This window comes from Anopheles marshallii, chromosome 2, assembly GCF_943734725.1.
Source record: "Anopheles marshallii chromosome 2, idAnoMarsDA_429_01, whole genome shotgun sequence".
Taxonomy (NCBI): domain Eukaryota; kingdom Metazoa; phylum Arthropoda; class Insecta; order Diptera; family Culicidae; genus Anopheles; species Anopheles marshallii.
The window spans coordinates 91,296,238-91,572,654 of NC_071326.1; the positions used below are offsets into that span (position 1 = coordinate 91,296,238).

The 276,417-nt window shown below is 42.0% G+C and overlaps 16 protein-coding genes across 16 annotated transcripts; 8 read left to right on the plus strand and 8 right to left on the minus strand.

Annotated features, from left to right (window-relative positions):
* Positions 1-27,924: 27,924 nt before the first annotated feature.
* LOC128718833 (probable phospholipid-transporting ATPase IA) lies at positions 27,925-63,802 on the plus strand. Its single transcript, XM_053812449.1, has 17 exons — positions 27,925-28,669; positions 48,523-48,643; positions 48,932-49,474; positions 49,625-49,760; positions 49,860-50,001; positions 50,264-50,373; positions 50,509-50,730; positions 52,222-52,992; positions 53,064-53,420; positions 53,502-53,638; positions 53,712-53,831; positions 53,910-54,102; positions 54,166-54,284; positions 54,381-54,515; positions 54,653-54,712; positions 61,666-61,757; positions 63,667-63,802. The coding sequence occupies exons 1-17, from the start codon at positions 27,925-27,927 to the stop codon at positions 63,762-63,764; spliced, it is 4,101 nt and encodes a 1,366-aa protein (XP_053668424.1). The 3' UTR covers positions 63,765-63,802.
* Positions 63,803-66,678: 2,876 nt separating this feature from the next.
* LOC128707717 (uncharacterized) lies at positions 66,679-67,008 on the plus strand. Its single transcript, XM_053802676.1, has 2 exons — positions 66,679-66,725; positions 66,888-67,008. The coding sequence occupies exons 1-2, from the start codon at positions 66,679-66,681 to the stop codon at positions 67,006-67,008; spliced, it is 168 nt and encodes a 55-aa protein (XP_053658651.1).
* Positions 67,009-67,272: 264 nt separating this feature from the next.
* LOC128718834 (zinc finger protein 12-like) lies at positions 67,273-69,154 on the minus strand. The gene is made up of 4 exons (XM_053812450.1): positions 68,999-69,154; positions 68,187-68,929; positions 67,370-68,110; positions 67,273-67,306 (listed from the first exon to the last, which is right to left on the minus strand). Exons 1-4 carry the CDS (start codon positions 69,152-69,154, stop codon positions 67,273-67,275), a joined length of 1,674 nt encoding a protein of 557 aa, XP_053668425.1.
* Positions 69,155-70,681: 1,527 nt separating this feature from the next.
* On the plus strand, positions 70,682-80,867 carry LOC128707197 (E3 ubiquitin-protein ligase SH3RF3). Its single transcript, XM_053802147.1, has 10 exons — positions 70,682-70,795; positions 77,489-77,597; positions 77,668-78,052; positions 78,158-78,505; positions 78,584-79,137; positions 79,222-79,343; positions 79,411-80,009; positions 80,077-80,292; positions 80,352-80,633; positions 80,696-80,867. Exons 1-10 carry the CDS (start codon positions 70,682-70,684, stop codon positions 80,865-80,867), a joined length of 2,901 nt encoding a protein of 966 aa, XP_053658122.1.
* A 2,960-nt stretch (positions 80,868-83,827) lies between these two features.
* Positions 83,828-85,734, plus strand: LOC128718835 (conserved oligomeric Golgi complex subunit 8). The gene is made up of 3 exons (XM_053812451.1): positions 83,828-83,882; positions 83,966-84,441; positions 84,523-85,734. Exons 1-3 carry the CDS (start codon positions 83,828-83,830, stop codon positions 85,732-85,734), a joined length of 1,743 nt encoding a protein of 580 aa, XP_053668426.1.
* A 2,958-nt stretch (positions 85,735-88,692) lies between these two features.
* Positions 88,693-133,394, minus strand: LOC128718974 (tyrosine-protein kinase-like otk). The gene is made up of 12 exons (XM_053812592.1): positions 133,307-133,394; positions 129,349-129,477; positions 129,060-129,245; positions 93,969-94,116; positions 92,073-92,269; positions 91,539-91,976; positions 91,231-91,374; positions 90,467-91,042; positions 89,510-90,372; positions 89,264-89,442; positions 88,867-89,203; positions 88,693-88,800 (listed from the first exon to the last, which is right to left on the minus strand). Exons 1-12 carry the CDS (start codon positions 133,392-133,394, stop codon positions 88,693-88,695), a joined length of 3,393 nt encoding a protein of 1,130 aa, XP_053668567.1.
* Positions 133,395-136,357: 2,963 nt separating this feature from the next.
* Positions 136,358-140,715, minus strand: LOC128707931 (sorting nexin-17). Its single transcript, XM_053802888.1, has 6 exons — positions 140,653-140,715; positions 137,892-138,084; positions 137,097-137,815; positions 136,799-137,032; positions 136,616-136,723; positions 136,358-136,540 (listed from the first exon to the last, which is right to left on the minus strand). The coding sequence occupies exons 1-6, from the start codon at positions 140,713-140,715 to the stop codon at positions 136,358-136,360; spliced, it is 1,500 nt and encodes a 499-aa protein (XP_053658863.1).
* A 1,150-nt stretch (positions 140,716-141,865) lies between these two features.
* On the minus strand, positions 141,866-143,862 carry LOC128718838 (major facilitator superfamily domain-containing protein 12-like). Its single transcript, XM_053812453.1, has 5 exons — positions 143,436-143,862; positions 143,037-143,359; positions 142,642-142,931; positions 142,105-142,575; positions 141,866-142,025 (listed from the first exon to the last, which is right to left on the minus strand). Exons 1-5 carry the CDS (start codon positions 143,860-143,862, stop codon positions 141,866-141,868), a joined length of 1,671 nt encoding a protein of 556 aa, XP_053668428.1.
* A 1,402-nt stretch (positions 143,863-145,264) lies between these two features.
* On the minus strand, positions 145,265-147,243 carry LOC128709145 (major facilitator superfamily domain-containing protein 12-like). The gene is made up of 5 exons (XM_053804131.1): positions 146,817-147,243; positions 146,418-146,740; positions 146,023-146,312; positions 145,486-145,956; positions 145,265-145,406 (listed from the first exon to the last, which is right to left on the minus strand). Exons 1-5 carry the CDS (start codon positions 147,241-147,243, stop codon positions 145,265-145,267), a joined length of 1,653 nt encoding a protein of 550 aa, XP_053660106.1.
* Positions 147,244-148,645: 1,402 nt separating this feature from the next.
* On the minus strand, positions 148,646-150,633 carry LOC128707936 (major facilitator superfamily domain-containing protein 12-like). The gene is made up of 5 exons (XM_053802894.1): positions 150,207-150,633; positions 149,808-150,130; positions 149,404-149,702; positions 148,867-149,337; positions 148,646-148,787 (listed from the first exon to the last, which is right to left on the minus strand). Exons 1-5 carry the CDS (start codon positions 150,631-150,633, stop codon positions 148,646-148,648), a joined length of 1,662 nt encoding a protein of 553 aa, XP_053658869.1.
* Positions 150,634-156,331: 5,698 nt separating this feature from the next.
* On the plus strand, positions 156,332-159,128 carry LOC128719903 (UDP-xylose and UDP-N-acetylglucosamine transporter). Its single transcript, XM_053813543.1, has 2 exons — positions 156,332-156,417; positions 158,198-159,128. The coding sequence occupies exons 1-2, from the start codon at positions 156,332-156,334 to the stop codon at positions 159,126-159,128; spliced, it is 1,017 nt and encodes a 338-aa protein (XP_053669518.1).
* A 900-nt stretch (positions 159,129-160,028) lies between these two features.
* Positions 160,029-161,202, plus strand: LOC128708032 (CD2 antigen cytoplasmic tail-binding protein 2 homolog). Its single transcript, XM_053802989.1, has 2 exons — positions 160,029-160,177; positions 160,245-161,202. Exons 1-2 carry the CDS (start codon positions 160,029-160,031, stop codon positions 161,200-161,202), a joined length of 1,107 nt encoding a protein of 368 aa, XP_053658964.1.
* A 635-nt stretch (positions 161,203-161,837) lies between these two features.
* LOC128707341 (ankyrin repeat and LEM domain-containing protein 1) lies at positions 161,838-164,270 on the plus strand. Its single transcript, XM_053802293.1, has 2 exons — positions 161,838-163,398; positions 163,477-164,270. Exons 1-2 carry the CDS (start codon positions 161,838-161,840, stop codon positions 164,268-164,270), a joined length of 2,355 nt encoding a protein of 784 aa, XP_053658268.1.
* A 1,798-nt stretch (positions 164,271-166,068) lies between these two features.
* On the minus strand, positions 166,069-169,924 carry LOC128708823 (uncharacterized). Its single transcript, XM_053803804.1, has 2 exons — positions 167,915-169,924; positions 166,069-166,674 (listed from the first exon to the last, which is right to left on the minus strand). The coding sequence occupies exons 1-2, from the start codon at positions 169,922-169,924 to the stop codon at positions 166,069-166,071; spliced, it is 2,616 nt and encodes an 871-aa protein (XP_053659779.1).
* Positions 169,925-171,037: 1,113 nt separating this feature from the next.
* LOC128708112 (vacuolar protein-sorting-associated protein 25) lies at positions 171,038-171,623 on the plus strand. The gene is made up of 2 exons (XM_053803071.1): positions 171,038-171,087; positions 171,152-171,623. Exons 1-2 carry the CDS (start codon positions 171,038-171,040, stop codon positions 171,621-171,623), a joined length of 522 nt encoding a protein of 173 aa, XP_053659046.1.
* An 8,370-nt stretch (positions 171,624-179,993) lies between these two features.
* On the minus strand, positions 179,994-230,938 carry LOC128706912 (solute carrier family 12 member 4). The gene is made up of 23 exons (XM_053801854.1): positions 230,803-230,938; positions 208,359-208,429; positions 207,375-207,495; positions 206,638-206,771; positions 202,689-202,771; positions 201,309-201,411; positions 192,072-192,177; positions 191,261-191,390; positions 190,894-191,015; positions 190,732-190,814; positions 190,423-190,558; positions 188,744-188,900; positions 188,268-188,660; positions 188,073-188,192; positions 187,651-188,013; positions 186,321-186,510; positions 186,031-186,246; positions 183,467-183,574; positions 182,546-182,605; positions 180,848-180,979; positions 180,609-180,775; positions 180,399-180,538; positions 179,994-180,085 (listed from the first exon to the last, which is right to left on the minus strand). Exons 1-23 carry the CDS (start codon positions 230,936-230,938, stop codon positions 179,994-179,996), a joined length of 3,363 nt encoding a protein of 1,120 aa, XP_053657829.1.
* Between the last annotated feature and the right edge of the window lie 45,479 nt (positions 230,939-276,417).

Consider the following 276,417-nt stretch of genomic DNA (forward strand, 5'->3'; position numbering starts at 1 on the left):
GAAACTGTAAACAAATACATGTGAGTAAAGCACACACACACATAGAACTATACAAACAAATACAAATACATGAAACCCCCCCCCCTCCCCTCTTCCCTCCCAACACACTCACACTCATGACTAACTTGACATTAATCTGTTGGCTTGATGGAGAACGGTAGGAACTTACGACCAAATCGGATCTTCAATTACGCACGTCCTTGATTAATTGACGGTAGACGACTATTGCCTTCGCACCATTTTGCATGCCAGTCTCTTCAAAATAGTGACTGCGTGCATGCGTCCTAGTTGTGTATTAGCCACATGGTAACACCTTCCACCATGGACGTGTTTAGGGAAATTATTCAAATTTTAGCACACAGCTATTTGAAAATCTCTTCCAGCCTGTGAAAGCACACGTGCTCTGCATAACATTCAAATTCCACACCAATAACTATAATGGTAGTACGATGTACCTTAAAGCCACATTCCTTTGTCGTTTCGTCATCGTACTCAGCGGATTCTTCCGGATTCTGCTGCTAAGAAGACGAATGTTGGGTAAATAATCACAAAGTGGTTAAACGGTTTGTTTTTATAAATAAAAGTAGTAGACAAATATTTTGCCCAAAAGGCATGAAATATTTGCTCGAAATATTCAGTTCTTTTCGTGTTCCTTCCAAATTACAAGAATACCAAACATTAGTACAATAGCGAGAAATTGGTTTTCTTGGTTCTAGTACCATCGTCTGGTTACGGAATTCTTTTTTTTCGGTTTTTGCTCAGCACACCTCCAGTCTTTCAATGTTCCTTTAACCAACAAACAACTCCACACATACGAAAGAGCAACTTTTACTTCATTAGCACCGGAAAGATCGTACAAAGCACACTTGCAAGGCGCACGAATTGTTTTGCACCATCGATGATTTCATCCGATCCGTGTTAATTTGCTACCCAACCCCCTAATCCCGTGACTCATTTGAGAAGGCGCCGACCGAAAGCCGGCTGTCGTGACGCGCCGCCGAACCCATATCGATGGCGGCCCTAGAAGTGTTCGCACGTGCACCCACCAAACTTTCTCCAAATCAATATCCTTCTCGCCCGGATGTTTCTTCCGTTGCTTTCCACTCCAGAATGTAAGGGATTTTGGAAAATATGTCTCATGCTCCTTTATCAATTCTTGGAGCATACCATAAGCAAGAGGTATCGCTTCGATAAATTTACACTTCATTTCCTTTGCTAAAAGATTCACTCACCGCGGGACCACTGCTTTGCCATTCCTGTGTTCTTCCTGCGCTGATGATGAGCTTCAAGCCATTCTTATTGTGATTGCTTCCAATGCGAGCAGGCTTTTCTCAGAAGAAAAAGAATACATGCCCCTTGGAAACATAATACGTCTGGCAGACTGGTGGCGGTTGAGGATGGAAGGCGAAGTGGGGAGGGGAAGTGCTAAAAACAAACACACCGCAGACATAATCCTTCGGAACGGTTCAAGTTCGGCAACATAATTTGTCATATCACAAATCATCGTTGCCCCTGGCCCATTTGTCATCCCCTTGTGTCCTCATCGCCCGAGGACACATGCTTCATAAACAAGCTTTCGATCCGCCATACAGACGCACACGCTTGGCTCCAGGAAACACTCAACACGGCTGCTGATGGCATCCAATTTCATAGAGGAAACCGAAAGCCACATAAAAAAGCGCGGCAAAAGAAGTGAAAATAATCTTAAATTAATGAGAATCTGAAGCCTTCCCAAGAGGGGAAAAAATCCTCGGTGCCGTCGTACCGCATTCGGGTTCGATCTGTTAATCTTCGAGGCACAGGATTGTGACGCACCGGAACCGGAAACGCTCGGAGGGTTTGATGTTTTTACATTCTTCGTAGCCAGCAGAAGGCAATAAAGTACCAGTCAATATCATACGAAACGTTTCCACTTGTATGCGAACAGCACCAGAATTGTGCGCAACGGAAAAACAAAAAAGAGGAGACGCAGAAGGAAAAGAACATTGAAAATACGGATTGCTTTCATTTCTTTTCGCATATCGCCACAGCCTGACGCTGCTGACGGGTCGCTCACGATCTGCTGCAGGATAACCTTCCTTCTCGGCACGGAGTGGTTTTCCATCGTACGCCCGAAAAGGTGGAAAAAGACAAGCATTCTCTTATAGGTTTTGATTCATCAAAAGAACCATCGCTGAGCGGGATAATTCTTTCGTTACAACAGTTATACCGGTGCAGGAAAGAGCACGCAAAAAAGGATATTAACCTTCGTTCGATTAGAGCACGGGAGATCAAAGTAACCGCAGCCGCCAAACGCTGGGTTCGGTTCGCTTTATACTTTGACATTTGAGTGACTTTGCCACAAATCAATTGTGGCGTAGATGCTGTGGAAAGCGGAGGAAAAGAGGGGAACAAAACGTTACAACACAATTTTTGCAGGAAATCAGTCCCGGTGAAGAAGTTTATTTTCGTATTTCAAGTTTAAATTACATCAACCCTGTATCTGTACTAGTCTTAAGTGCAACGCTCCGATGAACTGTGTAATGAGTACGCGCTCCTAGAAGTATGCAATTTATGTTTCAAACAGCAGTTAAACGTAACGCTTTGGCGAATTGCGTAATAAGAATGAGCGCCTGTAGCTGGATAGTCAGTCCTGCGTACGGGGTATTGCTCCGATGGGATTTTGGTTCGGTCCGTTCGTGTGCAGACCGGCGCCGCTACCATCATGCCACCAGGACCTGAACAATATTATAATATTCTACATAGTAAAAATAAGTCAAAAAAATTATAAAGTCAATCCTTTCATCGCGCTTTAACAAAGGCAAACGAATTTAATTACGTCCAGTGAAGTAATATTCATAAGGAAATTTAATTACAAATCCTCTTTAAAAAATCTCTTTCAACACCACACGTTTCACCCAGTTTCCTCCTATTAGTGCACCTGTACGGGAATGTCTCTTTCACATTCCACTCCACGGTCCCTTTTGCCACCTGAACCCCTCAGCGCTACACTTTTCAATCAGCTCGAGCATTTTTGCATTAAATTCATCAAAACATTACAACATTCCTGTACGCATGTATTTCGGTCCCTGGGGGTTTTTATGAGGCATCGTCTTACCTCACATTCTCCTGTCTCAGCTGCCACGTACATAATTTCTGGCAAAAAAATACATAAAAAAAATCGTCCAACGAGAAATAACTTCGACCACAATGTGTGTTTGCGTGTGTTTTTGTATGTGTGGCAGTGCGTCTCGTTTGGTGAAATGAAAAGATATTTGAAAGTCTTCCAGCTCGGTACCGCGAAAGAAGATTCCGCTTTGTTGCTCCATTTTTACTGTACGTGGTGAAATATTTGTACCCGACTCATGTCTCCCCGCGTGAAGACACGAACGTTTCATGCCGTCGATGCTTTGTTGCTGTCGAAAGTACAGCTTTTCATAACCTTTCGCGTGTACATGAAACGTTGTTTGAAAGCAAAAATTGAACAAAAAATATCCTGACAAGATAAACACCGCGAGCCTCCGTACATGAATATTGTTCGATGTGTAATACTGAAGTCATGAATTATAAGAGAAAAGAATTTCGGATTCATTATTAAAATTGAATCATTCGCTAACCCCCGAGGAAGGTTGTCATCTTTCAACGTGCTTAACGTTCTTAAGGCGCATGTAGGAAAAGCTTCGTTAATCGAGTTTTTTTGATGCGCAGAAAGACATTCTGGTCCAGGAAGAACGGAAGAAAGCTACAATTTCTTGCATATCATTACAAAAACATCCCAGTTTTTCAACGAAGGCGCCAAATTCTCTAAATACAACATTTTGACGGCTTACCAGCCTTGATCCCGTTTGATGCGGACCTGTTGTTTGGTGGACCTTTTACCCCACAAGATTTCCCCCATTGGTAAAAATTGAATCACATCATCCCGTATTCCACAGCAAGGAACCTGACGATGAGATTGTGAAAAGGTACGCCATATATTCAATTTAACGCATGAGTTACCGAGCCGGCATATCGATGTTGAAAACAGTAATGGTGAGAGGATTTATGGCAGGGAGTTAATTTAAATTTGCTTTCTTACGTTCGCGTCTCTTCGTTCCACCGCACAGCCGACAGGGAAAATGCCCAAAACAAGAAGCTCTAGCAAGTGGTTAGTTATGGAAATGTTTGCATCCTTTGCCGATGTCCTTTAACGCCACATATGCGCATTCTCACATCATTAAACTTTGCTCGCCTACTTAACCTTGTTAGAAGCGTTTGATTAGTTTGAAAACTCACCGAACAAAAAGCACGAAAAGTGCCCTCATCTAGTGCTTTTTCAAACTTATCCCACGTGCTCACACACGTGCACACGTGTGCGACGACAAAGTTCGCTTAGCTGGTTGGGTTTCATTTAATTAAAGATGCAATATTAAAAGCTCTTCTTCTCACCACTCCTACACTGGCAGTGCAGAATCATACGTTTTACATTTTTCTGACTGTGAACTGTCGAAAATTTGTCGAAGTTAGCGATCTACCGATAATAATTGAAGAATAAATCAAAATAAAAGAAAAGCAAATCAGACTCCTCATACCACTCAAAACACTTTTATTTATTTATCTTCGGTGTGGCTTTTGCACGAGCCATGGCCACGGTTGGTTTGTGCCGGTTTAGAAAGCTTTCAGCCAGCAAACAGTCCCAGTAGAGACTTTTGGGAGATACGACACAAATTGCTCCACTGGGGAAAGAGCTAATCCCTTGTTCTCCTCCTCTGCCCAAACTTTCCAGATCAAAGAACGGTTTACTGGCTACCGTTTGGGCACGTGGTTGCAATTTCGTTCGCCATATCTCACCACAATGCTTCAAAGGGGGAATGTACTGCGCTATGAAGCGAAGTGCCGTTCATTTTTACAGTGGAGTCTATTTTCAGCCCACCCTGCCGAATTCGAAGAATTGAAAAAGTCTCATCGAAGCTTTGGAAACTTTTCTTCTGTGCCGAGTAACATACGGATCCGACCATTGTTTGGTCGGAAGTTCGCTTCTAATCTCATTTGCTTTCCACGAGGCATCACAGACGGAAACTTTAATTATAGCAAAAGAAGCACTCTAAAGATGATCATAAACAAGCAGTTCTGATTTTATTGCTTGACAAAGCATTCATTACTGGCAAAATGTCTAAGCATATCCTCTTTCCTGAACATCGGATTATGACAGCAATTTGGAAAGCAATTAATCTTTCGTTAAATGGCTTCACAAATTCACGAATCAAACACTTAATCGGATATTATTTACTCCGCTTTCTGCGAGGATGTTATAGGAATTTTTATCAAATTTAAATCCTTTTCAAGGTATAACGTATTTTTGTTGAAGACATGACACCCCTTTGCTTGTCTTAATTTCACCTAATCTATGTACAATCTTCTTCGTTTAGTGGGTTTTCTCTTGAATCTTGAGGTTGAATCAATCTAAAACAATCCAATTGCCTAACAAAAGAATCGTGAAAAACTGCCAACAATCACCGCAAGCAGTCATCTCAGCTTGAGGAATAATTTGTAATGCTTTGATGTTGTTTAATATTAATTTGATTAATTCGCTGCCCGACTGGCGCATTCAAACAATCGAATTCAAAATCATTTACACAAGCATACGCCAAATTGCAGCAAATGGAATTGGGCGGAGTGGCGCTTTTTGTTGAAATTGCAAAACCGGCACCAGTCGGCTGTCGCTGTCGGTTGTTCGTCTAATTTATCATACCAAATGTTTGTTTGTTCGTTAAGGCTGTCAGTAGACGGAAACCGAACAAAACGTTCCGGTCCTTCCATTCAAACCGCATAAGCTCACAAACTGGAGTGAGTTTCAAACGGTCAAAATTATGTTTGCTTACCTTTTTTTGCGATCCCACTGGTCGACCCTCGGAAAAATTGATACCGTAGTGAAATGCTTACCCACCGTAAGTTACGATGTCTAGAAGACAAGAGCAACACGAAACACAAATTTTGACTAAGAAAACCAAAATGGCAAAAAGCTCACCTAGGACGGTCGGAATCTCACCAACACGTGCTCGAGATTTATTGTTGATTTCGCGTTGAACCATCCAACATCAATGTACAGGGCACATTTCGCAACGCTGGCAATCTTTTCCATCAAATCAAATTTCGTTCCACCACGCCGCCGTTGGTTGGCCATTTAGGGAGTGGGCAAGAATATGCAAAATAAATCCCAGCTTTTGCGGCGTGGAATGAGTAACAATCAATCAATATACCTGCACATGAAGCTCGTTTTTCAGTTGAAATTGCGATCCACACCGTGACCAATTACGGCCTTAAATAAACTAAATTGAATTATACAAAGCATGGTTAGTATGCGTTTGGACGGGACGGGAAATTTTGGTTCGAAAGCAAGTTCGCCGCCTTCAGGAAAACAAATACATGCGAATTTTCTTGCGCAGCATTCTGTTTAGCTCATAAATCAGCGTCCCGTTTCTTCACGATCGTCATACTGCTCCCATTGCATTGCGTTGCACTTGAAGGCATTTCACTTAACAGCAAATGGTGGCTCTATGTCGAACGTCCGTCAAACGGCACCTTGCATCGACAACTGTCAATCGAAGCGAGGAAGAAAAATGGTTGCCGCAAATGTCAGTCCTGTGCAATGCTGTTCTTTTCATGTAATCTAACAAAATAGGCAGCTGATGCATCTGGTGCAGTTTTGTTTTACACTTTTTCTACGCCAATGCGTGATTTTGTTCCAGTAGTTCGATAGTCCTAGTTCTGTTCTAGCCATGCTTCAAAGTTGTCTGAAAGCATACCATTTGATAAATTGTTATTAATCGAACAACATACTCAATATGCAATATGTGAGTGCAAAAGAAAAGTGATTTCATATTCAGTTTATCGAATATCTAGCTCCTTGCCTCACACACACATAAACACACTTACAAGAATTAGAAAAAAACAGTTCCAGTGAAAGAGCTTCTATCGTTACCAGCTTCTATCTTGTAGTCAAAAAAAACCGAAATGATATCTAAACCCCGTTACTCTAACGTGCCTTTTGTTTTGCTCTTTCAAGATGCGACAGCATAGCAGAAAAAAACATTGCTTCTTTTGCCATAAATCACGTCACCCAAACCACCAACGAAAAAAAAATAGAGAGTTTAATTGAATGAAAAAAAACGAAACTGTGCTTTATTTCGGTACTTTCATTTACCAAACCCTGTTTGCCTTATGACAAAAGATTAATTTATAACTGACACACGTGCTCTAACACAAAACACACACTCTTATGGGTGGTTGAATCTTAAGCGTATAAAAAAAAAAACCTATTAAACAATTGTTGCAAGCATGAAAACCAACAAATACACACGGTACGCTCCATCGGTGTTAGCAATTTTGATCGAAATCGTAGAGAACTAGGTTATAGTTCCTTCCCTTAGTCCAAACAATGTGTGTCAAACACACCGTTACTACCATGCACGAAAAACGCGAGACAATCTGCCAACCAAAACATGTAATAAGTCACCTAAAATTCTCTTGCAAGTGTTTGCTGAAGAGTGAAATAGTAAAATCAGCAACACCTAAATTGCGTAGTGCACAATATAGAACAAGAGCAAAACAAAAAACAAACACAATAACAAACACGTTGAAGCATAAATCATAAACAGTTGTTATGTCTCCTGGTGGACTGAAAATCCACAATTCCAACACAACTCCTAGTGTATAAATTGGTTGTTAAAAAGGAAGTGTTACTAATGTAAGCAATTGAAACACAAAAACCAAACGCAAGCTGTAGTGAATATACATAAATCAAAAAATTCTCCACCCCGACACCAAGCTGTTGCGAAAACGAAAGTCTACGCAATCTTCACTGCATCATGCTGGCTAGTCGACCCATCCAACAACAAACCGTAAAACCACAAGTAAAAAAAAAGTCATGAACTGTATAAAAAGAAACCCAAGCAACATGTATAGCAAACATTCTGTATGCAGCAATGTTATGAAGTATCTTTGCAAAACAAAGCAAAAGAAGAAAAATAAAACAAATAAGCGGGTATTTGTAAAGTAACGTAATACGAAAACTAAAAATGCAACAGAAAACACGCTGCAACAAAGAAAAATCTCCTAATGAGTGAACCACATCCCGAAATCATCAAAACAAATACCAACAGCAAACAAAAAAAAACAGCAGCACTAACTAAATGGCACATCCTCTCTGGCTAGTGAACGAAAGAGAAGTTCAACCCAATAAAAAATGGTCAGAAAAAAATGTAAAGATAACGCAAGTCAATCAAATGATACCGTTGCTAAACGGGAATTGGATAACAGTAAGTGAAGAGCAAGTAAGAACAACAAAAAAAAACTCACAAGCAAATAAGATAGAAGTATGAGAAGCAAAATGTTGGGTTGAGGCAAAGGGACTGAGAGAATTGAGATGCACGTTTTGTTGGGAATAAAGCGTACAGAGGAATGAGAATGTTTTTATGAAAAAATGCCGATATTTCTTGTTGTTTCTTCGATTATCGTAAATTGTGAAAGAAATACAGAAAACAGCGTCTTAAGGATTGATTACATTACATAAGGAATTAAGTAAAGGTAAGTGTACGTTTAACATCTCATAATCTCGTCGCTCGTTTCCCTATAGGCACTATACGGAAAAAAATATGTTGTGAACTTTCCGTCGTATTCCAATAATCATTCAATCACAAGCTATCACAATGATCTGAACCATGTTCCGTTCTGTGTACATTTTAAATCGTCGTTATATCGATCTAGAACTTAGCTAGCTTTGGCTGATAAGTTTTTCCTTAGTGAAAACATTTACTTAACGGCTTATATGTATGACATGTATGTATGAATGTATTAGAGCGCGTTTGATGTTTGCATTTCGTCTCCTAGTGCACGCACACGAAGCTCCCGTTCCAAATCAGTCATTTAACATACACATCCGCATTAGACCTAATAATGAAGCTGATCCTATGAAACCGTGGGATGCAGTTGAGTACAAATTTGCAACGATTTAATGGTCGTCCCTCACACGGAACGATATTAAATCCGCTACATTAAGTTCAACGTTCACGGATACAACGAACGGTGTTACGGCTTAGCACGGAAACACATTAGCGATCATTATGCTGTCTGTCATCCTTCTGGCAGGTATGCCTGCAATTCTAGTAGAATTTGAACCAGACATTTTTAGCAAATATAATACAACCAAGGTGTTTGCTGTTGATTTGCAATTTTTATTCAATAAATAACGGTGAACCATAATAAAATGTACTGATTTTTCTAGCCAATTAAAAGCGAATCGCATCAGAAACAGAACATTGTTGAGTGACCCAAAATTTAATTAAGCGTCCAATTTTCCGGCAATGTTGCACATGGTAAAATACTATTTATTCTTATTGCACCAAACAACTACTCGCCCAGGACGGATGAAAAGTTTTTGCAGAGTGCATTTTCGTTAATCATATTACAACAGGTTCGAGGAAAGTTTACCGCCAATCAATGTCTTTTGCATATCGCTTTCAGGCTTCCAAAAGGTCACTCAAAATCCGTGCGAACAGAGTTTATTATAATTTAATTCAAGTTACTTCAATTAATCTCTACGCGAACAAAAACTCTGTGCGTAGTATTGCGTTCAAGCCTTATTTTTATATTGAATTGTGAAGCTAATAAGGTAACATTGAAACAAAATTATAACAAGCAATTGGCTCCGGAACCTTTCTACACCTAGCATAACTACAAATTATTATGTATGCATCAGGTAAATAACAATTTATTGCTTTATTTTTATTTATTGTGTACCTGTGTATTGTAAAAAGGTTGTGGTGGTGATAATTATCCCGGAACCCGAATAAACTTTTCATACGCACGTCCTGTGTACACTAATTGTGATACGCGCAACATAAGCAGAGAAAACAACACTCAAACAAACACAAACATTAACTAATGAGGTATGATGATGTGTCAAAAAACAAAAGTGCCTACCCATAAAGGGGGTGCGCCATTTTCCTGCCACCGGGCACTCGCTGGATAACAAATCGCACACCTAATTGATGTTAATTAATGTCACTCAGGATGTGTGCCAATGGTGCTCCAGTAACCCTGGCTATGTCTTTAGGCATACATTTTTTTTTATTGATTCGTGATCGTATGCTTCGGATCGGTTTTGTGTGTACGATTACCGGAAATTATCTCACCACTTCCAAAGGGGGAAAAAAACAATACAGTACTTTCCAATGGACAGCCGTCATGACCGTAGGGAAAATCGATGCCCTTCATTGGTCTCTGCATCGGCTACGCGCGAGCTATCGATTTCATGCGAAGCAGCATGACATGAGTAAACTTCCGTCAACAGCGGCATATCAAACTGTCAACGGAGCTTGCTCACCATCGTATACACACACACACACACACCTCCACTACGTTAAATGGAGTAAGCGCGCGCATTTGCCGGCTGACACCAAATCACATGGCAGCTGCAATTATGTCACAAAAGGTCACCCGCTTCGTGCTTTCTCGCCGGTCAAATACATGCGAAGGAAAGGTGCAAAACGACCATTTGCCAAATGGTGGAAAACGTGTGTATCAGCTTGTCTCAATCTATCAAAACGCCGGTATTTATCAATTCAATCAATCATTTCGCTTCCCTAGTATCATACGCGTACACACTGGCTTGTGTTGCTGCGGAAATTAACGAGGAGAAGGATTGGCGAGAGGTTTGCCCAGAAATTCCGTTATCATGTACGTATGGGGGATGTTGTGTATTGATAAGTCTCAAGAGCTTAGTAGTAAAAGTTTTCTGTCGCGATAAAACACTGCTGGGAATATTTTTTATAAAAAAAGATAAACCGACATTAGAAATGTTCTATCTTATTTCCTTTTTTTAATTCTTGTACAATTAACCCCTGTTTGGTGCTGATCGAAGTCCAAATGGTAATAAAAAACAATATTTCTTAATGTTACGTTCTTTCATGTGATTATAATACTTCTAGACACTTTTGTTAATGTTGCCCTACGATGTGTATTTATTTCTTTACCTCAAACATTAACTTCAAGTTTACAACCTTTCACTATGCCTCCTTGACCGCGACTGGCTTCCCTCACTCTCGCTGTCACTGACAGTGCTGCCAAAAATTCAGAATTTTAAATTCTTGAAACAAATTCAAAATGACCGTTTAAATATCTCTTCGTTTGTATCATTTAATTCCCACAAACTTATCATTCCTTTTTTAGGTATCTCTATCAAGAATTATACCAATTAGACGAACATCCGCGAATCCACATCGTGTAGTTTTGCTACTTTCGAGTAGAGAAAGTTTTCGTGGTAGCATTTGTTCATTACCACTTCCAACCTACCCACAGCCACGTCACGGCGAAATGCATCCAAAAATCGTTCAATCAAACATTCGCTGCTAGTTTTCGACGAAAACAAAAAACAACCCAAAAACATCGATCTTCTCTGTGATAACTTGGAAGCTGTACGATAAGCGTGGCGAATGTTCAACGAAGCCATTCGGATTCGGATGAAATTAATTACTCTCGTATTAGGAGAGCGAGCGAGTGGCCCGTGGGAGAGAGAAATCTCGAGAAACTTCCACTTCCGGAAGGCAATCGACCACATTGACGTAACTTTGTAGGATGTTTAGTAGGGTATGGTTATTTAGCTGCGCTGTTGAAAGTTTTGTGGGCAATGTTTCGGATTCGGATTGATGGATGGATTCGGTTTGATACTTCGGAATATTTCGCTCTATTTCAGTACGATCAGTTTCGAGTTCAGTGGTGGTTAAGCGGGATGTCTTTAGACGAATGAAAGTACGAGCCCGATCGCTAGTAGCCCACCACATTACAGCAAATCCCGTAGTACGCACATAGACTGGCCATTTGCCATGCAAATACTGGACATAACTCGTTTTGTAAAATATTAGTAGCCAAACAAGGACGAAAGAAAGTTTTTATAAACGGTTACCACAGTCACAATAAGCCACGCATAGCGCCCGGCATTTTCTCGCAGAAATGTTTGATATCCACGTTCCGAGTTAATCAGGATAAGTTCATCGTGTCGATCTGAAAATGTATAATCGAAATCACAGAAGCTTCAGCATCCTGGTAACTACTGAAAGTATTCTTCTCTGCACAAATACTAAGGTCCGACAATAGCATTAGAACGTTTCCCACCTTTCCAAGTGACGTAGTATTCCATTGGCTCAGTGATTGGACTTTTCTTTTTGCAGAATTCTAGCAGCTCCCAATAACTATCAATCATTGATCGGTCATCCACTTTCAACGTGAATTGCTTTTCCCTACTGGTAACGTATATCGTTAAAGATTTTACACCGAATCTATTTCTTTTAAACATTACACCACCAATAGAATAACCAGTATCACAATGTTATACAGCGAAGCTTTACAACGTTCGTCTAGCAGCAAACAACAATTAATGTGATGTAAAACGAGGGGTGAACGTTAATAACACTACAAAGCAGGGATCGGCAAAGTGCGGCCCGCTGGTTGATTTTATTCGGTTCCAAAAATATCTGTTTGCTTCCGCGTATCAGAAACTACAATTATTTAACCGAAAGTGGAACGAGCATAAACCTTTCCGAAACGCACTGCTCGAAAGGAACCAATGACACTTTAAATGATTTGTAATTTTGTTTATACCATGATATCGTACAATTTTATTAATGTGGCTAAGCATTCGTTTGGCATATAGGGCCACCGATTTTAAGATTATTTCCTCGTTCGGCTTCGTGAAAAGTGTGGCGACCCCTGCACCATAAAACATAAAAAAAGATAACCATTTTATCAGGTGAGCTGGGTGTTGAGCTGATTATTAGTTATCTTCATGTTTTTGGGCAATGGATTTGGATTACCAGTTATACGATTGGTTTGATTTAGTATTTGTATTATTTTTCATTCTTCTTTAGAATCACAACAACCCCAAGTGCTTCAGGCATGCCATTTCGGGCTTTGTTTCCCCGTAACTAGATAGCCAGTCCTGCGTACGGAAGATTGGTTCGGAGGAGATTTCGCAACGATTGGGTCGTGTGAAACCGTCGTTACGCTGTACACAACTGGGCCACTACAGTATTAGTATGCATATCGCCCGATATTTTAACGCCAATTAGTAGAGGTATTGCATAGGTATTGCCACGAAGCGTCCCAAAAATTCAGAAACCTCCCGCATTGCAGAAACTTAATGGATAAATATATTAAATAATATGGAATTAAAACCATTCTATAAGTGTTTTATATTTTACCTTTACTGATGAAGTTATAAGAACAATATATCGTCTCGTTTTGCAAAACATTCACGCTGAACGGTAAATGTACACGAACAGCTCGTTGTGTGATTTAGCATTTCGTGTGAACATTAAACGCTGCAAAGTGGGTTCCCATTTATACATTCATTAACATTCTCCCAATTGCAGTGTGTATTGTGTGCAATTCGAAGCCCTGCCAACCGTGCAGGAATCTCCACAACGCTTTGATGCAGGAGTATCGCAGCTTATCCGCTGTGCTGCACATTGCATACCTTTACGCACTTAACACGATCCGCTCGTCGGCGGTCGATAAGCATACGGGACTGCTTCATAATGGAATAACATTTGTTTCAATCAATACGTAATTTACCATGATCGGTTATTCCCTCCGGCCTTCGGGCTTCGAGTCCTCCACCCCCGGCTACGTGTGGTGCGGAATTTCCACACTCGCTTTCCAGCTCCAACACTATGGGGAATCGACTTCCATTTCTTTATTCGACTGTACTCTCCCACTGCAACCACCATTCGATATGAAAGACCGTTTCAATGGGTAATTAGATTTTAATTGAAATTATTCGCAACAGTGTGTTGCTCCAACCGGCACAACGCTGTCACCGGAAACTGATCCCTTCCGAGGTACTCAGGCGTGATCGTTTGGGGCTGCGCGTGATAGGAAATGACGTCAACCTGTATCCATAGCTAATTTTCATCGCTTCCTGCATCGTTGTGTGTTTGTTCCAATCACAGCAAGTGGTGGAAGCTTATGATTAGCTATTAAAAAGCGTACTCTTGCAAAGGCACGTTGCACATGATACGATCTCGGGCAAAGTTCATTTCCAGGTAGATTGGTTTTAGAAGCATTTCCAGGTTGCATCCTTTACAGGGATGGAATAAGGATAAACAAAAGCGTGTGTTTGATAAATTATATTTATATTGTTTAGAACTTCTTACATTATCATTAGGACAACCAATCTCCTTATCGAAGGTAAATCTACAAAGAGCTCCAGAGCTCCTGTACTTGGGTCAATTCTTAGCTTCGTAACCTGAACAGTGGAACCAAAATTTGTTAACCAATTTCCGTAAGTTCAACCATAAGTGAAGCTATTACTGCTGGAACAATCACTTTGCTTTGTCTTCGTAGTATGAGGAGAACATTTTTTTATCCCATTGTCATTTTATTCAACTCCGAAAGTCTTCGCACCTCGCAAACTGAATTGTGGTCCTTATATTTCTTACTCTAAAGAACACCGCATAATAATCATTAAATGAAAAGCAAAATACCAACGAGTTCACACTTTCTGCGTAGTGTTTAACTAGCATAAAACTTTTCGATGCATTTTACCATTAACTTTCCCCTTTCCTCAGCAGAAGTATCCCCAAGCAAAGATCTCTAATTTCCAATAACTGTCATCAATGAAAGTTTTGCCAACATAACTTCAGAAGCTGCAGCGGTTCATGCTGCCGAACGGTGTGAATGAATAGAGGGAAAAAATGTCTTTCATTGTCGTCTGCTTCATACCAAAACTGTGCTTCTAAAGAAAAAAAATTCTGCCTTGCTACCTCTTCTTAACATCATTCGCCTTTGAACGTTAGAAAAATCTGTTTGGCAGTCTGCCAATTTCCGACAGTTAAATGTTTGGCAAAGACTTGAATGGTAAATGTTGGAATGATTGTTGTAATCGTTAGGTCGGGATTCGGTTTGGAGGTTTTAGGCTTGTTCCGCTTTGTGGTGAAAAGAAAATCGATTAGCAAGGATTTTTTCTTTGAAAATTCTTACTTTTAGAAGGGATTTTCTTAACGCATAATGATTTATATCTTGAAGTATGAGCATGAGTATGAATTTTAAATAAATAAATATAACGGATTACATCAGACTTTAGCTCGTTTTTTAACTTTCTTCTCGAATTTTCTTGATTGATTTTCACATTTTTCTTATACTAAAATACAATTTTTGATATCCATATTGTTCCATATGATACCACCATAAAGTTCGTATTGCAACTGTATTTCAAGTAATAACACAAACGATTTTTAAATTGTATTGTTGTTTTCAACAAATGTCGGTTGTGCTGAAACATTTCATAGCGCCTGTGGCTATGCAATGTGTTTTTTCATATTTATTTCACCGTGTACATTGTAATGTTCACACTCTGTCGCATAGGTGGCGCTGTGATCGCAAAGAGGAACAAAGGAAAGGAATGCACAAACGAATCGCCGATGTAAAAATTTAACTTTTATTCATTTTTATTTCGGTTCGGTGCAAATTTGAATGTTATATCAAAACTACATTTTTTCCATTAAACTTTGTAAAACCAATCTGTTGTATACTCTAGCCACACTCGTTGTCTACCAAATTATTAAATTAAAAATAGGACAACAATTTCTCCCTTAGTAAAGCGCGCAACCTACTGTGAAATGCAACACACAGACTACTACCGAACTGCATCATTAATAGCAAGGCGCTGGAGCGTTTCATTAAATTACTACTCTACTTTCGTCTCATTCACAGCGCGTGTTCATTTCAGCCCAGCCGCGTTAACCCAGGAACAATTTGGTAGTGGTTATAATTTCTTATCTCGAGGGTTTGAATACAGTCCAAGTTTTACTTTTTTTCGTTTCGTTGCAGCCGTCCAAGCTAAAGTTCGTTTCAGTTGATAAGTAGAAAGCATCAGAAAGCACGTATTGGCGGAGATTCAGTTGGATTCCCATCGCCGGCACGCCTGAATGCATCCGATAGCCTACGAAGAAGTCGGCCAGTGATTTTGTTTCGCCATTCGGTTCAAATTGCATCCGAAGCATGTGTGTTGTGTGCCGTCGGATGTGTATCTGCCCCAAAGAATAGCAAATTAAATTACCGCAAACCCCGCGAGTAGCAACGTTTGGGTGTTGGTGTCATCCGTGTGTTTTCAGACCGATCCCACGCCAACTTGCTAGGAAGGAACTGAAAAACGACCATACAAAAATATTATAAGTGGTGTTAAGTGTCTCTCTACACATGCTTACATACCCCACGACCAGCGCACAGTGCTCATTGTGACATTTTACAACAAGTGGATCTCGCATTGTTTGGTTTTAGTAATGAACACGGTTGCTAAACTATCACAGTGCATTGATACAGTGAAGGCACTCTTTACGAGAGTGCTTGAGGATATCCAAGAGCGGTTAAATCGTCGTAATTATCTGCAACTTTCGCCGCTGGACGATGACAACATATGGCGTAAGTACCAACAGAGTTTAAATAGCTAGCGACGAAATTTACATCATTGCAACCCTTTAGCTACGAATTATTCACTTGTGTGTAGTAGCCATACGTACATCGGCAGTGATCAAGTGATAGTGTGTACCGCTATTTTTATTTTAATCTAAAAAAACGGCGAGCGATAACGTCAGAAGAGAGCGAAAGAGCGAGAGTGAGAGCATGGAAAAGCGCAAGCGCTGCATTTTATGCTGTGGAGAGCTGCGAGAAACAAAACAAAATCAGCTGTTCACTGGTAGTGATGGGAAAAAGGGATCCAGCACTGAAGCACTTCAACTCACTGCTCCAACTCAATGCTCCGAACACGGCTGATAACCGAGGAGGTGTTCGGTTTGAGACTTAGCTTGAAGGGGAGTGGGCTCAAAATGTTTGGCGGTTGCTTACCGTGGCAGCGTTTGATCCATGGCGGATTGAGAACTGTGGGTTCGGAGACGTTGCTTTGGAACCGGTTCCGAGCTGAAGTCAGAGCCGGCCACTGGCGGTGCGTTTCGAAGCGCTCATGTATCAAAGCATGATCAAACCGCAACCTATTAGTATGCCAAAATCACACAAATTATTCCCACATTATCGTTTATCACTGTTTTCGAGTCTTTGAAGTTTATGTTGGTGTAAGTTGATTTTTGACTGTGAAAAAATTTATTCATATTCACCTGCAAAACTTAATAATAATAGAAGACTTATTACGAAGAATAATAGAAGAGACTAAACGTTCTAAAGTGACATGAATAAAAACTAAAACTCAACAAAGGTATTATTTTGCCATATCAGCTGTAAATATACTCGTAACCCTTTAGCTAGAAATCCGCGAGACTCACGACTATTTTATGCAAACACTCTTAATTCTTCTATGTAAAATATTTGTATTCAAAAACATAACTTCTTTTGATGCAAAAGAATGTCACAGGAAATGAACGTCGAATAAACGTCGCCATAACAACCGAGGTGAACTTTGGCGGGAAACTTCTCCTTCTGTTTTAGGAACGCAATGTGAGCTGAATAAAAAAGCCATAAAAAAGCCAAAAGCCAAACTTTCCCTACATAAAAATATGCATATTCAACAACAAAGTTTAACTATTTACTCAATAAGTCAGTGTATGGTCTAGCCTGAGTATAATCTTAAGAGCTAACGCTTGCGCAAAGGACCGCAAATCTGTCAAAATATTGCTAGTTGGTTACTACAAATTCAGAACACTACTAAAAGATACTAAATATTGCTATGCGTCTCCGTAAGCGAGTTGACTGTTACTAATCGTTCGTTCAGGAGAATTATATGTTGCTAATAGATCTGGGGCGTCAATTTCTCAATAAAAGCTATCTTACGATAACGCTACATTATGTCAATGGTCCAGAGATTGCAAACCTCACAGCAGATAACGTGTACGATAGTAAGGAAGTAGAGCAGCAGGTGGGGCACGTCACTCAAACTGGCTTTCCTCAACATTTCTCCAATTGTCAATAACATTATTCAAAGAAACCCTTCAATCATTGCATCAATGCCAACGTTACCGGCCCATCAATTGCAGTTATAATTCTCGATGCTTTTATATGTATAAATGCTCCGTCTTAATGAAAATATCTATAATTCACATCCAAAACGCAACCAAACCAACGATATCTCCTGCGCTTACCTTCCGATGTGGCGTGACGTTCCGAACCCGAGTTTCGTTTTGGTACGACGTCCTTGAATTCCGCCCCCAAACCGTTTAGACACAAAATCAATTCTCACTCAGCCGCAGCCAATCGTAAATAGTTCATACATTTCGTGAGTCAAACTACGTGAGAATAATAAACGTTCGGTAAGGAAAACTTCCTACTACCTGTCAGTCAACGTTTATGCGGAAGTGCAGGGATCAGTTGTGGAGCACGCCGGAAAAAAAAGGTTTCCAAAATACCATTTATATCATTTCGATAAATAGCTCCACACTGAGAAGTTTTGAACTATTTCAAGGGAGGAATAACTAACTATGGAAGTGCGTGCGGGCAGAAGCAATTGTAAATTTATGTAGCTTCCGTTACAACCATCGTATATTGGTAAATTATAGCTTCTGAAAACATATCATTAAATTCACATTTGACCAAGCAGTACAACAATCTACAAGCTACACCCCGTTAGCTTATCTTACCTCATGCATTTACATTAAACAGACAGCAGGCAAACAATCGTCATACAATGTTAATACCGCACCGGTCGCTTTGCTTCGGGATAAACACAATATAGCTGGTGGGCCATAAAAATATCGCACCCAAACATGCTGCTCTTTGCATAAAAGTGCTACATAGTAAACGGATCCTAGCACTGCCACAATGTGTTCCGTTCTTGGCAATGAACCAACCCGCTCAACATAATGACCTACCGCACACTAGCCTCAGTGAGTCACCTACAGTCGGGGTGTCACTCAGGTGGTGCAGGTTGCGTGTAGCATGCATTATGACTTACCCGATCATAAAACTAAAGCGACAATGACACACTCTCGTGCTGTAGTGTTGCCGAAGGGTGTCATGATGTGCAAAATTCCAGAAAGAAAAAAAAACAAATCGCATCTTTCTCACCGCGTTCATCAGTCTGCTGGAGTTGGCAGAATTGACTAAATAGCCTGCCACCAGTACGAAGGCAGTGACAGCTTCGGGAAACAGATCCATTAGTGGTTGTCTGAATTCTAAAGACAAAAAACATGTAACTCCTATTCCTTCTTCCCTGCTAACTTTTTATTAACCTTGCACTAACCAGATAGGGACACCAAGGTGTGTCATGTTTTACTAGAATTTTCCTTAGCCAAGCCTAGCCGGAACATTTGCTAACCAACAGAGAGAAAAAAAAAACAGAAAGGAAAAGGTGTGCCATTATCAAAAGACCATCCTCGACGGCCATTAACTCGCGACCATTAAACCGGTTGATGGGTGCATTTCACCTGTGTGGAACCTCGGAGAAAAAAAATAGGAACCCTCCTCCACCTTCAATCTGACCACGAAAGCCCCCACGGACAGACCTGTCATCTCGACTGACAGCTTTGATCCTGTGGGAAATCGGCCCTGTATCCTAGGCGCGCTGAATACATTGGTGCGGACAACGATATCGATTACCTCCAACATTGTGTGTTTGATAATTTCTTCTCGGTTTTTCCGTGATTTGATTACACCTTGGTGTCGTGCGTGCGTGACACAACGCGATGATGAAGCTTACCCCGGACCATCGCCGTTGGACAAAACCACTGCGTTATCACCAACAGTGCTACACACTGCTGTCGGTGTGGTGAAATTGGGCGCAATCTCATCCGATTAAAGTGTCACCGGCGTCGTGTTACTGTTTGCATGCACGACTGACGAGAAAAATCATCCAATCATGAGTGTTTCCCTTTGAGCGAAAGTGATTTTTACTATAATTTTAATGTTTTAGAGCTCAAGCCTATGGATTGGATAGGAGTTCCAGTCTCATCGGAAGACCTACCATCTTCAAATTAACATCCAACATCTTCAAATTAATACAAAACCACTATAGCCGTTCAATGTTGGATCGAACTACAGACGAACAAATTCAATTGAAGCAGGCTGGTATTTCAGTTTGTTTCAGTATAAAATCTCTCGTAGGAGGATTGAGAAACAACACTCTCATCGAAGAATTCAACCCCAACTTTTGGCACTCAATCGCCAAATATTTGGTGTCGTAAATCCGGTCGCTAATCGCGATCATTCTAAACGCACCCTCAAATACCGGAATTAAACAATCTCGTGGCCAACTCCTCGTGCGCCACCATTCCGTAGCTAAAACAATCCGGCACAAAGACGCACGACAAATGCTTTCCAACTCTCTCGCCCGATCATTATCGCGTTAACATATTGCGCTTTTTATGACCTAGAATTCCAAGCACCCAACAAAACCTCCGAGGGGTTTGTTTGATCCCGCCCGTACCCTTCGCAGCGCGCTTGATAATGGTCCCGTTGATGTGAAAGCTTTCATTTCGCTAATCGATTCCGCTAACCGGCAGCGCTAAAGTGACACTCTCCGTTGAAATGATTTTTCCCACACTTTCCGCTCCTTCATTTATTTTCATTTCGTAGGGGCCTTTTGGGAAGGATCCAGGAAACATTAAGAAAAATGATCACCAAAAAATAAATACTCCCTCCTGAATGTGTTCATCTAAACAAGTTGCCTCTAGGGGATGAAAGAGCTATCATTTAATTGCCCGCTTCGAAACAAACTTTTCTACAAACAGTCCGGAGGTTTTTTGCATGGCCACGTCACGCCACGTGACAGTTTAAGCTGCATCCGTGAGCAAAATGCAATTTATATTATCCCGCTTTATGGGTGCATTTGTTTTAAGGGGTGATTTGTTTTTGTTTTTCGTTTCACCATCACCACCACTGGATTGTACTGGCTGGCAGAGCAGACACCCCGAAAGTTTAGTCATTTGTCGTGACCTTATCTCGCTGCAGGAGTGCATTAAACAGCCTTCGAAAAATGGTGAGCACGTCGGGGCGAGCACTAGCTCAGCACATAAAAGCTCACCAGTGTGTGTTGACCCGCACCAAAAAGGGCAAGGATCAACTTAGTCTCTCGCCCGATTCGCATCGCCCTGCTCTCCTTAAAGCGGGTTTAAAGTGAATCTAACATTCAACGGATAAGGGAGATAGAATAAACATATCGAATCAGCATTTTAAGCATATATTTTCTGCTGACAATCGTGTACATAAATAATTTATAGTTGGATGAATGTTCTCCAAATGTGGGGTTGCGGAATGATATCGAAAACCGAAACGAAAAGGAGCTTTAAATCCTAGACCCAAAGCGCCACCAGCTGTCTCGACGATGCTGTGCGATGGTTGAATGTTTATTGAGACCGTTTTAGGGGTGAACATTCTTTCAACGGGATGTTTCTCTTTAATCCCCCCAACCGTTTACACAAGATTTATCTAACATCATTTGGTTTGTATTATCTTTATGGACATGCTGTATGCAAAGCAAACATTACCATTTCTTATAAAATTGTAAAATATATTAAAATAATAATGAGACATTATAACCAATCTGGCTATGCTTGCCCCATCCCGGAAATGGTTTTCCCATTTCCAAAACGCCCCATTTACACTTGTACTGCGGGTCGTTTTTTAATTAATTTTCTATTTCAACTTTCATCACCACCTAATGGTATAAATATTTACTCATCAAATCATCCTCAGCCTTCGATGGAGGCGCATGGTGCGCGTCGACCAGCTAGAACTGTGGGAGGTACAAAGCATATACGCCCATCGTGCCATTCTGCTCCATTTCGCCGTACGAGCTACGAGGCAAAATAAAATTGTCTATTATTCATCATTTCCGGCAATGATCTGGTGTGGCTGAGCATGTGCTACGCCGTGATAGAATCGCAAGATGCGGCCGGGTAAAGTGCAATCGCCGGCAGTCGTAAAGGCTGGCGTCATAAAATGCTTTCGTCCTCGTGGCGTCGTTGGTTGGATCGTCGGTGGACCCACCTCGGAGCAAGCAGAAGTACAGTCTGTCCACTCAGGCGTAGGCCGGCGGGTGTATATGTTTTGTGCGTTTCGTTGCTCTTCTCCCTGGCAACTCCACGCGCTGCTGACATTAAAGAAAACTTTCAAAATCGGACTTTTACTGGCCACAAGGGCTTTTTTTCTGGGACGAAGTACACGAAGAGAGAAACGGAGAAATGCCTCAAGGTAGAGGCATCTAATAACAGCTGAATGGCTTCAAACACCATCCAGCTCCAAGGGGTAAATATACCCACCAATCCACAAACAATTCCTCACACACAGACACAATTTTGCTCGAAGGGAGTTCAAGGAACGTTCCCAATTATCGTACAGCTCCACTTACACGGTGGCCCCTTCGAGAAGGCACCACCACGTAACGACGTTATGATAATCAACTTCATTCAAGTTAAAGCTGCTCAATGAAGGCACCCGATAGTCTTGACTCGAGAACACGCTACCAGTTTTTGTTTTTGTTTGCCGTTCCCAAAATTGGATGTGTACCCAATGAGTGCCATTTTGTGGCTAACAGAGCCTGTGCCGATGTCCATGTGGTGTTCCCCATCACCAAATGGGTACACCGCACTAGTAAAAAGTGGTGCTCAAACGATGTCAACGAAGAATGACTTTAATTTATATAAGTTCTGACGTTTGTTTATGTTTTTCTTACTTCCAATAAATCTCTATGCCTATTGGCTACGCATTTTCCATCAATCAAAGTGTTACATTTTCTTTTACTCTATTTAAATTAAATCCATTGAAATCTTTAACTAAAGTACATTTCTCATTAGGTTGGAGCCTTCCCTCCTCCGAACGGTTAAAGTTAAATTCATTTGAAATAAAAATAATACAATGCCCATTATCCATGCTCTTCGGGACTCGACAATTGCCGGATAATCGGAAACCACAGATAATATGGAGATCTTCATTTTGTGATTAATAGTAGCGTATAACGTTTTATGAGTAGGGCTTAGTGGTTTTATGAAGTACATAATTCAATTTTACTTTATGGTTTACTGTTAAAAAAAACTGTTGATTTTATTAGAATTAGAACATATTGTATGCTATTGAACATTTTGTTCCTTTACTGTCATTTCTGAGTAGCACGGATAATCGGACACTCGATAAAATGGCTCCCGGATAATCGACGCTCCACTGTTTTACACTTTAAGTAACTACAACCGAAAGAAACTTCGTGCAAACTTAACATTTGTTTCAACCCTACAACATAATTACACTCCAATGTTTCTCTCTCGAGTTCTACTGTTGGATACACTGTTTTCCTTAATTTGTTTTTAGTTTACATCCCATATCTCTCCGCCACAAAAATGTAAAGCAAACAGTATAAACTTTCAACTGTTTTCCTTTTTCGGGTGAGCATGTTTGGTGCGAAAAGCTCGTTGAAAAAGTGAACAAATGGGCCAATGCTCACAGCTACATCCTATGCCAAAAGCGAATGAAATTCACGGTTTGAGGCAGCTTTAAAAAATTTAACCACGGAAAGCGGACCGGAGCCCGCAACGTGGAAAATGCTTTCCCGCAACGACGATATAAACAAAAATAAGTCCTTCCCAACCACACGCACACTCACAGCCCCTTCCACTGGTTTACGGCGTCCCAGAAAGGTTTACGGCGTCCTTCGACAGGGCCCCGATTTCAACCAAACCACGTGGACCAGCTTATGTGACCGGGACGGGTTTGGTCTTTTATTTTATTTCCCTTCGCTCGTATGCGAATGGAATAAAACGAGCGCAAAACAGTGCAGTGACATGATGCCGAAGCAACCGAGAGGCACCGAGCAGCGTCCGACGTTTTCCCGGCGACTTTTCTGTGTCAAATTGAGGGCGGTTAGTCCCGCTGCTTGCAAGATCGAAACCAGCCACACCGCAGCAACGCAAGGACGAACAGGACGAAAGCCGTCCAACGCCAAACGGTGCCGTGTGGAGGTCGATTCGCCGGATAGCGGTTCGGATACCGAGTGCAAACAAACTCGAACGAACGGGCGCACACTCGCACACATACCTGGCGGGAGTTCGGTTTTCGGCATCGCTTTTACAAATGCAGGGACGGAACCGCAAGATCAGTTGCCGCAGGAAGCTCGGCCCGTGACAATCGAACAATCGCGCTCTCTCCGAATAGCGCCTCGCAAAAATAAGAGGCACCCGGGAAAACCGGGAAATTCATAACGTCATAATTCTAAGAACCCAAGCAAAAATTGAGTGACAAACTTCAATCTTCATCGAACCCTGTGTGTGTGTTGTGGTTTTGTGGTGAATAAAAGGCACGCAAATAAATGCAACAAGATGTGAGAAGAGGTTTCCTTTCCTGTAAAGCTGACGCGGAGTAAACAAAACAAACCACCAAACAAACCGAATAATACGCCACCAAAAGTGCCCACCCGTGCAAAGGAAAACGCCACTGATCAGTTAACAGCATTAACACTCCCCAGGAATGGAAGGATATTGAGAGCCATTTATAAACACCTCGTGGCCTCTCTTCGGCCGCCCAGTCGTAATGGGTGTTCCGTAGGGTGAGGCTTATTGGATGCGAATGAAAAATAATGTCCATGCGTGCGGCCACGTGTGTTACGATCTGTGTTTCTATGGTTATGCTGAAATGTTTTTACGTGCTGTGAAGTGGTTAAAGGTGTGTAACGTGATTAGAAATATAAGAGAACATGTTGATAGCTTTAAGATGTTCCCCACTACTCCGATGTCTTAAAGTCGTCCACTTTCTTTGTTTCATATTACTGAAGCATAATTTAATATCGAATCTTTAAGAGCATTCCCTTTTACTTTCATTGCTAATGTTATCCTTATTTTATTTAGGTTATTTGCTTAATGTTAAAGGTTTTAGTTTCTAGAGTATCTTTGAACTTCATCTGTAACACGAATAAACGTTTTGGGGAACAAGGGCCGAAATCGCTTTAAATCGTTTCATTTCACACGTTTTCAATGCAAAAACTGATACATTCATTGCATCAGAGCTACCCACGGATCTCCGTTGCGGTCAAAGGGTATAAACAAGGCCCTGCTCTACCGTCATTTTTCTTTGGTTTGCACACGTTTTATGCACCTTCTGAACCTGTGCATCGTGCATGCCCGTCCATAAGGATCGGGTGAAGCTATTTTCGTATTGTCCTCCTTCACACGCCTATCAAACCGTACCACCGTAACACACCCACTTTCATCGACGGATCCGAGTCGGCGGAATTCATATTGAACCGTTACTATGCCGATCGTTTCGCTTATTCCAACCGGGCAGCATCAGCATCACCACCATCATCATCATCAGGTTACTTTTCTTTTGGCGCGCTAAAAGCAAAACACCCTACCGTGGGGTGGTCGGAAATATTTTTACGGTGAATTGTAAACCATTTGGCACGTGCTGGCAGCGCAATAGTAAATACGCCAACATTCCATCGTAAAATTTCCACAAGCATGACCGTGAACGGGCGATGGGTGTTTGAGAGTGCAGCTAGAGATGAATCTGTTGACTTGCAACCGGTCGCTATGCCGGCCCGCAACTGCAGCTCGTGAAGTGTGTCAATGTTCGGAATGATTGACGGCGAACCGAACGAACCATTGGCTGTTAAATGAGGTCAAAAAAACACACATTTTTTCTCTAGTGCATACAGGTGGGGCAGAAGATGTTGAGTGTTTTCCCAGCGAAAAGAAAAATTCTTCCAATTTTTAAAAGCAATCAAACGGTGTGCAATGTCTCCTTCGATCGATTGATAAGTTTAAACGTCGATTGTCAGCTTCATCAAACATCGGGGTCGATTTTACTGCCTTCATTTGTGGTTGTGCGTGTACATAAATTGTTTCAAACCAACGGTGTATATAATACAGGCCAGTTTATTATCCACTGCCACTGGCATGTTACATTGCACGTTTACCCCATCGCAAACCCATCCCATCCTACCGATATTGATCGTAAGCTAAGAATTTTCGTTTCTTCAGCTGTGTCTCCGGTGTACTTTTAAAGGAAAAAAAGGTAAAGAAAATGAACGTTCACACAAACACCAAACAATGATTTTGGTCTTCGACGTTATTTATTTAGCATAAACATAACCCATCCCGGAAACATAATCCAACCGCCGAAGGGAGTAAATAAGTTTATAATGAACTGGGCTCCCCGCGGTTAGCACGGGGTTAGCTAGGTTTACTTTTATACTAAACCAGATCTTCAGGACGGTTTAGGAAAAAAAGAGAAAAAATGTCTTTTATGTAAACTTTACTCTTTATTGAATATTTAATGCCAATTGAACCATGTTCCAAGTTGTAAGTATTTAAGTTCATGCATTAAAAGTGCGTAATAGCCTCTCGTTTCTCGCAGTTTTTCGACTGTGCTATCCAGAAATGTCGTACCACAGAGTGTCGTACCAACCGGGGCACTTTCAAGAGGATGATAAGTGCCACCTCGTACCCCAAAATGCCCAGTCAGGGTTCTTTGCATCAGAACGGTAGATCCTAATGGATCTGCATCTGTGACATATTACCTTGTTTGTACAGATGGCAACAATTGGACTAATTCATAGAAGAAATGTATAGATGTCTAGCGCTTTGGAAAAGCATGTCCTTCTCTAGTGTCAGGATTACAGTGCAATGTTACAAAAATTTACTGGGAATCTGATATTTGGTTCGAATGAGAAACCTAATCACCTTTTTCGTGAACATTAAAGCTCATTTGCGTTTTGCCATACTATTAATTTGTATTTTTCATGCTGCTGCTTTCTCCAAAAATATGTTCGCTTTCCATTATGCACGGTAAAAACGCACAACCACAACACATTCAAACATCACTTCACCGCCATGGGTAAATGGTCCACACGGTGTCGCGTTAATGTGTGCGGATGGTGGAAAATTTAACGATTCTTAGTCACACTTCGTTATTACTGCTTTTTTTTTATTTGTCTCAAAAGTTTCACGCATTTCATCCAGTTTTGTTACCCTTTTTTTGGCTTTTGGTTTGCGTTTCTGTAGCAAATCACTTGGCCGTGTACACAAAGAACACACGCCGTACAACGGACTACTTCTGTTTTGCTTTAACTCACCATAAAATACCCCGACCGGTGAGCTTTTGGCTTCCGGCCGAGCGAAGTGTTACGCGATTTTATTGCTTTTTATTTTTGACCAACGCCTGTGCCAGATCCGGTAGAATGGTGGGAAAAGGAGCAGTGACCAGGCAGGAGATATTTATTGGTGCGATTGGTTGTGTTTTCCTTGTTTTGGGGTTTTCTTGACTGTGTGAGTGTGTACAGGAAATTATTAGGCCTGTTAATACCTCCGCAGCAGGACATAAATTCGATCTAATTATCGATGACCTGTCAAGTGTGTTGTGTTTTACTTGTTATACTTCCAGCACAACTTGTACATTGATTTCATAGTTATGTGGAGTTTTAAATACCAAGAAACATAGCACATTGAAGTGTTTGACACATCATTAATTTTATGATTTTGCACAAATGACTTTTCTCCTTGTTTGAAGGCTTCCGCAGTAAATCGAGGAACTAGTAAAGTTAAAAACAACACATACAAATAGTGAGAATTCTGCAAATATTTCAGATTAACGACAAAGAAAACAATAAAACTACAAATGAATGAGTGACCAAACTGTCAAAGTGCATTTCAAACCAGTATCAACTCCACTGCCCTTAGGATACCAACTAACATACATGGAAACCGTGTTCAACAAACTTTCCCCAAGTGATCCAACAGAATGTGTCGCCTCTCAAGCGCTTCCCCAAACCGAATCCGCCTATGCGAACGCGACCCATACCGACCAGGTAGCTTCCGGGTGCGTGCTGGCCTGCGTTACGGCTCACAATCTCTTAGCGCAGTCGAATTAACCCACTGAACAATCACCGGGCCGGATGTGGAATCGGTACGGGTTGCAGCAAATACGTCAGCAAACGGAAGCGGAAGAACGACGAACAGTGGTATGCAAAAGTGTGCAGTGTAAAAGATGCGAAAAAGCCCGAACAGCCTGTCGCCGATTGCGATCCTACCGAACACACCGCCACCGGCGCGCATCTTCGCGCAACCGGAAACTCCAACCACCCCCCTGACGGATGGCACCCTGTCGCCCGCCACCGACCCATCGTGTGGGGCACCGGTGGTGGTGGAACTGCCGGCACCGCTCGCCCGACCGTCCTCGATACGGAGCGCTTCCGGTTCCGGGCCACAGTTGCGCTTCAGTAGCCTGCTGGATCCGGGTGACATAACGCCCATCACCTCCCCGCTGCCAAGCGTCACGTCCGGCCAGGCGGATGGATCGATCTACACGATCTTTGGTGCGGAAAGCGCAACCGCACCGTCCGGCAACCGGCGACGCAGCTCGCTGTTCCTGTCCAACAGTGCCAGTAACGGTAGTGCCACCAGTGCCACCCCAGCATCGGGGGGTGGCTTACTGCCAGCGGCCACGAACGGGTCGGCTGTAAACTGTAGCAGTATTAGCACGAGCCTCAGTCAGCCCCCGGTGGCTACCAGTGTCAGTGCCTCCCATGCCAACAGTGCCAGCGCGAAATCGCGCTCCCGTCGTTCATCGGAGCTGTCGCAACAGAACTCGATGAAGTCGCATGCGTCCGTCAGCAGCAGCTCGCGCAAACGTAGCTCCCAGGCTCACATCGAACTGAATGGACCACCAGTGCGGGATCGGCCCCGATGTCTCAAATCCTCGTTTCTGCGCCGCAAATGCAAAGAGTATGCAGGTAAGTGTAGTATGTGGGAGGATATTAAGCATTCGCTAACGCAAGTATGATGTAGATGGTGATGTGAAATTGTATTTACTAGAACATTCATATTATTATGACTTCCCAATTAAAACAGCAGAAATAATAAATTTTCAATTCTACCGAATGGAATGAGTTATGCAATGTATAATTTGGGGTGGTGATTGCATACTTTTAGGCTTTTCTTTGCACATGTTCTGTTGTACAATGGGCAATTAATGATTTAACTAATTTAATTATTAAATCATGTTTTACAAAGAAAATCAATGTATGATTCTACTAATTCTAAACTTCTATGACACTTTTATGATAATTTAGTTATTCAACCAAGCGTTATTTAAATTAGATATTGCACTGAAGCCAACTTAAAGCTATTTGGCCGAAGCCAGAGTACGATTGGTTTGTTAAAGGTCAGAACTTTTCTAATAAATCAAAATTTGTGTACTTATTGTGTAAATATGTTCAGAAAGAATATATTATTAAAGTAACGTATATTACATTATTTAACTTAACTTCCTAAAGCTATCTTCCTAAATGCCTTTTCACACGTGAAAAAACACTCATTCTTTACGAAGAAAAATAAATTTCTAGTGCATAGTGATGCCCAATCTCAAGCGAAATGAACTTCTTAACCAATCGCACACAACCCTATCAGTGTGACACACTTGTTCGCCCCGTTTTGCCGCATTAATGAACTCGTGTGTGCCAGAACGACAAATGCCGCTGTATGGACGGTGGGTGTAACCCTTTTGCCATATATGTAAACCCCCGTTCGCCGTTATTCCCAGTTAAAGTCGACGGTCTCTGGACTATCTTTGGTCTGTTGCGTCTGATAAGAAATTGCCTGTTGGCGAGAAGAACCTTGCAATAAGAGTGCAAAAACAGCAGCAAAGAATAGTAAGAACTCGAATAGAAGTACTATGAAGTGCCTGCTATCCCTCATCATGGTCGGTTAAGGATCTTGTTTGTGTGCCCTATCCTCTCCATGGTGGAAGATTATTTTTCACACTTTCAGCTTTATTAATCATTGTTTTCAGTAGCTCGCTCGGTGTGTCAGTTGCAGCTGTAAGCAGTCATGACATTTGATACCCTGTGCTGACCTGTTTATTTGTTGAACTTTACAATAATTTCTACCTCAGACAATAAAACCTTTCGTAATTGAGTTTTTCATTAGCTTTTCCTGAGACGATAACGAAAGAATTTGTAGTGCTATGGTATTTACACCCGATTTGCACTGAGCGAGTGCATGCGGACAACATTAGCAAATAGCTCCCACAAACAATAACACAGAACTGCAGGATAGACTAGATGCACCAGATTATCGTTGAGTACACATTTCATGATGAAATGCATGAACAAAAGAACAAAAAAACATAACGAAACGCGGAACGAACACATACCCATGGAAAAAAGTGCAAATGCCAACATAGTTCCTGTACGTTGGGAAATGTTTTACGAAGCACTTTATCCGAAAAAAAGGAAAACATAGACAAACCTCCACGGGAAACTCTTCCAGTGGTGGTACAAAAGTATGCACTAGAAAACCCCAATACTTTTACGGCCTACAGCAACCCGTTTTTCACGCCAGGCCACGGGCCCGCCCTCACATTAGATCCCAGAAAACACGTCCAACATGTTTCCACTGCAACTGGGTGCTCTAGTACTGGGTTGTGCTTCAGTTTTTTGGTGTGCGAGAGCAATGCAGCAAATCTCGACATTGAGTAGACATCGGGCGCTCAGTGTCGGGGTGTGATCGATATTTATTAAATTCCGTTCCGTTCTGCGCTTCTGCTAAATATCACCAGGGGCCAAAGGTTTTGCAAGTGCAGCGAGCGCGAGTAACGGGGCTGCATGGCAGCTTCATTGCGGAAACTGAACGATAATATTTAAAGGCCGTTAGTGTTGGCGTTTGGAATTCAGTTCATTGCATTTATTTGCAAGAAAGCGTTTTAATAGATATGATGAAATAACATTCCTCTCGCTAAGTGGCGGCCGGAACTGATTTTTATCATCCTAATAATAGCTACTCCATCATTAAATCAACAGTGCTTCTGAAAACACACTGAATTCTCTTCGTATTCTGCGTAACATTTCGTATTCAAATATAAAATTATGGTTTTCTAGTTTCATTAACTCTATGATACCGATAAACATGTCTTGCAGGTCGCATGTCCTCTTTTTCGCCGTGGATAATTAACTTTCATTTTCGATAGATTATCAAAAACAACAGTAATTTTTAGCTGTCTTCGAGATATTTAATCTTCTTCCCTCATTACTCCAATTTACAGCGTCATCATTTTACTTTAAGTTGGTTCGTAGTTTCACACCGCACGTTACACTCACATTCTAGTGCAAAAATTAATCAAGACAAATCCCTTTACCCCGACTGATTTTTTGCCGTCCTAGTGCGAGGCATGACACGCTAACGGAAGTAAGAAAAATATTTAATTTATGCTCAAATGTCATGCCATGGAACATCGCACAGCAGGTGTGATAACGTTTGCTTCCAACAGCAGCTCCTTTTTCGCCCAAGCATTGCAGCGCACCTCAGCGGAACAGCTCAAATGCTCTCTGACAGGACAACTTTCCACACGTTTGTCGTGCGAAAGGTGAACCAAAAACGGGGAAAACCAAACAGGACCCTTTTTGTGACATTTCAACCATCGAAACCATCCCTCTAGAAGCACACCACCGTTGCAGGAAAACATGACACGTGGGAAAATGGCAAATTATGACATTTCACACTAAATCATCGTTCACCTGTTCGTTGGACGCTCAGTGACTTCAGTGGGGGCAGAAGAACGATTGTCCAACGACACCGCACCGGTACGGTACAAAACTAACTCTCAAAGTCCCGTGCTACGAATGGACATACCTGGTTCCAATTTCCGGAACAAAGCGCACTCGATCATGTTCATCCTGTCTGCGGTTGATGAAGTGTTCGCCCTTGCTGCCATATGTCTCCTGGGAGCAGTGATAGCGGTGGTAATGAGGGGTAAAAATTTCACCAAATAGCAGGAAATTGATGCCCCATCATGTACCCCATCCGGGACAGTCTGCGGAAAAGCGAGTCTGGTTTGTGTACGCTGGTCGAAACGGGAAAATGGAGACATACACCCGATGGATCAATTTATTACGCTACACAAAACCGTTGTCGATGCTCGGCAACAAGGAACATAAACAAACGTGTGATTTGCTTGCGTGTGCTATTTGAATTATATTGCCAGATCGTTTTTCATTTATTGCCTCTACGGCCAGAATACTGCGAGTCTTACTACGCTTTCGGAATTGATCCCCTTTCTATTATAGTATGATATATGCATCGTTCCACGTAATAATGTCTTCTGAAAACCGTTTAATATAATAAATATATTCCCTGGGATACCAATCCGTTCATTTTGGGAGTTATTTTGAGCGCCTAAACGGAAGGATACAAATTGATTAGCGTTAGATTTGAACTCTGAAAGGACACATTGTTAACTCATCGAAGACCAAGCCATTTTTTTCTTGGAGGACACCTAAGTTACTACCAGTAAGGACACTCGAACGACTACGAAAAAGGAGGAATAACTTAAAATGTCATTCCATGAGTAGTCCATCAACAGCTTGTAACACCTATTGCCAACATTTAGGCGAACTGCAAAGTTCTTGCTGTAATACAACTTGTATGACAGAATGAACTTGAGGCTATCATGTTTAACACCGTAATCTATACTGTGTGACGGTGTTGTCAACACCCAGCATAGAACGAATTTATAAGATGTGAGAAGAAAAATGTCTCCCATCGTTTTAGCCATAAGTTTAGTACGGTGAGAATTATACAAGGTCCTGTATATGAACTGTTTGTGATATAGTGGTGAATGATGGTATATTTAAAGCCGAACGCAGACTAACCACACTTTCCGCGAACATCATCGCCATAATAAAACTGCAAACTCTATAAAAGTTCATCCTAAAGATCTGCCATGACGTGGTTTATGAGGGCTGATTGGTGGCTATGGCGGAAATGCAATAAACGATTCAGCAAACAGGCAGTCATTTTGTCAGGCGAACTGCAAGTGTTGTTAGCATTAAATAAATAAATCTCTCTCTCTCTCTCTCTCTCTCTCTCTCTAAAGCAGACAATCTGCATGATGAAGAGTTTGTGGTTCTAATGGGTGATAAACACATGTTATCATGACGCAATTCTCCAAACAAAAAAAAAAACAAAGAAAAAACACTCACAAGTACCACAAACCAGGAAGTAGATTGCTATAAGAATCCTTGGATTTCCACTGAACTTTCTCACTGTTTGCGAAATAGGTCAAATACATCCATCTTTTCGTATCTAACATAAATATCCCACCTTTGTTTCCCCCATAGGACTCCAGCCTATGGGTTGGAAAGTGGAATATTTTGATGATGTACTGTAATTTATAGCTCCCCACTGTATGGTGTTTCGGGGCAATAGCTAATGAATTCTTATGAAGAAATTTGACGTAAGTTATGCACGCTCTCCCTGCTTCAACACTTTGTGATAGTGATCGTACCGAGGGAAAATTCTATATTCAATGGGAACATATTGAATACATGCACAAGCCTATTTTTCCCATGTTTGTTCAGCTGTAGATTGCTTCTTTCGATACGATACACAGCTCAATCAAGACAATCATTTTAAGGTAGCTTACACTTGTTGCTGGATCTCTTTATTCTTTGCCTTGGATTGAAAGATACTCAAGTGACGATGGCATTACAACACCTTATAAATACACTGTTGGCAAAATTTTCGCAAGTAGCGGTTCGCTTCCACCATCTACAAGGAACGATAAGGCATTATTTGCTTTCCTCCACCTGATCCTGCTGCTTGCATTGTCCGTCACGCAAAAACTTCAGATCAATCTTCCGGCCATACGGTGAGTCAATGCGACAGTCCAGCACACACTGGCTCGCGTAAGTCTTGAGATCAGTTCCGCACACGGGTCGATATATCCTGGGGCATCTACACGGTGGTTCTGCATTTACACTCAACACCAGTGCCAACACAAACAGACTTAAACAAGCCAGGAAACGCATCTTCACTCAACGAATGATGTGACAGAGAGTTACTATTTCTGCACTCAGGTACACCCTCTAATAGGAGATCTTGCTCGATACTGTGGCAGGTTGCCGATTTTGGGCGCAATTTTATTCGGCTTGTCGATCGACGAACGTCATGCTTCACAGTATTTTTGTTTGTTTTTTTCCTTTTGCAAGATGTGCGTGAGTTTACCGACAATAATGTGATGGAAGGAAAAGGAAAACACATTTGAGGTAGGTGTACATATTTTCTTGGGGAATTTTTGAGCAACTTTCAGACATTCGCACACCGGATCGGTTGTTGTTTGTTCGTCTAACCGACATGTTTATATTTCTCTACCAACATCAAGTAGAATGAGGGTCTGTTATTTTAGCACGGTTCTAACTTAGCATAATTAGTCATCATTCACATGAGGGGATTTACAGACCGGAACTATATTTGACTAGTGATAAAACGCCCTGTGAAATATGTGTTCTATGTTTACACTTTCAAGCGACAACAAAATGGTTTTGTATCGCATGACGCCTTCGAGGAAAATAAACTTCATTAATTCATTACTGTTTGATTATGTTAATTGCGGCTCAAACCTTGTTATACAGAGAATTTATTTTCTTCTGTAAAAACGCTTCGATAAGGTACTGTACCTCAAGAAAAATACATCAGACATGTGTTTGTATAACTCTTATAACAGTAAAGGCTTTGTATTGAACTGCATAAAGTTCTTTCTTGCTAGTTTAGAGGACAACCAGACACAAAACGAAACCTTTACGATGGTTTTCATAAGTTTCTGAATATTCTAAAAGCAATGATGTGGAAGCATTTCTGCATTTAGTATAAAACATTAATACGATAAGTTATACCGTTCGTAATAAGTCCCGCACTATCGTTAAATACCACCAGTAAAGTTATGCTTTGTGCTATGTGCAACATGAAATGCATTTCCCAGATTCCTGCAAACTCATCACAAATGACGTTGCGATGACGTCATTTGTGGTCTATCGATGACTCACGTATCGTTTTCCATTTCCGATTATTGTGGCATAATAAAAAGCGTCATCGTCGCATTGTGAAACATCTTTCCCGAAGCCACTTTGCAGCGCAATAGCTACCTCTGGAGTTAATTGAATATCTGACCATATTAAATGACAAATTGATTAAGGGAGTTTGGGTAGTAGTTACACTTTATACATCGAAATGTAATATACGGTTAGTATTGTGATGCACAAAAGCTTAGGTCAAATTCTGTTACATTTTACATTTTCAATGCTTAAGCTCTGATTTGTGTTGTAAAGCAGCTTTTCAACAATTTAGAACCGTTCATGCACATTTAAGGTTTGAAGAGACTTTAAATTCTACGCCAGAACAACATGAAGTCAGTGAAGTTAAACACAATCATTGTTAACAACTTGATATACGAGAGAAGTAAAATGCTACAATATTGTACTTTGCATATTTTATCCAACCCAGTTAACAAAGGTAAGCAACCTGAATTAGATTGAGAGACGTGAGAGCGACAAATGAAAGATCAAATAATTGATAAACATTAACCACACCAAGCATTACTTTTATCCACACGGAAAAGCAACAACATCAGTACGAAAGTGCATTAAGCTTCGCATATTGAAATGCTCCAGATCTAAATAAAACATCACACCAGACCTCCGGCACTGCTATCATCGTACTCGTGCGCGACGATGCATATGCAAATCATGACAAAATTGAGTTAAGCTCACCAGTTCAGTTGGGAAGCTTCCCACATAAATCTACGTCAAACGGCGGTTGCAAAACGATGTTGCCTGTTCTCTGGCTCGTTGGTTACGCGTCCGTACAATGCAAGGATACCGTTTAACTTGCAATACCGCGGATCTCCGGGGTTATATACACAGCCGGAGCGATGAAGATAGTTCATGTTGACGTGAAGGTTTTTTGAGTTAGAGCTTAGTCAACGTTCAAACTCAACTTGAAACTCTTTGGGAAGAAGTGATTTTCAGTGTAACTATAGGAAATTGTTTGACAATGCATTGAAAAAAATAACATAAATCACTACAGTTATAAGGTTGATTATGTCATAATTACAGAAAAGTATCTGATATATCTCAAAATGATTTATGCAAAAAAAACCCCAAAAAAAATTTAATTTAAACCCAATAATAACGTAAATTTCTTCGTAAGAATAATGACAACAAACAACAAACCAAATAAGAACGACGTGATATTTTCTCATTTGGTGCGAACAAAAAACAATAGTTTTTTAGTACTAAGGACCGTACTTAACATTACACTGATAATCCCATTTATCACAAATACCAACCATTTTTCACAAGCATCAACAAATACAAATTCCATTGAGGTGATAACGATGCGTGCGGCGATGCGGTAAAATTAAACTTTTTAATATTGCTGCACAGCAAAATCAGAGCTGTTGTTATAAACGTCAAATTTCATTAAAAAGCTGCAGGGTGCGATTCTGCCCTCCTGTACCCTGCACAACGGGAAGCGCACTTAAAAACAACATCATACAAGTGATATTTCTTTATTCACTGTAGAACACACAAGTTTATTCCCTTACGTTGAGATTATTATCAAATTATTTTTTATTCTTTTTTTTTAAAAAGGTAAAGAAAATGTAAAAAAAAAGTAGGCGAATGTAGATTTTCTTACCACTCTCATTTGCCCACTGTTCGGCGACATGCGTCGGCAGCACCGATCAGCGGCATGCGTGCGTGTACGTTCAGAAGCGACTTTGGTTCTGATGGCGGAAGACGGCGTGCGTCGCGGTCGCGAGTCGGGCGTAAAAAAATCAATCCTACCGGTTGTGTACGATCGTTCACTGTGTTGTCGTGTTGTACGTTCTGTGCGTGTGTTGTTTCAGTGCGATCAACCAAAATAATACACACAAAAATACCGCGTTTGTTGCGAGTCGATCGCTTCTCACGATCCAACTAAAGCCCCGATTCAGCAACGCTGATGATTGCAGGCGTTAAACAAGGCAGGGGTTTTAGCACTGTTTTCCTCGATCGTTCAATTCCTCGTCTTTCAAAGTCTTCCAACTTCGTCTTACCCGGTGGTTTACATTCATTGAACATTGAGCAAAAGCTGTCTAAGTACGGAGAGTGTTTGTTTATGGAACACATTTAACATACGATTTGACCGTTCTTGCTCAATGTTCAATGACTGTAGACCGCCAGGTTAGTTTGGTGCATACCACAAGGGATTTACGACATTCACATAACTTGGGTCTTGACGTTAAATTTGTTTTAAGGTATAGACTGAACATGGTGAAAAATAAAAACAAAATGCAAGTGGATCAATTATAAATGCAATTGTTTGCCATTGTAAACCAAAAGGAGACCAAACCAAACCAAAGAATCGGTCAAAATACTGCACATAGCTGAACCATTATTTTGACGCGATATTTATGTTACATGCTCAGAGGTGTTTGCATTAATGCGTTTTTTGAAAAGCCCTGTACGTTCGATGGTGTTGGTATCATCAATTCAGTATCTGCATGGTTAGGTGTTGGTGATGTTTGAAAAAGACGCCGTATAAAGGCAAAGAGCTTAACCTCGAATCGCTTGACTAAGCAAGAAAAATATCCACATTCTCGATGCCAGCTTGGAACTACTCGAACGTACCGTTGGGTGTCTAATCTTCACCCACAACTAAGCACGATGTGTATTCTCATACGCTAGGGAACATGGACTGTTTTGCAAAGCACACTCCACAACCGGGTGGATGCACCTTTGCATCTGCATAGTTCACACCGTATTGTTACAACTTGTGGTGCATCCGGGCATTCCAGGGGCCGAACAGTTCGTTTACACCTTCCTGTAAATTTTTCAATAGTTATCGATATCGATCGAGATTGATTGTCTCGATTGGTGGGTTACGTAAAAAAACACGGCGCCGGTCAATTCATTATACACTGGGCCAATATAAGCAGGGTGCGGAAGTAAGGAGGTCACCTGATCGTTGGAATATGGTGGTTTGTTTGATATGCTATCGTGTAAAAGTATTGTCCGTTTCGTTGATAGGTAAAACATAATGTGCGATTGTTATTTCAGCTCAACGCAGCCGTATATGGAAATTTATAGTTGTTTAAAATTTGCCACTCAATAACATATGAGCAATGTTGTCAACCGTATTGTCAACAGCCAATTGTAGTGTGGAAATGGGTCCCCTTTATGTAGGCAAACGTGTAATTAGTATGTTATCAAGTAACTACTACACAGAAAGAGTCAATTTAATTTCCTATCATTATCGATGGAGTAAGAACCATACACTACAGAACATTATCTTCATCGATCCGTTACGATGGCACAAGCTCCAATTATTTTGTAATCATTATTGACGTCGTCTAGAAATTCTGCAAACTATTACAGCTAGGGTTATCCTCGACCAACTAAATGCTTATAAAAATGAAGAAATATGCGGACAAAACATCCCTCAGCATGGTATTTAATGATTCCGAATATTTTTTACAAGTAGTGATAGAAACAACGAGTAACACTACCCAAACTGTATCAAAATAGAATTTACCATGTGTATTCCGACAAGCGAAAAAATCCTTGACATGTGGCTTATACCCCTGTCTATTCTCGAGATATTTTTTATGCTTTTTCAACAAATGGTGAACACGTTTTGCTCCAACCAAAACATCTGTACCACACTGCATCATCACCTTCTATTACTGGTCAACCTTGAACCCAGTTCGTTCAAGGTTTAAATTGTCTAATATTTAGAGTTATATTGGACTGTTAATAATTTTCCTCATACACAAGAGGTGAAATATTTTAATCTGGTTCAGGATATGGATTGTTCGTTCAGAACTTCAAATAAATCTTCACACTTAATCCACACCTACACCCACTAGAAAAGTAGAAACGTTGCTACACAGTGCACGCTCTGGGTGAAAATTTCTTACTTACTTGTGTAGGTTTTAGTGTGTTAAAGTTATCGTTTCTTAATTTAGACCTTTCACGACCACGATGTGTTTTTCTTAGATCTACGTCAATGTCTAGATATGCGGGGCACAACGTGCTCCGTGCATTTGAAATGGAGAAACAAGTTGCAAGCTGTTTCAATACAAAGTGTCTAATCGAATTCGGAACGGTGTATGGTACTAAAAAATCACAAAAACAAGAATCCATTTCGGTTTGAAGATACAAAGACTTATTAGGAACCAATCATCATGAAGCAACTTCTGTGAAGTGCTTCCAAGTATGGAATTATTCATGGTCGTTACGTGTGGACGCCGAACAATTCAACTGAGCAAAGCTTATTGCTGCTCCCTTCGTGATAGATTGTGACTGTGGACGACACTATGATCGTATAACTACTCTATAGTATAATACCATGAACTTCTAATTACAATATGCATGCAACACAATGTGAGCTTACATCACAACGTTTATTTACTGTGGGCGACAAACAATTCCCGGGTAGTTCGAGGTTATTCATGTGCCAACCGATCATCATGATGACTAACGGATGAGATATTGTTGACTATGACTGTGCAGGCATTTCCTGACTTGACTGACTATTAATGCAGGCATTTCATGAGTTGGAGATAATTTTATGACACAGAAAAAAACATAATTTTAAATAAGTGTAAAGCACATGTTTTTTTTCAACACGTTGCGTAACACAGACGCACGAGCGAATCAAGCTGTAGCCAATGTCAACACCCAGCGAGCAAAATTAATTACGGCGGGATCGTATGACAGATGATATGACGGTCGAATAGCGGTCCAGACAAAGTTAAGATACAAACACCAGATGAATCCGATTCATCAGCTCAATTTCTTACTAAGATTTGCAAAATACCTATTGCGAAATATTATTAGACAAACTAGAATGTCTTCACCATATGCCAGAGGACTTGTCTTCGTAGCATCAGCGAAAATGATGTACTTAAAGCACCTGGTTATCTTATCATAAAACCAACCTGCTGATAGCCAAACCCTTTCTGTGACACTGTTATCACTCAGAGTGCAGTAAGGTGTACATTTCCGTGTATCCATCGTTAGTCCCCTAGAATTTCTGTACTTCTCCGAGGCCTCGAGTTCGCAAGTTTCCCCCTAGGAGTTTCGTTTGTGTTTCCGCTTTCGGTCCACACTAGTGTAGATTCGCTAGTAACTGTGACAAGTGGATGCGTCAATGCGCGATTTCAAACAAACCACCACATATAGCTACGTAGGTTATATGTTTTCACTTTGATTAAATCAACTAGCTTGCGATTACATTGCGTATGAACCAACGGTTAGTTCTGTGAAGAGAAGAGACTCACTGGTTGATAAAAGCAAAGTAACAAACTCCGATCAGTTTGTCGCCAACTGGCAAGGGTGAAACTTCGCATTCGCTAGTGAAGCTTTCACGCTACAAAGTAACTCGAGTTGCTGGAGTCGATATTCCATGGCAATGTGTTAATTGCCTAACGAATTTAAACAAACCATTATTGGAGCTAGAAACGCAAGCAAATGACGCAATGGAAGAGGCGTCTGTTTCTCTAGTGCTTGCACCGAGCCTGTAACCGATTGTATATTGGAGGATATTGGATGTTGACGTGTGTGATATCGGATACGTGTACATGATGGAGCTGCGCTCCAATAGTAGTGCAAAGTTCTGCGTTTCTAATGGCAACGTGTTTTTTCAGAGCAATCTTCTAAAACAGTGATGCCAACAGTTTTCCGTTCCATCCAGTAAACATCTGTTCAAAGATGTAAAATTTATGTGTTACGCTGCCTAAGTTCCACGTAGAGTTCGCTTCCGTAGTAACGGAATCGGACGAAGCACAATTACCGTTGTGTTGTTTCTGAACCGTATGTGAGGAAGATTAGTGTTTCTTTGTTAAAAAAAAACGCACCCGTGCGTGTGTTCGAGCGTATCTGTGTGTCTTATGTTAAAGTGCGCGTGTGCATTTCTGTGTGAGGCTGTAGAAGGAGGCTATCTATCAGCCGGTAGAAAATAAGTGTTTGTGTGGCGTTAGTGTCGTCCAGGGATCGAAGGAAAATAGCAACCTTTCGGCAACCGTTAAACCGCGCGACTCCAATGCATTGTGCACGTATTTTCACCTGTAAACGCAAAGCATTACGCATGATAGACCAATCGACGCTAAACTACCGAAGACCGCTGGAAAGTACACGAACGTTTACCCATCGTTACGCGACCTTGTGCACTATGATGCTGCAAAAGTAGGTAACAGGGTAGGTGCGCCAGCACTGCTCAGCGTTTATCTGCTGCCATACCACGCGACAGATAAGTCCCCCGTCCCGTCTGTTGCAACGTGGCCTTAAACCGCTCAGGAAACTTGGAAGGGCTTTAACCTACCTGCTATCATCCAACATCGTATTCCGTGTGTAAGTGTGTGCCGGGCCGTCAGCTGACGTTACTATGCAACAGGTTGACCGAGTTGGCCGGGTTCGCCAGGTTGTCCATGGCTTCTTCAGACGAATAAGAAACACTAGCGTAACCGCATTTCCCTGCTTTGGAAATTCACCAACAAGAAGTAAGTTTTCGTATTTTTATTCTTTTTTCTCTTCTCCGATTAGTGATGAAGCTTTTTTTTTTTTAAGGAGTAAATCTCGCCGTCTACTTCAACAATCACATTTGTGAACCGTGAACAACGGTGTACAATTTGACTTTCAAAATTTTGCTGTCTTTCTGTCATTACGCTTTCTATTCAAGTTTGGTTTGGTTTGTGGTTAATGACCCCACTTGAAAAAAGAGAGTTGTACAGGTTTAAAGACACCGGTGAAAACCTTTCCATCCATCCAACATTCGTCATTCGATGTAGGTCGATTGTGTACCGAAAAAACGAAGTATTGCGAAACCAGCAAGACTTTCTATTTCTGACTATTATCAAGCGACCAGACAAGCATTGCGGAATGCGTAATCATAGCATAACATCAAACATTTCGTGGTTTTGTAGTTAGCGGTTTGGAATTTGGGATTTTTTTCATTTTTTTATAAATAAAGACAGCTGGGGATCTTGTCTACCAAAATGGTGCTTTTGCGGGGGGTATATACATTCATAAGCTCGGCGTTTAATTCATATACATCGGACTCCAAATCCAGTGTTTTTGTCTTAGTTGTAAAAACTCCTCACATGGGAGGTTCTTTAGAATGAAAATTTATTGAAATGGGAAATAATCCGTACCACATCGAAATTTTGCTCATTCCAAGTACATGTGCTTCGTTTTTCATTTGATCAGATTGTTAAATTTTGGGTATAACCTATCCGAATTTATTACTGATTGTTGTTATTTTCGTGATTATTCAATGGTCAAATGTTTTATATTGACCAAACATTCATGCGTAAATGACTACATAGTCAGGATGATGTTGGCTAAGATACGGGGCAACAACTTCCCATGCCATCAATTCCCCGTGATTGATTAATCTTCAACAATGAGTTCAAAATATTGAGGCTTGCTTCTATGTCCTGCAATTCCACCGACCGTCTTGCTTTTTTTCTTGTCATCAGTAACTCCACAAGTTTTTAGAGATTTCTCTATATGATTCTTTGAAACTTTTCAGCCTGAACTAATGGGTAACGTCACAAGCACACTAACGGTTGGTTCTCTAATGGCATATATCTAAAAAAACTGCTGAACATTCCATATCATGCCAATCCGTAGTATGCGACTTCAGCACCTCAAACTGCGTGAAAAGTTCCACTACTATAAGTCAACGTCAAGCCTATGTTCAAGTTTCATCAATATGCAATAGCTCTTATTATTTCTATTTGCCGTTGTTACTGTATTTATAATTTAAAGTGCAACATTTCGATAACCTGGCAATATTGTATATTAGTCATTCATTGTTTAGTTGGGGCACACTAGAGATTATTTATACTAGAATGTTTATTTATATTTCTGCATTCTCATATACAGTATACAGCCTTCAATTTTCCCACGCGTTCTTGAAACTCGCATCGAAACCATCCGATCGACCGAGACCCCGTGTCATAAGTGAGACAAACATCTTGTTTAGGATCTTCTTTCTTCCTATGTTATGTACTGAATGATCAAAAGTACAACATCAACCGCCTACATTGGGTCATCTCGACCATGGAAATCTTGGACGTTTTCTAACCAGTACACGCATATCGAAGGATGGTCAGGGTTAATTGATTTAATAACTATCGGGCACGGTATCGTACAGTATCCGATCAAGATTCTTGTTCATGGCAAACATTCCTGGGTCGCCTTTATGGTTTAGATAAGACGCATTGGGATAAGATGCTTGGGTGGTAAAATAACGTAAACAAAGTACTACTATCCGCCGAGTGAACGAGTGAAAGTACTGTAGGCATTTTCTCACAAGCTTTCAGATATGCATTAGATTACAAATTTCATCGTCTGCAGTCTAAAGTTTGTTTATTTTAAACGAAGAAACTCAGTTAATGCGTCTGCAGAATGTAATCAAATTTGAGAATGAATGTACTGGATTCTACGTGGTACGATGCGTAGTGAATACGACTCGTGCTCAAAGAAATATTCAGATTTCAGAATCAGAAGATTTCAGAAGCTTCTAAAGAAATTAATTGAAACATCTCATAAAAGCCGTTATTACTTCTGAGATCAAAGAGGGAATGGGTTCTTCGGTATATTAAAATATGTAGTTTAAAGGTACTTATTGTGCATAAAATCCATGTTAAATTTTGTGTTTACAACATTTACTTTGACCACAGCCTCCTCCCGAGGTTTTTACAGATTTTTTCTGCGCATGTGCAGTATTTCCACTAGTCGTCAGCAAGTGGATAGTGGGCGATAAAGCGTTAAAAAAGCCACAGTTAAAATTCCATTTTTTGTTCCAACTTGTGTAGCTATTAGTTGTTAAAAATTTGACCTTTTTCGATTTATGAAACAAATAGATATTTCTAATCAATTTTGAAATTTGTATCCAAAATTATGTTGTTAACTGTCATTTTGAACATCCTGCCAGATTCTGACCTTTGACCTCATAGATCAGCTGTCACATTGTTTGCCCTTTTTTGTTCCAAGAACAACAACGCATGGTGGTATTGATGTTTTGGATCTGGCGTCCTTTGTGTGTGTTTGACGTTTCATTTCCACAGCGAAGTCGAAAGGAGTCTTGTAGGCACTGCTGTTGCGTGTGGTTGGAAAAACAAATTTTTGCATCTGTGATTTTCGGAAAATGCACGCGTATAGCACATAATGTGCTGTTTGGCGTTCACTTGCATTCTTGGTGTTGCAGTGTACGAAAAGAAATCCTTGGGAAAACGTATGGTTCTGCGTGGAAATGAAAGCGTTCTACCATATGTGTGGCTGCAGTGTGACGATTAAGATGTGAACGCCCATCGGAGATAAACTCCTGGTGTGATGAAGTGAATTCCTTTACAAAGTACAATATTATCATCGAGTCTCTTGTGGTGGAAAATCAATCAAGCCAATCGTTGTACGCAATACCTTTGTGCTACGGTGATTATATCGATTCTTATGAATTGAGTTATTGCAACACCACGGTGTTTGTTAGTGTGTGAGTGTGTGTGCGTTTGTACGAGTGTTACCACAGTGGTGTGCATTTAGAATGTCGTCCTTAACCCCCTAGCTCGATGCTTCGCATGAAATTTAATTTCTCATAAACATCGATAACCTGTACAGTTCTGTGTTGCTCTGATCCATGAAATCTTATCCATGAATGGATGAGTACGTAAGGATTTTGACAAAAAACTAACCAACGCTGATGAATGCTGGTTCCGACGAACTCAAACCGATCCAAGTAGCGCTTGCAACGGTGTTGTCATAGAAAGAATCCAGCTATTGAGTTATGGAAACATACCGAGAACATCCTCGACAGGATACCGTCGACGCCCAACCGAGTCGAGATAAGGTTCACATGTGCGTCATCAAGGCGCCTGCTTTTTTCCCAGGACTACTACAGTGGAACCAGAACAATACCAGCTAAAGCAGAACGAAGACTTCGGCGATCGGAAGTCGCGGCAAACGGAAAGCATCTTTCGCTGGTGGATCTCCTCCGGATATGGCATTCAACTCCATGTACCGCGCGTTGAGGCTCCGTTTGGTTAACCGTAAGCTACTGTTTCCTTGTACCATGTAGGAGCTTTTGGTTGTGTTGCTTTGTTTTGTGGTAATCATCATTTTATTATTTACACGAATGACTGGATAACACAAATTTAATCCTTTCTCGAGGTTTGTTGTCGAGTCTTTGGTCATGCAGAAAACTCATTACCGAGCATGACGATATACAGTGGTTTCTTCCATGACTTTCCTTTTGGTTCCGATACGCCGTAAAATCAATATTTCCCGTGCCGTAGGAGCGTCCCCAAGCAGGCATTGGACGAGGAGCTTTATTCGGCGGACGGTACCGGTTGAACATGTGACCCTGATGGAATAAGACCTTCACCTCCTACTGTAGCTACCCTTAAGGCGCAATCGCCTGTAGGGAACGACATTAGTTACGCTTCGTACCGGAACTTGCTATTGTCGGTAGGGCATGGTAACCAGGTATCATGTTCCGGCCGGTACATTTATCGTTTCGATACTCGTACGAAAACACTGAAGGTTCTCCCTCCGGTACATAGTGCGGGAGTGTCCTTTCTGTTTACTTTTCTATCTAGCAGTAGGAATAGTCTCTGTTTAGAAATTCCGGCAAACTTACGATGCCCCTAACGCAGCCCCTTAAGGAGTATGAAAGTGTGTAACTAAACAGCTGCATCACCATTCTGTTGCTATTATGCAAATTTGAACAACAACCAGGAATGAGAAACGAATGCAAGCAACATACGCTCACCTACTTTTTTGCTTCCTTCCGGTGGAGCATAAAGTTCTGTTATGCGGGTATTTGATGCTCCTCCCTTCCTTAGACGTACTTTTGCTATATGCAAACTGCAACACTGGCCATGAAACACAAATCCTCAAGGAGTTCTTTCTACTAAACAGAACCATCTTAGTAAAAGTCATCCAAGTCCTTGTACCCATACCTACAACATGTCTTGGAACATGGGAGCTCAGTGACGTCATTCCACATTCACAAACAGTATTAAATGCGGCAAAAGGTGTTCATTAGTATGATAAGCGTAGAGAAGTTGCTGAGTAAGGCAGCAAACAGTAATTAGTGCGAGGGACTGTAAAGTTAGAAGAATAGGATCCGCACTGCAAGAAAGGCTGTACCACACTAGGGCGATAGTGTAGACCGGCGTTTCGGGATACTTCGGGATACTCGTACGGGAAGATTTATAGCACATAAGTTCGCGTCAGGTTTGTTGGCAGTTCCAACATGAATCGAACAAAACGTTCAACACTTGGAACACTGTTTAACGATCAACAAATGAACCTAATTGCTGTGTTTAAAGAACCGGTACCGGCTATTAGACAGGCTTCGTTTGCTTCAAGGCCAAATAGTGTGAACGCCTCCATCGCTTAAACATGGGAAGATGCTTTTCCATTATTAGTTCAAACTATTTGTACACGTTTGGTGTACTTTTAGTGGTCATAAAAAAACAAATGTTGGTAATATCTGTCACAAAAAGTGTACTTTGCATGGGGAGACCTTGAAATGTTTCACAAATATTTCAAGCCCTGAAAAAGTCGCTTTATTGGAAGTACAGACGTGTACTGATGTGTTTATCGCGCATAGCTCCATGGTTCCACGACGTTCGATGTACATTGAATCATTATTTTCTTACATACATGATATATTTTTTTAACCCAAAAATCTCCCACGATTACTAAACCTTTTGCATAATATGATTTTAATCGCAGATATAATTACTGCTCAAAGCGCCTAAAGTTACTCCGCAAACGGCGGCAATAATCCTCGCCGCATTAACATAGTTAACAATCGAACAATCGAGAAGCATGAGCACCAATCCCCGATGAACAGTGTACCACTTGTGCGCTGCGGTTAATAATTTTGCATTTAATTGTTCTTTATAAACCTGCCCACCGGTTCATTCGATGTCACTACACCGGTAGATTATAAACGTAATTCAGGATGGATTTATCGTTTTATTTCGTTCACCTTCACGGTGAGGATGCTACCGTACAAAACTCGAATCCATTCCACACAATGTTATGAACACATTTGAGAAGTAGCGATTACGAGCGAATAACCTTCGGAAAGATATCGTTTTGGCCCTGGTCCGAAGTTTTTGGCATAGAGTCAGAGATCTAACCAAGCCGATTGTGGGTGCTATGCTTGCAACGAGTAGTTTTTTTTTTTTGGTTTCACCTTTGGCAACATATTGGTCCGAGCAGTGCACTGCCGGCACTATTCCAATCCGGGTCGTTCGGGGCAAGGAAGATAAGATGCAATTGGATATATTCTGCTGAAGCAATCACCGGATCGTTTGCTCCTTATTCGCTTCCCTTTCTGAGCTACTGCTGGGGCGAATTATTTGCGCAGAGTGTGGTCCCAAGCCAAAAGGATTATAGTGTGTCAGGTATGCGCCAGCAATAAGTGGCCATCGTGGCGTCTTGACTCGCCGTCGCCGGTTAGTCGTCCTAGATCGATGCTTTCATAGCTAAAGGAACACCACAGCTGTCCAACCATTCGCTCGGGAATGTGGGAAGAAATGTGCATCTTCGTGTCTCGAGTGGTCCATTTTCTTTCCCTTTCTGCTAGCTTTTTAACACAGTTGCATCGTATAAGAATATGGGCATATCGTTTATCGTTGTGAAAGTCATCTGCTAGTATTGAAAAAAGGTAGCATTTAAGATGTATTCGGTATTTAATTTAATTTGTGACCTTTGCGGAAGATCAATATTCGTATACAATACGAGTCAATATAATTCATCACTACCTTCTATGTCTTTATCGGTTCAACAAAACTTCAAGAGGTCGAGGCTTGTCATTTCTGGCTTTTTGTGACTTAATTTACCCGTAGCTAGAAAGTCAGTCCTGCGTACGGGGGATTGGTCCGGTCCGTTCGTGTGAAGCCCGGCGCCGCTACCATCATGTCATCGGTCCGCCCCAATTCATCACCACCAGTTGATCAAAAATGTGTCAAAAGATGATTCACTCCCTTATTCCTAATCTTGAATGAACAAACCCAAATTGAAATACCAACATGCTTTCTCAATATCTCTAACCAACAATCAAAATCTGCCAAAGCATGGATCCAAGTTTAGGTTGTCCGTGCGAGATATAGGAGAAACGGTCTTTTACATTAGTCATTTGTTGCTGAATCACTCGTTTATTCGAATTCGAAGGTTTATTCGAATAATTATGTCATAGAACTTGGTAGTTTGCTGATTTTTTTAAAAATAGTTATGATGTAATTATCCAGTCAATTACATTATTTATCCAGCTCAACGATCTCAGCATGATGGTAAATCTCTAATGTGGTTTTATTCTGCCACTGAATGCTGTTGTAAAAAGCAATTGTGTTATGTTGACCAATGCAAAAAGAGGTAAACGAGTTCTTTGGTCAATTTTCCAGCACACATCGATCGGTCAATGTGTAGACTTGGCGAGCAATCTCATTCTTAATTCAACAGAAAATGACGATGACTTATGCCTTTGTGCAAACTTTATGGTATTGCCTGGTTTGAAAAATTGTTTACTGGCTCTAGAGCTATTACTTATAAAAATACAACATCCATAACATGTTTGTTAGTTAATTGTTTTCCTATAAACGTGTATCGTGTACATTCATCAGGCTAATTCGTCATTAGTGATACAGATTGATTTATATCATTACTAGATAATGAACGCACTACAGTAATTATGACAATCGTAAACATACACGTTTTTAAGAGCGTCTCTCCTTTCTTTGATTCTCCCACAGATGATGACGATGCCACAACATCAGGCATTACGCTGGATGACTCCGATAAACGCGTGATACGGCTAAATGAACCGCAAGCCCAAAAGTACTGTAACAATCATATCTCAACCGCTAAATATAGGTAAGCCTTTTGTGATATGAACATTCACTGCTAGAGTATTTAATGAAGCAGAACGATCCAATAATAGTTCTACCGTTGCGTCATATGCATATTGCATTATGAGGCCTGTTATCCTTATAGTCTATTTCAGACATCACTGAGTCATATTTTATCGATTAGTAGCTTGTGCTAAACGGAAGGTCCGTTTTTGCTTGCTTTGCATGTTAAGATGTGAAATTGAATTTATTATACAGGTTTTGATTGATGTGAGTAAATCGGCTAATTGGCTTGTTGTTACTTTACTCCCAGTGTTCTTAGTTTTCTACCTTCGTTCCTGTTCGAGCAGTTTCGGCGGTACTCGAACTGCTTTTTTCTGTTAATTGCACTGTTGCAACAGATACCGGACGTGTCACCAACCGGTCGCTATACTACGCTCGTGCCACTTATGTTTATCCTCGCGGTGAGCGCAATCAAGGAAATCGTTGAAGACGTCAAGCGACATCGAGCGGATGATGAAATAAACCACCGCTTGATCGAGGTACTGCTAAATGGCCAGTGGCACACGATCAAGTGGCAGGAGCTGTCGGTCGGCGACATCGTTAAGGTGCTTAACAACACCTTTTTCCCTGCCGACCTGGTGCTGCTGTCCTCCAGCGAACCGCAGGGTATGTCCTTCATCGAGACATCCAACCTAGACGGTGAAACGAACCTGAAGATTCGGCAAGGTGTTCCGGCCACGGTTAAGATACTGGAGACAAAGGACTTCAGCCAGTTTCGCGGCACGCTCGAGAGTGAACCACCGAACCGGCATCTGTACGAGTTCAATGGCGTGCTGAAGGAACACGACAAACAGTAAGTGTGATCCTGCGCGCAAAGTTTCGTTCTAATATCTCACCAATGTTCAAACGAAACAGCACCAGTTGCGCCGCACTATAGAAACCAAAGCTATTTTGGAAGTTTGTTTATTTTCAATGCAATTTTTGTTCTCTTCACTACCCACAGAGCGGTAGCGCTTGGGCCGGACCAGCTGTTACTGCGAGGTGCCATGCTACGTAACACCGCCTGGATATTCGGAATCGTTATCTACACCGGTCACGATACGAAACTTATGCGAAACTCTACCTCTGCGCCATTGAAGGTAAAGCTTGTGAAGGCTCTCATTTAACAATTTTAAATCAAACGCCCGTAGGCCTGTAATCTGACGTTGTCTATTTTGTATGCTCCCTCTCGTCCACAGCGCTCAACCGTTGACAGACTGACAAACACGCAAATTTTAATGTTATTTTTCATTCTGATCATGCTGTGTATCGTGAGTTGCATTTTCAACCAAATTTGGACGAACGAACATTTTAAGAAGGACTGGTACTTAGGCATCGGCAGTGAGTAACATTTATTTATCCTGGTCATTTAAAATAGATTAGCATACAAGGGGTCGCTAGTCATGAGGTCCCGTTGTTGGAGTACAAATGGTTGGCGGCTTGATGACCTAGTAGGTTGTCATAATATCAGTGTGGTTCGAGGCACAGTTATTGATGTGATGCATTAGTTTCAATTTTATTGTACATTCAAAATCACCACATCCCATTTGGTTGGGTTACCTATGTTTTACAATTCTCTATATCTTTCATGGGCTCTTTTCAGATCTTTTGAACAAAAACTTCGCCTACAATCTGCTTACGTTTATTATTCTGTACAACAATTTGATTCCAATATCGCTACAAGTTACGTTAGAACTGGTTCGATTTCTACAGGTAAGCACTCAACGTGTGTAACGTGAGCTGCAAACGTGACGCGATTACTGACCTATCGATAGCCCACCTACAGCCAACTGATTTCTCCAATATTTCCCCTTTCTTCCAAACCCCCAACCTGTACGCGCAATGTAGGCAATCTTCATCAACATGGACATCGATATGTACCACGAAGAGTCGGATACACCGGCTATGGCGCGCACTTCAAACCTTAACGAGGAGCTTGGAATGGTGAAATACGTGTTCTCCGATAAAACCGGCACGCTGACACGGAACGTGATGGAGTTCAAAAAGTGCAGTGTGGCGGGCGCGATTTACTCGGTCGAGGAAACGCCTGCCCAGTCTCGTTTGGTACAGGTAAGGTGTTATACTCATCCAGCCCCTTGTAGTGTTGGATGTTCGTAAATGTATGACGATGGGGAATCGTAATGAATATTTGATGGCCATATTCCACAACTAGCTCTCTCGGTGTCATTCAATTGGGAAATCGGGGTTTTCCAAAGCATTGGTATTTCGAGATCAATTCTCTTGTTTGGGTGAGAGTGGGTTCAGGGACCGGTGGTTTTGGATGAATAAAACTGTAAAAAATGACATAAAAATGTATAAAAATGAAACAACAAGCTTGTCGTAGCGTTTCGTGAGTTCCAGCGACCATGTGCATTGCCATTAATTGTTTAAGCGATCAATGTTTTTTACTTTCCATTTAGTATTTAAACGAAAATAATTTCCCAACAACAGAGTATTGTTTTGAAGCACATCTTCGTAGTATTAGATTGTAGTATTTATGTTTATGATTTTCATAAAAAATCATGCAGCAATGCGAGCTAATTCAAAGAAATAAATGATATAATTCTATGTCCACGTAAGTGAACATGTATTTCAAATCGAAGTAAAATCGATTAGTTTCCATATTGGCGAATAGTACATCCACGTTATAAACTTCCACTTGGCAAAATCGATATTTATTATTGTGATGTTATTTGAATACCATTGCCAACCTAGCTTGTTGAATGATTATGCAGGAGAACCTTTTTTTCTCGATCATCCCTAATGGGCCAATTCCCGGTCATAATGTCCCTGGGGGACAGACCGGAACAACGTCATCACTCTTCCCATGTTTAGCTTAAAAGCAGGTCAATGTTTCATTAGTAATGTGGGTATTGTGCGGAAAGTGTTGTTCGCTTCTCATGTATAGGATCTCGCATGTATTAAACCGTTCGCTGTCAGATATATCCGGTATGTACAGTCAAAGTGCTAACGTGTTTTCTCTGCGCGTCAGGAAGTGATTATAAATTTCAATTCTCGTTACGCGCGGTTTTGACCTGCTTAAAACTGAGCATCACACTCATAAATATAGCATCCATCAGTAGTATAGGTAGCGTGTGTGTACGGTAGCACAATATGCATGCATCGCGTTGTATTACCGATAAATCGATGATAATGGTCTCTCTGGAGAGTGTTATTTTATTTTTATCAATGCTTCGCGCATTTCTTTTTTCTTCGAATCCAACAAACAAAATAAATTAAATTCTGTTCAGAAAAATTCAGGAAAGTAAATTCATATTCAGATGTTGTATAATGTTATTCCTGAAAACATGTTATGTTATGTTTTTATTATTCCTTATAAGGGTCAAAGTGTAAAAGTGTTTCAAATGTGTATAATCAATAATAAATAACATATTTTAATTTCTGTTTGGAGTTATGTACTACGTGTTTTTTTAGCTAATGTTATTTACTTAGGTTAGATTGTGCGATCTCAAGACCAAATAATCATTTCATTTTCTATTATCTTTTTTGATGAGTAAATATTTTCGAAACTGTTAATGTTTTTTATCTCCTCTATTTTAGAACATCCTCAATAATCATCGCACGGCACCTACCTTACGCGAATTCCTAACACTGATGGCAATTTGTCATACAGTGATACCGGAAAAGCAGCCCGGAGACAGTATGAACGATATTCAATATCACGCTGCTAGTCCGGACGAACGAGCCCTAGTTTATGGTGCTAAAAAATTCGGTTACGTGTTTTACACTCGCACACCAACATACGTCGAGATCGAAGCACTGGGCGTGCAGGAACGGTTCGAGATACTTAATGTGCTGGAGTTCACATCCACCCGAAAACGGATGTCGGTAATAGCCCGCAACTCCAAGAGCGAAATCAAGCTGTATTGCAAAGGAGCAGATACTGTTATTTACGAGCGATTAGCACCGGATGGTGTGGCATACCGTGAGTCTACCCTGAGCCACCTGGAGGAGTTCGCCACCGATGGTCTGCGTACGTTGTGCTGCGCAGTATCCGACATTCCGGACGATGTGTACGAAGACTGGAAGCACACCTACCACAAGGCGTCAACATCTCTACAGTATCGTGAGCAGAAAGTAGAAGATGCTGCTAACCTGATTGAAACGAATCTACGACTCCTGGGAGCTACAGCGATCGAGGATAAGCTTCAGGATGGTGTGCCAGAAACGATCGCTTCGTTGCTCGAGGCGAAAATCAATGTGTGGGTGTTAACTGGAGACAAACAAGAAACGGCTATCAACATCGGTTACTCCTGTCAGCTGTTGTCCCATTCAATGGATTTAATTTTGTTGAATCAGGATTGTTTGGATGTACGTATGAACAAATTGTGTACATGTCATTCCTTTCTATGGCTAATTCAAATCTACCTTCTACATAACAGAACACACGCAACTGCATACTTGAGCACACTACCAATGGTCGGTATGATAATATGGGCCGTAAAGATGCCGCATTGATAGTGGACGGAAAAACGCTGAAGTACGCTCTCAGCTGTGATTTGCGACGCGAATTTCTGGAACTTTGCCTCAACTGCAAGGTCGTAATTTGTTGTCGTGTCTCGCCAATTCAGAAAGCTGAGGTGGTGGAACTTGTGACGACAACCACAAAATCGGTAACATTGGCTATCGGTGACGGGGCGAACGATGTGGCGATGATACAGAAAGCAAATGTCGGTGTCGGTATTTCGGGTGTGGAAGGCTTACAAGCGGCTTGTGCGTCCGATTATTCGATTGCTCAGGTAGTTATTATTGTTATTAGTTTAGAACCAAAGCTGGTTAAAGCGACAAATATTAACATAATGTGTTTATGAATGTTTCAGTTCAGCTACCTTCGAAAGTTGCTGTTGGTGCATGGAGCCTGGAACTACAGCCGAATGTGCAAACTAATTCTGTACAGCTTTTATAAAAACATCTGCCTATACGTGATAGAGCTGTGGTTTGCAATGTATTCCGGATGGTAAGCTTATTGTCGCTTTATAGGGCACTGAATTTTAAATAACGACATGTGATTTGTTCTTCTACTGTTGCAGGTCTGGTCAAATATTGTTTGAACGATGGACAATCGGTTTATACAACGTGTTTTTTACTGCGCTACCACCGTTTGCTATGGGGCTGTTCGATAAAGTAACTTCGGCGGAACAGATGTTAAAGTAAGAGGATTGAATTATTCTAAACACAGTTCTCACTAATTAAGTTCTCATTAATTGTTTTTATTGTTTTCTACGCAGAGAACCAAGACTTTATGCACCGTCACAAAATGCCAAACTATTTAATGTAAAAGTGTTCTGGCGCTGTATTGTGAATGCACTATGTCATTCAATGATACTGTTTTGGTTATCGTACAAGATCTACGAGAAGGATGTTATTTGGAAAAACGGCCGAGACGGTGGATATTTAGTGTTAGGCAACATAGTGTACACGGTGAGTGCAAAAGGTTAGTCAAAACAATGATGTTCTGATGTTTATTTTCCTATCCTTTTGCAGTACGTAGTCGTGACGGTGTGTTTGAAGGCCGGTCTGCTTACCAACTCTTGGACCTGGCTGACACATTGTTCCATCTGGGGCTCGATACTGCTGTGGTTTATATTTATTTTCATTTACAGGTAGGATTGAATGTTAGAAACGATGCGTGACGCGATTGTATTTTATTGTACATATTATGCATTTAATTTCTACTCAATTCTACTCCCAAACTTCAGCAACATTTGGCCAGCATTACCAGTAGGCGCGGTGTTCACGGGTATGGATAATATGGTCTTCACTACGCCAGTGTTTTGGGGTGGTCTGTTACTTATTCCAATTTCCGCACTACTGTTTGATATTACCTGGAAAGCGTAAGTTTCTCATTATAGTTGAAATGTTTTAATCTCCTAAAGTTTGAGTGTTATTATTCCAATGGCATTAATGACACGTGCTGGGAAAAATGTTTAAATTTAAAAAGGTTTGCGTGTTTCCTTTTTTGTGTTTACAGGTTTAGAAACTCTCGAAAGGATAACATCTTAACACCACCAATGAAGGAATCGAGATCTTCGTAAGTATACTTACGAACCGTTCCATTCACGATATGAAACAGAACATACCAACATGAAAACCATCCCCTTTTCCTATTGCTGTCGTGTTTCTCTTTCACCACAGTGGCTCTGTTTCCTTCACAATGTCTGTTTGCTTTAACGTAACTTTATTTACCTATTCGATTCATATCGTGCTATCGATAATTAACAAATCAGGTTCCCAAACCCAAACAAATTCCCCCAACAGTTTCGTTTCCTACTTAAACTGGTATGCTGGTATTAAACTGGTAAACTCCTATGTCCTATCACGGGTAGGAAGCTATTGGTTCAAGAACATTTCCGTCTTGTTTTTCATGAACCATACTTGTTCGATACTATGAAAAGTGATTAGTTTGAAATAATTAATTTTGAAAACAGTTAGATAGATATAGAGATTTGTTTGGTTGCTGGTGTTGCAATAATTTATACTTTGTATATTGTTTAGCTTGTTAATCGTAGGTTTTTATTATTTTCTTCAGTTTTGATTATATATGTTTTTTTCATCAGCATATTTGCTTCTTTAACTCTCGTGGTCTGTTTTAGTAATGAAATAGAATGCTATACTTATAAAACAGTAGTTTTCGTTTGCTAATATCAATTAATTAATTATAAAACGCACATTTTGTGTATAAACCGATTAAATCCTCTCCTTTCCATCAACTGCATTTTGTCAATAATATATGTTTTATAGTTGTTTCTGCCTTTTCATTGCGTTTTAACCTGCATTTGTGGCTATAAATATTTTAAATGTTTTTTTTATGTACCCTGCCCATTCCATTGCGAATATTAATACATTACGAAACTGTTGTTGTTATGTTGAATTCAAGTGGACGTGTATATGTGTGCGCTGTGTGAGTGTGCTATTGTATGAAGCATTAGTCATTTTATACCAATTAATTTCTTTAACCTTTCATTTTTTTACAATGGTCCATTATGCTAAAATTATACCTCTTCAGAAACACAAATAATTTAATTCATTCAAAACACTATTAATTTCTTCATGGTAATCATTGCACATGGCTTACACTGTAAGTAAGCATGGGTGCTCTCATTGATTAGGCATAATCATTGGTTAATATCAGATAAAATTGATGGTTTTGCAGGAAGAAAAATGTAGGAACATTTCTTAGAAAATTAATATCTTACCAATCATTTAACATATCAATTGCACTATCATCGCAACACACATTACCTGGCACGCACACATTACAATGTTACACAGTGAACAGGCTCCGGATGATAGTTCAACAAACAAACCATTTCGTAGCACATGGCTGAGGAAAAGTAATGCGTTTGAAATATTTCAAGATCGTTTAGGACATTGGTTGGAAAAGTTGTTTTTTAGCAAACCATGTAGTGAACGATCAATGTGCTGTAATATTAGTTTCAAAAAGATTTAATTCGATATTTACTCATTACTCAATAGAGAGTTACAATGAATATGTTTTCAAGCTTTATTGTTTCGTTAGAGCGGCCAGGCCGTATCGATTTTTTTATCACGTGACCGGATAGCCAGTCATTGTTTATGGTAGTGATAGATCAATTTAGTAATAGTAATGGTTGTAACAGTAACAAAAACTGTTGTGCCTTTTCTAATCAATAAAACGAGGAATATAGATTACGCTTAGAATAATGAAATCATACCGTTTGTTTTTGTAAGGTATATTATGCGACAATTTACTTTCTTACTTACTTTCTGGCCAGATACTGACACTCTTACAGATAATTAATTTTAATTCCATGTTACTGCATCTTACTCTATTACATTCTCCGTACGGTAGAAGTATTAAGTTAACTTAAACGCCTTAAAAAAGCAGCAACCTAAAACACTTTGTTTAACACTTTTTTGTATCCCCTGCGCCACCTTCTCTCTCACACCTACCTACCGCATTTCACCCGTGTAGAAGCTTGTCGAAGATTCTCTCCTGGCGTAGACGTAACTCCGTGGCGCCTCTTGCGGCTTGGCATCAGAACAGTATTAGCATAACCGAGTTGCACATGTAGAAATAATATATCATTTTTTGAATAAGTATGTTATACAACGAATGTATGTAATCGATGTCCCGAGATTACCACAAGTGTTGAATTTGCTGTCATTATTGTATAGCATTGTAGCCCACCCCAAAAAAAAAACAATATTAGAGTTCATGATTAGTAAATACACCATAATACAGTGGCTAGGGTTTCAATATCATAAACCATTAAAAGATTCTGTAAAAAAAAATCAGAAATCAGTTGAAGACTGCAAACACTCTTCGTCGTCCAAAAACAAACCAGTCCAATGTCTATAACGAAGCAGAACTAAGTAGTGTGAAAATCAACTTCATACAACAATAATTGTACCGAAAAACTTGTGAGAAATTTAAGCAATGGGGTGTGTGCGTAAGGTCAGTAAAGCGGAACAAACATTTGTCCGAGATGTTATTTAGTAAGTAACATTAGCCTATAAACAACATGATTTAATTATAAAAATCTATGTATGGATTCAAACCTTGCGTTAATTTTGGGACACTCTTGCTATCGTAGCTAGAGGAAGAGTAGATAGAGGAAGCATAAACATTTGTTGTGATACATGTATATTTTGAAGACGCATAGATAGGCTGTGTAATGCAATAATTCTGTTTTTCCTTGGGGAGTAATAATTTATTTATGCATTAATTAACTAATCTTACCGCGTCGTAGGAAGCGAAGCAATATAGTACATGGTATGCCCGAAATAAAACAAAACACGCACAAAAGTTTCGGAAGCGTTTAGGTAATATTGCACTGCAATCCGTCCGTTGGCAGTAAAACTGCTTCTCTCTATTATTTATTCTCTAGCATAATCTTCCCCTTTAGCTGATGCTATAATATTAGTTTCTTAACATTCCTATCCGTATTTACCTACTATTATCTTTTATTTAATAGTTACTTAACCACTCGATCTCGTGACTCCAATATACTATAGTAAATGGCATTCTCCCTTTTTCTCACAAACGGCGCACGTTTTGAGCGCACCATGTTTTGCTAGAAACAGTGTTTGTTACCTTCTCTAAAAACATTCCTGTTCGCTTTTGTAACGGTAGGCTATATACAAAAGATGAACGAATTAAATATCATGGTAGTAACTAGGAAATGTAGGATACAATAAAAAAAAACTTCAATGTTAAAAGGTCAATAACAAAGTGCAATGATGATAGTTTATAATTATGTACAATGTGTTAAACAACATTTTAAGGTATCATAGTTAGGGACGAATGAAAAACAATGCGAAACAAGCTAAAGTCCATCATAAATGCAATGGATAACTAAAATATTCAAACAAAACAATGCAGTCGGCATCGCTAAAAGCAGCCTTCCAAATGCGCTTTGATTGTATTACCTTTCTGTGTTGTGTATGTGTGTTGTCTAATGGAAATAAGCGGTGGAGCGGCTGCGGTCTGTGCTCATAAATCATATGTATCGTTTTTCCTTTCGGTGTGGCATACCGTCTCCAAAGGCTCTAATATGACTGTAAGGTTTCCTGTCAAATAGCGTCGTGTGTGGCTTATGGTTAATGGCTCTTTATGTTTTATTAGATAAGAAAATAAATGGTTCATTGAACTTATACTATATTGTAGAGCATAACAAATGCCCACAATAAACATCATATGTTACGCCTGTAAATGTATTCTTATGTTACGGGAACGCGCTAATTTTGCTGGTGCTGGTGACATGCACATTCCTTATAAAGATGTTTGTACTTCTCCAATCCACTATGATAAAACGATTAATCGAAATGTGTGTTTACGTTACCATCAATGGCCAGTCAGCTAAATGCTACTTTCATTACACGTTGCGCGGCTTAGCAGCTTCAGCATAATGCAGTGTTGATAACTCTTCGATCAATGTTCTGCTCTCACCTTTATACTGTGTCCTGTCATTCAAAAAATTTGATGGCGCTTATATTCTGCTGCTAAAAATTCAGCCGAATTTGCGCTTCATGTTTTCACGTTTTATCTTTCCCTACATTTACCCACACGAACATGCCCGTATACCATCTACTCGTGTCGCGCAATATTCCTTCCTTCAGTGATACTGAGGCCTACCGTATGGTGTCGACCAGAAGCCGAGGAAACGAACGGTACGAAGAACTGGCATAATAGTGTAAGCTTCCAGATGCGTCGAGAGATCCCCGTGTCTCGGAAAACCTGCGAGTAAGCAGCGTAGTGGGTTTTGTTATTTTTTACAATCCTAACAATACACATGCATAACACAGGCAGGTACGATGAAAAAGCGCATTTCTTGTTAATCAAACACCAAAAGAAGTATCTATTGTAGCTAGAATGAAATTAAAAAGAGGAATATTGGAAACTCAACTGTACTTATTAAGAACATCAACAATAGATTGGTCGAATAATTTGATGTTTCGTAAAACGAGTTTAACGTATATTTATATAATATGTTAGATTTTAGAAAGTGTAAACCATTGTATGAGTGGCTTAATAGATGAGTAGTACGCTTCAAAGCCGGGTTATTTTATTTCAGTTTTTTTTTAATCAGTTCTTTTATAATAAACGATTTGCTTTTTAATGCGTCGAATGTTTCAGCATTAACTTTTCCCACAACAATAAAAGCTGATGCGATGTTTTATAAAATTGTTGTCATGTTTTTGATGAGCAATATGTGTTCATTCATTTGTTATTCAAATCTATGTTTATATACATATAAAAGAAGAAATCAGGAATGGTGATTATTTGCAAACAAAATAGAAACTTAAAAGAACTAAAAGAAAATAAAAATTTAAACAGCATTACGTATGCCGCAGTTAGTGCTAGGTCGCTTTCCACAAATGATAGCGAATTAGTATTAAGGATTTATTTAAGTATAAACGTGTTGGTGCTAGTAAAGAAAAAAATCAAACACATGCACATTTATTGTTTATTGATTGTTTTACATTACACTCACATACTACTCCCTCGTAAACACAAACAAACATACTCACATCTAAAACAAGCCGAAAATTTGAACATGCACCTTGTGTTGTCTTTAGCATTGTAAACGCATGCTGCTAGACTCTCTCCAAATTCCATTCAAATTCCACTATTTCTCCTTTGTTTGCAATGTTACCATGTCCATGTGTACATTAATTGCATCCGAAACGAGCTCACATTACAGTATTGTTCAAATTCGTGTGCGTGTTTTTGGGCCTTTTTGTTCTTTGTTGAATGTTTATTTGCGTGTGTGTGTTTTCCCTTTCATTTGCCGGTAAAGTGTATGATAGATTGTTTTAGATGATGTGGACTAGTTTTTTTCTTATCTTTTGTTCCTTTTATTAAGTTGCACATTGAGTTACTGATCTGTATATTGTACATTTAGTTTGCTCTCATAATTAATCAAATAGATGTTGTAAAAAGTTGTTTTATTCTAAAATATTATTTTTCTATCAATTTCATAATAAACCTTATGCTTACTTAAGCAGAAGGGTACCGTATCCAAGGAACAGTATATTGTTTTACTTAATTTTGCCATACACCAATTACCAGCACAACAAACACTCTAGAACAGAACATTTGGTAAAATCCACTATGCCTCACGGAGACACCTTGCACAACCAGTTCCTTCCATCACAAGTATCCACAATATTTCTACATCACAGCCGCACGGTAGAGTGACCCACCGCCGTGGCCTCTCTAGGAGTATTTAACGTGCACAACTGCCCTTAACAAACCAGTCTTAAATTTATCCAACTTCTTCTTCAGAACTATGCATGCCTTGGGATCGATTATACGGTGTAAGTAGCTCAACAATAGATTTGCAAATGCTGGTTGCATTCCCCACACAGTAACGTTCATTTACGGTGCACCAGCACGAAACAAACGTTACCACCGCTCATGCAATAGACAATTAGAAAAAGCATTTGTAGCATATTTACAATACCTACGCATTGGCACACTAAATCAAAACACTACGTTAAATGTGCAAATCCTTCGCACATCGTATCAGCTCAAAATCAAAGCCATTTGCAACAGCACACCTACAAACGTTCACTGTAAAAATGGTGTACAGATTACTAAAACGAACACCGAGACTTACAGCACTACACTACAGTTTTGCTTTGGCTTGTGCAGTTTATATTTTGTTCTGTTTTATCTAGGTTTTTGTTGTTTACTTCAACGATTTATCTATCGTTTGGTGTAATATTGTGGTGCTTTTGTGTTTTTTTTTTGCGTTGTTTGAAGCACTTATAGTTGTTGTGTGCAACCATTCCACTTTTTGTAGTACTGGTTAGTGAAATATAAATTCCTTGCCAGCCAACACCTTCTATGATAAAAAATTAAACAGTTTTATAAAGTAATATATTTTCCTAATAATACTAAGCACCTCTACTTTAAATAAATTATACTAACGGTTGCGTATGGCTGTCCAAATGTGTTGTTTTACATATTTCCTAAAGTTTTGTGGTTAATTGTAAAGGTGCTTCTGCCCTTAGAATACGTTACGATTTTGTACTATCAATATGTCGTTACCTCTTTACACATCTTGCTTGAGCTTTACTTACGAATACATTAGTTTATTTATAGTCTTTTAATATCTACATTTTTCGCAATAATTTGCATTTTAATTTATAACACACTTTGTTCGTAATAACTTTTATCAATTCACCCCAATATACAATTGCAATGGATTGTTTAGTGATCTTGTTTTAGCTCACTTTTCGTTTCGACAAAATCTGGTTTTCTGAAGATAATCGATAATACTCTGTGCCCCTCCGATGTTTTGATCTACTGTGCCTCCTCCCCCTTCCGATGCTTCCCCCCTTTGTTTCCCTTTTCCAAGTTTCTACCACCTCCCACCTGCGTCTGTCTCGACCTTTCACCCACAACAACCAAAAAAAAACATTCAACACTTTCTCCACTCAAGCTTCTGTGGTGTGTGTGATTTTATTTGCCATCCAAAAACCGAATTATTACAGATTAACCGAAACCGCACGGCTTCTGCGAAACGTACGACGGGTCTTCACCGGAAGATCACACACGACCGAAAATAAAGAACTTGAATTAAAGCGTGAGTATTTCAGCACCAAGCGGAAGAAAGCATAATGCTATTTTCATTCTTTTGAGAACAAAACTGCAAAACGAACAAAAACAGTCCTCCTTCTTCATTTTGGCACCGGGTGTTTGAGCTAAACGAAGCGTATCTAGACTATCGAAACACAAATAACATGTGTATCTCATGTGGTCAAAATTGTGGCAAACGTAGCAAATCGGAAGCTGCAAAGATTGCGTTAACTTTTGCTACCAAATTAAACAATGAAATCTTTCCTGGAGAATACAGTCTCACAGCTTTTGTAGACAGCGTAATAGCTTGCTCTTATTTTCCATGCGTTACTCACTAGCACCGTAATGATATGTTTTTTTTTGTTTTGTTTTAATTGTTGTTACGTTTCATCATAACATCACCTACTACTACTGGAAGGATTCCACACACTCCAGTCCCTTTCAGATGCAATTCTAAAACTCTACACTTACTCCCGTGGCTGAACACCCAAGTGCACTTTCAAATAATGCAAGTCGTTAAATGTTATTACCGAAATGTAGTAATGTTTTGTAAATTAAGGTAACAAGGTTTGAGTGAGAAACAGAAACAGAGTTTGGGGAAAAACACATACTTAAGCTGAATTGTTGATTGTTATTAGTGAACCACCAGGCGACTCCATCGCCGAAGGAGTTCCAGGCGAAGAGAAAATGTTTACTTCAGATCGAATTATTGGCTTAAACTCCGTGTTGCGTTCTAGTCGGCACTTGTTTTTCTACTGGCATATATATCGGCCATCGGCCAACGTTTGCACCAGGAACGCAGTCGGACTTACCTCACACCCTCGTAATCGCCTTGCAATGTGTGATTTATATTCCACTCCACTTTCCATTGGATTCAAATGTCGGAAACCAACAGTGTGTTCTATCCTCACTCGGCCCCTTTTTCTATCACTTTTGTGAATGACCTGAATCGAAAAAAGACGAGAGAAAGAACGTTGGAGCGTAATGCTTAATAATTTAAGGCACGATCAAGGTGGCTAACGGAATCAGTGAACAACAATAAAAAGGGACCTGCCGGTGGTTGAATGGGTGATGGACCTTGGCTTTCCACCCTGCATGTTGACTTGCTCGTGCGTTGTAACTGCCTATTATTATCAACATGTATGCACAAATGTGCCCGTTTCAAACCCGTCCTTTGAACATGGCGTTGAGTTTGTTTTATCTGGTCGGCTTGGTTGGGAAAATCAATGTGTTCGACTGCCCTCGGACAATCGTAAAGTAGCGGTGTACACCACGTGCCATTAATATTGTGGCTAATGTCGCACAGGCGGATCGGGGTCACTCAATTAGTTTTTCCTCACCTTCTCACGTTTCGTTCACATACGAGCTCTCACGCTACCGAACAGGGCAGACAAGCGCACAGCAATATCAATTAATAATTAAAACACTAAATGTCACCTGACGATGGTAAATATTGACTATAGAACCAAAGGGTACTGAAGAATTAGTAGAAAGCATTGGAGCATATTTAACATTTGTTTCGAAAAGATTGTTCACCGAAGGACTTTGCGCAAGCAATGTGTTGTGAAGGTGTGCAATCGCTTTCACCGCTTTATAATCGCTTTTTGAAAATGCTTCCACTGTTTGTGTGCTCATTGCCATTAAAAGTGGTGCTGGGAGTACTTTTGCTTTCTTTGTTTGTGATCTTTTTTTTTATAATTCCAACCGATTTCACATGCTATGCATACACACAAATATGTGCCTGCCCACTTACATGACAAATAGGACAATAATACAAAAACGAAAAAATGCACTATACACTGTCACTGGACGACTACATAATGCTTTTCACAAATATTCGCTTAAACCTCCCGCTTGCATTACACGCGATATTTGTACAATTCGAATCTAACGTGTTTCTTTTCCATACATCCCAGACGGATATGCCTTCTCGCAGGAAGAGGGTGGCTCGGTGACGCAAACGGACGTCATCCGGGCGTACGATACGAATCTGCCAAAGCCGGACGGAAACTGAGTGTGTCCCGGGTGCGCGTACTGCTACGACAGCTACTATACCGTTTACTGAGAAAGCGCTTCTTCCGGTCCCTTCCGCAACCGTACCATCGGTTCCGCTGCCGAAGGCCGGAAAACCGGTCAGTCGCGCCCACGTTCGCTGTGTCTGTGTAACGATGTCCAACAGACGTAATGTTGTATAGTAACCGCACGATGGATGTCGTTTTTTGGCCAAATTAGGATCCCATCACAGTATGAAACGAAACCAAAAATTTACAAACAAACAAAAAATCGAAAAGAAAAACAAAACACTATTTACAAAACACGATGTTAAATTACACACGCACACATCGATTGCATGAAGCCAATACCTGGTGGAAACAGCAAAACATGTTCAATCAAACCTCTATTTTTCCAGCCTTTGGATACAGTATTGGCGAACAATTGGCATTACAGATAAGTTATGTAAAATGTGTGCATGTTGGTGTGTCTGTGTTGATTGAAATGAAATGGCCAGTGTATCTTCTCAAATGGCAGTACTAACAACTAAAGATAACAGCTAAATAACACACAAACGATCCTAATTCGTTAGCTTTAAGCCACAGGGTACATCTAGTATATACATTTAAGTGGATAGATTTTAGAAAGCGATGTTTCGTTTCACAAAATATGACAAACAAACAGATGGCAATGAAGAGACTAAGCTGGTAAGGATTTCAAAAATTATCTTTTCTATTTTACTGAAGTTTTTATTAAAAAAAAAATCTATCTTTTTTGTATGCTTTCTATATTTCCATTGTAAATTTCATTCAGCCCCTTCTTTTCTACATATGCGTTTACGTATTTTTTAGTTTTTGTTTCATTTGCAATAATTTATACTTCTTTTATTTTCGTTTCATCTATTTATTATGCTTTACTTTATTTTTTCCTTTATTATGGTAAACTAACAAACAAGTAAATTGTTTTAAACATAGTCTCTGCCCATAATTGGTATTGTGAAATTAACATTGTAATGCAGATCGATCCTCTTATTCTCTCAACATTTTTTTTTTTTAAGAGACACATAGTTTCTGCGAAAAAGAAAAGTATCACCTTTTCTGCTTTATTCTCAGGCCCACTAGCTACATTATACAATAGTTTTATTACTGACCATTTCAAAGGAAATTGATTCTTAAACCCACCTTCAATGTAATAACATATCAGCTTGCTCCATAATGGTATTAAATATTTCAATGAATGTTTTTATCTTTCAATGTGATACGTTCCTTTTCCTCAATTAATAAATTAACCAGCACGGAATGGTTCAATGTCTAGCTTAAACGAGTTGCTAATTAAATTGTATTGGATTTGAATGGAACTTTAATGAAACTTCAGTGTCCTTTTTTCACGTGTTGTGAACGCTTGTATGCGTAAGCTGCAATACATAATAAAACGATAGTATTACGGCAATTTATGTATGTATCTCTTCAACACAAATTAACGAAAATACAAACCGTACTCGATGTGTCCAAAAGCGGTTACTAAAGAAAAGTATAGTAAGGTGGTAAAAGAAAAGATTAAATGATTCCAACCACTAAATCACAACTCTACCCCGAATTGTCTTTATTCAGCAAGAAAAAGTTAACAAAACGCGTATGAACGTGTTTCAGTTTATATGATACAATATAACCTAGTGCAGTTCTAAGCAGTGATGAAACACGACCTTTAATCAGTAGAAGACAGACATAGTACGCTGTGTTATAAACTTAAGTAGCAAACTCTATCTACAGCAATGGAAAAGCATAAAACTCTCTTTCAATAAGTTTACTACCCAACTAATCCATATAATTGAGCACATTTCCTTTCAACAATAGAACTAAACGAAACGGCAGAACTACAACTACAGAATCGGAAAACTAGCGATTGACCGGTATAATCAGTGCAAGCTTTTAGGAACACAAACCAGGACCCAATAGTGCGCATAAAAATCGTCAGATTATAGGTAAGCTTTCCCTGGAATGATAACGTGGCAAATGAGGACGAGTGTTACATACAAAACTTATCTACCAAAGACCAAAGAAGGTGACCATGTGTTGACTCTGAATAACATACTAAACTGTGAACTTACTCTCTAATCCTTGCCAGTAAAAAGTGTTTGCAGAAATAAAGGAAAACAATCACAAATTATATCTGATGTTTGGTGAACTATTACTGGTGTTTTTTTTTTTAATTTACTCCGAAAAGGTTTCCAGGCGTCCTTTAGTTCCAGTACTTATCTCAATTCAGGTTTCAGATATCATTTTGAAACCTTCTATATCGTAGAAGTTGGCTTAGCCACTAGTGGTTCTTTTGAACAGTGCGTTCCAAAAACTAACGGCAGCGTTCAAAATTGGTTTAATAAAAACAAATGGTCTAAAATTGATCCTATTATTATGTAGTTATACAATCTTCCTAGATTTTGGCTATCGTATGCCTGTTATTACTTATCAATTACCTCTAGCTTTATAAACACAGACCGGTGCATGAGGAAGAACTCGCTCAAACCTAGATTAGAATCCAGACCAGGTATTTTGTTGAGTCGTGGGTCTGGATACCATCTGAACTATTCGAGTTAATGTCAGTTTGAGATAGTAATACAAGATTTATAAAAATATGGCAATAAGACATTATTCTGAACCACTTTAACGAGCTTTGAACAATATTGAATAAGCTAATTTGTTGTGTTCAAATGCAGTTCCATATTTCTCAATTCCAATTCTTTTCAACCGGCACAGAACTCAACCGTACATAATAAATTTATCGCTAATCGTGACGTTCCAGTTTGACAACAGTAGTGTCATATTTTTTCCTGTCAAATTGGTCTGGACTTTTGTCGTACTATTTCATCTCGATCGCAGCAAGCACTCTTCGGATATTTTCCCGCAAATTCTCTAAAAAGTGTAGCCTCCATCCTAAAGATGAGAATTCCACTGGGACGTAAACAAGCTGAACAGGCCGCCCAATGGTAAGAACATGTTCCTGTGTAAGGAAACCGGAACGGAGTTAGATCTTGTTACTCCCTCCCATTATGTAAGCTTGTGTTTTGAACGTTCATCGTCCTTGAACCTTGAATACGGAGCACATCCTTGTGGTAATCGTTTCATTTACTGTGCTCTTTTTTTTACAGGGCTTCATCTGCAGCAGGGTTCGGAGCGGCTGCCGCGCTAGTCGGTTGCTATCTGACCGACTGGAGGGTGATCGTGTCTTATATCCCATTCTACGGAGGAAAATTCGACAAAAAGGACTAGGTCGGTCGGACGCGCCCGATCGATTAGCTTTAAATTGGTTATAGCAAAATTTACCATCCCGCTTCCGTGGACATGGACGAATCCGGAGAGGCTGTAACGTGTGCGAGTGTCAGTGTGACCAACCACCCTTTCCTGTACACCACCAACAAATTCGAAGTTCAATAAGAGTTCACTAAGGAACGAATACCAAAATCGGATTTTAGGTTCGCAAGCATTGTTATCGATTTATTCCCGCCTTTCGTTGAGAACGTGCAAAAGGATTCCTCACTTTTGAAGTATATGTCTAATACGATCGTTTCTACAAAAAGAAAAGAATCGTTAGTTAGCGAAACCCGGCTTTTGACGAGAGTCAGCACCTTACCTTTCTTCATATTCTTTCTGTTCCTTCTGCTGCTCCAACTCGGCAAAATGCATTCGCTTGCGGTGACAGTAGTAATTGCTTTTGGAGGTGAACCGACGCGAACAAAATTCACACGAGTAATTTTTCCTCGTTTCATGTTGGGCCAGATGTTCCCGGAGATTACTCTTTAGTTTAAAAGATTTACCACAGGATGGACATTCGAATGGTTTGTGATCCGTATGTTGGACCCGATGATGATTCTTTAGGCTCTGCTTGTTAACCGTTGTGTAGTCGCACTGATCACATCCATGGCGAACCTGGGAGTGTTGTAACATGTGCTTACGGAGGCAGAGTTTGTTCTTGAGCCATTTTCCACAGCGTTCACATTGAACCTCGTGCAATACCTTCGGCTGGTGCGTAGTAAGATGGTAGTTGAGGTTACTCTTGGATATAAACGTTTTACCACACGTGTCGCAAATTACGCAATTGCTGCTACCGTCGGTTTTATGTGCATCAGAAATATGTTCCGCCAGTTTATCACCGGACCGGAACGCACGTCCACAGCCATAACATAGATGGTAGACACCCTTTTCTTCGTTCTCCTTGCGGTGTACGGAAGCGTGTATAAGAAGCGCACTGACATAGCCGAAACGGCGTGGACATAGTTCACATTTGTACGGTCTTTCCTCCTCCGGTAGATGATTCTGCATGTGAGACTTAAGTATGCGTGGTGTTGTCATCATCTTCTTGCATATTGAACACCTAAGAAAGAATATAACAGTGGAGAGTTGAATGGAAAAAAATGTTAGCCCACGAAACCATCGCTTTTCATACTTACTCGAATGCTTCCGGTTGTACATGCCTTGCCAAATGCATTGCCATGAGCTTTTTCTTTTCAATCTTTTTACCGCAGCAGTTAACAAAACCCTGCTTACCGTGTGCCTGCCGATGGTGGTTGAAAAGTTGTTCTATTGTGGTCCAGCTTTGTTGTCGGCAAAGTTCACACTCTAAACCGTAATAAGCGGCTAAACATTTGTCCAACTCTTCTCCACGAACAATCATTATTCCGTTCCGAATCATCTGCGGAAATGGATAATCATTCACTCGAATGACTATACCCGTTTGTTCGTCCTGGGTAGTTTCACAGTCGGAGTTTTTCCCTTGTGAAGTGGGTTCTTCTATCGTGGCAATGTCGTTGGAGTCTTCCGGGGGTAGATCATGTACGATAATTTCTGAACCGTGACCATCATCGCTTCTTACTGAGACATCATCGTACGGTTCTTCGATGATTTCTATTAATACTTCCTCGTGCGCTATTTGCGTTACACGTTTCGTTTTCTGGGCCTCATCATACGAAGGTGGGCTTGATCGGGATTCAATTGCATCTTTAATAAATTCGAAGCTTTTCCTACTTTCAAGCATCGATTCCGATTGACAGATACTGTTGTTCCATTTGTCCTGCTGCATATTCCCCAAGGCGGTTTGGTTTTGTTGCACCTGTCGGACGAACGAATGAATGTATTCTACCGTGTGCCAGCACTTAAGACAGATGTGTTTTGGAAGATTTTCATCTTCTCTGACCTGCAAAATTACCGAAAATTTAATACAATCAGGCAAACCTAGCAAATTCTTGCTTTACTAGAACGTTACCGTGAGATTTAAATGCTCCAACAGCATTCCAGTCATGTGCGCTTTCTGGCCTCGCGGACCAAAAATTTCAACCATAAAATCTGCATTATGCAAGCAAAGACGGCACTTTAAACTGATCTCGGTCGATTCCGCTATCGTTCTAGTTCTTTCTTCCATTCTTGTTACATTAAGCACTAACTACAAGCATAAAAATTAATTACGGACTAGTCGCTCCATCTTTGTGTGATTGCGTGTTTGCAAGTGTTTGATGCAAATTTGTTTGTTTACATTCCAAAAGAGCAATATTGACAGGGGTTCAATCAAGAGCAATCAATTTGACAATTCCCACCTATTCCAGCTTGAAACAAAATAAAAGATACTCAAAATATGTAGTTTTTTTTTGTTTTTTCAATATCAATCATGCGCATTATTTCTCGCCACTTTAATTTATCTAAATATAATCTGGAAGAAGATTCCAATTTCAATTCAATATGGCTGATGTATCACACCACGATCCAACCTGGCAGCTAACGGACAGCTGTCAGATTAAAAAGCCAGCTCAAAAAAAAATGTTAAAGCTAAAAAATACGCACACCGAGGCACACACGTCGCTCGGTCAGTGCAAGCAAGAATTACTCCAAAAAGCTATTCCAGTTCGGCTGTCGAACCACAAATCTCAGCATAAAGGCGATTACAAGCTTAATGTTTAACACTCAAACAAAAAGGAATAATTTCTCTTTTAAACGTTCCAAACGAGCAGAAAGAAGTGCAGTGTTCCATTCACGCGGGGTTTTTTTTGTAGGCGTTTTGTGACTGAAGCAGTGAATTTGCCATCAGCATTTTGGAATGCGTTTAATTGTCGGGCATAACAGTTAGCTACAGTAAGCGTAGAAGAAGAATCGCATCAGTTCGCGTTGTTCGGTAGCGCCACGGTAGGCCCCAATCGCGGACAAGAAAATGGGTCGTCCCATCAGCATAATGCACATTCCAGGCTAATTATGCTATGGAAAAGTCCACCCTCGCTCACACACTCGCTAATCTATTGCGAACATGATGATGGATCGGTCGAAGATGAAGTTAATGCTTGGTGGGTAAATATTTACTTTTGCTGCCTTACAATCGGTTATTCCAAGATTGCTGAATTAAAGCCATCGAAGGTGGCGTTGCGTCTGGGGATACGCCTGCCTATCCTTGTCTTGGAATTCTAAAGAGCAACAAGAGTGGTGGGTGGGAGAAAGAGTGATTCCATTTTACTGGTGCTGCGATGACCACGCAGTGCAATCAATCGATATGTAAGGGCGGCATAAGTGAGAAGGAAAGAGATTATGTGCAATGTAAGTGATAGCAGATAAGCTTAAGAAAGCATTACCTGATGTTCTAAGTGACGGGCCTTTTTTCGCGGAAAAAGAAGGCTGTGTTTAAAGCGTGCAGCGAAACCAATCCTTCAAAGCTACAGGGAGAGAGCAAAAAAAAATCAACAGAAAGTCCATTCTTCATCCACAAAGAAGAGTGCTTCCAAGAATTTCAAGTGCCCGCTAGATCCCGTTTAAAGTGCGTGGTTGCTTGTGTGTGTGCGTCTGTTAAAAGGGCCCCGGAAAAGAAAGGGCGCCCGTGTGAAGCAGTGGCAAGTGCGTACCGTGAGCTAGTGTGCGTGCGTCTGTGTAAGGGACGACGAAGGAAAGGAAAACAGCAAGACGTCCCAACATGGACGAACGGTTGCTGAACGATCTGCTGGAATGTTCCGTTTGCCTGGAACGGTTGGATTCTTCCTCGAAAGTGCTTCCCTGTCAGCATACCTTCTGCCGGAAATGTCTCGAGGTAAGTTACGTTAACGCCACACACTACCCCCCATTACATTGCTACATAGCCCAAATGCCGGTCAGAGGTTGGCGGAGTAAAAAGTGTATCAGTTTCATTTTAAGAAAGATAAGGATCAGGTTATAATGCGCTGGTACGGTTGTGAAGATAATGAACGATGAAAAGGGGATTAAGATGATGACTCCCGCAAGGATCAACCGTGGGATTTGAGTGTACCCGCGGCGTGATTTGCGTACGAAAATGTGTCAGAGATCCTCCACCATTAGCTCGTAACACTTGCTGGCATGCTTTGATGCTATTCTGAAGAAGTCATACGAAAGAGCGGAAAAGAGAGTACGTCCATCAAACAGAGCGGTTGCTGTTGCTAAACGAACGAAGAGTGCGAACACTCTTTGCAAAGCAACCGGAGATACGAGGAGGCCAGAGCTCATTTGCGATGCTGGAATTTTGATGTATATCTCCGCTTTTGATACAATCACAAAACTCCCGGACTCCACTCCCACCCTTTTCGGTAAGGTCGTCTTGAGGTCCACCGGCCAGTAAGAGGAGCCTGAGAAATCTTTTTGGACCCACCAGAACCAGAAAGATCTGAGAAAGAATCTCCCCACACACACATGCACAAAGCTCGCTTGTCGCGGAAAAGCACATTACCAACGCAACCCCAACATTACCCACATTGCCTGTTCTCGCTTCATTTGAACGTTACTTCTCACACCCGGTTCGCAATCGCGGAGATCTTGTTGAAGATGGTACGTCGATCGTGATACTGCTGTTTTCTTGCCTTTTGTGAATGGGCATTTCATTTTAATAATACCTCCCCGTACACACTGAGGGAGATTTGCGCCGACACCGAAGAATTGAACATCGAACTTCTTTGCACAAACAGGCCCTTGGACGAGTTTCCTCACATAAATTCCTGCTCTCAAGAAGTGGGAGGAACGTAGTTTACTTTTCTTATAAAATAAACTGCCCGGAAGTTGAACTTTTGATCGGCTACGAATCGGCTTTTAGCGATAATTGTAGCGATCTGGTGTTTTTCTCTCCGTTTGTTTTCAATCTTGTGAATATCTCAGGAGTTGGGTAAAAGGTGATTTTGTTTTTCCTTCTTCTCCACTATCTCCCGCGTTTTGAAGGGTGCTGCTGGGAGGCTATACTGCCACAGAAGCACTATCAAAACGCGGTTGAAGCAAACACAATTATTAAGTCGATGAAATCAAAGCGAAGGATATGATCTTTTTTCCATTTCTTTCGCGTTGCTTCCGTTTGCTTCCACACATCATTCGAGCGATGTGAGGTTCATGTGTTTAAAAATATCCAGTTGTGTATTCATGTTGTTGCTAATTGGTAAATACTTTCATCCTGCGTATCCAAACGTGTGTTGAGTATGAGCTTTTGGTGTGTAAAGCAGGATTTCCTTCCTAGAATTCAAGCTATTTTGAAAGGCAACACTACGTAATGGTTCTGAGGGTCTGACAGCTTCACAGCTACTTCAACACATTAAGATCTCCGCGATCTTCAACAAATACTTGACTATTTTCAACAGAATATGTTGCTGACTATAGGTGTGTATCGTGTGGATTGCATAAGGCACAGAAGTTAAAGAATTTCAAAAGTAATGCGAGTGAAATATGTCGAATTATTGTGTTCATGTTGTAATAAACCATAAGACTTATGCAGAAAAATCACAATATTCTCAGATCCTTGTAAGCAATGAATTGATAACTTTTCATAAACTTTCATTTCAGTTTCAAACTTTTCATAATTGGTTATTGGTATATTTATGATCTTTTACGCTAGTATTAGACTATATTAAATGAAAAGATGTCTTAACTTTATAACAATTCCAATTGGAGATGCAAACAAAATTAGGTGCAATAGAAAGACATCTCAAGAGTTGACTTTTTGCAAGTGTTGTAACATTTTTTACTTCTTTAATTCCCCGGTACAAATAACCACTTACTACATTACTCCAGGGATATTTTAATTCCCAAATATCTTCTTTATTTTGATACCTCAAACAAAAACCTGTCAACCATAGCTTAATGTTAGGTTAAAAGCCACTTTTCCACAAGAGACACCTGCCTCACAAAATATTGATTAATTTTAAACTTTATCTCGCACACCCCTCGCGCGCGTCTCTGTCTTTTATTCCATTCGAATGATTCAATCAAATCGTTTACGCTGGTTCGAATTTCGCACCTTCGCCACTGGGTCGTTTTATCTATGCATGTCACAAAAACCGTCTGCCAAAAATACAAATCTCATCCCCTATCTGCGGCTTCTTTCCTCCCTTTCGAAGGAAGGTTAAGCTCATTTCCCCACAACCAAATCCGGTCTCTGATCCCAACTGTTGCCATCGGTATGCGCTCAATTTACCCGGTGAGTTCCTGTACGCGAAGTCGACTAAAGATGTTTTATTTTCTTATTATGAGAGGCTTCTTTTGCCTTCGTAACCGTCTTCCAAAACACACCCGTACACAAACACTCTGACACCGGCCTTTGGATGAGTTGAAGAATGCCGTGAAATGGTCTGACCGCCGGTGCGTGTGGTGTTGTGGTTGGTTTGGGTCTCTGTTTGCCTATGAATAATGCTAATTGGGGTATATTTTTCAGCGCAAACCGGCCAAGCTATGTTGACCGTGCTAAGAGCAGTGTGGGAATGAGACAGACGTGCGGTAGAAAACGTCTTATGCTACACATTTAACATGCACTTGAGAAAATTGTTCCCAAACGAAGTAATGGAGAAGAGGTAGCCGATCGCTCTCCTAGTCCAGTAAGAATGGTCCTCTCGATCCGGAGCAACACATTCCGGAGGTTAAAAATGATCAGTCTGTCGGTGTACGATGTATGTGGTTGGGTTAATTTTGTTGGCCATAATTGCAACGACTGCACTCCCAAATTGCTCGATGCTAATTGTTGACCAATCATTATTTGGTTATGGTTGAATGCAGAAGTAACCGTGTTCGAACTGCTGCTAGTTGGTGGATGTAATTGGAGCAGAAATTTGACGCACCTTTGACGCCTTTCCTGCGGCAAAATGTACTGCATGTGATGTGCACATGTATGGTTAAAAGGAATCCATCCTTTTTTTAAAGGTCACGACCGCAGGGCGTGCTCTGCTAGCTAATGTAGGCATTTACTTTTGTCTATGTTTCGGTCGAAAGGTCAATGGTTTAAAATGGGAAAATGTTTCTATGGAGGAAAACCGAACTGTTCTTCGCTCTTTACGACTTGATGGGAACAATTTTTTTTTTATGAAAAACAATCCTTAATTCTGGATCTCCCATACGTAGCCCTAACATTGAAAATCGAAGGAAATGCGGAAGATTTAAACATATAAATAGCCTTTTTTAGGTTTGTGTGTTGGAGGTTATGATGTTTATGAGTTACATTTACAATATTTCTTTTGGAACATCGCGCGGTTTGAAGTTATTCACGAGCTTCACAGCTTGTGCTTGAGCAGAGCACACACGACCTGCATAGAAATTTCTTCCGAGATTTCGTGAATTACCGTTTTCGACTGGGTCTCGCATTCCATTGAGACGACTTTGTATTCGTTAAGAATCGACAGGACCAAACAAATAGTCGAGAGGATCCAAATCCGGGGAGCTGGGAGTTCGCAACTTCCTGGGGAGGTTTTTGTCCAGATCGAGACCAGGTCGATCGGAATCGAAATTCAGATTTAGACCAAGTTACTCTATGGCCTGGTGCACCGTCCTGATGGAACACAGATAGTGCCCATCAAGGAAAAGAATTCGGAGATTGGATGCAACAGCCTTGTCCAAATTCTAAAAGCTATTCGTACGTATTTGCACACTTTAACCTGATTTCAACTTCAATGCAGAATAAGTACATGACGCATACTTAATGATGGAAATTTGGAAATCCTGTACAATCACACATCTACTTCTGTTTTGGTATTGGTCCAGATAGAATGTGATCTATATCCTTTGGTGTATTAAACCAAATACCGTCATAGACAAATATGCGGTCACCTTCACGGTCCCAATGGAATTGTAAAAAGAATGTAATAACCGCTAATTTCATCTCTTTGAGACGAACTTCTATGTTATTTGCGAATCTTCATTATAAAGGCTCAATATTTCGTATTTCCTCCCTTCAAAGTTTATCTCCGGAAGATCCATATTCAAATTCCAGTGTGTGTGCCAGTGCCACCGCAAAAAGAGTATGCGATTTTTCGCTTTCCAGCTTCCTTATGGCTTTATTTTCTTTGCAATCCACGGAGGAAACGAGATTAAACCTGTTCGTTCTAACACTTTTGTAAATGGAATCGTTGGAGCAACGCGATGCTGCCCCGCGCAACTTCTAAACGTCATCAAACCGGTTTGTCTTTGCAAAACACGTGCATCATCCGTCCGGGCGTCTGTCTTGTGTGGGAAAGTTTTTTTTTCGAGTCGAGTCGTTTTTTATGCATGTTAGTTTTCGGTTGACGTTGTTACTAAGATGCTCCTTCCTGTACCACCAAGACGCTGTTGGGCAATTTCATGCATTTGAATAAGGCGTGAATGTGAAGGTCTTTTTTCTGTTTCACATGATTCATCCGGTTACGGACTTCTTTTTCGATGTAGATTACCACTCATATTGCTTGAGTTGCATCATACTGCTGAAGCAGAAGTCAGCAGGATCTTTATTCTGTACGTTCCAAGATTTCTTTCTTATTCTGTATGTTTGTTACGCTAACAAAATGATTATGTGTTTTATGTTGCACACTATGAACATCAACTGTGCGCTGCTCTATCTGAAAAAAATGTTGACGCTGACGCCCATATTTGCATTTATCCGTACAACAGTATCGCAATATCGAGCTTGAATCGACCTCCAATACTATTTTCGAACCGGATTTTCTGTTCCAAGCGCTATAGCTGGAGCAAGTTTAGCGGATTTTTTCTCTCTGTGTGTTGGTGGTGCTGGTAGGTGACTCTTGAGCACAGCTTCCCTTTGCCTTATCCTTGTGCGCGGTTTTATGCAATGGATGCGGTTGTAGGCCAACCAGCCTGACTAGCCTGACAAAGCGTGCTCCGACATTCTTTTCCCAAGCCGTATAGTTCCATTGGGTAGCGGCCAACAACAGCGCGTTGCGAACGCGAGGGAAGCCACGACTGTTCGTTCCACCTTCACACAGCGTTCGCTGGTGAGATCGGCCGAAGACCGCTAAGAAATGGTAAATGGCAGCTGTGACAGTACTGCCAGCAGCAGCGAACGAACTCTCTGTTGAAGGAGGCGGCTTTAGCACGGAATCCAGAAAAGCAATCACTTGGGGATAATAAGCGAGCCTTGATTGGGAAAATATTATCGCTTAAGCATGGTTAGGGCAAACTTTTTTTTATTGATTCATAATTTGGTTTACGAAGTAGATTATCCACTCCAATGCATTTCCAATGAAGAAAATTTTAACTTTAAAAAGAAAGACTCCTAGGGTAAAATGCATTTTAAAAGCAGCTTTTCTGTATGGGTTGAAAAGTGTTTACAAATGTTTTTTTTTTTATTATTATTATTCCCCTATGTTTAAACGTGCCAAAGAAAAAACGCTTTGTTCTTTTTCCGTTAAAGATTTTATCTGTGTTGGTACTTTTTTGTAGATATTTTGTGCAATAATTAAAGATAATTGCAAGGGTAGTTAAGATAGTGAAAAAAATATAATTTACATTTTATTTTTTTGCTAAATGTGCACTGTTGTCTCTGGTGTGCCAATGTAAGTCTCATTTGCCCCAGCTATTTCATCGAGAAGAAGGGAGCGAAGCAAACACATTTCAACCTAAACATTCTGTCGATTCACTTAGATTGTGTTGTTTCTTTCTTTGGTTGGTGTATTTTTGCTAGGCGTGAACAACGTTCCCCTTTGCACTTCCAGATCTCGGTGCATATTTGCAACTGCGGGCGGCTTTTAAAACACGCCGCTGAAATACACCAACCCGCGCGCATAACACATGGCTTTCGTTATGGTTTCTCTGTAGCATAGGAAAGTGCACGTTGTGTGTTGCAATGTAGCATGCAAAGAAAGCCCAACGTGTTGTGAAATGTGTGGTGTGGTCACTGTTCTTACCACCAGCGGATAAATATGCTCAGTGCAAAAACCGGTATCGGCACTACCGGTAACAACCAATACATAGGAGAACCTTCCATCTTCCAGAAATCTAACAGGGGAAATAATGTTGGTGTGGAGATACTTTCACATGTTAAGGTGCTGCTACACGATGGAGTTCTGGTAGGATGGGATATCATTTCGATCTTACTGCTGGATTAGGTATTCTTGCGAATTCTATGATGCTGCGATGGTTAGCATGCATTTTCGTCAATCGTTTTATATGCCATTAATCGTTAATTGGAAATGATCGCGATCAACGGAGATTCATATAGGTTTCGTGTAGGTGCCTTTATTCAGTCATCATATTTGAGCGCATATTTGTATCATCGTTGATTATCTCATTTTTTGTTCTATTCGAAACATCATATAAATGTAATAAAACCATTTGAGGATATGAAGATGGCTATTAACCGCTTATCACATCCTGCTTGTGACCGTATTTAAACTTATCGTTTGATTGTCTCCTATCTTTGATGTCTGATAACACGGTGTAGTACTGTACTGTGGTGTGTCGTATAGTAACACTTTTCATCTATGTTCAATGTTTATCATTTGTTTACCTTTTTCCATTTCTCCTCTTCTATTAGGAAATCGTTGCCAGCCACCAAGAGCTGCGATGTCCGGAATGTCGCGTTCTCGTGGAGGTTCGAATAGACGAGCTGCCACCAAATGTTCTGTTGATGCGGATATTGGAAGGTAGATTATATGACTGTTCGCATCATCATCGATTATATAGTCGCTTACTCTCACTATTTTTACGTTTCAGGCATGAAAACGGCGGAACTGAACAGCCAGAACACGAATCAGACCATCAATGGCAAACCCACGTGCAATCGCAATCAATCACATGGCGCCGCTCCAGCGACGAACGCAAATGCGGTCAACTATCAGCACCACCAGCAACATCCATCATCGGGTGGTGTCCACGGTGCTAAAATAGGCAAATCGTCCGCCCATGGGACGGCCGACAACCAAGCACAGCCGCTGCACCCATCGCATCCTCAGCAACAGCATCACCACCATCAGCATCAGCCACTGTCACGCATTATTGCAGCAAGCGGCCTAACCGGCACGGCAGCGAATGCATCCCTGGACCTGTCGAAAATCCCACACGCTAAAGCGTTCTACGATTTTTCCTCCAGCGAAACAAGGTAAACAGTGTGGGCTTTCACGCTGCTACTATGGTGGAATGCAGCTTGCAAAGGTTGCACAATGACGCACCGTTGTTCTCATGCACATTTGCTTTCTTTTTCCAGTGACATCAGCTTCCGCAAAGGCGATATTATCATACTGAAGAAGAAAATAGATCACAACTGGTGCGTCGGGGAGGTCAATGGGAAGGAAGGTGCTGTACCGCTGAACCACATAAAGGTGATCGTACCGTTGCCGTTTCCGCAATGTAAGGCGCTATACGACTTTCGGATGGGACCATCGGAGGAGGAAGGTTGTTTAACATTTAAGAAGGGTGCCCTTATACATGTTCTACGGCGTGTTGATCAGAATTGGGCGGAGGGAAGGATTGCGGAAAAGATTGGCATCTTTCCGATATCGTTTGTAGAGATGAATGGACTGGCGAAACATATGATGGATTCATCGTTAAAGCAGTAAGTGTTCTTGTTGCTGTTTTTTTTCGTGACCATTGTTTCAAAACACTATAATAATTACTTCGTTTTTTATTCTAGCATACTGAGTAACTCCAATCGAACTGTACCGCCGACACCTTTCGATTTAAATGCCAGTGCCACTAGCAGCAGTGATACAAGCTCGAGCGTTACCACAAGTCCGAACTCTTCGACCAGCACGACCAGTTCTAACTCCAGTACCGCTCCCAGCAGCCCTACAGCTAACTTTCTACAAGCACAACCTGTTGCAACCAGTGGCAAACAGCAGCATCAGTCGAAGCGTTCCGATCCGGCAAACCGCGAAAAACGACATTCCCTTACAACGGCCGGTATAGTTTCCAGCACTGGCGGTGCTCTGCAGACGAATCAATCCGCCCCACATCGACATTCGACGGAAATGTTGAACAGTGATGGTGCCCCAGATGGAAAAACGATACGTCAGCCGGTGGATAGTGTTGCCACTTCGTCGTCTCCAGCCGGAATTCCCTACCCGAAGTGTAACGTGACGAAAGCTAGTCAAATGTACCAACAACATCCGCAGCTGCCGACAACGTACATTGCACTGTATCCTTACAAACCACAGAAGCCGGATGAACTGGAACTGAAGAAAGGATGTAAGTGTTCGCGATGATTAAAAGCATCAAGCGCACTCATATATGTTTATTATATCTCTGTAATTGTTTGTTTGTTGTTTTTAGCCATTTATTACGTTACGGAACGTTGTCAAGATGGTTGGTTTAAGGGTACAAATTGGCAGAAGAAATCAGGTGTTTTTCCCGGCAATTACGTCGCCATTCATAAAGGCAGAGATGGAGCTTCTGTATGTTTTAGAAAAGATTTGCTTATTCCCTGATGAATTAGCTAAACATGCTTACTTTCTTTTTTAGCCTGGCAATCGCAACTCGAGCGCACATTCCTCCGGAAAAATGAATACTGTCGCCAGTCCGCAAGCTGGGTCATCAGCGCCAAACAGTGGCTGTTCTTCTAACGGTGCCATTCACAGTCAATCCAACGGTGGGTCGTCTTCTCCTCAACAGCAGCCATTACAACTTCCCGAGCTACCACCACGTAACACGACGGTGCCACAACAACAGCAAGGCATGAAGTACATCGATTCCATCTTCGGTCGCCAAGGATCACTCGATGGTGGAAGTCCCGGGTCGCCGAACAACGAGCAGCAGCAATCTGCGGGCCAGGATGCGGCTGTAACGACACCACCTGCTACAGGAAAGGTGAAGAAAGACTCGTCGGCTGTCAGTTTGATGAAACGGTTGACCAATATGAAAAGATCGAAATCTCCTACCGGTGGAAATGGAGGTTGTTCCGGTGGAACGGCAAATCCGGCGTATACGAGCGACAGTTCATTGTTTGAAGAGATGGCAGGGGCGGCAGATGCGGCGATACTAGCTGCGGGAGGTACTCCAGCCGGATCAGCTCAAATGGCGAAAGCACACTTTAAACAAATTGCCAATCCAGTCCATGTGCGGTAAGGGATAAATTATTCGAAGAGAGATAAATGAGAATTTTTGAGCGTTTTTTTTTAATTCCATTAGATCGGGCTCGTGTCCAAGTCAACTGCTTCAGAATTTACCGATGGATTTGATGATAAACGGTGTTGGGCCAACGCACTCAGCTCAACAACAGTCGCATCAGCAACATCACCATCAATCGAATCATCCTGCGCTCACAGGAGTACGTGGAGAAAATGTTCCAATGATGTACGGTTCTCAGCGCATTAAACCACACAAAGAGCGACCTTCAATGCATGGGTAAGAAAACATTGTTAAATTTGCTGTAGTCTGATTTATAGCTCAAATTGTTTCTTTAGATTTAAATATGGTGACCATACTGTGGTTACGGCTATGCCGAAACACATTGCCCACGAAGCGCCAGCCTCGACGTCTTCGTCACATATGATCGCTAAACAGCAGCAACAGTCCCAAATTTATCATCGAAAGTCCCAAAGTCTTGATGCCTCGGCAATCATCTCGCAGCTTGGGCCTTCGCAGCATACTTCTGCTACGGCGACAGTCGTTGCCACCGTGGCAGCGAATGGTACACCTTCGAAATCATCCTCCAAGTCGTCGCACTCGCAAAGCGTTCGGGAAAGGTAATTTGGTCATCGTGTTCAGTTAGGTTGGCTGTTTCTAAACTCTTTGCTGTTTCCTTTAGATTCAAATGCATCGTCCCGTATCCGCCCAACAGTGAGTATGAGCTGGAACTGCGTGTGGGCGATATTGTAATGGTGCACAAAAAGCGTGATAACGGATGGTACAAAGGAACACACGCGCGTTCGGGCAAAACGGGCCTTTTTCCAGCTTCGTTCGTTGAACCGGACATATGATGTGGTGCTGGCAAGTACGGTACCCACACAACAGTACAACAACGGCAACTGTGGAACAACTAAAGTGCAACACAAACAAGGCAACACATGTACCTTCGAGTCGATTCGAACCTTTTGCAACTTCCAGCGGACCTGATTGTTTTTCGGACCTGTGGCAACAATGTACAACCAGCAAAAGCGATTACACAATTTATCGGTGCTTGCACTTGACGGGAGAGATTCCAACCTGCTAAGATGTTGTCACCCGTTAGTTCGCTTGTAAAGCGGAACTAACAAGAACTGAAGTTAAGTTTAAGCATATTCCAGGACGACGCCAGCAATATTAACATAGTGTATTCTAACAGTATTGTGTTATATTACGGTCGTTTCGATCTTCCAACTCGCTCAGCCAGGCAATTATATTGAATAGCGTAATGATGAATGTGGTATCCGTGCTGGAAAAATTATTTGAAATCTTAAGAACTGAATCTCTCGATGGAAACGATGAACGCCCGGTTGATGAGCGAGGCTACTGAAGGCTAAACAAAGTAGTTTGAAATGGGTTTCTTTTTATTACTGGCCCAACATGATTCTTGAACCGGGATTGGTGCTCCTTATTATTTCCCTCCATCCATGTGTCTATGTGACCACCTAATATTAGTCTGATTAGCTGAATCATGACGCTACCAAGTGCTTCATTTTACATTTTTTAATGAACTTTAGTGCTAAGCAATTTTATAGATTATTAACGCTACATTACTCTGAGTTTTATCTACACATGCCGCCATACTTAAGAAAGACACTTAACATTTATGTTCCGGTGTACTACTCAAACATTTCGTATAACATCGTATAATTTTACTTGTAATGCACACGCATTATTAGCACACGCATACAAAATGAACTGGTTTTATAGACATCTAGACATGTCTCGTTATCTTACAATACTCAGCTCAAAACTATCAAAACTGCGCGACCGTATCTATCAAATAGATTAAAACCGACGCACAAATGCATATGTGCGCGTTAGCCATAGGCAAAAGCAAGCAAATTTGAGCGGGTTAGATAAAATTTGTAATGTACATGCTCCTGTTCCGGTAAGTAATTGCGACTAAAAACTCGAGTATAGCTACTTGTTCGTTATCTGTGAAAGTGTGATTAAATTTTAGCATATTTTAATTGTATGAAAAGCAACTTGAAGCGGGATTGTTCCGCCACATTATAATGCGATATGTTAAGGATTGTGCTCTCGTGTGAATGTGTGTTGAGTGTGATTATATATTGAGCTGTGGTGACAAACAAAACGGAACCAACCGCTGCGCGATATCAGAAGATGTGCATAAAGAAAGATGTTAGGAAAATTATATACGTAGCATGTAAAACACGTACGCTGTTATGTTAAGAGAAAGGTAAACAATCTGAATGCGGTGTCTACTACTACTAATAAATAACAGAAAAAGCATATATATTTAGTGTAATTAGCCATAGGATAGGTAGGAACGTTCGGCGAAGAGAAAAGCGAAACAAATACGATTTACAGGCAGGAGATATGACACTAGTCTAGACAAAACCTTTCGTTTAATGTTGATGTGAACGCGGATCCGATTATTCGCTGTGCGTGTGGGCCGAACTAATAGGGATTGCGTGAATGTGAGAATGCTCCTCCTTCACCGTCACAGGAAATACAGGTTTAAAAACAAAAGAAGATAGATTTTATTGTAACACCAAATTTTGTCGAATTGGCAATATCCAGCTCCATCCATCCAAGTTTGGTAAAACAATTGAAGTAAGCAAGCGCACTGCTATGAAGGTAGCGTGTCTTTTTGTGTTAGGAAACAGAAATACCACACATTTATATAGAAGCATTCGTGTTGTAAATGATCTATTGTCGAAATTAGAGCACCCCTTGTTATACCTGTCAGTGAAACAACCTTGCTAATATATATCAGACTCGGAAACAGATGGAGATTATTTGGAGCAGTGGCGGATCTAACGGTGGGCGCAGTAGGCGGCCGCCTAGGGCATCGCCGTGTAGGGGGCCCCGGAAAACTATTTTTTTCAATTTGGAGCCCCAACTACCATTTCGCCAAGGGCCTCCAAGGGGATTGGTCCGCCACTGCAACCGCAGGGAAACGGGAATTAATCGTTTAATTCTTACAAAGCATTGAGAAATCGAAGCGGCTTCTTTACTTTGCAAAAACAGCCACACGGAGCATGCACACATTTATCGCATATACATCGCCATGCTGCAACTCTTCTTCTTTATTGTAGAATTATTGCCCGTCGAAGTTTTCTATTTTTGCTAGGCTCTGATCGGATACGCCAAAACGCTGTGAAACTTGCAACTTGAAATATTTCATTTTCGTTTCAACAAATCAGGCGGTGTTTTTTTTAACTAGTTGCCCACTCGCAATCAAGGAGCCTATATTACAACACGTTTCGTGAGAAATCCCGTTCAGTTCAGTCCTGTCCAGCAGTGTTAACCGGAATTCGTCATGTCTACGATTGATAAATTGGAAATACGAGGAATACGCAACTTTGGTATCGAGCGTAAAGATGTTCAGGTAAGTAACGTTCGTTGAAAGTAGGAATGCAAAAGTTTGTATGAATCTTACCGGCTACACAACTTCAGCAACTACAATTTCAGTTGTCGCTTACGCTGATAAATAGTTTGCCACCAGGAAGACTGCAATCAATGTCAGCGGTTTTAGACCAACATCAATACATTTCTAAATCAAACCAGACGTTGACCTTGTGTAAAAGATGTAACCGCTGTTGCAGTGCTGTAGCTATCAAGTTTGGTTCGTGGGAGTAAAATCCACTGCCAACACTTCTTAACGGTTATTGTTCCGAATTTCAAACAACGACAACATTTGAAACACCCTGCCCAGATTATTTGAGGTTTGACAGCTCCAGCAACCGAGAAACGTCATCGCAATTTTAACAACCGTCAACAAACCAGTGCTGCACTGCTGTAAATTATGGACTACGAGAGCGATAAAGTGCTAAAATTCATCTTTCCCGATGATTATGAAGGTATGGTCGATAACAAACGAAAGTTTCTGTTTCCCTAAAATGAGTGTCCAAGTAAAGACTTGCTGACTTGTTCTCTATTTCAGACCTATCGTCGCAAGATACTTCGGACGTGGTAGATTATTTGCTTAAACTTGGCACGTATAAAACGGAAGATCTTAAGAAGGAAAAGGTGCGCCTACAGGACGAACATCGGCAGAATGTAGAGCAAACGCAGGATCTGGCCATTTCGCACTATCACACCTTCATCCGGACGGCGGAAAGTTCGCGTGAAATCTACCGCGAGTTCGTTGACACGGAAAGGAAACTCGATTGTTTGAGCGACAAGTGGCCCAAGTTTATTGCCGCGTGTCAAACATTCCAGCAAGGTTCGGCTGATATAAATGCGGCCCGCCGTCTAAATTCGCTAACGCTGATGCGCAATGCGGAGCTGTTGGAAATTCTCGAGTTGCCGCAACTGATGGACAGCTGTATACGCGAGAGCAAGTACGAGGAAGCACTTGAGCTGTCGTCGTATGTGCAGCGGCTGACGGCGAAACATGGCAGTATTCCTGTAATAGCGGTACGGTAGTTCTCTGCAAGGTGCTCTTTCTTTGGCTGGAAGTTTTTTGATATTCATATGTTGTTGTTGTTCGGTTTACAGAGCATCAACGAAGCAGTGGAAGCAGCATGGCACACAATGTTGATACAGTTACTGGCACAGCTGCGCACCGATTTGCAGCTTCCCAAGTGTCTGCAGGTGGTAGGTTATCTTCGCCGAATGCAAGCATTTTCCACCAGTGAGCTGAAGCTAAAATTTCTACAAACGCGCACCAGCTGGTTGAAGGATTTGCTTGCCACCATCCCGACCGAGGACACACACGTTCATTTGACGAAAACAATCGAAGCCACACGGGTGCATCTGTTTAACATCATCACCCAGTATCGAGCGATCTTTCCGGATGATGAGGAAACGTTTAATCCGCTGACGGTTACTACGGGCAACGAGCGAATGACGGGCGAAGAGGGAAAGATTTTCCACAGCTGGCTACACGACCAAATAGTGGAGTTTGTACGTTCGCTGGAGCGGGACCTTGCTTCGAACGATATCACCTCGTACGACACGATCCTCGGCCAGTGCATGTACTTTGGGCTTTCGTTCAGTCGTGTTGGCATCGATTTTAGAGCTCTCGTTGCGCCCGTGTTCGTGCGTGTGATTGGCAATAGAGTCCGCGCCTCGATAGCACGGGCCACGGCACAGTTCGAGCAGGATATTGAGCGATATACGCTCATCAATAAGGTTCCGAGCATGATCCGACGCCAGCGAGATGATCGCACAGCCCGGCCGGATGAGTCCGGATCGGTTCAACCACCGGAAACGTTGCTCGATTTTGAACCGTTAGCGATCTACTGCAATGAAATACTGACCATCTTCAACGATCTACGACTCTGTTCGCCGGTTGCCCTAGCCACCATGGTAACGGAACAGTTGGAATGTTCGCTCGAGCAGGTCGGCCGCGGGATTCTAGGGTTTTATCGCCAAGAACAGCAAGCTTTCGCACCGACTGAGAGGGAATGCTTCGTACGGCTCTGTTCCTGCTTCGCGTACGATCTCATTCCGTATCTGCAGCGCTGTATTCACGTGCTGTTTCCAACGGCCACCCTAGCCAGCCAGCTGGGCATTAATGTGTTAACGCTTCAAAAGCACGGTGTAACGTACCTGCGGCAGAAGAAAATGCTGGAACCGATCGCTTACCTGTTGCCGGATCGGATCGAAACGGTAATCAAACAGGTGGCGGATATGAGCGTCGATTCGACCAGCGAACAGGACAAAATCCAAGTTGGTGATACCGTTGAAGTGACCGCAAAAGAATGAATCGTAATTGCGCTAAATAAAACATATAAAATCGAGAAAGAACTAAGCCTATACCTTGTATTTTTATTGCAAACAGTGGTTTTATATTTTACATAACGGTACAATAAAATAGTATAAATTTTTAAAATGAGTTCGAAAAAATGTGTCGTGTACAGGCACCTTAAGCGGCTCGAGCTGTCATCGGATCTGCAGACTCTATTTCGGGTTCGACCGATTGGAATCACAGGAGAGCATGCAGGCAGCAGGTAGCTTCGAGGCGCTGGTATCTCGTATTGCTATTTCGCTTTCGCATGCGCGTAGGTAGGTCGGTTGAAGGCGAATATTGGCATTTCTTTCTATTCCTTTGCTTCTCCGACGATTGCGCAACAAGAGTGCTCTTCGTCTGACTTACCCACACTATCGATCCACGTTGATCTTATCGGTATTCTTCCGCAGTATGGACGGCTTACTTTAATCCATAAACAAAACGCTCCGTTACTGTTTTAGATACTGTTTAATTGTATTTATTTCTGGGTTTTCACATCACGTTTTGCGGGCTTTTTTACCAATGCTTAGAGCTTGTTTTCCTTCTGCCTTCTCATAATAACACGATAAAGAAAGAAAAGCCAACCTGCCTCACGCGTCCACATTGCTGCTGTTTCTTTCTTCCTATAATTACTACTTGTCCTTCCGATCCTTTGCATTGAATTATGAGCGTTTTTTGCATTGAAACGGGAGTTAAACCAATGTTACTTGCTAAATTGCGCAATCAAACCCTAACCCTTACGAAAACAAGTCTTATGGTGTCTTATGGTGGTATTTATCTGACAGTGTTCTGTGTTTCCACTACTGATAACTGCGCACGTGGTCGGTCATTTGCATTGAAACCATTTTAAAATCTAGCTCATATGGCATACGGTACGAATTGTGTTTTAATGTAGTGTGCAACAGACAAAACAGGGTAAGAAAAACTGTGTTGCAAATGACTAGATTTTGGACAAATAACCGTTTCTTCTCTTCACAATTTTCATTTCAAACTCGTTTTATCTTATTTGCAACAGCTCCCACCCTCCCTTCAGCGTTCCAATAACTTCTATTAAGCATAGAAAGTTATACGAATAGTAAGAAATCCGAATTTATTAGGTGCACAACGTAGACGCCGGTCAATTCCCTCGAGAACCGAGTAATATAGCGGTTTCGCAGAAGAAATTATGGTCTAGAGGTTATTCCTGAAACTATGACACAATTTAACTGCGACTTGTTACCAAACAATCTGATCTGCCTGATCCAAACAAATTGTCCTTATGCCTTGAGAAGAGTCTCACGACTCGGCGCGTCCTGCTGATTTAATTCAATATATTTTCGAATATTTTGAGCTATATAGATATGGTCGCAACCTAAAGAGATCTAGTACGGTCAATTCTGGCTTTCTTTGACTTTATATATCCGTAGCTGGATAGTCTTAGCTGGATAAGTGGATCCCTTTATCCCTTTGGGCAGATAAAGAGAGAGAGAGAGAGAGCATGAACAGAGCAGCATCTTACTTGTGCACCTAATAATTCAACTGCCGAGCCCCTGTGCCCTTGGCGGACTATTTCGACGCGTTGCTAACAATATTATTTATGTACAAATGAGAACATATTAATGCGTTGCCCTGCGTTTCCAACAGCCCAAACTGCCAAACTGGAATCCCCAAGCACCGATCCACAAAAACCGATCGTTCCTAGCCGCCAGAAGAGGGATGACCGAGTGGGGGTTAATGTTACGCCAATACTTAAGTGCCTCGCTTGGTTAGTATTTGAAACGAGAAATATCTCTAATCGCGCATATCTATAGCGCACGATAAAGCATACGATCAAAGCGGAATCTTCCCCTAAGCTGGTCCGTATCTATGGTGACTGCATGAAAGGTATGATATATCTGGTTTTGTGGTAAGTATATTATGAGTATAAACTTGTGCTTTGCTCTAAGTGTTCTAGTGTCCCCACGGTGTAAAGCGTACTTTAATAAATGGAAGTTTTTTCCCCGTACCGTTACCACAATAGGTAACACCTGATAGCGATATTTGGAGGAGGACTATACTAGGCAGTAGCGTATTACTGCTCTCGGCAGTGTTTCGAGTGTTGGCTGCCGAGCGCCTACAGGTCTGCAATAACCTTTTGACAAATAAAGGCACATTGCATGCATTCAGGCGCTACGGATCTAACACACGAACCTATCAAAGCTATGACGCGAGAGCAGGAGTAATACACATACCGCTACCATATTCTGCTGTATATCTGTACGTTCAAAAAGCGAACAATAATGCCTATATGTTACGATACGTGAGGTTGATAAACGATGGCGTAATGTAGAATGTACTGTGTAATGTGTTTCGTGTGTTGGTTCGATCATACTTTGCATACCTTCAGACCCTTGTCCGTTTTGTCGTTCACAGTTCGGCGGCAGTGATTTGAACTGGCAGTAGAGTTTCAGTGTCGAGAAATGTGCTATGTCCTTTTGCCGGATTCCTAGAACCCGTCAACGGTTCGAACCGATTGGCCATTTTCTTGTGGGTGCGGATCGACAAATTGAATGTGTATAAATATTTCCACTAAATACCTCCTAACCTAAACCTACACTTCTTATGCTATTCTTTCATGCACGCTCGTTATCCGCGGTTGACCGTTTGTATCAAATGTTATGGAAGAAAAACGTCGGACGAATATCTTTTACCATCACACCTTCCCAATGGCGGTACACCTTCCCTTATATGGCGGTACAGTCCTATTATAACCACAAAAAAGTTTTGTCACCTTCTAATCAAACTGATCCCTCAAACTGTTGTTCTAGCGAATTGGTTCAATAGTGTGTCGTGTATCATACGTTACGGTAGTATATGTATATAGTACAAAAAAGAGATGCATTTGAATAATACCTCGTTGTATAAGATGATGATTCGATAAATGGACACCGGCTGGGTTGCCACGCCAACATTGTTTATTCCGTGGGTTCCTTCGGATATTCGCTTTGCAGACAGTTCCCGATGGCTACGACGAGTTGGCTGAACGACGGTCGTTCTTTCGGGTTTGCCGACCAGCAGGAAGTCTGCAGCAGATACATTCAAGAATGGTAAGTTGGACGCCGTAAAAACCGACTGTGACAGAAACTTACCAAAACCTTGTGTAACGCCTCGGGCGTTTTGTCTGCCACCTTCCACTCCAGCTTGCCCGTCTGGGCTGCGGTAATTATCTGTTCGTCCGTTTGCTCCTTGAACGGCATCTCGATCGCATTCGTGAACAGTTCCCACACCAGCACCGCAAACGAATAAATGTCACTCTTGATGGAGTAATCATCCTCCTGGAAACATTCCGGTGCCATCCAGCGGATCGGCATTAGCTGGTTTCGATGTTTGCAGTATTCCTTGCTGTACTTATCGCGCGCCAACGCGGGCATTGAGATTTTGGCCGAGAAATCACTGCTAATGATACAGTTTCTGGTTGCCAGATCCCTGCGGGTAGATAGAGTTTAGTACAACGAGGATGCTACAATACAATGGTACAACGCTTACTTGTGTATAATGCGAGCCTTGTAGATAGCGTCCATTCCGCGGCCGATTTGGTGCGCTAGGGCCAGAATCTGTGGCACGTTAAGAGGCGGTGGTTTCGGGGCGGCATCTTTCTTGTTGTCGACGGTTCCGTTCGGTGGCATAACCGGCGACGTAGCCAACAGGAATTGCTTCAAGTCTCCCTAAAGAAGAAGATTTTTATGTTAGTTCGTTGGTAGGGTTGAATACTCAACCTATTTTTCCACCTACCCAGTCGGTGTACTCCAGCAGAAGATAGTGTGGATCTTTATCGCGGCACAAACCAAACAGCTGCACCACATTCCTATGCGAAACCGTGCGGAACAGTTCGAGCTGACGGCGGAACTCAGCGCAACAGTGTTCATCCTTCACCTTCGTCAGTGCCTTCACCATAACTGGCTTGTAGTCATTCTCGGGCCGAATTGCGTTCAGTTCCTCATTTGAGGGCCGTTTCGCCACAGGACTTTTGCGCTCATTCTCCATTGTTAGCTCCGTACTGGATGGGCCTACCTCGTCTCCCGTGATAGGTTCCTGTGTGGCACTTTCTTTGGGCGGTGGCAACCGGCAATCATTCTCACGCATCTTCCCAATGTACACGTCGCCGAAATCGCATTTGCCAATCTGTAACAGTTCGACGACCGCCGACCGTGGTACGGCTAGCTGTTCCAGCAACGATCCCGAGCCGGACGATTTCTTCGACTTGCTCGAATTAACCGTATCATCACTCTTGTCCTGTCCATTGTCGGGACAGTTCGTCGACGGATCCTTTCCACCGGCGGATCCATTCTTCTGCTTGCTTCTCGAACGACCGGAGTTTGCACCAACTCCACCATTCTCCGCACCAGCCGCAGACGTTTTGTCCGGGAGACACGGTTCAATTTCGCAGTTCTTCAGATCGACATCGCCCCCATTTTCTTTGGACGAACCCAAATTTAGACGAGCTTTGCGAGCTGCCCGACGATGACGGCACCAAATCATAAGACCCACTACAAGAATGATGTACGCAAAAGCAACTGACATAGTGATAAGAACGGCACGTGTTATAAGGAATCCATCTTCCGTTGACTCTTCCGGCATGGCTATTCCATCGGAGGCTGAAGAAGTAAGGGAGAGAGAGAGACAGATAGAGAGAAAGATATATTTCCTCCTTAGAATAGAAGTTTCCTTAGCCGGTTTTACGACACTTACGTTTAACGATCAAATGAACCTCTTCGCGTTTCAAACCAGCACTATTGCCGATGGTACAACCATACCGTCCATCATCTTCGAGATGTACCTCCGTCAGTACGAGTGTGCCATTCTCCAGGATACGGTACCGTTCCTCCTCGCTCCCGTTCGCATTGCCCACCCGGCCATGAAGATATTGCAGATCCTTGTCCCACTGGATGGTTGGCTTTGGGTCACCGGTAGCAACGCAGTGGAACTGTACCGTACCGAGCTCTGCGACCTGTACCGAACCTTCGGGTGCAATCTCAAACTTCGGTGCAATCACCACATTCACTGACACGCTCGTCCGTATCTCACCCTGACTGTTCGATGCGACGCACGCATAGTTTCCCCGATGTTCCGCGGACACGTTACGGAACACCAGCGTACCGTTGACGTCGTCAATCGAGTCGGGTAAGCCCGAGGGACCGGCCTCTGCCACTACCGTCCAGTGCACTGTTGGGGTCGGCGTGCCTTGCGCCTTGCAGTGGATTTTGGCAACGGAACCGAGCTCGATGTTTTTCGTTGTTGGTGGTTTCGGTGTGAAGCGCAGGTTTGCTGCGGGAGGGAAAGAAATGGTCGCCAAGGACAAGCTAATGTTAGAGAGCGCTGCCTGACGGTTGAGTGTGCGGGATGTGATAAACAGGAGCGGTTCGCTTTATCTGTTCTATCTTGGAACCCATTCGCTTGGCAGTTCTTTGATGTGGTTACACAAGGGGACGCTGCTTCCTGGCCCTAATACTTACAAATGATTTGCAATTCCGCTGCCGTTGAGCTGACCAGAAAGTCGCTGGCATTGTTCGTTATCTGACAGTCGTAAGTTCCTTCGTCGCTGGCCACAACCGATCCAAACACAAGCGACCCATTCGTACGGTCCACGTGAATGCGGGCTATTGGGAGGAGCACAGAGAATTAAAGTACCAGGGCAGTAAACATTAAAACAACCGCACCGATGAAGGGAGTCGTTAGGGAGGTAAATTCTTTGAAGTCCTTTTCCCCGTTTATCGTATTATCTTAGATATATTTTAGTGACCATAAGCATATTAAAGCTTACCATCATCCCGGAACATGGAGCTGCTCTCCGTTGCTCCGGACGTGGAGCCCATATCGTCCATCGTCACCGTGGTAGTCTCCGCCATATTGTCCCAACGGCGGATCACTTTGCCATCTTTCCGCCAGCGCAGCACGAACCCTCCGCCACTGCTGTCGTTGCCCGTTGTTACCCGGAAGCCACAGTTAAACACTACCGGCTGGCTCTCATTAGCAACCGTCGTGACCGGATGCAGCACGATACGAACCGGGGCAGGGCCAGCAGTAAGCGATTGCCGTTCGGTAGCTAGTTGTAGCTGGGCCGGAACCATCGCTTCATCGCTCATCGGTAATAGTGGACGGTCCGTGGTACTGTCGGCCAGCGAACCCAGCTGACGGTCGCCCCGCTTACCACGGCACAGCAGCAAGTTGTGGTTCTTGGTACAATCGATTTTACCCTCGCCTAATGGTGGGAGAAGAAAAAGCGTTATGAAGCTTTCCATCTTACCGCATCACCACCACCAAAAACACCGCCGGTTATGGTTGTTCCGAAACCTACCATAATTGGTTCCTGGTTTCAGCTTGAGCCGATAGTTCTTCGTACTACGTAGCGCAATCCGTCGGCTACCATCGGTGCGGGACACCACCACCAGCAAACAGCTGTACACGCCATTATCCTTCGCTGATGCGTTTTTTATGTGCAGCTTCCGGCGCTGCAGCTCGATGTGGGATGATTTCGTAAGCTTTATCTCATTCCTTGAAGCAGAAGCGAAGCATAGCAGAGAAGAAGGAAACGATGCAGTTTTCATGTTTTCTATCCGTGCCGCTTCGCCTGTTCGCATTCCACCTAGAAAAGCGATCGGCCACTCCTCGCAAAAAACGTCTGCTTTGCTTCCCGATTTAAATTCTGTCTGCGTGGATAGTTTTATTTTCCGCGAGACATGTACAAGGCAGGGGAAAAAACAGGAAAAAAGGCGAAGGTCCTTCCCCATCTTGAACGTAAGCTCCACCGCGTAGGATACACACACACACAGATGTGGCTGTGCACGTTTTCCCTGTGCATGATGATGGTGCCTGGTGTTGCATTTTCCTGCCCGTTTTTCCCACCGACTTTACATATCACTGGACGGGGGCAGATTTGCTTGTGTGTGCAAACCACACACGTCAATGTTTCTGTTCCAAGGAGCTGTGCGCTCGGTCGTAATGCATTTTCTCTGCACGGCAGACAAAGAATGTGAATCCCGTGATTGGGAAGTACACTGAACGGGTTTCGCCCTTTGTCTTCACACAGATGTCACAGCTGGATGGGAAGCATTGTACTACACGGCATGTATATTTCATTAGGTTTTATATCACGTCGAAAAGGTATAGAAATACGAAACCAACATTCATCACTGCTTTAATTGATTTAAAAACGATTGCTCAACTACCTCTATATGCTATTAGACCAGTCAGCTAGTGGCTACATGAAGCTTCTTCTCATGAGATAAAAGGGTGAACAAGTCTAGAGCGACACCCTTGGATGGCAACTGAAGAAAGATCGATGGCACTAGTTACCAGAAAAATCGGCAGAATCGATCGGGATCTGTCTGGTTGCAGCAAAGGATGTCTAAGTAGCCAAGAGGAGCTCTCTCTCTTCAACAAAATTCCGATATTTAGTACTACCGAACCAAATTATCACAATATTACAATTTATCTCGAACCTCAACTTCTCGTCACAGAGGACCACAATTCACAAGGTTTTGAGGATCATTCTTTAATTAAATATTATAAACTATTACAAAAATGCATTTTATTGAGTACACAACGACGGTCCAAATGGGTGATTAAACCGCAATACGCATTACATCCAACATATGCGGACCATACCGAAATGAAATGTGCATCATGCTAATGGAAGGTGCAAACTACATCTCTAACCACCAAAATCCACTTAACTGTGAAACAAAAATTGATCGCAAAAGTGGTGAGGCAGAAAGGGATAGATTATTGTTTTTGCTACCGATTAAGTACAACATTTTATCAACGAACAACGGCACCGTACAACAGCGCACTGGAGTTGGCTGGTGGCTGCGAAATGTTCCGCTCTCCATTCGCTTGCGTTTGAGGTGAAGTAAGATCAATTACGGCACGGAAGCTTATTTTTCATTTGCCATTTAATTGAACGGTAAAATAAAAGAGCCCGTTTAAATGCTCTTTCGCTGTGGGTTGCATATGTGTTGGAATTTGAGCACGTAGTTTGCAGGAACAAAAAATGTTGATCTTGTCCATCCCGCCCTTTGTTGAATGAGAAATTCTTTGGGAAGTGCAGCAGAAAGGTACCATCGAAACACATCGCCAAACAGGGTTGCCGGGTTGGCATTGACTGGGGCCAAACAAAAATGCATTCATATCCTCACGTTTCGCAGTTGCGGAACTGGAAGTTTGGTTAGTTTGGTGGCTTTCAATCCCTTACCTGTACCATTCGACGTGGGTCTCTTCAGACGGTTTGCCATCGCTGCCGGTGACTTCGGTGATGGCTTCCTGGCTTGAGTGACATTTGAGCGAAATGCTTCCACGATCCGGATCGTGCTTGAGCAGCTGAACGACCGGTGCTGAAATTCCTGTAACGACACAAGGTGAAGAAGGAAGCGAAATGTAAAAAAAGCTACGAAAAAAATCACGTGTATTGCATGGTGATATGAGTTATGTTTCGTTTTTTGCTGTTGTTTGCAGAACACTGAGTACAAGTTTCGTTTTAAGTTGTTTGCTTCGATACCACAGCCCCAAAAATCCGTATTTTTTAGGTCAATCGCATATTAATGTTTGAACGAACTTCCACAAAATAATGGTTTAAACGTGAACGCAATCCATGCGAGTGCTCCACACGATAATGCGACGTGACGAATGTTTCTCCTACCACTCTTATTTCCTAAACTCGCATAACAGTAAAACATAGAGCGAATACAAACTTGGTACAAAATCAATAAACAAACTGCTCTAAATCTCCTGCCTTTTTTTTTGGTAGATAATTGAACTCCAAGCTGCTCCCCGGTCGGGGTTCCGGAGTGATCAGAATCGAAATGATCTTGTCGCCCATCCCCCCACACTCCCAAGGAGCGATAATGCGCCAAATCTTTTGGGACGAAAACCACGGAAGACCTACGACCCCGTTCGAAGACAATAGCCGGCGTACGGATAACGTAGGGAAGCATCTTAATGGACCTGAAACACACTGGACCACATTTCTGCCAGCCATGTCTCAATGTCCTTTCGATCTAATCCTTAAATTTGGAAAAACAGTGACAGAAGGCGCAGGGGCAGACCACAATCTTGGCCGGCATGTTTATCTCCTTTGTGTGCCGTTGTGCAAAGTCTGCCCAATTGCTCCGTTTCGCACAGCGCAGTCGGGAAAGTTGTGTTTTCCCAGGTCATAAAAAGTTACGAGTTTTCTTTTGTGTCCATTTGTGCGGAGTGTGGCGTATTTTTGTCTTCATCCCTCTAAACAACTCCAATCCGGATTGGAAGGATTTCCAGTCTATGTCTGGACCATTCCGACATCTTGCAGAAGCACAGCAAAGCGACTGGAAATAATTGGGTCGTGAAGAGTAATCGAACAGTTTACGAGCCAGTGTTGGCCACATCGATAAGGGCCGAAGATGTTTTTTTCTTTTGCCCGAAACTATCGATTGTTTCTTCCTGAACACGCCCCGCGCGTGTTAAGAGTCTGAATATTAATATTTAAACTTTTGATGAAGATGCTGCAAGTACAGTCGTCTTTGTGACTCTCAACAAAGCTGGAGCACATTTGTGAACGACTTTCGCCTCACACTCAAACGGAATGACGAAAGCACTCAGTAAAGCTCGTTTGTTGCGGTACGGTACGTAACGATGAGATTACATCGATAAACGCTGTACCAAAAGTTGGACTGCGGTGTCGCTACCGGAAGAATTATCGGGCCCAAAAGTTGTAATGACATGAAATTTAATTCAATAGCTACTCGTAGACAAAACTTCCCAGCCACCCCACTAGTCACGCTCTCACCAGGTGGAGAAGCCATTCTTCCAGTTTTGTTACGTTTTATCAGTTGTGATTTAGTGCTGACTTTAGTAATGAGTGCACCATGAAGTTTAATTGAGGTCAGTTCGATCGAGTAACTCAGGTTCAGTGCGACTCACCAAGCACACCGATAATGAAGGAAACGGAATTGCTCATTTGGACGAGTTGGTGCAAGAAAGACGAGTAAGGTAATTCAATAAACAAAGTTAGCTCCACGCAGTGGAACGAATTGTGCCACAGCTGAAAGATTTGTGTGATTGAATGGAATTCGTTTAATTACCCTAGTCTGGAGAGGGAGGCGAGTGGGCAGTATGACAGGGAACTTACTCCAGCCACGATTGTGGAACATCCAATACTGTTTAATGAGACGGAACAAACACTAATTTGGGCCTTGACGTTGGGTGGGCCATTGTGGAAGGCAACTAAAACTGTAGCTTGTAGTAACCGATTGAGTAGCAGAGCTTTTGCAACTTTCGCTGAGAACGTAGCAAAACGTCGAAAACGAAGTAGTCCTTGGCGAAGTTCTAATTGCTTCCTTGTGGTAAATATGTTTGTTGAATCGAACAACAATTCCACACCACTTAATGGTTACGATGGAAGAAGATAGAAAGCGAATAGTCAAGTGGGTATTCCTCTGTAATGGCGTCATTGGCGATTGAAATGGCTTATGCGCTTTATTTGCTTGTCATAAATTACTACCCAAGTTGTCTGCCATCGATCACCACGAGCCTAAGACCACGATTTGCTGGGAAAATTGGAGCATATCGCTTGCATTAATATGCATCCGGCAACTTCATCCTATTGATGTGGCCAATCAAACACCAATCTACACACACATGTGGCCCGCCACATAGATTGTACCATTCGCTGTTATACGAGTGTCATAAATTAATGTTCCCAGATGCCATCGGACGGTACGAAGATCGCTATCGAAAAAGCCCATCCGGTCGTGACCCGCACTGCTCGCTGTACTGCTCTGCTATGCGGCATTTTCTCCATTCATCTATCCACCAAAACATTGTCTCTGGGTGGGTCCTGAGAGGAGTGATTCAACTTCGAAGGTAATCCGACGATATCAATCTTCCCAGTGGCCACTGTCGTCGCGATTTGTCCGGCGAGATATGTGCATTCTAGTGTGGAAGTATGCAAAAGCAACCTCTAACTCCTACCCTGTCCAGCCCGGTGGATATTCTGCATATTCTGCTTTCTCCACAGACAATAAAGAACCCATAAATCTCTGGCGCGCACACACACCCAGGACGAGAGTGCCGTGTCCCCGGCCGTCATTCTGCTTCATTTTGGCGACTTTAGCTCTCTTTTCCCACATCCCTGCATCGTGTGCCATTCGGTAGGGGCTAAAGTAACGCCAATGCCTGCCCGTTCCGTTGCGCGACGAGGTGATTCACATTGTGCAGTATATGTATTCTTGTTAAGGACAACGTTGTACATAAGCTTCTTTCGTCTCATGTGAAACAAAAGTTTTACGCGTTCGGGGCCATTATTAGCCTGAACCTACACGAACGCGCCGACAGTGAGCATTGGTGGAAAACTCTCTCCAACCCGATCGCCTCTAATCTTATAATGTTGCATCACAAAGATATTCTGGTAGGTACCAGTCACCGTGCCCCAAACGAGAGTCCCCGTTGATTAAGAGATAAGTTCGCAACGCCCGGTTTGTAGTAAACTCGCCACCTAACATAATGCAAGACTAATTATAACCCACAAAAGTTTGCCTTTCATGACCGAGGACACATATGCAACAGCAGAGTTTGGTACTTCGGGTGGAGTGCGGATGACGCACACGGAGGACTGCCATCGCTTGCCAAAATAAAAGGAGCAGGATGGAAGCGAAACTTGCTAGACATCTGACCTGGAAAGTGCAGTCGCCGAGAACTAAAGGCGGAAACTTTGCAGACTGTTGTAGTGGAGCGCTAGCTAAGAGCAAAAAAAAAACTTTGCAATGGAACTACAATCATTCTCACTTCCTATGGGGCGTTTCCCTCTTCTACGGGAGGGATCCGTAGCAGCTGGTACGGATGATGAATTTTCGGTGCGCTGAGTGGAGTTTGCACTTTCGAGCTGGCCAGTTGTACCACCGGTGCCAGGTTATTGCTACTGGCTGATGATGAGGTTGATGACAAGTAGTAATTTAGTTGTATCTCTGAAAAACCACTATCCAGGATTTGATTGGAAAACGTGGAAAAGAGCTAACAACAAGTCTAATTGACAAACACGGACTTGTCTTAGTCCGTGTCCTTGCGTGTGATGATGCACACTTTATGAAAGACCATAATGTTGAAGTACCATAAAGTACCTGTACACGGCTTTGAACGTCGTGTTCCTATTCGTAATGCATCAATAAACATCGCATTAAATGCATCAGCTTTAAGGACTCCCGGTGTGTGCATTAGCTTGTTCACTCCTTCGTTATGACACCTGTCAATGTGACGTACCGGTATAAGGAGGTGTTGAGAACGGGATAATCCTTTTGTCTAAGCACACCCAAGACAGGCACCGAACAAAACACAAAGCCCCATGTGCCGGGGAATTACCTCCAGCTTGAAGGCGGTGGAGGCAGTGAGACATAAAAGGCCCGTTTAGATCTGGGAGTGTGCGCATCACTTGAAACAATGCAACTTCTGTAATCGCCAGATAAAACACGACACATCCACATCGTAACGTAGTGCAGGGTACGCCACTGCACAATCAAACAGGATGGCTGGCGTTTGATGTCTCGAAATGCTGTGGCCAGCCGGCAGGGGGAGGTGAGAGGTGTTCGAGTGTAGAAATGCGGAAGCAGATGCATAATGCGATGACAACGACAATTCATCACACCTCATGCGTAATTGTCATGTTTTTTATGTATCTTGGGCGTTACACATATGCACGTCGACATATCCTGTGAGTATCTTTAACACAAAACTGTACTGAAGGTGCTACGTGCCGCTAGATCAAAAAGACGTTGCAGTTCATTTGCTGAAACACTCTGGACGCTTTTGCAGAGCAATGTATATAATTTCATGCTCCCTACATTAAAGCTGGATGAAAGAGGTAGCACGAAGAAGAATGAATAGTAATATTAACAGTGTGTTGATATTAATAATAAATATTTACTAACTTCGGTTGTGCTCCTAGCTAGCAGAATCTAAAGTGCATTGCAGGTGCATTATTTATCAATAGGAGTAGAATGATCAATAGCTGTACAATGTATTTGAATAGGAATTTGTTACGCCTTTCTCTTCAGTTCGGAATTCCTGTCCGTAGAGACGGGAACACCCAAACACACCATCAAACATGGGTTTCAAATTATGCGATACTACACCCTTCGCATCCTGATTAATACAAAGTCAATTCTTCGCGAACGCATGTGTACAAGCGTTTTACCTTCGCAGTCGGTTCTTCGGCACCAATTCGTTAAAAGCGTCTTAAAACCAATCGTCAACGGCAGCAACTGCAGCCAGTGCTTGGTGCTTTTGTTTGATGAGGTGTTGAACATAAGTAATCTCGTGTGTGAAGATCAAACAAAGCGGCTCGAGCCAGACCCGCGATGCAAAAAAAAAAACACACACACAAAAACCGTCTTTACGCAGGGAAAATCTCGTCATTATTGATGAAGCGCATAAAATGCAAATGCAATGTAGCGCGGTGGTTTTGTTCGTCGAATGATGGCCAGGAGGTTGTGGCGACGTTGAAGGCCCCTATGTATGCTGTTGTAAGCGCGACTGTGGTGAAGTATTTGCATACTCATACTAATGCGTTTAATTCAGTACAAAATGTAATGCGATATTTACTGAGTTTGTGTATGCCCACCTGGACTGGTGATTTCCCTGTGGCGGAAAGCAGTGAAAAATAACATAATTTTAGGGCTAGCAGTCGCGTGGAACGTCAATTGAATGTCATGCCAATTCTTTCAATACGTCAAAGGTGTAAAATTGAAATTCTTTTAGAAAAATCAACCTTAACAGCGTGATGCTGTTTCGTTATACGGTTCTCCACTCATCACTCGTTGGCCAAACGGTACAGAACAAAAATTTGCATATGCAAATCGAACGAACCGGTCGTCCTCGCTGTCGGGTTAACACCGATCCTACACTCTTCTTTTTTCTGCTTCGGTTCCGGAAAACGACAACCTAGCAGGTCGTTGTATAAAGACCCCAACGCGCTTTATTCTTTTCTTTCCCGCGCTGCAAACCCCGGATGCATTTTCCTGCAGCATGTGAGTGCATTCCGGAGTACAACCAATAGCGTTGCTGTTGGCTTGGATCATTACGCTTCGAAGGTGTGCTTAATAAGTGTGAACAAGATTTCACTTCGACGCTGTTGTTCTTGTGAGCGTTCTCTTCTTCATTTCTCGCACCTTCGTTTCGGTGAGTTTGTATGGAAGAAATGTCGTGTAGATGCACATTAATTAAAAAGCAAAACAATGTTGTATTTTTTCCGTTCCTTTTACAAATGCACTATATTTCGCCGATATCAGTAGCATCGGTGGCCGATCAGTGAGTATTCATAAAATTTTAATTATCATCGAACGGTAAAATAATTTAAAAAAATCTAATTAAACAGGAAAAAAGCTCACATTAAAAGCTTTTCTTAATCTACGGCACTCCATCCTTTTCCAACGGATACCGGAACGGAAAAGCTTCCATTATTCATGCTACTGATCGGATTATGTCTCCTGGGATTACGTTCGTACTTCAGAAATGGCATCCCGTCTTCATTGCGCACTCCGGATGGGATGCCAAATATTAACGATTAAGTAATCAACTTAATTGAAGTAAAGTAAGAGCTTTCCTCTTGCACTAATCCTTTGCTTTTCTTCCATTTTTCGCTCTGGCGCTATGAGTGGGTAAACAAAAATAATTTCCAACCACAAAACCTGTCCCTTCCGCCTTCCTTCCGCCGGTTCCTGTTGGCACTTGTTGACCGGCGCCGGTAATAAATGGAGTCTGGGTCAGGCATCGCATTACCCCGGCTGCCGAACGTATCCAGTTGCCGTTGGGATATGGTTGTAATACAGCACAGCGAGCGAAAAAGGATACACATTTTCCCACCCAACGGCGGTAAGGCCATGGAAAACGTCTTGGAAATAACTTCACTACCGACAGTATCCGGGAACGGAGCAATGACGGACGGTAGTACATTATCCACCGGTCAACATGGAAACCAAATCCTGTCTGACGAGCGAGTCTGCAGTGGTTACAGGGATAAAATGTTTCCGCACCGGATGGATTGTTGTGGAATGCGCTTTTTCCGACGCCTGGCACAAGGATTTCGCTGCGAGAAACTTCCATTATGCTTGCTGAAGCACCTCTTCCCGTGGGTAATCCAGCGCCAGAAGAAAAACGAGTAGGTTAATTAAGAGCAACTACACAACTCCGTCAAGGAACCCAACCCGGAAGTGCCAACCAAACCGAACCCTTCTTTTCCTAGGATTCCTCTCTTATTCGACACTAAGAGCTTGCAGCGCTGCGAAAGTTTTTGGGCGAAAGGATGAACAATAATTTTGGGAAAGTCTTTGTTGACCTCGGAGCAAAAAAGGGTGGCGACCTGCCGGTGGTATGCGACTTTTGGTTGCAAGGGCTAATTGGTTTGCTAATTGTTCAATTAGGTTATCCTTGTTGAACCAATGTTGCCGCCATTTGCCGTATCAAACTAGACGTTGGTGAGAGTTTTACAATTATTCTTTATGTTTGCTTACAAACGTATACATCATGTGACACAATTGTAATGTAAAAGTTGAATAAAATTCAAGAAAAACCCAGAAAATCCCGTCCAACAACTTCAAGGATGCAGTGTCATAAAAAAGAAGTTTGTAGACGATAAAATGTTATCGTTTTAGTTCTTCTTAGCCATTAGCTAAACACATCCCGCTGGTGAATTTATGCAACGCCAGCTATTTGCAATTAGTGAGTGTTGCTGAAACGCATCCGGCCAATCTCCAATACTCCATCTCCGGACAGCAGATCCCAACCTGGTGATACCGCTAATCATTGTGTTGTGGTTTTGTTTGCTCTCTTCGCGTTCAAACATCATAAACTGTTCGGTGAACAAAATTCATTCGCCTGCCCGTGCGTAATTAGCCCATTTTCACTAATCACCTCATCCCCTGATTGCGGAACAGGAAGACTGGCGAGGAATTAGGATTCGAGTAAATTGATCCGATATTCTTCATCGATAGTGGAGCATAAAATCCACGTACGGGTTTGCTGGTTGCTCCAGAAACTCCTTTGGAAAGGGGGGAAAGGTTTGTGGAACATGTGGGACATGGATGTGTTTATTAACATCACACGTATTACTTACACTGCACACTGGAAGAGTCTTCTCGGAATCGTAACAGAGATCGTATCCTACCGGTGTGAGGTGAAATGTTCAAGGGTAAGTCAAGCGTTGTGACTGTCGAAATCGAAGACTTTGGGTTTTATGTTTGCGCAGCATTTACATGATGGGGATGGGTAAAACCATTCACAAAGATCACCATGACTTGCTCATTAAAATATCACCTCTCACCTCGTGTGCTTTTCCCACCCAATTCCTGGGCTGTGGTTTTCGCTGTCGCTGTAAAATATTCACCCAAATGGGACGAGAGCCGTAAAATGGAAATATCTCTTCCAAGCAAAGTTTCCGATTCCGTTCTCACAACTCGCACCCAAAGAAATCAATTTCCGTTTCAGGTCACCCACCACTCTGCTGTCGCTGTGTTTCAATGGGACACAAGCATTGGTTTAATAATTTCCTGCATTTCCTGGGTCCCCGAGAGTCGGTGACGCTTTTCAATTACACCCATCCCATTCAATGTTGCAACCCACACGGTTCAAAAGTTCGCAAACAGGACAAACAACTCAAGTGAAAACAAAAATAAACAGCAGAAAAATGCTAAAAGAAATCATCGCAAATGTGCGCTCCCGTGCCATTGATGATGAAAATTATGCCGTTCGCGTTTTCGGGCGGATTTCTGTCTGTGCGGTTAGGAATGTGACATTTTAATGCTTGCCGTAAAATCTCAGCTGAAGTTTTCGCCGAATCAATCAGAAAGGGACGCTTGGAGAGGATGAATAGAATATGAATATCAGTATCGGAGGACTATCGAGCTCCATTGCCGAAAGTTATTCTTTTTTTTGTGGCTTTTGAGTACGTTTGCACGTGTTCTGGGCAAGATACCCAAATTGTATGGTGTGCAAACATCAAAGACCATTTTTTCTGCATACGGCAGGCCGCTTTATTTCGCAACTTGGAAATCAAACGTCGTCATCAAAAGCATCTGGGGTGAGTAAGCATCTCGATACTTGGCGTTAACCACAACTCGATGGCTGCTCGTAACGCCCTGCAATTTGGATGCCCCGGGCAGAAGATATTGATGGCTGGAACCACCGCCGCAGATAATAAACATGTCATTAGATGGTCAAATCGAAACCACCGCTTAGCGGGAACCATGTACCACACCAACTAATGTCAATTGTGTATCCTTCAAAGCGACCATCAACAACCACAGCCCGCCCATCACAAAGACGTCCGACATCTTCATCTTCGCCAACGATGCAGCAACATGCAACAAAACCCCATTGTCGCCAAATGTCTCAACATACCAACAAGACATTATAGGAGAAAACCGTCCACCACGTACCCACTCCCGCCACTCCCCGGCCACTATCGCAAATCGCCAATGGATGTTCCATGTTCTACAGCAGCGGCGTTCTCGTCTTCGTTTGCGTCTTTTCGCAGCGCGCTCATTGGCGTTTAGGCTTGAGGATGTCGGCAATGAGCATTCAATCGTACGAGACACACCATCCTATCTGCCGTCCTCCTACCGCACACCCTAGCCGGGCCATTTCCATCAACTGAAGATGTCAAGCACCGTCGACACAAGATGCCGCCATGACCGGGAACGGTTCAACAGTGTGTTCGTCCTCCTTAGCTCCAGTGCTCCACACTCAGCTGGCAAGGATTGCACCGTATCACCCGGCAGTAAGCGGGTGGTGGAAAATTGAAAATGATTCACGATGGGAAGCCTCCACTTCAACGCAGAGATGTAACTGTTTGTCTGGATGGATCGAAGAGAAGGAGAGTCATAAAAGAAGTTCGCCCTGGTGAATGTGTTCCATGTCAGAGAAAGATGTTATTGACGATAATGAGGGAAATGGCAATGTGTCAGTAGCATTTGGAGACTTACAGACACACACACACCCACACGCACACAGCTTCATTTGCATACCATTAAATTGCAGCATTAGTGCGGTGAACGATTCACATGGCTATGGCTGCATTTTACAGCCTATTCCATCAACGGGTACAATAGGCAAACATGCATTTTTACACTAAATTGCATGTACAACGTTGCGGTAAGTCACTTTTAAGTGGCGTTAAGATCGGTGTCGTTGAACCTGGCTTACTTTACGCTCGTTATTGGTCGAAATAGTCACTCTTGCTCCATGATCAATATCTTATTATTAACATTTTATCACAAATTGAATCTGCATTTGAACCTTACTGCTGATTCATGAGAATATTCAAATAAGTTCACGTCACTTTTGAAATTTTCCTTCAGAACAAAGTTTTGCTCTTCAATACTAATTCTACGAGTATATTCATGATAATTGGATATTTATTCAGAAAAGTTTCCCCAACACTAGTATTACTACAGTTAATGGATTTGCAAACGGCTATTTACTTGTGGATAGAATTGCAATAACTACTTTTACCGTAGATGAAGCTCTTTTATAGGGAAATCTTGATCAAATAGGAGGATTGATACCACAGTACTCCACATTTAGCAACTGTACAAGATAGATCTGTTCGAAACAAATGAGAAATCGCTGAAAATAAGATTATACTATGTATACGCCCCGAATTGCATTTCTTTTTGCACCACGTACCATACGGACATTCTTGCACCTAGAGTGCACAAAGTGCAAATCTGTCTCGCTATACTTTCCCCCTGCTTTCCAATTCTTTTCTGCGCTCAGCATACAACTTTATTTATTGTTGTGCTGAAAAGGCAACAAGAGAGATCCCGCTCGTCTGGTTTCGTCGTGTTTTACTCGCCCACAAAGGGAACTTTTTAAATGAATCTTTAAACAGTTGAAGCAGCGCGCCAAGGAAGCGAATTTTACAGGATGGCCAGAAAGAAAAACTAATCGCACTTGAATGTGTTGCCGCTGTTGCCGGCACGCTTAAACGCTGCAGTGGAGAGTTCAATTGGAAATAAAACTTTTCATCGCTCGTTAAGAGCGCGCGCATTGCAACGGGGAACGGATTTACCTAGGGTCTTCGGAAAAAGATTGCAACATTCCCTGCGCTTGGTGAATGTTTACGCGGCACAAAGCGGCTATTTTGCTGAAACTTTTCACTCCACTGTAGCAATGTAAATAGTACGTAAAGTTACTGTATTGCTGCGAACAACCGGTTCGTAGATACTTTGCTTTAAGAAGTTTATACCCCAACTCAATTAACCGGACCGGGGCGCACTCGACGCATTCTCGTTCGTGCTAAAGCTTACTCCTCTGGTGAAGCCTTTTCGGTCGGTTTGGAAAAGCGATTGCGGCAAGCTTGAAATAATCCAACATTTCGACGAGTGGAGAGTACGTTAAGAAAATATTAACCTTTCTTTCTTTCGTGGAACTGGAAAAAGCTGCGTCGCCTACCCGGCGGTTGGATGTTTTCATTTGCCATTCGCTTCCCTCGCTATGGACATGACGAAAAGGCAACGTTTGCGATGGTTGGCTGCCGGCGATACGAATGATATTTTCATGGATACCGTTCACGCGCGGGAAAGTACACAAGTGGTATGCGCTCGTGCAAAAAAAAAAAAAAACAGTACAAGAAAGAGCAATGGAACAGTTTTGGTGTATTTGTTTAGTTTCATGTGTCTTTTTTTGTTTTTGTGCGCTATCAACCGACCAACCAGGACTGCAGTACTGCACGGGTACTTTAGAGATCTCAAATCGGTTCCCCATGGCTGTTGCGGGAGAATAAATTTGAAGTGGATTTAATTAAAACAGGCAAAGTTTCGCCCGCGGTTCTATGTGGTTGGTACCTTCCTGTGAACCGTGGCACAAGTTTATACATGGAGAGTTTTCCCTGGAACAAAAGGGGCACCTGGGATATTGTGATTGTTAGAGCGCTTCGATAGATGTATGCACAATTCAAAGATGAATAAATGGTTGACGATGCTGCAATATACTTGGTCTAAAGATATAAAGCAATAGAATCGATTACTAGCATGAAAAGTGGTCTGATAGTAAAAAAAACTATGATTAGAACCATTTAACTTTAACAATAACTTGACTCTAGAACATTTGGATCAAAAACTTACACAATTGATTACATAAAAAAGACTTCATCCCTTTAAAAAAAATAATAATAATTCATATTTACAAACTGCATTTGTTGTTCCTGTACAGTATGCATTGTTTACAGAGTGAACCAATGGAACAGCAAGTGCGCACGGTCATGCCATACGCGTTCACATCAGGATCAGCTGTAATTGCTTTGAATTTCCACCGAGACACATAAGTCTGTCTGCACCACACATTAAGAAACCAATCCCGCGTCGCTTGTTCGCGGCGGCATCAGCTTTTGCGTACAAATTTATGCCCCCGATAAAGGAACGAACGATGGTCACGACTCCATCGGGAATTTGCGAGAGGTTTTAGACAGAATTACTTTTGCTGTGTTAGACGGTAATGAAGTTGAAAATTGTTCAATGACTTTTGAAGTTTTGGACTGTTTGGATACTGCGAGATGCAATTGCAAACAGAGGAAAGAGCAAGAAAATATTCACCGAGCGAAAGAAATAACAATCGTAAATATTATTACTTAACGACTCATTTAAAGTTTCTATTCTGCTACGAAACATTTGAGTTAGAATTCCACGTTCTGGTTATTGTAGAGTTCCTTTCTAGATGTCCTTTTCGGTGTTCTCTCATGAGCAAACAAGCTTTCACTGCATTTCCGTTACGGTGCAGCATAATTTCCAATAGTGTTGCACCGCAATGCCGAAAGTTATACACCGATCTTTACAACAAATACACACCACCGTTCGGGGTGCATTCGGTTGTGGCTCGAAATAACTAAAATGGCAACCTAACCCCCCCGTTACATCTTACCAAATCACACATCCGGGCCGGCAGAACAGTTCAAAGCATCGCAACACCATAGACGCCGCCAAACCGGGCGCGGGACAGCGAACTGAAACACCCCAACACGTCTCATAAACATAATTATTTATGATCTACCTTCTAACGTGTGGATGCCATGGAGGGCGAGTGTCATTAATGGATTCTCCTCTGCCAGCTTCAGCTGAAAAAACGTAAGAAGGCAAGGGGTTTTGGGACGAAACGAGCGAAGGGCGTCAGAAGAAAGTTAATAAAAATAAAGGTTGCTGGTACATGGTCCTCATCGCGGTTGTCGCTCCAGTACAGAGCACCAAACATTACCACCCTGCTCCGATGCATCGCTCGGGCGAGTTTGGGTTGTAAACAAACGGCCAGCAAGAACTGTGTGTGTGTGTGTGTGTGCATTGACTGCGAACTACGGGTTTACTGATTTTTCCCCTTTTCTTTTCCAGAACCAGACGCGTAAACTACGATAACAAATTGCAGGCAGTGCCATATTTCCTTCTGCGGTGTCCTGCCTGAACCGTGCAAGGTGATCGTTCGTGTCGGACACACCGGACTGTACGTCTAGAATTTTGAATCTGTAGAAGAAGTTTTTGGATGTGAAATGATTCCATCCACCAAACCCACCTAATATGCAGCCGCTTTTAGCATCACGAGCACCGGGTATCCAAAGATGCATCGTTTCTAGTGACGTCCGAATAGTCGTTGCTGACCGTCCCTGCTGCAATAACTGTCAGTGGCTGAAGGTCCTGGCACTCATGTGGACGGGGCTGGTGTCGAATTACTTTTGCACGGACCGAACCCCAACAGCAAGCCCCGGGACTCTCGAGAGAACACACATACAAAACATCAAAGCCGACACGACGGGTTGAACATCGGAGTAGTATTTGCTTCAGCAACTTCCAGACATTGACGGAATGCCCGGGCTGGGGATGAAGTTTATGTTTGGTTTAAACGGCACAATTTACAGCTGGAATTATACACATATGTTGCCGCACGTTACGATACGGGGTAATCGGAGTATAAACTCCAGACCAGGCCAGAAGGGAAGTTTTACGTTTGTCGGCACAGCCCATATTCTCAGACCCGGTAGAGATCCCAAATGCCGAAATGACTCCATTTGGCGTCGCCTCCTACGGATAGGATTATCGGGTAGCTCCAAACTGGGATAATGGTAGTAGTAGTAAATTAAACATAAACATCCAGTTTTGAGGGAAGAGCTGGAGTGCTGCTGCTATTGCAGGGCTAGACGAATAGAACGACTCGCACATGGAAAGGGGAAGCCAGATATTTTATTGCACTAATCTGTTAAATTATTAACACTCGTGTCGCATCGCGGGAGGTCTAGAATGGGACAAGAAGATACGCAAGATTTGTTTCTATTAACAAGAATTGGCACTTGAATTGCATGGGGATAAAGAGACACACAGAACAATAATGAAGGGTGAGATTCATCTGCTCAAAGAAGCGCATTCAAACGATTCAAACGATTTTTGCATACATATTTAAAGGTTTCTCTAATGTTTTATATGTTTTCCTTCGTTGTTCATTCTACCGTTTCCCGGGTAGAGAGCGTAATTCGACCTCCGTCCTGAGCTGCTTACACTTGATATGCATTGAGTGTACCCATCGGTTTGGATTAATTTCAAAAACGGCCAGTGAAAAAGGCACAAGAAGGACACAAAACCATAGCCAGCCCCAGTATGCCGATACACCGGCTGGCATGATTTTGGCGCGACTGCCACCCGACCATTCGGTGGGATAGTATTTCGTCTTGAATGCAGCTCCTCTCTCTCTCTCTCTGTAATATCTCCGCCTAAATGACCCGTCGAAGAGAACCCGGTGATTAACCCGAGATAATCTTACCAGACATCAAAGTCGAACGGTTTGGAGTTGGGGCAGTACATACATACAGTAGTGGTCTGCAGATCGACTGTACTGACCCGGTACTGACATCTGGTTGAAGTTGCTCGCGTTGGAAGCTTGTGATGTGCAGTTAATGTAAACAATTGGCCGATGCGAGTCGATGCGAAGAAAACCCGCACCAAACAAGGAGGTAGAGCAAGAGTAAATAGATGAGATGAAAGATTTTTCACAGCTGGAAATTATTTAGGCTAGAGTGTAATGATAGAGAAATTTAGTATAATTAAATATGAAGCTACTTTAAATATGAACTGTATACCTCCGTCACCCAATGTTTCATGGAGCAGGAAAAATTGATTTCCACCAAATATTTGCTATTACAAACCGTATATTATTTGCACATTTTATAATTGAACGCTTTGTACTGTCTACACAACTTGGGACTGTATCCCCCAATTACTGGGCACCATTTGCTTGGCACCGGATGCAGAACCCACGTAGTAGCACCGATCAAGGTGCAATCTAGCTTGATCGTTGTTAAAATCGCTGTTTATCGCTGCGTTTTACGATCAGCCTTCCATATACATCCACTTTGGGAACATTTTTATTGGGTGCCATCGAACGTTTGGCGGTACGTAGCTTCCCATAGACCGCAAAGGAAAACTCGCACAAAATCGTTAACGCATTAACGAGCCTCCGTGTTTCTTGTCAAGCCGGTTCGCTCGCTTGATCACTCGCCCGCTAAGTGCAGTTAAACCGACACTGGCAGTAAAAGACGGGAAAAAGGGAAGATGTAAAATTTACGGCTTTCCCATATCGGACCAACCGACAGGACGGTTTGGTGATGACTTGATGGCGATTTTTGAACGAAGCGTTTGCTGCATCAAAGTCCGACCACCTGATACCATGGGAGCATTTTTATCGGCTTCCTGCACTACTTTCGCAGTCATGTTTAATACCTTCCGCCAAGTGCTGTAAACGTTTGATTTCAGGATTTGAAGGATCGTAAAAATATGTTCAAGGAAAGCATAAGCTTGACCAGGTTCGACAGATGTGAAATACTTTTCTAACGTTGTTGTTTCTGTTGACAAAGTGAAGCAAGCTAAATGAACAGAAAGAAATGTTTTTAAAAGACTATTTTTTCAACCGTATAGCTTAGCTCCAAATTCCACCGGATCAGATCAGTCAGATCCGCCTCATTCACAACATCTCTGTGGCAAAAGTCACAGAACAAAGGCAGCTTCGTAAACCTACATAAAGTCATGACAGCTCTTGGACACGATACCAGGTTGCAAACATGACCATAACTTTAATTATTTTGCATTAAATTAAGAATCTTGCAGATATCATGTACATTAAAGTGCATCGTTCGGAAAATTATCTTGCAAGCTCATTAAAGCTCCAGCAATCATCGCAAGCCTCACCATATTAAGGCAGGCACCATGAAGCTGATCCGAGTACGGACACGCAAGACAGCCAACTTCAAAAAATTAATTCTTCCAAACCAATTAACAGCATTTAGCGCATATCAAATCGATGCAATGACATCGTGCTCGATTTACTTTTTTGCCCGTTCGGGCGGAGTGGCATTCAACGGCGGTCACTCAAGAAACAAGCTTCATCTTATCGTCGAAACCAATCAACAGGTTCTCTTTGGATATGTTTCCCTGCTCCTTTCTTAAAGGTTCCATTTTCATCCTTTTCGTTGATGTGGAATCCATAGAGAGAACCCAAAGCAAAACAGCCCCACCTGGGGTTTTTTAAAGCTTAAGTTAGCTCTCTGTCTTGCAGATTGATTCCATGATGAAAAAAAAAACTTAATTTCAGGCGGGGACATTACAATTTGGATATGATATTAGCGATGCGCCTTTTGCCTCTTTTCGACCATTGTTGCTTTATGAAACGCGCATGAAGAGATAGTGTGAAAATTTTATGCGAATAAAGAGAAGAATAACAGGGGTGTATGAGAAAAAATGGAGAGTGAAACGATAAAGAGATAGCGTGTCGGGCGCTCTAGTGGATTTTGCGTTTTGATGAAGAACCACCAGCCAACACACGATCAACAACAACAAAGCGAAGTTACCACGCACACATTGGAACGAATTTTAAAAGAAAACCAAATCTTCCATCCGTCCCATGGAGGCCCCAAGAATGCGCCCACTTTCCGCCCATGTCCCTGTACATGCCTGCGACCAACTCCGAACGGGACGGGGTCAGAACCAAAGAGTCCGCACATTAGCGCAACAGTTCATTTGAAGTGGTAAAGGCAAGATTACGAAAAGCGGGCCAAAAACAAGAAGATAGTCCGGTTTGCTCTGGAGGCTGTGCAAAATCTTCGCCCCCTTTTCGTGTTCTACGTTTGATATTTACGCTTTTATTCTTTCCTCGGAGATCCTGCATGCCCTGAGGAACGTGAGAAACGATCGACAGCAGGGAGAGCAAACCGACCAAGCTGAATGCAGCAGCGAGCAGAAGGAAGAACAAGAGCAGCGAGAAGGCTATAAAGCAGATAATTCGCAAATCGTCGAACGAAGCATCAGAATGCCGACCTGAACCTTTCAATGAGTGGGATAATCGATGAAGTAGGGAGGCACTGGGAGAGAGCTTTTTGAAGGAAGAAAAAGGGCAAAGAGCTTAATCCGCCGGGCTTGACGGGAATGAGCGGTGGATGATATCGCGATTCAAATAATAATAAAAATACCTGTATTTGCTCTTTATCTCGTTTTCCATTCCACCGGCATCGGATCGGGCGTTTTTGATACACAGTGGTTGTAAGTGGTTAGGTGGTCATAATTTTAACTAAATGATTAACTAACCTATCGTTACAGTGTAGGGACGTATTTGAAGGGAATATATTTACAGAATGTATAGGGCTTTAAGCGTTTTTAATTGATGATCACTTTACAAAACATCTGAAAGGCCTGGATTCAATAGCTATATCAGTTCGTACTACGATATAGATATAGAAAAGTAAAAGTAGTTTTAGCGTTAAATGTGTGCTAAGTTAATTTAATTGAACAACAAACTTGTGATGTTTACCTTTGTAAAGTTTAGACCAACAATAACCATTTTCTTAACCCATTGTACGAAATAGAACGATGCACACACAATTTAAGCATAGGGCGATATAGTCGCTCGATCGCTCGGATTGAACGGAAAATCCAACCGTTCCTCAGGCCTGTTCGCGGGTTTTGCAAAAATTGTTGGCCCGAAATACACCGGACAGGGAACGCAAAAATGGCATCATCATCATCATCATCATCACCACCATCAGCGCCGGCAGCAGTAACCTCATCGGGGGTTGATATCTTATCCGCCGTATCCTGGTGCCACAGCGACCCCGCTCGGAAATGCTTTTAAACGTAGGTGCTGAAAGCAACTAATGACTTTAAATTATTATCTTGTCCTCGTGCCTCCTGCCATGTCCCACAGACGCCGTCTTTGCATGCTTAGAACCGGCTACATAATACGGGGGGGCTTATTGTGGAAGGCTTTCTGTGTTGTGCTGGATGATCGTTTCTTTGCTAGCGTAACGACAACAGGTTTTCTCGCAGGCGGTGAGACGCGCTGGATCATTTTCTTATTTCACTTTAGTGGTTTTTTGTGGACTGCAAGTCTGCACCACTGATAATATTATTGAATGGTTTGCAAAAGGAAAAAGGAAAAGAGGTCACCAGCAAAGTTGGTTCCTAATCTGCTCCATGGTCTGATGCGTTCCGCACGAATAATTGAGATTCGGCAAAACAATCCCCAATCGTTTTTCGTCTCTCCAAAAGAGCACTCCTGCCGAAAGAAATGTCTTTCCATTCTCAAGGGGGTTCTCCAACCCGGTCGCCTTTTTGTTTAATCCGTTGTTTTTCGTGTATATCTTACTTCGCACATTTCCATGCAACCGGCAAACGCCCACCCTGTGGCATTCAGCCGTCCGCGATGTGACTTTAATTTATTCGTAGATAATAACGGCCGTTCGTGCAGAAGAATTGGACGCGGTCCAAAATGCCGACACCAAGCACACACACACAAACCTAGAGTGGTTCGGTTGGAGATCGACCCTTGCCTCGCGGTCGGCCATTCTCGAAATTCAACATCTTTTTTTATTAAAATTATAGAACTCGGTATAATTTCATCCCTCCGAACCCATGAACCACACCTTTTCCTTCATTCGAATTCCACCCCCTAAACTAACCCCGGGAAGAAATGTTGCGAGCCCCGAAATACGCCGATTCAGCACAGAAGGAATACAATGAAACTAATGGTTCGTTCGAAGGCGGCATTTCGGCCTGCAGCGAGCTTGGAATGCAAAAAAGGGCTTTGGCCCATCATGCTCACCACCACCCACACTGTGGAACGGCTTGGAGGCAAAAACTATCGAATGTTTCGAGGCTGGAGAGCGTTTGTTAGTATTTTTTATTTCGCTTTCCATTCGTAACATTTCTTTTTGCACGTAAACAGCGGTATACATAATCCAAATTAAAAAAAAAAAAACAACAACAACAAGCCAAATTCCGTGGTTCTTTTGAGTGGTTTAATTTGACGTGTAATAAAACGTTGCGCGAATGAATGAACAGCTTATCAATGGTTCAGTGCTCAATTTATGTTCGGAAACATGCTTATGCAGCAATGTGTAAAACATGCAGCATATTGAATGAAACAGAAGAATAAACCGCCTCGTTGTATTCATAACCTCGCATTCTGTCTAAAACAGAGGTTTCCAAACTGAAGTAGCGACGCTATTGCTAAAGTTAGGAATAATTAGGAAACTGTTTTATTCACATAAAGTTATATTATTTCCAAACCTTTCAACCACTTATAACTGGTATCACAAATAAGACTATAAAGCATGAATGTTGATGGGCCGTAAGTTACTGTAAGTTCAGACTCAGATAAAGTCTTGTCATCTTGCTTTTAGATGTACTGCGAGTGAAACTAAAACTTTCTCAAAATCAACTATAATTTTGTGGAAAACAGCCAACATCATATGCTCTATATGAAGGAGCAAAACCATTAGTATAGTGAGTTGTGCAAATCAATCATTTGTGACAGTTGTATCACATTGAAATGCCATTAATCCGTAACTCACCGTAAAATAAACACAAGTATCCTGCATTGTGCTCCCAGTGCCATGAAGTTGCCCAACTTACCTGCAAAATACAAAAAAAAAACAATACCATTTTTAATAAATGTCCGCAAGCACAAATGTCGTCTAGACGCATTGAGATATAAAACATGCATAGAAGAATCTTCTTCTTCTAGTACCAACAATGCGGCGGCACCCGAGCTGCTTAACCCTTTAGCCTGCTGCTCAATGCACACCGCTGAACAGCCTAATAACATGCTCTAATAATCGGCATGAATAAAACATCGCCCGCTCGTAGCCATTAATTCATTCCGAGTCACGTCAGAACGTTCGTGCGCGATCTTCGCGAAATACCGTCGCAGCAATGATACGCGATGTATGTAGATGGCAATATAATTTTGTGGAAAACATAATCTCGGTGTAAAATTACATACGCGAGCAGGGCGCGGGACCTGATGAGGAGGGATGTGGTGCAGTTGACATCAGTTGAATGTGACGTGAATTGAATGTCTTATTTTCACTGTTGTATCTCGGGTTTTTTTTTTACTCCACTCACCGGTGTGTTATATTAGGGCCGAGCCTCTACAGTGCGGTATGATGATGATGAATAGGTTCCCTTTCAGATTGATGAGCTGGATCATTTATTTCGAGTATTGCATTGTAATGCGTGGAGCCAATCTTTTTTTTTTCTTTAAATGACTAGCTGCTGAAGTATATTCATTGCCTCGCAAACTTAAATATGTTTTATTCGTGGCAACATACTCTTTCAAAACACACAAAACCAACCAAACTCGCGCACATATTCCAGTATCCTGGCAAGCATGACCTGCTGCAGCAAATGCATCCTCCTGGCGGATGTTTCTTGCTTGTTGCGTCCAATTGCTTACCATCATATCGAGTGGCCATTGTTGGGGAACAATAGATATTGCGAGCATTAAAAATTAGCCTCGTCGCAACAACCTTTTCTTTTCGTATCAACCAACCCCATTCCATTCTCTCCCGGATCTTCCTCATCCCATTCTCGTTTCAGAAGATTGCTGCAATAAGACATGCATCACCATGGACCGTTTTGCACAGGAAATGAATATGAGGCTAATTCTTTATAATCTCCATTTTTTCCCAACTGTTACCAGCCATGGCCAGCTCACAAAAGGATTGTTGGATGGGGTTCATTTTTTTTGGATGAAATTCTTAATAACTGCGGAATTTGCAAATAGTTCGCATGGAATTTGCATCATTTCCGGACCTCTCCCGTACATGCTGCGCACTTAAGAAATGGAAAATGCATCTGCATCCGACCGGGTTCGCTGCTATTGGTGCAATAATGCTATTCCTCGCATGGATCCGGATTCTCGCCGCATGTGCATGTCACACACACACAAATACCAAGGACGTGTGGGAATGATGGAAATCCAGCACAATACTGCTGCGCTTTCAAAGCTTTATATAGACGGTGTCGTATGGAAGCGTATTGGCACAATAGATAGAGCATGATAATTTTCTTTGTCTTGAGTTTAGGGTAGACCACAAGAGGGAGAGCAACGGGTCGGAAAATGCAACAGCCTTCTGGCTATGGTTCGGTTTTTCCTTTGGTGCACGTCTGTTTTCTACTTCTGGAATTGATCTCGGCAAACGAGGTACGAATTAAACTCAATTGTAAAGCAACAATAGAAGATGGAAAGGAAATTGAATTGAATCTCTTGCAAGGCGATTATGCGAGGGAAGAAATATACAAAGTTATCCTCTGTGAATTGCAGAATTGCTTTCATTGGTGCTTAATAAAGAGAAAATTGATTAAAATAACTCAGAACTGGTTAGAAAATAATGGGAAAAATCGTATCTATACGCTGAAAACACAAATTCCGATTATGTTAGTGATAATTGCAGTAAAAAGTTTAAATGTGGACCAGCTTAAAAGTACAATTTCAATGATGCTACTCGTACCAGATACACTAGGGTAATTTTAGTACATTCCTTTGTCTAAGTTTATGTATGTAAGTTCTTCATAATATGTAGAAAATGTTTAGTAAATTCGTACGGGTACGAAGTTGGTAATACATTATTCACAAGAATATATAACAAATACATCCTACAATTTCTGTTCATTGAGATAAACAGAAAGATACAAAAATACTTTCCAAATGCTAGTGTCGTTGCATAACAGATGCTAATACAATGGCATGAAACCGCACCGAAGGCTACAAAGTTACCTATGCAGAAAATGCAACGGAATGCAAATAATAAAAAAGGATAAAGACGAAAGCTCATTAGATCGCAAACTATAGTTCCCGGTATGGAATCGAGGGAAAGCAAAGCATTCGGTACGATTGTCTGATCGGTATAAATCTTTTCCCACTTGCGCACCATGAGTGCTAGAGTGCCACGCCGACAGGAGAAGGTAGCATTAACGAAGCATAGCTTCACTGTTCCTTAACACTTTATGTCTTTCGCCCGTACCCGCGCTGCCTGATGCACTCTGAAACATTCCATAATTTCTGCATACATGTTCAACTCTTTTCGCCTGCATTTAATTTAAAGCTGCTGCTCGCATGCTTACCCACAAGGCATTTGTTCTGCACCCAAACAAACACACACACACGCGCACGCACGGTGAGTCAATGTATCCGATGCATCCGGATGCACGCGCAAAAAGGAGCAGAGAAAAACGTTCCTTTTCATCGACGTGAGGTTCACGTTCCAGGCGCAGACGTTGCAAGAGTAACATTGTGTTTTGCAGCTACATCCTCCACTAACGAACGGCAACTCGGATGACGATGATGCATATGGAACGCACAAGTCATACCGGCTAAACATACGGATGCACTTATACGGTGCACATTTTTTCCTCTACACCCAACCACCAAGCCGGCGGCAATGTGGCAATAAAAAAAGCGGTGAAAAAAAGCCAAGCGAAACAAACCGACGAGAAGTTGAGGAATAAAATAATACAACCCATTACAACACGCTGCAACAGCAGCGGCAATAATTGCAACTGCATCCACCCGACAAAGCGCGGCCGCCCGGTGAGTTTTGCGAATGAATGGTAAGGACCCGGTGCTGTACGCGTGTGTGTCTGTTTTTGCTCCGTTCATTGGCCGCTTGGGGGAAATTATTTCATTTCCGAAAATTTAATTAATTCCTCAGTTTTATTGTGCACTGTCTATTTTACGACTCGCGCTTCACGTGGCTTTATCTCTTTTTGATGCCCTTTTTTCCTCTTTTCTGCTCATTTCACCGTTTGTCACTTGGTTTGTGTTTTTGTTCTATTATTTTTGCTTTTCATTTAAGAGTTTAACGTGTTTCCTTGCAAATAGGGTTGTTTTTTTTTTGTTCATCTACTTACCATGTTAAAAGGGGTTTTTCTGTTATTCAACTGGGAATAGTTTTGATGTCGAGTCCTTTTTTTCAAGTTGCACATTTTTGCAACAACACTGGTTGTATGATTATGTTCCTCATTAACGCGACAATTGAATACTGAAACTTTTTGTGCGTATCCGTATTTTCTTTTGGCGCCATTCGTCCCATTCGCCATTCTGGATCTATCATTATTTTTGGTTGGTTAAAAAAAAGCATAGGTATGGCCGCTGTTCAAATGAATATGATCTCTTATCAATATTTAATCACACGAATGTGGGTTTGTAATAATTAATGAAATCGTTAGCACTAACACGTACAAACCACAAATTGCACAAAGTGATCCATTGCGTAATGAATTTTGAGTTGTTGTTTTATTTACAAAGTGCTACGTACGTAATGTTTCTTTTTCCACAGTCCAAACTTTTTCAAACATTTTATATCGACCTCAACAACTTTACTCTTAAAATTATTTACATCTACCATTATACTTGGATGATTCTGAAAAAATGTTCTCATACAATAATATTAAAATTCCAAGATTTTATATAAGCACAGGAAAGTACATAACCTGTGTCACAATCTCTATTCATGCGGAAACAAAGCCAGAAAGTTGGCCTGTTTCAACACGTTAAGATACGTTTCCAGCTCTTCCAGGAAAACAGGCTGATTCACAGGGTACTGGTATGATTTATAAATGGCTGGCTAATAAGATTCGCTATTTCTTTTCAAATAACTTCACTTTTTCACCCATCCCGAGGGGACACTTTTGAATGAAGTTGCGAAATAACATAATGCTACTGGAAAGATGACATTCTAGACCGCGGCAGTGCACTCTCGGAGGTTTCTTTTGTTCCGACCATCTCGAGTGTATCCTTATACACCATAGATACCATTGAGTCATCATCATCCTCGTCACCATCGCTCGTTGAAGTAATGGCGAATGAGCCAGTGACAGTTTGCAGGAGGCAATTCATTCCATCAAGCGACACGACACGATTGCATAATTATCCTGGTGGCGCTCACCCTGAAGCATCCTTTTCGGGAATATCACCTTCACATTGGCCGTGGTCATGTGCGCCATTCACCTGGCTGTGCGACGATGTACACGGATGGTGCTATTTTAACTGCAAATGGAATGGTAAATATTTGCATCACCGGTGTTTCGTTGGCAGGCGCTGGATCACCCGATTGATGGGAAACGCGAAGGGCCTTTGCACGGGAAGAATTCTGTCCCGAGACCGTAGTAGTGGGCACTCGAATCGAGCGCATGAAGCCCTTCAGGTTGCGTCGACGAATCCTTTCTGGCCCATTGGATATTGCATTGGATCCTACTGTTTTTTTTTGTATTACCCCCTGGAGCGTGCATTCGATACTGGCCGGCCATTTTATTATGAGATATACGCAAGACGAATGACCGAGGAAATGGGTAGACTTGAGGATAGCTGTCACACAACATAATAAAAAGCTCCAGTAGTCGTTGTCGTTACCGTCGTCCGGCAGAAGAAGCTGTTGATCGTATTTCATTCGTCGGCGGCACGGAAGCAAAACGACCACTGCATACTTATTAGCCATTCTCGAGACGATCGAACGAACTACCAGACCCGGGCACCAGACACGGCGGTATCACTGGCATTCACGAAGCGTTCTCGGTTTTTTGCACACTCCACGTGAAACATGATTCCCATACGAAAAACTTCATAAAGCTTATTCCGACGAACGAATGTTTCAAAACTGTGACACGATCTGGGATGTTGGTGTGCTAGGGACACAGGTGAGATTGAGTTAGGTTTATGGGTAAAACTTTTCCCACACGCTTAAGACTATTGTGGGACGAATGCACTGCACAGCATCACGCTGGACGTGTTGAAGTGTGGTCGGACCTGGGAAGCAACGAGGCGAAAAGATGGACGACCATCATACGGACTATTCGAATCCTGTTTATGCTAACCATCGATTCAACAGTCACGAGGAATTCGAATTGGAAATTCGAATTTGTGACAATTTGTCCTTCAAAAGCAATACCGTGAGATAAATCGCCTTGTTGGATCCATAGCATCAATCGCGTGAAATGATACTTGCTAGGTGTATATTAATGTTACTGGTGGAGATATCAGACTCTGCAATCGAACAGACATAGCGTGCAATAATATTTTACTATATTCATCTTGCTATTTCATAGTAACGCTTACATAAATCCTGAGCACCCTGAACTGTGTCGTCACCAGTTAAAATATTTTGTTCCTTTGACGAACTAGACCTTCTTCCCTTGTAATATTTCAGTTCGAAATGTTACTTGTACACAATTCCTTCCGTTTCTAAATCGTCTCATATTCATTTCTTCCGATGTTCTTCTTTCACCGGCACACAACACAACAAACACTCGACGGTGGTGAGAATGAAGGCGGTACCTTTGAAATGTTCATTAGTGCTGATTTTCCTAAATGAGTTTTGACAGCCTACTTCCATAATCGGACACGACGCTTACAACTGACCATTTAACCAGACCAGCTCCCTAATATTCCCTATTGCTACACACACACACACACAAAACGCCCTATAACCGTGGAAAACAAAAACCACACACCAACATGACGATCGTTTTGACAAGGAAACACAAACACCAACCACGAGGTTTATGGGCCACCAAACACCAGGATGTAGCGGAAAGTTTTCCCCCTGTTTTCCATTTGCGACCAAGAACTTCCGCCCTAACGCGATCCTGGTTAGCGTGTGGTTGGACAACGCTGCTTCAACCAACAACGCCTTTCCCTTACCCTAGGGGAACATAATACGCGCCCAGCACAATACGCGGCCAATCGTGCTGGAAAGATGGGAAAAATATGCTGGGGCCAGTGAGCACTGGTGATACAACAGACAAATCCACCATACTGACACTGAAGCAGTTTTCCTTTCTTTCAAATCCCAACTGACTGATAAGCAGGACGCGAACATTGTCCGGAAGCGGTACATATTTTGACTAGGCCCGTTCCTCGGCAAGGATATTGAATATCGCGTACGCAAAATGCAAATCGTACAACTGCGAAGCTGGGCTTGAGTCATCTCCTGTTCATCGTTTTTCTCCCACTCAACCGCTTCTTACAGACCTACACCCGGAGACGACCGGGTTAATCAATTCGCCTGTTTCGCCACCCTAACGCATGGTTATGTTTCATTAAATTCCTTTCCCCGTTCCAGCAATGTGGCCTAACGGCCACGTAATCCATCCATCCAGCAACGTGTAGGAGGGTTGTTTGCTAGCATGTTAAAAAGGGGTTAACCTTAAAGGCAAGCTGTTGTTATTTTTTACGTTCGCTTCTCATGCAATGATTTGCTTCTGGACGGCTTTGGTTTGAACAGCAGAACATAGTCGCATTCTGCTAGCTTTTTGTGTACCACCAGACCCAGAACGCACGTTGATTCGCTTCGATTAACACAATAAAATGTGGCAAGAACATACAGAAACGCGTACGTACGCAACACCCTTTCCGGTATCATATTACCGGTGCCTTTGGTTGCTTTCGAATTCTAATTGTGCGAACGTCATTCCTTCTGACGATGGGATGATGACTAATGTACAACATCCTGACGAAAGGGGACGTCAAGTCTAAGTGGGTTTTAGTTTAAAGATGTTATCGAGATGTACTGGAACCTGTTCTCCTTGCTTAGTTGTTTAGTTAAACTTAGTTGTTTAAATTGCTTTTTGTAGGAATCGGACTGTACCTCGTAGAGTTCAGCTGACAGTCGAGCTTCATTTAAAATAAAGTTAATTAACAAACGGTTTGAAAATGAAAAAATTATCTGAATGTATCACAAGATACCTGCAGTATTTGCATACCTCATATTGCTTTCAGTTCATTCTTGCACGATTTCATTACACAGAAACCTCAACCTAACGCAAAGGACAATAGACTGCTGTCCTACCGACTATAAGCGTTTCTTATTTGATTAAAAACAATTCAAACTAAATGGAGAGCCCTCAAAGACAATTTATAGACAACCGCGAGCAAGCGAGCGGATAAAATAAAACAAAACCCGCGCTTAAAATGCCACTTAGCGCCGTTCATCATTCAATGGCAATATTGCTAAAGAAGCGCAAAACACGCCCCCTCCCTCGGTGTGCGGGTAGTCGAGATGGAGAAAACGGACAAGACATGAAATAAAAGCGGGAAATAAAAAGTAAATAAATTAAAAACCTTTGAAGAAAAGCTCCACCGAGCGGAAAAAGAGGATTGGAAAGATTGTGGTGATAGGTGATGGTGCTGTTGTAGAAAATGAAAATACCACTGAATGTCCCGCGGCAGCAGGCGCACTCGTTCTGTTTCCGCGCTGGACCGTCGGTTTTCCTGTCAAGGATTCGCTCTGCATCCAATATTGAGACCACAACCTCAGGCCTCGAAAGCAACCGGGATAGTTTTTATGCAAAACGGCGAAGCATTTTCCATCTGTTCGCTTAAAAAAAAAAGCACACGGGAAACCCGTCTGGCACAAAACTAAGGATTGCACTCCAACCAGCCACTCGCAGTGGTCTTTTGTCGACCAACGTGCAGCAGCAGTACAACCAGCTCAGGACGCACCACAGCCGGCTTCACGGTGTGATACAGCGCCGGCAATTATTATGCAAGGCAATGTCGGGTTCGTAGTGCTTGCGTAGAACGAAAGGCTATCTTCGCCATAACGGCAGATGGGACTCGGGAGAGAGACACAAAAAAACCGGGCATGGTCAGCATGTTCTTGTGATCGTCTTTCGCGAGCAAACCACTTCCAGTGTCTGCGCTGCCGTGGAACTTAAAACATGCGAAATTTCACGTTCCGCGCATCTTCCGTTTTCGCTCGAGTCGTTCCTTTCCTGGTAATACGCAACCAAGCTAGCAAAATACTGCAAAGGAGATGAATGGGTGTAAGAATGATTGTGCCGCTCTTCACCTGGCACTAAATGTAGAACGAAATTAAAAATTCCTCACTCTCGTCTAGATATTACACATACTTCTTTGTGATATAATTTTGCTTCTAAACAGCACTAAGTGTATACGTATTGGCAGAACTTCTAATCCACGTACCTAGTGTAAACATCAACTCCATTCTGGTCTGTCATCGCCTTCTTGCCCTTGTGCCTTTTTATTCTGCCCTCCCAGCAAAGCCACTGTTGACAACAGCTTCATATCTCAATTTATCAAAACGAGCAAGGTTCTTTTCCACCCGAAAAATTGCGCAAACAAATCACGACACAGCAATGACTGTCACAAACAACATGCCGCAGGAAGGAAAATGCTCGCATTAGCTTTTGATTAGGGGTTGGCTAATGTATGGGGTATGAATAGTAAGGAGAGTATAAGATGAATAGAAAACATACATGAAACCTGTGCGGAACTAACCGTAGGACAGATTCGGTTCACGATTGACAATACCAAAGACCTACGCAACTTAAAAACGTTTGACATAATCCAGGTGTTACGTTGTCCGCTGCCGCCGTCTTTAATTTAGCCATTCATCTAACGGACCCATCAAATATTCTTAACAATTAAGCACTGATTAGTAGCATATTGTTGGTTTGCCGCCGCAAAACCGGTGCGTTATTCACTGAGATCCATGAAACATCATAAAGCAGACACACGACCGAGTGTCGTGCCGAAAACCGTGCCGTGCACCATCATCCTCAAGACGTCCGGTAGTCGTTAATTTTATTCCCAATAAATTCTTGCCTCCCGCAATAGCAAAGGCTCTTCACACTCATCTCATTTTATTACCATTTTGCTTCGAATGCGTCTGGAGCCGGCAGACTTCAAACACGGCAGCTCGGCTTCTCAATATGGAAGCGAGAGTTAGCGGAGCCACCGCTTTCCATCTGGATGGGACTTTCTTCTGTGTATGTGATCGTGTGTGTGTGTGTGTGTGTCTGGGCCACCGATTGCCGATGGGAACCATTCTTTGGACCTCTTGCTTTCCATTCTCAATCCAGACGCCAACCGTAAGAAGCATTCCTGCCATGCCATGTATGGGGCTTTTGGTCTTCTGAACATCAGCCGTCGAAGAACTCGTTCCTGCCACAAGGGTCAGATTCTGCACCGATCTTTTCTGGGATGTTGCTGCTGTGCTCTCAGGCTGGTGTTTTCTTTGGTGTTTGTTTTATCGGACGAAATTTGAGTACACAGGGCTACCGACGATGACCCTAACAGTGGATTTCCAACTCAAACTCGCTCGAACTAACGCTATACGTGTTCAGTTCCATCGACTTCAAACGTGCGACTTCTAAAGGTTTGGCTTTCAGAAACCGTTTGTTTTAAAATTTATTTACTCCACACACCAACGGTAAACAAAGTTCTTCGTGTTCGTGCAGCATATGCGCACGGAGTACCAGCCAGCCGCTTGGCAATGGGTTTCGATTTCAGAAGAACAGCACCGGAATACCCTTTTTACGCATTTCTAACTGCGTTTTATTTACACAACATTAAAGCGAATGGTAAGGTGAGTTTGGAAACGGTAGTAACTTACGAAATAACACCCAAGTTGTCGCCCGAGAGCACTGATCTTCTTTTTAGTCGAGAAGTCCCGAGCATTTCCGAGGGTTTCCTCCTAATCCGAGTTCCTCCCCGTTGAGCACCGATTTCTCCGATCACGTTCAAGTGCAAGTATGTACACACGGGACTGTATTCGTCAGCTGCCCAGCACCGTCACTTTAAGATTTTTTTAACATCGACCAAGTTAGAACGGAAGGTTTGTTTATTATTTCTTCCGATTTCTTCCGACACGGTACGCAGGGACGATGACTTCATACGAACGGAGTGAGAGGGTGTAGAGCATTCAGGTCTAGCAAGAAGTGAATAAACACACCGAACCAAATGCATCAGCCGCGCGCGTGTACTACGCATCTTCAAAAGGAAGCATTTGATCACATTAATGCATTTTCTGGGGAAGGTCGCCAGTAGCAGCTTCGACGAGTAGCAATGGTCTCGAGCACACTCAAGACACGACTAGCATCGAAAAAGAATGCATCAACAAATTCTTTGCCTCACAGCTTGGGTTTGGGAGTCCCATCCTGTTCCGTTCGGACATTGATAGTTGCTAAAATCTCTTGCTTCGATGATGTCCTGATCCATCGAGCGTCATAGTACGAGTTTCGTTGGTAATCACTTTCATCGGTCCCTTAACGTCCCGTGTATGGACACACCCCAGAATAGGGGTGCCTAGAACATTGAACAAAAAAATATATAGTTCTGTCCCGAGACTTATTGGGGTGCGTTTAATTTGTTTATTTTTTCTCTGCTTCTTCTTCGTATGTGTCCGCTCCCCGTGGAATGTTTGTCGCTTTTCGGCCATGTCAATTCTCTCACCTCGATATCATAAATTTTGTGCATTATTATCGCTTTACGGCCGTTCAACACACGCGGAAACAGCAAAAGGGGAAATCCACCGTTCATGTCCTGACGCGATCTAAAGGAATATCATTCGTTTAGGTGGTGACCAATGTGCGAACGTATGCAGGGAATTCCCTGTTACGAATTCGTTGCAACATAAAGCAGGAACGGGCGTGTAAGTCTTCGGCAAAGCGCGTCTCAGAGCTAGCGTAAGTTGGCGTAATCGTAAATTACGTACTTTACGACGGATTTCAGTTTTTATTGCTGCGGATGCGGACGAGCCCATTCCCTATTCCCGACTCCGAACCGGAGCGAACCTGACCTGAACCACGGCCAACGCCGGCGTGTGTGTGCGCACTATGTAGTCGACCTATTCCAGAAATCGTCTAACCAGAAGGGAGTTCTTCTAACACAATCTCGTCATTGATTCCGGCAGTGCTACGTTGAATGGCAACACGAGGAGCGTGGATTGACGACGTGCAGCGAAGCGTTTGCTGGCATTAAAAAGGGAACCAACCAAACACACTCCCTCGATGCTTTTCTAGTGCATACTTCCAGCAAGGAAGGAAGTTTTGTTGCCATTTTGTTTGTCGTCTGGCTGGCTACGGAAGACTCCGGCACTATGGCCGCATCTCGCTTACATCCAGCCACTCCAGACTCGAGAGACCACTTGAACTGTATACCCACTTGTTCGTCATCATCGTCACTGTCGGCACTGGCGGAGGAACGAAAAGGGGTCCGGTGGAGTCCGCTGACGACTCGCTGAATTTTGGAGTATTTCGGCACAGTGTAAGGAGTTGTAGGAGAAGCAAAGTGGATCTGTTTGTACGGCGAAACGATAACCGGCCCGTACCGTGTGTAATGAAATTATGAGCAACCTCTCGTTTGCGGTTCAACGAGTCGTAGGGGAACACAGAAGGAGCAGAACCATATTTGTTTATTTGCTTTACGTGTCACTCGGTGCAGCAGTGTATAACTTTGCGATCAAGCAGTCTCAACGGATGGAGGTTTCCGTAATTCCAACGTAATATGAGAAGCTTAATCTTGCAGCACTTTAACGGGGGTGTTCGTGCTTGGTCGATGCCTTTGCGAAAGTGACGGCAAAAGCTTTCGAAGTAGACTTCTTTGGACGATCCTTTTTATTACTTTCACCTCATCGGCCACCTCGTTGACTATAAGAAGCGCCATTTTTCACACATCTTTCAGTAACGTAGTTTGATTCATTATAATACCTTCTCTCTCTCTCTCACACACACACACACACACACACACACACACACACACACCATACCATGCGGCTTCGTTCAAGCTTTCAAATGTTCCAATGTGACGAGGACAAAAAAAACTACCCCCAAAAGAAAAAGGTCTTAAAAAAACATCACAAAAATGGAACACATTTAAGATATCGCTGCCGCCTGTATGTTCATGAGTTCACGCGATGGTTTTTTAACAAGCTTACCCATCGAAGTGCCAGCCAACGACGAGTGTTCAAAGCGTTACAAAAGCTTTCCATCGTCCATAGCCATCCTTTTACTTCCCATTTTTTTCTTCGCTCAATTCTTTTAGCTTTGAATTATGGGTTTCTTTGATAAATGGATTAAACGTTGCCGGAAAACCAAGCCAACCCTGCTGCGCCTGGAACCGTTGCTTTGCTACAACAGTGTTTGAAAATTTTCCGCCTCGAGAAGATTTTCTGCCTCATTCCGCCACACTGGCAAACTGGTTTGCGAAATTCATACAATCTTGCACGCATGCACGTTAAGCATTCGGAAATTTAAGACTCATTCACGTGCACTCGTTAATTTTACAACAATTTCACGGTGTGTGATACCCAAGCTGTGTATTCCCTGGCCGGGGATGTAGGGATGCTCCAGAGAGACTGTACGGATATGGGGTATCGTGTTTTTATGGCCAGCCGTGTAGACGAACGGTCGAGCCCTCCATCAGTTTCTTCATCATTCTAAGCCCTCAGTTGGTGTGCGTTCAACGTATCAACCTTAGTGTATCTACTTCAGGCAGCTCTTATCAGAAATGCATTCAACGACGACTTTCGCTCCCTGCGCCGTACCGGGGATGATAATGGTCTGTGGTCGTTAATGCTAATGTTGAAATAAATATGCTCACTCGAACACTGAACCCGTCCCCGGTATCGATGCGCATCGAGTGCAGATGATACTACTGCAACAGCATTATGCCACACGCTGACGAAGGTTCATGAAGGGATGAGATGAAAAGTTATATTGAGGTGTTGTCAAATTGAAGTTTGTATTTCTGTCTAACCATTTTGACGGGAGAATATATATTAAGGGAAAATAAAATCGGAGCTTAGAGGGTGTTGATTGCCACTGGACTACCAGCCCGGTCATTGACATTGTGGTTTACACTATCTACTTTCTCATTTACATTACACTCCACATTCCCAATGTGAGCGACCTAATGCTGAATCGGATAAGGAAATAGTAAGGGTAAGTAATGAATGATTGCACCAAGATCTTTGTATCCAGAGACTTATCCATTCAACCTAACGTTGTTGCTTCCTCGAGAACGAACAAAGCAAGCCGGGAGCAAATATTTTCCACCGCAACTTCCCTCATTCTCTAAAAGTGCGGATATCCTCACTGAAACAAAAGCACCGGGGGAACTTTGGTATAATGGAACGGAAAGTAGCAAACTTCTAGCAGTAGTGCTGCTTGCCACCTGAGTAGTCGCCCCGGAAAAACAATGCACAACCGGTCTACCATAATATCCCGGCTGCTAGCTCTACTGCGTTGCCACGGTGATGCACCACTACATCTCCATCGTTATATCACAAAAAAAGGAAGTTCACTTTACACAAAACTCCTATATGCACAACTACAGGCGTATAAGCAGTAGCTGCCGGCTACATCATCATCGTCGTGTGCGGCCTGGTTGTTTGCTGGCAGCGCCAGGATGAGCCATAAAATTTTATAGTTATTTGCCTCTCACACCCTGCAACCGAGTTCGACCTCCGTGTGCTGAGGGAAATGAGTGTCGCGTTGGAGTATAACAGAAGCTGTGTTGACTTCCCTCGAAAAACTCTGCCCACAACTAGTCACCGAGATTAGTCACCGGGAACGGTTCGGTTGAAGTTTTCCCTCGTGGTGTTCTTTTCTCTTTGACGTTGCTTTGCAGTACCTAAAAAACGACGATTGCTAGTGGCCTCTTTTTCTCGCATTCTAAAGGCGGGAATGTAACGAATCCTGAACCATTCATTAGAACTGCATCGGCACCGAGCAGAGGGGTTATGTTTTCCGCCTTGATTACATTTTCCTTAGGTTAGGTGTACTGTTGAGGGGCATTGAGTTTTTTATGGGCATTTAAACAAGTTCGTTTGCCGAAAGGTACTTTCAGGGTAATATGGTGCAGGAACTCCAACTTGTTCGTAAGTCAGATTTTTGTATTTATGAATTTGTTTATTTTACATTAACTGTGGCGGGCAGGCTCCGCAAGATATAACGCGCATTACAATAGATCATATTGATTTACTAATCTTTAAACAGAACAACTAGTGAAACATGATTAGCTGTTCCACTAATCAAGCACAAACGATGTAATGAAATTAAATTACTTTCTCTCCCCAATCGCTAGCTGATATTTTATTACTAACAGAAAATCTTCACAAACTTCTACACTGTTTAAAAATTAAACGATTTCCAGCAGAACTTCTCTTTCCGCTAATGAAAGAAATATCCATTATCTCTGTTCAAAGTGTGGAACAACATTGAAACATTCCATCCGTGAGCAGACAGGGTGGATGAAAAATTCACTTCTATTTAATCATGTTAATTATTCATCTCTTCAGCAAACCATCGCATGCAGGTGAAGTACTTTTAAATGGTTCTATAAAACTGTTGCTAAAATGCTCCTTCCCGAACATCCTCAACACCCTGGGTGCGTGTCAGTTACCTCACCTGCTTATAGCAAGAAGAACATAAAGTTGATAAAGAAATGGCTTTTGCGAATGCAGAATAAATAATCGTAATGCCATCCGAAATAGAGTTTCCTCCAAATGGAACCCTGGCAAATGTGTATTAAGATCTGGGTCAAGAGTGGTCTCTCCAAAAAAGTATCACATTTACCCATTACGCGGGTCACAGGTTAACGATCCCCGGGCACGGACAAACAATCCCGTAGCTCATTACCACGCTCGAAGCTACCACCACCATACGTATGGTGAATTAATGCAAGACCCATACAGAATCCGTCCCATCCCTGTGCGTGTCTCGTGCAGACAGGGAGAAAAGCAGGACAAAAAGACCTGTGTTCGGTCCCGGCCCCAGGGTGGGATTAATTAAATCTAATATTTTTCACCATCCCTTGCATATATCCTGGTTCCCGGGCTGTGGTGGAAATAGGCCAGGTCGAATTATGGCCATTTTGGCGTTAAATTTTGCTGCCCAACGATTGTATCCAATTTCGATTCGCCACCCGCGTCGTGCTTTTTTGGAAGCTCCCAATGCTCCTCTGCACTGTACGCTCCACTAATAGAGTAATAATTTTGACCAGCACGTGACTTGTCCCTGGGGCGCGTCTGGATCCGGTGCGGCTTAATTTTTCCTTTCTTCAATACCGTCCGGGTGTGGAGTGTGAAGTTATGGTACAAGTTTCATCGGGGCGCATTACCCATCGGGTCGTGGAAGGGAATTGGTCGAGGGCACACATATATATTTGTGATTTTAGATAGCTGGATTAGGCAGTATGCAAACTTCATGCTGACACTCACCAATAACGTTCAAGGTAGCAGCGGGTGATGCGACACGGGCTCCGGAGGCTCGTGCCGTCGCCAAACACACGTAGTCGCCCTGATCCAGCGTGCCGTTGACCGTCCGGATATGGAGATTGGAACCGCTCTGGTAAATGCGCTGCGGTGTACCGAAATTTAGACGCTCGTGTACCGGAACAGGGACACCTAGAATGGGAGGATGTCGGTGAAATGGTTTGGGAAAGAAATGTGCAATGGGGCGCTTAATTATTTGCAACCGGAACCATATTTTCGGGCGCACTAGCCTTACCGTTTCTCGTCCACGAAAAATCGATCTCATCGTCAAACAGTGCACGACACTCGAATGTGACCGGTTCACCTTCAAACACCTGCCGGTTCTGGGGCGTCACGGTAAACTGGAACTCGCACCGAACCGTAGCTGCAATGACAGAAAAAAAAGAATGAGTGTGGCCGGGTTGATAAGATGGGAACAAAAACTAATCAGAAAAATACATGGAGCTTGTTTAGAACAAGTGAAAAAAAAAGAAAAGCGGGTAAGAACTTTCCCATTACCAGCAGGTGCCGGGTGCCGGGTTGCAAAGATGAAACATAGTTGTATTGTTCAACAAGCAACGTCTAATCGATCCAGTTTCCAGGTCCTTTTGCTCCCAGTTTTGGGAACTGTCTAGTGTTTCCACAGTTGCTTAGGACCTTTTCGATGAAGGCAGCACAGCACGCGGTATCGATAAAAATGTTAAACGATTTTCTATCAGCACGGTGAGAACTACTGTCATCAAACTCAACCCCTGAACGCAGGCAACTGACTGTTGTCGAGCGTTCCATTCCAGGCCCAGGTATGACAACCGTGCCGAACCGTCACGCAGAGATTGGCTTTCGGTACAAAAAGGGCGTAACGAAAATGGGGTTCGCTTTTGGAACCAACGCTTTCGGTGCAAGAATTTTGAAACATAGTTAGGAAGTTTCTGCCATGATTCTAGGACACAACCTCACCCCATCTTTCGAGGAGAAGGTGTGAACGGTTTAGGAACTGATTTTTCCGAGATTCTAGATAAGCGATAACTCTGACGACGTTTCTCGACATTCCCGGGCCATCGCGCTCTTCCATGCTACGAACAGGGCTGCTTTTATGGAATTTGATTTTCTACTTCCGATAAAAGTGAAGGTGCCATTTCCCAACCGGCAAGAAGTTTCCACTAACGTGTGCGAAAGGGTGCAAACGAAGCGGTTCCGTTCTGCGGGCAATGCGGGGAAACGTTGGCACATGAATTTTGATATACTTTAGAGGTGAAAATTATGTTATTATCGTGCATATTTGCGTGTGTCGTTAAACGGCGTACAAAACTTCGGGAATGGCAGTTCGAGCGTAAAACAGGACGTATTTTACACTTTACACACCGTACGTAACTGCTTAGGTGGGAGTGTAAAATGGAGTTAGGGCGGAAGTGTGTTATCTTCACCTGGCAGTACACTAATTTTGATTTTCCTACTGCTTATGATGTTATATACTGGATGTTGAGAACATATTTCGATTTATAACAGAATTCTCATTCAGTGGGACCATTTTACGAGAGTACATTATGAGTCACTAGGTTTTCTTATCATGCTTTAGCTTAAATACATTCTCCATCAACTTGGTTACCAAAGTTGTCACAAAAGAATGCCTCAATATAGAAAAGCTTACGCAGAAATTCAAAACGCAACATGCCAACCAACGGTTCCAGTTCCAACGTCCCACCCAACGATTCACCTGATCGGACGAACATGATTTGTGTCGCGTGAGCTTTTTGTTGCGCTTTGCCCTGGCAAAACGTAACAAACATTAATCCCGTGCCGCTCATTAGCGCCAACAAATCCATCATCATCGGACTAAAAATAATAATAATGGTGGCTTTTCAGCACCATTAGAGCCGAACGGTTTTATAGGATGCTGGTGCTCCGCGTGGCCCAAGGGCAGGAAAAAGCAAATTACAATTTATTGCACACGAATAGTAAACTTTTTAATTAGAATAACCTCCGTTCACCCCCGTTGCCATTGGATGCCTTGTCCCAGGGATGAATGGAATCCATTTCGAGGAATGCGAGTTCGCCGGATTAACAGCCGGCTATGGCCCTTTCTGCGTGAAGGGCTCCAAAACGCTCGGCATGCATTTTCCGTGCGACTCGTTGGCCCCTTTTGTGCAATGGGATGAAGAGCGAGCGTTTGCTCTTGCGCATTGGCAACACTGGCATAAAAATTAATGAACCATTTCCCGAGCCTGCAGCCCGAACCAACCGGAATCCGAAGCAGCGTGGAAAGGAGGGCGCAAAAAGGACGTCATTCTATTTATTTCCGCTGCAACAACTACATAACAACAAATGGGGACACACAAACAAGTGGCTCCAAACCAAGAGCACCAGTTGGCGTTGCCATTTCTAAAGCGGAAGCATAGGGCTGGCTGGGTTGGAGGTTCCTGTCCACACGATTTGCGATGACAAAACACGCCAAAAAGCGAACGAATGTTTCCGCTTGTTACCTTGCGCCGGGGGTTCGGACGAGCCATAAAGTCGCGTTTCGCACTTCCTGGGGACAAACTGTCTTCAAACTGTCTCATTGTTTATTCCACCCACTGTCAGGGACTCGAATTTTGACGACAAAACGGTTTCGTGTCCCGTTTGCCGTGTATTTCAAGCCCGTTTCGGGTGGTCCTTAATTTTCCCTTTTTTATTTCATTTCACCTTTTTCGATCGCGTGTCGATGAAAACTTAATCCTGCCATTTATTGGGACCGTTTTCCGGGCGTTTTACCTAACTCCTTGGCCACGCAAATACAACAACATTCTTAAGAGACGTGTGGTTTCAGGACACCAGAGAGCACGTGGTGACCGGATTCATGTGCGTGCAGGTGTGCGATTTGTCACACGTGTCACCATGATTTTTGGGATTTTCCACCAATGCTAAAGCGTAGGAGCTTTTTGTTTGCTCACGTGAAGTAAAGCAAAAAATCAACACATGCTAAAGGAAAGCTGTTCCATTTGCATGTTGAGTGTTGCGGCTATGCTTTCCCACTTTCCCGATGGCAAATTCCGATCTCTTACTGTACTCTCGTAAAAAGTAAAGACCGACAATCTTCCGCTGCACAACCGCTAGCAAACATAATAGCAATGCCAAGAAATGGCAGCTCCACCAAAATTGTTTCTACTCGTCCTTATTAACGGCAGCAATATTCAGGAGAACCATTTTTCCTAACCGTTACGATACTTTTTTTGGTAAATTGAAACATTCGACGGAATTTCATTGGATTCCTTATAATGCGAGTAGCAAAAGTATTAAATAAGTTTTTACATTTGTTGTTATCCCTCTACTGTTGGTTGTATTTGTTTAAGAAACGTTCATTGATCGTACCTTATTTTATTAAAGATAAATATTCAAAAAGTTCAAGTAGGTATCGTTGAGGTTGTGGCCTAAGGCTGATGCTAGTCGTCAAACATTTGATTACCGATGCTACGTAAAAGGATTTAAGAAAGTAAGCGACTTTCTTTAATGTGGTCTCTTTTATATTCAAATTGGCACAACCTCTGCGTTAAGGTGAGTCGGTATCAATCGACTTCAAATTTCTCTTCCATTATTACAGAAGAAAGATTACGATTACCAGCAATCGAGCAACTCGAAGCAATGATAAAGAAATAACTTCTGATTCCAATGGCAAAAAACGTGTTCCAAAATAATTGCTATGCCCTTTTTATTTTGATAAGAAATCTATTCCAAATAGTGGTGAAAGAAGGAGAGAAAACCGGGGGAGGGCGAGTGTGAAACCACAGTACCAGAGTGCCAGAGATCACTCGAGTGCGATAAGGAAAAAGTCCATTTTGGCAAACATTGGGCCAACTTAGCGAGTGCCCCCGGAAAGGAAACCGTTGCCGCCGTCGTCGGAGCAATTGACTTTCCCTTATCACATTGAATGTTTGAAGTGCCGCGAATTTCTATGCGACAAATGGGGCTTTTTGGCTTTTAAGAATAATGGTACACATAAGAAAACTTATTACAATCAGTTAAAACAGATAGCAAAACTGAAACCATCTACAGACAAGACATCTACACATCATCAGACATCATCTTGTTCGAAAAGTAATCAACTAACGTTAATGTTAAGAAATCATTGAACTTCTGGTATACGAGAGCGATCCTCCGAAGAATCAATTAATTTTAACGATTTAGGAATAAAAACGGAAGAAAATCGGGACGGTGGCTGCAACCTCGTCTGTACTTACCGAAAGCGAACTGCACCAGCAGCACCAGCAACATCGTCCAATTCAATCTCGCCATTCTACGAATCACTGTTCTTGCTTTTGATTGCATTTCGACAGCACAATGCACTTTCTTTCTTTTCGGAAGCAAACCCCACCCCAAAACAAAAATCACTTATTCAACGAACAGCACCTGCATGCACTGGCAAAACAATTCCTTCCTATCTGCCCGGTCTACCTCTTTCACGCACCTTAACCCAAGCAATCAAACTGCATCGGATGCTGCACGCGGGTTGCATTAATACATCTCGCTTCGTCTTATCAAACGCCGGACAATGCACTGTAGCACGACACACGCGACACCGACGAAGACGATGAACGGTTGTGCTGCATTTTGATGCAGTTTTTGGCAAACCTGAACAACTTCACATACACATACGCGTCCACGCACACACTCTAATACACTGCACACACCAAATACGCTGGCTCGAATGAACGAGAAGAAGATGCTGGCTGCCGGTTGTTGTTGCTATCTCGCCTACTCTCTATCTTCTAAAACTTACTGCTTCCTTTGTTGTACTGCCGCATCGAAGATAGATGATTTGATTTTCAGTTCACAATCTTGCTTTCTTGAAATGGATTCCGTCTCTTCTCATGCAATCTGTTAATGGCATTAGCAACACAATTCTGCAGTTTTTGTTGATTGATAACACTTGTTTATGTTGAAGATGTTTCGCTTACATTTGGCAACTATCTTTCGTTTAACTTGTTTTCCAAAACCACGCACACGCTCACATTATTTTTGTGTTTTATGTCTGAAAATGCCGGTCAAAATCGACACACTACACAAGGGTAAAAATCCAAGTTTAGCCGGTTTTAATCGTTTCTATAGACGCTTGACTTGCACTGCACGTAATTTTAGCGTCCGACTCTGTCGGGATACGCAACACAACTCTTCCAGCGCAACTGAACGCAAACGCACGCAACACGAATAGTTCGCTCATTTGCGGATAATACAGGAGGGAAAGGGATACAATGAGATTGCTCTGCATTGCTCTCACTGTTGCCGTATTCGCTCGTTCTCCCGTTCTCTCTTATTATGTACTGTGCTTTTAAATAGGTTTAGTCAAAGGTGCAGGGCTCCGATATAGTTAATATACTAAGGAAATAGTAAAATACCTACGGTTCATCAATAAATTTCCACTGTACATGTATGTTATTTCACATTTTTATTACATGATGTGTAAAAGATATTGAAAATATTTTAAACATTCCCAAATTGACTAACCCTGTAATGGCGAGACGCATAAAAAATTGTTCGAGAGAATGGAATGAAATGAAAATGATACGCACACTCTTTCAATTCCTGCCCTTCATCTGTGCTCTCTTTCTCTTCCGTGTTCTCTCTATCTTAGTACTCCAAAGAAAAGTTATGTGCTCTTCCGTTTTATGTCCTGCTCTTTGTTTACATATTTCTACGCCGGTGACGCTAAATTTGTTTGACGCTTTTCCGGTGGTGTTAGTTAAGGTGCGTTTAACGTCAGATGGATTAGTGTGAAATACAGTGTGTACCATAAAAATAAAAAAGCGTTTTGGACAAATAGCAATGTCTGAAGATAAAATCACATCAGTCTGGTAAGTCGAAGTACAATCGAAGTAACCATTATGGATTATAATCATCATCAGTTTTGGTTCAAACATTCTGCTGTTAGGAAGTTCTTTCGTTAAAATTCTATATTTTCGGACACGTATTTAAAGCTAAAGAATTTAGCCGTAAAAAATCTCATACCATGGCAGCCAACTCCCGTAAACCTTCTGTACGTGGCGATCCCAAATCATTGAAAAGGCAACAAAAAAGGCGAACAACTTCTTCAAAATATCCAGCTCCGAATCACCGGCTAGCTGTAAGCAAAAAGCGTACCGCGATGTCACGCCCCAACCGTCCCGGAATGTCCCGTAGTAGTGTCGTATCAAGCGACTACAATCCAACGCGTTTGGCCATAACAGATTTGACGATACCACCGGAAAGCCGAAGAATGGTAATCTGTGATGGAGAAAACATCGCATTTAATGACATCACCAGAGAGTATTCCGCGATCCGGATGTACGAAGCTTATCAGTGGTTTGTGTCAAAGGGATTCGAAACTATCGTGCTATGTCCCGATTACGTACTAAACAACCTTGTAGGACAGCTACCCTCAATGAATTTGGTAATGATATCAGGGATTTCTTATAGAGAAACCAATCCATCTACTAATGAACCATTTGAAATGGAAATTCTAAGCAGGGCAAATCACACCGGAGCGGCAATCGTGTCTGAACGTTCATTCAGTACGACGTACTACGACTACGAGGACGTCGTAAAAAATCGTGTAATTGGATTCACTTTCTTCAGGAATTCAATTTTTATCCCTGTGGATCCGTATGGAAGGGCGGGGCCTTGGCTAAGAGTGATTCTGTGTAAATAAATTATAAACTTAAAGACCCTTTAATCATACATCTGCCAAACATTAATCTACCGTTATTGGTTGCCGTTTATTACGCACCTTCAGGCGTGCTTTGATTCATGTCTTCTCGACATGACTATATCCTAAACCACATGGCTACATTGTTACAAAATACAGTTGTTGGACATTTTAGTTATCTCTGCACTGTGTATCACGTCCTAGAACAAACTAACGTTCAAATATAGAATCGATTGATAATGGAGAAATTCGTAGCAAGCATAGGCCAAACATATAGCACTTGTATAAATGATTATTCCCACTGACTGCTCACCTAAACTTTTCCTGCAACATGGGAGTACACTACTCTTATTGTGTAGTGTATCACACTATAGTGCCGGTATTATTTCAGTGGCAACCGGTGTTACCACATTCTTTACAATTGAACACAATGAAGATACAAAAAAGAAGAGGAGTAAACAATATGATCCTGTCTTTCCGTCGTTGTTGACTACATCTACCGTACTATATACTACAAGCCATGAGTAACAAAAAGGAAAGGATGAGGTTTGGTTTTGGACGTGGAGAGTAAATTCGTTATCAAAAAAGCAATATTCCCTGTACAAAGGTTCTAAAGATCGTCGTCACCGATCCACTCGAACGCTTCGTTCTGCACGGAATCTTTGCCATTTTTGAAGCGTACTGTCGTGTTGAACTCCTTCAATTTGCGTCGAATAAAGGAAGACCCGTTGTTTGTGGAGTGTTGTTGTTGCGTCGCCTGGTTCGATGTTCCGTTGTTGCTACTACTATCGTTCTGCAAATATTGACAGAGGACTTTTATGTAAAATGTGTCGCAACACGATGCCGAATGTATGTAACACACACTTACATTAACTAGATTGCAGAGAGTATCGGTTGAACAAGAATCAGTTATGCAATGATTTGATCCATCTCGTCGAATGTAGCAGAATGGCGTATAATCTACATGTTGTGGGTTCTAATGGAATTGTAAAAGCCAAAACACGAATATCAATAAAAAGGTCAGTTGAAGAAGGTCTACGCAACAAGTAACCTGCAAATGTGCGGGATCGGATCCATTCTTCTGATTGAGCAGCTCATCGACGATCGACTGAAGGCACACGGACATAAGCATCGACTGTTCGCTATAGATTGTAATCCACTTGAGCTGGTTTTTCGCCATCAAGTACTCGAACGAAAGCTCCAAGCTGATCGTGGACGATTGTGATGGCGATGGTTGGGATGATTGTTGCAAGCGACCATTAACAGTTGAGGATTGTTCTTCATTCTTGCAAAAGTAAAGACAAACTCATTATCATCCTATTACGCTCAGACACACACGGGCTACTTACAATATGAATAGGAGTTACACGCCAGCAGCGGATGCGCGTGACTTTGAATTTGGTTTCCTGCATCTCTTTGCCCTCGTATGTCAGCAAATTGAGTTCCTTGTTTCCCAGCACGACCGTCGCTATCGTATTCGGTTCGGGAAAGTCCACATTGGCACGTGGAAACTGTAGACATCCGTACAGTGGTAGCTTCCGGACGACTTCCAGATATTCGCTCTTGCTGCCCCGCGCCTGCATGTTTGTGAGCTGCTCGCTAAGATCGCGGGACGTTACGATCCAGCCCCGTTCGACATCGCTGAGCGCTTGGATGTAGAGCAGATTAAGCGCGATCCGATCACGCATCAGCTCGACATCATAGCACGGATCCCAGAATCCGGTGCGCAGCACCAGCTTGCATTCATCCCAACGCTTCGCTGAAATGTACGGAGCTTCAAAATCCATCAAACGTTTTACGATCGTCAACTCGCCGTTTGGCTCCTTGCGCATTAGGTAGAGCGCAAAGTAGCAGGCACGATCCTTCGGTAGATCGATCAGTGCACAAGCCTTCTCTAGCACCTTGCTCGTGCACTCGGTTGTGTAGACGTTGGCCGATATTCGGTAGCCATTCATAAGGTAAACGTCCAGCGTTACCTCACTACATTCGGTAAATGAAGACTCCTGCTGAGCGTTCAACAAGAACGCGCGCAATAACTCCGACCGGCACAGTACCGGATCCTGGCCCACTGCAAAACAAGTGTGTAGGAAAAGAAAAGATTATTATCTCATCGAAAAGTATCAAGATGCGCTGTATATTCTTACCTAGCTGTATGTAACGCTCTAAGCTCAAACGCCTCTGTTCGATTTGGTTCGGTGTGAGAGAGAGCAGTTTCTTTGGAGGAAAGCTGGGAAGTGCGATCGACGGTAGAGACCTTTTAAGCTGTTCGTGCAGACTGTGCAGCTGCTTGTATCGAAGGCAACAGTGAAAACTGCCGTTTATGTGAATGTTGAAGCCCTGTAAAGAATTATAAGCAAACCAATAACATTTTTTAGGAAATAATCTGAAATGGGAATCCGGCAAGAATTAAATGTCATGCCATACTAATCAATGAATACAAGATTACGCTACCGTCATGCAATGAAGTGAAACGATTTTGAATCCAACATTGTTAGTAATACAAAACTAGAACGCATCTTATGCACCTCCAGCTATTTCCAACACCCAACGACGAAAGATAGTTCAACTAGCCGCCAATTATAAATCAGTTTTTATTTAAATGATTCCATCCATCGTCTGCTTTTAAAAGGTTTGTACATGATCGTTCCAACACGATTTCTCACAGTTTTTTGGGTACCGATTGGACAAAAAATAGCGCAGCGTTCATGTCTTCACTCTTTACTTCAACAACAATGAAGCGGTGCTTAAAACGTATACCATTAGAGTGGTAGCCAAGGACAAGTGGATTTTGCCTTAATTCTCGCCCCGTCTTTTACGATCCTGCTCTTATCACGAGCGGTTTGACCGAAGGTTCAAATGTTTATTTTATACGTATGAAAAAAGGGTAACTATAAAAAGAAGTAAAGGACGTTGCTCATCATATTCTTTGGTTCGAAACATCAGAGTAAATCAGTCAAGCAAACGCACTGGTCCATGCGGATTAATCAATAAAACGAGTCAACGGGTGTTCCCCAGTATTTTCTTCACTTCACAAATATTGGACAGCAGTTTCTCGACCCACAGAGTTTATCTCATACACAGCCCTTTTTACGCCCCGAATAGATCGATTCCTACTCATTAAACATTCCGTTTGGCCATTGCGTGCGTATCGACAGTAACCGCCGGGTCGTAGAGCCGGTTTGTTTATACAGTTTGTTTGGTGCGTTGAAACGGTGCGGTCGAAAATAGATTCGATCCAAAATATGGACCAGGGCAGCATAACTCTAACCCGAATGTATATCGAACAAACATTGGAAAAGTGGCCGGTTTTCACAATATCTGCAATAGAAAGTGGCAACAGGGTTTCACCAAACAGCAAGGATAGTCTTTTGAGCCAATCACGATGGAACGTACCTACACCTAGACCGTTTTGGGTATCACTTGAAATTATACATCTCATCATTCTAGTAATTTTTCACAACTGCCAAAAATGACTACTGAAGTCGCCGAACCGGTTGTGTGGAAGCAGATGTGATTCCTGTGGCATTACAGGAAAGTTCCGAAAATTCTTGCAACAATAGTGTACATCGCATATCCTCAATCATCTTTGATTTGACGTAAAGACATTTTTCTACATCGAAAATTGACCATTTCATAATGAGTGATATGTGTCCAATTTCTTAATGAGCAGGACTTCATATCCATTCGGATTTTGATGATGATAAGTCCCTTCTTGTATCCCAACGCAGAGTTGAGAAGGACAGCATTATCTTTGCGGCACATTACAATTCTTTTGCTCCATAAGTGGCAGCACTATACATTTCCGAAAAGTAAAAAAAGTGGTTACCCTGAGTCTCAATAGCTCTCTCTATATCTATAGTATCTATATATCTATCGACGGCCACAAATATCAGAATTAAATAATGCCTCTCATGCATAAGACAGGAAACAATTGGAAAACAAAGGATTCAAAAGTATGTGGAGTTTTAAAATGTCCGTTCGTTCGTTATACAGTTCGTTCCGTATATGTTGACAGATTTGTTTATGCAAACCCTGCATTTCCACTGAGCTGAAGGAGTGAATAATTTACTATAAGCTACGGCCATCTCTCCGAGATATTAAACCTGATTTATCATCACGCATATTCTTCAATATGATGATATGTTGAGTTTTTAAACGATCGCTTCTGCCAATACCTTAATTTTATTTAGACTGGACTAATTTTTAAAGCAAATCTCTCTCCTTTCTCATATCTTAGCACAGGGGCGAATTCCAGACCATAAAATATCAATAGCTCTGTTCTGCTCCAATTAATAGGCAGTCAGACTGTAGATGCGCTTCATAGCAAAGTGGAAATGATCCTATACAAACTCACTACCATTTTACTGCACTCGTCAAAGAAAGCGTTGATGAGGGATCACGCCCAGACCATAGAAGGGCGAGTGCATTAGACGCACGCGGAAAGAACGATACGAGCTGGGCGTTGATGACCGATACGACGAGATGGTCTGGAACATGGAAATCCTCCACAATGACCAACGTTACTCGTTACGTGTTTTCTGCGGCTAGTAGGAAGATGGAATGAAGAACGAAAGCAACCCCCCTGTTTCATCACGCCTCATCGGTTCGGTTTCTCAAGTGCAGCAAAACGCAAATCCAAACCATGGAACCGCTGTTGGAACGCAAAGTGAAAAACTTCCATCCCAAAAAGCGTAATCGCCTTCTCCACGTCTTGGCAGGCTTGCGGTACAAAGAAGCAATCAGAGCAGCAAGCGCTCGATTCCAACGGCTACTACTACTACGCCCAGTGCCAAATAGACGCAATCAATTGTCGGGCAGAAGGGAAATTTAATTGGATAAACTTAGATGTAAGCGGTAACAACGGGTACCTTGGGACGTGGTGCTGAAAGACGGAAGGAACCTTACCGTGTACGATGATCCGCTTCCATCGGATACGAACTCTTGTGTGTTGGGTATCGAAAAGTGCATCCTATCTGCTAGCGGCTACGTATATTTGCGGAAAATGTGCGGTGTACTGTTTCGGCGATGAGATTCTGGCCTTTCGTCTGGTACACGGACATAGGTCAACATCCGCTTGCAGCTGCAAACTTTAACCCTATTAGCGTATGCCCTAGTACAGCTTTGTCAACAAGGTTATAGCGATGGTGTTCATTACGTGTCGGTTAAGCTTTTTTTTTTCTTTCCCCAACCGTTTGTTTCGGTGTCGGATACCTACAAGAGTACCGGTTTTTTTTTTTCGTTTTACCAAACACTTTTAGCAACTTTTCACATCTTTACTCGATGGAATGGCTGTAACTCTGTGGGATGTGGCAAGGTTTCCACACGATCATCCTACGCGTTACTGCCAAACTGGATTGCGAGTTATATCGTTGCGGAAATGATACTACACTCGTCTGCATACACGGGTGCACTTGCAACGATTGGGTTTAATTGGAAAAATATCCGCACAGATTAATCTATTCAGCAGCAATCCGCTCGCAACTCTGGGCACACACAATCTCCTACAGCTCCTTCCTACACAGAGCACCAGGGCACAAGTTGATTTTCTCCAAACTCACAATTTCACTAATATGTGAAACAACTACTTGCTTTATTCGTCCGAGTGGCTATTTACCGGATTACCCACTTCTATTGCTACGCGTACAGCAACAGTGGAAACCAACAACGAACGACGGACGAAGGAAAGTGTTCCGAATTATCAACACAACCCAGAGTGTGGAGTAAAAAACGAATAATCACAAAAAAAAACAATGGCAGTGCTGCCGTACCAGTACAACTGTTGACGTTTGCTTGACGTTTCCACAAATGCACAATGGGCGATGTTTTAATACCGGACAATATTTTAATCGATTTGAAAAATGTCGTTTCTTGTGCTGGTATCGAGCGTACATGTTGGTAAATTGCTAATTTAGAAAAGCCTCACATTATGAAAAGCTAGATAAATAGTATTCAAAGACCTCAGTGTATATATGCGTAATCTAAAATTTGGTTTTGATTAAAAATTTAGAATTTTGATGAAGAATGAGTTTTCTTTCGACTGCATGTTTGGATCCATTACATTTCCCGTTTAAATTATTCATATTTTTATTGATAACAGAGACTACTACACATAGTGAAATTAATGCTGTGTCGTGCATTGCTCGTCCCGTCGACGGGTGGATGCGGTAGTACACGGTAAGGTGGCCAACGTTAAGCACCCCAGCACAGCCGCCAAACCGCACCCGTACGATAGCACTCCTCTATAATACTCTGGACATTCAGAACGGTCGTGACATTTCCTAAAACAAAACAAATAAAACAATAAAATGGCCAATATTAAAAACATATTTACGCCATATTCTTCTGCTAGCCACTTACACCGACTCGATGATAACTACCACCACACCGGTGATCAGTTTGTCCGCGAACGTGACAGCCGAATAGATAAATCCACCCTGATCCGCATGCTTCCCGATCATGTCGGCCGTAATGCACAGGCTGCTAATCATCGTGATTGAGTTACCAGCTCCAAATAGGGAGGCGATCAAAAATAAGGACAGTGTGCTGAACGATCCCGAGCCGGGCGTGAGGGCGACCCATAGGCACACACTTGTACTTATAATGGATCCTATAAAATACACCCAACTGTTGCCGATAAAGCGGTTGGTGTACTTAAGCAGCAGTGACGCTACGAATGAGGCGAGAAAAGACACAAGTGGAACCGTTGCCAAATGTTCAACGTTGGCATTGTTTTCCGCTGGTGTTACATCCGGTTGATATGCACGCTCGTCCAACCATAGAGGCATGTACACCAGTGACGTTGTCATAAAAAGTCTCGAGAAGACGTACCTTAAAACAGCACATAAGAAATATTTAGTACCTTCAAGGAGTAGTAGCTAGAAGCGCTCCACTTACAGTAAGGCATTCTGGTACAGTAGAGGTGATTTGAAGAAATTTTTCTTTGGTTTACGTTCAACAATGGTATCGAGTACGGTGGAAGATCCTGTTGAATGTTGAGAACCATTTGCTTTTGTCTGCTCATGTTTCACTTGCTCAATATTCGTTTCCGCTTGCGGTCCCGAAGGGCGGATGATGTTGTGCTGCAGTGCAGTATTCCGCCGATGCTCGTACCCGCTGAATGTGAGCGAAAAATTAAATAAAACCGACATGGACACGCCAACGAGTGTAAGAATCAGAGAGATATCCTGTGGAAAAGGAAGATGTGAGCTTAATTATTTTTAGTCATTTTGACGCGTGGAGTGACTATGGTGTCTTTCGTGGCCAAGGTAATCCTGAATATATGCACCTACCCGGAATCGGTACGCATCGCCTGGTCCAATCTGATTGTCTGTACTTGTACGACTCCGTAATACTGCCCACGTGACTATGTACACCACCACGTTGGACACGATCGACACCGAGTGTCGAATGGCGGTTAGATCTGATCGATCTTTCTGCGTGCGGGAGAGCTCCGGTATCATGGCAAGGTGCGTCACCTGTACGATCGGCCACCCAAATTGGAAGGCAAGTATCACGATTACGAAGTACAGAATTTCCCACCAGTGAGGCGCCACCGAACACCAGGGACACAGGGAAAATATCATCGGGAATGTAAGGAATACTATAAAGGTGCCTGTAACATTACAAGAATTATACGCATTAATGTAGGCAAACAGTGAACATCTTACTCTCGCAGCTCTTTCCCTCACCTGCTATATGCCACTGTCGCTTCGTTCCATATCGATCCGTCAGGAGACCCACGATCGGTGTCGCAATAGCATCACCGACCTGTCCCAACATCACCATCGCACCGGCTTCGGCTGCCGGCATTCCTAGCGCACCCTGCATGAACAGGAGCGTATAGCTGAACCAAATGCCGGCACAAAGATCATTATACACGTGACCCAAACCGTACCCAATCTTTTCGCACATCTTCAGTGTGGAACGCTTGTCCAACTGGGCACGTTCCATGTCGATGCTAGTGTTGGGAAACGTTGTCGGGGTCGTTCCGGGATCGGTGTGTGGTTCTGTTCCATTTACTGCCGGCACTACCGTTCTTGTGTCCGTCGTGGCACCATACCGGTGGATTGTTGTGCTGCCGTTTGCCGCTGGAACTTTGTCTCCAGAGCTGGCCATGTTGTACGCTTGGACCGGTTAACGAAGGTAAAGTTTATTTAATATCCGATATAAGGTATGGTGCCTACAGATTACAACAGGACTATCACAACATACGAGCCCATTTTATCTCACCAAATCGCTACACTTTCTGCACTAGCTCTTGCCAAAATCTGTTTTTTTTATAAATACATTATATATGTTTTATAGAAACTTATCTATTGGTCTGCTAATATTGCATTTCGATTTCTTCTTGCTATATGATTTATTATGACGCTAGTGAGGTACGGACTTCTATCTATGTGACACTGAAACAGAGCAGCAGTGGAAAAGATTGTTTTATCATGAAATCCCATGAAATTTACATATAAACACATGTGTAAACATATGTGCTCTAAACACATGTGTAAATGAGTGTATTTTAAGCAAAGTATGTAACGATCATGTGTACCTCTGACGCACATTTTTAGGAATCTTTCGGTGTTTCTGAGACAAAACCATGCCTAGCAAAAACAGAAGATTCTTCCTCATATTCGTCCGAGAAATTCGAAGTTTTTATTTATGTACACTAGCTTATCGCTCCAGTTTCAGGGTTACCTAAGAGAACAACGGGTAGTACACAAACGCAGTACGACTTGAAACTTGAAAACTTGATAAATAATACTCTTAGTGTTATGGACCACCCTATGTCGCATCTGTGGATCCGACACGGTAACTCACCGCTGACAGGTAACGGCCAGCGGTCGATGGTGTAAGTGCGATCCACCGGTGCCAGCGAGAGGTCAGCGTACGGGCGCACGCGGCCAGACACTTCGGTTCGGACAAGCGACCGCGATGAACGTTTGAGAGGCGGGAGTGTGCATGTTGTAAGGTGTCGAATTTCGGTATAGAATATATTACTTTATAATACGTGTGTTGTAAACGGTTCACGTGTAATTCATTTTCGTGCATGTATAGTGTCCTCCTATTTGGCGCGAAAGAAAACATAAAACTTAGACCTTATGTATTCATACGGAAAAAGCGTATTCTGAAAAAAAGGACTTTGGCAAAAAAAAACTAATCTGACTAATCTGTGCAGAGCGACAATGTCAATAGCATGTTTTCGATTCGTTCCAAAAAAGTAAGATATTATATATATTTTTAGATGAAAGCAATAGCTTAAAAATCTTTTGCAAAATAAAGAGAGGAATCCAATATTGAGTAACGGTAGATCTGTTAATTATTTCCCTGATTTTCTTACCATTTGAAAACCTGGTTACAAGAAAGAATCAAAAATCGACATTTTACTAGTAATTCACTTTACTTTGCTATATATTTAAAATACAATAATATTTATAACATAAAAACATTAGTAAAAGAGTTCAAAGCAATTGAATACGACACAACTGAGACTGTCACACCGGAATAAATGATGTATCGTGCACTACCGATTCCGTCGACGGGTGGATGCGGTAGTACACAGTAAAGTGGCCAACGTTAAGCACCCCAGCACAGCCGCCAAACCGCACCCGTACGATAGCACTCCTCTATAATACTCTGGACATTCAGAACGGTCGTGACATTTCCTAAAACAAAACAAATAAAACAATAAAATGGCCAATATTAAAAACATATTTACGCCATATTCTTCTGCTAGCCACTTACACCGACTCGATGATAACTACCACCACACCGGTGATCAGTTTGTCCGCGAACGTGACAGCCGAATAGATAAATCCACCCTGATCCGCATGCTTCCCGATCATGTCGGCCGTAATGCACAGGCTGCTAATCATCGTGATTGAGTTACCAGCTCCAAATAGGGAGGCGATCAAAAATAAGGACAGTGTGCTGAACGATCCCGAGCCGGGCGTGAGGGCGACCCATAGGCACACACTTGTACTTATAATGGATCCTATAAAATACACCCAACTGTTGCCGATAAAGCGGTTGGTGTACTTAAGCAGCAGTGACGCTACGAATGAGGCGAGAAAAGACACAAGTGGAACCGTTGCCAAATGTTCAACGTTGGCATTGTTTTCCGCTGGTGTTACATCCGGTTGATATGCACGCTCGTCCAACCATAGAGGCATGTACACCAGTGACGTTGTCATAAAAAGTCTCGAGAAGACGTACCTTAAAACAGCACATAAGAAATATTTAGTACCTTCAAGGAGTAGTAGCTAGAAGCGCTCCACTTACAGTAAGGCATTCTGGTACAGTAGAGGTGATTTGAAGAAATTTTTCTTTGGTTTACGTTCAACAATGGTATCGAGTACGGTGGAAGATCCTGTTGAATGTTGAGAACCATTTGCTTTTGTCTGCTCATGTTTCACTTGCTCAATATTCGTTTCCGCTTGCGGTCCCGAAGGGCGGATGATGTTGTGCTGCAGTGCAGTATTCCGCCGATGCTCGTACCCGCTGAATGTGAGCGAAAAATTAAATAAAACCGACATGGACACGCCAACGAGTGTAAGAATCAGAGAGATATCCTGTGGAAAAGGAAGATGTGAGCTTAATTATTTTTAGTCATTTTGACGCGTGGAGTGACTATGGTGTCTTTCGTGGCCAAGGTAATCCTGAATATATGCACCTACCCGGAATCGGTACGCATCGCCTGGTCCAATCTGATTGTCTGTACTTGTACGACTCCGTAATACTGCCCACGTGACTATGTACACCACCACGTTGGACACGATCGACACCGAGTGTCGAATGGCGGTTAGATCTGATCGATCTTTCTGCGTGCAGGAGAGCTCCGGTATCATGGCAAGGTGCGTCACCTGTACGATCGGCCACCCAAATTGGAAGGCAAGTATCACGATTACGAAGTACAGAATTTCCCACCAGTGAGGCGCCACCGAACACCAGGGACACAGGGAAAATATCATCGGGAATGTAAGGAATACTATAAAGGTGCCTGTAACATTACAAGAATTATACGCATTAATGTAGGCAAACAGTGAACATCTTACTCTCGCAGCTCTTTCCCTCACCTGCTATATGCCACTGTCGCTTCGTTCCATATCGATCCGTCAGGAGACCCACGATCGGTGTCGCAATAGCATCACCGACCTGTCCCAACATCACCATCGCACCGGCTTCGGCTGCCGGCATTCCTAGCGCACCCTGCATGAACAGGAGCGTATAGCTGAACCAAATGCCGGCACAAAGATCATTATACACGTGACCCAAACCGTACCCAATCTTTTCGCACATCTTCAGTGTGGAACGCTTGTCCAACTGGGCACGTTCCATGTCGATGCTAGTGTTGGGAAACGTTGTCGGGGTCGTTCCGGGATCGGTGTGTGGTTCTGTTCCATTTACTGCCGGCACTACCGTTCTTGTGTCCGTCGTGGCACCATACCGGTGGATTGTTGTGCTGCCGTTTGCCGCTGGAACTTTGTCTCCAGAGCTGGCCATGTTGTACGCTTGGACCGGTTAACGAAGGTAAAGTTTATTTAATATCCGATATAAGGTATGGTGCCTACAGATTACAACAGGACTATCACAACATACGAGCCCATTTTATCTCACCAAATCGCTACACTTTCTGCACTAGCTCTTGCCAAAATCTGTTTTTTTTATAAATACATTATATATGTTTTATAGAAACTTATCTATTGGTCTGCTAATATTGCATTTCGATTTCTTCTTGCTATATGATTTATTATGACGCTAGTGAGGTACGGACTTCTATCTATGTGACACTGAAACAGAGCAGCAGTGGAAAAGATTGTTTTATCATGAAATCCCATGAAATTTACATATAAACACATGTGTAAACATATGTGCTCTAAACACATGTGTAAATGAGTGTATTTTAAGCAAAGTATGTAACGATCATGTGTACCTCTGACGCACATTTTTAGGAATCTTTCGGTGTTTCTGAGACAAAACCATGCCTAGCAAAAACAGAAGATTCTTCCTCATATTCGTCCGAGAAATTCGAAGTTTTTATTTATGTACACTAGCTTATCGCTCCAGTTTCAGGGTTACCTAAGAGAACAACGGGTAGTACACAAACGCAGTACGACTTGAAACTTGAAAACTTGATAAATAATACTCTTAGTGTTATGGACCACCCTATGTCGCATCTGTGGATCCGACACGGTAACTCACCGCTGACAGGTAACGGCCAGCGGTCGATGGTGTAAGTGCGATCCACCGGTGCCAGCGAGAGGTCAGCGTACGGGCGCACGCGGCCAGACACTTCGGTTCGGACAAGCGACCGCGATGAACGTTTGAGAGGCGGGAGTGTGCATGTTGTAAGGTGTCGAATTTCGGTATAGAATATATTACTTTATAATACGTGTGTTGTAAACGGTTCACGTGTAATTCATTTTCGTGCATGTATAGTGTCCTCCTATTTGGCGCGAAAGAAAACATAAAACTTAGACCTTATGTATTCATACGGAAAAAGCGTATTCTGAAAAAAAGGACTTTGGCAAAAAAAAACTAATCTGACTAATCTGTGCAGAGCGACAATGTCAATAGCATGTTTTCGATTCGTTCCAAAAAAGTAAGATATTATATATATTTTTAGATGAAAGCAATAGCTTAAAAATCTTTTGCAAAATAAAGAGAGGAATCCAATATTGAGTAACGGTAGATCTGTTAATTATTTCCCTGATTTTCTTACCATTTGAAAACCTGGTTACAAGAAAGAATCAAAAATCGACATTTTACTAGTAATTCACTTTACTTTGCTATATATTTAAAATACAATAATATTTATAACATAAAAACATTAGTAAAAGAGTTCAAAGCAATTGAATACGACACAACTGAGACTGTCACACCGGAATAAATGATGTATCGTGCACTACCGATTCCGTCGACGGGTGGATGCGGTAGTACACAGTAAAGTGGCCAACGTTAAGCACCCCAGCACAGCCGCCAAACCGCACCCGTACGATAGCACTCCTCTATAATACTCTGGACATTCAGAACGGTCGTGACATTTCCTAAAACAAAACAAATAAAACAATAAAATGGCCAATATTAAAAACATATTTACGCCATATTCTTCTGCTAGCCACTTACACCGACTCGATGATAACTACCACCACACCGGTGATCAGTTTGTCCGCGAACGTGACAGCCGAATAGATAAATCCACCCTGATCCGCATGCTTCCCAATCATGTCGGCCGTAATGCACAGGCTGCTAATCATCGTGATTGAGCTACCAGCTCCAAATAGGGAGGCGATCAAAAATAAGGACAGTGTGCTGAACGATCCCGAGCCGGGCGTGAGGGCGACCCATAGGCACACACTTGTACTTATAATGGATCCTATAAAGTACACCCAACTGTTGCCGATAAAGCGGTTGGTGTACTTAAGCAGCAGTGACGCTACGAATGAGGCGAGAAAAGACACAAGTGGAACCGTTGCCAAATGTTCAACGTTGGCATTGTTTTCCGCTGGTGTTACATCCGGTTGATATGCACGCTCGTCCAACCATAGAGGCATGTACACCAGTGACGTTGTCATAAAAAGTCTCGAGAAGACGTACCTTAAAACAGCACACAAGAAATATTTAGTACCTTCAAGGAATAGTAGCTAGAAGCGCTCCACTTACAGTAAGGCATTCTGGTACAGTAGAGGTGATTTGAAGAAATTTTTCTTTGGTTTACGCTGAACAATCGTGTCCAGCGCAGTTGAAGATCCTGTTGAATGTTGAGAACCATTTGCTTGTCTCTGCTCATGTCCTAGCAAGGACTCTCGCTCAATATCCGTTTCTGGTCGTGGACCTGATGGGCGGATGATGTTGTGCTGCAGTGCAGTATTCCGCCGATGCTCGTACCCGCTGAATGTGAGCGAAAAATTAAATAAAACCGACATGGACACGCCAACGAGTGTAAGAATCAGAGAGATATCCTGTGGAAAAGGAAGATGTGAGCTTAATTATTTTTAGTCATTTTGACGCGTGGAGTGGCTATGGTGTCTTTCGTGGCCAAGGGAATCCTGAATATATGCACCTACCCGGAATCGGTACGCATCGCCTGGTCCAATCTGATTGTCTGTACTTGTACGACTCCGTAATACTGCCCACGTGACTATGTACACCACCACGTTGGACACGATCGACACCGAGTATCGAATGGCGGTTAGATCTGATCGATCTTTCTGCGTGCGGGAGAGCTCTGGTATCATGGCAAGGTGCGTCACCTGTACGATCGGCCACCCAAACTGGAAGGCAAGTATCACGATTACGAAGTACAGAATTTCCCACCAGTGTGGCGCCACCGAACACCAGGGACACAGGGAAAATATCATCGGGAATGTAAGGAATACTATAAAGGTGCCTGTAACATTACAAGAATTATACGCATTAATGTAGGCAAACAGTGAACATCTTACTCTCGCAGCTCTTTCCCTCACCTGCTATATGCCACTGTCGCTTCGTTCCATATCGATCCGTCAGGAGACCCACGATCGGTGTCGCAATAGCATCACCGACCTGTCCCAACATCACCATTGCACCCGCTTCGGCTGCCGGCATTCCTAGCGCACCCTGCATAAACAGGAGCGTATAGCTGAACCAAATGCCGGCACAAAGATCATTATACACGTGACCCAAACCGTACCCAATCTTTTCGCACATCTTCAGTGTGGAGCGCTTGTCCAGCTGGGCACGTTCCATGTCGACGCTAGTGTTGGGAAACGTTGTCGGGGTCGTTCCGGGATCGGTGTGTGGTTCTGTTCCATTTACTGCCGGCACTACCGTTCTTGTGTCCGTCGTGGCACCATACCGGTGGATTGTTGTGCTGCCGTTTGCCAGTGGAACTTGGTTTCCACTTTTGGCCATGTTGTATGCCTGATCCAGTAAACGATGGGAAAGGATCATTAATATCCGATGTAAGGTATGGTGTCTAAAGGTGTCTTTGGTATCACGTGGATTTTTGCCGCGTCAAGTTGTTACGTTGCCTGGTAACTCAAGACTGATCTACTAATATTGCATTTCTATTTCATTGCGCTCCATGATTCGTTAGCAAGTTGTGGAAAACATAATATATAAAAAAGTAATGTATCTATATAACACAGAAACAGTAGTAACATTTATTTTATTGTGCTTCCGTTGCTATTTACACCATCAAAAGTACGGTTCAAAACATATGTGTAAATTATCGTATTCCATACAAAGTGTGTCACAATCATTTGCTGTATCTCCCGGCCATTATTGGGCGTTAAATCGAGCTAATCGTGATTAAACGATAACTAGCAAAAACAGCAGATTCTTCCTCACTTCCTTAACAATGCAGCGAGCAGCTCGATAAAACAAATGATATGGATTATATTTAACAAGCGAACCGAAATATTACTTCAAATATTAAGTCTTCTTTCGTAGTTATTTTTTGTACAATCCTTGTAATTGATCCAATGGAATGCGGTAAAAATTATCCCTTATAAATAGGAATCATTCCACCAGCAACATGATGAATGATTTAGTTTTTTCAACATACTTACTTTACTTAATCACTTGCTTGCTGAACCTGCGAATCCCGCCACTGCGGCTGGTGCATAGTGCGGTATCTTCTTTGTTTGGAATGATATTTGCACACTCGTCCCAAACAAACCATATGATAAACAGCTGACTAAACATGCAAGCATGTAAGCGCACACACATCCAAGTTCACTAATTACCGCCCAACACTAAGCGTATTCGCATCGGAAACAACGAATGACGACTTGATACACGTGTGTATTGTGGATTTCGCTTACAAAGCTCTACAGTACGCACACTGCTCACAAACACAAACACAGCACTGAGAAAGGGGAGCTGCGTATGAAAAAGGGGAGGTGAAAAGTTATGACAAAAAAAAACCCTGTCAAAGCAACACTGTTCGATGATGATGCTGGTACTAGTTTATCCGCTGTGATTGCGCATTTTTTGCATTATTTCACTCACTTTTTACGCTTGTGCTTAATGATTTTGCGTTTCACAGTGGTGCGATGTTGGAGACACTAGCACGATGCTACTTCAAGAGCGCCAAAGATAAACTATGGCATATGGCAACGAATACGTAACACAGCACCAGCCCCAATGTTCTGCTTCATATCCACGAAGTGAGGCGTATTTCTGCTGTGTTCAGATGAAGATCTTTATGATGGCCTTATTTCCTTTTCAAAACACACACGGAAGCTTCGATATTGGGCATACTGCTGTCAAACCGGACGGAATGTTTATCAACACCGATGTTGTATCGCCGTGTTCCACTGACTATCTACAACTCTCCAATAGCTACCAAACGCAAAGCTGCTCTCGGCTAACCCGTGGAGCACGAAACGCGTTTTGGAGCATCTCACTACTACACCGACACAGACAACAATGCGCACTTGTTTGCTTTTTACCGCGTTTGGAGCATGAAACTCACCGCTTTCGGTATGATAAATCTGTTCTAATTGATTGGAATCCGCAAAACTGGTTGGGCACTGAAATACGTTCATTCATCACTGTAAATACCCATCCGAACGTGGCATCGGTCGAAAAGCGACTGAACGATTACTCGCGCACATTAACCGTTTCGAGGAAGCGGCCTATAATCACATGGGCGATGGTGATGAAGGTAATGCCGGGTGCATCTGTAGGGTTTCGCGACCGCTCCATTTTGCTGCCCGTACAACGACCCGTACATGTAAAGGAGGACAGGTTTATGTACGGCTTTGGCGGTTGTCCGAAGTAGCTTCCAAGGCGGGGAGATGCCTTCAAGCAGGCCGAACGTAACTCATGCATGGCCTAGGACAATGTTCCATTTGAAGGGATTCCGATGACTGGTGCATGTTCTTCGTGACAAGAACTCAGGAAGATCAAACAAAAACCCGATCAAACTCTGACGCTAAAACTGTTTAAAATCTGGTGCAATAATGAGATTGTGTTTTTTTTATTTGAGGCCAAAAAACCGCAGAACACAGCTGTCAACAATTTCATTCTCATTAGAGCACATCACAATTTGGAAACGAGTTCCGGTCAATTAGATGGATTCTTCTTGGTGTACTTCTTCTGAATTACTACCGTCAGACAATGGATTGATGCTATCAGGCTTGAATTAAGAATTCATGTTAGTCTGTTATAATCCTTAAACAGACCATTCTAATGAATAATTGTTTCTGTGTGCTAGTTGCAATGCTGGATAATGTTCTAGTTTCCGGGGTTTTTTAAAGAGGAAATCTCTTTAGATGGACGGGCCTGAAGAAGTTGTAACCGATACGTGGCCTGAATTTCGAAACTAATGACATTTATGTGCAAGACGCTGTTAGCTAGGAAGACTAAGCCATAAAAGTGCCTTCCGTTCTGCGTTTGTAAATGAAGGCAAGTACTACTACATTATCCAAGGCACTAGATAGACGCTAGAGACCAGATGTCGAAGATGGTTTCCGAAGAAAAACGAGCCAAAGTTCGATAAGACGTGCGTTGGAAGATTGTAAAAGTTATGAAGATTTGAAGTAATCGCTCATTGTAAATAGATCATAATAACACTAACATAAGCCACCGGAATGTTCGCCTTGGCCTCGGATTAGTTTTCGCATCCATGCCAGAGCGCAACGTTTGGCATTGTCGTTATGCAACGTGCTGTAACGAAGCACCACGATGAAAGGTAACCGGCACCAGACGGCAAACGTCGGCCGATGTCTGCATGTGGCACTTGTGCTTGTTCGTAGAAAAAATCCGGTTCGATCGCAGACGTGCCAAGTGTGGAGGAAAACTTTCGATTTCCGTTTGCAACCAAATGCATCATACCTCGTGCATCGGCATGTAAAACGGGAAGGAAGACCCTAAAGAGACGACAGCATTAGTTGCCTTTTGCTGCCTATAATGATATACTTTGTCGGATAAGCGTTTCGAATGATGTTGAAAATATTAATCTCACTTGTTTGCTTTCATTCCAGCTTTTTTTTGCATCTTTGTCCAAAGTGCATTGGGTTCTTTGTGTTGTGCATACAGTATGCCATCGGTCCAAAGCCTTTCGCTCAGTCGCGATCTTACACCAATACCGATCTATTGCAATGTACTGCGCACCTCCAAACAATCGCGCACTCAATTCACTATTGATTGTTTGATTTATGATAACACCATACCACAGTAATGTTCAATGATGGACGTTCGAAGTGTTGACAGAGTTGCGGTTGCTCGTTATCAAGTGATTGTTGTTTACATTTGAGCAGCACGTTCTGTACGTGCTGTCCGGTTAAGTATGAGAGGGTTAATTTCATGGTTCAAGAGCCGTTGTGCCTCTTTTTGGGTGAAGATGGAAAGGATTTTTTTTGTTCTTTTAATCAGACTTTACTAAAGTCCATTTTTCCTTTGACATCGCACATTTTTGAATAAATGTGGTGTTGTGCATACGAAGTAAAGAGAAGAGGTTTCCATTTTTACATAATTAAAAAAAGACTGTTTTAACTACTGTATTTTATATTCTTATTCTTGGACCGCCCCCAGCTGAGCACCTCGTACTGACATGACCAGCTCATCAACTCAAAACAGGGCTGCTCTCCTTCACCCCCGGCTGTATCCAATCCACTCCACTTGATCCGAACGAGTTTCGAACTGGTCGCTGGCCAGCATCTTCCTGGTAGGGCACGAGACCGGCAACTTCTTCACGTGATCGAACCATCATATCCTTGTGCCATTGGCCTCAGTGAAGATAACTGCTCCACAACTCAGCTAGCTCTTGGTTCATTTCCCTTGTTCACACGACCTGCACAAAAGTACCGCCAGAGATGTTCAGCAGCAGCTCTCCCTCCAATGCGGTGACAGCTTTATTGTCCTATGCCAGCATTATCCCAGATTCATGCCCATAGAGGACTCTCAGACGTATCCTACGAGTGCCATATATGCCACATTTCGTGCCTTTGTGGACTCTTTGAATTGTAGTAGTGTATGGAGCTCATAGTAAGTACGTTTGTCCATAATACTAGCCGTAATGTGCCTTCGGATTTCAGAACTTAGAGTGCTGTCGAAGTAACGAACGTATCAAGGTAGCGTATCAAAATACCTGTACAACCTAGAGATCGGCACAGTAAACTGATACTCTGCTCCCCAGGCGGGGCTTATCACGGTCAGAACCTCCGACAAGCAGGTACATTGTCTACGTCGCATCTGATCGTCCTTTGATCCTTCTATAAAATCCTTCAGACGTTCAGCACCGTGTCAAAATTGCAATAGTTGGCGTGCGGCTGCTGTCAAAACTTACTTGGTTAGCACATCACCCATGTTTTAGATGATATGGCCAGGCGGTAACTATTGGCATCACCAAAATCCGGGCGATGCGCCGCTGGTCGTGTAAATACCCCGCGTTGCAGTCAAGTGAACGATTCGTAGACACTATTTTATATTGAAAAAAAATCAATAAACTGATAGTTTAATAGGTGTAACGATAGAACTTTTGTGTAACGTTAAAAGATTTTTGAACAAATAAAAGATTTAAACTACTGTAAACTAAACTATGTAAAAGTCTATGGGATTCTGATATTTTCTTCACACGCCAACGGCTTTTTCAAACCACAGCACGTGCAATTTCACTGCAAACTGACAGCATTGCACGTGCGTGACAGCTGCGCTAGATTTGACTGCGGTTTATTTACATACAAATGCCAGCAACGCAGCGAGTGTGTGCGTGTGTGGCTCGTACAACTAAAATTACACCTTTCCGGCGGTGTATAATGCGGTAAAAGAAACAAAAAAAAACCGCGTTCGCAATCGCAAACGTCCTTGAAACGGCAGCATTCCCTAGCTGTAGACAGTGTGCGTATTAACTTGGTGTGATAATTTGATTGATAGATTTGCTTCTGTTTGATACGGCAGCTACCCTATCCGCATACCTCTGTGCGGTGGTTTAGTTTTACAAGCAAAACTCTCCCAGTTCCGTTACTCGCATTGTTGGTATCAAGTTACTGCAGAAAGCTCGAAGGAGTTACTTTCATCTTTACAATCATCAAACATTGGTCCGGAGAGACAACACTTGTGAATAATGATTTGCTAAACAAACAACGTGCAATCGTAATCGAGTGTGGCGGAGACTACAGATGGATTCCAAATCTAGCAAATCATCATGACGGCTAGCTGACGTTCCTAGTTGTTTGGATTTGATACGGTGGAAGAATTGCATACAGTCGCTGTTAAGAGATAGAACCGCGTACTTGCGGTCCCGAAACGATTGTGGTGGTATCGTCAGTATCGAACAGCGAAACCTTGCCGCCAAAGCACGCTGACAAAGTTTAGTAACGTCACAGCACGCGTTTAGAAGACCTTTCCCGAACAAGTTTTCGGTGGCCGAAATTCGTCGCTAGCGTAGAGGGGACCGGTTGCTGGTGTTACAGACGAGCGCTTCTCATTCCAACACGACGATTGTAGCGTGAAACAGGTGTGTGCCGCGTGTCCGCAACGTGGTGAACTTGAAAGTGCAACCGAGTCATTTATAAAGTCGTGCGTAGGAACAGAAAACGTGCAGCTTATAATTCGGAAAACTGTTTTCAAACGAGGAGCAACCACTCTCGGAAGCATCAAAATGGTAAACATGAAAGCAGCCCTTGCCATCGCGTTGGTGTTCGTCGGTTGCTGTAGCAACGTGGTGTTTCTCGAGCTGCTGGTCAAGTAAGTTCGTCGGCAAATAGGAGGGCGTGTGTTTTTTTTTTAATTTAAAGCATAAATTATGTAACCGCGATCGCGTAAAGTTGCGATGTCATCCACATCGTCCCAGTTGATAAGCGATGAAGTAGGAGAAAAGACGCAAAGATCATGATATGTGTGCGTTTCCGTCCTGTGCCAAGCGTAGATCGGGGTGGTGTATCAGCTGTTTCACCCCACCCTATCGTGACACTTTTTATTATCAATAATCGCAATGTTGGCTTCTGCCCTTGTTGATACACCTCCAACACACATACAATCGCTACACTACAGACGGAGCGTAAAGCAAAAGTGCGCATGTATGTTGCCGGTGTTGTGCCCTTCACACTGTGCAAAGCATCAGTTGGTTTATTTATAAACGGAAAACTACTCTTCTAAGAGTACTTTTTTTACGCTAACGCTATGTTACGCTATGTTAGTTACACGGTGTTTTAAAATCATATTATGTATTAGACACACTTTGGTGTATGATTCGGTGCACTTGAGGTGTAATTTGAGCTGTTCATTTCTGCATTGTTATCGCATACGTCACGTTGAAACATCTACGAGCGAGCTCGTCAACAACGCTAACCGATAGCAATGATGATGATGATATGGCAGTTAAATTGTCCATTACTTGCAACTTACAAGCATCGTTGCAAAATTCCCTCTCTCTCTGTTACTCTCTGTTTGTCTGTCGATTTTCGAAGTCAGTTGTGCCAGTAGTTATCGCACTGATTGTGTGTGGTTATCGCCTATTCCTCCCAACGCAGACTAGACCTCAGTACATGCATTTGTTTCCCTCATTTAGTCAGAAAGGATCTCTTTAAAATGCCTTAGAATTATTAAACCGGCCTGGCCAGGTCTCTATCCCCTCATAGAAAAAGAGCTATGGCCTAAGGATAAGCATCTAACAGGGCCTTCGAAGGGTTAATACCCGAGATATTAGTAGTGGAAGAAATTGTTTCTCTGGAAATGTCCATAGGTCTTGAGATGGATGATGAGTCTCATGAAGTGACCGCTTATATGTTATACGACCTATAGAAGATAATAGTTAAACATAACGGAGGCACTGTTTTGAGGGTCAGGTCGAATTAATTGGATTCCTTTAAATTCAATGGGTTAAATTACGGTGAGATATGAGAACGGTTACGGAATAAATCAAACTTGTAGCTCGAAGTACCACTGTAGTTTATGGTATCGCGTTAATGTGTATCGTTTTAATTGGTCACGTGTGAGCTATACGGATGCAGTTGTATATTTTTTTTATCTAGGCATAACCGCCACTTGTTTATTCGTTGTTGCCTCTTGCACTCCACTCTACACTTGTGTACAACGACTTTTTTATTGGAATCCATACTTTAGATCCACAAAAGCTCATTCGTTTTGGTAACCGGTTCGCTACTTACTTGGTCAGCCCCCAATATTTCCGGCCTTTCTGACGGACCTCTCAATTTGAACCTACCACACCTCATCTCTCCATGAGGATGATTCAAAAGGAGGTTATGGACTGGGTCGTCCGGTGTCATTCTAATGACATGAACAGTTCACCAAAACCTGGCGAGCCTAATTCGCGGTACAATAGTGAGTTAATGTACTTAGTGTACATTAGTGTTAATACCCTTGGTGTTTGCAAAGGGTTTGCTGAAGATTTCATTAGTGGCTAAGAGGCCCTATAACATAGAACTTTAAAATTTTGTGGCCGCTAAACACACTAGTTTGACCCATTAAACGGTTCTAATTTGCCTACCTTTTTTGTTTTCCACAGAATCGATCCAGGATCGGGCAATCTGATCACTTTCCTGCAGTTCCTTTTCATTGCACTCGAAGGTTTCCTGTTTACATCGAAATGTGGCACGGTACGGCCGCGAATCGGTCTCAAGGACTACACCATCCTGGTAGTGATGTTTTTCGTGGCGAGCGTGTGCAACAACTACGCGTTCGATTTCAACATTCCCATGCCGCTGCACATGATATTCCGGGCCGGTTCGTTGATCGCGAATATGGTCATGGGCATACTGATATTGAAGAAGCGCTACGACTTTTCCAAATATCTTTCCGTCGGTATGATAACACTTGGCATCGTGATCTGCACGATCGTGTCCGGCACGAAGGTGGAAAGCACCCAGGTCCTGAAGAATGCTGCCGACGAGGATCCGGTATCGGTGTTCTTCTGGTGGACACTTGGCATTGCCCTTCTCACGCTGGCGTTGTTCGTGTCCGCACGGATGGGACTTTACCAGGAGGTCCTGTACAAGCGGTACGGCAAACATCCGAAGGAAGCCCTCTTCTACACGCATCTTCTACCGCTGCCATTTTTTGCACTGCTTGCTGGAAACATCTGGGAGCATATCCAGTTGGCAAATGCTAGCCCGTTGCAAAATATTCCAGCGCTAGGGATATCCCTACCGATCACTTGGTTGTATCTTCTGGGTAACGTACTAACGCAGTATGTGTGCATCAGTTCAGTGTACGTCCTAACGACCGAATGCTCCTCGTTGACGGTTACGCTAGTGGTAACGTTGCGCAAGTTTGTCTCGCTGCTGTTCTCTATCGTGTACTTCAGCAATCCTTTCACCATACAGCATTGGATCGGCACGATACTGGTGTTTGTTGGCACGATTATTTTCACCGAGGTAGTTGGAAAGATTCTAGCTGCACTGCAGCCGGCAGTGGACGAGAAGAAAAAGGTAAAATAAGTGAGATGCAATGCTCAGTTGTTGATAGAAAGGCTATTTGTTAAACACAAAAGTGAGAGGCTGAAACGGCACCCCTAGAAAAGGCACTAAGAATATTATACGAAACAAACGGATGCCCTTGTATGGAAGCATATGAACAGTATGTTCTAGGACACGTGTTTAGCGCGTTACGATAGACATAGGAATATTCTTTCGAATAGCTTAGCTTCTTTTTACCAATTACCTTACTCAAATGGATATTTGTTTTAAGAGAAAAGTACGGCTAATAGTTTTTGTAGTTTTTGAAATTCGTACGTAAAAACACCTGCTAACACGAAAAGGTTCGAATTGCCTCGATATTTTTTATACCGAATTTAACAATCGCGTACCTCATTGCAAATAAGTTAGGAGGAAAACTAGCGGTTTGTTTTGGGACGATTTTTTACCGATCGATTGAAATTGGTGTTATGTAGTATTGTTTCTAGTTTAACAAGTGATGGTCCCAATGTTGATTAGATGTAAAGGAATGGCGCAAAATCAAACTTGTTGAATACACACGTGTAAATTATTGCTCACGGCGATTATTAGAATTACGTCCGGTGGATTTCTTTTTTGGAATAAAGTGACAAATAGTGAGATACTGAATCGTTTTCTGTAAAGGAATTGAACGGGGAAATGAAAGCATTTTCAGTGCAATCTTAACGCTAAAATCAGTGCAAAATTCTTAACGGAAGGGTCGATTTGAAAAAGTGCTAGAATGCTGGGAGTAGCAAGCTATGCTGTCAGTATGCTGTCAGTGCAAAATGTCATCATATTTGTTTATGTTGTGAGCGAGCAGGTTCTTGTTTTCCGGTGAACTTCTTAGTTTTTGTTGGGAAAAAATACATTCTATTTTCTGGATAAAGCGTGAATAGTAGCGTAATGTCCAAGCGTAAAGCGAGCTCCCAGTACGTTGTGGAGGAAGATAATTATCTGGACGATTTGGTGCGCGATAAACAGAACAATCAACCCTCCACGAGCAAGCATACGCTCGATTCCGACGAGGAAGACGACAGCGGTGACGATGCTCCGTAAGTACCTCGAAGCGTTTGGGAATGTTGCCCGGCGCAATTAAAATCGATTTTTACATTGATTCAGATACAACGTGCTGGATGACAATGAGATCATGGGCGAGGAAGATGGGACCGCACGAACGGATGGAGAGACGAAGTTTACCCCGTTCAACATGAAGGAAGAGATGGAAGAAGGTCATTTCGATGCGGATGGACACTATCTGTGGAAGAAAACCGTCGAGGTAAAGGACCATTGGTTGGACAACATCGATTGGGTGAAGGTGAAGAACGATCCCAACTACAAGGAACGACCGGAGAAGGGAGAAGAGCGAGGGCTGGCAGATTCTGATTCAGACGACGACGGCGACGAAGACAAGGCAGGTGGCAGTGCAAAGTTTGATGATATTGGCACTTATAAGCAGATGCTCGAGTTAATGGAACCAAAGGAATCGGTGAAGCGAGCCCTACAACGATTGGGCAAAGGAACGGCCAAACTGACGACCGCTCAACGCTGGAAGCTGAAAAAAGAAGGAAAGTCACCTGATGAGCAGAGTGCAAAGATCACTAAGCTTACACAGCTGTCGAACGATATACTTACGAACAATGGTAATATGGATGTGTACGAGGAAACGTTTGAAATGATACAGAAGAAGGTGTCCGACGCGGAGAAGAAGAAAGCAGCCACAGCAGATCCCGGAGACGAGCTAGACATGTATGCGGATGATTTCGGCAGTCGGGAACAGAGTAAACTAGTTGCAGATACCGGTAAAGATACAGACAAGGTCAGAGATTCCATCTCGCAGCAGGAGAATGACACAACGGAGAACAGTACCGAGCAGGAAAGCGAAAAGAAAAAGATACTTATGTGGGAGTATAAAGAGCAGCAGGAAAACGATACGGTTCTGGGTCCCTACACAACGGAGCAAATGCAAAAGTTTGCAGATGAAGGACGCTTCACTAGCGGAGCATTCGTACGGAAGGTCGATAGTGATGACGCCCGGTTCTACTCTGCAGCAAGGATTGATTTCGACCTGTACCTGTAATTGAATAGGAAATACAAAACCACAAACATACTTCATATGCTAAAGTTTTCTAATAAATTAAACATTTCCACAAATAGTATTTAGAGGTACGGTTTTAGCGTGTGTTGATGGAAACATCTGTGCAACGATGATCTGAAACTACATCGGACCCGTTCATTTACGTGCAGTCAAGAAAATGTGTAAAACTGCAGAATTAGCAGAGCAAAAGCTGAGCGGAGCGCAGCAAAAGCTGCACTCTATTCATTTTTCATTTACTGCAAGGTCACGACTACATGGCTAGGGTAAAACTCTACAACGCTATGACCTCCTTTAGATTCCTTGACCTGACTGCGGGTCAGGTCGAGGAATAAATCGTACGACTCACCACTATTCTACAGTTTTGAAACAGGCTTGCTGGATTCCTTAACAAGTCCGGTGAAATTTTGTTGGCTGGGGATTTTACACTTGAAAACCCCTAAACTGACGGGTATAAACGCATCATTTTGATGCAGCGCTTTCAAACGCCGTCATTTTGAATTTGTTTATCGTTTTGTAGCAGTCAAATAAGTGCCGGACCATCTTCAGTTGCGTTGTTTTATTGTTTGTTTTGTGCCTACGGGGTTTGTTTGAGAAGCAAAGAAATATTTTAGCTCGCTATGTCGCGGGCAGACATATATCTTGCGCTCTGCATGCTGGACGCCATCGAGGATACAAATCTGGCGGGTTTGCAATTGCTACTCGATAAACATCGTGCAGATCCGAATACGATCGTGCTGGCGAAAGATGTTGCACCGATGCATCTGGTGATAGGGGCTGAAAATGAATCGTTTGCCGCAAAGGCCACATCGCTGATGCTGGGACATGGTGGCAATCCTAATCTGCCAACGGTCGAACAGTTGCTAACACCGTTGCATGTGGCCGCCAATCTAGGGCGCGTTACAATCCTGCAAATGCTCCTGAAAGCGGGCGGCAATGTGGAGCTAAAGGATGAGGAAGGTCGCACTCCGATCCAGCACGCTATCGACGAGGATCATTACGAAGCGCTGGAAGTGATACAGAATCATGTGTTTGAAAAGAAGATCGAACGGAAGCGTCAACAACTGTTGCTCGAGCAGCAACGGCAGCTGAAACAAAACGTGCTGTCCCTGCCGGCAACTCAACTTTATCCAGCAACTTCCCTACAGGTTTTGGAAGAGCGTGCGTTCACACCGAACAAAATACACTACAACTTCGACGCTACCAGCCCGTACTATGTGAACATAACGCACCGGCGGAAGGATCGCTTTAAACCGTTGTTTTCCGAGGATATGAACTCCAATCTGGAAAACATTCTACCAACTGAAGCAATCATTGTATCCCCCACCGAAATGGAGCGTATAGAAAAGCAACATGACTGTACCGCAGAAGTTCCAAACAGTACGAACCTTTTTGAATTAACCAAGGGAAACTTGAAAAACTTTACCAGAGACAGTGAACCAACGGGAAGAAGAACGTCCTTTATAGAATCGTGGCGAGAGAAGATCGCGGAAATGAAAGAAAGAACACGGGTAAGCCGACGGTTGGACGATATCGCTAGAATGCTGAACAGCTTCTCGGAGAACCCAGACGGACAATCGCTCATTGACGAAACGTTCGTGACGGCAACGGAAGGGGAACACAAAAAGGAAATGATCGATGAAACTGCAATTGCGGAAAAACAAGAACATACTTCTGAGGTGATCGAGGTGGAGGAATCGTCCGAGGGATGTGAGACCGGAGATCAGGGTAAAGTTCAGCAGGTTCGGTCAGTACCAGAGTTTGACGACCACAAGAACACATTGAATGAGGCATGTGATACAGTTATCATACAGATCAGTGAGGAATACATTCACACAGACGATGAAGCGGGTGTAATGTTCCGAGAAAAGAAAATGACCAATCCTGCGTCAATTCAAATGATTGCGGAAGATCGTCAACTTGTCGCAGCAACTAAACAACCAACGTATCCGCCATCGATACCGCAAAGAACTGCGTCGTTAACTAGTGTATCAACCGTACTTACCTTGCCTCCACTGGACTACGATACGGATGCATTACGTGCAGAATTGACCACCTTCGGTGAGGCTCCTGGGCCAATAACGAAAAGTACAAAAAAGCTGTACCTAAGGAAGCTTGTCAAATTTCGACGTCATCCGGAACGATTGGTAAATGCGGATTCCAAGTCAAAAATCCAGTTAAGTAAGTTTCCCCTTTGTTTAATCCCCTTGTGTTAATTTTTTTTTCAATGATCGTTAACAAAGTTATCCGTTCTATTAGATTACTCTGTCGAGTTGATGGCAACTATGCGAAAAGAGGACGTATTCAAGAGGATCATTGAGCAACAGTTTCTAGAGCAGGAGATGGCTTCGGAATTTCAATCCAGCACAGCTAAAGCGATTCGTAACTTCCGCGAGGGACATCTAAAAAAGAGCTTTATTTATCTGTTACTTGATCCTCGCGTCAGTAACAACCTTCCAGCACAGCAGAAGCTTCTCGAGCCGCTCGAGCAGTGGAGGCGTTTTTTAAGTTCAGTATTTTATGTCGGTAAGGGCAAAAGTAGCCGACCCTACTGCCATCTCTACGATGCGTTGAAGTTTTACCACCAGAAGGAATGTCGGTCGGAAAACCATTGTGACCAAAATGGGGACGGCGATTTAATGGTCGCAACAGAGACAGTTGTGTTTCAATGTAGCGAGGAGGAATGCCTGGCAGTTGTAAACAAGCTTAGTAGGTCTGGCGAAGCCGGAAAGTCGTTGAATCGCAAACAAATGGCTGCGGCGGATAGTAAGAAGCTTAACCGTATTATCGATATCTGGTGCGCAGGGAAAGGTGTAGTGTGTCTGCACATCTTCCACAATATTATGCCGGCGGAAGCATACACACGCGAGGCCGCCATTATCGATGCATTTGGGCTACAAAACTTGACCAATCTAAAGCGGGGCGACTATTACTCCACCTGCCTTTCGTGGCCAATGAAAAAACGCAAACAACTGGGAATATTGTTGCTGTACAAAGCTATGCTTATTCATCTTGCCGAGGGTGAAACGCAACTGCTGCCAAGCGATCTGTGATGGGAAGGGGAAGAACATTTTTTCTGATCGACCTAGTCCGATAGTCATAGTTGTGATACTGTAATTTCCTTTTCTGTGTCCCACCTTCTTATTTTAGTAAAACAATCTCTTTTAAACATAATGTTATGTGCAGGGGCTTATAATGGCTAAAAATACACATAAGCCGCTATCACGTCCATCGCATCGACAGTGTAAAATTTTGTTTAATAAAAGTTTGCTAAACAATCGCGGCATAAGAATTCTAATATGAATTTGGTTAAGTATCGCTGGTGCTATGACTCTGTAGTTATACACACAGATTAGATGGCAAGGGTCACCGAGTCTAGAAGCAAGAATGGAACGCTATTAAGTTGCGATCGTTCCACAGCAGACACTGAAGTGCGTAAATTGTGAAATTTCCTATCAAAATAGCGATCGTTGTAAATCGCCTCTATACATCCTTCGCGAACTTAATCGTCGCTCTAATCTGTGCAAATAAATGTTGGATATCCGAACTGTAGAATGAAGATGACGGCGTCATTTTGTAACCTCGACGAACGATTTTAATATTGCAAGTATATCAAAAGGTAATGCCAACGGTGACGTGCTCAAGAAAGGATTCATCGGAATTATGCAGCACTGTAATCATCATCAGCGATTGCTACATAATAAATCGTTGGCATGGTCTATGTTACTCCAACAAAAACATTTATTTGTAAAAAATCGTTTATCAAAAACTTATCGCTTAACACTCCTATTTCCGGCGGTGATGTGTTTTAGATTAACGATACTCCTATGCAGCCTCCACACACATTTCACTCTCCTGAATTGTTTCCGTTTTAGCAGGGTACAGGTTTGATCTGTCTCGTTAACCATTGAATCATCTCCACCCGTTTGCTCCTTTATATTTTGCTTAATCGTAACGTTTTTCTACCCATGCTGCATCCTCCTGACGAAACAGTTCAGTTCTTTTAATGTTAAATAATAGAAGCAACATCACGACACCCAAATATTAAACTGGTTGTTATCTAACACTAGAGCGATTTCAGTCCAGTGAATGGATTGGAATCGGAGTACAGGCAAGAAAAAGAACGGTTTATTTTGAACTACCACTCCGATTTCGAATCCCTCAACTCAGGTTCCGATGCTTGTCTTTTGATCGTTTGCCATTGATCATTGGTTGTGGCGAGTGAGCTTTGCCTTCAGTAGAGATTTACCTAGACCTACCTTAACTAGAGATAGAAAACATAGTCATGTGTGCTACATAATTAATACTAGAATTATCATCAGGTTTGTTCAGAAATCTCCCTGCTAGTTTGTTTTCGTTTGTTCGCAAGATGCCTGACGATCAACGTTTCGAAATGAAACGCGTTTGATCATCATGAATTCGGTAGAATGCTATCTTGTTCAGGTTTATTCACTTTCGTTTGAGAGATAAAACAATAAAATTAATACTCATGACATAAATTAGAGAGCGCTCCATATTTCATTGGTCGAAGCTTCGAAATGAGACGAAAGGACAGCAAAAAAAAAAGAGGAATACGTACATGTTTATAAGATAGACAAATATCAAGAGAAAAATCGCAAGACAAAAATAGAACAAAGTATAAAGATAAAAACACATTAAAACGTAATGCTAGAGATTCGGAACAAACTGGAATGGAACGAATTTTTGCCATATCTTTCCCCCACATCTCCCTCAAGGAGAATCGATTCTGTGCATTTGTCTAACTGACTAAACTGTTGGCTAGTCTTTTTAACTGGGTAAACTTATACTGCTTAAATAAGGAGTAGATGAAATTGCAGACTGGGTCACTTGCTACTTTCTGCACAGACGCAGCAACGAACGACGACTCTGCCGAGTGCAGGCCACATTTGCCAGACCGCGCTCCTCTTCTTTGGTGGGTGAGTTAACGGAAAGATCCGCACATGCTGTGTTCGGATGATACTCACTTAAACACTTGATGCAGTACTTGAACCCACAGAACTTCCCGCTGCAGACCGCATAATCGCATTTGGAGTCACGGGTGTTGGGCCGATGATTCTCACTGCCGAAAGTAACCGATGGATAGTCCAAGCTTTTCGTCGCTGCACTGCGCAACTTCATGTGCGGTTTGCCGAAACGATTCGATTCGGACGAGTTCAACTGCCAGGGCGAGTGGTTGAAAGACATATCGGCTACGCTGGGAGTGCTGCTGTTGAACAGATTCTTCCGTACACAATCTGGAGATTTTTCGGAGTATTCATTATTATTGTGAGCTTCACCGGCAAGGGTTCCAGTGGTCTCCGCGGTGGAATGAACATGATCAGATGAAGTGGATTTGTTCCGGGCAGATTGAGAAGCGCGTGAGAAGATGATTCTGCTTGGATATCCGCAACGGGGACATGGTCGCAACTGTTCCGATTGTTTTAAATGAGACGCAATCTACAAGAAAATAAAGATATAAACTCGTTAAAATTGCTTATTTAGCTTCAATGAAATTTATTTTATACTAGAAACCGAACGCAGAGTTCCTGAGCATGTGATTGAAGTGGAAAATCTGACCAAAACTAGGGGTCACCCATTGTAGGCGCCGCTTTCCTACACGACAGGACTGTTACAAAAACCTTTAAGATCCGTTTTCTTCGTTGAAAGGACTCACTCTTCGGTTACATTATTTAAAAGAAGTCTAGTCCGACAGTTATGGCCTTACAAATCTGTTACAGTCATTACGCCAAGAAGATCTAATACAGTCATTACTCTAAGAAGAAATGTTCAAGAATGATATCGTGGATAAAACTGCTTCCAAAAATCAGTGTCTTCCATATACACAAGCCACCTATTCGCGCCAATATTTTTATGACGTGACACGTAATTCTTCCCGAACACATTCTTCTTTCACCTCTTTGTGGCGCAACACGGCCCAACAACGAAACCATCAAAACAAATAAATGAAACCAAGCGAAACGGAGAAAGATAGCGCAAAAAACAACTGTAATGACGCTACAACGGATAGATGTGTATGACTACCGATCGAAAAAGTGATCATTCCATCTCGCATGTACACATCCTTCCCAGGCCATAGAAGTTCATCGAATCTATATCCTCTCATCCGTGCAGGGAACTACTGGAGAAGAGAAACTTTGCAGAATGAAGCTGAAGGTGGCAATTTGTGACCTCCTCCTCGAAGAACGTTGCACCCCCGATTGAAAGAGCAATTCGACCGTACGCACAAAAGACACCACGCGTAGTTTATGGTACGCGTGATTGTAAATCTGGTTTGGATAAGGAAGAGCGGAACAAGGGTTAAAAAATAACTTCAATATCCACCATGGATGGCGCGCAAATTTGTCCAACCAATCAGCGTGTCAAAAGATGAGAAAGAAACATAAGGTGGAAGTGACAACAATTCTCTTTTGGTTTGTAACGAAAATCTTTTTCACTAATTAACAATTAAACTTCAGATTTTCGGTATAACGTGCTACGTATTGCATCGTACCGCATCGTAGCTCCTTGGCGACGATATGGAAGAACTCGCGTCTTTATTCCAAGGAGACCAACTCTTAATATGCTTAATTTGTACCAAATATATACTTTAAGTTATATGATTCTATTTCTTCTCACGTGTGGAGAAAAAGGTTATAACAATAGGAAGGAAGATAGTAAGATAAGCTCCAATAATTACCTTTTGATTGATTACGAATTTCCGCATCGATGGGCTAACAGGTGGTGAATGAGTAACGTTGACAATACTCGAATCGTCCGTAGCATTGGATGAACAACGGTGGCTCAGTTGAGAACTGGAAACATTTCCAGATGATCGAACATTTAGTATATCAAACGGCATCCGTTTAGTTACTTCGCTATCACCATCGTTCTTTTCATTAGGTTCAGAGGGTTCCTTAATCTCCGACTGATTCAACTCTCCATTCTTGTGACAGATGCAACTGTTTTCTTTGTTTTGCTGCTGCTGCTTCAGGTGCTGCTTTAGGCGATGCCAACTCTTCTTATGGTTTTTGATAATGAATCTCCACCTGTGGGACACACGCACCACCCGTACTAGATCCGTATCATCCAGGTAATCGAGCACCATTTCCAGTGCGTCTGAGTTCCGCTTCCATAATTGTTTCAGAATGTTCACGTACTCGAAACCGCAGTAGTTAAACGTCTTGATGGTCTTTAGACCTCTGTTCTGGACTCCCTGGAAACGGTGAGCCTTCGGAGATACGGATGCACGAACACTCTGACGCGTAAGAGAGCGTACACTTCGAGCGGGACTGGGACCACAAGAAAAGGACGAAACGGTTTCGTTTGTGCCGAGCCGTTTAAGTTTTCGACCTGATTTAGAAACCGATGGAGGTGTCTTCGGGACCGGGTGTTTCTCAGGTATAAATTGTGCCCTGACGGGTGATTCTTCCCGGATAGAGTTAAGTGTAGGAGCGTACAAGTAACTCGGTGCATGTCGCAACACGTAATCTTCAGCCCCAAAGGAACCATCAATGCCAGATCTAGGCCCCACCTCTGGATCGGTGGGACTCGCTTTGGATGGGGTTAAGCTGAAGTCATCAAACGAAGGTACGGTGGAGACCGTTTGTTCGAGCTGCTTCGTCGGATCGTCTAGAATCGGTGCTTCAAGCAGTGCATCCAAATTAAGCGGTGGAACTGTGCTTTTCTCCGACGGTTGAAAATCGATTTCTGTCAACACTCGGAGCTCTTTCTTCTTTTCCGGTGTACGTTCTAAGCCATGGAATGGTTGCCTCAGACGCAAAAATGGACCTGCATATGACTGAACTTTACTTGGGCTAAAGCTTTGAAACTTCCGCAGCGTTTTCTTAACGTCGGGGCGTATTTCAGTCGCATCTAGCTGTAGAAAGGTTGGCTGCGAGCTGACCGTTTTTGGCGTGCTGGAACGCATCAAATCTTCGATACCACGGTCATGGTGCTTGCGGCGCTTGTTATTTAGAATTGGTGAAATGTCCTCCAGCCGACGACAATCCACATCGAAAGAATCGTTCAGACCGCCGGGCCGATTTTCGTCACCAAGCGGTACATCTCCGTCAGAGTAGAGCTTCCCGCGAAATGACGAATGTTTACGCTTCAGTGACTGCGAGCTTCCTTTGGCTTTGTGAGGCGTTAACTGGATCGGTTGGTTTGCGGAACGGTTGCCAGTGCGCAGTGGTGTATCCTGCGATAAAACATTCGATGGACGGCTAGGTAATCGTTCCGGTGTCGAAAGTGCAAGAAATAACGATAGATTGTCTACGTCAGTCGTGCCGGCAGATCCATCGTAATCGAACGCGTTTGGACGGCGGGTGGGTTTCGATCGGTTCGCAGCTTTTGGAGTCGTCAGATGAATGTTCGACAATTTAACCATACTGGCGGCCGTCTTCGGCGTAAGGTTGATCTCACTCCCCGGTCCATCGGCGCTGCTATCATTCAAGCTGCAGTCATTCTCGTTGCCTTCGTCGATCGTAGCATAAGTTACGGAGGTTCCATGACGTGAGGACAGATTGAACGTGCTGTACGCTGTGTTTGCTTGGTACGAGTTGTACCCACTGTCCTGCCCGAACGATCCTCCCTCATTTGCTAGCTTTGGTGTACCTTCACTAGATGATGTTTCGGTCGAATCTGCAAGCGCCTTGTTCGTAGGGAAAAAGGATGGCTGGATAGCCTGGTGGTGTTGAACTTCTTCCATCGGGGGCACGATGAGCGTTCTAGCGGAAGCTCACAGAAGAAGACTTCCCTTGGTACCCTCCAACAGCTTCCTTTGAACACCCTTTCCAGAAGCGTAACGAATTATTCCCTTCCAACGCCAGCTGCGATATTGTTACGCTTTCCTCTTGCATACAAAATGGACGAATACAACACACACATCTATCCGCACACATACACACATACACACAGCACACCCAACATACGCACGAACAACTATACGAACACCATTCACGCACAATGCAGGGAACAGGCTAACATTTTCTTCACAGAGGACATTTTCATTGCTTTCGAGTTTCTTTTTCGGCGCGATACACAGCTTGTTGCACGAAACGAACACCGAACACGATCTTACGCACAGGGGGACACTATTTTACGTACACATTTCGATACGCACTTGGACGCGCGCGCGTCGCTTACGCAGTCCAAACATTTGCCCAGTCCTTTACGCTTTATGCGCTTTAGGTCGCTCACAGTGAAATGATACGTTGGTACAAGTGGTCGCCAGTGAGTTTTCACAATTTTCCACCGAATGGCATTCCGCAAAGAAAGTACCGCCTAGCTGTGTGGGCTCCTTTCTTCTCGGCGGAATAATTGTGACTTTCCTTCTTCTTTCAGTTTTGCATGGAAGGCCCGCGAGAAGTGGCGCGTCGTAGTGTTGGTGTGATCGATCGATGGAATTTGCAACGGCAAACGCCGTTTATAATGTATGTTTGGATGATTTGAATGAATTACTCTCAGGTTATTGAACAGAAATCGGTTGTAAAAATAGTGCAATGATTGGAAAAAGACATTTAAAGGGTTTTTGTTCTTGATTTAATTAGTTATTTCACTAAACATTTCACTAAACAAGGAAGATATAGTTGCTGTTCGAGCGAATAAATTAGTTTCTGCTGCATGGGCGCTATGTGGCAGCGCTGTCAATCCGTACAGTATAATTCCAAATGTAAATAAACAACAAACCGTGAATCCCGTGAAATGGATGTGAATTGTTCGGTTTGATTTTTACCTTTAAAGTTTTGAAAAAACTAGTCGTTCCATAGCTGAGAAAAGTCGTCACACAATAAAAAGTTTAGCTTCAGAATTTGCAAACCGAATGGGTGCCTTCCAATGGCCGTGGGAATATTCATTTCCACCATTTTTCACGTAAGTTGTGGTGAAATTGTATGAAAGCTGAAACTATTAAAAATTATTGTTCAATCTCTAACAGAGTGCAGGTGCATGCAAAAACAAAGGAGCAACAGTTAGCCACATGGACGGAATTGGTGCTGAACTATCAGAAACATGAGCGCCAGGCGTTGCTGAACATCGCGGAAGACACACCGCTTTTTGTCAACCAGGAACTCGGCCGTAAGTTGCCACCGGAGGCACGGCTGTGGGTGATGGAAGAGCTTGCGAAGACAGGACACGCTGCCACGACCGACAAACGGAAGCAGCAGTGGGAAGTGTACTGGCATACGCTGGACGAATGGAGCACTATATTGTACGATTGGGCCGCTGGTAGCGGGACAACGAACACCGTTTGCACGCTATACGAACTGGTGGCGGGTGATAATACGATCGGGGAGGAGTTTTACGGGTTGGACGAAGGTGTCCTCAAGAAGGCACTCAAGGTTCTCGAAGCACGAAGCAGATGTGAACTGATTGCGTTTGACGATAACGAGGGAGTGAAGTTTTTCTGAAAGCCAATTGTACAGCAGATGTGATCCGTGAATAGAATATAGTGGACGAACTGGAATGGGAAGTTCTTTTTTTTTTGTTCGGAAAATTCAAAAGTTAAAACAACTGACCCACAAATCAAATTCCAAATTTTATTAATCTTCATTCGTTTTGTTGGTAGATGTTGTTGATCTCTGTTTCCATCATCCTCCGTGCATCTTCATTTCATTCCATTCTAACATCGATAGTCCTGATAAGTTGAGCTCGATTGATCTATTTCTTTCGTTCCTTTTTTTTACTTCTTTCTCATCCCGGCCTTGGTGGTTATATATGCGTGGTATTTTCGAGCCTTTGCAAGATGTTTTGCTTGCCACGCTGTTCACTTTACTTTCCGACTTGAGAAACATCCGAAGATTGGGCAAATCTGCGGGTTCCTTCAGATTAAAGGTTGGTACGATACGTGTTTAGCTATATGTTTTTTTCTGTTTGTTTGTTCTTTTTATTCTTTAAATGATTTGCTTTTAGCAACACCGAATCTAGTAAACTGTTATTTGTTTTTTGCATCCTCGAGAAATGTATGTATATGGTGTTATATTGAGTTTTGTCATGTACTTACTTACTTTGCATTTTTTCTTGTTTGCACGTTTGTTATTCAATCTTGTTCTACAGTGTTTTTTTCTTAGTACACAGTTTTACGCTTGGGGATCTTTTATGAATGTCATTTTTGTTTGGCTGGTAGTATCAGATTTTGTATTGAAGTAATTTCATTTGTGTGTCTTATGGTTAGGTGTGAATTCGGTTCTTTGTCGCTTTGTTTGCTTTGTTTGACGGATCAAATACACAATAGGAGTAGAATGTTATTGCCCGAAGCTACTGCGTATTGGAAACGGTTGGTTTTGTTGATGTTTTCTGCTCGATCGGCATCGGTTTTCATCATCAGGTTATTACAATTTGTCTTGTATTGGTTTTTGTTCTGTTTTGTTGTACACTTTTTGTTCTATTTAAGTTGCATGATTGTGTATGAATGTTGGCGTGAGAAAGTACTATTGTTTTGCATGTCCGGAGGGCAAAAGGATAAGTTTCAATCGAAAAGATCTATCAGATTCCTTCTTTCATGGAGATGTAACACATTCCCAACTGAATCGACGCTCTTTCATATTAGAAGTTTTGTGTTTGTTTGTGTTTAACTTCCATTTCGCGGTTTGTTCGCACTAAGACCCGGAAACTAAATTAGTATTCTAATTCACATGGTACTCTCCTATCGAGACGTCGTTCGTCTGTTCACCTTAATAGTTTGTAGTAGAAAAAATAAAGTTTGCTTAGCATTTTATGACTAAATATAGAAATAATAGTATATCAATCCAATATTATTATATCAACAACAACAAAGTGCGTGCTAGGCTGGCATTCGTTCTTCAATCTCTTCCTCGTTTAAAATAAATATATCTGATTCTATGCTTTTCTTTTTATATGGTTTTTCTCTTGCTTCTGTGCCACAGTTCCTCACCGCAATTGATTACCAATTTGCAAACTCATCTGATGAGTTGTGAGGAGATTTTGGTTTAGTATAACTTTTGCCGAAGCCTGTTCCTTGGAGTAAGCAATAAGCACGTGGCCCAGTGTTTCACGCTACCACGTGTACGTGTTTGTTTTAAATATAGAATTTACTATCAATTTTTCTCAAGTTAGACTCGATAATGACAACAATTGTACAGCTACTCTCATGTTTGTTGGTATGTGTATGTGATTCTTTAGTGAAGGTCTTCGCTTTGCATTTTAGCTCAGGTTTTTATTTCAAGTTTGATTACTGGTTGTTTACGTCTCGCTCGGATGAAGTTCAAAAAGGGAGGAAAACACAACATGAATCCCTCCAGGGAGCATAATAAAGAGAACACTCTAAAATCCAAATGCGTGCAGGTGAACGGAAAATCATAATACATAATCCTTCTTAATTATATCCTTTTTTGATGACGGTTTTTGTTGTAGGTCTGTCTTTTGGCAATATGGGGGTCGCAGATTTAGCACTCGCTACACTACGCAATGCAAAATTGTCTGGTGCATCTAAACCTGGTAGCTGCTACTAACAACACACACACACACAATAGAATGCATTTTTCCACCCTATCCCGCTAGACATTGTGATTGTGTATAGCCAAATGCTTTTATTTACTTGTAGCTCATCGTGTTTTCTCCGCTTCCATGAGTGTGCAATAGCGAAATGGTCTTCCATTGGCGTGCGGCAAAGTACATATCTATTTGAAAATCGTTTACCAGCAATTATGTGGGGTTTTTGTTGTTGTAAATGAGTCGCAGAGAAACCGAGTTACAAAATCGGCAGTGATTTGGCCACAACATTCAACTAGACGTGCGCTGATAAACCGAGTTGCTAGGTGCGATAAAACTAGTTGATGCATGTGAATTGTGAAAAAATTAAGAAATGTGGGAAAAATGAATGTTAAGTGCAACATATGGAAAATATAAAGTTAGTCCGAACACACCAGAGTGAATGATAATAAGTAAAACAAAACAAAATGAAAGCTCCCCGTAACGCCGGGTCGAACTAGCGTCCCGATCATCCATATTATCTACCATTTGCTACTAACTGTGTTTCAGGAGCGCGTACGCGCGTATGGGCATATTGAATGTTCTTATCCTTTTTGTTTCATTTCCTGGTGCTCTTCGTGCTTCGCATCTACGGATTCACTTCTTTCACATGTACGGACTCACTTCTTTCCTGTCGCTGATATATGCCCATGCGTTCGTCGTCGCGTTCTAAAACCTACTACTATAATTTGACTTTATCATTTTCACCATTTTCTTACGTTTTTTGTTTGTTGTATGTTGTGTTGTGCACTGTTTTTTGCAAGACGATTAGTTACTTCGTTAGGGTTTAACGATGTGCTTTGTTTTTACTGTTTACTTCCTTTTACTTCCTTTACTTTTACTTCCTACATATTGTATGTCCTTTCATCTGCCCAGTTTTGTTTGTTTTTGATCGGGGTAAAATATTTTCTTCTTTCGCTTTCCTTGTCTTGTTTTTCGCTCAATTTTGATTAACATTCCATTTCATTAGATCGTTATGTTCTCCTTTTTTTGCTTACCTTTTTTTTGTATCAGATCGGTCTACTTTTTTATCTATGATTTATTGCTTTAAGAGATTTCATACAGTTTCTTTTGTATGTGTGTGTGTTTTTCGTGTGGTTTCGGGTTTGTGTATGAATGTGTGGGAAGTTTCGATCGGGTTCCTCTTTTTATAAATGGCAAAGGACATTTTATTCGCGATTGTGTGAATGATGACAATGGCTGTGTTTTTGATTGGTTGTTAAAAATAGGGACATGCCTTATTCGGGTGATAGTCGAGGTGATAAGTAGTTTCATTTATATGTTATATTTCCACCCTCTTTTATTTCCCGTTTGCATAAGTTTGGTTAGGGATGTGTTTATAAAAAAGAGAGAAAGAGAGAGCAGTTTACATTGATTAAGTGCTAAGAGGATTAGTAAGGATGAAGGATAAATAGTAGCCATTGACTTTAATGGATGTTGTCGAACGCCATTTTGATCAACCAACAACAACAGCACTCGTTTATACGTTTGTAGTTTTTGTTACAAGAAGTTTCAAATAAACAAAACAAAAAAAACAATAAACAACGACAATACAATTCGCAAATTCGAGTGTAATATACTCTCGAGATTGTGACAAGTGTGGGAGCAGGAGCAAGGGGGCTGTGTGTGTAGGAGAAATCGACTCTCTTTACTGACTTATTTTATTTTCCCTCACTTACCCTTTGTTTCCTTTTGTTTGTGTTTGTTTGTGTTAGTTCTAATGAGTGTTTATGTTTTGTAGTTTTTGTTTTCTTCTTATTGTTTTCTTCTACTTCTTCTAGTTATTTTCCTTCTTTTTTGCTTATGTAGGGGTAAGTGCTTTTTGTTGTTGCTGAAATGGATAGACTCTAGACACATTAACCTATAGTTTTAAATAGCACTTCATCGCCCGTACTAAACCGACCAGACGAGATCGATCTTTACTATTTTTGCTGTTTGTTTATTCAGTTGGAATCTAAGCTACCGAGTTTTCTTATTTATGTATGTTTGTTTTGCTTTCCATTTTGTCTCTTTCTGTCTTTCAGTTTTACCTTGCCCCAATCAAACCGAACCAGATTGTTTTTTTTGCTGTTTTTCTCGGCTATCGGTGCGTTTTGTATTTTCATTTGCATTCTCTGCGTTTCACTTTGCTTATAATTTGATTTAAATGTTTGTTCTTTTGTTTCACAGTAAATGAGCTATAACTTTTCTATCCATCAAAAACGCGCTCGGTAAAGGTGTTCGTTTGGGGGTAAGAAGTCAACCACCTTCTTGCTTTGTTTCATCATTTGTTTTTAAACACATTCCTAATATTTCGTTACATTATGTGTATTTTTGTGGAAGTATTTTATCCACCCATTTTTTTAAACCGAACACCTTTAGCTCACACGATGTTTGTGGTAGAATAGTTTGATTTTTGGTTAATTTGTGTTCCCCTTCTCTTTTTTTCTATTTCGTTTCTTTTCTGTTTTGTTTTAAGCCTTTCTTATCTTTAACTATACACGTTTCTTTCAGTTTATCGCATTGTTAGCTATGTAACCTTACCAATTTATTATTTGCCCTTTTTTGTTTGATACATCTGTCGAGAAGCGAACAGAGAAGTGAGAATGGGTAAAATTTACTACTACTTGGCTAATATTAATGTAAACAGTTACAATTACCTAAAAATGTGTCTGTGTGTGTGTGTGTTTGCGTGTTCTTTTGCAGATTTTTCATTTCTCTTGTGTGTTCTTGTGTTTGTTATTGGTTTTACTTTCTAACGCACAACTTTATTACTTCCGTTACTAGGATTTCCTTACTTCCTATGTATTAGATAAAAGGTTATTTTCGTCGCTTTTCACTTTACGTTGTTTTCCCACCTGGCCGTTTTCATAATCTTTCTGCCGTCTTTTTCTAACACAAGAATGTCTCCGATTCCATGAAAAAACTCTTTTCAAAGCACGTCAAACTCTCATCAACATTTTGTCACCGTTCTCTCGCTCCGAAAATGAACCTATGCAATAAAATTATGTTAATTTCATGAGTGTGTCCTTGCTTTTTCTATCACTGTCGTACGATCGATACAATCGCACAACAGGTCGGAAAGAGTTTTTTTTTTGTTTATATTTAGTTTTAGAAGTAATCAATTTTATTGGTTATATTCTACTACGGTACAGGTTAGGACTAATGTCACGTACGGCTAGTGCTTGCTTTTATATCGAGCTAACTTAACCTGATACAACTAACGGTAATGAAACTTACTAAACGAAAGTTAAATTTACGATCTGATCAACACATTTAAGAAAACATATAAAAATGATCGTAATAACAATAATCTTTGAAGAATAACAATTAGTATTGAAGAAATATAGTTAACATAAAACAAAACATATATGAAAGGAGAATTACAAACAACAGTTATTGAAACAGATAAAAGAAAATCGGAATCATACAACAACGTAACCTCAAGACATGCAGCCACATGTGCCTTTGCTTCAATTTTTGCTACGATTATTCATTAATCACCTCTAATTGTTTTATCTTATTAACTGTACGCTTTGCCATTTCGCTTCACCACAACTAATCCTAGATGTACGATTTCTGTATATGTATATATATGAAAGATTAAGAAGTTTTGACTTGTTTTTTGTATATTATTGTTGTTTTGTTCTCTGTTCTCTTCTTTAATTTTGTGTTGCCTTGTCTTCTCTGCCGTCTTTTTGTTTGTGTTCTTTGTTTCAAAGATGCGTTACGCCGAACCGTCGGAAACTCGCCGACCAGTGCACGATTTACTTATGACTAGCTTTTATAGTTTAATCGTTCTAATTATTTGTTGTTGTTGTTGTTTTGTAATAATAACATATTTCATAAACTTGGTAAATGTTAAATTGCAATGCTTTTTTTGTTTTGCTGCCGCCGCTAATAACCCACCGCACGGCACATTTGGGTGGTGGTGGGGAATTTGGCTGTTTTGTTCTCGCTTCTCTCGATTCGTTTTCGCACACACGCTTCCATTTTGGTACACCAACAAATGGTGACAAGAAAATTCAACTTAAAAACACAGTCTTAAATATGTTAATATCATTTCTTTTGTTTTGTTATGTTTGTAAATGTCCTCCTCGAATGTCGCAATGCGCAATGATACTGTTACGCACTCGTCCCGCATTTCACGCGATTTTCCATTTTTTTATTCTGGCATGTATGTTTGCTGACTTCATTTTTTAAATATCATCCTTCCTTTTAAGTAATATTTGCGATGTAGCATTACATTAGTTATCAAAGTTCTAATACGTCTACTGTAGAGATTGCATATTAACGTGGTTTTTGTCCATGAGGGTGCACGTGTGTCCGTGAGAAGATGTAGATTGTTTTTTCATCCTTCTGCTTACTTCACACTAATTGTTTGTATATGTGTGTTTGAACGTGGGCTTTTTGTTTGTGTGTAGGCCGAGGAATTTTGTATTCACTCTCCGATTAAATCCGCTTACAGTTATTGGCGTAGTAGCCCCATAAACAACAGTAAATCCGCGAGAAGAAGCAAACAAAGGTACCAAAATAAAATGATAAAATAATAATAAATACAAACAAAAATACTTACGCAGCAAGTACAGTTCATGAGAAAAAAAGGTTAGACATACAATTTCTTTCCAACAAATTATCACACAAAGATAAAAGATAACAAAAAGTAAGCTCTTAAGTCGATACATCACATCAGTCAGCATCACTGTTGCGACTAAAACTTTCTGTATAACACATTTCCGATGAAACAAGGTAAAACAGTATAGCAAATACTGCTTAATTTCAATAACAAAATACTAAACAACATAAAACTAAAATATATATATATATGGATCCACCCAGGGAGTTGCTGATCGTTCTGTTTTGTGAGACATTGCGAGGCCTCATACTACGTGTTGGCTTTCGTTTGCAATTCCCGTACGCGCCCGGGCCGCATGCCGTTGTTCGTGTCTCAAAGTCTTTATATTTTAGTATCGCGTTTGGTAGTTTTCTCTTATAAACTGTATGTGTGATAGTGTATGTGTTTCTTCTTATTTTTTTATTCTGTTTTCGCTGCAGTTTGGTTCGAGTTTAACAGACTATAGGCACGTAAGAGTTCTACTATACTGCAACATTAGGTTCAGGTGGACAGACTGATGCTGTGTGCGGAAAACAGTTAACCGACCGGGCGGGGGTGTAGTGTATTGTTGTTGATCTATTGTTTAATTTTTGTTCTCAAGATACCTCGCATCGGGTATGCAAGGTGCGAGCGAGAGCTGTTCCGTCGTTGGGAAATGTTTTGTTTCATCTCTTCATTGCTAAAACAGTTAAACCGCATTAAACCTATCACATCGAATCCTCGGTTGAACCTATCCCGCTCGGTATGGGATCCATAGAAAAGAGAGGAAGTGAGGGAGGGGGAGGGGTGGAGTGGGAAGGATTGGAGGACTTATGCTATTGCTGCATGTTTTTCAAGACGCGAGATGCTTTACGGTTGTCATGTGTGTCATTTGTGACGGTCGGCGCGTGTGCAGACGCATTTTAACGCGGGGTTTTGTACTTTGTACTGGGCATAGCACATTACACCGAGGCACTCGTTTCGAGATGCACCCACAAATGTTTCGTTGACGAGTTTAAATAAGGTAGACGTCCAAAAACGCTCGGGGAATGAAGACGGAAAACTGACATAACTGAATCCGAGGAGAACAACAAACAATCAACCGCGTTGTCTTCGGTCTTCGTAAACGGGGTTTCGGTGGTTTTTCAATGCCGATGTTCCATTTCCCTTCCTTTTTTCTTTAATAAGACTAAAGGCGCAACGCTACGTAAAAATGAATGACGGAATCGTCGCCCTATGGCATGGGTATAATCGAATCCTGCTTGGAGTAAACGCGTACGGGACAGTTTAACAGATTTCTCCTAACAAGCTACTAAAGATATCGTTTCAATACTTCGCAACCGAACGTACGACACTTAGAACGTTTGCTTTTTGGTTTTAATACTACGGTTTCTATTCGAAAAGCTAGCATCAAACTGGCTGGCCCCCGTGTTTCCGAGCGTAGTGGGATTTTGCGGTTCGAACGAGCTTTACTTGCATGCGTTTGTTTTTGGTTCGAGAGCCGCTACCGTACTTGTGTGTGTAGCGTGAAGAAAAACGTTTTGCATCCTTACAGCTAGAGGACGTGATGGCGATACGCGCACGGTGAAAGGATGAGTACGTAATATCGGTTTCGCTAGCGCCGCTCGCTGGTCATCATCATCGACGCTTTGACTATGACGAAAAGCAGCTTTATCCTGGCGATCGATGTGGGACTTCTTTTGTTGGTGACTTCAATTTAAGAGTAGATCGTTATGACTTCCCGACCACCACCTCGCACCATCAGCACTCGCTCGAGACCTTCTGTAAGGACCTCCAAGAATTCCATATCTTTAGTGATTGTTGAAGTTAAGGAATCATACAAGAGAATAGCGAATTGTTTGCAATCGCCTAGAAGTAGGCAAATCATGGACGTAACCATTCCCTTCCAAAATAAACATGCCCTATCTTTGTTTTGGTATGGTTAATGATAAAAAAATCTCTAAATTATCAAAAAAGAATGTTAAAGCTACCTTTAGAGGTATCACGGGAAATCGGATGAAATTAATGATTGAATAGTAATAAAAAGTAGATATGTTATGCCACAAATAGTCACATAAAATCGAACAGGTATTAAGTTGTAAAACATTTACAAAAAGGATACAGTTGCTCTCTCGCTCCATGTACGTTTCCTTCGGTGGGCCGGGTAAATTGAGTATGACCAGTTGAGCATCGTGTGATTTGTTCACTATAACCTCGTTCAGCTTCACAGCCGTGTGCATTCGTCTGACGTTGCCCTCATCCCTGTGTGGAACGATGTACAACGGTATTTAGTAACATACCATCATCATATGAGCAGCTCAGGGTTACTTACGGCTTGAAGGCCGACTTCACATCTTCGGCCACCTTCGTTGCATCACCACCACCCTTCTTGTCCTTGACGGGCGAGACGGACACATTGTTGGCATGCTTATCGGCACCTGCCGCATCCTTGTCGTTCTCGGTGGCTTCCTTGGTGTCCCTGTCCTTCTCGGATTCAGTCTTGGTGCGAAGAGAGACAACAAGTGGTAAATAAATAAACATAAAGGATCACAATGGATGAATGCCGCTTACCTCATTCTTTTCCTCTCGGTCGGCTTCCTCGTTTCCAGTTTCTTTGTTTTCCGACGGATCAGCGAATCGAACCTTGGACGCGGTCTTGGTATTGTTATCATTGTGATGATGATGGTCAACGATGGCCTGCACCTGTGTATGGTGTGTTTATTTTTATTTTTTATAATAAATGAAAAAGGTAAAAAAGCAAACGAAGTATTAGTTGCACTCTTGCACCTTTTTGGAAATGGAAAGAAACTTCAATTAAACCAGAACCAAACTGCAATGGAAAAACATTTCTAAGCCAAGAATCGTTTGTTTAGTGCTTATGTGTTTGCATCACATTGAACATTCGCAAAAACAAACGACAAAAAGGTTAGAATATGTAGAGTTTCGTAAATAAAAAAAGGAAAAACAAGTGTAAAACATATTATTTACACACATACAAGGTATATACACACGCATACAAACACACATAAAACGTAACTATAAAAGAGCTAGCAGACGGTTGTCTGCTGACGGGGATGAATGTTTGCATTTAGCTAAAATCATCAAAAACATGAATGAATAAATGATAGTGATGATGCAGCTGATTCCAAAATTTATGTATGTGTGTGAATATGCACGTTTGAATGTTGTTGGGGTAGATGCAAAATGATACATTGCCAGCAAGGATTCACATCAACTGTACGAACGTGCCGATTGTTGATAAATGAGATGATGAACTTTGCCGTATGTACATATTTAATTCAACATGAAACATGCACTTTTAACATTTGGGAGGAGAATCTTTAAGCCGAATAATTAATTCCGAATCACAATTATACAAATTTGTGGTTAATTGTATATTCATGATTTAAAGATTCTAATGAATACAATAATTTAATTCAGTTCAAATTATATGGCAATACAACGAATGAAAAACTAAAAAAATATTGCCAGAGCAATGGCGGATCAAGCTTCTTGGAAGTCCTACGCGGAGCGACTAATGGTTGTCACACTATGGATTAACTCCTCGTGTGAATAACCGATCAGGATTTTCAAGTATTCTTGGTACTCGGAACCTACCGCGATCGCTTAGTTTGCGTAGGGGATAATCGGCCCTGCTCCAAAGATTCTAAAATCTTTGATAAATTAGGCCTTCTTAATAGATAAATGAATCATCGGCAATTCGTTAACCGACAGAAATTCATCCCTTGAAAGATTCATTATTACGAGTTCCGCGAATTACAAGAATACAACTCAAGATTCAGAGGGAAAAGAAAAACTATGCAGTTTTAATTGATAACTCATATGAAGGAGGATGAATTGCGCAAGCAGTACGAACATGCTTCATTGCATTGGCTCTGTGGTGGATGAGTTGACGAGAAGATGAGATGAATGTGAGGTGAACCGATTGAAGAAAACGAGCAAATTGCAGCTTGAGCTTTTAAAACGAACGGTACGAATGACAATGTGAATAGACGAAAAGCAAGAAAAAATGTGAACGAACATGATAATAACGCTGCAGGTAAGTGGTACAGTGATAAAACATCAACAAAAAGGAAACCAATCGTTTAAAAATAAAAACAGCTAAACAGGACTAATCAGCGACAATATAGCTCGGACACAACAATAGCAAACTGCTGCAAACTGGTAACATCAATGGCAATAAACAAAAGGAAAGTAGAAAAGAAACACAATCGCTATCATCATCTGCATCACGCTCATCGTCATTACCAGCGGTGTTCGATCCTCTCCGTTAGCAGTGGCCTGAGAGAACTCCACCATGTTATCCACCTTTGTTTTTTTTTGCATGATTTGTGTATTTTATCAAGTATGCACCAATTGCAACGTGTGGGTATGTGTGTAAAATGGTGTTTGTTTGCTCAGTTTAAAAGGGTTTTGTTTGAGTTTGTTTGTTGCGTTTCAAGGAAGATCGGGTTCGTTAACGGACCACAGTAGTAAACGGTAAAGGGATTTATTTTTCGTTTTTTGGGTGTTCACCCGGAAGGCGAATGTTTCAATTTAATCAATTGGTGGTTTTGGCGTGGGGGGTTGCGTTGCGAATTTATCGATCCATTGCGGTTATAATGGTAGAATAATGGAGTTGGTAAGAAAGAGAGAAGAAAAATAGAATTTGGTTTAGTTTCCTGTTGGCCATCGGTGAAGCAGTTGCATGCGTGAAGCGTATCGTATCGGCTAGCTGCTATTTTCGACCTTCGGATGAAGGTAGGATTTCTGTCTAGCTCTTTTTTTATCAAACACCGATACACTAATGCGGACAGCTGGTTTTGGCACATTATAATATTCTCATCCAATTTAATTATGAACCACCAGGCGCCGCCATCGGATGGAACCGTCCGGTTTTTGCGCAAGGGAAACACGCTCGTCCTTTGAGCAACATTAACATCTCTTTCAATTTTGTTACTCTGTGAACTTTTTTGTTCCTTTCTTTACAAACTGCATAATGTTTCGGTACTTTCTCGACCACCCACTCAACACGGCGAATGGTGATCACGTACGACGTTTTATTCGGGCGGTAAAGTATTAAGCAGTTGGTTCCCGATTTTTCTCACATCGATTTCCACCACCATCGTAATGTTGCCATCACCACCGGAAAGAGAAAAAGTAGACCCAAGTCCAGGTCGCGATACTTACCACGTTCTCCTTTTCACGTTTGTTCAATCGAAGTTTTCTCAGCATCTGGTTGCGTTGCTCCATCATAAGCGTCCGCTCGTACGTGTATGCCGAGATATCACTATCCATCTGTATAGCGAAAAAAAAGAGCAACGAAAGCAGCGATCAAAATCGAGTCAAATCAGCTCAATCCGCTACCAGCGGATGCTGGCGCCGAGACGGGAATTTGCGCTTGAGTGTGGATGAAAATGTATATAATTTGCAATTTTCACAGCATTGCGAGTCGGTTTGATGAGCGGAAATAGTGCCTGAAATGGATATCGATGCATGAATTGAGATGGAAACATATTCTGTATCGTTTTGAACGGTTCGCGTGAATATGGGCGGAATGTATCATCCCTCTGGTGTGAAATCTGTTGGAAAAGGTACGTTTGCGTTATGGTTGTGTTAAAGACCGTTCAACGTATCCGTGCAAATATGGCCAAAACGTGAGAAAATATTAGCACATCATTAATCCAATGGATTGTATTGAAAGCCAAAGCTTTGATTATTCATTCCAACAGTATATGATGCATAGAATTTAATAATTCTAATTATTTATTGTCTGGCGAATAATTTACGTGAGGCAATTGGAGTTTAAGCAAACTAAAACAATCACTAAAACGAAGCTGGATGGCTGGTTTTGGCACATTAAAATAATTTCACCCAATTTTATGATGAACCACCAGGCGGCTCCATCGATTGTCAGTTCCTGGAACTATCGTTTGAAAGAGCTACACATCAAGTTTATTTCCTAATTTAAAAAAAGATCATACTAAAAACAACCGAGTATTCAGGGCAAAACATAAACATTTCTAATGCATTTCTTTGCTCTAAATCCTATGAATTTTAGATATTCATTCGAATATGGATCAAAGAGACGTTATAAACGGATGAAAGGAAAAAAAATAGCATGGAAGGACTGAAATCATTTACTAATTAATCTTGACACATTTACGGGATTTACAAAACACATCATAAGGATCTCAACTTGACTGTAAAATTTCACGAAGACATGATACAAAATGAAACCCAAATGAAGGTCGAAACCAGCCTAGGAGAAAAGTCTAGCATTCGAAACGATGATTTACGACAGGTAACGCATAATTTATGAAAGCATACTGTGTAGAAATGTACTCGGTTTATCGATGCAAAACACATCCCGTGTGCGTTAGGGAATAAAAATAACCTCCATTCGGAAACTCGCCTGGAAAGGATCGCCTTACCAAGAACCCTGACCAAAAGAATACGCTCGGGCGCGTTTTAATCGCTCATTCAACTTCGGACAGCGGAATCAGACCGTGCCCCGGCAAGTAACGATGTGGAAGAGCACAGAAAACCAGCACAGCCCAAAGATAGGTTATGGAAATGGTTTTTGGGATAGTGGGTGGAAAGATGGACTGATACACAGGAGGATCACGTACGTGAGTAAATACAAAAGAGTGAAACAAATAAATTATCTTTAAACAACGCTCGCAGTCAACCCTGCGCACGGGAACGGACGACGGAGAATGGTCCTTGGCTTCCACAAGGAATTGAATCGATTTAAGAAGCAACAAAAAAACAAGCAGAAACGAAGAGAATCTGGTGCGATAAAAACTGGTTTTCCTATGCGAAATGGTGCCCATTGCTGCACAGCATCGCTACGACAGCATAGCAGAAAGGAAAAGAAAACAGTATGGAACAGCAGAGTTTCAACGGGCATGTTTGTGCGTTGTGTATTTACAAAATGAAAGGAAAACGAATCCGGGAACGTCTGTATCCATTTTGTGTGTCGGATGGAATCGTACACAAAGAGGAAACATATACACAACGAAGAAACTCCGGACAGGCCGTGGAGTGAGAGAGGCACAGCAGAAAAAAGAGCACAAACACGCTGTTCGGAAGGAAATTTTTCTAGCAACAAAACAAACAACGATCGCTCGACTCTCTTTGGCGTGGGAGAAGGTTGAAACATGGGTGGTGAAGGTGTCAGGATAAAGGGTTCAGAAGGTGACGTTTGCAAGAATCGGGATCGGAAAGCGCCATAAAATATAGAGACATAAAACGTTTAAAGCGCGCCATTTTATAATGAAGCCGTTCGGGTGGCGGAAAAGGGCAGAGATCTGCGCAAGCGGCCGGCAAGGTTTGATTGCAACGAAAAACCATCATTTTCGGTCGACGGTTCCGTCTTGAATGATGTGTGAAGAATATGGTACGAATCCGGTTTACGCCTGTATGGAATGGCAACCAAATTGGAAATCGAAATAGACTTGCATTGTTTCCGGTGTTGAAAGGCGGTGCGTGTGTTTATGATATATAGCAGATGTGATGGATTTCGAACATCAAGCTGTTAATTATCAGACTGTTACCTCGAATATATTGGATGGAATGGGAATCCCTTTCCCAATATATACTTGCTATGGATGTGGGCATACTCGCTATAGAAACACCGAGTAGGACTTATTCGCTCATGTTCGCAAAATAACGCATATGAACTTTAATAAAAAGTGCATCGCTGGACATTCCCTTTCTGGACTCTACACCACTATACAGCTATTACTTACCATTTCCACGACCTCTACTTCCGCCTCAATTCGCAGATGGTACAGGAACATCTTCAGATCCTTCTTTATCTGAATGGAGTTGTCTTCCATCTGAGCGACGGTAAAGATACGCATCTTGCAGTTCTTCCACGAGCGATGTTGTTTCAGCAGGAACGGTAACAGCATCAGCAGACCACCGTCGTGCACAATCCACCAGATATCAATGTTTCCAGCAATCTATTCAATCAGTTCAAGCGAAAATAAGACATTAAGGAGAGCGGGCAAACTTCTACGCGGGAAGCATCACATACCTTATCGCCGATGGCCGGGAAGAAGTTGATGCCCTTCGGGACGAGCAGCGCCATTCGTGCGGCACTAACGTGGCGCACCGTTTGGAGAAACACGTGCCAGGTGCGATCGTGCTCACTTTGACGCCAACCATACGGCCAACCGATGATGACCGTGTTCGGCTTCATGCCACCGAGACCGATGGTTTGCACCCTGTAATGTAGAACGAAAAGCATGGTTGCAATGATCGGTCTTATAAATAAATCATAACTCATTGCGTGCAGTACGAAAAGGGTCCGGGGTTTGTTGATTTGGAAAATAACTAACATCCTGGCGGAAATCGTAATCAGCTGAATGCTCGAGGGAGGTTAGTTATCATGTAGCTTTCCTTGTACAATATTCATGTTATTAATAAATTTCATGTGAATGAGGCATCCAGTAGTTCGTACATACATCAAGGAATACATTCTACACTCTACTAGAGTCAGCAAGTCTACTAGAGTAACATTAGCCGTTAGTAAGCCGAAAACGTTCGAGTTCAGCAGTTTTAGACACTGAAACTCCAATTAACAACGAAGCAACAAGAAGCAACAATTCACAGAAATCATTTCATTTCCATCATCATTCGAGTGTTAATTAACTCGATCGTAGGCATTGCACCTTCACCCCAGCATTCTGTAACATTGATTTAAAATGTATTAATTTCCCTCCAAGCATCCTGATGCAATCAGACAGCACACCCCGTTGATAATGGCAACAACTTCCAAAGGTTCAGGACCGATTATTCTACCGCACAAAGGTTATGCCCCACCTGAACGGCTCCGAAAGGGCATCCAACTCGAGGAATTGTGGAATACCTGGGGCAAAAAGTTGGCCTTATTTATCGGTCCCATCTGGGTCGTATTTCTTGTATGCCGGTATCGTGAGTCCGAGGAACTCCCCGGGAAATAGAAGGATTCAACCTTGAACGGTGAAATTGATTGCAGTATTCCCGGTGGAGCTCGGTGTACACTGCCCTCCAAAGCCGACAAGCAGAAGATAATGCCGGGGCTTAGTGATGGGAAAATATGAGAAATTGATAAAATATGATAGAAATTATGGTGTTCGGTGGGATCAGTCCGACCGGCGGATGATAGCACTGAATATCTTTCCTCGGAACAATGTTAGGTTTTGCGTCTGGAGTAAAGCTTTTTCAAGACGGAGCACCTGCACTCCTGTCCAGGACCGATAACAGGTGGATGCTGATGAATTTTAGATTTCATTTTGCTCTGTCCGATAGTTGAGCTCGTTGGGAATGCTACCATGGCTAAACATTGTGCACAATTTTTCGATCTCCTCTAAGTTGGTACTTACGCGTGTGAAAGTCCATCGGCAATGTTGGATGCCACCAGCACATCGCAGAAACCCTTCACCTTCTCGTCGTCCATAACTTTGCGGAGCGCTTGCTTGGCAGCGGCCGCTTCACCGGCGCGTTTGGTAAAGTCACCCGGAATGAGCGATACTACTACGGCCAAACCCTTGCCAGCTTTCAGCTGCGACACGAACGAGAACAGTTTGCGATACTTCGGTGTGAAATCATCGTTCATCTTGGCCAGCATCAGTATCTGCGGACGCCAGTTCTTCGTGTGCGGTGGTCCTTCCTCGAGGCGGAGCAGTGAGTAGCGGGCGGCAGACAGGGCAATACCTCGAATACCATCACCCCATTCCTTCTCGGCCCTGTGGAAACGTCAGAAGGTTAACATGGCGAAGAGTTAACTGTACGGTGGGATACTTACCCGCGGTACTCGATGTATTTGTAAATCAGGACGGCCATTCCCATCGCAATCAGTGCAAAGTACCACGATGTCATGAACATGATCGAAATACAAAGCGTCAAGCCAATCAGCGATAGACACCTGATGGATAGAATGGAACGGTTAGCGTGGGGTTTGGTAAGGCCACATTACGCGGATAATTAGCGAGCAACGCACCAATGGTAGTACTTGAAGCGTGGGCGCCAGTTCGGTGTACGGAGCAGAGTCTGCAGGGCACAGGCCAAGTTGACAAAGCCGTAACACATCAGGAAGAACATGGATAGCAGCGGAGCGAGCAGATCGACATTACCGAGCAGAATACCGCACTGGCAGATCAGCAGCGTGAGAATGAGAGCGCGCGTTGGTTCACCCCGCTTGGACGAGACGGCAAAGGGTTCCAGGAACGGGATGATACCATCCTTTGCAATAGCCTGCAGCAAACGCGGTGCACCGGTCAAACTCTGCAAACCAGCTCCGAGCGTTGACAGGAAGGATCCGATCAGAATGACCCACTGATTCGGCCAGGCCATGTTCGCTACCACCAGCTTACCACCAATGGACTGTCCGAACCTGATGTAGATGTAGACAAACAAATGAAACTACTGTGACATTCCGACACTTTGGACACACGCCGTAGCTCATTCGTCACTTACTTGTCACGCAGCAGTAGATTGTCCACGGTGCCGGCAAATAGCAATACGCACGACAGATACACGGTCGAGGTCGTTAGGATGGCGCCGATCGTACCGATGGGAATACTTTTTTGTGCGTCCGCCAAGTCGCCGGAACGGTTCGAGCCAGCCATAATACCTATACAGGTGTGTAATCAAAGCAAGCGATACATGTGAGCGAGTTCAGTTGAATTTGGTACCGAAACACTAAAGAGCAGCAACTGAAGAATGTAGTGTGTGGGTAACGAACGATATTACAACCAATACAATTACAAAATAATGCAATATAATATCCTCGATAGTCGTTCATCTCGTTCTGTTGTGGACTTTGCGGAAGGTATGTAATTAAGGTGCTTAACATACGTTGAGAAATAGTTTTCAAAAACTAATTAGTTTCTAATAAACGAATGAAAAAATAGAAAAAGTCGCATTTCTGCAGGCACTGACAAACCTCGAGGGCTGGAAGGCTTCAAAAGAGGAAGTTACCTACAAATTTAAGAGGTTTATTGTGATTTAATTGTAATCGCAATTTTAAAACCACGAAAATTGTGAGCCGTTTTTTTGTATTTTGTCCTATTGAGGAATTGGATGGTAATCCACCATGTCCTCTGTTTCTAAACTGCAAAACTATTTTAATCCGTATACGCTCTTGCAATTTCTCTTGATGAGGCCCTTGGACCTCTCGTCCTTAAAAGAATAGTTGAACAAAGCCCTTGTACCAGATACTTCAACGAAACACAAAAAATGCTACCCATCTCGGCTCTCGTTTAAACAACAAAACCAATTAACTAACGCAAAAACATGGGTGGCAGAGACTAGAAGCTTTCGCCTCTGAAATTTCCGACACGTCCAATCGGACAACAGTCTGCAGCAGAATGTACCAGGTTTTTTACTCTCCTTTGTTGAACCCGCGTCACCTTACGGTGACAGGGCTGAATCCTTCCGAGAAGCGCGCATACCGCGGCAAAATGGAAAAACTTTCCCTAAGACATCACAGAGCTTTTGCCTGGTTCGTGTTTAGTCGACCTTCGCGTGTGTCCCATCCTACCGAAGGCCACACGGTAACGACTTTTGCAATTATCCTTCCCGTGTTGTTCACCGCTCTGTCAGTCGTAACTCATCTGATCTGCCGACTACTGTTGGACGATGTTTTTCTATGAGTGTTTCTGGCCGTATTCTTCCCACCTAAAATGTCGCTTGTTTCAAGTGGCTTATCAGAATTGGTTATGGTTATGCCGGTAATATGGCTTTCAGTGCTTTACCCTTGCCTTTTTTGTACAGCCAGTGGAAGTAAGTGAGTTCTCCCACTGGGTAGAGAGGAATCGTCTCTCGACACATCTTACTAGCGTAGCTGTTTTGTGCAGAGTTATACCGGGATTCGTGGCAAGCAGGTTACTACCGTGTGGCGTTTGGAACAAGATTAGTATATCATGATGAACATGACGATAACGAAGCGTGGCTAACATCTGGATCATTTAGACAGTGCGGGGTCAAATTTATTTTTACAGTTTGAAGAAATTATAACAACGGATGAAATTGAATTCCGTGTCATTAAGCGAGACCACAGATTTGGTAACAGTGAGTGCTGCATCTCTTATATGGGATGAAGTCGCAATGAAAGCAGTGAAATGAACTCTAACCAATTAGGCACAGCAACCTACCTGTTACCGACGGGAAGAAGATGCCGATCAAAATCGTGAAGGCAGTCGTAAGATCAGCGTACACCTGGTTGTAGCTCGGACGGTCCAATGGTTCGATGTGCTCCGGATCCATTCCGTACGATATGTACTGTCCCTCCTGCAATAGCGCACATGAACGTGAGAGAAACAACAAATCTATCATCACCCTGTTTGATCTTTCGGTCTCTATGAGCCAGCAAAAAGGTATATCCGTTGATCCATCGCATCGCAACGTATTGATACGTATCGACTGATAAAAGGCAAAAGCCGAGCCGGTGTGTTGTTACTCACTTGCAGGAACGATGGTAGCAGGTTGTCGAAGAAGACACCACTCTTCAATCCCTTGATACCGCGAACCAGCGTTACGTTTTGCTCTAAAACGAAAAAAAAAAATCATTGCGTGAAGGATCAGTTGAATGGGGGGCGAGAAATGTAAACCATGTACGTACGAACCTTTGAAGTATGGATCACACTCCCCGGAGGCGCAGAAGTAGTTCCACAGTACACCGCCCTCATCCTTGGAGCAGTTGGCAACGGCCACATCCTTTAGCAATCGTTTTCCCAGCACGCACAAACTGTATAGGAAAGGGAACGGGCAGGCGACAGTGAATAGAATGTTAAGGGAACGAAGGATGCATGTGTCCAGCAAAAGAAAAACTCGCAAATGTGTTTTTTTTTCTCGGGAACAATGTTATCGTACTATGTATAACACAATTTCAAATTTAAAATCCTAAGTTATTACACAGCAACGTAGTGTTGTGTTCTTCTGGACACGCCTTGTCTCGTAACTTTGGTTTCGAAATGTCACCCAGATACTCACAATAGCTTATCGTTTCCTTCGATGTTGTCGAAAATGCCAGCGTAGACCGCAATGATCGAGAAGATGACACATGCCAGGGCGACAGTGGCAAATTTGTTCACGAACTTTACTCCAACGTACACGATCAGACCTGGAAGTGGAAAACCCCGTGTGTCAGTGGAAATTACATCAGGTGCATTATGAGTCAACACACACATGAACACAAAGCCAATCAGAAGGCGATTTAGCGTAGTGAAGCCCGCGTATATCGTGACCGCGAGCGAAAGTGTTCACATGTGAAGATGCAATCAGGGTACCCGTTCGCGACAATGGTGTTGGCTGGGTGTGCTGTAGAATAAATTGGACGAATTGGGCGTGATTTATCTGGCCAGTGGGTTTTGCGGTGAAGTTATTTCATGGCTGAGCTGGTAGCTGTTCGTTTCAAGGACGAGAGTTTTGAAGCGTAGGTCACCGTACGGCGAACGAATGTCTGAGCGTGGTGGTATATCGAAGGGACGAATGATTAACGGCTTGGAGGGTTTCCAATGGAATTCAACAAATGTGCACGAAGCTTTCAAGAACCGTGCGTACGAGTGCGATGCTCGAAATGGAATGTTGAAAGGACTCCCGGTACGCCGGTGTACGGGATATTGGTTACCATTGCTTTGACGTATTAATGGTGCTACGCTGTCGCATTTTCAAAAAGCCACATGTATCGGATTCGCATTCGCACGGGCAAAAAAGACAATGCTTCACATCACCGGGATCGATTTATGATTTGGCAGACGTTGTGTGTGTTACCATTGGAGCTGGACGATGCATCAGCACTTACCCATCACGCACAGCAAACCGGTACCGTAGACGCGGAAGTTGTTGTACATGGCCGAAGCGTCCTTGGTGAAGTCGCCGAATATTGATAGCCAGGGTGCCATGTAGGTCTGTAGGGAGGAAAGAATTGGTGGTAAGTTGCACGTTAGAAACACTGGCCTGGGGTGCTGCACACTCAGTGCGGATGAAAATGAATCAATCTTAATTATAGCCCGCAGACTGTACGAACGGGCGAAATGCGAATCAATCACTGCAGCTGCAGGACAGCATCATCACCACGATGATGATGCAAAGTCGATAGATTGGTGATGATAGCTCTAGGAATGGCGAAGAACCATGAGCTAATTTATCGTGATTAATTTTATTGTATTGCCAATTATTGAAATTACTTTATTGTAGAGGTAATTAAATGAAACTAGTTGGCTTTTAAAACTAGTTGATTTGCATTGTGCTTTGAACGCTGAGGAATTCATTTGCCTTCTTTCGGCACAGGTGTCAACAGACAGAAAGGTGGTAAAATGTAACAGTTATGCTGTTTCTTCAACTTATTCAAATCTCTTCTAATAAATGGCACATTTTTCGGAAAACAAGCTACAAAACAACCATCATTACGCCAACCCGCTGTTTGAAATAACGAAATGGAACGAATGGCCGCGGAGAAAACCGGGTTTTGTCAGATGCGGTTAACCTTTGTCAATGCTGGTGACAGTGTATTTGCGTTAAGTAAGGTGCAGCAACGAACCCAACTACTCTTGTAGCGAAGCTCAACCGGATGTTGTTTGCAATCATCTTCAAACCATTCCCCTCCCAGATAGGCCGTTCAAGTGTCAAACGATCTCCTACAATCACTGCTGCTGGAAGTTGCCCGGTGGATGTTGTGCGTGCGAAGGAAAACGGCAAAAGGCCAAAGGCCATCCAATTTCGTGATGTGGAGCCCGGCCTAAAAGGCACTCGCCGTGATGGCAGATGAGATGTGCACCCGAAACCGAAGATGCGTAACAGCGTATACCAAGTGAAGTCGTTCGAGCTTTATGAGCTCATCAAAATTCTTGTCCAATGTTGGAGCAAACTTTTGATGCCAATCCTGCCAAACAAAATGGTGCGCACGACGTGTTCCCCGCGCACAGAGACGCCGCAGCAATTTAGCGGTACTTCAAGAAAACACACTCGGTTGACGTGGAATCCTTTTTTCCTTCAAATTTACTGGACTGTTTCGGCAGTACCCATGGGATATAGCCCCCATTTTCTGCGTAGAAAACAAGAAGGATCCAAAAAAAGCGAATTACTCAGGTCGGTTCAAAAAGGAACTTTACAGTAAAGCTCTAACTGCCTCACACTCTATTAAACTGCCGGGCAGGTCTTCTGGTCGTTATGTCCGCACTGGTTTACTCGTGCCCTAACTACGCCAAAAACGCGCCAATTGTTTAAGCGACAGACACAAGAAGTTAAATTTTAATAACAGTCTCCTTGTCGTTCTAACCGCGAACTGTCGCGTCGGGTCACCGGGACCGGACTAATGCTTATTAGTATCACTTCCAGGAGATTCGAGGAGGCAGATGCACACAGTAAAAAATATGCAAAAACCAAAGCAGAAAAAACGGAAAAAACCATCGTTTCAAAATGTGAAATGTAATTTTATACTCCAAAAAAGTAGCGAAATACGTCGTTCCTATGTCCCACCAGGCAGAATCTTAGAGGCTTGGGATCTTCCTCGACGTGCGACACGCTAGGGAAAAGCTAGGAAGCATGGCGTTTAATGATGTCGTCTAATTTTTCCCCTCGCTGGCGCTTAACGTGTACTTGTATGGATTTATGAGTTTGTGTTTTTGCCTGTCCATCTCATTGGAACTGTGTTTGGTGTATTTTGGATCTTGTTTTGGGGCCGTTGACTCTCGGGTGATTTTTTTGCTGTAATGTTCAATTTTCGCTAGATGAAAAGCTCGTTTTCCGGAATTGGAATGGTGGCAAGATAGTGGAAAATCATTGCCTATGGAAAATTTGAGCCGAGAATTCCTTGTATTGTGGTCTCCAGGGCTAAGCTTCATTAGCGAAAAATGATCTTATCCATATTGTAACGTGGATTTTAGCACGAAATACTTGACTTCATTACAATATTGTTGCTCTGCTGGATAGGTTTCAATTTCGTGATTGCACGTTATGAGAAGGAAGGAACTGTAAGGTAGAGTAAATAATAGAAATTGATTTATTAATCTAACGCTTATTTGAGGATGGCAACATTGTCTGATCCTGCACAACAAGTAAAAAAAGGAGAAACAGTAGTGTTTCTACAACATGAAAATGGGGCTTTTCTTTCCGTTTGTTTGGAGGGTTTCGGTGTCTCAAGAAAGATCGCTCACTAGTGTGAAACAGTTAAGATTTCCGTCAGTAATCGGATTAACTTTGGAGGGCAAGCAGAGCTTCTTGCTCACTTTCGGAACATAGCACCGAATGCATATTAAATACACACGAAAGGATGAAAATCATCGTCTGCTACTCTCGACAAACGAGTGGACCGGTTATTTTTTCTTTCCGCTTCCGCAGTCCTATTCCGGAAATCGTTCGGAAACGCACGCTCGAAAAACAGTTCTGCTTTGCGATAATTTATTGTGGTGCTGAGCGGGAAGCGATGATTTGCTAAGTTGACAGAGAAACTGTCGAGCGTGCTCTGAGAAATCTCGCTTGAGAAGCACGGCAAAGCATAAAAAAGAATGTATGGAGGCGCAATACAGAAAGGAAATTCTGCTTGCTTAAGCAAAGTCAAGCAAAAGAAATTGTATTGTAAGCAAAAAAACATTCTTCGACAACGAGCTTGGAATTGTTTGTGGGTTCGGATGGTTTTGGTTGTTGTTGTCGCTTGCTTCATAATTTTACTTCAAGGGGTTTACGAATGCTTAAAGAAGGAAGATCAGAATATTTTAGACAGGAGGAAAAGTAGCTTAAGATGCTTTAAATTACACGATAACATAGTTTAAAGTGCTACAAGCTTTTAATCGTACTATTATCAATTTTACAGTTTCAACTTCCATTATTTGGCGGGACTGACTATCCGGCTACGGGTAAATAATGTCAAAGTAAGCCGGTTATGGCAGGGTTAGACCGCTTGAGGTTGTTGTGCCGATGTGATGTGATAAACTGTGATTTAAATTGATCGAAGAGGTGTTTTCCAAGGCAAAAGTAATGAAAAACAAGCTGTAGTTTGATATCGACAGTGTCAAACCTTGAATAACCTAGTTAAACACTCAATAAGTCACTCGCGTAAATACGTCTTGGTAAGTTATACAAGTATATAATTCACAAAAAAACATTTTGATTAAATAATTTAAATAAGTTCTAAGTAATAAGGCGTTCTTTAGATAGGCAACAGTCACTATTCTAACTTTTAGAAAATCCCCGGATGGATCTGTTGTTGATTTTAGTCCGTACACAGCCAGCAAGCTCGTGTACACACGAGATTTGGATTAATTTGGAACAATTCTCCAACGCAGTATTTTCTGCGGGAAGTTTCTGTTTGGGATTCCGATGGTTCGGCACTGTTCGGCATGGGTTTCGTTTTTGTTTGGGCAATTTGAAATGTAATTTAATTCCACCTAATACCATTCTCCCGTCACCGTGGATTACGACAGGAACCCGTTTTTAGAAAGAGACGCGAACAACAACAAGATGTAGAACGTCGTCCTGGGACACTGACCCGGAGCTTTTTCAGCTTCAGCTCGTTACGGATGAGGCGCTTCTGGGAACAGCTCACGTCTTTTATACAAGTGCCAGTCCCGGGAAATTCCTCCGGATGAGGTTGACCTAGAGAACCGAACAGTTGGTTAGGACATAGCAAAACGCTCACCCTCGAAGGGCGCTCAATGTCATCCGGGAAAGCATCGTACCGACTACCCTGACCACTCTTTTAGGGGTATGAGCATAGGACACAATAAAGTACAAAACCACAGCCAATAAACGACCTCCAAACTATGCTCAAAGGACGTTGCGTTCAAACAGTGGCCATTTACTCCTTTTTTGCATTTCACACTCGCCGTGTCCGTATCTGAATACGCCCCTTGGAAAAAAGGACACATCACAGGATACCGTTGGAATTCAAGAATGATCAAAGCGGTTGTGTAAGGCACCGGGGCTGTGCCGACGACAAAACGATACTTGGTTTTGAGGTTAAGGGGCAGAACAGCACAGCCCAGCAACATGTACAACTGTGCGCAAGAAATAATCGACACGCGGACGTAGTAGAACATCCCACAAGGACACCTTTGTGAAACGTTCAATTTAACACCAAATATTCCACCGTCTGCCACTGATGGACTTGCCAATTGGATGAATTGTGACAGTGTATCGTTGTGAAACAAGCGATCGGTGTGACAATTTGTGAATATATGAATATTCGATTTCGAAACGGCTATGAAAACGTTTGGGTCGAAACATGAACGCAAATGTGACTGTGAATTGCGTTGTATCGTGTGCTCTTTTTTGTGTTATTCGATTTTAGTGAGGTGAACTAAAAGTATGCGAATCGAACCGTTTGTGGTAGCGAAACGAAATGAGTTTTTGCTTCAAATTGAAGAACTTTTCCTAGCGGTTAGAAGTAATGGAACTATTCTTATGCGTCGTTTCCCGGTTCGAATGTGCAAAACGAATCAATTGTTCAGTGAGTATTCCTTTGCCGGAAAGCAAACGAGTACGAAGGAAGGGAAAACTCAAGCAGCACATTTCCGGTCCCGTTGCTTGGGAATATCCGGAGTATAGCTCCGACTAGCGACGAACAGGACTGGGCTATAACACCAGGACGAGATTGGCTATTATTGCGTACATTAATGACATTATATCAGCCAGGGAAGCTTTCGATTATTCGATTACTTCAACCCATTGCGTTCGGAGTGGATGGTGGGTGTTGTGTTTTTCGCCTCAACAGAGAAACAATTCGATTATGTTTTTGTTCCCTTTCAGCCATAGGCAATTTTGTGGAGTATGTCGGGAAGCAAGATATTCATTTCATCATCATTTGAACAAAATGTTAATGCCAAAATGGTAGTGAACGATGTATTTAATTTTCTTAAATGAAATAATTAAGATAGTGACTGCACCAGCCTTCAGTATCGAAGCATCTCAATAATTTCGACAACAGTCGTAACGTATCAATATTGGTCGCTTCCCAACCAATATTGGAAATCACAAACAAGCACCGGATGGCATAAAAACAATCTAAAATAAGGTTAGTCAGCCAATGACGGAATTTCAAAAATATCGGACAAAGAATAATTGAGTGAATATCATTAGAACTTTCCCCATGTTCCCCGTGTTAGGGAAAACAAGGCGATCAGCACGGTCAGGTAGAAGTATAGTGACGAAGAAAAATGAACAATGACGGGTGATGAAATTCATTAAGACAACACTCAAAACAAACCCTCAAAGCTAGCCATCCGGTTGATGTGTCCTTTTTTATGTACCGTGAGGTTTGACATTTCGGGGTGCTTTTTTATATCTGCTGACGTGAGGGAGCCCTCATCGTGGAGTATACCGAGCTAGGATTAATGTTTGAGTTTGTGTGTGTACGTATGATAAATGTCACCTGTAATAATGGCTCTTCAATTTAGCACATTTCAAGGGAACTGAAATTTCAACTGATTCCAAGGATACAGCTTAAAAAAGGATCGTCTAGAACGTGTTTTCCACTCTTCATTCGCCTATTCCGATGTTTAGTAGCGTTTTAATTTAACTCGAGTGCCTTCCACGGTCAAGTGCCGACATGACCCGAGCTGAATGGGAAGAATTGTTGAAGAGATAACTTTTAATTAGGCGTACCAGTCTAACCGCACCAGGATCCAACGACCAGACTTTAGGGGGTGAGATTTACCTTTTGTAACGAACGACGTAGGGTTAATTAAAAATGATTGTCTTGTGTAACCGCACCGTGTGGAATGCACGAGCTCAAAGTGATGTATTGTCGGAGGAGGAAACTGAAGAAGCGAGAAAAACGAGCACAGCCAACGATCAGTTGCTAGTGGGTGTAATTAGTTGAACGCATTTCAATTTCAAAATGTTCCACAAAAATGCCACCACAAATTAGGTTTGTTAGTACAGTATGCTTTGAAGAAATGCTTGAAGGTGAGGTCTGAAGAAGGTTCCAATTTCGTGGGTCCAACACGAATAAACAATTAATCCACAAGCACATTAAACACGGTCCATTTTCATTCATAAATGGAGGACACCTTAACTGAATCGAAAAGTGGCAGCAGCATCTAGCATTAGCACGTATCGATTGATAGAAGATGTTGAAATTTTTTTTCAAGATTTATTCTGTGCCCCTAGCCGGTGAAGAACGAAAAATGGAAAACAACATCCCACGCACTGCGAATTCTCTATCGAGCCTCGCCGAAGAGATTGCACTTGATGATGCGGCACTTGAGACATTGATTCGAGACACATACTTACTCTTACTCAGGCACCCCATCACTTCAACCACCCTTATCTGCCGTCAAGGTGTCTTTTTTCGTCAGCCGTTTTTCAATCGATTTTTGGTTGGATCAAATTTTTGCAAACCAATTGAACGGCATGGCGATGCTGCAGGAAGGGCGGATATTGCGGGACATCCCAGCTCTGTACGTGTTTCACGTTACGAAAAGCTCGGAAAAGCTGTCAACTATTGTTCGAACGGTTGGAATCAATGTCGAACGCTTGAATGCTCTCCAGGAGACGCCAGGTCTCAGTATGTATAGAGCGTATAGATAAAACCCACCTCAGCCCCGGATCGATACTTTTATGCCAGGGTAGTCGGGCAGAAGAACCAAGTTTTTCTTCCTAGGAAACCTACATTACGCACAGCTACATCAGCAAAATTGGAATTGGTTAGCGTTCGTTTTTCGGCGGTTTCGGCTTGTTGAACACGTTCTGATGTTTAGTTCCTAATTCAATTAAATATTCCTGTCAGGCACCGGATTTCGCATGGAGCTTTGGTAGCGGATGGTGGTAGTTAGTGCTGCTACTGCTACTCCGTGATGTGCCTGTGGTTAATGTCTTAACCTTGCGTGCTTTGCCCGGGGATTGGGAGCACCAGTACGGTTCCTGGTAGCAGACATGCTGCTACCCCGTGGGAGTCGCGCTAGATTATGCGCGTACAGCAATATGAGTGCCTTGAGATTAATCGAGAGCTCGCCGGACGAGGATGACGGGCCTATAATTTTAGGTTCTGGTAAATGTTGGGTTAGTACGCATGAATACTTGCTTTGATACGGATGTCCGTAAATGTCCAAATAGAATGAGCAACTTTTACTTCTGATTCATGCTGTCTGCAGCACTACAACATATTCAATAAAACTTATGTTAACTTGTTGATAGAAGTTTTAAAGATAACGGTAGTACTTTTTGCTTAATTACATCCTGTGTGTCACATTGTCAATAGGACAATATCAGTTAGTTTATTTGAGATTAATGCATTTGTAGCAAGTCTATCGAGGTTTTTATTTTTAAGCTTCCGACTACGTCTCTTTTCCCAATCCCGGAATGTAATGTTTGAAATGAAATAACGCACTTAAATTGTTTCATCGCTCAATGCCCATGGACAACTTCGACAAACCCCCATTTACAATTGCATTCCGATGGTAAGCAACTCAATCACCAGACATTGATTTGTTTCTTTGCTCGTCTGCTTGGCAGTACTATTTGTCACGCCTGAAGCACACCATGGAAAGGATGCACCGGCAAAGCCTTGCAATTCTACCGAGCTGTCATTCTTCGTAGCGATGCGAAGGCACACCGTCAGCTCATAGAATTCTGCGCCTTGTCTCGCTCAAGTCCGCGGTTTGGTGTAAGCTTTGGTTTTGGTTTAAGAGAGCAAAGTTCCAATGTACGTCTACCTTACCGCTTGCTTGAGCGCCCACACACACAAACACACTTCTACATAAAGACAAGTGCATACAGTGAATTGAAAACAACAGCAGATTGAGGGAGAGATTTTAATTAAAAGTGGCGAAAAGTAAAAGTTGCCGCCAGGGATGTTGCGTTCGTTTCGCTACCTTCTGCAACACCTTCGCGACGGTGTGATGTGTTGGGTTGTGTGTTTGCTTGCGCTGGAGTGATGTATATAAGCACATCCACCGTAGGAAGGCCGTTGTGTGTCAGGTTTGTGGCACTTACAACGGTTTGCCGTACGTATGTCGGTACGGAAAAATCGTTAGAGAAAAACGACGATGGCACGTAGGTTCATGGTTTCCAGATGCTCGTCGGTATAACAGGAAGCTAATGGCATAGTCTTTCAGATAGTCAGACTGGTACGAAGTGCATGTAAGCTTGCAAGGGCGTGTGGAAGTACAATGATGCTGCTTCTTCTCTGCACCGGCAACTGCAATGGTAGCGGGCATGTATTTACGGGATGTGACTTTATGGGTTGCGAGATGGAAAGATTACGTTTTCTAGTTTGCTTTGGGATACGTTCTTTAACGTGTGGGCTAGCCAACATTGTGTTGAGAAACAATTGAAAATCTTGCCAGTGTATCGCAAGAACTGATTTGAATTTATTCTATCTTGCATCGACGTAGAGCGAGAAAATACAATGGTATTAACTAGCAGACGACATTCATGTTGTCATGTTCATGAAAGACACCGAATTTACTGTATGATTATAAACATATCGTGTTGTATTTACGACTGTTCTAAATATGCAAGATAATACATAGAGGAAAGAAGTTCAAATTTGAACGTTATGGAATCTGTCCAGTGAGGACAAACCAAATACGCTAACATATGTACATATATACATCTGTATTCATTTTGCCATGTTTTATTATTGGTAAAACTCTTCATCAGTGCATATAAATAAATCTAAATGCTAAGGATTCCCAAAACATCGAACTTAAATAAAATACTTGCAACACTTTGCTTACTTATTTACGTGTACTGGTTTTCCAATGCGGAAAACGTTTTACCTGTTGTTGCGCCAACATAATAAAATGTGGCCACTAATTGCAAACGCCAGTTATGACAGTAGCCCGTCATTAAACGCGCACGGCAACCAATAAGCTTTGTTGTGTGTTTATACAACAAAACAAACCATTCAGCGATGGGCACCTTATCAAGTACGAATATAAACGTCCAGGACGAAGAAAAGTTTCTTACAATACACGTACACTTTTGCGCCGAAGAACGCTTTCGTTTAAGGGTCAAAGTTCAGCAAACAGGAATTATGAACATATGGCAGGAAGAAGTGGAAGGAAAATTCATAATAAAAACGAACATTGCTACTTACCAAAACGATCTCCACCGCACCAACTATGTACATAGCGGCTGCTAAAGTTGTTCCAGTGTAGAACAACATCCCAACAGCGCCACCAAATTCGGGCCCCAGCGATCTATGGCCAATGCAAGCGAAGAAATACATCATAGGGCAGATGGAAAGAGAATAAAAGAAATTGATTAGTAAACTTTGGCGCAAACTTCCACGTTTTGTTCACACTCCAAATGTCCAAAATGTTTTGTTTTGAGGGTCTTGAAGTTCTGGTAAAAATATTGCGCTAGCGCGGACTTTACTGTAAATTGTTCGACTGCGGTAAAAGTAACCAAAGTTGTGTTATACTGCCTCAGATACGACATATTTTCGTATTTGTTGCGAAAAATTTTACCTCATTTTTAATAAAAATCGTCTCAAACAGTTAGCCTCCGGGTTTGTTTCCTGTTGGCTGTCAAAACCGGGATAGCTTTGACAACACTGTTAATCGTCCTTGCATATCTTATTTCTTTCCCTATAACTACTATCAACAGTTTCTAGTGAACCCGGGTGACTCTCCATGGGAGTCAATTGAAGGTTAACTGTCATTGTCCGTCCGGTAGGAGCGAACTGCTCTTGAACAGAATCCCTTTATGGCACTTAAGAAGCCTCAAAAGTGATGGAAATTTTCATTTCTTTTTGTCAGCACAGGAAATGAAGAAATTCTTGAAAACCATTTGCGCGATGGCAAAAAGCCGTCCCTTTTTGAATGTCGGACCAGATTGTTGCTGAATTAAACCTAAATTCGCTTTCTATTTTGAGCCAACGTGTGTTTTTTTGTGTACATATTTTGAGCAAGAAACGGCTAATCGGTTTGAGAATCATTTTATAAAAAGAAATCAAGAGGCAGGTCACTGTCGCGTCTGAGATGTTATTACAAGATGCTAACTAACAGTCCGGAAGGACTTATAGAATTAGCCTGTACCACAGAACTGTTTCTTGGGGAGCTTAGTTGACTTGTGACTTCCTGGATGTCATCGTTTCCTGAATGTTAATCCCCACATCCTACTTCATCCGCTGAACGAAATGGCTGGAGCTGTATTAATCAAGATATCGTTTAGCTGGTACGGTAAAAGAGCATTCAAAAATCCGAGGTCACTCCCTTGCTTCATTTCATGTGTGCCCCAATTGTGGAGACCTTTTTAGCGATCCTTTATCGGTTTGTTTGGAAAACTTTAGTCGCTTGACAGTTTTGGGGCGTTTCTGGTGCCGAAAGTTTTACTTCTTATCGTTAGAAACCAAAGAGTCACTAGCCCTAAGGGAGACCGGGAACGTTACATCCACAGACAACCGTTCCGGAGTCGCGCCTTGCTGGCGCTGTTCCAGAAACGCCACACGACCCACGTTTTGAAGTAAACTTACCTCGATATCATGAAATAGCTGCCGCCCGCCGGTACTACCCCGTTCGTGGCAATGGCCGACATGGAAATGGCAGTCAACATGGTCTGTAGTTCCCCGGTACCGTGCCGCCGATCAGTGTTACGTTGGGAAGAAGAAAAAGAGGCCATTTCGAAGAGGCACAACATGATTAGCATAGTTTTGGGATAAGTTTTCGGGGAGAACTTTAAACTGAAAGCGAGCAGTACTACAACGGGCATGCGATGTGGATGACGGTTACGGTGGTGGTGATGCTGATGATGCTGATGCTTATAATGGGGTTGATTTTGGACCACGGTTAGAATATGAAGATGGTTTGATGAAGAAATACGGACTAATGAGGTAAGGGTTCGTGCGTGCGTGCGTGTGTTAAGTAACCTTTCTCAAGTGAAAGAATGCATTGGTTGCAAAAGGTGATGGCACTTAAATCAGTTGGTCAGTGAGGCTTGTTCAACAAGAAAAGGCCAGGTATTTTCGATCGATAAAGTCAAAACTTTAAGCCGCATTTGCTTTCAAAGTCGATGGAATACATATCAAGAAGGATATTTAAAGTTAATGAATCGGGAGCATCGTTTCAAGAGGAAGATCTTCTAACGAACTATCGTAATTTTGCAAAGTAAGTGTGCCGAAAATGTTTGTTGTTGTGCTGACATTGAGCAACTCAAGCAGGATATTCTCGTTTTAAATTTATGAGTGTCCTCAAGATATTCTTAAGATCTTTGAGAGCAAGGCCCGAGATGACGCAATGAAATTTATTTATGACCCTTTATACATTTCTCCTGGTACGTGCTTTGTTGCATGAATGTCCATCCGAGCACAATGTTCGTGAGAACAACACTCTCTAGTAGCAGAAGTCTTATAGAAAATAATGTACAAAAGCTAAACGGGTAGTCACGGCAAAGAATTTCCAACGCATTTTCACATTGTTTCGCTCATTGGACCGTTTTGTCTTGATGCCTCGCATCAACAAATATCTGAGGAAAGGATGCGCTCTTGTAATATACGACAGCCTTGAATTATAACAAAAATATTTTCACTAACGCGACGAGCAAGCGTGCTAGGCTATTAGTCTTTCGACGGGCCCGGAATCCAATACGGAAAAATATGTTGTCGGTAACGAAGTAAATTAAGTTCGACAAAACCATTTCATTCTCCAAGACCGGGGCGTGTTCGAACTTGACGGCATTTTTTGGTGCTGCTTTCGCCGAGACAACAATACGAAATGATCCCAGCAGTCTACAGCAATGGTACGCGGCCCCCACCCAGATGCTGATGATGTGCCTTGTGTCTAGATTAGCAAATGATGTGTAATAGGATTACACCGCCGCAGATGGGTGGAACAAGGATTTCAGACGGTTACATTGGACTCAATCGTCTGTTCGGTTGCTTTTCTTGGAATCGTTAAGGACACTCTGCCAGTGCGAGTGCGTGTGTGGGCGAGCATCCTTTGTGAACGGTCCTTCAAACGGTGAACAAATGCTTCAATGATGCAGGATGACATTTGATCGATTGATTGTTTCTAACAGCTTTTTACAATGGAGTACATAGAATGAAGTAAAGCTAGGAGTATTTGCTCATTATAGTCATTTCAGATGTACATTGATCAAGTATGATTTTGAGCCATGTTTTTCGTCCCTTTAATTCGATTAATTATATCCCTTGTTGAAAGCATTCTAATGGGTAGATGTTCACGTCAAAGGAGTTTAAAAGTATTCAACCTACAATCTCAAGTCTATTTTAGAAGAACTTCACAAATTTGTTTCGACGAAAGCTCTCCATTCATACAAGTTTACTAGACGAAATATTCTTAGTCTTTAATTTAGCATCGAATGAACTATGCTTAGAACTTTATGATCCGTAAATCTAATGCAATAATTAATTACCGTTGAACTATTCGTGCCTTTTATTCACAATCAACTGATCCGAGAGAAGCCAACTAATACGTAAGTATTTTGTTCTCTACTCGGCGAACAGTTGGTTAGCCTTGATAAGGAACGGAGGTAGGAATGGTACAACGGATCTACTCGTTTTCACCCGCACGTAGCCGTGCAGATGTTTGATTCCCCGTTTGCTAACATTTGTTAACGGAGTGAGAGTGTAGTAGAAGAAAAAAAAAACCTGGACGTCCTTGGTCGCTTACTCCCTTACTTAATGACGCATTTGTTGGGTTGGCAAGCCGATATTCTGTGCAAGCAGAAATTCATAATGAGAACGGCCACCTTTACTCAGTACCGGGTGGTGGTGTCGAGGACCATTGGGAGGCCGCTGTGATTGCCTTTGATTGATAGTACTCAATCAGGAAGGGAATGAGATTAATTCGTACCGCTCATGTGGAGTTGACTCAGTTGGTTGCGCTGGTAGCTTTTTTCCCAACCTCCCACCGAAAGCTCATAAACTGAGTCCTATGGGTTAGCAAAACCGCCTCTAACCAGCCATGCTGTTTTCCTTGCGCTTACCAACTGTCGAGAGGTTTGCTCATTTCTGCACACGATAGTTTCACTGGGTTGGGGGATTTAGAAGGCATCCTAGCCGTGTTATTTGCTACTCAATATGAGAGGACAAGGGTGCCAATTTCTGTGTACACTGTATGGTATTAATTAGATTAGACTGTGTCCCTAGAATACACCCGAAAGGACAGGCGCAAACAGCTGCTTCGCCATTGTCGGCTTTCGATCATCCGTTCCGAATTTTGTGGTTTGATGCATACGTCGTTAACACGAGGTCCACCTCTCTGGACATCGCTAACACCATTGGAAGCAAAATTTACCAAATCATTACCGTATGCGGGTGTGAATGTTTATTTAGCCTTCCAGGAGTTGGAAAAATAATCAAACCGAATAGAATGTCCGCAAGGGACCAAAAGAGCTGGTTCTGGAAATTTGTGATTAAATTTCCACCAATTAATAGTGGACCGTATCTGAATGTGCTTGAATGTCGTGCTGAGATTGGGTAGCTTTTACTGATTTAAGTAGATGGTGTTCATTAACAGCAGCCGGACGGGGTTTACGCAGTACGCAAATAAGTACTATTCAACAGGCCAAATTGTGCAGCTGCAAGGATAGATCGCGGGATACGGAGCTTTTCCCGATTCCCGATTGAACAGCACACAACCGAAGCTAATAGCAGTTCACCGTACCGTTTCACATGGTATGCAAATGCATGTTTGATTAAACCCATACATAAAACATGAAGTTCGTTCTCCCTAGATATGACCCAGTTTTTTGTTATAATACCACCACGATTCTGGCTGGGATGTGCTCGAGCAGAGTCATGTTTTAAGGGAGCAACTGGGAACAATTTTGCGATTTTCGTACAGCATCACAACGCTGCTGGGTGGGCAGGTGGATGGACGTAGAGCCGCGATAAATTTAACAGTGTGTGTTCGATTTACTATAGCTTGGAGAATAATTTAACCCAGTTTGGGGTGTGGGTTGGCCTGTTTTGAATTTCAATGATGTGACGTTGGGATTTACTGTAAGCGATCGTGTTGCAAAGTGTATGTGTATAGGTGCTCGTAATTGCTTAATGTAAGGGAAGTTATATCCTGGCACTGCCCGTCCCTGACAACTTACACAATAAAAATGGCTTGGTTGTAAATCAAGAGTAGGGTGGTTTCATACGTATATCGGATTGAGAAGTGTTTTATTCAAGAATTTCTGTTATACGTAAATAGGGATATTAAAGTGATGTTCGTATCAAACGAACTGAGTGTAGTCCATGAAAAAGAGATCGAAATGATGAGAGAACTAGAATATAGAACTATCAACGTGAGGACTGATGCAAAATGCGGTTGACAGGTTCTTAACAGTCGTACGGGAAATAGGTAATGAAAGATGATGCGATGACATAGCCAGAGATGAGTGAGCAATGGATGATGCGTTCTACACATGGACATACACAGAGCGAGCTAGTTAAAGGGAGATCCAGCACATACCACACAGCAACAGCATAATACGATTAAAAACCCGAATATGGCTCCAGCCGTACCAACAACCCAGGTTAAACGGATGAATAAAATGACACCGAAAATGTTCTGTATGCACGGTAGATAGACACCGATGAGTGTGCCTGTTAAGGGACGAGTTCGTCGGGGGTTTTCCAGCGTTGGTTGCATTTGAATGGTAATACACATCCACCCAAGACGAGCAAATCCGTGTGTTTGAATGTTAATTAGAGAAAAAAGTGAAAGAGACAGAGATAAAGGAAAAAGGAAAAGAGAAAAAAAAGAAAAGAGGGATACGTTAAGAAGATAAAAGTTATTAAAGAAGGAAATAATACTACTTGCAGTAAATATGGCTGCACACAATTATGCAGAAATTATGACGAATTTCTTATCAACCCAATGTTGATAAAAAGTATGTAACTTCTCTCACAAAACCTTTAAAACCAAAAAAGCTTTAGACAAATTGATATGCGTTGCGCCTAAATGTATTCTTTAGTGTAATATCGCGGAACTTAGTGTAGACAGCATGCAAGAAACCTTTCCGTTGGTAGTTTAACTTTAATTGAGTTGAGGAATGATAATGTAGTGTAATAACTAATTCATCAACATTCCAATGTAACCAAGGTTTCATCCGGAATTTGATTTTTTTTCATTACATTTATGTATATTTCTTCTCCGTTGGAGAGCAGACAATATTACACGACAATTTTCGTGCGATCGTTACTTACCCATGCGGGCGGAGGCAGGTGCTGGTTTGGCATCGGGATCCGTCGCTGCCGGGATCGTATTCGAGTAGTTTGCCAGGGACGAAATGAGCGTGGTGACATGCGGACGTTCTTGAATGTCATCCTGGGCAGTGCGTGTAACGAACAAGCAGAAGCAAATATTAGCGAAAAATATAGTCAACCGAAGATATTAATGATTAACGCAGGCATGTCGGTATTTCGTTCAAGTGGAATGGCAATGGCGTAACGCGAAACTATCGTGCGTTTATGTTCGTGGAATGGGTTCAGTTACTTTGAACGCGTCCTGGAGCACCCTAATGATGGGGTAAATGGTGATGCTAGCGGACGAAGAAGGTTACCCAACTAAACTGAGCAAAATGGAGAATGACACGGGCACCATCTTTGACACCGTTTTTAATATTTTATGAACCCTATTAACTCGTATAATGTTGCAGACTGTGAATACCGCCGGGTGGCCTCATGGTTTAGGGATCATCGTTGACTCCTGGCAAGGTGCTATGCTGCCTGACGCTAGCTAAAAGCATGATAAATGGTTTCAGGTCGGTGCCAAGCCTGAACCTGTTTGTTTGGTCGGTGGCCGTTGCCAGTCGCTGCTTTTGTTGCCTCTTGTAGGTTCTAATAATTATTTTCCTTGTATCCTTGGAGCATCAAGTCCCGAGATGCCCGGGTGGCAAATATACATGATTTTCGTCGACCGTCAAGTGGCTTGCTTCCTTTGGAAAATGAAGGCAATTTGGTCAAAGAAACTACACTGGCACGGACGCTAAAAAATTTGACTACATCGTTAAGCTAACGTGGCGATGGCAAACGTTCGCGTTTACGGTTTGACGTTGATGTCTCCCTTTGTTGATTGTCTGTTGATTGATTTCGTGCTTTGAGCAGTTCTTTTGAAAACTAGATTTATGATCATTGGGCAGTGAATAGGTAAAAATATAGATAAAATTGTACACATTTCTTGGAGCTTACCGAGTAAAGGTACAGATTAGTATCGATTTTATCTCCTTTCGACACGAATGGTTGATCATCGGTGGGTTCACCTGGGGGAAGAGAAAACCAACGAAAAGAACGATGTTAGAGGAAACGTTTTAAGGATAAAAAAATTCGTTACGTTTAAATACTACAATCCAGCAAACTAAATGTTTTTTTACGTCTTAGGAACCGCTTACGTCTAACATATCCCGAAAAAACCCTACATGCATGTCGAATTTTGTGATAGAAGGTACTCGGAGGTTAATTAACTTTTTGTGTAACATGCTCTTATCCCCCTGGTGAAGGCAGTGTAAGTGCACTTGTATTGGCTGGATAGTATTTGCCCATAAGCAACACAACACCCAATTCACCCGAGGCGTACGATTGACGATACGTGCTCAAGTGTGGTTACATCTAACGGTTGTGTATGGATGATTCAATTAATTGGAAATGTTGCCCTTTTTCGCCTTCGTATGGACGATAATTTACTGGATTGTTTATGGAAAACTCCTGTATCGACAGGCCGTTTGAGATAATTAGTTTCATGAGCGCACCGAGTGAAGTGAAGATTGCATAAAACATGTTTCCAATGGGTGTTTTTTTTCTACTTGGTTCGATATTATGAACAATATCGATCTGACCCAGCCCAATCGCTTCACGTCCAAAAATGTTCTACCGACCATTAAACCCGGTTTCACCACAAATAATCGGTAGTTAATGAGCGAAACTCATAAAACACATTATGTGAGTCGTTACGCTGGCGCCTGCCTTATTTTGGGGAGTAGTCGGTACATTCTGAGATATTTCGAAGGACTAACTCTTCGTCTCGAGATGTGCGTTTGTGGTATTAATTCCCCAATATGTGGGTTAGACCGCAGCGACACATGTGCGGACATCACTTCTTTCCAACGCGACAGAAAAGGAAAAGGATGGAGAATTGATGATTGCACATAAAAGCTTAATCGATTCCGCTCGATGTCCGGGATTTTGTCTGGCTCTTGTCGCAAACGGATGGACATTACGCCTCGCTAATCGTGCAGACTATCATTTGGTGGACATTTCTTTCAGAGCTCGTTCCTACCGAGAAGGTAACCCAAACCCAACTACTTCACGTCGTTGTCGCACGACTAAACAATTTTGCCATAAGTCCATAAATAACCACCAATGTCTTCTGGTGGACGATAGACGCGCATCTTCCGGTGGTAATCGATTCATTCGGCTGGGACATATTCGGAAAGGCGTCTCATTGGGTAGATCCGTGAACGTAAGAGGATTGAGGTTAGGGTGTGTACCGATGATAACAAACAGCCCATTCAAGCGTTCAACCTTGCTGGATCGGCTCATTCGCAGGGTAGAAAAAAGGCGTACCAGTATTTGCAAAGAAGCAGCTTCTTTATGACACCGTTTGAGGTGGTTAGTCGTACGCAAAAAAACTCCCCGACAGTAATGAGAAATGACTTTTCATTATCTGAAAGCGGTAAAAACAGCTTCTCCCTGTAAGCGAGCCAAAAGCCTTCTAAAAGATGGTGATGAAGTATGGGGCCGCAAGTACCATACGAACCCTACAGGCAAAAGCAAGGAAAACGGCAGAGCAAGCTACCGGAAAAACTAGGACACCAGAAAAATGGCGTCGACGTCATCACAATGAAGGGGCCAAACACAGGAAACCTTCGCAGTAAGCAGGTTCTACTGACCGAAATTCTATTTTCACTTCCTTCCTTTATCATTCTCATTCACAGATACACGTATGCTGATCAACGCACACACATACACATATTCGAAAGCATTCGGAGATAAATTTCCCATAACTATGTATGTACACATATTATTGTGATAAATCATCTACGAGGTTGGGCACACGACGGACATTGGTCGGTAGACCAGCTGGACTGTGCACTGGGACGTCTCGCTATCGATGTTTTCTGAATCTATCTCGACGTTCCCAAATTGGTATTTGTGCATATAAAAACAAGCGCTATAGAAGTATGGTTATATCTCACCAGTTCCTACCAATCCTAGTTGATCCTACCAATTTTAAAACGTTAAGTTGTATTAGAGGAATAATAGTACTAAAATGAACTCAAGACAAGTAATTAGTATATGCAAACTTTCAGGAGGGCTACAGAATAAATAAAACCAGGATAAGGCATAAGGGCAAGATAGTTGATCAGATGACCTTTAAGAAAGTCATAAGAAGGGTGTTAATCGAAATGAAATACAGGATTTCAACAGTACACCAACACTTCAAATAAGAAGGCAGATTAATTACATTTAAAAGTGTACTCTCCTTTGAAATGTAATTAGATAAAAATTGACTTCTTATCTCGTTCAAACAGTATGGCTATCCCAGGCATTACCGAGACACCAGTAATGATACCGCGAGCATAATTAAAACGATTCCAAAATTGATAATCAGCAGGAAAGCTCCCTTTTTCTGTCTTCATTTCAGGAGATTTTATTTGCCCCGAAACCGCACCTAGAGCGTTCTTTGTCGAACCGCAATTATTAAAAGTTTGCTTAAAATGTTATAAATAATTCTAAACGCAGAACGCTGTGGGTCGATCACCAGAACGACCGAAGATCGTGTGCAACAGAAGTGAAACTTTCCACGGAAGCTCATTTCATTAACTCTTTCCTTTTCGCGGGTCTCTTACCACTTCCAATGGAAAGAGTTTGTAGGAATTGATGGGTTTCGGTTTTGGCGAGAAAGAGACATTAAAAAATAGAGGATTTCCCTTTGCCTCGGGAGGAAGAGTCTCATTTTGGGGTACAAAAATAATAAATGATCCCTTCCGACGGTCACGGGCCATCAAACAGTTCCGTTCGCGTCAAAATCCCAACCAAAGACGCTGGTTTGTGTACATAACTTTTAATGGCATCATGTTTAGGGCTTTGCTTACCAATCTTTCCCGGGTGGCCTGTCCTAAGCTGTTGCGAGTACGGGAATACTTTCCCTCTTACGAGATTGACGATGAGAATCGGTCCCGCAGAATCGTTCTACTACTTTGCATACCCACCGCTAAACGCAACCATAAAGGAAGGAAGAAAAACGTGCAGTACGCACCAACGAAGATACTTAACCTTAAAGATCCACACACGCAAACATGCACACACGCATCCTCGGTCGCTTCTTTATCTACGTTAAATTCGTGCGGAATCAGCATGCACGTTGGGGAAAGAAAAGTCACACAAAGAAAAGCTAGCAATGCGCGGTTCTCACGAGACAGAGGAAAGTATTAAAAAAATGACACGAACAAGGAGTAGGATGGCTGAAAGAGACGCACGTTTCAGAATTTTTGAAGCATCCTAAGTATTACGTAGTCAACGCATTTCATGCATACGATATCAGGCATAATATGCCGTCAGCTAGTTCGGGCATACTACCACAAGAAGAAAGAACCATCATCTCCAAAGAAAAAATTGCTCTCTTTGATCCCTAGGCGCCCTGGAAGTTGGTGCTTTGGACGTGGATGAGGCAAAGAGGTTTCCGGCGTTTTTTCCCCTTATGGGCTGACTTTGTTGCAACATTTTGTTACACGTAATACCGAATGCAGATGGGACAGCATGAAAGGGTACAAGTACCAGGTAAAAAAGGAAAAGGTTATTACTGAACCGGTAGTCATTATCCGATAGAATGGGTTGCCATTTGAAACTGTCAAGTGAGCGAGAGTTTTCTGATTGAATTCGTTCGTTATCGGATGCATGTTTGATCAATAGCATGAAAAGCAACGACAAAAACATGGGTAAGGTTTGGTCCCACGAATTTCCGCAACCAGCTTACTGGAGCAAGACATACTAGCGAATTAGCACTTTTTATTATAGATCTGTTCCGTAAATTTCCGTTTTCGAGATAAGTTAAGACAATACGTACGAATCTATATGATAATCAATTTGTAGACTTTAGAATTATGAGATCTTCAGCCTCCAAAAGTTAAAGAACTTCTCAGGCACTAGATTTAACAGGACATAGGCAAGGACACAGTGTAATGACGTTAGTTAGAGTACGTTGGTTTACTAAATTTGCATAAATTTATCTCAACATCTACAAAGTTTCAGAAAAAAAATCCTTAGTTAAAACAAAGCCTTAATTTCCAACAAACCATTTCCAGTTAGTAAGCGTTGGCCGTAGATTAACCTCCATTTGAAGTGTTGCAATTTAAAAATGTTTCTGCAAACTCACCAAATATATCCGGTATTTTATTTTCCAGCAAGCACAAGCCAGCAGATTGACAAATGGAGCAAACAACGACCCACCGTTTAGCTTGATTGCGTGTCCATTAGCGTGGGAGGGATAAGTCCCTATTTATCAAAACAGTCAAATGTCGAAAAGAGAAAACAGTAAACATGAGCATCAAACTTCCTAGCCTGGAAGCTACGAGATGAGAGATGGGCTTTTCCCAAAAGAAGACGACAACCAACGAAGAATGTTCATCCAATGTTGTTCATCGTGGAGTCGCCCACAATAACATCGTCTTACAATGCTGCACCACACCTCAGTACTAAACACAAAAGGATGCCTCGAGAAATCATTCCCCGCTCAGTCCCAGTGGGACGGTGCTGTACTCTTCGATCAGCATTCTCAAGCATCGGAGTTGGTTTGCCGTTAGACGCAGAGAGTCACCTCATCAAAATACCTTTAATTGAGGGCTATGTCAGAATGTGTTGAATGAAGCCGACGGAATGTCGAAAAGGCCTTCACGTGGTACCATTACTGCGAAGGGTTTCTTATCTAGTGCTTCTTGCGCGTTTGTGTGGCTTACACCTGGGGCGCTACAAAGGAAAAACTCCAGGAGGAGAAAGTGAAGCCGAGTGTTTTGCGTGATGCTTTGTGTGAAACATAATCCGCAGCATAATAAAATTCGAACAGGATGATGGGGCAGACACACAACTACTTTCGTGATTCATTTCAGGAGGTGGGCTTGTGTTCATGCCCTCATTTTTTGTTGCCCCAGATGAAACTGATTGAATAGCGAATGTGGCAAAAAATGGGATGCTGGGTGTGTACGGATTAGTGTTGGCATATTTAGCCGATTGTAGTCTAAAATGGTTGAATGAATGAGAGATGAAAATATGCGGGGTTTTTTTTGTTGGTTCGATTATTGTTCGTCTGTATAGCACGATCGAGCACATGAGGTCATATTTTTCAAACTTATTGAGTTGCCTAGCGAAACGGCGAAAATTTGCAACAAATCGGCTTGCTAAAAGATTTCCATGCCTATTGGAAAATGTATGAATTGGTACGAATAAGCATCGTTCAAAACAAAAAATTATCGTTATTTGTGAGATAGATACACTCATTGGAATTTAAATTCATTTAGTTAACATTTATTCGTGATATCTGCCAAGAAATTCAACGATCAACGAACTAAAGATAAAGAACTTTATTTCATTGTTAGCATTGGGCTGCTTTTCACAATTTACAAATGAAAGTAAGTTTTTGAACAAAAATTCAATTGCTAAAGCGTGCACAAACGCAATAACATTATCCAATAAAACGACGAACTTTTGCAATCGCGCAATCAGTGCTGAGAACAATTTCGCCTCATTTGTCGTGACATGGATAAGCTAGCCTCAGTTTCTAAGACGCAGGAAAAAAAAAACTCACTGTATCCATCAGTGCAGCTCATTAGGAAAATTGTACCCAATCTCTGTCCTCTACACTATCTTACTACAACACTGGTGAATGTCGAGGCAGAGTTTGTCATTTATCATCGTTGTTTGGCGGAAAAAACTCACCAAACATGCTATGTTCTCGTTACCCCCTTCAACCTGAACTGCTCGCACAAGAACTTTGCTTGGATTTTCACTAAACTTTTCGCCTCACCGTTCTAGGCTGCGTGTGAATTCAAGGCGACACGGGGCAAACTTGGGACATGCAGTGCAAGGGTTGGTTAGGCAAATAATTTGCACAGGTCAGCTGGTAATTGAGCGAAGTGCTAACTGCGAACAAAAACTTATGAAGACATTTTATACCTATTGCAGCAGAAATGTGATTTTAATACCTCGTACCGCAAGTTTTGAAACAAAGCGAATTTTTCATCGCTCGTGGAACTCTGGAAATTCAGTTGATGCAGCAAATAGTTGTGATTCTATGAAACATTTCCATGGATTTCTTTTGGTCTCCTATGACTTAGGAATAATACTAGAAATCTTATGTTGAAACCATCATGGTATAATCATGTTTTATTTAACTAACATGGTGGGGAGTGGTCCGGTGGTGTATTAGTAGTATTAGTAGTATTTTCCAACAGCTACTGGAAGAAGTACTTGTAGTGTTACAACTGAGTGCACGACACAGACCAAGAAGGAGTTTGGGAAACGAGCAAACCGGACGATGATGATAATGATGAAGCTGTTAGCGCTACCCGGGTACGACCGGTGCGGCGATGTCGAATAAACAATTTTAATGAGACGACATTTGTTTTAATTTTGTAACGATTCCCACACCCGCGCTCCTAATGACGTGGATGACGTGGAAACTGGCACACTTCCGGTTGCGTTTCCCGTGTAATGGATTGTCTTGCCCGGGGTGCAGTCCATGAAGGTCCATGTCCATGTGACAGTGTGAAAATGTGAAGCAGAAGGTACACGGATGATGTGAATGTGAGCACAGCAGATTGGTAGCGAGACGATGGGCTAACCTTGCAGTGACTAATGAAGTGTAAATTTGTTTTAATTATGCACAAAAGAGAGTGAACACTTCTGTTCCTTCGGATTTTTTCTCCATCGCATTCGCTTTCATAGTGGTTAGTACGAAAGCTTTGCGAAAAATGGAAATTTTATAAAGGTGTCCCCGGCAGAAAATTCAATTTTCAGCTTCATTAATGCAAACATATCTGAAGAAGAAAAATTCATCTGAATAAGCATACACCAAATGTACTTGTAATGTGTTGAATACATAAGAAGCTCTTTAATGGACCTACCATAGACACAATCTAGCGTTGATAAAATGCCAATCAATCGATTCAATAATTTCACCAATTACTAATAGAATCGAAACTAAACAATGCGTTAACAACATCATGAAAACACGATATGTGATAACGCTTCGAAATCTTATAATTTGATATCTTAACACCATCTATGCCTTATACAAAAAGGGACATAAATAGTGGCAACCTATCAACTAAACTGATTGTTTAATTCAGCACTATTATTGTTATCTTTACAGTTGATCATTAATGCGTACTTAAATGAATCGTGTCCGATGAAATAATATGTGCGATTCATTAAATACTCGATGAAATGATCGATTAAAAAAGTAATATGAGTAGAAATCGTTGTGAAATGTACCTCCGGTTTGGTTTCTTTACGATCTTTCGATCGCTATGCTATCAACAGTGTGATACATAATGCTTCAAAGCATTGGAATGTTTTTGATGTGCAAATCATGTTGTTAAATTTATGGTTCCTGTCCCCGTTTGGGACAATGGACGCCTCGACGGTAGTTGTCCGCTTGATAATGGCTGATTTTATTACTGGTGGAATTTCCTTGTTTATTGTGCCACTTTCAGGTTTGACGCATACTTCCTTCCCCAAAAGCTCTCTCCAATTCCCACCAATAAAAGTTACTTATTTTTCCTTGCGTAAATAGAAAAGGCGAGGCTCAGTATGAACATTCCTATGCTTCCGGGGTGCACTTTTGCAAAACAGGAATTAATTTCGGTTAAGCATCGACCGAACGAGCTTCATAAAAATAGATTGCTTCCCCCAGCGATAAGCGACAAGCGACACGAAAACAAATCCGACAAGCATCCGCCGCATCTCGCGTTTCATCGTGCGCTCTTTTGTTTATTGGGGAGGGTCACTCTTCTTCATGGTCACGTCTTGTTGCGATATCACTGACCGTGTTACTCATTTCAGCATCAATGCGTTTTCGGAGAAAATTTCATAAGCCGCCTGGCAAAGGCCCTCTTTCTTACAGCATGTGGCCACCTTGGATGAGGGTAGATGTGACCTTCTCTCAATTTGACTATTTCTGGTCGCAGCAATTTTGCGGGCATTCCGAAATTTCCGGTACGTGGGCACACCGACGATGTGAGTAGTTTTAGCATGAAGCGGTTGTAAAAAAGCAAGGGAAATAAAAACACAAACACTAAAACAGTAACGGTGTTGGCATATACTGAGCGGTGGAGAAGCCTTGAGAAGTCAGAAGCCATTAACCAGTGGTGTATTTGCATAATCACATAATCAACAGTGCCTACCGACTTAGAATTAGTAATCAACATCGTCACATGGTCGGTGGTTGGACGAGGTCGAGGTCGGGATGGTTTTTGCTGGTGCGGTAATTTATGCCATACCATCAGCAGTGGGTACTTCATAGGCCTAGGACGTAGGGTTGGCTTGATCCGTGAGTAAAAGTTTCACGATATTGCTACGATTATTTTTGGAGTTCATGATTTGAGCACGTTGAGCTCATAAGTTTTTATGTAACTAGTAGAACATACTTCAATTTTGTGAAATACTGTTATTTGAGTCTTAATCGCTTCAACACATGTAGTTTGCCTAATTGTGTGCAGAACTTTTTAAATTCATAACTTAAAAAGTCTAGACTTGAAATATTAACACGTTCAGATCGTGTATCATTCACAGGAGCATGGGCAGTTAAGTAGAAATGATTGATATGAAACTAATTTGCGCTTTCAAAACTGTAACTTTCGTTAAGTGATACTGGTTATCTGTCAGTGAGCGCAATATTGGACTGTCATTAATGATGAACGGAGGGAAAAAAGGAAAAAAATTAAATGCCGGACACTGTTTGACCAACAAGGAAAAGTCTTGTGGATGCTGCTATGACCGGAAGAGAGATACCAGCTGGTGACCAAAATTTAATATTGTACATCCGTACGCTGTCATGTCAGCGGCCACGACGTTTGATGGTTGACAATTTAGATTTGGGTCGTTTGAATAATATCCTTGCCCTTTGTTTCTTCAGTACATTTCAAAAAAGCATTTAGAGTGATTAGTATTTTTGTTTTTGTTTTGAAAAGTATATCATACAAAACAAACGCTCAAACAGAAACAAAAGCAACCATAGTTAAATTCGAATTCTTTAATTTCTAAATTTGTGATGACTCTAGAAGGCTTTCGTATGTTTAACCCTCTAAAGTGAAGGAATTCCGATCAAATCGATAAAAATAAATTATTTCAGTTTTTTTAACGCCGAAACATAAAGTTGTTCACGTTTCAACATAAAGTGAGTTGAATTTTGAAGTGGTAATCAAAATTGTTTTTGTTTCGTCTTACTTTCAACAACCGCCGGACACCAAACCGTTACTCTTGCCACAGATCGTGGATCATTTATCACTCCGGTGTCAGTAAAAATCGTTTAAACATGGCATATAGCTCTTGTCGTTATTTTTTCTCTTCGTTTTGCTACCAGTTAGTACACAGATACCACCACCAGCTGACGGCAGCTAGGAGTAAACTTTTCCAATGATCGCACTGTTGTGCGCGTTCCAGATGTTGCTTGCTATGGATGCGAAGCTGAACGAAACTAGCACGGTATGGTATGTTTACGAAGGCAACTACCACACAGTGAAGAAGGAAAAATCATATAAAATAGCTTAAAGCATGTACACAAATCAGTTCGGTAGTCCAATGGAGACGAATGCTATTCAGCACACAGTGTTTGCATATGGTGAAAACAGACAAATTTTGTAGCGTGAGCCCACCAGAAGGTTGATAATCGCGAAATTTAACAGCAAAGCTCAAATATGCCTGCAAATGTGGGGAAGACCACCATCCGATGTTATCATGAACTGTGTCGCGAAAAGGACAGCTATGTATTAAAAGCAAGGAAGATAAAAGCATGCACGAAAGTTAGATTACAAATAAGAAAATAAAACATCCCAGGCATTGAGAAGTACAGAACGAGCGCATTTGGTGGGTAATGTTGGCACCGATATACGTGAAAAAAGCACTACATTAAAGGCATGCACACCCACTGAACGAGTGACTTTGTGTTCCAGACTTTGCGATAGTATAGGTTTCCATTGCTGGCTGGACTTAAATACAATCAACCCAGTGCTGGCCAACTTATCCAGCTGTGAATTGGGGTCAGCTTTTCTGATGGTTCATTTTTGCACTGTCTCAACAATCGTAAGTATCCCTTTCGTTCTTGCCTTGTGAGCAGAAGGACTACAGAGCATGGAGAGACTACTTTGTTTCACATCCTCATCATCAGCATCCACTTGACCTATTATTTCGTTTCGAGCATGTTCAGCATAGGAGCAGCTTTATGCTTTCTACTTGACGGTTTTTATTAAGAGCTAAGGGGTTGTTTTTTGCTCGCTACTTGCGAGTTGTTCCTGGTTGTATCCACACAGTAACGTTCGATAATGGAAAGGACAGGAAGTGAATTTCTTTTTCATGTCTAAATCACTTCTTAAACAGTACAGAAAGCATTTAAAGAATGTTTAATATAACAAGGTTGTGGAACGTATCCTACTTAACTTAATATGACTCTCGCTAATAGGACAGACATCATGCAGTAATGACTAAATGACATCCATTAAGCTGCGTGTTTCACTTCACTTAAAAATGTCGCATTAAACACATTAAGGAAATCTGTTCTTTATTTCTTTATAAACGCAACACTTCATAATGAGAAAAAAACGTTTTCATAACAAGAATTAATTTTACCCACAATAAACTGACACCTTCCCCTCCCTTCTAGCAGCTTTCCCTGGCCCTTCCACATCCTTTTAGCAAACGAACTGACTCTAGTACAAACGATTCACCCATTAACCAGAGCACCTGCGAACAGATTTCGGCAAATGACTTGTGAAAAGACTTGTCATAAATTAAGCACGCATGACATTGAACTTTGCCAACTTCCTCCTGTGGTTTTATTTGTGTGTGAAAACCGTGACGTGAAGATTTAGCACCGCCGACTGAAAAATTCCAAGGGGACAAAGTTTATTTGTTCGCTCTTGCCGTAGCGAAAGGTTGACAAACCACCACTAAGCACATGCGAAAAAAAACGAACAATGACCCGAACACGACAACATTAGTACTGGAATATACACCAGCCACCCAAATCATGATGTTTAACGTTGTCGCCAACAGGAAGGACTTTCACTTGCGAGAAAAACTTGGGGTCCAAAGATTTTCCAGTTTGATGCGAGGGAAATCAATAAGCGGAAATAACATGGTCTGTTGTTTGGTTTCGCCGGGGCCGAAGGAATGAGTCAAATATTTATTGTTATTCCTGTACGGTATTGTTGTTGTTGCCGTAAAAGCGAAAATAATCGTAAAAATTCTGGTGACCCTTGACGATGGTTTTTGGTGATATTTCTGCTTTGTTGGTAAAATATTGTGGTGCAAGTGCTGGAGAATTCAGGCTTACTTGAAGGTTCGTAACTTTCGACCTTGGAATAAAGTACCATGCGTCTCCATTGCTACGTAATGAATTTTGTTCGCTATTTGTTAGTTCACTTAATACAAGCAATTTGGACGAGAAAAGGAAACTGAGACCGTGTTTATCAAATTGAATAAAGCAAGTTAAACCAAAAAGCAAGCTATGGTTATGTAAATTGAAAGATAATGATTGATTTATTCTGTGGATTGGATTTTGGTGTAATAAATCGAATACCCGGTATCTGGACCAGAACTGCGTAGAGAGGAATAAAATAATTGCATAACCATGTTTCTTCAACTTTAAAGGTTTCTATCAAAAATTTATTTTGGTCTTTGGTAAGTTTGGCCGTCAAATATTACCATACCATAGTGATAAGATACTGAATGAAATTTCGCTGCACCAGATTAAGTCAAGAAAATCTGTTCATTTTCCAGTTGATAATTGACATGAGCACGATGCGGAAAATGTTCACTTATCTTCACATCGGTAAATAAGCGATGCCTGCCGTGGCATAATTTTCATCCCAGCAAAAACTGGGTGAATCCTTGCTGTATTAACTTCCACGTCTTTATTTCAAATCCCGGTGCCGGTATCAATTGGCAATATCTTTCGGGCCGGGACAATTTAGCTGCCGCAAAGGATGCCATAATCTCCATTATCTGCTTTCCTCTCCTCGCTGGAAGCAACGGAAATGTCAACCGCTGCGAAAGATGTCTCGCAGATTAATCTGTTACATTCGCTTATCGTTCGAATGCCAATTAGAACGACAGATGAAAAAAGCGAAAGGGATGTATAAAATTCCGTGACGATGCTGGATTATGATTGCGATTGAACGGTCGTGGGAATCATCCTGTGCTAGACATGATCACAACATCATAAATGGAGCCAGATTTTCAAAAATATATTCTTGTTAAAATGCTACACAAAAGCCTTTCAAGAAGGGATTTTAAATTCGCTACATTATACTTTTGGAATACAATATCGTAACTGTGAATGACGGCACTGTTGACATACGTGATCCCAGCAGGAGACTGGGCTTGAATGAAGTGAAATAGTTTCCCATAATCATTTGCCTCTAATGGCAACCCCGCCATAATCATCAGCGGGTAGTCAGTGAAGTGATGGTGCTTCTACAATTGTTAAAATGAATATAGCTCGAACAGCGAGCGTGTCCAGCACCTGCTGAGCTTAACCGAAAAATCAGGCTATTTTCACCACTCTTCAAGGCTGCGATTCTGACGTGGGTGTAAACATAATTCCCACTTACACAGCTCACCGGCTATAACAAAATGCAAATTCAACGTCCTGGACGAGGGCTTTCGAGATCCACTAGCGTCCACCCTGCGGCGAGAGTATTTGGGTGTGGTTTAGCTTTTTGGTTGGTGATAGTCAACTGCTCCAAGAACAATTTACCTCCGCTGAACAGTTTGATGTCCTTCCGTACCCAAGAACTGCTACCAGAGTGTATGTCGATGTTGAAGTATACGCTAACACGGTGCGCAAAAGGAACTAGCTTGCATTAACGCTTAGTAGACACGGTCGGTTGTCGGTTATAGCAACTTAACAAACGTTCCCTTCCATCGAGCCCCATGTACAGACGCCACCCACTCAAACCCAGTGAGGTCCATTTTGCATCCTCAAAAACAGCGGGTACACCAGTTCGTGTGAAATGTTCCAAGAAAAACTTGCACGGGGTCTATTCGAAGCTGTGAAGCTGTATGTTATTTTACGGAACTTTTTCCCTCCGGATATCGATCGAGAGAATCTCATTCCGGGAAAGCTAGGGGTAAAGTTGGAATAGGATGTTTTCCTTTGTGTACTTGATCCGCGGGGTTCCGGCCCTTTCATCCATACACACCGGACTTACTATACAGGATCTGATAAATGAAGGAAAACCAGAAATAGCAGACCAAGACCCCCTGAGGTTGTAGTGCCGAAAAAGAAGAGGCGACCTTCATACACGCTTCACACGCATAGGTGCGTTAGGGTCGAAATATTCATAACGGTGCGCCTTTGAGAGCAAATTTTACCAATATATCAAATCCGTCTAACTGTGTACAATAAAAAAAAGGAGAAAAACTCACCGCAAACGAGACTCCCTTCGAGGCACAATCTCACCGATGGCAATGTGCTACGAGTTTGGTACCGGGGAGGGGTTTGCTATCGAAAATAATATCCATATCATATATCACCGTTTTATCGTACCCGTAGAATAATTTTTATTTTATTACATTTTCCATCCTTTCGAACATAACCGATATAGCATACTAGCTATATTTTTATACTTTTATTCCCATGCTGTGAAAATGTAAAAGCAGTAACAAATTGCTTCGCGGATGTGAAGGAAAAAAATCTCTCACTCATAGGGCAGGATTAAAGCCGGAGCAAACGAAACTGGTAATGGTAATGGGTGTATGAATTTTATCTGTAAAATCATACCCTTTTTCCGGTTCGTGTACGGTTGATACTGGTTGATCGTGAATATTTTAGCATAATTCCAGGCACAGCGAAAATGAAACCCACGGTTCCGGAATGTGTAAAACTGAACAGTTCTTTTTACGTACCGATCTCAGTGGAAGGATCCGCCGGTGTGACAAAGTTCGAGTGTTTCGGGTGAGATAAATGTGTAAAATATTCCAACCTTTCCCGGAATAGCAGGAGATTATCAAGTGGAAAAAGTAGTCAAATATTCGTTTCGATTGATGGAGCTTGATAAGATTGATAAGAGTCTCAGAAAAAGACTTGGAGAAGAAAATTTAAACTTTTTACGCCTTTCGTTGTAGCATTCCTTATTGTGCTGAATATTTTATCTGTCCTTTAGAGAACGACAGAATTAATTAAACAATGCAAGGTTTTTCAGAATTTCGGAATAGTCTTATTCTAATGTTGGACGGTAAAGTTTTGGTAGTGTTTTTTTTTATATAGGCATCAAACACTGTACGAAGTATCTTTCTCTTTTTCCACATTTGTAAAGAAAGAATCTTCACCAACAGTATATTACATTCGTTAGTGGCATGTAGCTGATTAACATCCGGCGTCCTATATCCCAACGCATCATTTTGTTGGATGTGTACAAGTAGAACACTTGACACAAACAGCACAAATGGCATCAACACACCATCATGAAAGCGGAAATTTGAGATACTAAAGTTTAACCCCAAGACAGACACCGTGCGATTTGCCACTTGTCGAACGGATGCTTGAGTAGGGCAGTGTGTAAATTAAAATTGAGTGCCGTCGTCGCCTTTACGCCCGATTGGGGATGACATTTTACAGAAGGCATTCTGTAGGCGTATGGCAGGGTGTCGACTTAATTCCGTGCGAGATAGCACCGGCTGTGGATTACCGGAACGGCACGAATCGGTACTCATCGCGCCCACCGTAGTGTAACATTTATGCGAAACAAAGCATCCGGCCACTTTCCGGAGTCTCGACCGGAAGACAAAGTTGTCACGTCCCGCATGCATGACAAATGCGCGACCTAAGCGCAGTTGCGAGTGAGGCGATAAGTTTCACCGGGGAAAAAGGACATGTATGGACGGCGTGTGTGTGTTCGGGTGCGTATGTTGCAAGGATATATGGAAAGGATCAGCACGTGTAAGCCCTTCTGCAATCGGATTGGTCCGCAATGTAAACCGAGAGGTTGCCAGAACTTTGCAAATAACCGCACCTACGAGCGCATACATATTAACGTTCAATCATTGACATTTGATTTAAATCGCTCACGATCAGATCCAGAATTGGGCCACTCAGCAAAGGTTCACTTTTCAGGGTTGGGATACGGATTAGACCTAAAATCGCTAGTTGATCTGCCTATTAGAAGGGTTTTTTCGACTTTTGGATTGCCGTTGGACATATCTACCCCGAAAAGGTGTGTCCGGAACCGATGTCTACGTGATGTCTATTGCTGGCTGTCCTGTTCTTACCTGGAATTGGAAACGAAACGAAAATAATCATGTTAGAAGTGTTGTAAGCAGTCAAACCAATGCACGGATAATTTAACAACTAATGAAACTTTAGCACACAATTTTTGGACACCGTGGTTCTGCATCGTACGGTTGGCAAAATATGGCAGTCGAATAGATTTAACCTGAAGGAGAGGGAACCAAAAGTACACGCTCATTAAAATAAATCCCCCAGCAAAACTGTTACCGCAATATTGTGTCACCGGATGTGAGACTGCCAGCGCACCCACCAGTCCGGAGAATGACCTCTGACAGAAAAATAGCCGCACGATTACGGGTCTGCCCCGGTGCTGATGTCGGGAACGGGTACAGCAACCATCAATAAAGCTCGGGCGACCTTTGATCACAGCGGCATTATCATGGGGCGATGTCGCACCAGCTTCCGGACGGTACCGGTATATGGTCCTGATGATGATAATCATACTCTACCCGCAGAACCCGCCACATATCTTCACAAACCCCAACAGTTCCCAACAGTTCTCCAACCCAACAGTTCTCCTGGCTGTTGGGTGGATTCGGAGACAAATGTTTGGTTGCGGTTACGAAACCTTTGCCCCTTGCGCCGTTTCGATTCAAGCGGTAGTGTATTCTTAGTACGGTGTAGACCATCTAGTCTGTAGTCGAGTTTGGCCCACTGTTTGGTAATGTTAATGGCGGTTTTCGTGAAACACTGCTTTATTATTTATCATGCAACCAACAAAGCAAAAGCATAAAGATTTTGCAATGCTTTTGAGTGATCCGGCCATTTGATTGTTTACTTTAGTTTTGCTTAGCATCCAAATGTCAACAAGATTTGTATAACAATATGAAAAAACTAGTAGAATTACATTACATTACATATCTTCAGAGATCAAATCAAATAAATTGTTCCCATAGCATTGCTACCTCACAAGACACCATTGCTATTCCACATATATTTCCAACCTTGCATGTTATCTCAAATTTCAAAAATATTTCATCTAAAGAATATTTCACTTTTCATACTTTTTCGGCACAAATGTCCCTTCAAATCTCGTCAACTCAATATTATGTTGTACACCATTTCTTACGCACTGTCAATTCAGACACACGACGACTGGCAGGAAGTTAGGCCAGCTTTAACCTAACATTATTTTTCCTTATTTGTTTCTTTACTCATTTTCCCTTTTTTGTCTCACAAATATCCTTCTTGTACCGGAACATTCGACAGGACCAGTAGGAAACAAAATCCTAAAAAAAAACAAAACGGAACTTCAGCAAAGTGTCAAAAGCAGCATAAAATATTCAATTGGACAAAAACGTCCCAAAGTGAAGAAAGCACTCGGAAGCATTGCGATCGCTTTCTCCCATAGAAGAAGAAAAAAAAAGGACCGTTGAAAGGCAGAGACGACGTGAGGCGAGGTTTTAGGTTAATGATGGCTTTAGAAGGAAGGTTTTCCTGTCCCGTTGCAACGCTCGGGAGAGCCGTCGACAAGCTGGCTTCCTTAAGGGGTTTTCTCGCGCGGGTCCGGATGTTTCGGCTTACGGGATGGAGTGAAGGAACCTTAAGGTTTCGCCGAACGTTTTGCCGGTGGGATAAGCCCGGTCGGTCGGTTGTCATGTATAATTCAGAGATGGGGGAAAATGAAACAGCACACCGTACGGACAGTTTCTCCGATGCCGATTGCTGCTGGTAGTAAATTTCTGGGTTTTACTAAGATATCGTGCAGCTGCTACGTTGTGGTAGAATGGAACTTTTGTTGCAAACTATCACAACTTATGATGGTAGCTGATGGGGAGTGTATTGTGTTCAGACAGAAAATCATTGTTAATGACGATGGGTACGGTTGTCGAAATGTCCATAAACACATAAATTGTTAACCGACGTAGAGTTAGAAGGTTTTCAAAAGAGGATCAGAAATTATAATGGATTTTTTTTATTTCATTAGCTCGTTCATTAATTAGCTCCAGCAATGCACGTTCGAAATTTTCCTTGTTTCTTGTAATAGAAGACTCATCTTTTTTGTATAAACTTAAAGCATTTATTTTCGAAAAAGCATGTTTGGTTTGATTGCTCTTTTATAGCAAAGTAAACATATTGTGTCAGTTTTACCAAATGGCTGCCTGTTTAAACAGCTACCAAAAAAGTAGATTTTATTATAAAGTTTATTACTAACTAACGTAACTTTCGTAACGAACTACTGGGCAAATATCTGATTGTTCGTTGAAGTCAAGCGCTACAAGCTGGATTCGGTTGTAAGTGATTGCCGTTCCATTTCGCTTCATGTTATACATGATGCAGAATTTTGAACTTCGTCAATATCAAAACAGCAGTTAATTGAACGGTGTTCTTTGTGAAAATTGTTATACGGTGAAGAGTAGTCCTGCAGTATGTAGAAAAAGCTGTCCGTAAGAAATGTAAAGATACCAAAAATACGCAATTTTAGGCGCAAACAGTGCGTGTATTTTTCGCCCCAACGAAAGCTTTAAGGCTGTAAATATTCATTTATACTGACATTCATAAATTCCGAAGCGCCCAAATCCGGGCCACAGAGGCTATTGGGTGTGTTGTGCTTTCCGGTATACCCAGCAAAAATCTCTCCACTAAAACGCGGTAAAAAATCAGAGCGTCGACGGTGGAAAAGGTTTCAGTGAAGCAAAAATGAAAAAGAAAAAAACCGAGAGCATTGGAGACGCAAACGACTAGCAATTTCGGGCCAATGTTGCCAAGTTGGTGTTGCCAGTTAATGTTTCCGTCACATAGAAAAAAAAAACACAGTGGGAAAAATCGTTGGGAGGACCCATCGAGTCTCAGGAAATATAGAAACGTTTGGTTGTTTACACATCACTCTCGGAGAATTACTTGCTACAGTAGGAAATTTTGAGAATTCTGTGTGTTATTTGAGATTCACAGCGCCTCGCATAAATAATTGAATGCTTCCTTTTGCAAGTAATAGAAGATAAACAATGTTTAAAAAAATGAGTAAAAAATTTCGATGAATTGGATTACCGGAAGTGATCCAAGATTAAATTTGTTTTGCTGGGAGGGATGGGAGTAAAGATAGAAAAAAAAAATAGAAGATTCGTATTAAACTATTGCTTTGCAATTTTAATTTCACTAGGTTAGCTGTTATTTAACCGAGTGGGATGGTCACAACGTTATCACACTTTGCTCGCTAGAATTTGAAAGAAATTTAACCACACGATGCTCAGTTCATATACAAAACTACATCTTGAAGACGCTCAGCACGATCCCTTAGTGTGCTCTGGCATAAAAGTAATAATAAAGCACTATGCATTATGCATTTTGGAGTACAAAAGAAGATAAAAGGGACAAACAGGCACCAGAACAATGAAGATGCTTCATTCTACTGCACCTGGTACAAAACGGTTTGCGATAAAGGAAAAAAAGATCATCTTCTTGTATCATATAATAAGGAACTGTTTCAGAAAATCGTTCTTCCCGTGCCAATGTGTCCCTGTTTTTTTTTATAGTTTCACTGTACAATCTCATCACATTCAGTAATGGCTTAAATGTGTTTCAGCTGTCTTACAGATGGTTCTGCCCACAGGCAAACGAGCAAGCTGTTTGTCATGACAGTTACAGGACGAAAAACACCGAGACTATGTTTGGAAGCAGCCCAGCGCTGAATATCTTGCCAAACCTGTGCCTTTTTTTACCGTGCTAACTAAGAGTAGAAAAAAAACTTAAATTGCTGTTCAAGGCCGGCGGAACGGTTGAAAATTAAAACAGGTAGGGAACATTTTTTTTTTTCAAAATTTACTACTACCATTCCGTAAATATTATTTTAGATAAATAACATCAACTCTGACAAGAGTCTTTATTTAAACAGTGCAGTGTAACTATCAGCTAAGCTTATCAGCTAAGCATCAGCATCAATGAAGCAAAGCAATTTTCATATGCCATTTTTCAAAACGGAATAGTTCCTAGACTACTAGAAGATCGTATGTGTAATAAGAAAATTAATCTTAATTCGTCAACTATCTTTTACAACTGTGATTGACAAGCAACTGCCTTACTAGCAAGAATGTGCACAACGTCAATTTGATAATAGACGGTGTAATGCTGAAGGGTAGATATTATTCGAAAAATAAAGACTACCCATCAACGAACACAAATTGATCATTTCTTGTGAAAAGATGAGGGAGAATGTTCTCCTGCAAAACACCAAATTACACCGCAATCCGCTACCAGCACTGCTTCCATTTGAAGGAAATTACATTAAAATTGAGTATCATCGAAAAACTTTCCCACCTATGAGAAAACTCCAATGGGAAACTAAGCATCTGCTTGTAGCTTAGTGGTTTCTATGGCGTGTATTCGGTGTTGAATGAAAACCGTGTGGTAAATATTTGAACAGCTCCCAAGTTCCAGGAGGTAAGATTATCATTGATGCGAGAAATTAAATGTAATTCGGTGCGATGTACAATTCAAATGACTGTCGATAGTTGGTCCTTTTTCACCCAGAATGCCTACGTAACCGTGGGAAATTTAATGTTCTTTGCTTTGATTTTAAGCAGAACGGAACAGAAAGTAATTAGAATCCATTTATCTAAATATAATCGTCCGGAATGATTAAGAAAATTGATGATGGTTTTGTTGCCATGTTTTGGGGAGCAGCAGTTGTTCCACTAATTAAAAAACCAAAACATACAATTAAACATGGCACGTTTGTCGGCAGTATTGTTTGGCAACGGGATCACTTTACAATCTGGTTCGATTTACTGATGAAGGAATTAATGATTTTTTAATGAGTACTGTGCGTGGGTGAATATCACGGTGGGAAATGTTTCGCGCCCGGGTTAACCAGCGGAGTGGTCCATTTTGGATGGACGGGAAAACGGCCGTAGGGAAGCGTGATGAGACGTTGTTTGTTTACTTGTAGCTGCCCATTTGAAAAAGGACGCTATTTATAGATGGGTCCATGTGCTGACGTAATCAAAACTATGCGCCTTAGGGTTGCCCCAAAGGCGTCCATACACCGTTTGCATGCCGTGTACGCGACGGGGACGAGATTTATTCAATTATTTGTGTTTACATTTGCTTTCCCCTTGTTGGCCTTCCTTCACGGAGCGTATAGTTGTTTGCAGGAGCGAGCCAAAAAAAAAAGAAAATGTGAACTCAATATACTCTTTCAACTGCCCACAAACCAGGCGCCATGTGCCCAGCCCGCACAGTGGTAATGTAAACCCATTCGACTAGGAAAACCTTGTGGACCGAAATCAAACATTCGACGTGCCAACGATGCGTAACATTGGATTTGGAGAAAAGCGTGGGGAACCAGGAATCAAAATTGCCCGACAAATAGACAACATTCAAATGTCCCAAGAGTCACGTATTTGCTTTGCTCGCGTATTCGACCGGGGATGGGTGAATTCGAAACACTTTGTTACTCAGGGAAGAACGGTTTTGGCCGTAATTTGATCGTTTGCTCCACAGGTCTAAAGTTGGATCTGTAGCGAAATGAAACCGAAATCCTCAAGAAACACCTTACGCTTGTGATGGTAGTGCAATGTGCGAAAACAGTGTCATCCATCGGATCGTGTACAATTACTACGAAGGAATCATTCAAGCATCGATTTCCGTTTGATGTTAAAATGATGCGTAACGGTGGGTAATAATAATAGATAATATAAAAAAATAAATGGTCTCATTTTCAAATCTGACACAGTAAACGTAGGTTTTTTTTAAAGTATTAAGATATATTCCATGTTCAGCAGCTAGCTCGGTGAATACTTTCACCTTGAACGACAGTTGTCTGTCAGGAGATGAAGCATAATTTTTCAGTCCAATGCACCAATTTCAGCCAATAGATAACGCTATAGGAAGAGGTGATTGTTTTTTTTTTTTTTCAAAGAAACAGGTCTCAAAGTACTTAAGCACACTGACAGGATATGTGCATTGGAAGAAATATGAAAGAAAATAAAATGGGGTTTCATTACCTTTCGTTATAAAAAATAAAATGGAAGAGAATTGCACACATTCTGGCGTACAAAAACTTTGCGCAAGGTAGGGCGTTCATAACTGCTTAAGTCTTTTAAACGTTTTACAAAAGGCGCTCAAAATAATAGCTCCTTGAGTAACAAATTCTTAAAAGTAATTTTTAACCCGAAAAAACATTTAAAACAAAGATTTTAGTATTTAATTGCACGATTGGAGAAATGATCGGTTTCGCCATGAAAGTGCTGCAATCTAAAATTTATTACGCCAGTCGCTTGATATCGGTTAGTTATTGTTCTAAGATTATTCAACGATTTCAACCGTCCCTACAACGCGGCACGACATTTCCATTCCCATCCAGCCCAATAGGCGAACGCCGGTCCAATCACTTTGCTTTCTTGGAAAACCGATAGAGAACCACAAAAGCCACCAGTTTCCCTGTTCGACGCTTGTCGCAACTTTCAGTGACGTGCCAATAGAAAGGGTTGAATCTCTCCATCCCAATAGCCAGGCCATCATTAGCTTCACAGTGTTTGAGAAAGCTTGTTCCCTATCGCTACAGGATAGCAAAAAGAGTATGACAATGACTAGCTGTTGTAAGACAGCTTCCGGCAAAAAGCTCCCTTCATTTTCCACCCAATCCGCTACGTGCCTGCAGGTATTTGTGCATATGTATGTATGTGTGTGTATCCAATCTTGGTGTTAATTTTCCGGTTGGTCGAATTGCAACCAGATTGTCAATAGTGTGACTACCTACGGGTATTTTCCTCCCGCAAAAGCATGGAAAACTAACCGTTACATCCGACAGTTACCCGATATGAATGATGGAAAATGAAACCACAACGCCACCCGGGGGGTGACGGAGTGTGGTTTCGATGGAACAGATACGGGTAATAGTTGAATATGGGTTGATATGAATTATTTAAACAACGTCTGTCTGTCGAATATGACACGACCGGTACTTGTGGTGTCGTTCGAGCGCCCGCTGGCGATGGTGTTCCAACCAACACGAAGTGATTTGCGGTTAAAGTCATGCAATGCTGATTGTTTTAAGTTTGTGAAGAAACACAATCAAAGAGTCGTTTGTTTAAAAGCACTTTAAGTGCACTTCTACCGAGTGTGCAGTAACAATTGGGAAATACTAATCGATTTATCTGTTTCACTTTGCTGTTTCCGTGCTAAACAATCCATTACCTTTCCCGGCAGCCTTGTTTGGTGACGCACCCTTGCTGCCAGCATTCTTCTGCTGCACGGCCGGGCTCGCCTGCTTGCTTACACCCTTCTCGGGGTCGCCACCGGTGGCTGGAGTTTTGTTGCAATCCTCCGCCATATTGCTTACAGCACTCTTTACACCCACTTTACAGCTATCGCGTTTTTCACGCTCACAATACGCGGTCACTTACGCACAATTTTACGCAAACGGATCACGCGGGGTTGATGAGCTCACTTATTCACAATTTTTTTTTCACTTGGTGTTATGTTGCAATACCTTCAAACACACGGAAACTTTTGATTATTTCTGATGGCTGGTGCAATATAAACAAACGTTTTAATTTATAATTCACATTTACACTATTCGTGATAATTTTTCCTTGTACAAAATGAAATTTCCTTTTTGCATTAACACTACTCGTCCATCACATTACTCACTACTCAAACAATCATCAACTGTGCTCTATGAATAAAAATTACTTCTATACACGAAGTGTTCATTTTCACAACCACATCCATTTACAGTCACTTGATCGGATATAGTTTCTAAGGGGCACATTTTCCCTTTTGTGCTTGTTTAAAGCCACTTGATGGGGTTAGGGTGTAGCACAAAATTATGAAAAAAAATCTACCCGATCTCGATCTTGCTCGAACCGATGTTGCGAACGATCTATTACAATTTGCGACCAGCCAAAACTGTGCTGATTTGCCAGTGACCGCGAAAAATTAAAACATAACTACGGAGCAGAGAAACAGATTTGCGATCTTCTCTTCCCATGTGTGTGTGTGTCAGTAGGTAGATTTTCGAGTGAGAGAATGAGAAGAAGTTATCAGGTCTCTTCGAGGTGGTGATTTGGTTGTTGTTGTTTTATTGCGCCCCGGTCATGAAACGTGACCCTCACCTGTTTCCAAGTTTTCAAAATAGACACATGTCTCCGAATCGGTATGGGGCCGTAACGATCGTAACGGTTGAATTTGAAAAAGTTCACCCGCCCATATCCGGTGGTTTGTGCAGAAACGCGCCAATGATTAGCGCATGACACGAACGGTAACTTTTAGAAAACATAAAAATAATATACGATCCAATAGTTTGGGCGCGAATAATGGGTCGAAAAAAAAATGGAAGATAGGGAATGTTGCCAAAAATTCTTGCCCCGTTCCACTCAAGCGAGGGAGAATTGTAAATTGGATTTAACTCTCAACTGATGAGACAAATTTCAATCTCATTCGACACGTTGGTAGGTGTTTAATAGGATGGGCAGGGTTTTTGGGATATACTTCCAATCGGCAATGAATGTTGAAATAAATAATAAATAAATCCAAAGATTTTTTCCCATAATTCACGAAAGGCCTACAATACCTTACAGTACTGAACAAACTGAAAAAATCGTTTTTGAAGCCAATCCAAAATCCCTTCCGGACCAATCCGCCGTAGGCAGGACTGATCAGTTACGGGTTACGGGTAAATAAAGTAATAGTAATAGAATAGGAATGGCAGACCTAGACCTTCTGGGTTATTATGCTGGTGAAGAAAAAGGAATACAGTGGATATAAATACATTCTACGTTCAGAAAGAGACAACAACGGACATCCGATAATAGCGAAAATTTGTCTGCCACGTTGAAGGAAGTGATCACTTCAACGCCCACCCCATGGTGCTAAACGGAAAGCATAATTACGCTCATAGATGGTAAATCAAGCACATCAGCGCGGAATCATTTTGCAACGAAACGAGCTCAAGTTATAATCTCAAAATTTGGTACAAACTCGGTTGAAACTGTGAAATGAACATGGTTGAATTACGAATTGAAATGAAGAACTTTTTCCTTCAACACAAGGCAAAAGTTGCACTACAATTGATCTCGCTTGCCAGAACCGTTCGAGAAGCATCGATTGTTATTTTTATCTTATTTTTATATTGCGTCAAAAAATATTTTACCCATTTTCACCACCTGATCCACGGGCGACCCTAAGATATCTCCTCGAAACGAAACTCTGATGATGGATAGATTGGGCGAACTGATATACGGTGTTACCCCCGTCATTTGCCGCGCAATGTTTTTGGCAAACATGCGCTCGCCACATGCCACCCGCCGGTACGATTTGTCGGATTTATGGCTTCAGGAGCCGGTTTGAAAGGTTTGACGATTTTCCTACCACCAAGCCGAGGCGAACCACCGATGGCACTGTACGGCGGAACGATTTATTTATTTATTTGCTCATATATTTATTTATTTACTTATCCATTTATTTAGCTGCGCTCATTCGTTCGCGGACGAGGCGAAAATTCTCAATCATTACCACTGCTTTGCTGTATGTGTATGTGTGTGTGTGTACAATCGGTTTTAGGTGACAGTTTACCGCTATCAACATTTGCTGCGGATACGAACGACTTCGGGCCGCGTGAAAATGGTTCTCACGAGTCTCACCCGGTAGCAATGCGTCAACCGTAATAGTAACACCTTCATGTTAGTGTGGGCTGAAAAACGTGTAGAAAACAAGACGCCTACAGTCACTAGTCTAATTTGATAAGCCTTAAAACGAATACTATTGTTATGGACCTAAGATGAAGCAAAACGTGACACCTAGCACAAGTGCTCATAAGTGAGACAAAAACTCCAAAAGAAGTTTGACGAAATCATTCGATTGGTGATACCACACCCAAACTCTACCGGAACGGAACAACATTCCACGGAAAAGTTGTCCTTCATCACAATGTTAGGATCGGTACACGACCTTTAGCCGTCCTCTATTTTCCGGAGAACATAACAACGATGCCGCATCTCTACTATATACCACTTTTTTACTCTTCTCGGAACTAGCACTTTAGCCAGTAGAGACTACAAACGAATCACTTCCGTTATACGCACCAAAATTCCAGACCATCAATTTTCTACCTGAAGAACTACTTGAACATTTCCAAGGAATGGAAATTCCCGGAACTCATTACGAGCACGATACAACACGCTTGTGGAACATTCTGTAGTAGTTCTGGTAAAATGTTATACGTTGGCATCACTTCACTTTTTAATGTGAAAAACTCACTCTCACCACCGATGCTCCAGATGGGACATTTTAAAATTGCAATTTAAAATGCTTCACAGCATTTGTTATACACACCCCGAGCACGCTCAGTTGTTGAGACGATACTAAAAATGCCTTCTACATGGGGAGACTGTTATACTACAGACAATTTTAATTGGAAACCTTCTGAAAGATAGCCGTACACCTTGAGGTAACTTTGTCGTTGGAGCAATAAGAAAAAAAGATTGATCAATCTTTATGAATCTCGAACGGCACTGTTCACATACACAAACACACGTGCTCTCATGAGATGGCCATCAAACGTGCGAGGGCTACGAGAACAAGCAATCATCAATTCAATATTTGCCAGCTTCATTTCTATTTGCATTCTTTAGCGATGCTGTGCACTACCGCATATGGGTCTACTGTGCGCTGACACAATAGGACCGACGAAATGCATCTCGACGGTTGACAATACAGCTATCAATGAATTTTCCCACGAAACGACTGGAAGAAAAATCTTACGTACGTCTACAACTCATTGTGAAGCGTGGGGACGGTGTGATATGAAAATGGTGGCTACTGTTTGTCCAAGAGTTGATTTATGACGGAATATACAAGTTTACCATAAATGTGAAAACATGCGATGGTATTGTTGGTTGTCTTAAGCCCATAGTTAAGCGTATTATATTTAAAAGAACATAGTTCGAAAGGGATTAATATTAAAGTTCATATGTTTACAGTACCATTAAGCCACTACTTTAAAAAAAATCAGCGAAAACACCCCCGATAAAACTATGCCCGGGAAAGTTACAGTCGAAAATTGAAACACGGATAAGCACAAAGCGAACTGAAACTCATTAAAATGAGTATTAAAAGCTTCGCCCCAGGTATAAACCGCATTCGCCTACGCTTCACTGTGCAAATCGAAGCAAATAAGCCCAATAAGGGCGTTTTTGTTTTTTTGTTTGCAACATGCTCCGTTCGTTCTTCGCTGTAATACACCTGCAGTATGAGAGAATCATATACCAATGCAAGAAAACTGGCAAGAAGATGCAACATTTTTTATACATAACTTCATGTGCCTCGACTGCCTCTAATGAAATAAAAAAAGCAAATTATGATGTTCATTCAGTGGAAATAAGTTTTTAATCTTTCAAACTCACTCTAGCAGTAGATGAGTAGTTGCAAAACTGTTTAAGTTTTCCACCAATGTCTCTTAGCATGGTTTTGGCTCAGTTTTTGCTTATGTTTTCGTGCCACAACCATTGTTGGGCTTTAAACAGTTTCAGTTCCGCTTTTCAGTTTCGTTAAAAATGGAAATAAAATATGAAGCTTACCGTCCGTAACGGTTCTATTTCGGATTGCTTAGCTTGATTTGTACGGTCGGAAACGAACCGTCGCACCGACACTTGTGCCATTCGAAGTTTTATATCTGCCTACACGCGTACATGTGCGCATCTCTGAACTAGGGAGGAAAAATCGCCCCAAAACGTAAGTGAAGGGAAACTTTTGGGATTTGATCTTGTTCTGTGCAAACTTTTGGCAAAGCAATTTCGGGAAGCTCTATTTTGTAGGAGGTCGGATTCCGTACAGCTAGTCGGCCGTGCACAACGGCTTCGTTGTTGCCATATTGCAGAGCATTGTGTGCTCCGCTGAGGATGAGTCGTGAGCTGAGTGAGTAATTAAATTAATGTGATCTGAGAACGCCTCGTCCAGCAAACCCATGGTAACATCGGGAGTATTTTTTGGAAATGTGTCTAAATTCAAGGGTTTGATGATTCGTAATAAGTACCGGGCGTGCGTCAACAGCGTGCGCTAAAAGACGCCATAAATAATAGTAGAGTTTGGAGCACACATAACGAAGCTCCCAAAAAACCTTGATTATTTTTGGAAAGCCTCTTATACCGCTGACATTAAGAAATAAAATCGTTTTAATTGGTCAAACACAGCCCAGTCTCGATTAACCGATTCGTGAAAAATAATAACAAATGAAAATAAATGGTTTACTCCAAAACCTGAACTCTTTTCGTACTCATATTTCCCGAGGGAAGAATTCTGGCGGTTCTCCACAAAGACCAACAAAAAAATTAAAAAAAAGCTTTACTCTACACGGGACTCCTAGTCTACCACCAGCGCACATTTTATGGTACAGTTTGGTCGGAAATTATCCCCCATTACATTAATGGTAGAATAAACCCGGAAGCAGTTGTGCAATAAAAACCAGACCTCGGCGGCGCCATCCAGGGTACTGAACACACCCACACAGATATTTAAACAGTTACCACAAACGTTGAACGTAGTCATATTACTTCTGGTACTGTACATTCTTATGAGGAATTGACTAGAACAGAGACATTAAAAACTATCGCTTGTACCGCGCTGCAAGCAGAAGAAACAGGGCACATTTCCTGAGATATTAACGTCGCAGGCGAAAGCCATAAGAGTTTTATTGCAGGTTTGAATTTTTCAACAGTGTGTCTTTGGGACGAGAAGCTCCTGGAGTTGTTCACTGATGGTGTGCGGAAAAAGCTCTCACAGGGAACAAAGCAAACTTCTGCATTCTGCATTAAACATCAGTTTCAAATATGCCAAAACATCCTCCGCTAAGGAAGCTTGCCTGGAGCAACAACACATCGTAACGCATCGGTGTATTTAACTCGAATGGACACACTAAACCCGTGACGGGTTGACTTTGCCAGCACAGCTGACCAAATTCATTATATAAATAGGGTTTGGCACCCCTAATCGGATTGCAGCAGGCCTTTGTTAAGCGAGCCCCTCCGTCCCTGGACAGACATCTTGGATGGCCTTCAGGGCCGAACCTATTGGCCGGTATCAAAACGCCTCGGTGCTGAAACCCCACACATCGAAGGCAATCATTTACGGTGACGGTAAGCACGGCACACGCATATACGTGTTGGGGGTGTCACCGGCTGTCAATTAATGGCTGATGACCGTGGTGTGGCACTTCTGCGCCGCTACACACGCCAGCTCAATGTGTGCCAATTCCTTCCACGGCAACGCACGAACGCGTTACGCAACACTTTTTGGAGGTGAAGCCTTGGTACTCGACGTACTGGATACGTTTGGATGTCCACTATTCAAATTGCCACTAACATTAGGACAACTCCGTTACCAATTGCAAGACGGCATGATACTGAGTTTGGCAAGTATGGTGTAGCCATGCCTTACGGAAGAGTGTGGAATTGTTCTAGCAGGATTAGATTTTCTGTCGGAAAAGCGCTCAAGTCGTACCCTAAAAAAGCAAGGAATTGCACCAAGGGTTAGATTAAACAGAACAAGGATCAAGTTCACGTGTATTGTGCACACAGTATGCCGTCCAGAAAGGGATTATCCGAAAGTGGACGGTATTGTGCAATGACCCAGTTTCGTGCGGACATTCGTAGGCCAGACTGAAACCGGGAAATCCAAGTTATTGGTAGACGGGTATGAATAAAAAGCTTGAAGAGCGTAGAAACCCAGCTCATTGTGATATTGTAACAATTAATTTTGTTTTAATTTCATTGTAATAATAACAAATATTGAATTTGTATAAATGACAACATTATGCAAGTATTGTCATAACTCCACAGAAAATGGTTATTCCAATCTTCATTGCGTTGTTTTGCAAATGCATTAGTTTCAACTTAAAAGTCTAATAAGAAACCCTATTCAGTACCAATAAATTTAATAATACAAGCAGCACGCTAATATATTTATTGGGCGTCTCTTCCCCCGAGGACGCATTCTCAGGGCACGCAAATTAGTTTTCCATTTTCACACGGCAAATTAGTGCGGTTGCCCGCCTTTCAGCCCCGGCACCCATTTAAGCCCAAATGCCTGGGAAGCATTTTCCTAAGAGCTTTTCCTGGTACTGTCGAACCGTAAGGTGCTTTAGTTTTATTATCACCCTGCGCGGGAATCGCTTTTCCAGACAGGATTAGATTTGTCAAAAATATCTCCATCCCCAAGGTACACCACCGCGTTGTACGCTAATAGAGTGTGCGTGACTCGTTGTTTGGGTGAGTGGCACAAATTTATTGGCGTTTCACTATTTGTGAAACAACCGACTCATGCTCAAGAAGTCACGAGCTTAGTCTTCGCCTTTCGGGTGTGCCGGTTTTAGACCGAAGGAAATGAAAACGCCTCCTGCTAGCTCTTCGTTCTGAACCTCATTTTTCTGCGTTCTTGGATGATTATGTAAATCACCAGATTGCGGAACGATGAATGCCAAAAGCTGGCTGAGAAATTCACATGAATCCTTCCAGTGTTTTTTACCCCGATTTGCAGTGAAGCTGGTCCTACATATCTTGCTTTGTTCCGCTTTCCAATGGATGTTGCCGATGGCGAAAAACAAAGTGTTGATAGTCGATTTTTCATCGCACTCCCATCCACCTCGGGATTTTTTTCCTAGCAGTGTAGAGCAGGGTAAAGCAGGGCATCGTTTTTGCACGCTGAAAGGGAACAATCGACAAACATTTCCGGGAGTTCGCGGGCAAACAATCTGTGCGAGAGCCAGGTGTGCAAAATTTCGGCCCGAATGAGTAGAACATCGGCATCGACGTTCTGGGTCTTAAAACTCGGAGGGTTAGTTTATTTTTGGATCGAGTTCAAAACCGATTTTCGACGAGTTTTTCGATGGGGACGAGTGATCGTTTCGCTGTTCTGAAAACATCTGTACGGAACGAGTGAGTTTTCAAAGGGAACGGATTTGGGTTTGGTCCCCATCGCAGGGATGCTGATGGGTGCTAAAAGCCAGAATAGAAGCACAAAACGTGGATAAGAGAAATTGCTGCAGGTAATGGGTTGGTTGGTTGCTACAAATCCTCCATCTCGTTGGACTCCAAGCGGAATTCGATTAAATTCATCTGATGACCAGCATCCATGCGGTGGTCATGGGAAGATGTTTGCAGCAAACAGTATAATTTGACAACTGAGTAGACAGTTCTCGCATACATAAGATGCTGCAATGTATCCCTCTTGATGTGTGGGAAAATCCAGAGCAGTTATAAACGTGATATGCTTTCCAGATTGACCGTAGAACTTCAGTCATGCAAATGCATCGGAAAGATTTTTTGAAAACAACATTGAATAAATAAATGCAGATCCAATACAAACCTGGGATGATTTTCCCAATTATGAGCATGGAAAACCGTAATGTCCTCTAGAAATATTGTGTCTTTAATCAGAAGCGTGTATTAGTTTCAGATATAGATATATTGTCTCCATGATGTCCAGTTGGTAGAAGAAAAAAATAGCTAAACTTTAGATCCACTCAGCTGAACGCAAAACATGTGCACTTCCGCTTTCGTTCCCCTCCAGTCGAACTATTCCGAATTTCATCAGCTCGTTGAACGAAAATATCCACCCAGCGCCGTGTAGTATGCAAATTTGCCATTTGTACCACAACTGGGTCGGGCTGGACATAACCTAATAAAAAAAAAAGAAACATTGGCGACATCTTGTCCCGTAGTACGTTGCCATGAGCATGGATCAAACTGTACGTTACAAAGTGTTCCGGCGCGAAAAAACATTGTCGGAGTTCGAGAAGCCAAAAAACACATCCCTCCGACAGACATTTGGAAGTATTCGGAAACTGTTTCCTGTTTTGGTATTTCTCTGTTCCTACTTTAACGGTGTGTGTCTGTGAAAGAGTAACAAGATACAGGCGCCAAAAATTGTATCCTTCTACGACAGACGGTGAGTAATCAGGATGATGATAACCTTCGTTTGCATCGATGCACTCCGTACAAAAAGTGACAAGATGTCCAGAGCCTCAAGCGGCGTGTGGACGAGTATGAACATAGTGGACATAAAGTAGACACTCCATACAACGTCCGATACTTTATGTGATCAGAATCTAGGAATGTATCATTTACAGCGATGAAACATTTCTATCGCTAAAGTCCCCGTCTGTCCCGAGTGGATGACATCGAGTGGTACTCGATTTCGTTGATTGTGTGATCGTGAAAATTGAAATTCAAATCAAATTTTCCTCTCGCCCATCCGTTTCTCCGACCGTATTGGGGAACTTCACAACCAACTTTGACGTCGTCACACACATCGTTTATCCGATCTAGCCACATCTATATAGCCACACAGCTGGAGAGCGCTGGTTTAAGCGAATAGTTTTGAAAGAAATGCTTCTGATGAATGATTGGGATGAGCTGAAAGACCGGTGAAAAAGCCAGAAGACAGACCATAGATCCCGAGACACGGAGATATCATTACACGCGCATAAATGTTGAGCAAAAACTCAATTCTCTGTTGCGATAATGTGATTCGTCGTGTCGCAAAATCTTTCACCACTTCGTCGACACGTTGCAAACAGACCAGGAGACCACCCTTCGGCTATGGCCCATCACCAATCCGACGACACCGCCCGTCGTGGTCTTTGGCTGATAAAATATTGAAGTGGTAATTGGATTGCTGCTGAAGCGTAACCTGGCGCATGTGACAAATTTAAACGTCAAGGTAAAGGCACAAACGAACGGTGCGAGAAGTTGGGAAGGTACATGTGAAACGTGAAATAAATTTAAACCGATCACAATTTTGGTGAGATAAATTGTGGGTGCGAAAGTCTGAAATTTATGTGTCTCGGGTGCTATGAAAATACCTCTATGCAACAGGAATGGAGAAATTTTGTTTCGTGTGTGCGTGTGTGTGAGTGTGTATAGGCGCTTGCCCAACATTTATGCCCATTATTTACCACATTACAGCGGTACAGCATTTGAATGTGTTTGGTGTGAGCTGCTTTGGAAAAAAGCGATAAAAAAAAGTTTTAAATTGACTTCATGTAAGGGTGTAACTTTATCCATTTGTTGATTAATAACGTTGATTGCTCAATGGTAGGAATCGCTGGCTTTTTGTTGAAAAAAAAGGAAATGAAAATTTATTTCAGAAATACATAATGGACGTGGAAACTTTTGCAATACCATCGATATAAATATGGAAAAATAAACGTAGAATAAAAAACCAACATAATAAAATATTCAACTTATTGTAAAAGTAGCAACATAACAGTAAAAAAAAAATTCAAAAATAATCAAACTAATGACGTAGTAAAGTCTACTGTCCAACAAACAATATTTCAAAGAGACATTTTAATATTCTGTTTTCAATTCTAAACCTGCGTATTCGTGCCAAATTGCGCAATCGTATGGGTGTGTCTCTTTAGTTCGTTGCACTAGGTGTTTCCTTTGTTAGATTGGTTGGTCAAAAACAAACAAACTGAAGAAGAGGGATGTTTTCGATGGTCTGTTTGCTTGAATATGCAGTCATTGTCATTACGAATTGTTGTGTTTGCTTTCATCTTTTGCTCAAGTGTACTCTTGCTCCTAAACTTGTCCCTAAACGTATCGTAATTTTGGACGGTACACTTTTATCTACTTTCAGCATGACGGCTATCAGAATATGTTTCTTCTGTGTTCCATCCATTAAGATTCTCGCGTATAGAAGATCATCTTCCAGATATTATCATACGAAAGAACGTTACATGCGTTACAAATTTACGAGCTAACGCATAAAGTATGTGTGTGCTAAAGCAAGCTCGTGAGAGCAGTAACACATAAAAAAAGAACGAGATAGTGGCATAACGTATACAGAGCGAATGAGAAAAAGCTTCTCCTATCCTGCGCTAGTTAAAATCGTCTTGCAGTCCGTCACATGGGCCGGGAATACTTTCGGGACGTCGAAGGAGTAGGCAAAAGTCGTACGAAAAGAACACGGTAAAAACAGAGCAAACGCAGCAAGAGCGCTCGGAGCCCGGTAAGTTTTCCGCCAGCCTCTGACGGTGTGGGTGTGAGCGTACACCAAGAGCATTCCCAATTCCAATGGCAAATGGGATGCTGAGAGCCCGTCCAGAGCGAAACGAGCTAGCGCACGGAAGACATCTGGGAGTCACGTTTTTATGGTATTTGTGCACCCCATTACTAGCTCCATCGGTCACTGTTTCGCACATACATCCAGGAACACGTTGCAAACAGGGGAGACTGAGATCGACATCATCACAGACACTTTCTAGTGAGCACAGTTCGTAACTCTGAGTACATTTTCCATAAATATTCCAATATATTCCAGGGAATATGTGAAATATAGGCTATACTAATCGATGAAAAGTCGATTTCTTCCGCACATTACATCAAAACCCAACATCAGCTGTATGCTGCTGTTATCGAAACGGATCGTTTACTTGCCTCTCGGCACTACTTAACCTCGGACACACACACCCCCACAAACACACACATAGACACATAGACACGCGTGTGCCCTGTTTTTCTTCCAGTCTATGGGCACACCGTTTCTCCAGAAAAGCTGAATAGTAGCCGCAAATCTGTGTCAAGTAAACATCCGTGAGATGAAGTGCTGTTGGTACACGAACGGTTTACAACATGCTTCAGTTAATGGAAAAAAATCACCACTAATCCAGGCACTACGGGCTAAAGATGCGGGCTGGAAATGAACGAGTGAGAGCGATATCGACAACGACCAACCCAAACAAGATGCAAGGAAGAAAAACAGTCTATTTTTTATGAACTGTCAATCGATGGAATGCTCCATACAGAATGTTTGACATAAATGCATTGCGTGATGGGTGGTTTGACAGCTTAATACAACACTGTATGAATGGGCATGAACACTATTTTTAAACACGGAAATATTATCAGAATGCGCTGGGGTAAGGCTTTATTGTTTTTTGCTGTTTGGCTGACAGTACTGACAGTAGCTATAGGCGAGGTCATGTAGAGCTATTCTGTTTCCTTTAATTTCCTCTTTTATTAAGTGTTTTGCGAAGCGAGGACGGTCATATTGTTGGTTTTTGTATTAACTTGTACATCGTACACACTGTTATGAAGATCTGCAACAAAACCTCGAACTATTAGTTAGCATGTTTACAGCGTAGTTCACTCCGAAATAACACAAAACACTTTTTATCAAGCTCCAAACCTGGGTGTGTGGGAAAAACAGCACACAGACACTTCGGACACACGCACACGCAGGGTTCACATACGCACACACGAACGATCTCAGCTTTACGCGACAGAAATCGCCACCACAAAACCACGGAGCCTAGGAGTTAACCACCTCTTCTGAGACAGGTCTACACCTGTGCCGTAGCCGATAGTACTAGCGGACCCTGCGATAGTGACGTCAGTGCTCCAACTGAGCAGATCTGGACTGATGCGGTTCCCCAGAAGCCTACCGACCGACAGCAAAGGGCAGAGACTAGCACAACACCAATCGGCAGCTCTGAGCAATGGCTACACAGAACGGCAGCATCTACAGCATCCGATAGGGGCGCTGATCACACGACGACTAGGACAACACAAGGCTACACGCACCGAAGTGTACACGATATCGCGAGTGTGCAGTTGCGAGATCGTACCAGCACGAATAAACGAGACAGCATACCCACGGCAAACGCAGGAAAGAGTACGGAGCGACAAACGCAAAAAAACAGATATGGGATCCTGAATCCTAGATATCGAGCTGTTCCGCTTTCCGATAGGGTAAGTATGTATGTGTTTATAAATCTCCTGTAAAGCAGTGTGTGTTGCCGCAAATTACCCCGTTTGCCTGGGGATACAGCTTCTCACCTCATCAGCAACATCCGCTGCGCCATGTGGAGTGTGCTCTTTTGTTGTAGAAGTGGAACATTTCTATCACGTTGAGCAGTACACTGCCCTTCGTGCCCTCCAATTCCGATTCCGTTCCAGGTGCTGAGCGAATCCTCTACAGCATCCAGAGCTTTGGAGAGTGATATACCTCCACAAAACATGCAAAAGGTAAAACGTGGAAACTCTCGAATGGGAACAGCCCAGCATTGCTGAGATCGATTTACTCTCGGTTCGCCCGACACAAGAGCAAAGAGAAGCAAAAAATCATAACCTATGTGGAGGAACGTTTTGCTGCTATTGTTGTACCCAGGTCAACGAAATGGTATCTTGCCGAGCCGAGGAGTGACGACGGATGTGTTGTACCCGTGAGTCAGGGAAACTTAGCGCAAACGGCGATGATACTACGATGACGATTTTTGGTTGACGCTTGGCTTCGGTTGTCTCCGATCTGTTTACAGCGGTAAACGTACTCCGAGACAGCGTATTCAAGGGTTGTCGAGATCCCGGCTTGAAGGGCCGACAGAAACGTCCCATGAGAAATGTTGGATGCTTTATAGATCTTTCGGTTGATAAAATGTATTTTTACGATGGCTCGAAAGATGTTCCAATAAAAATTAACAAATCAGAAATCTTTCCAATTCTTATATTCTGATTGAATTTAAAACAATTACAATGTGTCTTTCCTCCGGTAAAATTTTAATGTACAATCCTTCTCCACGCAACTACCATCCAATGCAAGGGAAGCTGGAAAACATCCCCAGGTAGAATAGTCTGTTTCCATCACAGTGTTCCGCGAGGTTCGCTGTACGCTGCTATCAAAAGCTGCTAAGCTGCAAGATAATACAAGAAATAAGGTCAAACCTACACAAACAACCGAAAGTAAAATAAGCGAGGTTTATGTGTTCTCTCCCTATCTCTGCCTATTGGCTCTGTATGAAAAGAAACAAAACGTTGTATAGATTTCCCCTGATATGAGAGAAACGATTTCCACCACGTTAAAGCTGAGAGCAGAATAAAGGGGAGACGGTACACAATCATAGAATTTCCCCTCTTTGACAGTAACTCAAACTTGCTGACACGTTCCCGAAGTACGACAAATGTGCACAATCGGCATTAGATTTTCTGGGTTCGGATGCTCATAGTTCTAGGTTCTATCTTTCCCCTGGGACAGTATGAAGACTAGGATATCGGAAAACTCATACACCCTGTCAGGAAAAAGGGGTTAAGGAATAACAAACTGCTCCATCATTGAAGGTCATCGATTCAAAAATAAAAACAATAGATGCTGGTATAGTTGTGTTCCTATATCAAGTGGGCTTTTTTGTGGATAAATTTGTTCAACAGAACAGATCGTAACGAAATTGTTCCCATTCATACTGTTAAGAGTGGAAATCCAATGAGCATTACGGATTTGGAACACTACGGTTTAATCTGGATAGTTTGAATGAATTGGACACTAATTGCTATATCTTTCTAGGACGTTAAAACAATCCTGGATTTTTGAGTTATAAATAATACAGACTATCTAATAGAACTATAGAACTGTTGTACAAATTTCAATAAATGGTAGAGCGATTCTACCGAAAATAACGAGGCTGAAATGAAACAGTTCAGCTAAGTTTCTATTTTTATAATCCATCCATTCAATCAATCACTGAAAGACGGAGGTGCAACATTCAGCTTAGCAAATGAACCCCACCAAATTCATCTCAACGCGGCGATTGTTCTGCAAACCTAGTTGGCATGCAGAAATAATACCAGTACGGATTACAAAACATGAGACAATAAACAAGGATCAACCCGATGAGAGCTTAAGGCTTAACAAAAAGGACACGCGGCTCCCGGTTGTGGCTGAACGAAGGCATTTCCGGTACGAAAGCAAGCAAACCCCGGGAACAACCGATGTGAGTGCGACCACTCTAGTTGCCCTTCTTAAAGCGTCAAATACAGTGGTTTGGAAATTGCACGGGGATTTGATTCTGACAAGGTAACAGGGCGCATGTCTATAAACGAAGTTCTGTTCACAGGAGTACTTGCCAAAGCGAGAGAAAGCCGCGCTTTTTGTAAATGCTAGCTGTTTTCCCCTTCGTGACAGTAGAGTTTTTGCATGAGAGCATAAGGAACACCACTGGAAATTGGAACAAAATTGTGTCTGTGTGTGGGGAAATTCACACATTGACCGAGGTTTCGTGCGATAACGCAGGACAACATTGAATATGGTGAGCTTGAGCTATGCATATGATAAGTGTGTTTGTGAAATAAGCTCTAGGAGAATAGACTTTGAACTTGAGAGAGGCCATCCAAACAAAGAAAGGGATAGAGTGTTATCCTACGTTGGCACACGTCCTAAAGAGAGCAAACGTTATTGAATCCCGCGAAAAGGAAACATGTGATGAGTAAGGTCGAACACATAGAAAAAATGGCAGCAGCTGCTTCCATGTGGCGCACAAAACCCATACACACGCGCACATAAATACGTGGATGAACTTGAGAATGAATTTTTAACGGACCGCTACTCCGCCAATGAATGATGCAAAAGGTCGAGACGATAAAAAGTACAATAGCACCGCACTTAAACGTTTTCTTAAGCTGCGAGAAGATTATGCACGATCGGTAGAGTTGGTGTGCGATGAATTGGGCAATTGACAATGACATTGTCGTTGCGCCAACTTTGCATCACAAACAGCAATATGAATAAGCATTATTTGTAAAATGTCTATTAAATGTATAGAACTTAAAACCTCCAAATTTGCCATGTTAATGGAGACGCATGGTGATTGATCTTAAGTACTATGGAGGCGCATGGTGTTTCACACGCCTAATGTTTTGGGGAATCCCTGAAGGTTCAACACCATACAAAACCTTTTCATCAAGTAGATACTAATACTAGTATGGTACTAGATTTTACATGTCGATTTGCGTGAGATGTTGTCATTATGAGCGACTACCAACAGAACAAGAAAAATCCAGCCAACTCTTTTTTGTGGAACGATTTGGCACGGCTTTGCCCCGGTTTTTTTCTTCATCATAAGTGTATCTCACTTAAAACTACCAATTTTGACTTATCCCCAGGGTGCTTTTCCAGTGAACAACAAAGCCAAAAGGTGAACTAAATAATGAACTGGCAGCTGTGCCCGGTAATAACGATCTTGAATGAGGCCAACCGAAGCTGAAAGGTGCCGTTATTGTACCGATATAGAAGAAGTAACTATTACTGCAAGCCAGTAAAAGAAAAGGTAAAAGGATAAAAAGATACAAGAAAACGTTTCCCACTCGGTTCACTTAACGAACGAAAGGAAACAAAATGGAAGGGAAATGGTCGTGAAAGATACATTCAACAGAGATATTGTTAGAGTTTTGTAATTAATTTCCAAGACACCCCAAGGCATTGAACGAAACTGCCTAGCAGGTGAGCAATCAAATGGCGCTCCTTACGATGGTCGTGCATGTAAGACGAAAATGCGATGTAAATGGACGAAGGAAACAACGAAAAATTTAAAGCAATGATCGAGACCTTCAGGAAAGCTACCAGCTCAAGCAAACGACCACAGAAACTAGCCCCTATATAATGGTCCTTTTAAAAATGCTATAAGCGCTCGCATGAGTGGGGATATTTTAAACTTCCGAGTGCAATTATTTTGTATAGTTTACAATCGGCATGAACACTTGATTTTACATTTAATTATTCAAATTAAGTTCACCAACTACGGAAGGAGGCATTCGCCTGGTATGTTTGGTCCATTCAAAAGATAATGAATAAAACCTGAGGTAAATTTCCAAAAGAAAAATCGTTATAAACATACTTTCACTGCTCTATAGTTTCCGGGTGAACCAATCAGGAAGTACTTATTGCGAGTAGTGTATAAAATAGCCATTTTATTTGAAAAATAAAGAATGATTTAGGTATATAAATTAACATATTTGTACAGACTTTTTTACTTTTGCACTCCTTTCACCTTAGAAGCAAAAATAGAATATCAAGTCCACGCTAGTCAATCAAAAATTTAATTTTCCATGCATGACGTGATGAAATTACTTCAGTGCGAAAAGTTAAACCGATGCTCTCCAATTCCAACCAGCGTGAACGAAAGTTTACTGCTTGTGTGCATGGTTCTGTGAGTCAGATTAGAAAGGACCGTTTACTGCATGTGTGCAAGGTTCTGTGTGTCAACTGAAGCTGACAAGCTTACCCCGGAGTTGTGACATTACCCGTAAAGCCGCCGTAAAACCCTCCATTATGAAGGATTGAGAATTATGATCCAGTTTAGATGCCTCAAAACTATTCCCATTAACCAGACTCGCTTTTCTGCTGTGGCTTCTTTAATTTACACGACGCGCACACGGTTGTAAAACGACATTTCTAGACAGTTGCTAACCACGAACCGTCAAATGCCTGACTGTGCAATTATCCAGATAATGAAAATACTTCCCCTTCGGCCAATTGTTAGGTTTCACATTTCCCGGTTTAGTGTATTAGGTTTTGGACATTTCCATGTTTACGGTAGAAACTATTCATTCTGTTGCGTTGACAATCGCTGAACCGGATTGTGTAATGGCGGACATAGTACTAGTCATGAGCATATTGATGGTTGTGAGTTATAAAAAACGAAGGGAGATTTTAAACATAAAAGTAAATGCGCCTGAAAAGGTCAACGGTTACCGTCATACAATCTTTTGACTGACTAAACGAGAAATTTAAACATCAATTTTAACACAATAAAATAAAACTTATATGTCACTCATTGTGTTATTGCTTTAAATAACTTACCGAACCCATGTGTAGTATTATTAGCTAGTATTATGGAAAACGTTCTTACCTGCAAAGAAATAGATAAACGAAAGATGAGGAAAGGAACATTAGTAAATGTGTTACGATTTAAGAAAGAGTAAAGTTCTATGTTAACGGCTGGTAGTTCAGCGTCTAACTGTCTCATTTTCATTCTGTTCCTTAAGAAACCAAACCGCATCAAACTAAGTTTGTGATATGTTTTGATGAAACTCTGTGGCTGACACTTCGTTAATAACAGTGTTAAAGACCATTACGATTAAAAGCACGCTGCAAAAATAAAGTGCAGCATTATTAAACGGATCCACAGGGCATTAAAAAATAAAACAACCAATTATACTTTTCATGTATGGAAATGGAGTCAAAAATAAACATTATAAATCAACAGTGCTTTAGTCGACGTTTCATGGGGTGAAAGATGGCTTTTAGCAATTAAATATAAAATAGTCGTGAAACAACGTATAAAGCTCCTCCGGGGATTCGTTTAATAGCAGGTTGGTTTGACAGGCATGACAAAAAATCTGAATAATTGATTCACCGAACGGTTAAATGGGCCTGCTAATGGAACCATTCTTGCGAAAAACAGAAAAAAATAATAGAAAAATGTAGTGGAACCCGTCCCGCCAAACAATTATAGTTTAGATTGAATTTTCCTTCCGGTTAGGAAACAGTGGCCTGTTAGAGCAAGATAGATAGAGGAGACGGGAAACATAATTCAATTGACCTTTCAAAAGCCATGCAATCCGATCTGAGGTAAGTGGGTTGTATGTTACTGGGGTATAAAAATAAATATCAAAACAGTACGTGATGTAAATTTAATGAAGAGAAAATTAGTATACAAGGGCATAAAAGTAAAATATATTAAAAAAGTTTCATAAAACTTTATGAACTTTATGAAATGGTCAAATCCAAGTCTTGTAAAGAATGACGTTCTCTACATATTGATTCTATCACAAATTTCACTGGAATCTTCCTAATATACCTAAGCATCATAGTTCGTGGAAGTGGAAGCAAATCCAAATGAACCAGGCTTTACAAGCTTCAGTACATGCACAAATGTAAGCATAGCAAAGCAATTATGGAGCTCGGATAAATGCTATGTAACTGCATCACTTCTGACCTACAGAATCATAATGAGATTGGCTGACATTTCGCTCACACAATTAGGTGTATTTATCGGCACGAGATTGCAATCATCAGCTGGTTAGAACCGGTGTTATTGACAGTTAATTTGGTGAAAATTATCGTCCAATCTGATTGATTTCACAACGTGTATTGAACATTGCACGTGCAAGACCCGACATTCCACGATTTGATATAACGTTGTACATACCTATGTGACATTTAACTAACAAATGAATCTCTTTAATATGATCTCCGGAGCATTAAAGATACGGCAAATTCGCATTATCGTAATGTTTATTTTGCTGCTCATTTAATGGAAATCTTTTCAGCGCAGAGCATAAGCACTTGCAAAGTCAGAAAACCCTCGTTCTGGCATGTGGGTTTCGCAGCCAATGTTAATGTTTTATGTTGCGGAATCAGTTAAGTGCCCAGCGTAGGAAAACTTCTCGAAGCGGGTCGCTGTTGATCTTCACCCTGTCCCAGGCATTAGATTATGAAATCGTGTGATAAAGTCGTATAGAAGGCTACATCAAAATGGACAAAAACGATTATGTGAACTTCAGCGATAGAGGAACAGAGTGATGGAGACAGATAGAGACAGAGAGAAAGAGCGAGAAAGAAAGAACAACAAAAGGGTAGCGCAGTGTACAAACGGAACTGAAAAGGCACATGTCTGACTTGTTTGACCAACGCGAGCATCATCTCGCAGGGGTAGCATAAGACCCACCGTGCAATATGCTGCCCCCTCCCTCTCCCCCCTCCCTTTTGTATCCTTCCCCTCATCGTAATAGGTAGGGCGCACACACACACGTAGCGCATCCCAATACGGGTTTCCTATCTCAAACAACACGAATCCATCGCGATGTAGCGATGCACTTGATTCACTATAAATAACAAATTGACAGGGCGGGTGTGTGATGGAGCGGCGAAACATGTTTACCATATTCACCGACATGCTTTCGTTTCAAAAGGTGACCGAAAGTGCACCGTAGAGTGCATGTACACGGGGCCGGATGTATTTCACCCCGTGTGACCGGATGCACCGGCGACTGGTGCAAGTCATATGACGCGGCTTGTGAGTGCAATTTGAATCTGCATAATGGATGTATGACGGCATGTTTACAGGAAAATTAACAGGGAGGGGATATTTTAGTCCATCCGGTAACGGTCACCTTATATCACTGGGTAACACAGTGGAAAAGCCTACAGTTCAAGAGGCGTTATGGAGCAGTCCGTGTGACATCCTTCGGAGCGAATTTCAGCGTAAGATTCACCGGAAAGCGTAGCATCGGGTGGCTAGTATCATAGGCTCCATTAGCTATTATTTGAAGGAAACCGTTTGTCCTGAACAAGGGCGACTGGAACCTGACATATTTTAAGCTGATCCGAGAATGGAACTATTCATTTATGCAAGAAACTCTTTTTGATGTGATTAACGTCTATATTTGTGTATCATAGTTCTTCTTTAGTGTATTTTAGATAATCCGTGACACATTAGTTGGGTCGTACATTGTAGATTCTTCGTCTAATCGAAGAAGAACTAAGTTTTTGTGCAATTAAAATTCAATGTTTACTTAACACAATTTATACTTCAAGTTTATAAACTTAAACACATAAACTTATATTTTTTTAATATATTGTATATTTTAGTGTTTGGTAATATTAAAATTAAAACACAACTGTTATCTTAATAGAGTCTTCATCAGACAACTAATTGATATCCAAAAGAAAAATTCCTAATATTTACGTATAAATGTGTGAAATATGTGCACGAGATTCAGTAACTTATTTTCCCAGGTTAGTTGATCTACTGGTATGTTTATTTATATTTTTAAATTTCAGATACAATGTCACAGAAATTGCCGAAATTTATGCATGTTTTTATCAAAGACTAAATGCTCGATGTAAAGAACACAGAAAGGCTCAAGGAGTGTTGAAATAAGACGCGATTTTACACAGTGGCGTTCTAGTGTTTTACTTATTGGCATAAGCCATAATTATAACGACTCAATTAACATTAGTTGAAGTACTAATGAAGCATATTAATTGTGTATTATTTAAATTGGGAATTGGATTAGTTCTATTGGCCTACGAATCTGATTACAAAAAGCAAAGCTTTGTCTAAAACGTAATCTTGTCTAGTCTTGCATACCCACACAGCAAAGTATCACCATTGGACGTATGATTGACTCGTAATAATGCTACTCTGCTCCTACCTACCTTCCGTATCGTAGACGTCCATTTCGATGGACTGTGAGTGGCAGTGTTGGTACTGTTGACGCTGCATACTGAACAGTTTGCACTTTTCCTTGGCTTTTGCAAGCAAAGGCGAGGTGACGGTTGGTGGTGTTGTTGTTGTGCTGCTTCCGGGATTTTCGCCTCCACCAGGGCCCGGTACGTTTCGCTGCTGTCTCCGCCCTATGAAGCTCTCGCGCGCGGTCCGAAGCAGCCCGGCGGAACGGTGCTGCTTCGCCGGCTCCCCGCCAGAGGGAGTGAGCGGTGAGCTTGGCGAGGAAGGTGTGGTGGTGGATGATGACGCAAGCGATAGGGACGCCGTAGCGGAGGGGGGGACAGAGGCCGGGGGACTGTGGTTGTGATGCTGATGACGATGAAGATGTTGGTGATGGTGTGATGGATGGTCCCGGCGGCAGTGGTGGGCCGCCGCTGCGGCGGTCCGCTCCCGTTCCCGTTCCTCCTCCTCCTGTCGGCGGGCCAGTTGGAAGAGTAACAAAAGCAATAGGAGAAACACTAGCACCAGCGGTGGAAGCGGAAGCAACAATACTACTACCTTTCTTTTAACCGCACTGATACACCGCCGGTAGTATACGGGGACTTAGAAGCACGAGACGTTCTAGAAGGACGCACAGGATATTAGGAGGTGAACGGACGCTAGACGATAGGGATGGAAAGCGACACAGGATTGATAATTTTCCCCTGGGAGAATCCGATTGATGACTGGCTGGCTGGTTAGCTGGATGTGGCTTGACTTTAAACCGAACACGAGAAACACAACGCCAATTGCTTGCAACACTGTCACAGGATCACACTCACCAAAAAACCACCTTTTTGTGCGTTTGGACACGCTTTTGGCTCTTTTTCGCTCTCTCTCTTTGCTGCTTTTTATCTCTTTGTATGCCTGTGAGCCTCTAGCTACTCCACGATCAACTCCACTTGCACTAGAATACAACAAACCACATGCAATGCACTGCGATGCACTACATATGTGGAAGCCTTCATAACACAAGTTTCACACAGACACGAGCGCACTCCTTTCTGCAGCTGTACACACCGCAAAGCACTCTTTAAGACCTCACAATATTTCACTACCAACAACGGGTGGATTATGGAAGGATTTTCCTAGTTTGAAGCACTACGCGACTTCGAGGTACTATTTTCTCTTGCGACACATAGGATGCTGTTGTCAACTTACCAGCACCTTCGACAATAGCACTGCTCACTCCAGATGGAAGATTTTCACAGTTCGCTTTATCACACACTGCCGCTGATATAGTGAGAGATTCGCAAACATTCACCGACCATGCTGTGTTGGAAGTGATTCTTTATGGACCCGCGTGTGAGAGGGAAAGGAATAGAATTCAGTCACAGATTGCGTCAGCTCGATTCACCTAGCACTTGGTGTTGAAGAATCAGTCCGAAAAAATATGCCCTTTGTGGAGGCTCCAAGAAACAAGATGGTGCTATGGTAGTTGATGATTGTGGCCCAACTATTGTGCCACAGAAAAGGAAAGTTCACAACTCGGCACACTCTAAGCTAGCAATTGAATCACTTTCACCCGCACAATAGTCCAACTTTTAACCTCCTACCAATGCCTAAGGTATGCGACACCGTGCGATGATTTTCGACGTGAACGAGATGATAGCTGGCAGGGACGTTATTCAACGAGTTTTTTCCGTACCTTTCAATCGTGGTACCTATTTTCTTGGAAAAGATTGTTCCATTTCTTGCTACTTCTTTGCTGCATTTTTTTTGTTGATTCTCTTATTGCACGCAATGACGAGTGTCTAGAGTAGTTTGTTGAGCAACATTGGTGACAAGGCGACACGAAGATTGGCAATTTTTGTGGCAATGGAACCCCATTCATGCTCTGCACCGTACAGTCTGGTGAATAGAGACCAATGCATGCTGAAAACTACGGCGAAGTTTGCAAAGTGGTATCGTTTACAATTACAAACTGTTTGCTGAATGTTCTGAATGTTCCGGACAGGAAATGGAATGTACATTCACAGTAAAGGTGCAGCGTCGAAAAGGTGCAACGGCACATCGTTTCCCGGCAATCGTCAGGATACGGCATGGATACGTTCGCCATCCGCACAACTTGATTGGAAATAGTTTCCAGTTCGATTGATAGAAATTTTGCTTCATTTGATTACCTTGGTAACGATGCCGGTTAAGGTTGATGGAGAAAGGGTCAAAATAAAGTTCAGGTGTCGGGTTAGCAATTTAAAGTCACGTTAAAATTATTATAAAAATTATGGGATACGAATGGGCATGCTGAATTGGAACACAGGACGCAAGGACATTATGTCATTACGACAGCATTACAGGAAACGTTTTTCAGCACACAATGAACAATTAACCATCAACATTTCAGGAAAGGTTGTTAGATAGAAACATGAAATTAATATCTGAACTATAGTCTAACCCACAATCTCAATCACGTATGGAAGTCTGATTTATATCAACGTATTCCTGATAATTTAATACTTTGTACAACATTTTTAATACTCCGCAACATGTTTTGTACGAATTGCCTAATGTTACTTGTTGCGTTTAACTATAATGTTGCAATATCCCAGTACCCTTCTTGATTGGCAACCCGCAAAGCATCGATCAATAAATCCTTCATCTAATGAATAAATTTGTCATCGAACAAACTGTCCCCGCCGACAGTTCCGAAATTACCCCCGAATGATATTTATTCCCAAAGAGTTGATCAACACCGTAACCACAACATGCTACTGATCGGTTCGGGGGGGCGTATTGTTTTTGTCCCAACCGTACCAAACGTCACGGCGTATCGTCGTTGCAAATGTTTTCCCACGGCGGCCAGGGCAGGGTAACGGAATTCTCGCCGAACTAACCAAAACACCATCCCGTTGGTACAAAGCGTATCAAATTACACATTTTTATTCCATCATCTATCACGCCCAAAGGTACGCACGTGCGATGTACGCCCAGAGCAAACATAATGTATGGCTACCTTTCACTGACCTGCTTTACCTGTTCCGACTATCCGCAAAAAGACGACAGTCCGTTTGTGTCACGGGCGGATAGAGAGTGGCTTTCACCTTTCCTCCCACGCTAACCGATGAGACAAACAACATTTCACGGGCATGGACCAAGGGTATTTGTCTTTCAGACCGTGTCTGGTGTATCGATTCAACAAAGACCCCAAACAGGAAGGTGTCCTCAGTAGCTTCTTCGACGGCGACCCAGAAAACCCGGCGAAGAACCTTCGCCTTGCGAAAACGATAAAAAAGGCCATCGCGGCCGCTGCTCGCTTGTTCACTTATTTATTCCTTGCAAAATCGAGGCTACAATCGTATTCGGGGGGGCAACGCATTCAGTCTGCTAATATTGCGAACATAAGAATAGTCTACCGAGAGGCTCACTAAAACCAGCTTGCTTTTGCTGTAAGGTATGGTAGGTTGGGAGTCTAGAACTTACAACAACAAAAATCCAAACTTCAACACGAACTCCTCCACTACCCCATCCGGGGTGTTACGCCTATAGCGAACACTGTATGTACCACTGCATAGAAGTTGTCCACGAAGATAAGGATCTGTTTCACATTGAGGCGCGCAATGACCGATTAACGACTGGCTGAATGATTCGGTTATGTTCAGCAGTTGCTGTGTGAAAAGTTTTGTTCGCATAGGCACAAGAGTAGAACGGAAATGGCACTCAACGTATAAAACTGGTTGAATTATTCAACACGCTATTCGCCTGGGAAGAAAGAAAAAGACAGCAAATATCGCTATAATACCTACACAAGATTCTGGGAGGGTGATTTTGCAGTTTGAACATTAACAGACATCAAAAGCGATAGTCTTTTGATGACCTTGAAAAAGTACTTCAAGCTTAAAGGAGTTTTTGTTTTCCAAGGTGGACGGGTGTTTGGTGATGACTAAATTAAATGTTAAAGAACGGCTTGGGAATAACTATCTACTTCTTTGGATGTCACACATTCACATCTCTAATATTTCGTATTTTGACATTGGGGTGTGCAACTTATCAACAACGCTTGTACTAATCGTCAAGGCACTGAAAGAAATAAGCTTCCTATTTCCATCAACATACTTCGAATAACTTATTTATTCAACTTTCATCAATTCTAACCGTACCCTACAGGCACATGGGCTCGACAAAACGTACACTAAGTTGTCCAAATCCAAAGGCAATCCAATTCGTAGTTTGTCAGTTAGAATTGTTTCGTTTCCGGTTTCCTGCTTGCAGTTTCGCATCCAGCACTTTCATTTGATTTCCGCACTGATGAATATTAATGTACCGACCGAGACGGTCACGACCACGGTGGTGCACAGCCCTGGACTGATAAACAACCGAGTATTTGCCGTGCTGGCGAATCTCGTACCAACCGTACTGGCTGACTAGGACTCCGATTCCGGCATCCATTGGTCAACGATTGGTTCGCCGGTGTTAATGAGTCAATGTGCAGCAAAGCGGATGAAGCGGCCTGTCAACAGGTACCGTGAGCCTTCAGGACAACCCCAAGGCAGAGAGAATAGAGGAAAATGGTCGTTTGCATTGCAATGCGCTGGGAGTGTTGATCGACACGCAAGGGTTTGCGAATCAGTGGTGAAACTGTGAGTGATAATATTTTTCACCGTCTTCCACGTCTGACTGACGGGTATCTTAATGACCGACGCACGCAAAACGGGCGATGCTTGTCGCGCTGTCGTAACTGACAAGGAAATAGTTCAAGGACGCTTTGCGGAAATCACACGCCCTGTAGCATTGCGGACTTCGTACGATTTGGCCTAAGCATGGAGTAGCCTCTGTGTGAGATGCACTGGGTTTAGATCGGCTCGTTTAATCAGCCGAAATTGTCTTGCTGGCTGGATTCATGTTGAACATCAGTTCTTGGCCGTTAGCCCAATGAATGAATCATGGTCACCTGCTTGTTGTGCTGCTTGTTTGACATTGTAATTGAGCAATAAGTAAATTTAGCTCACCACTATCCTGTTGCTGATAAACAATAAAAACCTGGTTATTTTATTCGTACTTGGGAGCCAACTTACAAGTAGTAGTAGTTGTAGGCCTTCGAGTATATAATCCTTCAGTATACCTAAACAACCTGCTTAATAACTGCTGTTCTTATTAAAGAACTTAAGTGAAGGAAAAAAAGTTTACAAATTAATTAATAATGCTATGATTAAAATTTCCACGAGTCTATACATATGAATAGCACAGCGTCTGCTCATAGTAACAATAACAGCAAGAATTATTTTGTTATCCCAGCAATGGCACCGTAAAATTATCATCAATTCGTAACCCACAGGGTGTAATTTGGCATTTGCCTGTCAAAGTGCCCTTTAACGGTTAGTGATTAGTTTTCCGAAGCGCCGATGTAACGCTGATTCCAAAAACAGCAATGTATGGTTCCAACATTCGGACCGACTGGTTCCCAATCAATATCTAGGGCACTGAGCCGCGAGGTTACCGTTCGTTCTGTTTATTTCTGTTTACACCACCTCCGGCAGTAAGGGTTTGGTGAAAGTATAGCGAAAAGAAAATAAGCAGCTAGCGAACGATCGCAGTTTTTTTTCTCGATTTCATACCTTTATCGTCGCGAAACTGGCCTTCTTTAGAAGCCCCATAGAAGAGGGGTTTTTTTGAGAGAAAGTGGGAAAGAAGTCACTGAAGGCGCCTTACACTCTGCCCAACAAAACCCAAGGTCCTGGTGTTGAATAATTAAATAAGTCAATTAGTATTGAAAATTGATACCACGCTATGGCGGTTAGATGGCTGTGAGTGAAGGGTGGAAGGAGAAAAGCTTTTCCATATACCACCCCTCTTCCCCCCGCCTCCCTTCCACATGTATTTTCCACCTTTCTTCTCTCCCGCTCTAATAGTGAGCAGTGTAGTAGTAAAAGTGGCAAAAGGTGAACTTTTTCTGTCACTTCAGGTTACGCTAGCAGCGGTTCACAAGACCGGTTCTTGGTACGGGGCTAGTGCCGGCCTTCCGCTTTTCGATTCCTCCACTAACGGTCCCGCTCTTCAAAGAACCGCTTATGGAAGCAATAAGCACCATTAAGGGGAACTGTACAGTGGAGGTGGTAGTTTTCAAGAAAAGCCTCAACAGTTCCTTGCCGGTCTCTGATCCCAGTCGTCCACTGTATACTTACGGACAATGTAGGCAAAGTGAAAACCCCATTGAATAATTTTATTTCCCATGTGAAGGGCAAATGAGTAGCTGGAAAGAAAATCATTTGAGCCCTTTGAGCCGTTGATTGCGATAGGCAACTGTGTGAGTAAATTTTTTACGTCAACCGTTCGGAAGAATGGGCACGCGGGCATAATGGCTCGGTGAAATATAATCCTCTTGGACCGGAACTTTGCTTCACTCAAGGTGTCTCATTAAGAATAGCTTCTTTGTTCCGTGCCCACAATCGCTACAGCAGAAAGTGTCAATAATCTGAATTCTGATTTCGCTCATCGTTCCGACAGACAAGTGACAGAGGACGGAGAACAAATACGGTCTAAATACGGAGGTTCAGGAAACGAGTCAAGTGCAAAACTTTGAAACTGGACAGGCTTCATAAAATTTATTGTCTTATTTACACCGAGGGGAACAGGAATCATAAATCTCAATATATTTCCAACAAAGATAATTTTGTCCGAATAATACGTTTCCCTTCTAGTACTTTCATAAAGCATCATGCTGAACCTGCAATTCCAACAACCTTTAGTTAGTTTTGTCTCCTGTCATGTTGACAGCGAAGAATATCAGCTAAAAACTGTATCAGCTGCAGTAAAACGATCTCTTTATCTATGCAATAGATTCTCGACAGTAACACGTAACGTGCATAAGTCGCTCCGGTATGATTCTCGTTTCCCATCGTGTTTGCGAACTGTTTTGCATAAAACTGAGCTGTGTTTCTCGCACACCGTCATTTTCATTCGCCCGAAAAAGAAAACATCCCATCCAAAATTCTTCACTACTGCAGCAAAAGAAGAGTTTTTATTCCGGATTGTTACAATCTCTTATGCTTTCGGTCGATCGTCCACAACTGGCAGTCTACAACGTAAAGCGAAAGAGAAGGAATGTTGTGCAATTTTAAAGAACCATGGCAATAGCGGTAATAGTGCTGGCAATGCGACGTGGAAACCGATTTTCTGTATGCATCCATTGAACGGTTTTTCGAGGTGCAGTGGAAAAAGCAACTCTTAACGAAAACAGATGAATTTGTAAATTTATTTTACTGAACACATTTTGTCTTTTGGTAGAATGGGCACCATTTTCTGCCACTAAGAAACATTTAATCTTTTCTGTACATAAAAAGGAGCGGTTGCAGAGCAAGGATATTCTAGAAATTGTATCCATTAGTATCTAGCTATGTGGTTTCACGAAGCACAGAAAATGAAGAATAATTGAGTATGTTCTCGTTTGTTTTCCATTTGAAATTTTATTTAAAAGCACAGTCAATAACTCAAAGCTTATCCATCGCATGATTGTGAACTTTGCTTCATTTCTGACGTACGAATAATCGTTCGGAGAATGCATGAGCATTGCAAATCATGAAAGAATAACAAACTCTTCAAACAGCTGTTCAGACGAGGTTATTGCAACATGCATTACGTGATTCAGTGGCGGTATCTTTACACTATGCACTATGAGATAGACCGGTGGTTGGTCATGAGAAAAAGCGAATGCGAATTTATACCATTGTTTAAGTTTTACTGAAGTAAAGAATTTATAATTATGAGCAGAGTCGACTACTAAAAAGTACTACAGTTCGAATTTAGTTTCAAATGCAGTAAAATGCTGCCGTGAGCGAGTCGCTTAAACACTTCTCCACAACAAAACTCCCACGCATAAAGTAGATCTCGCAAGTTCTACTCGCGCTCCCCAACATCAACACTGCGAAAGAAACCAACAATATGCCTGCAGTTGGAATAATTCTACTGGAGCAGCAAAATCTAATTGTTCACCCTGGAGGCAGCGGCGGTTCTTGCGCATTATGTAATTCCCATGGCGGGTAAACACAAATTTTAATGGTAATCCCAAGAAAAGGTTAAAAAATGATCCCCACATACAATATCGTTAGAACGCTGCACACATACAGAACCGTTTATCAATGTTAACTCCAATATAGGAAAATCATAATAAAAACCTAAATGTAATAAACTTCCTGCTAGCTCCATACCCTTTTCAATCCATTTAGTGCGGCTGATAATTTATCAAAAAAACACTCTGTTTTCCCATTTGGGGAGCAAAAGATGAAGCAAATTGCTAGACCATCTAACCCAACTTGTTCTACAATTTTTCACTCACCATGGGGTGGGATGACGATATGCATCGTAGCTCCCCACAGACCTTACTCCCAGAACCTTTATTGACGACCGGTTGCTGCTAAAATTCATCGATTTTTCATCCCTTTCCGCTTTCGATCACGGATCGTGATCAGGTCAATACGGGGCACCACAAACAAGAGGCAACTATTACTTCCCTTCACCAACAACCAGTGGATCGGGCTTGGTTCGCTGGCTTTGTAGCAACGTGAGTGTTTGCAAGCCAACACAAACGAGACCAATAACAGAACAGGATGCGAAAAGGAGTGTGCAACACAACAGGAGCACAGAGCGATGGAAGTTTTTAGGCAAAAGGGGCCCAAAAATAAACTTTCCCAACGCTGGCACCGTGTGGTTTCGCCTTCGCTCCGGAAAAAGCCCCTCAAAAGCCCATTTCGCCCGCTTCTGGCAACCGGAAGTGAAACATTCCGGAGCTTGGTAAAGCAGATTGAGAAATGGGTTGATAGACTTTTCTACGGATAAACGGTTGTTGGATGGAACCACCGACAGACGATCCTTCGATGAGGAATGAAACATCAAATTAGATTTATAGTAGACTATCCATTTTTTATTCATCCGAAGGCGAGCAGTTGTGTGTGTGTGTGTGTGTGTGTGTGTGTGTGTGTGTGTGTGTGTGTGTGTGTGTGTGTGTGTGTGTGTGTGTGTGTGTGTGTATAGGAAGATGCTTCTTGGGAAGATTCTAAAAGGAGTTTAACGTACATGCCATCACATCTTGAAACTCATGTGTGTTCGACACTTTCAAACGAAGCAATTAAAGACAAGATAAGGCACTGCCCTGTGAGAGTGTGAGAAACAACCAGCCCTGTCTGCCACCATGGCTCAATGAATTCAATTAGAAAAGTTAGTATAATTATTGCTGCGGGGTTTTGAAATTGAATATTAAGTACCTTCCCTTTTCTGAAGATAAATAATTACTAGTTGTGAAGAAAGTTACCCGACGTGGAAGGAGAGACGTGGTAAATAATCAAATGCAATGATTAAATGAAAAAAAACCCTAAGACTAAAGTCATATTCGTTGTAAATAAGATTCATATTTAACTACCCATTTTTTTACTTATACTGTAAATATGATTGTTGATAACTTTATTAGTTCACATTTGCAAATCAGATAAAATCTCACAAACATCCCCATAAATTTAATTGCTCTCTTGGATCAATCAATATTTCGCATCAGTATTCAAAAATACCTACCTACCATGTTAACTACCGTGTCATTGTTTCGTTATAGACTCTGGGAGAAAAACAGATTTCTTTTCCTAGCAGCAAAATAGCAAAACATTCCATCTGAAAATCAACACGCGAGAAATGGCCCGGTTTGCCTGGGCAGAACCAAATGCCAGCTTATCCTTTTTTGATGAATTAGACGATGCCCGGGAAAAGGCTGGGTGCAGTTTGCAAATCGTCGCACTTGGCGAACGGTTTACAATTTCGACAGTCCAGAAGTCGTTTGTGCTTTAGGAAATGTATCTCTGTAAAATATCGTTATAGTCGCAATAGGCCGGCCGCCTTTCTTCGGTTGGGCAGTGAATTACTTGTCGCGGAGAAAAAAATTTCCTCCATACTTTGTTTGCCGTCTTGCGAATGAAATACGCGAGCGCAATATAATGTTCGTTGAGCTTTTCACTTATTTCCCAATGGGACCGGTTTGCGAACGGTGTTGAAAGACGCTTAAGAAAGCTTACGATTATGTTTTTTCCCTTCTTTTTAAATCAACTATTGTTTCTGTTTCTCTTTTAATCCCTATTTCAGCGCGGTACAATTATTTCAAGCTTAAGCAAGATTCTGCCACTGGTGTGTATATTTTCCACAGCAGCAAATTCATTTTCCACCCACGTCGAGAGAAGCATACATTTCTTTTTGGCGGGCAGAATTTATGACAGTTGTTGCTCTTGGCGTTTGGTTTCTTAAATCGTCGTTCGTGGACGACTTTTTTTAAGCAGCTCACAGCACGAAACATTTGAAGATCTGGCGCACATTAGCTAATTAAAATTCATGGCAGCTGGCAACTTTCAGAGAAAGAAACTATGTTACCAGTAACTTCTTTTTGATGGCGCATGGGAATGTTCCATGTTCCATGAGGGCTTGTCAACAAAAGGTTTTGGTATGGGTGCTTGTAGAAGCAGTTGAAAACATGCAAACCTAGATCGGTTGTATCAAGTACGTTAGAGAGTTTTGAGAGGATTATCAGCAAGCATAATTTCAACGCTAGAAAACTTGATAAATTGTTTGTTTTTTTTTATCACGTTTTCTAGTTCAAACAAATATATATCAATCCAACATTCGTTCCTCAAATAAATACCTCTAGCACGGTGCTCCACTTTAACCTAGCAAGCAAAGAAGCTAAGGTACAAGTCCACCATCATTACACTGCCATTTCCATGGCTTATAGCCTTCTTAACCGGTAGCGTTTTATAAGCTTTTGTGGCTAGATTTGACCACAGCGCTCGAGGAAATAACCGTCCCACGAACGTGCTTCAATTTAATTAAATTAAACGTGACCCCGTGTGCGCTGCAGTCTAACACTGCAGCTGAACCAGTGTACCAGTAGCAGTCGACAAAATGCGAAGATGGTATACCGGTATGCCATGCCTACAACCTTTGACATTGCTGCCAACAGGACGCGGGAAGAATTTAATGTCCACCGATTGTGCTTTCTTTGTGACGTTTTGTGCATCGAGAATTAGCTGACAAATGGTACCCAGCTTCGCTATTGCGACCGAGTGATCCATTTAGCTTTAAATCTTTAGTTTTACTGTTTGAACATTCGCGAAACTTTATTATCGCACGGTACGTGGCACACGGATTGAAGACTTCCTCACTTAAGTACGCTCATTGTCACTTACTATTAACCGTTCCGTCTTTTCGGCTTCCTTCACTGCATTCACACACGCAAATCGAACGCGTGTCGGTACGAGAAATCAAAGTAAAGCATCAGTTAAAAATACATAACACTTTGCCGGAATAGGGTAAGGTTTCTACTTTACGTCACGCATGTTTGTCGATTCAAAAACCACGTACTGGTCACTCGTTTTGTTTCATCATTTCGTTTGTGGTTTAAATGTAGCTTCCGTACCCGAACTCACGCGCAGAAATGACAAACGACACAGGCACAGACAGGATGATGGTGTGTGTCCTGTTCCATCAAGAATGTACAAACAACTGAATTCTAAATCGCACCAGAGATGTTGCGAGTGTGCACTTTCTCTTGGCAGACTTCCGGAAGGAGGATGGTCTGATTGTATCACAGTCCCAAGATATTTTCATACTGACAGCATACCGAAACTAGAAACTGACGATCGAAGCAAACATGTTAGAAAGCTTGTACATTATTTTCCTGAATCACATTTCCACATGTTGACTGCAGACAAAACGATTCCAACTCGAAGCAGATTAAAATTGATAATTTACATCACCACTTACATTTTAAGCAAAGTCTTAAACTTTCAATACATTAATTGCTGACACAACATAAACAAACGCTGTGCAAAATATTACAACTGGTTTTCCGCGACTCTCAGACACTCACGCTGGTACTCTCAGCTGTGTGCTCCCAAGCTCGACCCCTCATAACCATGTCAAAACCGCAACTGAGTGAGTGGTACTGAGCTTTGCCGTGTTGACTGGTGCCGTTGACGTGAACATTCAAACTGACGACGAGTGGTACACTTTCCCAACGGTATTCAACATGTACTAAATCGAAAAGGATATTGCCTTCCGTGTGCGGGGATGTGTGATACGACACACAGGCAAGACGCTTTCCTTGTACGCTGCATCCAGCGCATATTGACACATACACTCGCACAAACTCAAAAAATCTGACTTCCCGTGTTTGTTGGCTTGAGCTTTTGGCACATTAAATCAACTTCAATCAGTGCATACGTAGCGGCAAATAGATTTTAGAAAAGCGCTTTTGTTGTGCGATACTGCGGGCGTTGTAAAAACACGAAGCGAACGAGGAATTATTCAAACACATCGTAAAAGGCGAAAAGTCGACTAAGATCGAGTGATTTCACATGCCAGATTGGTGATGGATTTTCAGAAATGATTTACAAATTGATTTTGGTCTGCAGAGAATACCACTCAAATCAGGGTTATTCCTTGCAAGAAGATGTAAATAAATGGGCTGACATTTTTGTAGGCTTGTTCGGTAATGATAATGACTTTTAATACATCATCTTTTCTACTTTATTTTGATTCCATCGACGTGTTTATTATATAAACTTTAACATGACTAAAAATTTATGTAAAATTATTTATGTGCTTATGCAAATGAATATCCCATTATCTATGTATTACATTATGGATTGTAATGACATTATGTATCACTAGAAGCAAATTGTTTTAACAAATATAAACTATGCAGTTAATTAAAATTTGTTTGCAAATCAACTGCAAAACCATTTTCAACCATCATTATTTATTCCCATTGCTCATTAGCAGCTATTTATCGTAAATATTTAGACAATACACAATTTAATCAAGCTGTACCGGCTGTAACCTGGACTGTTATTTGTACAACATTGCACTGCATCTGACTGGTTGCTGGTTACACAACCTGGATCGAATGTAAATAGACTGGACAGTGCGGGTACAGTGTTGTGGTTTTGACGTGGACGGAAAAGCTAACATGTTATAAGATGAAAGAGAAACTCAGACACATCCGAGACACATGCGGACTGTGCGAAGCTGGGAAAGGGTTCCACTTTGCCGTACGGGTTTCATTGGGAGTCCAGATTGAAGATACGGATAGAATTATGCTATTTAAACAAATGCACACTACTGCCGTTGCACTCTTCTAACAAGTTGCCAAGAATTGTCTGTTCACCTGTAAAGTTTGTGATAAGCAAGAAGCTTCACTGTTAGTACTTGCAGTATAATACACCACAAAATGTACCTTACGTCGAACCACTGTAAGTCTCTGTAAGACTGTTTTGCCATCTCGATCGACGCAATCGTCTTCCATGTTTCGTGCCATACGCTTGTGTGTCGTATACTTTAGTTTGTGTGACTTTGAAAACCGCCACTAGACACACTCGTCATGATCACGTTGCTCTGTTTGCGGGAGAGAGGAAACCGAGCTGAGTGTTCTCCATAAGATGCAGCAGGATGAAAACTATTTGATGGGTCGTTAGGAACTGATCGTTGTCGCTTGTTTTCTACCGTCACTCTCGTTAACTTTCCCATAAAAGAATACGTTTTTCACAAACCACCAGGCGTCTCCATTTGGAAAGGAATTGTATTCTCTTTTCATTTTTCATTTTCTACGTAGCAATCACGGTTGAAACAAACATGCACTAATCACCATTCACCACAGTGATCGAAGTGTCGGTAAGACCAGGATTAATGGAAAAGTGATACGGCTTACTAGCGCCCATGGAGACGCTTGGTAGCTTTCATGCTGCCGCATCTTCACTCCGCATGACGCGCACCATCAACCAAACTTGATAAATTCACTGACTAATAACCTTTCAACGAGATGATAACCACTAGCAACGGGACCCGGCGACACGGTGCATTTAATCGAACCGAATGCAGCGTCGCATCGTGGAAGGCGAAACGATTTTCCGATTTCCTGCAGTACCAGCCATCGGCCGTATCGTCGTACGGTTGGGATCTATGAAACGCGATTAAGGGAAAGTCACGATAGCGCGCGCGAACCGGACCAGACAAAATGCCACACGCCAGCAACAGTGCTCGAGCAGTACTGTGCCAGCAGCGAACGCTAAACCGGTGTCGCTGCTGGCACGATGGCGATGGCTGGTTTTGCGCTTCTACGGGTTTTCGGTACCTCGCGACACACAAGGCCATTCACCGCCACTCCCGCCGCTGGCTACAGAACCCCGGGATAACGGAAGGTTTGCCACACTTTTCCATGCGGTAGTGGTATCGTTAGCTGCCCCGATAGTTGGTGCACAGCAGAATGGACGAGTTTCGCTTCACGTTGTTTTATTTGTGCTGCTATTTACTTTTGCACCTTTAGTTTCCTGCCCTTATTCGGAAAGCAGGGGGAGTGGATGGTGACGATGATGCTTGGAACGCACGGGTACCGCAACAGCTTGATTATTACATTTTACCATCCGTCGTTGTTCGATTCGTCTTTCGATCCCGCGCGAGAGAAAGAAAGTGTGAGTGTGTGAGTTTTGCAACGATCGATGTCATTGAGCCGGTGGCATGATTGTTTAAACGTTACAGAAATCGACTCATAACATTCCTCTGCCAAGCTCGGTAGCGTCGTTGAAGCGAAACCCGGATTTAAAAAATGCTTTTAAAATGAGCCAGACGAATGCCTTCAGTTCTAGCTATGTTTTAAGGTTCAAAAGGCAAGGCAGTAGTTACAAGGAGGGATTGAGAAGCATGTGTTTCTTTACTACGCTAGCGGATTGATGTAATGATGAGAGTTTTTTCCCCATTCGATGGTGGAATTAACAAACCAAACCACGCAAGGGCAGCTACTTAAGCAACAACATTTTTGATTAGCATAATATTCATACGTGTAAATACGTATACGACTTAAACGAAAGTTATCGTTACTGTTTAGTTTATTGTAATTTAGACGAAGTTTTATAATTCTTAATAACTAGAACAGTCGCTGAAGCATAAAATTCAACCAGCTATATTATAAATAATAGGTGGCTTGGCGATGTATTGGTAGCGGTACTAGTCTTCATACGAACGGACCGGTCCAAAATCCCATCCGGGCCAATCTCCCGTACATAGGACGGACTTTCCCGCAACGGGTAAATACAGTCAAAAAACGCAAGGAATGGCAAGCATAGACTTCTTGAGGTTGTTGTACCGATAAAGAAGAAGATAAACGGAGATAATGTAAACAAATACGACACATAAAATTGTGTCTTGAATAGATGATTTTAGATACAAAAGATTTATTGAAAAAATTGAAACAACTTTCAATACAGTTTAAATCCGGGATCGATAAGTACAAAAGTATAAATGTATTCTTCTGCATAATTTTTCCCATTATCAATTAATACATTTCATTTACACATTCTAAGTCACAAATTCACGCTTGGCATTCTTCTGAGACACACAAAACAAACACCAAAAGTTTGCTACCGTTCGCGAAATGATTATATTTTCGTTTTCCAGCACGTTTTCTACTGTATTCCACCAGCCCGTACAACGACGCTTGTAAAACTTTGTTTTTCATTCTCTTGCCACATTCACCTGCAATACACTGTGCCATCTTTATGTGTTCCCTCTCTCTTCTTTATTATTTAGTTCAGTAATATACCAGCACTACTATCGAAGCTTTTGAGGTGACTACCACATAACGAATGGAATAAGAGCGCAATGTAAACGGAAACATAAAGCTACTGTCTTTCCTCGATTTAGCCTTTCTGTTAACCTCGCGTTTCATTCCATTTAAGCGTCCAATTTGTCACTGCTTTTGTACTTTTTCGCATAGTAGAGAGAGTATAAGCGGCCCAGTTAAGCGTGACGCACTGTTTCACTCGAACGCGTGGCAACACAAGTTCCGAACCACACTTCACACAGGTCATAGTAAAACTGACTGGTGGGTCAAATCGAAAACGATGACGTACACTAGAAAAGACGCTTCGGACGATCCCGAACCCATCATCACCATCGTCCATTGCAATCGCTGCGGTCAAGCTCTCACGGGAAGCCTACTAATCGTCAACGTTTTTCCGTTCTATTTTCTTACCTCGTCGGGTATTGCCCTACCTTTACTCCTCTTCTCAGTTTTAGCCGACAGGTGCAAAACCTTCAATAAACGCACCGCTATTATTGGCTTTCCATTTTTCCTACCGAACCACTAACGAAGGGTCGACAACTTAATAGAGGTGGCAACGCAACAGGAGAGCTTGCGATTGAATTGCCCACAGCAAAATACGTACACAGGGCAGTGGCAAAAGGAAAACAGGAAAAGCAATGGAGAATTTCTACTGATTTCCATAAATTTTCACTCAACTTTCCTTATAATGAAGGGTTAAATGCAACCAGGGGGATGATTTCGGTTTACTCTTGATTAGAGCTTGATGCGATTTTTTCTGGTACAACGGGGATTAATATGACCTGATTTGCATTTTTTGTCCCAGTGATGTCCCCAGGAACACGACGGGAACAATTTTAAGACGTGTCAAAGGAAAGGGATGACTACTGAAATCGTTTCGTGCTCCGGACCCATTACTCTGTTTGGTGAATTTATCGGGCCGAGCCTATTTTTACAAGTGGGTGTATGGGTCATGCGTTTGGTTTTCTTCACCATCTACAAAAATAAGGTGACAGAAGGAAAAGTGATTAGTACACTTAGAAACCGTGTACAAGATCTATCAGCAGTACAGTGTTTTCATTTTTTGGGGAATCCTTAATTGATAACTGAGAATTACACCGTACTTTCTACTCGATGTTTTCCCTACCATGGAAAAAAAAAATAAATGAATAAAGAATTGCAAGAAGTTTATGTTCTCGTACCAAAGGATATTTTGTATAGCGATTCGTAACCAAAAGCAAACAAACGTGCACCTACAAATAATTGCCAGACCGATTAACGTCGTTAGTACGTTGGCAACAGTAACTTGTTTGAAAATATTTCACCTGCGTTTGTTTTGCTTCAAGCAATGATTTTGACCAAGGTATATTGCAAGTGTTGTGAACTTACGCTGTTTCAAACTATTTTGAAAGTGTTTTCCAGACTTGCGTAGCTTCAGACGAATCGAATAATTTTTACGCTTCAAAAACATTGTTTTATTTGATTCGTAATCATGAAGTAAACTGCTTACGCATATGACGCATACGTTCAAAAAGCTGTCAAAAATCAAATCAGTGTTGCCAATAATTGTTTGTTTGATTTTTTTTACCTCGATACGATTTGCTTGAAGCTGGTGGTTCTGGACCAAACCAGAGTGGAGGTGTTGCGAGATCTTCGAGATCGAGATCCTGCTCTTTACACGAATTGTATCTTTGATTGACCTTCTGTAAATTCGTGTTTTCGATACAGATTGTGAAGAGTGTTTGTTATCTACAAGGTCAAAATGGTATGTATGGTAATTTTTGCGATAAATCGTAACTACTGTACCAGTTGTTGTACGGCGTTGTTGACGCCGAATTCTTTCTTTTGCAAATTGCAATTGTGCCTTCAGCGAATTGGATGCTCCTGCAGTTGATCGGCAGTTCATAATCCACCAACTCTACATTTATGCCTACACTTTTTCAGGCTAAGGGTACGCCCAGCTTTGGAAAGTTTAGGAACAAAGCACACACGATTTGCCGTCGTTGTGGTAGATGTTCGTATCATATCCAGAAAAAACGATGCGCCTGCTGTGGTTATCCGAGATCCAGGATCCGATTGTGTAAGTCAAACTGAAGTTATTCCCCATTTGTTTAAGTTAGTTTGATGTAGGACATGGAACAAGGTCATGCATGGGTTGTGAGTTTAATTTTGAACAGTTTTCAAATTTATTATGCTGATTGATTGAGTAAGAATCCATTGTTGAGTGTTGGATGTATTTTCTATCTTGTTGTAGATAATTGGTCTGAGAAGGCCAAAGCTCGAAAGACATCCGGAACCGGCCGTCTGCGCTATCTGAAGCGGATGCGTCGCAGCTTCCATCATCTGATACACATAAACAAGCCACGCAAGATGAAATAATTCACAGTGGCTGGGATATGAGACAAGTTTTGTCTACACTCACTATGTTAACACTCCCAAGTGTGGGTTACTACTGGTTAATAAATAGAAAAGTAAAATAATATGCACCAAGACCAAGATTTATCCGTAGTAATAGACTGATCACAGCTTTACCGCATCCGCATCTGCCCCGCATGCCTATGTATGGAATTTGGCGTTCATGGCAGCAGCTTTCATTATGCCGTGCGGCAATATCAAACAAGTTTGATACGAACCGTATCCGTCAGATGCGGGTGCGTTAAAGCTTTGACCAATCCCTGATGCTGTGAGAGCGTGAAATCTCCGAGCCACTAACTAATAACTAAACACTAAACTGATGTATACTCTTCAATCGATTGAAACTAACGAGCAAATTTTGTGTTTCTTTTTCATTCTTCTGGAAATATTTGTAATTCCTTACAAATGCGCAAACATTATCCAAAAAATCGTAAGAACGCAAAATTTACAATAGCTTTAACTTATCTTTGGCTCCATAAATTTCTTTTCAATCTTCATTAATCATTTAATGTGGGACTGGAACTGGATTTTAAAGTGAAATATCACAAATGACTACCAATAGTTGAACCCTGTTGAGTTCCCACACGCATCCACACGGTTTGGAAAGCAGATGACAAAACGAACGATTTCCTTCCCATTACAAAAGGTTGAACGCTTGATCTGCTTTTAAAAATGAGACTGCGAAAAAATGTTCTACTAACACATGTCTATGTCATACAGTGATGATCAGTTTTCTCCAATTCCTAGTTTTCACAGCACATGGGAGATTCTTTTTTTTGCCATGCCAGATGGACGTACGGTTTACGACATGGATGCGGGATTTTCTAGGGTTTGTCAGTGCAGTGTTGCTATGCTCCTTCAAACCTTCCTACAATAGAAAGCAATTTCCCAAAAAAGTATTCCAGCTAGGCGGAAGTCTTTTGCTGTTGCTAGAAAAAAAAATCTCCTCAATGGGATATTATCCAACTGCCACTAATGGTTAGATTTTCTCATTTTGTTTGTAAAAATAGTAGAAATATTATTGTATTTACTGCAATCATTCCTTTCTTTTCTAGCGTTCTGAGGGTCTTCAGCGATAATTTTTTCCTTTCGTTTATTGTTTAGCTAACGCACTGTATTATGCAGAACAGTGCTAGGTAGATGTTGAAGACGCTACAACATGTTAACGATGAATCGTTCCGTTTACTACTATTACGAATAGGAAGGAAGACACACTTCCGTACGTTGTTTAGCAGCCGGAAATTTTAACAAACGCGTGCGCAATCAAGGATACGCGATGCGTATAGCCGTTATCGTAGTATATATTTGTTAGCTACTTTCACATGAAGTAGCCCGAACGAGGAAGCAACAGGTTTTGTCGCACCTCCGGAGCAGTTGATATTTCATCCTAATATGTTTCTGTTGCTGTTAAAAACAATTTCTCACCTCGAAGTATTGGTTAATTGTTACAATATTAGAGAGATAAATTACTTTATCAAAAATTTGATAGAAACGTCCATATCTCTTTCGATAGGACCAGTATCATTTGCAAACATGTTGCTACAAACCAAAAGTGTATGATTTAAATGGGTTGTAAATATTATTTCTAGTACTTCGAGCAAAACTTTTACAAAATCACGAGATGACGTTGATTGATTGTCCATTATTTTGCTATCATTCAATCACCGCTTTATGATTTATGTAAATGAATGCGGTATGGAATGAACTTTTTACGTGAGAAAAATAATAACCGACAAGCGTAAGACGAAAGGATCTATGCCTAGCCTATGCCCTTTTTCGGCTGTTCACGTGTCCAACTCTCTCGAATACACATGTTCGGTTTATCGACAAGACCGATTGCTCTGCAGGAGTTTGCACAAATTTATTTATTCCACTCATGCTCGGGGCACATTTCACAATATTTACTACGCTGTACCGCAAAGGTTTACCAACACAAACCGCCAGGTGGGAAGAATCGCCCCCGGTTCGATGTGTTCAACAGCGGACCCGATTTTCCATAGCCGCGGTTTTGGGGAAGTATCACGCGCAACACAACCACAATACTTTGCACTCATTCGTTTGCCTTGGACTGCCAAGTTTCTTACTTCATTATTGTTCGCACCACATCGCATCCCCTTCCGCAGCCTGTGCCTCGCTATAAAGTACGTTACAACAGGTTATAATTCTAGGTCGTACCACTGTACACTATACCTAGCAGTGTTTTTTTTTTTTGGTTTGTTTTATGTTCCATCGACCAAAGGGGCCAGTACATAAAAAGAGGAACCGGGGAGTGGGTAAAACAAAAACAACAAAACTTCAAACAACATCAAACTCTCTAACTCCACCAGAAGAGTAAGGGTTAAGCCTGTCGAATGGTAAAATGTTGAAAGGCCTGTTCTTAGCGGTAGACCATAAGCAAGCAGAGCGTTGCTCAGTAGAATAAGAACCCCCGTTGGACACGATGTAATGGTTCTGTGTAAGATTGTAAGCAACGGCATGCGAGTTCGTAAAAATACGGCATTATTCCAAGCATGCCAAACAAGCGGAATGGAGTGGTTGCCTTTTACGGGCGGAAAGGACTAGTACCGGTGATACGATATGGATTTTACCATATACTAGACCACTAGGCTTTACACTGCCTATTTTCAAGTGTAATAGTGTAAGCATGAACAGCAGCTTATGGTATCATTCAACCGCACGTTATTCGAAGTTTGTATTTTTTTACTATACATCATATTTATTTATTTATTATATATTTTTGAATATATTCAATGTACAAAATTTGTCAAGGTATTTTTCTCTTACCTTGACGCCGGAAAGATCGGTAGCGATTGTGTAATGCATTGTTGCAGTTTAGAGTTGGAGTTTAGTATTGAATTGCATTTGTGGTGTACGTGTGATGTTTTTGACGATTCAGAGTTATCGCTCTGACAGTTAAGCTCCTGATGCCTGTTCCATGAAATCCCAGTTTCATGTTTGTAATAGTAGTATCGCCTGTTTTAATGAGTATAGCAGAATAGCACTACAATCAAAAACAAGAAAACACGTCGTAATAATGTGGCTGGAATGCAAACAATTTACTACCATCAGAAGCACGTTAATATCGCTTACTGAGAAGCATCATCAGTCATACGCACAAAAACTGTTAAACCCTCTGGTACGGCACGACTGTTTACCGCTCATCGATCGTTTCCAATGTGATTATAGGCTTTTCAGTGATAAAAATCAACCACTTCACCATCAACACATCTCCATGCCCACAGCTCCATTTCACATTTGAAGTATCTCCTACGGCGTTGATCGGAACAATTTATGTGTTGATATAAAAACAAACCCACCATAATCCCGGAAATGGATTTTACACATGAAAGTGCCACTTCAATGCGTTCGAATGTACGTAGAGGAAGCTTTTTTTCTTGCTTTGTCAAAATTCATACTAGCATCACGTGCACTGCTATCTGCCAGGTGGTTGGAAAAGTAGTCAAATTTCCAATTTTTGTTTCGCCTCACTTACGCATCCTGCAGTGCCATCGATTCGATCCATCGGTAACGATTTTCGACGACAGCAGCTTGTTCTGTTGTCTGTCGGTGATGAATTTTCAATTTCCGATGAATGAAGTGTCGCGATACCCCGCGTACGGAGTGAAAGCAATTCGGAAAGGTTAATAAGATAACGGCCCTGTACGTTATCGGAACGCAAACATCGGAAAACACAAGCAATTAGTGAGATGGTTGCGTAAAATGGATGTAAAATATCAAAAAATATAATTTTCTCAAATATGCTGCCAAAAGTTTAATTTGATACGGAATATTTTTATAAACGAATCACAAATCCTCGTCAAGTCGGTTGTATTCCTAAGTTCTTTATTGAACTTACTTTTTCAAACAACCTACTCCATGGATTTAAAGACATCCCAGGGTAACTGACCTCCAAATAACCCCAGGCCAGACCGAAGTTGCATGACCGCGGCGTTGACTAGCTGCATCAAACAACTGCATAATTTACACGAAAGTTTCAACTTTAAATCGCTTCCTGTTGTGTGGCATTAAAGCGAATCGGAAGAAAAAAGTAAACACGCAACAGAAAAGGAGTAGATTGCAGTACGAAAACATGTAATTAATTCCGTCTGCAACACTTCCAGCAACAGGTTGTTGTTTCCCATCATGATGAAGGTTTGTGTAAAAATATAACAAATAGCAGCAAGTACACTACCCAACTAAAGCTTTGCAGTAGCTTTGCTATAAAAAAAGGCTACAGGGAAAGCTTTTATTCAGGACTGTAACACGCATGTCCTTGATTTGTCCTTACTTTACCATAACACTAATGCAACTATGTTGTGCTACTGTCCGCTAGAGGGATCTCCAGTCGATGGTGGTTGGAAAAATTCAAAACTCTCCATTCCACAACCATGTCACGTTCGAATTCTGTTGCACATGAACTGCGCTCCGCCATTTCAATCGAAGCCTTGTCGGTGAACGGCTTGAGTCGGTCGGCCAGAGAGTCGAAGCGTTTACTTGGACGAACTTCAAGTTTTGCTTCCTATGCACTGTCGACCATTTTTCTGAGACCGTTAATTACTACTGGCATTGACCCAGTTTTTCTGTGTCGTTCTTCGATTTTTCTTCAACATTCGCTCGTGCAGTAATGGTACTGGCGGGCTTTTCCACACGACATAAAGGACACAGTGAAACGACTAAACGTACGATCAGGATTTGATATTCGTTTGCCAGCTACCAGAGACAAATGATTTCCACTATCTAAGCATGCTGTTGGGTTTATATTTTTAGCAGTGACATAAGCAAGAACCACGGGCGTGAATTATCGTTGACGAACATTTGTCATTCAATTAAAAATGATTTATTATATGCATAAGATCCCATTGTGGATAAGATACCATACATGCTCGTTGTGGAAAATTTGGCTCAGTGGGTAGAATATAATAAAGTTAGAATATAATTTTCTGTTTGTTATGGTAAAAAGTACCGAACAGATTAACTAAACCTTATTTATCTTTACTTAGTTTTAGATAAGATTAGAAAATGAATGTACTACAATCAATACCAAATAATCTTAGCTATTTCAAGCGACCTGACCTACCTCTTTCAAAAAACAACACCCTCAGTCGCACTTCAAAGAAGTAGTAGCAACGGAAGCCCTACAAATAAACAATTACAGCTGGAAAATGTCTTTAAAACACCGCGCGGTCACTCATCCGCTTCTCTTCAGTTGCGCAATACGCTGCACCCTTACAACCTTGTCCGTGACCGTGCGACTAAAAATAAATTATCGAACGAGTTTTATCCTACCATTCCATAACACCCATTCCCCGCTTCATAGAGGTGTCGTGGGGTGCGTAGGGTTTACTCCCAATTGCATCGTAACCGAACGACGCAAACGTTTGGGGGGATCTTATGAAGCGCGTCAAGTGTGTCCGCCCATCACTCATACACGAAACTTCCTCCAATATCCAATGTCAACTGTCATGGGATACATCTCCCTGTTGGTAAACAAACGAAAAAAAAGAGGCCAAAACATGACCATCTTTTTTGGCACAAAATTTGAAAAATAAACCATTCGGCCCAATGGGTGCGTTTTTCACACCCGCCCGACAAGGCGAGTGTCACGAGCTGGGTGTAAGGAACCGGTATCCGGTGGCGGTTTTGAAATACGTCTTTTGCCTCGGCTTTCATGAAGCTCTAAGTGGGCAACTCAAAACCGTTTCTGGGGTGATAAATTTCGCAAACCTCAATCCCCACTCGGATGGTGTGGGTGTACCAGTGTGAATCCAAGTTATGATAGATTCGAATTAATTTGTATTTTCCCTTATGTTTTAATATGCAAATTATTTGGTCATGAAATTTTTGAAATTACATTCCTCAGTTGCTGCCTTAAAAGCTCATGTTTTTACAAAAAAATGTACAGAAGCTACCTGGAGTATACCCCAAAAGCAATATAGACCATGTTTCTATTTTTTTTTTTTTTTTATTCAATAAGAACGGTCAGGCCGTATTGCTATCATGTTTCTATTTATGAGCACCAGAAATCATAATGCACCTACAACATTGCCTCAAACACAGCTACAAGTTGAAATCGCGTGTGCCGAAAATAATGCAACAGCATTTAGCTGTTGCAGTTACAACCAACAAATGGTTGAGGCTCTTCGTTCTGTAGCGGAAATCAGTGACGGCCACTTAGAGGTCCTAGGTCTATTTCTGATACCAAGAAAGCATCCTCAACGGAGGTAGCACAGATTAGCTGGTACATAAACAACTATTCCGCTTGATAAAATCTTGACTAACCATACTAAAGTTTCCAGTTGAAAACAGATTATTTATCTATAACCAAGACCTTCCAAAATTCCCAGACGATTTATATCTTGTGCACATGTCTAAAGTTTATAAAAATCCTAATGCGTTGGAGGTAATCAATACAAGAGAAAGACGGCTGAGAACCACGCCTTGTTTGGTGAAGGTCTTCTGGTTGTATTTATTAACTTCGTGTTTTATATTTTCCACTCTTTATCGGATCTCCTCCACGAACTCGAATGAATGAAGATGTTAATATTACGATGCCCTTCGTTGGTGTGTTGGAACGTGATAAAGAAGTGTCCCAAAACGAAATACGGCCAATCGTGCCACTCAATCAACATATTTTTAACCATCCGCGTATACGCCGTGTCGCTGGTTTTGGCATCAATTATATTAAAAATAGTAGGTCCTCACCACACCCCAACGCCAACCGTGTTAACGCAACCCTTCCATCGGAATGCATACCGAACCGTTAGTGCCTCGCCAAGTGCCTTACTGAATGGATGACATG

Coding starts and splice junctions, on each gene's coding strand:
- LOC128719903 (XM_053813543.1), top strand. CDS start 156,332: ATGGTAAACATGAAAGCAGCCCTTGCCATCGCGTTGGTGTTCGTCGGT. Junction 156,418..158,197: donor TTTCTCGAGCTGCTGGTCAA/GTAAGTTCGTCG, acceptor TGTTTTCCACAG/AATCGATCCAGGATCGGGCA.
- LOC128718833 (XM_053812449.1), top strand. CDS start 27,925: ATGCGAAAAAGCCCGAACAGCCTGTCGCCGATTGCGATCCTACCGAAC. Junction 49,475..49,624: donor CTGAAGGAACACGACAAACA/GTAAGTGTGATC, acceptor CACTACCCACAG/AGCGGTAGCGCTTGGGCCGG. Junction 54,516..54,652: donor TTTGATATTACCTGGAAAGC/GTAAGTTTCTCA, acceptor TTGTGTTTACAG/GTTTAGAAACTCTCGAAAGG.
- LOC128708823 (XM_053803804.1), bottom strand. CDS start 169,924: ATGGAAGAAGTTCAACACCACCAGGCTATCCAGCCATCCTTTTTCCCT. Junction 166,675..167,914: donor AATTCGTAATCAATCAAAAG/GTAATTATTGGA, acceptor ATTTTCTTGTAG/ATTGCGTCTCATTTAAAACA.
- LOC128707931 (XM_053802888.1), bottom strand. CDS start 140,715: ATGCACTTTTCGATACCCAACACACAAGAGTTCGTATCCGATGGAAGC. Junction 136,724..136,798: donor CCGATCCCGCACATTTGCAG/GTTACTTGTTGC, acceptor CAATTCCATTAG/AACCCACAACATGTAGATTA. Junction 136,541..136,615: donor CTCTCTGCAATCTAGTTAAT/GTAAGTGTGTGT, acceptor CAATATTTGCAG/AACGATAGTAGTAGCAACAA.
- LOC128708112 (XM_053803071.1), top strand. CDS start 171,038: ATGGGTGCCTTCCAATGGCCGTGGGAATATTCATTTCCACCATTTTTC. Junction 171,088..171,151: donor TCATTTCCACCATTTTTCAC/GTAAGTTGTGGT, acceptor AATCTCTAACAG/AGTGCAGGTGCATGCAAAAA.
- LOC128707717 (XM_053802676.1), top strand. CDS start 66,679: ATGAGAATTCCACTGGGACGTAAACAAGCTGAACAGGCCGCCCAATG. Junction 66,726..66,887: donor GCTGAACAGGCCGCCCAATG/GTAAGAACATGT, acceptor TTTTTTTTACAG/GGCTTCATCTGCAGCAGGGT.
- LOC128707341 (XM_053802293.1), top strand. CDS start 161,838: ATGTCGCGGGCAGACATATATCTTGCGCTCTGCATGCTGGACGCCATC. Junction 163,399..163,476: donor CAAGTCAAAAATCCAGTTAA/GTAAGTTTCCCC, acceptor CCGTTCTATTAG/ATTACTCTGTCGAGTTGATG.
- LOC128706912 (XM_053801854.1), bottom strand. CDS start 230,938: ATGGCGGAGGATTGCAACAAAACTCCAGCCACCGGTGGCGACCCCGAG. Junction 191,391..192,071: donor CGGTTTGCTGTGCGTGATGG/GTAAGTGCTGAT, acceptor TTCCACTTCCAG/GTCTGATCGTGTACGTTGGA. Junction 180,539..180,608: donor GTGAAGTCGGCCTTCAAGCC/GTAAGTAACCCT, acceptor CGTTCCACACAG/GGATGAGGGCAACGTCAGAC.
- LOC128718838 (XM_053812453.1), bottom strand. CDS start 143,862: ATGGCCAGCTCTGGAGACAAAGTTCCAGCGGCAAACGGCAGCACAACA. Junction 143,360..143,435: donor GCGACAGTGGCATATAGCAG/GTGAGGGAAAGA, acceptor GTAATGTTACAG/GCACCTTTATAGTATTCCTT. Junction 142,932..143,036: donor GCGATGCGTACCGATTCCGG/GTAGGTGCATAT, acceptor CCTTTTCCACAG/GATATCTCTCTGATTCTTAC.
- LOC128707197 (XM_053802147.1), top strand. CDS start 70,682: ATGGACGAACGGTTGCTGAACGATCTGCTGGAATGTTCCGTTTGCCTG. Junction 77,598..77,667: donor GTTGATGCGGATATTGGAAG/GTAGATTATATG, acceptor TTTACGTTTCAG/GCATGAAAACGGCGGAACTG. Junction 79,138..79,221: donor ACTGGAACTGAAGAAAGGAT/GTAAGTGTTCGC, acceptor TGTTGTTTTTAG/CCATTTATTACGTTACGGAA.
- LOC128718834 (XM_053812450.1), bottom strand. CDS start 69,154: ATGGAAGAAAGAACTAGAACGATAGCGGAATCGACCGAGATCAGTTTA. Junction 68,930..68,998: donor TGGAGCATTTAAATCTCACG/GTAACGTTCTAG, acceptor GTAATTTTGCAG/GTCAGAGAAGATGAAAATCT. Junction 68,111..68,186: donor GTACAACCGGAAGCATTCGA/GTAAGTATGAAA, acceptor ATTCTTTCTTAG/GTGTTCAATATGCAAGAAGA.
- LOC128707936 (XM_053802894.1), bottom strand. CDS start 150,633: ATGGCCAAAAGTGGAAACCAAGTTCCACTGGCAAACGGCAGCACAACA. Junction 149,703..149,807: donor GCGATGCGTACCGATTCCGG/GTAGGTGCATAT, acceptor CCTTTTCCACAG/GATATCTCTCTGATTCTTAC. Junction 148,788..148,866: donor GTAGTTATCATCGAGTCGGT/GTAAGTGGCTAG, acceptor GTTTTGTTTTAG/GAAATGTCACGACCGTTCTG.
- LOC128708032 (XM_053802989.1), top strand. CDS start 160,029: ATGTCCAAGCGTAAAGCGAGCTCCCAGTACGTTGTGGAGGAAGATAAT. Junction 160,178..160,244: donor GACAGCGGTGACGATGCTCC/GTAAGTACCTCG, acceptor ACATTGATTCAG/ATACAACGTGCTGGATGACA.
- LOC128718974 (XM_053812592.1), bottom strand. CDS start 133,394: ATGCAATCAAAAGCAAGAACAGTGATTCGTAGAATGGCGAGATTGAAT. Junction 129,246..129,348: donor TTTTTCGTGGACGAGAAACG/GTAAGGCTAGTG, acceptor CTCCCATTCTAG/GTGTCCCTGTTCCGGTACAC. Junction 89,443..89,509: donor TGCTGGAGTACACCGACTGG/GTAGGTGGAAAA, acceptor CTTCTTCTTTAG/GGAGACTTGAAGCAATTCCT.
- LOC128709145 (XM_053804131.1), bottom strand. CDS start 147,243: ATGGCCAGCTCTGGAGACAAAGTTCCAGCGGCAAACGGCAGCACAACA. Junction 146,741..146,816: donor GCGACAGTGGCATATAGCAG/GTGAGGGAAAGA, acceptor GTAATGTTACAG/GCACCTTTATAGTATTCCTT. Junction 146,313..146,417: donor GCGATGCGTACCGATTCCGG/GTAGGTGCATAT, acceptor CCTTTTCCACAG/GATATCTCTCTGATTCTTAC.
- LOC128718835 (XM_053812451.1), top strand. CDS start 83,828: ATGGACTACGAGAGCGATAAAGTGCTAAAATTCATCTTTCCCGATGAT. Junction 83,883..83,965: donor CTTTCCCGATGATTATGAAG/GTATGGTCGATA, acceptor TCTCTATTTCAG/ACCTATCGTCGCAAGATACT. Junction 84,442..84,522: donor GCAGTATTCCTGTAATAGCG/GTACGGTAGTTC, acceptor TTCGGTTTACAG/AGCATCAACGAAGCAGTGGA.